This window comes from Dipteris shenzhenensis, chromosome 26, assembly GCF_047967505.1.
Source record: "Dipteris shenzhenensis isolate YYH24624 ecotype China chromosome 26, Dip_SZ_1.0, whole genome shotgun sequence".
NCBI classification, from domain to species: Eukaryota; Viridiplantae; Streptophyta; class Polypodiopsida; order Gleicheniales; family Dipteridaceae; genus Dipteris; species Dipteris shenzhenensis.
The window spans coordinates 14,014,615-14,291,405 of NC_141621.1; the positions used below are offsets into that span (position 1 = coordinate 14,014,615).

General features: G+C 43.5%; 2 protein-coding genes and 1 pseudogene across 2 annotated transcripts; 1 reads left to right on the forward strand and 2 right to left on the reverse strand.

Annotated features, from left to right (window-relative positions):
• Window positions 1-15,127: 15,127 nt before the first annotated feature.
• On the reverse strand, window positions 15,128-30,064 carry LOC147884708 (glucan endo-1,3-beta-glucosidase GV-like). Its single transcript, XM_087397205.1, has 4 exons — window positions 29,974-30,064; window positions 28,934-29,874; window positions 25,367-25,445; window positions 15,128-15,183 (listed from the first exon to the last, which is right to left on the reverse strand). The coding sequence occupies exons 1-4, from the start codon at window positions 30,062-30,064 to the stop codon at window positions 15,128-15,130; spliced, it is 1,167 nt and encodes a 388-aa protein (XP_087253331.1).
• Window positions 30,065-37,347: 7,283 nt separating this feature from the next.
• On the reverse strand, window positions 37,348-38,209 carry LOC147884709 (uncharacterized; annotated as a pseudogene).
• Window positions 38,210-108,590: 70,381 nt separating this feature from the next.
• Window positions 108,591-232,583, forward strand: LOC147884710 (uncharacterized). Its single transcript, XM_087397871.1, has 17 exons — window positions 108,591-108,772; window positions 108,994-109,084; window positions 109,262-109,395; window positions 109,554-109,761; window positions 144,424-144,567; window positions 144,827-144,940; window positions 145,026-145,238; window positions 145,336-145,818; window positions 175,382-175,609; window positions 175,731-175,905; window positions 176,570-176,772; window positions 176,960-177,087; window positions 177,188-177,293; window positions 196,093-196,173; window positions 209,815-209,925; window positions 210,041-210,181; window positions 232,028-232,583. The coding sequence occupies exons 1-17, from the start codon at window positions 108,591-108,593 to the stop codon at window positions 232,115-232,117; spliced, it is 2,832 nt and encodes a 943-aa protein (XP_087253997.1). The 3' UTR covers window positions 232,118-232,583.
• Window positions 232,584-276,791: the final 44,208 nt, after the last annotated feature.

Genomic DNA, 276,791 nt, shown 5'->3' on the forward strand with positions numbered 1-276,791 from the left:
CAAGGTCGATTCAATTTTGCTATATTAGAATAACCTATGATATTGTGACATCGATAACAAGTGGAGCTACGCATTGAAGCCTGTAGTCCCACAAATAAGGGGTCTTGTTCTAACTTGTCCTTGTTGTGGATGGATGCAGGTGAGTGGAGCTCCTTCAATATCATCCAGTATTTTTTTGAGCAAAATTATATGATATTTTTTAAAGCTTTCTTGGTAGAGAATATCCTATCACAAATTGTCTTGATTGATAAGTCTAAGATGGATAATGTTTGTCTTGTAATTGCACACACACACCTAGGGGATGGAGAAGGGAGAATAACCCTCGTCTATTGCCATCCATAACATTATCCTATCTTTTTCTGTTTCTTTCTTTGTCCATATGTACTTTCACAGGACTATACGTGGCACGGTGATCTACACAAATTGGGCTATATTGATCCCCTTCCGGCTCCTTCCATTGGGGCCCAAGGATTTTTATCTATTATTTCTAGCAAAGAAATCCATAAATTCATTCAACAACATGACAATGGTTTGCTTTTTGTCGATCCAGAGAACCAACAACTACTATTGATCCAGTTAAGTATTTCAGATTGGTGTCGCATCTGGGAACTTTCTGCAAAATCTTCTGACATTGCCCTTTCCACTATACAAAAACTGTCAAAGGTTATTGGTAAGATCATTTCCAATGATGAATCACAATATGAGGAATATAAGAGAAAATCTGATGGGGTAATTAAATCTTTTTACCGCTACCACAATGCGGAGTATCTTTTCGATAATATTGGTGGAAGGAAATGTAACGCCACGCTTACACCTTTTTCCACAAAATTACATTCTCTGAGATTCCTTTTGACACTTTATCTCAAGAAGAGAGAAATGTCCTTATGCAGGACTTCCCTACACCATACACTTTGACTCTTAATATCAAGGATATTTCGGTTAATCCCCTTATCCCAAGAAGGATATTAGAAGGGACATTTGCACATCAAGTGGACCATAAATTGTCGTCACTCAATGACTTAAGCATTGCAGCACCCATCACATTTGAAATGTGGTCAGTTTTGGTTGGTATTACTGAGAATATTGATGCTATTAAAAAAGAATACAAGAACATGGCTATTGAAGGGAAGTCGGCACATACGGACAACATTATCCTACCAGAGCTCTTTGCACTAAATGATTTAGAAAAGTCTTTTTGCATTTCAAAACAAGGAATTTTTTGTAGCCACAAGACTTTATTACCTGTTAAAAAAGTGCTAGATGTGTGGAATTATATGCGACCCTACTTAAAGTGCAACTGTAACAAGATGGGATTACAGTGTCCCAACAAGGTAATGTGGTTTGACCATGCTATATGGTACATACTCAATCATGTACACCAATTTATGCATGGCAATAGCCTTACAGTCAAAATGTATGCCTTCATACAATGGTGCTCTTCTTTTCTTCAATTTTCAGTTAAGCAAGCCATGATTTTTTCTTGCTACCAGGATTTAGTCAATGAAGGTGTCAAAGCCACAGTAAGTAATCCAGACATCGACCCATTTCAGGGGCTTAATGGAAAAGGGATTAACTTTTTGGTCAGATCTCTGAACCCAAAACGGGCTAGAGTTATGGATGAGAGGCAACCCAGAAGTTCTAGAGGTGGAAACAACTCGACACGTGGTGGGAGACGTGGTGGTGTGCCAAGAAGAGGTGGCTTCCGCCCTCCAACAGGCAGAGGTAGAGGGCAACGTGTAGTGGACTCCTATGGGTTCAATAGGGTCAGTGATACTGCGAGAAGACAGGATACTATCGATTTCTCCCCTAGTAGATCATCCATGATGGACAGCTCAAGACGTGATAACACAGGATATGATACAGAGGAGGGTAGTAAAAGCTCTTCCAAAACATCTCTAATAGAGGATGGGGATCCTATTAAAAGGATTCTATTTTGACACAGGTTCACAGACACACACACACACACACACACACACACACACACACACACACACACACACACACACACACACACACACACACACACACACACACACACACACACACACACATTATTATTGTTTATTTAATTATATAACTAAATGGCTTCTATGTGGTGAGATCGAGTTCATAGCTTGCAAAGTAGAATGGGTAATCTTTTTTGTGTGGTTGCAAAGTACACTATTGATGGCATAGTTGGATCTATCTGCGTATACATGGCATTCTAGTTGCCATACTAGCGCCTTAACATTAGTGGAGTACCCAATCTCAAATATTTTCTTGTTTACATTCCTTGATCCATAAGAGTTCCTATCGACGCGTCTATAGTGGCCCCGACTATCAACCTATACCTTAGGATAGTGTCCTAAATGCCCCATAAAGTTTTGTACATCCTTTCCATCCAGTGGGGGTAGTAGTTCCAGTATCGGTTTGATCTTGTTTGCATTTATGGCCATGCCATGTTCAGACACTATATGGCCTAGGATTTAATGAAAATTTATATTCTCTAACTTTTTGAAGACTCCTTTTATCTGAGTGTATGCACGGCTCATCTAGGAATGCTTGCAAGAATTTGTTTAGTAGGGTTTTTGAATTACTTTTGAAAGGTAGTTGATGCATTGCATAACCCAAAGATGGCCAAGCAAATACTGACCATTAAACTGCAAAGGCCATCTTTCATTGATCCTTTCATGCTATTTGAACTTGGTTTTAGCCATTGAATCCATTCAAGAAACTATTGATCTTAGAGCTTGCCACCCTTGCTACCATTGTTTCGATCAAGGGTAGGGTACAATAATCTTGGTGCTCACTATGTATAGCACATGTGTTCAAGGGACCCTCCTACTGAAATACTTATATACCCCTTTTATATGGAAACTTTCACTTTTTGAATTGAAAGCACGTTATGTATGTATGTAGTTTGTAACTCCCCAAGAAAATAAAAGCTCTTCTATTGACCACACGTGACCTCTTATATATTTCATAGTCAACTCTTTGGGGACGAACGGTAGCGTGGGTGTCTTGGAGGATTGGGAAAAGGTATCTCGAATTTGATTTTGATTGTTGTGGTGGGGTTGTCTCTAGAGGGAATGAATGGTGGTTGGGAGGAGGTATTTGTATCTATTTGGGATGTTGATGATAAATCACCCCATCTAGCAATATAATAAATGATATCTGTTAAGATAATTGGGCATTCAATCTTACCATTATGTTTCATATGGGAAGCCTTAAATGATATTTGTTAAGATAATTGGGCATTTAATATTAACGTCATGATTCATATAGGTCGCCTTAATATTTATTGTGCCCAATTCATTAGTAGTGAATTGGTTGCCTCCTATATGCATGCCAGGTGCCCTAGCTTGCATTTGTATTTATTTTCTATGCACTTAACTTGGGTTAGGCGAGAGAGGAACTTGGACGGTAGATGTTTTGTTGTCTTTTCTCGCTAGTGCATGCCTTGTAGTCATGCCTTCATGTTTTTGGACTTGTCCATAGTTCTTTGGTAAAGTGAGCAAGTATAAGGCATTGTTGACAGCATCAATGGTGAGGTAGAGGGCCAACTTGCCTCCCTCCTTGTATGTGATCTTCACATTGTTATGGTTGGGTTCAAGTCGGTGATAGAGTTTTAGCATGCGGTGCATGTCAATGTCACATGGTAAGAAGAGTCATTTTGGGGGGGGGGGTCAGTAAATTTCAGGAATATTAAGAGTTTGTGTTTTGCACCCTTCTGCTGACTTTTTCAATTAGAGTCTATTGTTGTTCTGGTTCACATGGAGAGGTGTGATCAAATTGGGTGCACTTGTCGTTGAAATCCATGGTTGACGTTGACGAGTGTTAGTGTAAACTTTTTGAACAAAATTCATAAATTTGGAAAATTTTAGTACCCCCAAGGACTTTTGCGTTAAAACATCGTTCCAAAATAGAAACACATAGCCAAAGATTTGATTAAAATGCGATTTTATAGCCATGTTTTGACAAGTTGTCACTAAAAAATGAATTTCATTGTATTATAGTGGGTTAAATAGTGTAAATGATCATGATACTTTCTCCTAGATATACATGGCAGTGCCACCAAATGTTCAACAGTTTTCCAAGGAGGGGCCTTGAAAGAAAAACACTGGTAATGAAAATGAGGTTGTAGCAAATCCAGATGTGGATTTAAACAATTTTGAATATGGAGTTGCAGGATGCATCTGGATTTTGATGGTGGGTGAAGTAGCTGTTAGTGGCAAGGGTGGTGATGAAAGTATTTTGGGAGCTTTTGAAGATCATGTGGAATTTTTGGCAAAACTATGTTGGTATGGACGATATCTTATGGAATGAGCTCAACCTCATATTTATAGGTACTTGCAATTCCATGTGTAGAATTTCAATTTTGCATGTGGATTTCCACATACCAGTAGCCCTTCATTTCCATGCATAGTTTTGTAGCCTGGCAATTCCATGTGTGACCTTATACTAATCTCTAACAATTCCACACATGGATTTGTGTGCTTGTGTCTGACAATTCCACCTATGATTTTGCATCACCTCCCAATAGTTTAACTTAACAATGTACATTTGTGCCTCCTCCCAGGATAGTTCCATGCTTGAAACTCTTTGTTGCCTAACATTTCCACATGTGGATTTGTGGCACATGTGCATCTCCATGCATGGACTTGCAGCTACACTGATTTTTTACAACTTATTCGGATTGGAAATTTTTCAGTTGATTGCTTTTTTTGCATTTTTTTGGCATCTATCAATATACAAGATCATCATGATTGTGTGGCATACCTTTTATTTATCTGGATGGAGTAGCTTCATAGGGTGTCATGAAGTTTTTATTGTTGAAGAGAGTCCTAAGATGTGGGGACGATGTCTACATAGGAAGGTTCTTGTTTTTGTACACCTCGTGGGATAGGGTCTTAGCGTTCTTTCTGTCATCATGATCATCATAGTGTATCAGTAGGTTCTCGTGGTGCTATTTGCTACTTTGAATATGATGTGTGAGATTCCATTTTTTCTTGTGTTGTTTCCTTGTTCTTTGGCTAGCAAGCATGTTCTTGTATTTTTTCCTACATTTTAAAGGTAGGTTCTCGTGGCATTATTCACCAGGTCAAGCTTTATGTTGTTTCCATGTGGGGACTCAATTTACTGTGCTCGGTGCTACCTGGCTAAATATTTGATCTCCATACCTACTTTCCCAACATTGATGTGTTTCCTTGATGATATTCTTTTGATACAAGGAATCTCTTTGGGACCCATTATCATTGCATGAATAGTTCAACTAGTTGATGCCATGGTGTGACTTTGTGTGACTTCTTTTTGGTGGGACACAATTGCAAGGTTTAGGGAGCTGCACCATTGTAGTATCCTTATGCTTGAAGTAGGTCTTATTGCACCCATACCCACTTCTTGCCAATGTTGGTTTGGGCATTCGGGATTGTTCTTAAGTGATTGGACTGCATCATTATAGCATCCTTATGCTTGAAGGAGGTCATGTTGCACCCATACAAATTTCTTAACATTGATGGTTTGGGCATTTTGGAATGGTCTTCCGTGATTGGTTGGTCAGGAGTTAGTGAGAATAATAAAGGTATTTGAATTGCCATTGCATAGCTTCCCCTTTTTCGTGGGATCTCTTTGTTGTTTGCATGTCTTTTGATGGTGTATTGATAGTTGAAGTGACACTACATAACCCAGGGCTTCTATTCATTCTTGGAATTGATTTCAATGGGTTCGTTTGATCCACTTTCTCTTCATCTAAAGGTGTACCTATTGTTGTCAGATGAACCTTACAATCCAACAAGCTATTGCTAATATATAATTCTTGTTGTGCATAAACCCAACTACTCTAAAAAAGTTTCCAACAAGTTATTGCTAATATATAATTCTTGTTGCATAAACCCAACTACTCTAAAAATGTTTCCCTCAACTTTCCTCAATTGAGTGTTTGTGAGGCTTAAGGATACTTGGCCTATAACAGTCCATGTTTCTCCTGAGATGAGATTATGATTGGACTTAATGCCCACAAAGGCTTATATGTTCTTAGTCCTCCTTGGCTATATTAGGGTTTCCATATGCGTCGTTATTTTGGGCCATCAAGCCTCAAATAGTGATCATTTCTTTTGTTGGCATCTTCTTTAGCCTATTATTTGATGGTTTCCTCCTTGTGGTTTTCCTTGGGACACCATATCTGGAGTAGAGCATATGCTATGGTAGAAAGCTACAACATTGCTTGAGTTTACTTCCATTGATGTATCCAACCATTTCTAGCCCCATCTAGGACTCAACCCATGTTGTTTCTTGGGGAGTAATCTTTGATAGATCCCTTATGTACTTTTAGCATTTCTAATACTATAATGAAGTGTTAGGTTGTCTTCTTGTGGGTCCTTATATTTGAATTTTTGTTAAAGAATTGCATGTTCTTGTGTTTTTTATAATAATTCTGTGAGCTACTCTCAAATTGGGTTCATGTGGCTTCTCTAGGTCTATCAACCTTAATGAGAGATTGTTTTCCATTATTGTCTTCCATAAGGAAACTTCTAGCCTGAGAACAAAACATCATAGCCTTGAGTCCATATATTAGACATTTAAGGGACTACTATTACTTGTTACTTTGTAGGCAATGCCTAAAAATAGTGGTGCTCCTTGTCATTCCAACTAGCTTTCATCCTTTTGGTAATGATTATGCAAAGAGTCTTGTTGGTATTATGTTTGTCCATTTGCCTATGGATAGTAGGGAGTTGGTTTCTTATAGCAATATTGCTATCACCTCATTCATGATTGGGAGCCTTGATCATTAAATGTCTCCAAGGGACATCTGAACTTAGAGAGCTGATGTTCTCATAGAGGAACTTTGTGATTGACCTCTCATCAACTTTGCATGTGGCATGTACTTTTAGCCATTTGTAAAGTAATTTGTTGCAAAAATGATGTATTGGCCTTGTGTGTGCTTGTCTTTTGGATGACTGGATCCAAAAGTCAATATCCCACTTCTTAGATTGTTGATTAACCACCATGAACAAAGTTTAGAGGTATACAATCCCGCTGTTGTGGGGCTGAAGTTCTTTTGCAATTTTTTGATTAACCATGAACAAAGTTTAGAGGCATATAGTCTTGCTATCAAAATTTGTTCTATGACAAAAGGTTTTTCTCACAAGTATAGGATTGCCTAGTGATCCACAAAAGAAATGAATTTGGTAGTTAGACATTGGCATAATTTCTTCACAACACAGTGGCTAGCCCTTCTCTCTACATCGGTTAATTGTGGTGGCTTGAAAAGCTAATGGGGAAGTCCATCTTATGCTCTCCTTATGATGTCAATGTTGGCTCTTTCCCATGGTTTTCGTAGGAAGAGCAGGGTATTCTTGTATGCAGGGTTCCAAGGCTTTTTGTCACCTATAGATATATCGGGGTTGTCATTTGTAGTATACGTGTAGCTTAAGACCTTGAGTTGTATTCCGGTGAGAGACATAGGCTTAAGTGTGGTAAGCAAACATATTGCATGCATGTGAAAGGAACATGTATCATCATGGTTGAGGTAATGAAGGCTTTAACCTTCATTGGGGGTTGAGGGTTTAGGAGGATTTTAAGGGTTAGAAGGAGGCCCCAAGGTTTAGAAGGAGGTTCCAAGGTTTAGAGAGAGGTTCTAGAGTTTAGAAGAGGTTACAGGGTTAGAAGGAGGGTCCAAGGTTCAGGGTAGAGTAAAGGTGGAGAACTCGTCTCCCTCGTAGATCATGGAGGTTAAGGGTTGAGGAACTAAGGGTTTAGGGGGAGCATAGGAGTGGGAGAGGAAGAAGGTGTAAGAGCATGGGGATAGAGGAGGGAGGAGGAGGAGGAGGAGGAGGAGGGAGGAGGAGAGGGAGAGGATGGGTTGCAAGGTTGGAGGAGAGGGGAGGAGTTGCAAGGCTAGGACATGCTTTTGGACATGGAGTGCAAGGAAGCATGGACACTTGAGACAATTGCTTGGAATACCAAAGTAGAACTCAACACAATGCCCCAAAGAGAGTCGGCTTCATTCCATTATGTGCTATTTATACAAGTTGGAGAGCTTCTGTCTCTGCATGTAGGAATTCTAAGACATTCTCTCTCTACATGTAGAACTTGCATATAGAAGTTGCATGTAGGAGTTGCAAGTTGCATGTAGAACTCGCATGTTGCATGTTGCATGTAGGAGTTGCATGTAGAACTCGCATGTAGAACATGCATGTAGGAGTTGCATGTAGACCTCACATGTTGCATGTTGCATGTAGGAGTTGCATGTAGAACATGCATGCAGGAATTACATGTAGGAGTTACATGTAGAAGTTGCAAGTAGAACATGCATGTAGAAAGTGCAAGTAGAACATGCATGTAGGAATTGCATGTAGGACTTGCATGTAGGAGTTGCATGTAGAACTCGCATGTAGGAATCACACGTAGAACTTGCACGTTGAGGATTCCTAAGAGAGATTATTCCTAGCCTTATGCAAGTACAAGCGGAGCTTTGCCGCTACTCTACACACACATTCTGTACTACCTAAGTCCATGTTGGCATAGAGACAACATACTCCCGGATCCATGTTATTACCCGTCCTTGGGTTATGGCTTATTGAGAGCACATAGCTGGATTGCCATGCCTTTAGTCCAGTGGATGTGGAACTTGTGTTGTGCCAGTTGATCCTGCTGTAAAGCCTTGGCACCATACAATTTTTGCTCAATTTCTAGGTAGCCTATATCCACCATTTGTTTGAACATAGATATGTGGTGTGCTTCTAAGAAGATCACTCTTTGATAGAGTCGGCTTGTAATCTGAGCATCACGACCTGTTCATTGGGATTGAAACTGAGTGGAGGCAAATGGGTATCGAGGTAACATGGGACCTCCAGAATGAATTCCAATGTTTTATAGAAGATAGCACTTAGGCGAAGGAAGTGATCAATGTTGCCGTGCATTATTTGCTCATGCTACTGAAGTGCTCGGATCATTGTGCCTTGGATATTCCATTCTACATCAGAGTATGGTTCAATCATTGGCCAATTATTGGTACGATCTTCATCCAATGTGTGTATGTTGCCTTCCCATTTTTTACGTTGTGGAACTGCATAGAACTTGGGATAAGTTTAGGTTGTGGATCCAACTTGCTTATCCAACCTTCACTAATTTGGCGCTGATGAAGGTTGGTAGGAAAGTTGTGCAGGGTCCATCCACCTCGAGTTTTCATATCAGGATATTTGCTCCGAAATTCCTTGATGGGGATATTGGGAAGTGGTATCTCATCAAAATCATACCCATCATTGGAACTTGGCATGTGAGTATGAATTGGATTATCCGAATCCTAATATTCAAAATCAAATACCGTGTCATTTTCTGCTGATGGAAGCACAAGTAGTGTCGGAGGTGATGATGGGGTAGGGAGAGAATCTACGGACATGGGGGAGAAATATGGAAGAGTGTTAGTTGTGAAAGGGGGAGCAGAGGGGAGGGGGGGAAGAACTGGACAAATGGTTTGAGTAGCTTGGTAATCCTCAAGGGTAGGATTAGCAAGGGAAGGGAAGAAGCTAGGTGTGAGGGGCTCGTAAGTTGTGACTGTTGGGTTAGTTGAAAATGGTGAGAGGCATGAGCAAAGAGATGATGGAGGGAATAGATGTTAGGATCGAGCTTGAGGAAGTTTAAGAGGGCGTTAGCAGTAAGGGTAAGTGAGGTTATAAGGTTAGCAGAGAGAGTGGTTAGATATGGGAAGTTGGATGTGAGATAAGCCCTCTCATCTTCCGACACTTGTTGCTAGTGCGATGGGATCATCAGCTGCATGGGTGGGATGTTGGTTATGTCATGCCTTGCAAATAATAGTGATGGCCTTTGTAGCAATGGCAACAAACCAGCAATAACCGTGAAGGGAGGACCACCCACCATGAGGCATACATATGCAATGAAAGCATCCGTCCTGAGTGCTATAAACCGGGCATGTGTAGACAGGCAGAAGATATTTTTCTCATCTTTGGACAAGTCTTGGCAAATTATGCGCAGAGTTTTGGTCCCTATGGAACGTTCCCATTTGATTGTTGGATGAGCAGATATGATCCTGATTTGGAGTTACTTCCATTGGATAAGCACGCGTGTGTTGAGGTGATCTTCCACTTGTAGAGCAGCCATAAGCTCTTGGCACACCATTGTTGTGCATTGTAGTGGGGCTTTATTGGTGTTGTCTTCCATAGCATCATTGTTGTGCACTAGCAATTGGAGTTCAAGCTTGGAGATGATTATCTTTTGGGAGTGCATCTCATTCATTTTTTCTTTGTATTTTTGCTGGTAGATGATTGTATATGCCTCCTTAAGCTTTCTCATTTGCAAGGTGACCTTTGCCTATTGAGGAATGTCTTGAGTGGTATTGGACCATTGGTCTAAGACTTATGCTTGGTGAAGTGCTGGCCTCTTTAGCGGTAGCATGGTCCTTTAAGATTCTGCATTCCCTTGTAAGCTCGTCAATGCTGAAGGCACGTACTGCCAAAGATTGTTTCATGTCTTCAAGCTTGTCTTTGCAAGCCTAGAGGTCTTCTTCTTTGTGAATTAGAGTGAGTCGAGCTTGTGCCACTACCTCCATCTACTGAGCATGTGCAGAGGTCAAGGAGTTATAGTAGGTCTGTAGGATTGCCGTTGCTTGTACTACAGCTGTTAGCTGTGTTTGACTTTGGTGGAGGTTGGAGGTCACATCCCTCACTGCCTTCTCTTGAGCTTGGAGAGCTTGGTTCATGTGCACTTCTTCTACCTCCTTCTCATCTACCTACGCCCGAAGTGCCTTGATCTCTATGGCGATTGCCTAGAATTGGTCTTCAATTTTTATTGCAGTCTGTCTGTCCAATTCTCTTGCATATAATTCCTTGGCTAAGCTAGTGAATAGTTCAGACATTTGGATCATTTGGCTAGCCTGATGTTGGAGAATGACAGACGGTGATGAGGACTGCTGGTGATACTGCTGATACAAGTGGTGCCCCCACCCATGTAGCCATCCTGATGATTCTGTAGTATTTATGGGAGGTTGTTCCAATGGTATTTCAGTCATTTGTATACAATGGTCATACTGTTGATCTAGCACTAGCTCCCCTTGTGGCTCATCGATTGGCATGGTGTCGATGGGCGGTTCTAGTGCTGATGTAGCCTCAAGCTCTGGTGCCGATCTTTCCTGAGGCTCTTGGTGTCGATCTTGCCTCAGGCTCTAATTGTTGCTGCTGTTGCAGATATATTGGTTGCAGTTGTGCACCGAGCTGTAGTATCTTGTGGGGCAATTCCTCAATTCTGACCTCTAGAATAGGTATTTCTTCTAAGGCATCTGCACTTGCTAATGCACATGATAGTAGGAGAAGTTGGTGATGGCTCCCATACTGGGGTGAGAAGGGTATGTCCAACTCCTCAATTGGTTTTGGTGACTGGGGCAGAGTCATTTCTCATTCTTGTAGCTCTTTTTTGATGATTATAGCCAATAAGTGTGGAATTTTACATTTTTGGCTTAATGAACCATCTAGTTTTTTTGTAAAGAAGACTAAGTGCTGGATCTAGTCTTGCTTTAGCTTCCTACTCAGCAAAACAAATGTGCGGAGTGGAAGCGAATGATTCTTGCCGCACTTAAGGCCTAGGATTATGGATAGGAATTGTGTTGCTTCCTTGAGGCGAGGTTTAAGGATGGTGCAAAGTAATATGCCATCCCTATGGAACAGTATGCCCTTGGCGAGAGGAGAAGCTGTACTTTGAGAAATTTTGCATCGGCAGGCCGTGTAGGGTATTTGGTGCCTTGTGTTGGGAGTGAGAAAGCCCTTTGAATGATTGTATTGTCGAGGATAATGCTGAGTGGGCTCTGATGTACAGTGATGGTACTGTACTTGCCAACCTTTGCATTGCTGGAGTGGTAAGAATGGAGAAAGTCCTTGATGTATGTGGTCATTGTAGGACTGTCCTCCAAGTATTTTAGGCTCTCATGCAATCTGCCTAAACCCCTTTGCTCTAAGTAAGATGTTGCTTCCTGGGAAAGAGCATAAGTCGATGTAGGCGACCAAACAAGTTCGAGTGACTCAACCTCGTCAATGGTTGTATAGGCCGGTGGTGACTGGGGTGGCATTTGTTCTTCTTAGTCATGCATTGAATCCTCCTCAGAGCTATCGCTCTAGACCACAAATGCCTATGGTTGCCATGGTTGAGAGGATGCAGATGGCTGTGAACTCTAGAGGGGGTCTCGTGGTTGAGGCGGTGGGCTCTTTTTGCGCATCCTCTTTAGTGGCGGCATTTTTTCTGAACTTGCATCCATGTGCATGTGGTGTGCCATTGATCATTAGATTGGTTGGCATGCAGGTATGACCTTTGTGTGTGTTTGTGAGAGATCTTGTTTTTATACATGCTTTGAGAGTGTGGAATGAAAGTGCGTGGCACAATTATTCATGCAATCATCTATGTGTCTAAGCGAAAGTGTGTGAGTGCACATGACCTAGTAGCTAGGTAGGGACTAACTATATCCTTTTTTATTTGTTGCTGGGATTTCATAGGGCAGCAGGCATCACTTCTGAGCCCTAGGTTAAAATCGATTGATGCTACCTATATGTGCAAAGACATACATATGCAAGTGAGTGCTCATGATACAATCTAATCCTAACTAGGGAAGACTTGGGTTTCCCAAATCTTTGTTTTTGTCGGGGATGGCTTGCGTGTTGAAGTAGTAGCCCTTCAGTCGGCTCCCGTTTATTGTTGTGTTGAATTGGACTCCATCCAATGTTTCTAGCAGCACAGCTCCGATGGGGTTCATCTTTCTTACTCGGTAGGGTCATTGACCTAGATACTTCAATTTTCCCTTGTGTACTTTGGCATTGTATAACAGGACCAAGTCACCTTCCTTGATGTCTTTAGCTTTAAGAATTCTATCAAACCATGCCTTTCTTCTGTGTTTTTCTATTATCATGGCATGGTAGGTGACTAGTCTTGCCTCTGTATGCTTCTCCAACTGATAGAGTCTTTCTTTCAAGGATTCATGGTCTCCCATGCATTCCTGTACTGCTATGCGTAGGCTTGGTATGACAAATTCTAGTGGGACCACAACTTCAAGGCCATACACCAATTCAAAAAGTGTGTTCCCTGTACTGACCTTGAGTGTGGTTCTATATGCCCATAAGGCTGCATTTAGTTTTTCTACCCAATCAGAATGATGTGGTACTACTACCTTGGTGAGGATAATGCATAATATTTTGTTGGTGGATTTGGCTTGTCCATTCCCTTGGGGGTGTTAGAGTAAGAAAACTAAGGTTATTTAGGTTGGTGGAGTTAGTGTACATGTGTCCAATCGCATGGATACATGCATGGAGTTTAGGTAGGGTGGCGACCAACTTATGGCGATCTATCATCTTGATTTTACCTTCTACTGCTCTTGATATTTCTCCATGATTGATGGGACATGATGCTCGGTTGCGACTAGCTTCTCTCTTGACAATGGCTCACTGTGGAGGTGATAAAAGGGAGAGTGTGTCTTCTCGTGTGATGGCAGAGTTGTATTCACAAGCTTGATCCTCCAACAAGCCCAGTAGGGATGAGGAGGATCCATGATGATTGTATTAACAATGTTTCCTACATGCAATAATACTTTTAGTTAGTTATAAGAGCTCTCTAGCTTCTGTGAATGTTTTTCCTAGGTTGATTTAGTGTCTTAATTTGGTATCAGAGTGAAAATCCACGAAATGGAAAGCAAGCCGGACTCTATGAAGCTGGTGATATTTGATGGAATGAACTTCTATGCATGGCAGATCGGGTTAAGGCTTTATTTCATGGAGAAAAGTCTATGGAGCATCGTCTCGCTGGCACCGAAAAGAAACCAACTGGCAAGGTCGCAAATGAATTCCATACAAGATAAGTGCATGGGAAGGTAAGGATGAAAAGGCCCTTTGGATTCTTGGTCGTGCTCTAGGTGCTGAGTATAATCATCATCTTGATTTTACAAAGAGTTTGCAGGAGAATTGGGTTGCCATAGAAACTCTGTTCGGTGTATGGTTGAAGAATTCGAAGGTACTCCTCAAGCAAGAGTTTTTTGGGCTCCACATGAAAGAAGGATCAATGCTTGGAGAACACCTCAATCATATGAGAATAGTACTTCGTCAGCTGACAGATCTGGGAGTAAAGGTGGAAGATGATGACTTGAAGGCTGTGCTATTAACAAGTCTACCTCCAACATTTGATGAAATTGTGAAAATACTTCAGATAAATGCAGATATGAGTTTAGCATAGATAATTGCCACCTTGCTTGATGATGAACGACGTAAAAGGATGGATCAAGATCTCATGAAGGAGCAAGCATATAGCATGGGGTCCACTGGCAATAGTAGCAAGCCAAAGCATGAAGATAGGCCTGAGATAAGGTGCGAATACTATGGCAGACTCGGCCATGGGGAGGAGTATTGTTACAAGAAACGAGACGATACTGAGAAGAAGAATCATGAAGCGTCCAACATCAAAGAGTGAGCACATGCAGTTGAATTTGCAGGACTAGTTGATAGAGGATTCGTCGAGATCGTTGATGAAGAAGATGACAAGTTCGTGTTTTGAGGAAGAACAGTTTGTAATAAGATAAGAAATACCCAGTACGGTTGAGATCATTTCTATCATAGGTTATGTTTTGGATTAAGTTATGTGTCTAGCTTTGTTTCAAGAAGTCTTGACTACTCGCTTTTGGTCATTGGTGGATTTATCAGAGCAGGATGCTTTGTAATGATCTTCATTTTGTTTTTGTGACGATCTTTTTAGCTCTTGTCCTGAGTTTTGTTGGATTGTTATCTCGGTGCAAGATCTTTTGCTTTTGGATCTTCTGCATATTTGTTAACAGCAGCCACCACTAAAGGATCTGGGTCACTAATCCTCAGTTTGAGGGGGGGTGTTAGAGTAAGCAAACTAAGATTAGTTAGGTTGGTAGAGTTAGTGTACATGTGTCCAATTGCATGGCTGCAAGCATGGAGTTTAGGTAGGGTGGCGGCCACCTTATGGCGATCTATTATCTTGATCTTACCTTCTACTACTCCTGCTATTTCTCCATGATTGATGGGATGTGATGCTCGGTTGCGACTAGCTTCTCTCTTGATAATGGCTTGGTGTCGAGGTGATAGAAGGGAGAGTGTGTCTTCTCATGTGATGGCAGAGTTGTATTCACAAGCTTGATCCTTCAACAAGCCCAGTAGGGATGAGGAGGATCCATGATAATTATATTAACAACTTTTCCTACATGCAATAATAGTTTTAGTTAGTTATAAGAGCTCTCTATCTTTTGTGAATGTTTTTCCTAGGCTGATTTATTGTCTTCAGGGGGTAGTAGGGTGTGCTTTTTCTATGGATTACCATAAAGCCAAACAAGAGTTCTTGGATTACCTCATTGACAAAATGTGTGCCTTTATCTAACAAAATTTCAATGGGGCATCCAAATCGGGTGATCAAATTTTCGTATAAGAATCTTGCTATGCTTCTGGCATATGCCTTTCTGACTGCTTTAGCTTCAGCCCATTTTGTAAAGTAATCAGTGGCCATAATGATGTAGCATGCCTGTGTTCCTTTTGCTGTTGGATGGATGGGACCCATATAGTCAATCTCCCATTTTTCAAATGGTTTTTGTGCAACAACTATTATTAGGGGATTGAAGTCTTTGTGTTGTGGTTTAGTAGTATGTTGGCATACATCACAGCCTTTTACATATTCATAGGCATCTGCCCATAGTGTTGGCCACCAGTCGCCTACGAGGAGAACTTTTCTTGCTATGGCTTCCACTTGGAAGTGTCCTCCTGCAATGCCTTCATGGACTTTACTCAGGATTGGCATGATCTCATGAGACATTACACATCTTCTTAATACCTAGTCCTTGCCCATCTTGTACAGTTGTCCTGCAATGAGTTGATAGGGTTCAGCCTTTAGAATTAGTTTTCTGGCATCTACTGCTTTCATTTTAGGGGGTGGTCTTCCTACCATTAAGTACCCAATGATATCTCCACACCACTCTGGAATAGCATCTATTTGAAATAGTGTGGCATCTAGCAATTCGTCTTCTACTCCAGTGGCTTCTTCTCCCGACTTGACACGAGACATGTGATCGGCAATGTAGTGTTGGGCACCCTTGCGAACCACTATTTTGAAGTTGAATTCTTGAAGCAAGAGGAGCCATCTGGTTATTCTTCCTATTGTACATGGACGGTTCACAAGATAAAGCAATCACAACAACACAAAGCAACTATAGACGCGCTTGGTAGATGCGCAAAATAGCGGGCGCGTCTATAGGTGTTGCTTTAGTAGAGAAATTACGGGCGCATCTAAATGCACGGCTAAACGCTTGTCTATTTGCGCATAAATCACCGCATCTATTTGCGCATTTGACCTGAGAAAATACGGGCCCGTCTAACATCCCGTTTATTAGCGCGTCTATTTGCGCTTGTATTTGCACGTTTATTTGCGTGTTTACACTGAGACTCAGACGTGCATTTAGACGCGTAAATAGATGCGCTCCAAAGAATACAGAAAGTGAGATTTTGGTGTACATCATTGCTTTCCAAACATTGCCCATGATTACCAAAGCACATAATTTTTTGCAAGCCCACATATATAAGAATTAAGTGAAATAAGGAGAATGAGACAATATGTAAAATAGTTTTGCTAATATCAATTGTGGGGCTACGGTTCAATCTCATCCTCAATGAGATCAACCCTTGCCAAACTATCTACTTCAAAATCCAAACAAGTGTTTAGATCTACAAATACATTCAACCCACTACTACTTGTGCCACTCATGTGCTCATCGAAATCAGCATCTCCAATGGTAGGCTCGTCCTCACGGGTAATGCCGGCCTCAATATCTATATCTCCTATCTCATGATCATCCTCCTCTCTTGTATCACGGTCATCATCACGTCCATGGCCATGATCATCCTCCATACGCTCCATATTAGTAAATGTACTATACATCACTTTGGAACGTGGCATAATAGGTATGACATGCCACCATCTATTATTATCCACCATTGGTTGATAGACAACCTAATTCAAACACAAATACAATCATGTTACTTTTCTTGCATCAAATATTTAAAAGCGAGTATTTTTATGTGTGTGCACAGTACCTGTTCACATTGTTGCAGTAGTACTAGTGTGTCCTTCCTACTTTGCCAAAACTTTGTGGAGTCAATAGTTACAAAGCCACTTGCATGGCATTTGATTGTTGCATTAGGGCCTCTTTCCACCACGTCCTTAAACCACTTTACATCCAAAACATACACAAAGAAGCATCGAAAGTCAAGCATAATGATATCTTGGATTATGCCACAATAATCATCCTGGCTCCCTCAAAGCTAGCAATGACGCCGCAATCTTGTGTGTTTCTCTTATCATCAATCCGTTGTGTTCGAAAATGCTTGCCCTCACACCATATAGCATTGAACATAATGCACTACACCAAGAAAAAATCAATTAAATAAGCAATCTAAATTATAAAAAGCTCCTAACTTATGCATAACATTCTATATACTGACCTTGCTCATGCATCCCCTAGCATACTCCCATTCTTCCATTGTGATATGCATCCCCTCGTCTTTCTCTGCTTTCTCCATTTCATCAAGTAGCCAATCCACATGAATATCCTTTGGAAGTGCTCTTAGATGCTGACGGTATGGCACACGAGATCCGTGGTGTGTACGAAAGAGGGCTTTTCTTCTTGTCTTCTTGCCTTTGCATCCTCGTATCTTGTCACCCTTCTTTTTATCACATCACTATTAAGCACGCAAAAGAGGTTGATACTATTATGCAACTCTGTGTCTATTACTTTGTTGCATCCTTTTCCTTGAGGCACAATAGAGGTCATCCTTAGGTCTTCATCATCTCTCCATAGTCATGGGAGAGAGCTATCCACATCAACAAGAAACTCAGAAATATATACAAGTGACTCTTGTACCAACCAACCCTCGGCCATGCTACCTTCAGGTCTTGCATTTTGTCTCACGAAGCCCTTCAAGGTCTTCATGAAGCACTCGAGGAAGAACAACCATCGTGCATGTATAGTACCGCATATAGCAATCTCATCCACCAAATGTACTATGAGATGTAGTTGGCTTGTGAGAATAGAACGTGGAAATGTCTCCTCCACTAAACAAACCGCCTCCACTGACATAACTCGAGCATTCTCAAGCGTGGTGGGATCTATTTCCTTTGAGCTCACATACGTCACAAGTGTGGTGGGATCCATGCAATCGTTGACACATGCATGGATGCGCTTGTAATCTAATCCTCCAAGAGAGGTCACATGTTGCCTTTCCATATCTCTTGAGGTCGGTAATTTATTCTCCCTTGGAAGCATTTTACACAATAGCCTGCATGTGAAGACCATAAATGAGGAAAAGCATTCGAGTAATTGACCCACGCGCATAATTCACCATGTTTGCAAAATCAACTTTAAAGCTTACTTGAGTAATGCATTCAAACTTGCATTGCTCCATCCATAGATGGTTTGCAAGTTTAGTAACTCAAGGGAGGCATGTAGAACAGAGAATGTGCACCCCTCAAACAGTGGAGTCGATGCTGCGGTAAAAAGATCATCCTGCTCCATGCTATTATCCTTCCCTTGATGGACATATAAATCCCGCACCATATCATCAAACACCTCCTCCTCCACGGCTTCATGAGGTAATGGTGGAGGGCTACTATCACCATCACTCCATGCATCCGTAACGGTCCCTCCTGAAGATCCCACCTCATATCGCCGACGCTTCGCCTCCTCACGACAGGCATAGGGTAACATGTGTGGGTGTGGCACTGCATCCTGTATCAAATTAAAACGGGATCATAACTCAAACATATGAACACCCATAGGTATCTTAATCAACCTTAACTTACAAACCCTTACCCTGTTTATGGTCACATCCCATTCTCCATACTTTGAGATATGATTGAGCGTAATCTTGCGTGCACGATACATGTTTCCTCGACATCGATCACATAGACATTTGATTTTTTGCTCCAACCACATTTTGCGATGGTGGATACGGAGGGATTCATCCTCACTGGAGCTACTTGTTGAAGATGGAGACATCCTACAAACAAACAACCCACCAAATTTGCTCTTCTTCAAATGCTTAATTTAAACTCTATGTTGCGTCTATCGCCGCGTCTATAGTCGCGTCTAACATCGCGTCTAACGGCGCGTCTAAACGTGCATCTACTCTATGTATTTAAACGTGCCTATGAACACACTAATAGACACGACTATAGATGCGTCTACTCTATGTATTTAGATGTGCCTATAGACGCGCTAATAGATGCGACTGTAGACGCGGCTTTTAAACCTGCTTTTCGACGCACCGCTCGCTTTGCTTTTCTTTTCATTACTTAAACTTCGCGAGCGGCTTTCTTCCTTCTTTATTAGCAGTTCCATAGATTCGAAGCTTAAGAGAGAGCCTCCCATACACAGTTCCACCCTTTCACTTAAGAGAAAGGGACCGTACCTACACTTACTTCCAAGCCTAAAGGAGAGGAGGAGTATGAACAAGGAGAAGAAACAAGTTTGGAAAAGAAAGAACCTTCCATACCTTTATCCAAGTAAGTCCTTTTGAAGTTGTTCTTGCTTGCTCTTTCCAGTTTTGTACTTTCTCGCATCCAGGAAACGTAGGATCTAGTTATGAGCGTCACGTTCTTTTGTCGGGCGCAACGTCCTTTTCGACTTTTTAGTATTCTCGCCTGTCAGAGCACGTCTATAGGCGCGTCTCAGGACGCATCTAAAAGCACGTCTACAGGCGTATCTATCCGCACGTCTGGCTTGTTGCAGACACACATAGACACGTCTGTAGACGCTCACACAGACGCCCTGTTAAACGCACTTTTAAACGCACTGTTAGACACACTTTTAAACGCACTGTTAGATGCACTATTAAACGCACTGTTAGACGAACTGTTAAATGCTCTGTTAGACGTGTCTATAGACATGCAAATCAGACGGGTCTATAGACGCGCTCTGACAGAGCCTCTTTTTTCTTCCCCTTTCTTCTCAGCTCCCAAAGTAATAGATTTGTTTTCTTTTTTCCAGTTCAACATGTGGCCAGGAAGTGCTTCTAGCTCACCTGATCTGCGGGAATCTATTTGGAAGGACTTATATAATCTTTTAGGGCACCCTCCTAGTCCTGCGGAGTTATACGGGTATATGACGGGTACCCTTAACACTCCCTAGGAGTCGGCACTACAGACTCCGAGCCACCCCACACCGCCTGAGATCACCCCAGCGGAGTCAGCACAGCCGTCTTATGCCCCTTCTTATGCCCCTTCCCCCGTACCATCTTATGCCCCTTCCCCCACGCCGTCTTATGTCCCTTTTGCCATCCCGTCTTATGCCCCTTCCCCCATGCCGTCAGGAGGTCCTTCTATCTCGGCGAGCCGTCAACGTACTCCCCAGCCGTCGAGACTCGGTTCTCCAGCTACGAGTGGTCAGCGTAGTCCCGTGCAGTCCCCAGCTACGAGTGGCCAACGTATGAGCTCAACACGACAGGGTAGCAGGCGTAGTAGCAGGGAGAGCAGTGGCGGATGCATGGCACAGTGCTTTGGGCCATGTGGCGGTGAGGAGGAGGATGATTCAGATGATTTAGACGTGCCTTTGGGTGATGGTACGATTTATTATGACATCACTCAGACAGGAGGCATCTTGATGGATGCGCGGGGGAAGGACATCATGGCCTTCATGCACTCTGTAATTGCTAACAATTACAGAGATTGCTTTATCCACTATAAAGACCACCCAAAGAGGTTGGCTGATGAGACCCTCGCTACTGTTCGCTCTAGGTATCCTAACCCCCCCAATCGCCAGTTCACAGATAAATGGGGGAAGTCAAAGATTGTTACGATACTTAGCAATAAAAGATCTTCGCTTAAGAGGCAGGCACTAGCGGAGCTTGCCAGGCTTGAGGCAGGTCAACCTCCAAGGGGCCCGCCCCACACCGCTCACAAGCGTGAGTGGAAGAAGGCAATGAAGTCAGCGAGGGAGGACCCCAGCCTGCAGCACGTGGAGGCACGGAGGATCCAAATGGAGGAATATGGAAGCGCGCATTTTGGAGCAGGGGGTGTTGAATCATGGGAGGCCCAATTTGTAAGTATCGATCTCAAATTATATTGCTTATGTAGTTTATTAGGAGGTTGGTTGTTTCTTTGTACTAATCCCTCCACAAAGTGTATCGCGGTCATGCAGCTTGAGATCGTGGGCAGATACCCTGCTCTAGTGGAGACAGCCTATCACCGCCACCATCACATAGGAGATACATGGAGGCACTTCTATGATGACGGGTTGATTACTGAGGAGCATTATACCCGAGCTACTGGACAGGCCCCCCAGGTATTTGAAAGTAATTAAATAATGCCAAAATTATAAGTAAAGATTTGATTTTTCATACATTGATATATGTTGTCCCTTGTTTACAGGCCCATGCACAAGATGACGAGGAAGATGAGGAAGGAGGCGTAGAAGGGAGTGCTGAAGGGAGTGTGGAAGGTAGCGAGGATTAGTCGTAGAAGTAGTGCTACTATTCTTTTTTGTACTTAAAGCCACTGGCTTGGCTTCGTGCCTCTTGTATATAGACTCCTCTTATTTTTTGTACTTAAAGCCACATGACATGGCTTAGCTTCCTTATTTTTTGTACTTGAAGCCACATGACATGGCTTAGCTTCGTGCTATATGTATATACAAGCACTTTTTGAGCTTTCAATTTTATTGCGCTTTGGAGTTGTAATATTTTATTTGGAATTGTAATTAAAATGCGGTTGGCTGTAAGAATTGAATTACAGAATGTGGATATGGGATTCTTGTAACTATATAGCATACACAACATACACAGTATTCTATAAATTTTTTTAAAAAAAAAAAGCGCGTCTATCAGTACGTTTAAAAACGTGTTTATATTCGCGTCTGTCTGTTTGACCCACATCTATACGTGCGTCTATAAAAGCGTCTATACGTGCGTAAGTTTGATATATAGACGCGCAATTAGACGCGGGTCTCTAGACGCGCAAATAGACGTGCAAATAGACGCGCCCGTAAGTTTTTTATTTAGTTCATGAAATGCGTCTGTGCGCGCGTCTATGGGTGCTTTATCTTGTTGTGAATGCTTGATGGTCAGTGTAGAACACAAAATCATTTGCCATAGATAGTGCCAAAATTTCTTAACACTATACACCATTGCTAGGGCTTCTCTTTCTGTGGTGGTATAGTTGATCTCTGCATCATTGAGTTGTCGACTTGCGAAGTAGAATGGGTAGTCTTTCTTATGTTCACCAGGTTGACAAAGCACACTCCCAATTGCATACTTGGATCCATCAGTATGAACATGAAAATCAATATCCCAATTGGGAGATATAAGGATGGGTGCTGTGATTAGGCGCCACTTTAAAAGCTCAAGCCTTGGTCGCACTCTTCGGTCCATAAGAATTTCACTAATAATTTGTAAAGTGGTCTAGCTATCATGGCATACTGCAATATAAATCTTCTATAATAGCCGGCATGTCTCATAAAGTCCTATACACCTTTGGAATTTGTAGGAGGAGGCAGTTCTATGATGATTTTGATTTTGTCCATGTCAGTTTGCAATCCCATGTTGAGAAACAATGTGTCCCAAAACAACTCCGTGGGTGACCATTTTGTTGGATTTAGGGAGATGCCATACTCCCTGCATTTGATTAGTACTACTTCAAGACATTTGAAGTGGTCTTTTTTGTTCGAATGGATGCACAAATCATCTAAGAACTGTTGGAATATCTCAAGGTGTATGCCTTAGGCACACCTTGGTTTCTATGTGTGAGTGCTAGAGGCACAGTTAGGTGCCCATAAGCACAGTTAGCAGATTGAGGAGATGATTGTGGAGCTCTGAAGTCATCAGTGATGTCAGTAAACATGTAAGAGGTGCCTACATAATGACCTCACTCTTCTTCATTCTAAATGAAAGTATTCTGAATTTGTGTCCACTCTACTCTTTCCTTTCAGTTTACCAACATGGTATCAGAGCCATTTGATCCCCCTTGATCCCATTTCTACCACATCATCATCTTCTTCTTCATCTTCTTCTTCACCATCTCTTCCTCTTCTTCCCAAAATTTGCTTAAGCCTGTTCTCCTCCGTTTCTCTTCCATTCTCCATGCCCTTCCTGCTGGAGATACACCTCAAAGGGGCGAACCCTTGGCTGCAAGGAATTGAAGAATCATCGCCTCTGTTCATCGCCATTTCATGCAGATCGTCGACCATTCTTCTTGCATTTTCTCTTAGAATGCTCCATGCTTCTCTAATTCCTTTCAGAGGGAGCTTGTCCATCCTAGAGCTATCCTGTGCTGAAATTTGAGCAGCAATGTCTGCATATTCAAGCTGAAAATAGAGAAAAACCAATCGAAAATGGAGAAGCAAGCTATGGTGCCCTGACAGGATTTTGCACCCCTTCTCCTCAGTGGACCTTCTGTGGTATATAAGCTCTCTTTTGCCTCAAAAACCCCCTTTTCATTTGCTCTGAAGAGTGAGATACAAGCCCTCCAAGTTCAGTCTTTTGATTTTGACAAGTTTTTGACAATGATGCTACTCTAGCATTTTTGAGTTTTTTGAAGTTTTCAATAACATCAGTACAACTATGGCTTCAACTTTGCTTTGAGTTGCTATACCTGGTTTTGATTGGAAAGCTTTCATTTAGCCACCTCTGTGAAGCATATAAGTGAAAGCATCATTGATTGAACTTTGGTCACAAGACTTTGCTACATTAAATGCTTATATTTTGAAGCTTTTCAGTTGTTATTCTAGCCTTGTAAGAGAGAAGACACTGCCCAATACCTGGGTTAGACCCTCTCATGGCTTGCTTATGTAAAATATGTGAAAAGCCTAAACATAAAGCAATGTCTTGTTATGCTACAAAGGAAGAAAATGCCAACATGGCTTCCTTGTTGAAGATTGCCAAGATAATGGTTGCCAAAAAGGAAGCAACTTCAAAGACAGAAAATGCCAATCTACTTTCAGTTGATGTGCCTCCACAAGATGAGGCATCCTTTGAAGATTATGCATTTTAAATCATCTCTATGTATGCTCCAGATATCTCTTTTTATGTTGAGTCAAGGTACTCAGCCTGGATAGTCCTCCAAAATGAATGAAATAAACTATTGTGTTTTGTGTGTTTTGTAAACACCTCTGGTCACCTTATGATGTAGGTCATGTGTATGTGTTTTGCTCCATGGTACCTCCTGTAGACATTGTGTGCATGTACATGCAGGGGAGATAACCATTGGAAGGTCTTTTGTATCCCTTTTGTTTACCTTACACTCATGGGAACCCTTGCTAGCTTGAGATCCTAGCCATTGATAGATCCGTGACCACCATGAGATGGCATGAGACACTTTGTTCTAGCTGTATCCTTGACATAGCCTGAGGCATTCCCTTGAGGGGGGGTTTGTTGGGATATCTCAAGGTGTATGCCTCAGGCACACCTTGGTTTCTATGTGTGAGTGCTAGAGGCACAGTTAGGTGCCCATAAGCACAGTTAGCTGGTGGTAAGCCACATAGGATGATTGAGAGAATCTAGGAGCAGATTGAGGAGATGATTGTGGAGCTCTAAAGTCATCAGTGATGTCAGTGAGCATGTAAGAGGTGCCTACATAAGGACCTCACTCTTCTTCATTCTAAATGAAAGTATTCTGAATTTGTGTCCACTCTACTCTTTCCTTTCAGTTTACCAACAAGAACACCTGTAAAAACTTATTCAGAAATGACTTGAAAGCTGTGAACATGACTTGCTAGAATGTGGCCGAGGCATTACAAAGACCGAATGGCGTGACTCTATATGCAAAAATATCCCATTGTGTAGCAAATGCTATTTTTTATTATTCTTTAGGAGCAATTTGCACTTGGTTATAGCCACTGAAGCCATCCAAGAAGCTATATATTTTGAAACCTGCCACCTTTTCCAACACTATTTCTGTTAAGGGTAGGGGATAGTGATCCCTAATTGTGGCGGCATTCACATTCTTTAAGTTTACGCATATTCTGAGCTTCTTGTTATGCTTAGATACAATGACAATGGGTGAAACCCAATTAGTGTGCTCTATCTCGTAGATGAATCCGACATCTAGGAGTTTTTCCAGCTCGTCATAAACCATGGTGCCATACTTAGGATTTGTGCGATAAGGTCCACATACCTTAGGGTGAGCGCCTTCCCTTATAGTAGGTATCATGTGTACTGCCACTTCTGGTGAAATTCCTTTCATCTCTTCGTATGACCATGCTAGGCAGTCACGGTATTCCATTAGGAGTGCTTTGAGTTTGGATTCATCTTCTTGTCGAAGTTGTTTCCCAATGAAAACCAGTTTCTATTGGTTTCTTGAACTTCAAATTCTCTTAGTGGTCTTGGCATTGCTATTGGGACACTTCCACTTGTGTAATTCTTGAAGTATCCTGGCACTTCTCGAAGATCGGCCTCTGATGGTGTTGAACCAGCCTGACATGTGCCATGTGTACTGGGTGGCATAGTTTCATTTACCAATTTGTTAGGCTCTCTTTGACTTTCTTTTTATGAAGTCTCTTGATCGAGCTTCATCCACACATGTGGATTATATTTCCAAAACTTCTTACATTGGGAACTATGGGGTAACTTTTCCACTGGTAAGGTGTTTCCAAGGGTTCATTTGCTATGCTTACTCCTTCCAGTCCCTCAGGGGACCATTCAAGAGGTGGTGGTTTTGATTTTGAGGGAGCTGGCTTTGCAAGATACAATTCGACAATCCTTGTTTGGACTCGTTCGAATTCATTGAAGTGTGTAGCCTTGGCTTTTTTGCGATTTCCTCCTTCAGCTTTCTTGCAGGATCTTCTACTATTATTCAACTTTGGAGGTTCAATTTTCGGAAGCTCGACTGCCGTTAGGGCATGCAGAATGGCTAAGTCATTATCAAATATTTGATCTTCAATTTCAGCATTCTCAGCCTCAATTTCAAGGTCCCAAGGAAAATCGGAATCATCATTAGTATGGGTACCTTCTTCAAGTTCATTATCCCACTCGAGGTCAGCCATAAAGAATGGCACCTATAGATCAATTGGTTCTTCATTTGTGAGTGGAGGATCTACCTGTAGCACCTTAGCATCTATCTGTGAGAAGATGGGGTCTAATGAATGGCAGTTGTCGATGGTTGCCAATGTTTGTATCTAGTTATTTACATTGCTTTGTGAATCACCCGCTATGGCATGCTGTTGCAGGGGAGCTGATTTGCTTGAGATTGTCATTCAAGATGTGTCATCCAATGCTCTAGGCACAATTGATTTCATAGCTCATGTCCCCACATTCATCCTGACTACGGTGTTGCGATTTTGGATTGTCAGTCTATCAGTTCCCCAGTCATGGAGGAGTGATGCTTCCCATAACCAAGGACATCCCAGTAAGATTTGATAGGATTTTTTTGGGGGGATATCCAAGATTGTGAATTGAAGGGAAAAGCGAACTCTTGTGACCTTTATTGACACACCGTTCACTATGCCCAAGGGTTTAGCCTGTGAATCATCGGCAAGGCATATGTTGAAATTGACCTTTTGCATTGGTGGGAGGCCCCATTCATCGTAGAGCTCCTTTGATAGGACATTTACACCTGCTCCACCATCCACTATGGCTTGGACTTCTTTATATGCCTTGTGGATCAAAGGCACAGTAATGTTATGTATGTCATCTCTCTCACCCATCTGCACCGGGATATCTTTGATGTCATCCACAGGTGGAGGGGGATTTACAAGTTCAATCGAGCCTTTGAAACTCTCCCAGAGATTGGGACAATTCCGTAGGAGGATTCCGATGGGAATTGACACAGAGCAACTTAAGATGCTAGAGAGTTCAGCTCCTTCAAGTTGACGTGGTGGTACATTATGTTGTGGAGTCTCTTGTTGAAATAGAGGCTTGAGTACAGTATCAATACTTTGTGGGGCGAAGTCATGGATTGGATCTTGAGCTTGTTTCTCAGCCTTAAATTGAGCTTGTTCCTTTTGTACCCATTGTTGAACTGGCTGAAAATGAGCCTTCTCCACTTCTGCGTTTGGGTATGGAGCTTCTTTTATTTGAGGCTTGGGAGTTGATGTGGATGAGCTTGGTTGCTCATTGCTTGGTGGAGGTGGAGGCACTTGTGCTTTCTTTTCAAGAAGTCTCTTTGGTTGGATTGGAATGTGAGGGTCCTTGGTGGCCTCTTTCTATTGGCATGTAATTACATTCACAGGTTGTGATATTACACTTGTCGGACCCTGACTTTGATGGTCCACCCCAATGATGCCGATTGGGATGTCAGGCTTAACCTCTGTTTGTTGTGGGACATTATTTTTCATGGGACAATCCATATAGTCATGTCCTATATCAGAATCTGTGTAGAGTGGTTGGAAAGTAGCGGGGCTACCATGATGAGGGCACTCTGTGATCCAGTGATTTTCTCTACAACCGTAGCACTTGATTGGCGGTCGAACTCTACTTCATAGTCAAATGGCGAGTCTACTTCCTCGGCTTGTAATTGATGTATTGAAACTGCCTGACGAGCTGGATTTGGTGCTCTTGGATATGGTGGTGGATTGGGATTCCTGAGTAATTGTGGGACTTGTGTCCGAACAGGAATAGGATTTAGCCTCAGAGCTGGGGGCACTTGTTCAAGTACCAGTATCTTGTACACCGGCATGGATGCCGCTTGGTATTGTTGAGGTCGAGGCGGGTTGTTGCGCATGTTGAAGATTCAATTGTTTTCAACATGGCTGCCAACGATGCAGATATGGCACCACAACCTTGGTGGTGGATTTTCTTGTGCAGTGATCCTGGCTCTTAGGACTAGTCACTCATGAAGGCGATGGGAAGACTTTGTACTATGAAGCTTGTGACCTGCATTTTATATCAATTAGTGCCAATTGGATATCATCATGCTTGTAGTTGATTATAGTTATTGCATGCAACTGCAAATGGTTGCACTTAAGTCTAGGAGGAACTTCAAAAGCATAGGAGTTTGTTTCAAGAACCACCCTGCATAGCACACCATATAAGTAAATTTTGGGAGTCAATATAGACATAATCACCTCTTCGTTAGGTATACTAGAAATGGAGAAAGAGATAACATCATCCATAAGAATAGCTTCAAGAAGCTAGCCAAGTCTTCTTCCTACTACCTAGCCTTCTGGTTTGGTACAACATGTGTTATTCTTGGGCTCTGCTATGAGTTGGTTTCTAATAAGTGAACATCTTGGCAAAATAATTGAAGCTACTCTTTACCCTCCCCTTGCCTTTAGGCACTTAAGCTCCTAATACATTTTGGAATTCTTTCCAATAGGGGGACCTATTACGTAGAGTGCTCTAATATGATATACAGGTCCCAAATTACGATCTCTCATCTCCTATGAGTTGGTTTCTAATAAGTGAACATCTTGGCAAAATAATTGAAGCTACTCTTTACCCCTCCCCTTGCCTTTACGCACTTAAGCTCCTAATACATTTTGGAATTCTTTCCAATAGAGCGACCTATTGCGTAGAGTGCTGTAATACAGGTCCCAAATTACGATCTCTCATCCATTGCCCAAATTGGAAAATTCTCAATCTTGAAACTTTGTATGAACTCATGACAATATAAGGAAACATTGAAGGTTGAATCATAGAGAAGTCATGATTTGCTACGAGCGTGTGACGAAAGTAAGATATAGGTATGACCGGGTATTAAGACGAGAGAGAGAGAGAGAGACTCCATGGTTGCAATATGATATAAAGATCCCAAAATATACAAGAAAGAGATCTATAATGTATGTCAACTGTATTACAGATCCCAACGGGATCTAAAACTCTGAGGTTCCTCTCCGATTCATCAATATGGAAACTTTGTATAAACTCATGACAATATAGTGCAACATTGAAGTCTTCATAACAGTATCTCCAACACATAAACAACTCATGATTTGGTATGAAAACTAGGGAGCGAAGATGGAATCCTGTTAAAGGGCTACGTCGTAGACCCTTGTGCCGTTGGGGTAGAAGAGGCCAAAGTTGCTCTCATACTCTGGACCAGGTTTCAGATTCTCGTTGAACAGAGAGAAGATGTAAGTCTCCAAGGTATCGCTTGGCCTCCTCGGAGTACCACCTTGCTTCACATGCATCGCCAAATTGCCGTTATACTTCCTTGCATTGTATACATTCGCAGCTGAATCACCCTTCGACGGCCACCCGCTTTCTGTCACCACCACAGGAATGCCACGTTGCCCTAACTCTTCCATGGCTGCAACCATTGTGTCTACCTGTGCATCAAACATGTTTGTGTAATGCAAGCCCGATCCTGAGTCGTAGATTCCGTCCGTCTCGTCAAAAAGTGCGTAGGATATCTGCACGTTGCCGTTTGCATTGAGGTACGCAAAGAAAGGATAGATATTCGCCATGAATGGAGAACCTATTTGAGCAAGGAATCGCAACATGCCGGACATTTGCTCTTTCAGCTCGATTCTAAAGCTGCCACGCGAGGGAGGAAAAGAATTAGGTTCCAGCACGTCTGTAGCGTGAGGAGTAGACACCTTGATGACATCTTGAAGATTCCGAGACACAAGGGCTGTATATAGGTTCCTCATAGCGGGCAGCAAGTACTGCGCGTTGGCAGGGTCCCGGGTAAGTACCTCGTTGCCAATCGCAAGATAGGCAATATCAGTAGCATATGGTTCTATCAACTCTTGCACCCAGCGATTGGCTGCGTCCTGGCTTGAAGCAAGCCTTTGGAGTTGGTCGTCCGCAACTCCGACCATTAAGCTGATACCAGACCCCTTGAATGCCCTCAGCAATGTCACGTCGCTCTCGTAAATCCTTGCTCGCCCAATCCCGTTCTCTTTCAGGAGAGATACAGCGTCGTCAGCTGAGGGAAGATTATTCCCAGTTGTACCGTAGGCGACGCCTACATTGGAGCCTGCAAAACAAGGCACCAGAAGATGCCATGAATAATGAAGAAAAGAGTGCAAGAAAGAAAGCCGCTAAGAATTCTTGTAGTGGCTGCAACAAAGCAAACCTGCGGCTAGGGGGAGCTCCAATGTAGCAAGTAGAAAGCAAGGGATCACGAGGAGGCTGTGGAGCACAGTATAGAGTGTTGTGGTGGACATGTTGCGTGCAGGAGGACGAAAGCTGCATGGATAGTCTAAGGCACGTCTAGTGAGGAAATGGTGCAATTGAGAAGAAGGTGATGTGCCGTAGTCTGCTGCAGCTGCACTGCAGTTTTGCATGCCATGCACAAATTTTAGGGCTTAGGGTTTAAGGTATTAATTGCTTCATGAATTATAAGAGTTCTTTTTGCATGCGTTTAGGGCTTCGGTATGCTCTTTCTTTTATAATTACGGCATTGCTTCACGGTCGTGATTGATCCACGAATTAATCATTTTTGGCATGTGCCATATCCAATATACCATTAGGTTCGTAAGAGTCGACATTGGGCCTTTAATGCGGGCTCTACACTCTTTGGGAGGCACCAATCATCAAGGTGGGTTTGCATGTGAGACCGGCTGAACTAACAGAATTGGAAATGTGTCGCTCTCACCCGATCGACCGTGTTACCATTAACCCCGATCTTGATGACTGGAAAGGGCCTCGATGAGCATGACAATATACCAAATGTTGCCAGTCACCTACACACCTCTCCCCTCCAATGAGGCTCCAACCTTTAAGGTTGAAGGTATGAGGGTTTAAGGTGTGCTCATAACTCATGAACCATTGAAAATATACCCATTAGATACCCTAGGAGTTTAACATTAGGCCTCCATTGCTCAAACACATAGGTTCTGCACTCTTGTGGGCACCAAGCTTCAAGCCCTTCATAGTTGTCATTGGTTTTACATTGGGCATCCAATTCTCACATGGGATTTGGTACCATTCCTTAAAAATGAAAATTTTCACATTCCCTAAGGTTTTCCTTGAAGCACCCATTTGGCTATTTGAAGGAAGTTCTTGGAAACATTAACTAGTATAGAGTCCTAGGATATTTAGGTGTTGATGTTGATGTAGAACGGGATTGGTTATCGGTTATTTGCACATTGCCAACCAAGGCACCTTCATTGTTCTCATGAATGGTGGTCTGTAAAGTTTGATATGGTGCAGGTGGGGCAGATGTGTTGTTGATGTTGGCATCAAGGATAGCCATTTTCTTGCAACTAGGCATGAGGATTTGCATCAGCTTATTGATGTGCTGCCACCATTGAGCTATGTGATCCCTTGCATAATAACATTGGAGAGCTCTGATAAGCCCGTGGGGTTCATGATATAGTTAAATCCAAGCGGAGCCTTGTTGTGTAGAGTGAGTGTAGTGCCTCAAAACAAGGGAAGTGTCTATGTCTCTACAGTGTATGTGGACTACATTTGTAATAGGCTAAGGTCTATTGATAATACAAGGATTTGTTTTGGTATCTTGGTTGTTTATTGAGTACCTTGCATTAGCTTGTATAACGTCTATGCACGCTTATTTTCCCATGTTCATATAAATTTACCCATGCAACACAATTTACAAACCCCTTTGTTAGTTCAAGTAATGTCTAACTTTTGCACCCAAGTAGAAAGTAGTTCTACGTACCAAGAAACCTTGCATGAAGAGAGGGCATATTCTACCCAAGCACTAGCACTTTTTGCATTTGAGCCTAGGGGTTACTTGGTTAACCAAGGGGTGAGAGGAGAAGACTATGAACATTTGGTAACCTTGCTAGGTAGTGATGTGCTAAAAGATTAATGAGTGATAAATTGATGTCCTTTGTTTGCATCATGCTCCTTACACACTCAACAATGGTGCATTTCTTTCTTTCTGCTACTCCATTTTTTTGTTGTGTTTTAGGCAAGAAAAACTCTCTAAGTATTTCTTATTATTTTCAAAACCCAATAAACTCTTTAGATGTATATTCACCCCCATTGTTGGATCTAAGGTATTTGATATGACAACCATTCTGGGATTTTTCCATAGTCTTGAACTCTTTGAACTTTAAAAGTAGTTCAAACTTTTTCTTCATGGTGTAGACAAATATCTTCCTTGTGTAGTCATCAATAAATGTAACAAACTATTTATTACCACTAAGTGATGGTGTATTAGTCATAGACCCTGCAATATCAGTACACACCAACTTCAAAGATCTCTTGGCTCTTCTGTCCTAACCATTGAGAAATAAAGTCATCCTTCACACAAATCACCCTCTCATTACAAAAATTTTAGACTAAAAAAGGGGCCCTATAAGAGAGCCCTTAAACTGGTGACATGGAAGGATAAGGTTAATAAAGTTGAGTGAAATATTGGATAGTGGAGGGCAATAGAATATTGGAAATGGCCTGACTTTTCTATTTCTTTATTCAAAGGCCCAAAGTTTGATGTAGTCCTTCCACTTGATGCCTCCACTCTCTGATCATGTTTTGAATGAGATCAGTTTCTCAACCAAACTTGCACCATTTGTCCTAGAACCAAATCCTCCCAACTAACTATCATGCTCCTCTCATTCTCTCTCATTCCTCTTCCCTCTCCCTCATTTTAAATCTTCAAGATTCAAATTTCTCTTGCTCCAACCCTATTTTCCAATTTGCTTCTTTCTTTTGAGTAGGAAGCTTCTCTCTCTTTTCTCCCTATCATGGGTCGGAATCTCATGCCGAAATCTCGTCATTTCCCTTCTTCACTTGCAGTTCCCTCCCATTTCACCCTCATTCTTTCAAAACTTTCAAGATTTTTGAAAGATATTCATTGTACCTTTTTCTTGCTCTATCTTGGGTGCTTTTCATTCAAATCCCATCACTTCTTCTTTGATCTAAGGTTTTGTTGTGATCTCAAATCATTTTCATGAAGAAACTTGAGCAATCAATGTTCTAGATGAACCATGAATGATACAATGTGTTTTGAGCTTAGAAGAAGCTATTGGATGAGATTCTTTGAATATGGTTGACAAAAGATTGATTTTCAAGCATTACACTTGGCTATGCATGAAAATTACTCTTTCTTTTGTCCATATCTCAACACCCGTCTATAAGGGGACATGATTTCGAGAGCTTTTGAAGTTTTGGGATCTATCCAAGCAGCTTTCAATATGGAGGTTGAGGTTAGTTGAGGTGAGATAACCTTTGGAACAATGCAAGACAATGGAAACAATGCAACTTTAAAGAAACAATTAGTTTATACTTTGTTTTATGTAGTTGTGTTGTTTTCTTTTACTACATTGTTTGATAATGTTGAAAGATTTGTTTGTTTTGAATGAAATTTCATGAAAAGTGATATAGTATTTCTTATTATGTATAATTTTCTCCAAAAGATTGTTTGAAATAGATTTCGAGATCTTTGGTAGAATATAATTTGTTTTGGATCAAGATCCATCAACTTCAGCCTCCTAGAATGCAAGAGGGGCCATTGAGAATCAGGGATTGTTCATTCAGTTCAGTTTTTGTTTTATTTTACATTTGATAGTTTAACAATGTGTAGTATTCACATGTGATTTGTGTTGTTATTTATTATTTTTGAAGTCAAGTGTGCCTCCAAATTTGCTAAATGCAAGTCAATTTATTTATTGTTTGTGTGATATCTTTGTATGATGTGATATTAGTTTTGTTTTATATCACTTTAAAATGTATTCGTTTTCTACAAAAGATTGTTTGAAATAGATTTCACGATGTTTGGGAGATTTTGGAGCAAGATCCATCAACTTCAGCCTCTTGGAATACAAGAGGAACTATTGAGAATCAGGTACAGTTCATTTAGAAGTTTTTGATTTATTTGACATTTGATAGTTTAACAATGTTTGTAGTATTCAAATGTGATTTGTATTTGTAGTTATTTATGATTTACGAAGTCAAGTGTGCCTGTACATCTATTAAATGCAAGTCAATTTATTTATTATTTGTGTGCACTGCGATATCTTTGTATGTGAGATAAGTTTTGTTTTCTATCACTTTAGAATGTATATGGGCTGATGTTATTGATATTATTTTTTAAAGCATGTTTGATATAGTTAGTTTTAAATTTACATGCAACAGTTTAACAATGTTTGTGATCTTTAAATTGTATTATGTGTTTTAATTGTGTTATGTTTGTGTATTTAATTGTATCATGTTCTATGTAATTTACCAAGTCAAGTGTCTTACTATAGTTTTCTAATGCAAGCCTCATTTTATTTATAATTTACATGATCTATGCATGTGGTAGTAGTTTTGTGTGTTGAATATATATGTTGCTTGTTGATATCAATATTATCTTAGGTTAGGTGTAAAGTGTGTGAAACCATGGAGGCCCTCAAGAAAAAGACAAAGGTGGACATCCTTTTCAAATTGATGCTGAAAATGCACCATTTCTCAAGGAGAATGAATCCTCCTTGGCAAGTGAAAGTGATTTGGTAGCTCTTCAAAATCAAGGAAAAACACATATGGATTTGTGGTTAGATGGGAAGATATATCGAGTAGATCCACAAACTTGTCAAGGCCCTCAATCCATGGGTTGACCAGTTTAATAAATTTTCTATGTAAGGGTGAGAATGGTTTGCTAGGATATTGTAAAAGGTTAATTGCCCAAGGAGCCTTCACACCCACTATGAATCTTCGCTTAATGGAAGAGACAAAATGATTGCAATGTTAGAGTCTTGGAATCAACATTTGGTATCATCTTTGCAAGCTACAACTGCTCAGATGGCTGTAAAAGAAAATGGTATGATGGCATAGAGAATAACAAATAGTCAACAATTATAGGAAAAGGTTCAAACATTAGTTGGGAGAGCACACTTTAAATGTAATTCACTTACAGATGCAAAACATATCTTTCAAAGATGAGATCAAGAAATTGGAAAAAAATTTGAATGAAGTATACTCCTATGGGTCCAAGACATCATAAGAGGAAATTGAATCCAATGGATGAAATATTAAAAAAAAGTGGTCACTAGAAGCATCAAGTGAGAGCTTGCAGGACTAATTCAGAACTCATGTCTGGCCATGATGAACACTCTGGTGCTATGGGTGAAGTGTTTACAAAAAAAACGTTGGAGTCTTCTATACATCATCTCAAATCCAAAAGTCTAAAATCAGAGATAACATCTGAGTCAATGAGCAAAGCTGTGAAGCAATTCAATGCAACTAATGCACAGGGAGTCTGTGGTACATGCAAATTCAGGGCGTGAAGGAGAATGTTGATTTCAAGGAAGCTGCACTTAAATACAAGGTTCACCATGTAAAAAAGCAATTTTGCAGAAGCCATGCCTTCACTTACATCGTCCATCCTAATGCGGAGCAGTTTGTTCGTTCTTGCACTAGCGAGTTTATTCTATGCTTATGGTCATCTTTCATGAAAAATAATATTCAACACACAATGGAAGATTTCTTTGAGAACTTGCATCTGAGTATTTGGAGCGATATCCTGTCACAGGAGAATTGCATGGAGGCATCATTCACATTCATGCAAGTGCCGAGCTTGGATCAAAAGGACCACAACAAGCCATTCTTTATGAAACGTGTGAAGGACTTGATTGTAAGGCATCTTGAGTGGAGAACATATGAGGTCTTGCTAGTTGATGACACCAAGTACAAGAACATGCTGAATTCATCTTGGTCAATGATTTGTCCGACATCACTCGACGCAACGGATGATGTGCAAGACCCTTTCTTCATCACCAATTCTCTATTGCCATGGCTTCTTAAATGGAAAGAAGTAGAAGATTTAAGTGCATATGTGCAAAAGAATATGCTATGTAATGAAAAGGATATGGAGTCCATGTATGTAATGAAGCATTGGCACAACTTGATGTCATGTCACAATGTAACAAAAAAGCTTGCAATCTGTTGATACTTCTTGTAATTACTTTTTGATACACCCTTCTTGGGACTATCTGATCCAAGGCAATGTATTTCACTTATACATGAATAAATGGTGCTTTTTTAGTATTCTATCAACATGTGGTATTTAATATTCTCTTGAAGAAAGTGTGGGTCGCATGGTTATGCACAACTGATTGAAAGATTACAAATTCTAGAATCATAGGATCTTTTGTGTACATGATTTTTTTTGGAAGGGGTTTGAGTTAGTCAATCGATTAATTAACTAGTAGATACCATCATAATAGAGAGCTAAATTTATGCCAGGTGGTTGCTAGCAGTCGAGTTGTAGGTAGCTACCATCATAATAGTGAGCATAATTTTTTGCCAGGTGGTCGCGACCACCAAACAGAGAGCATAATGTTTGCCAAGTGGTAACTACCAACATAATAGGTGGTAGCTACCACCACACATAATTTTACCTAGGTGGTAGCAAGCCATAAAATAGTTGGTAGCTAGCATCATGAGAGAGATCACCTACTCTGGGGGAAATTGATAGCAACCACATACAATGCATTGCTCACAATATTAACCCTCTTCTTTGACACTAGGGTAGCATGAGGCACTATTTAACTCCATGCACCTACTAGTCATCACAAATGTATTAACCAATTCTACATTAAGTGCCCCATTTTCATGTCTTGCAAATGAGATCAATGTCATGAAAAGAACCAACCAAAATAGAGAACAAAATGTATTTTATTTAATGGAATCTATCAAGCAAGTAAGCACTAGCCTACACTTGTTCCTATTTCTAATCTCTGCTAACTTCTTGGATTATGTGATAGCATTGTATTACATGATGCTTGTTCTACATATCAAATGGAATGTTGTATGATAAATAGCTTCATACACTTCAGAGGAAAATACATATGTTCTCACATGTCCTTCCTGCTCCATTGGAAACTTGATAGCTCTGACAAGGTGGGACTCACTGAAGACTTCAAGCTCCAACCTTAAAAGCCTATACTTGTATGGATTTCCTTGAGTTTGCTTGTACCAAAATCCCCTAACCACAAATGAGCCTCAACCACAAACATTCCCCCATGAATCTTTAAGTGGCTTTTCCTTCCCCTGTGTGCATTTTAGAATATAGAAATCCACAAGGCTCTCATCATTATCAAGAGGAGCTATAACAACAAAATTATCACCAACACAAAGTGCATCACTCAAGGCATCATGGTGTCCTTCAAATGCTAGATCATCAGTTCCATCCTCATCTTCAATGATATTCTCTCAGGGTTGTAGGGTAACATACTCCCAAAAGGGCATTGTGATGTATTGGAATGCCTCCTCCATTTGCCCTGCATGTAGGCACTACAAAAACACAAAATTTGTCTGCACCTTAAAGCTATTCCATTTGTTAAAGAATAGTCCGACACACAATGCAACTCATGCGAATTAGGCACATCTTTACAATCCCAATTCTTGCTTCTATCCACATCACCTTCCTTGATTTCCCAAAACACTCAGGTAATAGGTCAAGCCTTTGAGGGGTATGTGGCGTCAGCCCCTTTGGACAATGTCTCTCTTAGAAATAACATCGCTTCCTTTGCACATTGGAGCTTTGCACCATTTAGCTTTAGCTGCTCATGAGTGAGATGCCTTTTAAAAATAGCCCTTGCACCATCATGTTCACCCTTTCCATGTCCTGAACCAAAAAATTATGTGTCATTTTCATTCCTATCATTGTGCCATATTGAGCAAAATGAAGTAAAAAGGCCTCTTTGCTTTGAACTGTGAGGCTGCTCCATCTAACCACACCCAATGTTCATTGACATGATGCCTTGATCTTTCAGCCATTTATAATGGAGCATAAAGCAATGCTAAATAAAAAGAGTTTTATGCATCCTATCATTGGATATATAAAAGTGATAGTATTTGTGGGCGATGCCTACAATACACACATACATAATTTGGACAAAGATTGTAACTTGGCTGAAGTGCCAATGCATGGATTGGATCTCGTTTTGTTCTTTAAAAGTGTAGTTTTTTGCAAAATCCATGACAGATACCACCACTTCTTTGGGGAAGCAAACAAGACACTCCTTGAATTGCTCTGTTTGCCATCTGTAGACAAAGTTATGCTTTATAAACTTGTTCAAGTGGTCCTTAAACATTACCGAAAGCTCCCTGCATTGCATCTCTTTGAATGAAAGAACTTTCCTTTTTTTCTTTTTCCCATCAACTGCGGTTCCAACTTGGACATCCTCAAATATCTTTATGGACACTATACATGCAGTAAATGATTCCTCCCTTGGGCAACATGCCATTTTTCCTGCTCCACATGAAGAGCATTGTCCCATCAAGCACTTAAGGGCATGGTAGTTGGCATAGATTTCTTTCGGCCAAAGGACAGATTCCCAAAGACAGTTATCACATGAATCACAAATTTCACATTTGAATTGCACTCTGCTCCATGCACACCAAAAGAAACTTGTCATTGTAAGTGGTTTACAGCATCCTTCAAAAAAGATGTCTGTACATGTGTGATGCAGCAACAAGTATACCGATCCTTAAGCTTGCACACAAAGTAAAGCTTCAACTTCTCAAAGGCCCTTTGGTTTGAATCTGTACCTTCGGGTGGCTCTGCTTGAAGGCAAGAAAGAACTCCACCTATATTAAACATATTAGTTTGTTATTACTCATTATAGTTATTAGAAAATGTTAATAGATAGGAAGTTTCAAGTTTGCCTATAACAAGCAAAAGGACAAAAGGGACACTTCTCTTGTTGTTGTATGTACTGGCAAAAGAATACCTACCATTGTTCTATGAATGGTAAGCAGTTTGCAAATAGGGAAGTACCACTATGCTAGTGCCACTAACAAGCACACAAGTAGCTCTACTGTCCTATCATGCAAATTGAATATTTGTAACCTGAATTAAGTGCCACATATTGACTGAAAACACATACTCAATTAGTGTAGCTGATGAAAGCATCTCCTAAGTTAGATTTTTTAATAAGCATTGAATCTTGAGTGCAGCGTGTTCCATTCAATGATGTTTAATCTGGTCACCTTTGGACATGTACAGATAAACCCTTTGGTCACCATAATTCAAAGTTGAATTTGTTTCTAATTACCAACTAAATTTTCTTTCTGAGTTATGGATGGCTACTCTCACTCAGTGGCAGCAAGTAGTAGCTTCCACTTAAATAATTGCCTCGCTTAGTGGCAGCAAGTGGTAGCTTCAACTAAAATAATTGCCTCACTTAGTGGCATCAAGTGGTAGCTTCCACTAAAATAATTTCCTTGCTTAGTGGTAGCAAGTGGTAGCTTCGACTCAAAATTAATGTAGCTGATGAAAGCATCTTCAAAGTTAAATTTTTTAATAGGCTTTCAATCTTGAGCATAGCATGTTCCCTCCAATGATGATTAATCTAGTCACCTTTGGAGATATTCAGATAAAAGCTTTGGTCACCACACTTCAAAGGTGACTTTGTTTCTGATTGCCAACTAAGTTGTATTCATGAGTTAGGGCTACTCTTGCTTTGTGGCAATAAGTGGTGGCTTCCACTGAAAAAATTGCATGGCTTAGTGGCAGCAAGTGGTAGCTTCCACTAAAATAATTTCCTCACTTAGAGGCAACAAGTGGTAGTAGCTTAAAGTGTAGCAATTTTGAGTCACATGGTCTAATATCTTTAGATGAGCACAAGCCAAGCCACATCCAGCTCAAGTTTCTCAACAATCTTGTTGATGGACTCATCACACTCTCATAATTTTTATAGTCTATTGAGACACCATTCTCTTAACTTTCACAATCTTTGTGCCTATAATTAGAAGCTTTTAGGTTCTTTTAGTTGCACCCAATTTCATTTGGCATTAGAAAGAGCCAAATACAAACAACGATTCCAAGAAATTATCATCACTTGTTGATGCATTGAACACTCTCTTACAACATTTTTTGCATGCCTACATTTTTAGTATTTTTTGCCAAAAATGCCTTCGAAGCTCAGGTCTCTGGCATGGAGTTTCACTACACAAGGAAATAATGGTAAGTTTTACAAAATGAACTAGCCAAAGTTGTAGAGATGGAAATGAGTGCGAGCTGAATAGAAAGCTGCAAACCTCTCATTTTGATGCTATCCCGAGAGAATGCTACTAATAATGTTGCCATGCACACTGATTCACAATGAAGAGGTCTTGGAGAGGGAGAGGAGAGGGAACAGTGTGAGGTGGATGTGTAGAGAGAATAGATAGATCTGAGAGACAGATCATGTCTAAGAGAGAGCTCATGTCTGAGAGAGGGAGATCTGAGCTGTAGATGCAAATGCAGAGAGAATCCCCAACTAAGTGAAATTTAAACCATGGGGCAGGAGAATTCAAACCTTGCTGTGGTAGCTTTCCATGTGGTCAAAGCTATACATAGTAGATTCCCTTTTCCAATTGCATGGCTTTCCCTGTACCAAGTAGCAACTCAGTGGCTACTACTTTGCTAGTGATGTCCGGGACACAGCTATCAAGTCCACCTAATCATGCATACACCCCCATATACACTTTGGTATTCTAGTGTGTCTATCCTATATATGATTGTGCTTGTGTGACACCAACACAGGTCAAGGAGTCTACATCAAGATTATGAATGTGAGCCTTTCAATTTTGGTCTATTGCTCATATCCATTTCCTTTCACTTTCATTATGTTTCCATTTGAGTATTATCTTCTCTCCCTAGCCTACCCTCTTTCTCTCCCTCTCCCTCTCCACATCTTCCTTCATCTACTCCTACTCTTTCCCCCTCTATACTACCTCCTCCTATTGGTCATGCACCTACTACTAATGCTGAGTATTCTCTTGTTCTATTATTGCTATTGTGCACCTTCATGTGTTTATTTTTCATCTATTGATGTACTACTCATGCTTCTATTGCTACTTAAACTCTTATTGATACTCCTCTTGCTCGTGTTCCTTTGTACCTCCTTCTTGCCTCTTGTTCCTCATGTTATGCCATTTATATTTGTTGTGTTTCTCCTTTTCCTCTTGCTCCTCATGTTGTGCCATTTTTATTTGTTGTGTTGCTCCTTATTTCTAAATGCGCAAGAGACGCCCCTCCTACAATAGACTTGATTTGCTTGTATTGTCTATTATTCTCAATCTTCCTACTTATTTTCCATTCTCTTTCTCATCTCTCTTCTACTAGACCACTTACTACCACCTACTAGTGCTTTCATAGCTAGTACTACATACTCTTCTTGTTTTAGGTCTACCTACTTGTTCTATTTTCTAGTTCTCAAAAGAACCACTCTTAATCTCTATTTTCTTACACAATTAGAAACATTTTTTCTTCTCTTCCTCAACTATCCTCACACACAATATGACCTTCCTTCTCTATAGAATCACAAATTGACCTTCCTTCTCTTATAGAATTAAATCTCTCTCTCTCTCTCTCTCTCTCTCTCTCTCTCTCTCTCTCTCTCTCTCTCTCTCTCTCTCTCTCTCTCTCTCTCAATACACCTTGATCTTCAAAGTATAATACTGAAGCTCTAAATGCTGAAATGACCCTCTACAACATGTGTAAAAGACCTAGAGTGAAAGAGTACAATGTCTCATCAAAAAGAAAAAAAGCTAATGAAATGCATCATGGAGTACCCCTTTGAAGGGTGAGAATAGAGTGCCTTGTAGGAAGTAGTAACATAATCACAATCTCTGCACCTTCAAACCTTAAACACAAGCTCCCCATTGGAAGGCTCTACTATCATGCAAAAATGGAGATGAGAGAGGGAACGTGTGAGGGAGATAGTACATCTCAATAGCCTACAGTGTATATGTAAAATCCTTATTGAAAAACAAAGAGAAAATATATTATACAAGTGGAGCTTAGTAGGGTGAGGGTGAGGGTGAGGGTGAGGGTTAGGGTTAGGATTTCCATCCCTTATCCTTTTTAGCACTCTCTAGTACATGCACACTATTCACATGAATGGATGTTGAGATTGTCATGTCCAATAAACTAGGCCATCTAGTATACAATGCATTGCAAAGTAATCCTTGATGGACAAAGTGAATACAACACAAATACACCTAAATTTATGAGCATATTGGCCTTTAATGATCTTGTGATTAAGCTGGGACCTACATAATAAATATATTAGATTTTTACATAAACTCTCCATGAGAACCTCCATGACCTATGCAACTACCTTGGCCTAAATAATGGCAAACTTCCAATGGATAAAGTGATGACTAAGGTATGCAAGTCCTCAAAATATCTAATAGTACTTAAAATCTTTTTCACCTCTTGATCTGTACAATGAGATTATCCCACACATTTATGATAGGGCACATTTTTATGGCATAGCTTAAATGGATAAGCTTGTCTTCATGTATATGCACAAAAATAAGAAACATATTAGGTCACTATATTTAGTTAAGCAATTAATATTGCTTGTAACAATAAGTAGTGAAAGTTCCAATCCACGAGCAATAATGTGAGCACACAATATAGGTGTGTAAGCAAGCCTAGCATTTCCTAAATAATGATGTCCATGGACATTGCTAGGTAACATAAAGGCAGGATACAAATGTGAAAAGTTTTTATGTTTTTCAATGTTCTTCATTTTCGAGATACAATATTTAAAATTTCACTCAATTACTCGCACATCTCCCATGATAGTTATCTTCAGAGAAGTATACAATTGAAGGCGTGTTTTGTGTTACATTCAAGTATTTTATGGAATTCAAATACTCTCATATCTTCTCATGTATTTCTCTTACTCTCTCTAACAAACACATTAAAGGTAGCCATGTTTGTTTACCTCTTACGTAGGGATGGTGGACATATAGTCCCCATATAATGTCCCTAACATCCCTCCTCTATCCTTCCAAAGGAATCATTTACTCGTTCATTACTCTCTCTTCCTCTACTTGGAGTGTTTATCGTTCTTTGTATACACATGATTTACTTGGAATATACATAGAAACAGTCTGCATATGTCACTCTTTCTCGTAGCTTCTTCTTTTGTAGACTTATTTTCCTTTCCATTCACAACATACCATATCTCCTTTTTCATAAGCACAAACTTCGCTTTTGTTTGCCAAGTATGGGAACTAGTTCCATCAAACTTCTCTACTTGCTTGGGCTTAGTCATGTTTATAGTTCAAGTACTCATCAAAAGAGAATCACATAGTCATCATTCTAAATGCAAAGTATAAGGACACTTATGAGCTCCATGACTGAGTTCTACTACTCAAGTACAATCAAAGCAATGAAAGTTTGTAGTAAATAATGGAAGCCCCACACTTAAACTGATTGCTCAACACCCTTTAACCAAAATATGTAGAATTCTATCAACAGAAACCAAGGTAGATTAGAGGGTGCAATTTGCATAGCTTGTAGCTCTATTCAAGGGGATTTTTATGTAGGATCAAGGCCTTATACCAGAGAAGGTCCTCCACCAAGGTTTCCAAGAGCAATGGGATTGTTTATGGAAGAAGGTAAATATGTTACATTTCATATTCTTACTATGTTGTTTGATTTGGTAGTAAGCTCAATTTCAATATATTGTAGGATTTTTAAGAGAAGAAAATTCAATGGGAACAAAGAGAGAATGATGGGAACAAAGCAAGCTTGGTAGAAGGACATAAAAATGTCCTAGGACACTTTTATGTCCTACAAACTTAGCCACTTCCTAGAATTATTCGAAGGCATTGATACGGTATTTTGGGGTTTTTATTATTTTCCATAATATCTTATATGCTGAAAAGAACTTGGAATTATTATGGATTGGAACTCGCATCTATTCCTTTGAGTTCTACCCAAAGTTTTAAGGTCGACCTAATAACAAAATTTAGAGATGTTTTCTTAGTCTTTAGGTAAAAAGACCATAATTTTTCATTAAAATGAGTTTTTTAAGAGGTTGTGAGTCATAGAGTCTAAGTATAACGATGACACACATATTTAAATTACTTTGGAGCTAGATAATCATACTTATTATGATTTATGGCAATGAGGCGACAATGAGGCAATTTTTATATTTTCAAATTCTTTGATGTTTCTAACAAGTTCCAAACTTAATCATACTTTGTATATGTCTTCAATAGGATATTATGGAGTAGCATGAGCTTTTAGGGGACTTAATATCATGTAGAACACCAAATTCAAATCTTATTTTGATTGCTCATTATGTTGCAATTTATGTTATTTTCAAAATACAATGGTTAACTAATATTATAAGAACCTTCAAATGTATAAATTATACTTATAGAGTTCCTTTAATCATGGAGTGATAGCAATTTAAAAAATTTCCAAGCCCATCTTGCCACAACCAGTTGATCCTCCTTTTCGATGAAGGGGCCCACTTTGTTATCAATGAAGACGATCAAGATCATTGCCCATCAATTCTAATACTGGAATCATATGATTACTTCTTTCTAGGTTTTCAATAATATCACAAATTGTTGGAAAGGGAAACTACTACCGTTCAACAACCACTGCAAGGCTAATATAATGGAGGTTCAAGCCCTTATTGAATTTATTCAACAAAGCCACCGGCCATGGCATGAAGCTCACCCTTCCAAAATATGAGGAGGTTACAAACAGCCACCTATCTCTCACCATCAAAGATGAAGATGCAAGTCCACAATTGAAGTGACAAATACAATGCCTTAAAGTCCTTAACACCTGGCAAATCTACTGCTACATGCTAACACGCCACCATATCCACCCGACCTACATGCCTATATTTCATCATTAGACATGGGAGAATTCTAAAAAGCTACAAGAAGAGGACTCAAAAGTTTGATATAATTTTCCTTGATTCAAGGAAAATGCAATAATTTAATGACACCCGAGATTGCACATTCACGTAAGCACATGAATTTTCTTGTGATTACATGTCGTGATGGCATATTTCACACAATCACGAGCACAATCATGCCTTTGCGCTATCAGATGGCTTTGACCTAGAAATTGGATATATATAGGCAGTAGTATCAGTACTACCGGTAGTAGTATTTATACTATCATTGGTAGTTTAACACAATACTACCAGTAGTAGTACTTGCAATACTATTGGTAATATTATTACTACTAGTAGCAGCAGTATTCCTGCAAGGAATTGTGTTAATACCGGAGGTAATTGACATACTACCACCATTCATACTAGAATTACAACTAGTAATACACAAATTACTGTCGGTAATACTATTGACCCAAGATATATGCTAACTGCCAAGCTCATTTTCACAAAAAATGGATTGAGAAGAGGTAAAAATTTTCCACTCTCTAAGTCTTGGGGAAGTGGTTCCTAGTCTAGCATCGTGTCAAATAGGACGACAGGGAGCTAGTTTGGAACCATGACCTAGATCCAGGTTTCCTTGGATCTCCACATAAAGGGTGGATTATTTTGTCAAAAATTTTAAGAATCTACATAGCATTTCTTGCATGCATGCAAGCATTGAAAGAATCATTTGTGCATTGAAAGTTATTAGCTTTTAGGACATCTTCAAACCTTTATATCAATGCATGATGCTTCATTTGCATTTTATGTAATTAAAAAAGAAAGTAATGCATAGGTTGGGAGTTATCGTCAAATAACTGCCTTCTCATTATTGTGTGGCAAATGCAGTTCTTTGCTAGTGTCCAGTAATAAAGCTTTTTGCACACATAGTAAGATCTACTCACAAACATGGCCTCAATTGCTAGCACTAAGCAAAAAGTAGGGGAAGAGATAAGTAAGGGTGAGCACAAAAGAGTGATGAGAGCTAAGGTTTGTGTGGTATAAAATGCTTGTGGTGCAAAAGGAAACCAATCAATGGGGTTTAGGGTTCTAGAAGTCTTTGATTATAACTTTTTCTTCACAGTAGTAGATGGCTACCCATTTTTTGGCTTGGTGGGATTCTCAAAATTAGGAAGTTCTACACTCTCTTTTTTCAAGTTGCATAGGTATAATCTCCAAAACTTAGTGCCTTGTATGGATTTGGATTGTCATAAAATTTCGATCTTACCCCCGTCTGTGAACAACATAATGGCATGCCTTCCTTGCTAGGTTTGAAATGTGGATCACCTATGTTGGTGAAAAGGAGAATCTTGCTAATAATTCTCTTCATCATCTCTATTTTAGGGATTTGGACCTCTTAATTTATCTGAGTTGGTCTTACCGAGAGAGAGAGAGAGAGAGAGAGAGAGAGAGAGAGAGAGAGAGAATTTACCATTTTAAAGTGGTGGCCTATAAAATGTGAAATCTATAAAAGAAAAAGCTCCAAGGTCCTCAAATCTCTCTCTCCTTTAAAGTGCTTAGGGGAGGATGGCTTTACACTAAGTTTGGGAGCATATTTGCACTTTGCTTCATTTGGCTTGGTTGACTTAGGCTTCCTCCCACATCCTTTAAGCTGAGGCTAGATTTGCCTGATCCCAAATGGGGGGGATATATTGAACATCTAGTAGTGAAGACTAATCACTTTTATTGTTGACACTTCTTACAAGATCTGGCCAAAGCTCTTGAGCTTGTAGTTGATGCTCCAATTATTGGGATATCATTCATGACATGCAAACCGGTTTTGTTAGAGACATAGTATCTTGGACATGTTCACTTTTTGGGGACACTAAATTTGGATAGGGAGGAGTCATAGCCTCTTGCCATCTTTCTTTTGGATTTTAAGTAGGTGTACGATAGAGTAGAGTTGTCCTTCTTGGAGGATTCCATGTAGATATTGTGCTTCTTGAAGAGCGGATTAGAGGGGTCTCCACTCTTTACGCAGGGAGTTGTAGTCAAGTGATCATGGGGGGCCACGGGTTGTCCCCTCACCCCCTTCTTTTTCCTTTTGGTAGAGGAGAGGTTGGGCAATTTTTTGCATTCTCAAGCCATTCACTTCATTGGATGAGGCTACCAATTTGACAAGAGGAGGAGCTGCTAGACTCAAAGTTTGTAAAGAGATAGCTTTGTATGTAAAGGGATGAGCATCAAGTTTTGAGATAGTCAGGGGGGCCTCAACTATATATTTTGAGGCCTCGGGGGCCCCCCAAATCTATTTGCTTGTTCATGGGCAAAGAGGAGGTTCAAGAGGCTCAAGATTGGGGGGTTACTCGAATTTTATTGGATTTTGTGGGGGTAGAGATCCATATACCCTGGCTACTACATGGGCATTGATATCTCAGTAGAGTTGCAGATTGCCCTAATTCTAGAGAGCCTATGATGCAAGATTCTATATTGGAGCTTGGCCAAACTCTCCCTAGTAGTTGGAGCACTAATAATCAACCAAGTCCTTCCTGCCACAACCTAATGCATAGCCTCTTGCTAGTGCTTCCATCATAGGTGCATGGGGAAATGACTATGAACGCAAGGTACAGATAGATTGGCTCAAAGTCTTTATGAAGAACTTTGACACACACATCGAGAGGGTATGCCTAGGGAGCTAGTTCCATTGTAAGCTTGGTCCATGCCTTTGCATGATTCTACATAGGTTGGTGTCAGGAGCAACTAGAAGTCCCAACACCACAATTTTTGCTCACTAATGCTCCAAGTGGGTCTAAGGGAACTAGTGGGTTAGGAGCAATTATAGGCTCAAGTTTGAATTATGAAGACCATACTGTTATAAAGGAGGTAAGAATTCTAGATTATCTATCCAAACTCCTCCACCTCATTCTTTTTTTGGTGTAATTTTTCAACAAAATCGGTCTACTACCCTCTAGCTTCTTAGAAAGTCCCTCCCTCCTTTTCTTGAATTCCCTCAATTTTCACCTTCCACTCATAAGCTAGTGTCCTTTCTTGAGACAGTCTCTGATCCACCTCCTTCAACACCACCAATTCTCTCATGATATTACCTCTTCACCCTACCCTATGCCACAACCCTCTCCTAAGGCTCAAATCTTGCCAATTAGGCCTACTTAGAGTATCCATGAGGTGGCATGTAGGTGTTGAGATATCGAGCTCCACCGTGATATGCTAGGGTGACCGTTGTGCATTTATGTCACCGACTTGTTAGCTGCAGATGTGGTTAGTATACACCACCCATGAATAATAGCTGGATGACAGCTATCTTTATGTACTCTAGTTAGTGGCTCAGTTAGTATGCCACCTAGGTTACCTGAGTTTGGTTTGAGACCCACATATAGGGTTCATCTATTCCCTTTGTACTAAGAGAGAGAGTTCTTTTGGCTTTCACAACTAAGAAGAGGAAAACTATTTTTAGCCTCCACCTTTGTGTGTATTCCCCCATTGTGTATGTGAGAAAGCTACAACTGAGACTCCTTACCTCTCTCCCACTCTCTTCACATGGTATCAGAGCTTGGTTCATGGTAAGGAGCTCAAGGAAGCAAACCAAGTTCGTAGTGTCTTGGTAAGAGGATCAGTGTTGCTTTCCTTTTTCGAGTTTGGGAGTAAATCTCTACAGATAGCACAGTCGAAAAGTGCAAGAGTGCACTGTCTCAGATTGAGACGCCCTTTGCGGTCCGGTGAGAGGGTAGTTTCTTTTGATTCAAGACTGTTTTGGGGCCCATTTTGGTGGCAGAAGTTTTCTACAGGCACTCAGAAAAGTGCCCTGTTTTGGCTGTGCGACCATTGTTTTGCAAGTCGATGAAAAGTTGCCGCAAAAATTGCAAGGTATGCCTATGCGCAGAGATATTGGGAGTGACAGAATCATTCTTATTGCCTGTTAATGCAAAATTGTCACTAGGAAGTGACTGTTTAGTCAAATACCACTTTCATCAGTTTTGCAGATCTACCCTTATGAGATAGAAGTTGTGTTTTTTGCAATGACAGAATATTTTTGCAGTGTTCTGTAATGGCATCTAATGCTCTTTCATAGATAGTCACTGAAAATCTTGACAAGAACAACTTCCAAGCATGGAAGTTTAGAATGATGAATTTCCTTAAGGGAAAAGGCTATTGGGAGTTCACTACTAGAGTTGAACAAGAACCAATTATTCCTAATGTTCCCAATCAACAGGAGTTGCAGGCATTTAAAGGATGGCATGAGAGAGCCAGAAAAGTTATGTATTGGCTGTCTATCAGTATTTCAGATTCTATGATTGTGCATATTCAAGATGCAACCATGCAAAAGGAGGCATGGGATACTTTGACAAAAATGTACAACACAAATACGCAAGCCAGGAAAATGTAGCTCAAGCACGAGTTGCATAATGTGTAGAGAGAAAATATGAGCATATATGACTACCACATGAAGGTTAAGAAGATTGCAGATGCACTTGCTTCCATTGGGTCGCCAGTGGAAGATGATGATGTAGTTTTTGTGACCTTGAATGGTGTAGGAAAGGATTATGCACAGTTCCGAACATCCATTAACATCCGTGAAAAATTTCCTGATTTTCAGGAGTTGATTGCTCTTCTAATTTCTGAAGAGCAGAGAAATGGTGGTGCATCTTCTTGAGGAGGAACTTCAAAAGAAACCGTCTTCTACTCAAATGTTGGAAGAGGTAGAGGTAGAGGTAGAACAGGCTGATCTGGACGCCATGGAAAAAATTAGAATATGCAGCAAATTCAAGAAAACCAGCCCTATGGAGGAGGACATGGTAACCTTAGAGGTAGGGGGAGCCAAAGAGGTCGTGGTGGATGGCAGAGAGGCCAAAATGCAAATAGCAATGTTGAATGCTACTACTGTGGTAAAATGGGTCATATGGCTAAAGATTGCTATAAAAAGGAGAATGACGTTATGAATGGAAAATTGCAACAAGGCAATTATGCATCCTCTAATAGACAGGGTGATGACAAAAATGAGCATTTGTTTATGGTGCAGCACATGACCAATTCTGTGACAAGTGCAGAAGAAATCAATGATGTGTGGTATGTTGACTTAGGTGCATCAAACCACATGACAGGTCATGCAGAATGGATGCAAGATGCAAGGAAAATGGAAAAACCAGGATTTGTGGAGACTGGTGATGATACTACACATCCTATTGTGCAGATTGGTAAAATTCCTTTGTCTATGTAGGATGGGAAAAAGAAATACCTGTTTGATGTATTTCATGTCCCCAACATCACCAAGAACTTGGTTTTTGTTGGTCAAATGGTTGAGCAGGGCTTGTAGGTCAGATTTAATCCTCATGGATACTTTGTTGAGTATATGAAAAATAAAGGTCGCTTGATAGCAAAAGGGAAGAAGAAGGGCAGGATAATTACGTTGGATGCGGACATGCGTGAATTGAGTGCAGCAATGATTGCACATGGGACCGATGTCATTGCAGATATTGATATCTGGCATAAACGCATTGGTCATGTTAATGTACAGCGACTTAAATTAATGCAGGTCCAAAACATTATTGTAGGATTGCCTAAGTTCAAGGTTGCAAAAATGCATAAGGTATGTGAAGCCTGTCAATTTGGAAAACAAGCAAAGAAACCATTTCCTAGACATGTTCAAGAGAGTAAGAGTCCATTGGAATTAATCCACTCTGATGTGTGGACTACTAAAGCTACATCTATTAGAGGCTATCATTATCTTGTCACTTTTATTGATGACTATAGCAGAAAAGTTTGGGTGTATTTTATAAAAAAGAAAAGTGAAGTGCTTGGGCATTTCAAAGCTTTTAAAGCCATGGTTGAAAAGGAAACAGTCATACCCCACAGCAAAATGGACTTGCAAAAAGGAAAAATAGGCATATTGGAGAGGTATCTCGTGCCATGCTCAACGAAAAAGACTTGCCATATTAATATTAGGCTAAAGCAGTTGCTACAGTAGTCTACATAATGAATAGGACTCCCATTGTAGCACTACATGGCATGACGCCAGAGGAGAGGTATACTGGTAGGAAACTAGATATTTCTCATTTGAAAGTTTTTGGTTGCATTGCCTATGTTCATGTGCCAGATGAGTTGAGATCCAAGTTGAATCCAAAAGCTGAGAAGCGCATCTTTATTGGTTAGTCTCTGAGAAAGGGTATAGATGTTATAATACTTCTACTCGTAAGTTTACAATGAGCAAAGATGTTGTTTTTTATGAGATGAGCAATTGGTATAAACCAGTAAATGTGATTGATGATGTAGATGCACAAAATGGTAATGCTACACAGAATTCACAGTAGTAATCACAAAATATTAGTGGACTTGTAGTGTCCTCTAGCAGTGGTTCACATACTTTACGATGGACAGGCAGATTGAAATCAGGAGGGTCTCCTCAAAGTAATGTAGATAGTGGTATCCAAGTATCACAAAAAGGAAAACAAAAAGTAGATCAGCCCATGGTTGATGTGAATGTAGGTCACTCTTATGTGGATGGTGAATCCAGTGGCTTAGAACAGAGCCTTGATGATGAGTTGGGTATTCCTTCTATTGTTACACCTGGAGTAAGGAAGACAAGGGATGTTTTGAGAGCACCTATTAGTGAGCCTATTTTGTGCAGGTCTACTAGAGTTAAGTATGCTGTGGATAGGCTGAAATATGATGGATTTATAGCCATTCACTATGCCTATATGGTCAAAGTGATACATGAACCAAAACCCACTTCTTTTGAGCAAGCCGTGGGAAAAGAAAAATGGGAGAAAGCCATGGATGAAGAAATGGATGCCATGGAAGCAAATGCTACATGGGAATTGGTGCCTTTGCCTAAAGACAAGAATGCAATTGGCTGCAAGTAGGTTTATAAGGTGAAGCACAATGCAAATGGTTCAGTGAGCAGATACAAGGCAAGATTAGTTGTCAAGGGGTGTCAATAGACATATGGCATTGATTATGAAGAAACATTCAGTCCAGTTGCAAGGATGGCAACTGTAAGAGTAGTCATTGCTATGGCTGCATCAAAGGGACGGTCTTTACATCAGATGGATGTAAAGAATGCCTTCTTGCATGTGGTGATTTGCAAGAAGAGGTCTATATGGAGCAGCCACTAGGTTATGTTCATGTTGTTCATCCTGAGTTTGTTTGCAGGTTAAAGAAAGCTTGTATGGCTTGAAGCAAGCACCCAAAGCATGGTCTGACAAGATAGGACAGTATCTTGTCACAATTGGCTTTCAGATTTCCAAGGCAGATTTCTCACTTTATGTGAGAAAAATAGAGAAAGGCATTATGCTGCTTGTCATTTATGTTGATGATTTGATCATCATAGGTGATAGTGATGAAGATATCCTTCATGTGAAAATGCTATTGAAGCATAAGTTTGAGATGAAGGATTTGGGAGAGCTGCGTTATTTCTTGGGCATTGAGGTGATTAGATCCACAAGTGGGATATGGCTCTTGCAGAGGTAGTATGGATTGGACATGCTGTCCAAATATGGGATGACAGGCTGTAAGCCTATTTCAATTCCTTTGGAGTAGAATGTGAAGTTGAGCGCAGATGTAGGTGAGCTTCTAGAAGACCCTACTATGTACAGATGCATAGTAGGAAGTTTGATTTATATGACTATTACCAGGCCGAATTTGAGATATGTTGTTGGGTTGGTAAGTCAGTTTATTCACACTCCAAGGAAACCGCATTTGGATGCGGCTAGACACATATTGAGGTATGTGAAGTCCACATTATAGTATGGACTATTTTATGAGACTGGGGTTCAGATACAGTTGCATGGATACACTGATGCTGATTGGGCTAGTAGTATTTCTGATAGATGATCTACAGTGGATATGTGTTCTCTTTTGGGAGTGGTGCAGTCACTTGGAGCAACAAGAAACAGCCTACAGTTGCCTTGTCGAGCACAGAGGCTGAGTACAGGGGTGTAGCAATGGCTGCATGTAAGGTAGCTTGGTTGTGTAAGCTACTTTATGATATGCATCAGTCTACATATGGGCCAGTTGTGATAACATGACCAGTATACACTTGGCAAATAACCCAGTCTATCATGCTAGAACAAAGCACATTGAGGTGCATTATCACTATGTGTGGGAGAAGGTTCTAGTAGGTTTTATTGATCTAGTTTACGTCAACATAGAGGATCAGGTAGCTGACATATTCATGAAGACATTGGGCGTAGAGAAGCTATGCAAGTTCAAAGAACTACTTGGTGTGTAGGAGTTGGGATTGAGCTTAAGGGGGAGTGTTGAGATATCGAGCTCCACTCGTGATATGCCAGGGTGACCGTTGTGCATTTATGTCACCAACTTGTTAGCTACAGATGCGGTTGGTACACTGCCCATGAATAATAGCTGGATGATAGCTATCTTTATGTACTCTAGTTAGTGGCTCAGTTAGTATGCCACCTAGGTTAGCTGAGTTTGATTTGAGACCCACATATAGGGTTCACCTATTCCTTTTGTACTTAGAGAGTTCTTTTGGCTTTCACAACTAAGAAGAGGAAAATTGTCTTCAACCTCCACCTTGTGTGTATTCCCCCATTGTGTATGTGAGAAAGCTACAAGTGAGACTCCTTACTTCTCTCCCACTCTCTTCACAACTCCTTGCAGATCACCACTTTACTCCATCAGTACAATGAATCCATCGAGTCACTCAAGACAACCTAAAAGACCATCAACTCCCAACAACAATTGATGGTACACCAAAAAGAGAGACTTAATTCTCTTAGTAATGTTAATGGCAAGCTACACCAGAGCAAATAGCATAGTCCCACACTTCAATAGCAAATAGTGATGCTAAAGAAGATTTAGGCATTAATCTGAGAGGTCAACCCAAGAGTTCCAAAGCAAAAATCTCATAATGATGATAAGGATGCTGCCGAATAGGGTGGTTCAACTTAGGTAGCCAAGCAAAAAGATAAGTCGACTGTGGCCCCATGACTATTCCAGTGAGAGGGTAGATGACTCGATGGGAGGAGTAGAGCATTTAATCATAGTAGGACCTAAGCAATGAGGATCAAAAACCATAGCCCAAACTCTATGTATGTTGGATCTCTAGCTCCAGTCACATACAGGTCACAAATTTTCCAAGGTAACTCATTTTGACAAGGGTTGTTAAGAGGCTAAATGGCTTGGAAACTATGCAAGGTTGCAAATGGTTGGATTTGTTCATATTTATTTTTGGAACATCAAATACACAATTATTTTGTTGATAATTGATTGAAATTACAAAGTGTCATTCCCATTATTGTTTAAAACAAAGTCGACCTTAATTCATTTGCAGAACACTCAGTACAACAAGGAATTTTCGAATTTTCAAGAATAAATAGTAAAGAAACAATTATCTACTCATCTTAGACATAGAAATTAGAATAGATAGTCTATCAAACATATGTATTATATTGCAAGCAAACAATGATGAATTGTGTATAATCCAGATCTCAATCAAGAAATAAGTGAGATCCCAAAAGATGCTCCATCTAATTAGTGACTTTTCATATCTCCTCAAATATATTTTGGGATTTAACTACATTGCTTGACTTAATCATGGGCTGGATAAACATGGCTAGTTATCACAAGTTCACCCGGTGACTAAGAATTTTACTTAAAATTCCTAACTTGAATCCAAAAAATTCTTTGCCTCTATCTGTTGGAATATAGAAGACTCTTCTTTTGATGGCACATCTCATCAATCAAAGACTATGCAGTGTTTAAATAGAAGAGCTTGGTGTAACACTAAGATTCTAAAATCCCCATACATAGGCTATCTAGTTTATGGAACAAAAGAAATAGTACATCAAAATGGGTGTCAAAAACAAAATTTACTGTCTAAAATCCCCATACATAGGTTGTCTATTGTATAGAACAAAAGAAATAGTACATCAAAATGGGTGTCAAAAATAAAATTTACTGGGTTTAGAAACATAATTGTTGAGAGACATGTCATATTGAAATCTATTTTAAGATGAAATTTTTTCACATCAACAACAATGTTGCTATGCTATTTTGATTGCTCCAATATTGGTTCAAGTTTACTTGTCACTTTAAGGCCTTGCATAACCTCAACTATTGCATCAAGATTCTCCACCTAAGAGGACTCATAGTCCACAAGCTTTAGCATAGTAATCTTATAAAATCTATTATCTATAACTAGAACAAATGTCTCAGGGTTCCTATAAAATTCTTCTTGAAACAAATTTTCAATACTAAAACCAATCATTTGTGTAGCACAGAGCATGGCCATAATCAATCAAAAACATCGGTGGTTAAGTTTTCTTGAGATACTATTTCTTTTGTAGCCAATAAAAATTGCGCTAATTGGGCATCACTAGATGAGACTAGATTTCTTTCTTTTACCTAGCCAGCAAAATGAATAAGGTGGCTAACCTCATTAGTGATGAACAAATTCACTAGCATAGCCCCTTTAGATATAGAAAGAGAAAGTAAACTTATTTTTTAAGGACCCACTAGACCTAGAGATTCCACAATTGGTGTCTTGTGGCTAGCTTAATTTCTAGAGGCTATATACTCTAAAGATATCTCTTGGTCCAAAATCAATGGTGCTTTAGCTTTGAATTTATTTAACTCTTTATTATATTATAGTAGCATAAATTTATTTAAAGTATCTTCATCTCTTTTATACAACTCAAATGGCCTATTGTGAAGCTATGTGAATTTTATCTAGACCCACTACCATAAATCCTGCATATGCATAATTAATTTAGCTTTCATTTTGGATAGTTGAATATCACCAATAAAGGAACCTAAAACTTCCACATCATCATCCTCCATCATAGTCTTCATCTGTTCTTCCATTGCTTGAAGCACATTGACCCTCTCTATTAACAAATGATTTTCCACCATCAAATTAGAATTATACTTCATCAAGTCTTGTAGCTAATTGAAAAACTCATTTTTTATTTCAGAAAGCCAACTAGTAACCTATGTTGAACCATACCTTCCTATCCTACAATCTTATTTTCAATGGGGAGGAATAGGCCTCCATCTTTGCTTTCTATGTCTGTAGATGCTGCGTTTAAATATGATGTTCTTGTAGGGTTCTTGCATCATTGTTTCCATCTTTTGGTCCATCATGGTTTTTGGCTCTAACATCTTCTTATTCTGCTATTGGTTCTAACCAATTTATTATGTGAGCTAGATGTTGTCATTGGTAAGGAAAAACTATTCAATGACAAAATGAGAGTGTCTCAACTATTTGTTAAGAACTAAGATAATGTTTCATGTGGATCACAAATATTTAATGAATAAGCCACAACCCACTAAGAGACTGGTGTGTTGGACACTTTTACTTTAGAATTGAAACAAAGGGTAATCCATACATTTAGGAAGTAGCATTTAGTTACAAACTACCTCAATAGGCTAGAATCCAACAAAATTTTAACAGATGGTAGTCCCAACAATTTGCCAAATGCTATGTTGTTTTGGGTTGAGCTGATCCAAGGGGATGAGCTACTATAGCTTTTAATAGATGCATTGTTTCTTGCAACAAAGATAACATATCAAAGGAAAATATTTGGAATCAAAAGCAAATCATTTATGGGGATAGCAAGAGTTCTACAAAGGCATGGTATTGATCAGACTAGAAAATGAACAGCATGTAGTACCCTAGGAATCAAATCAGGGAATTTCTAGGGGATATTCTTTAAGAGAAATCACATCTAGGGAAAAGTTTCAAGTAGGTTGGTGGTGGCTGATGACAATTAAGGATGCCCACAACACAATTTTGCTAAATAGTGTTGAAACTGTCAATGGAATGGACACCTAATGAATGTTGATTGAATGCCCAAAATTAGGTATTCCCATTGGAACCATTCCAAAAATGGGGACTTGACTTTGTTTGCATATTTAAACCAATAGCAAGGTACATAGGAATAGGCACTTGGAGATAACACAGTAGATAGCATTACTAAATTCATTTATAAGAATGTCATGACATGATTTGGATGCATTATTGAGTTATTCTTAGATCAAGGGGGTCATTTTTTGAACCCAACCATTGAAAAGCTGATAATAGCTCACATGATTTGCCATAAAATGTCAATTACCTATCATTCACAAGGCAGGTGCCAAAATATTCACAACTTTGCATAAATGTGGCTAGACTGAGGTAGATGTTAGATATTATTTATTGAAGAAAAAGTGTAGAAAAACTACATGGCAATTGCCAATCATAGTAGGTGACACACTAGAATCTACCTAAGGAGAGCATTAAGCTCATAATGAAGAAACCCAAGGTTCTTATACCTTATGAGTATACACCTCAAAATGATGAAGAAAAGCAGAGAGATCAGGTGTTAAATAAAGAAGAGAAGAGGCACGCTCAATGCCAGTACTTCTAACAAAAGTGTATAATCTACAAGATGTGCTAGTTCAAGAGTCATTACCTAAAATTCAAGAAATTCTTGTAGCACCAAAGAGTGAGAAAGCTCAAGCAATGGAGGATAATCCAACCTCTAAAATAAAATTTAATGCTAAGAAAGATGAGATAGATGTCTTGGTAGTAGAGGCTACTAGTTCCCTTTAGAAATTGAGAAAGTTTACTCCTCAACAAATGGAAACAGAACATATGTTCACACTCATAAACAAGAAATGCAGGTATTAAAGGGACAGTTTCATATGCTTAGTGCATAAAATGACTTGTTCTTCTTTTTCCTTGTTTGCATCAATATGGTACCTAGTGTCTTCTTCTTCTTCTTGCCTTTAATGAGATTAATCCTTCATTTAGCTTTTTTGGCTGAATCTATCAGGGAGTTGAACCCATTTTCCCTTGCTGGTATGTTTCTTCTACCAACGGTGCTTCTGATCTCCAATTACAACCCCTTGCAAAAGTATTCCACCAATATCTCATTGGCTGGTCTTTCCATTGCATCTAATCTTGCATTTAAATTTTAGAATTGTTGGGCATAATTTTTTATTATGATAGTTTCTTTTGCCTCAACCCTTGCAACTCTTTTTGGACATCATTAGGAGTTCTTTTCCTTCCTAAATTGTGTCAAGAATAATATCTTTAATTCAACATAATCATAGAATGCCCAACACTATTTGGGGTGAACCAACTCATCACCTTTCGAAGGACTGTTCCGACAAACTATTGCAGCTTCTCTGCATCTCCAAAAAGGGTGTCAAAATTGCTTGCTTGCAATCAAGTTTCAAATTGGGCCACATGCACATCTGGATCTTTCTTGCCTTTATCTCAAAATTCTACACTTTAGGCTTGACACCTACAAATGTGCCACCATGAATCGCAGTGGTCTTGGTGGAGTTTGTGGTAGTGCTCAATTTGGTGTACTTTGCTATGAAGATAGTGGGAGAGAGGGAAGGAGTCTCACTTGAGGCTTTCTCACAAGCACAATGGGGGAATACACACAAAGGTGGAGGCTGAAAACAGTTTTCCTCTTCTTAGTTGTAAAAGCCAAAAGAACTCTAGTACAAAGAAAATAGAAGAACCCTATATGTGGGTCTCAAACCAAACTCAACTAACTAAGGTGGCATACTAACTGAGCCACAAACTAGAGTAGATAAGGATAGCTGTCATCCAGCTATTATTCGTGGGCGGTGTACCAACCGCATCTCCAGTTAACAAGTCGGTGACATAAATGCACAACAGTCACCCTGGCATATCGCGAGTGGAGCTCGATATCTCAACACTCCCCCTCGAGCTCAATCCCAATTCTTGCACACCAAGCAGGTCTCTGAACTTGCGCAGCTTCTCTACGCCCAATGCTTTTGTGAAGATGTCAGCTATCTGATCCTCTGTGCTGACATAAACTAGATTAATAAGACCTAGTAACACTTTCTCCCGCATATAGTGATAATGCACCTCAATGTGCTTTGTTCTAGCATGAAAGACTGGGTTCTTTGCCAAGTGTATACTGCTCATGTTGTCACAATAAATGACAACTGGCCCATCTGTAGACTGATGCATATCATAGAGTAGCTTATGCAACCAAGCTACCTCACATGCAGCCATTGCTGCACCCCTGTACTCAGTCTCTGTGCTCGACAAGGCAACTGTAGGCTGTTTCTAGTGACTGCAGCACTCCCAAAAGAGAACACATATTCACTGGTAGATCGTCTATCAGAAATACTACCAGCCCAATCAGCATCAGTGTATCCATGCAACTGTATCTGAACCCCAGCCTCATAAAATAGTCCATACTGCAATGTGGACTTCACATACCTGAGTATGTGTCTAGCTGCATCCAAATGCGGTTTCCTTGGAGCCTGCATAAACTGACTTACCAATCCAACAGCATAGCTTAGATCTGGCCTGGTAATGGTCATATAAATCAAACTTCCTACTATGCGTCTGTACATAGTAGGGTCTTCTAAAAGCTCACTTGCATCTGTGCTCAGCTTCACATTCTGCTCCAAAAGAATTGAAATAGGCTTACAGCCTGTCATCCCATATTTGGACAGCATGTCCAATCCATACTGCCTCTGCAAGAGCTGTATCCCACTTGGTGATCTAATCACCTCAATGCCCAAGAAATAACGTAGCTCTCCCAAATCCTTCATCTCAAACTTCTGCTTCAATAGCATTTTCACATGAAGGATGTCTTCATCACTATCACCTGTGATGATCAAATCATCAACATAAATGACAAGCAGCATAATACCCTTCTCTGTTTTTCTCACATAGAATGAGAAATCTGCCTTGGAAATCTGAAAACCAATAGTGACAAGATACTGTCCTATCTTGTCAGACCATGCTCTAGGTGCTTGCTTCAAGCCATACAAGGCTTTCTTCAACCTGCAAACAAACTCAGGATGAATAGCATGAACATAACCTGCTGGCTGCTCCCAACTAATCTTGCCTTGTATCTATTCACAGAACCATCTGCATTGTGCTTGATCTTATAAACCCACTTATAGCCAATTGCATTCTTGTCTTTAGGCAAAGGCACCAATTCCCATGTAGCATTTGCATCCAAGGCATCCATTTCTTCATCCATGGCTTTCTCCCATTTTTCATTTCCCATGGCTTGCTCAAAAGAAGTGGGTTCTCGTTCCTGTATCACTTTGACCATATAGGCAAAGTGAATGGCTGTAAATCCATCATATTTCAACCTATCCACAGGATACCTAACCCTGGTAGACCTGTGCAAAATAGGCTCACTTCCAGGTGCTCTCAAAACATCCCTGGTCTTCCTTACTCTAGGTGTAACAACAGAAGGAATACCCAACTCATCATCAATGCTCTGCTCTGAGCCACTGGATTCACCATCCACATAAGAGTGACCTGCATTCACATCAAACATGGGCTGATCTACCTTCTCTTTTCCTTTTCGTGATACCTGTGTACCACTATCTGCATTGCTTTGAGGAGATTCTCTTGATCTCAATCTACCTGTCCATGGTGAAGTATGTGAACCACTGCTAGAGGACACTGCAGGTCCACCGATATTTTGTGATTGCTGCTGTGAATTTTGTGCAGCATTACCATTTTGTGCATCTACATCAATCATCACATTTACTGGTTTATACCAGCTGCTCATCTCATCAAAAACAACATCTCTGCTCACTGTGAACTTACGTGTAGAAGGGTTATAGCATCTATACCCTTTCTGCTACAGAGAATAACCAATAAAGATGCACTTCTCAGCCTTTGGATCCAACTTGGACCTCAACTCATCTGGCACATGAACATAGGCAATGCAACCAAAAATTTTCAAATGAGAAATGTCTGGTTTCCTACCAGTATACATCTCCTCTGGCATCATGCCATGTATTGCTACAGTGGGAGTCCTGTTCATTATATAAACTACTGTAGCAACTGCTTCAGCCCAATAATAATCTGGTAGATCTTTTTCATTTAGCATGGCCCGAGATACCTCTCCAATATGCCTATTTTTCCTTTCTGCAATTCCATTTTGCTGTGGGGTATGACTGCATGAATATTGCTGCTTTATGCCATGCTCCTGCAGGAACCTTGCAAACTCATTTGAGAGGTACTCTCCCCCTCCATCTGACCTTAGGCATTTTATTTGTAGGCCTGTTTCTTTTTCAACCATAGCTTTAAAAGCTTTGAAGTGCCCAAACACTTCACTTTTCTTTTTCATAAAATACACCCAAAGTTTTCTGCTGAAGTCATCAATAAATGTGACAAAATAGTGACAGCCTCCAATAGATGCAGCTTTAGTAGTCCACACATCAGAGTGGATTAATTCCAATGGCTTTTTACTCTCTTGAACATGCTTAGGAAATGGTTTCCTTGCCTGTTTTCCAAATTGACAGGCTTCACACACCTTATGCATTTCTGCAACCTTGAATTTAGGCAATCCTGCAACAATATTTTGGGCTTGCATTGATTTAAGTCACTGTATATTAACATGACCAATGCGTTTGTGCCAGATATCAATATCTGCAACTACACCGGTCCCATGTGCAAACATTGTTGCACTCAATTCAGGCATGTCCGCATCCAACGTAAACATCCTGCCCTTCTTCTTTCCTTTTGCTATCAAGCTACCATTTTTTCATATCCTCAACAAAGCATCCATGAGGATTAAATCTAGCCTGAATTGCAGAGCTCAACCATTTGACCAATAGAAACCAGGTTCTTGGTGATGTTCGGGACATGAAATACATCGGACAGGTATTTCTTTTTCCCATCCTGCATAGACAAAGGAATTTTACCAATCTGCACAATAGGATGTGCAATATCATCACCACTCTCCACAAATCCTGGCTTTTCCATTTTCCTTGCATCTTGCATCCATTCTGCATGACCTGTCATGTGGTTTGACGCACCTGAGTCAACATACCACACATCATTTCATTCCTCTGCACTTGTCACAGAATTGGTCATATGCTGCACCATAAATAGATGCTCATTTCTATCATCACCCTGCCTACTAGAAGATGCATAATTGCCGTGCTGCAATTTTCCATTCATAATGTCATTCTGCTTTTTATAGCAGTCCTTAGCCATATGACCCATTTTGCCACAATAGTAGCATTCAACATTGCTGTTTGCATTTTGGCCTCTCTGCCATCCACCACGGCCTCTTTGGCTCCCCCTGCCTCTAGAGTTACCACATCCTCCTGCATAGGACTGGTTTTCTTGCGTTTGCTGCATATTTTTATTTCTACCACGGCCTGCACATCGGCCTCCTCTACCTCTGCCTCTACCTCTACCAGCATTTGAGTAGAAGACAGTTTCTTTTGAAGTTCCTACTAAAGAAGATGCACCCCCATTTCTCTGCTCTTCAGAAATTAGAAGAGCAAACTCTTCAAAATCAGGAAATTTTTCACGGACGGCAATGGATGTCTGGAACTGTGCATAATCCTTTCCTAGACCATTCAAGGTCACAGAAACTAGATCATCATCTTCCACTGGCGACCCAATGGAAGCAAGTGCATCTGCAATTTTCTTCACCTTCATGTGGTAGTCATTTATGCTCAAATTTTCTCTCTGCACATTGTGCAACTCCTATTTGAGTTGCATTTTCCTGGCTTGCATATTTGTACTGTACATTTTTGCCAAAGTATCCCATGCCTCCTTTGGCATACTTGCATCCTGAATATGCACAATCATGGAGTCTGAATTACTGATAGACAGCTAGTACATAACTTTCCTGGCTCTCTCATGCCATCCTTTGAATGCCTGCATTTCCTGTTGATTCGGAACATTAGGAAGAACAGGTTCTTCTTCATTTCCTGTAATGAACTCCCAATAGCCTTTTCCCATCAAGAAATTCGTCATTCTAAACTTCCATGCCTGGAAGTTGTTCTTGTCAAGCTTTTCAGTGACAATCTGTGAAAGAGAATCAGATGCCATTACAGAACACTGCAAAATATTCTGTCATTGCAAAAAACACAGCTTTTGCCTCACACAGGCAGATCTGCAAAATTGACAAAAGTGGTATTTCACCACACAGTCACTTCCTAATGACGATTTTGCATTAATAGGCAACAAGCATGAATCTGCAACTCCCAATATCTCTGCACACAGGCATACGATGCAATTTCTGCGGTAACTTTTCACCAACTAGTCGAGCAGTGGTCGCACAGCAAAAACAGGGCCTTTTTTTGAGTGCCTGCGGAGAACTTCCGCCTCCAAAATGGGCCCCGAAATGACCTCGAATCAGAAAAATAGTCACCGAGGGTTCGCCCACATCCCGCAGCATATAATGCCCTCTCGCCACACCGTGAAGGGCGTCTCAATCTGAGACAATGCACTCTTGCACTTCCTGCTATGCTACCTGTAGAGATTTGCTCCCAAACTCGAAAAAGGAAAGCAACACTTGTCCTCTTACCAGGACACTGCGAACTTGGTTTGCTTTCTTGATCTCCTTACCACGAACAAGGCTCTGATACCATGTGAAGATAGTGGGAGAGAGGGAAGGAGTCTCACTTGAGGCTTTCTCACAAGCACAATGGGGGAATACACACAAAGGTGGAGGCTGAAAACAGTTTTCCTCTTCTTAGTTGTAAAAGCCAAAAGAACTCTAGTACAAAGAAAATAGAAGAACCCTATATGTGGGTCTCAAACCAAACTCAACTAACTAAGGTGGCATACTAACTGAGCCACAAACTAGAGTAGATAAGGATAGCTGTCATCCAGCTATTATTCGTGGGCGGTGTACCAACCGCATCTCCAGCTAACAAGTCGGTGACATAAATGCACAACAGTCACCCTGGCATATCGCGAGTGGAGCTCGATATCTCAACATTTGCAACATCAGATTGGGAGCCACTTCGAGTGCTAAATTGGGTACTTCTTCCAACCTCAATTTGCTTATTTATTTCTAGTATCGGATTTGGTGGTTTTTCTAGTAGTACCTCAACTGGTGTGCCGAGCCTCTCCTACTCCTAGAAAGTCAACTCTTGTGGCTCTTCGGCAAGGTATGATATGCTTCATCTTCATCTGAGGGCTTTCTAGATCTTCTAGTTTTGAATCATAGGGCTCTATCTTAATGTCTTCACCAAACCCTTGTTAAGGTCATCAACTAGAAGCTCATTAATGTCTTCACCTAACCTTTGCTATAGGTCATCAACTAGAAGCTAATTTTGCCCTGCCCCAGCTATCTATTTGAAAGGGACCAAAATTGTGATTGGTGCACCAACTAACCCATGCAATAGTTTTGACAAATGCCCCTAACACCTAGATCTATAACCAACTTGGCTCCTGGACTCAATGTGAAATTGTTGCATCTATCTGTTGGGTAGCCGTTAAATTATTGCCTCCACCCATGGTGGATCTCTTGCTTGAAATCTAGCATTGGATTGAACTATGCTACTCCGCTACTGGAGGTACTCCAGTCTAAGCCATGCTTGAAGTCTAGTTTTGTAGATTTTTCCATTTTGGGCAACTTTATTTGACATGCAGTATTTTCCATGCAATTTTTCATATCCCCAACCTCAAAATCAACTATGATCAAAGAGATCCAGAAAGGGTACCTGATTCCTCCATTGTTTAGATCTATTGTAACCAACCTTAGTCTAGAATCATTGGGTTGAGGTGACCTAAAGTCCAAATGGGAATCAATCCCGAGTGCTTGCAATCACCTCTAGAAGAAGGACAAAGTTGTTTTATTGTTCTGATCAACTCGTTCTTTTAGATGGACCTCAGATTTCCTCAATTCAAAAACACTGTTGTTGGTTTTAGGCTACCATTTTTTTATGCATTTCACCCATTCTTCTATGGATTCCTTAGTCTCTAAACTTGATTAGAGCTCTCAAACCTATAGGATCTCTAGTGTTAAGGGGCTCACATGGCTTAGAAATCGTGGAAGGTTACAATTGGTTGAATATGCTTAGATTGATTTTCAAAACATCAAATACACAAATATTTCTCACAATTGATTGAAAACACAAAGGTTCTTCTCCATTATCATTGTAGAACAAGATCAACCTTCATTCATTTTTAAAATCACTCCGTATAAGAAAAAATTATCAACAACTCTATCTTGGAAACATGTTGCTATGCCAACAATGGAATAGTTGCCTTTATATTTTTCCCAATTATTATGCCTAGTGGAATAGTTGCTTGGAACTATCCTAACCAAGGCATCCACTATGTATGAGCATATTGTGACCATGTGTTGTCCCTCTTATGAGAAATGGTGGATAGTAATGTGATTTACAGGTTAATACTTATTCTGAGAATTGGTCTTGTTTGAAACTTGACCAAGTTGTGAGGGGTTGGATTGATGCCATACCATTAGATCAAATAGGACATCCGAGGCATCTACCCTTGGCCACAAATATTTAAAACTAGATCACAAAACTCTCACCATGGAGAACAAAGAAATCACTCATTGCGCTAGCAAGGGCATTCACCTCGGGCCTATACAACCTCTTCTTGTTAGAGAGCCCAAGCACAAGGTCAATCCATACTCATCATCAAATAGAAGGCTCTTTGTAGATATTCTCTTGCACCATCTCTAAAGAGACAATCCACATTGGCAGTGTAGCACAACAACAGGGTCCACATCACAAATGATAAAGATACAACTCTAGCCAATGCAGATGGAATTCCACATGTAGAGCTTACTCATTTTAATAAAGGCTAGATAGAGTACAAGAAGATATATGAGGACACACCATAAGAAAAACCAAGGTGAGTGTTAACTTCAAGTAATAGGTGACTCGGGTTAGGTCACGAGTAGGTCACCAAGACTTGGGTTGTGCTTGCTCGAATTGAGACCATGCAGGTGAGCAGCGTTTAGGTTTTGGCCAACACCAATGGGCATATGGTGCAACTCCAAGATCCATGGGGGTGGAAAATATTCAGGAGAAATCATGGGCCCATCTTCAAGAGCAATATAGTAGATCAATTGATAGGAGTTAGGAAGGTGGTTATCTCAACTGCCTTGGTCTAAAAAGTGTCTTAGTATATGGAATAGATCAGTTGATATGAGTTAGGAATTTGGTTATCTCAATGGCCCCTTGGTACTTGTGGCCCTACTATGGGTTTAAGATTGTCCATGGTTCCTCAACTTCCTTCTGTGTTGATTAATCATGCCACCATTTGAAGAAGTGTTGCTACTGGAGGATGATGTAGATAGGATAGCCGTGTCTTTTTCTGAACTACTCTAGATGATCACCTTATTTTATCCTTTCCGACTTTCATAGCACCCTTTGAAACATGAGTTCAAAGAAACTCCAAAATATAATAATTAACAATTTTATAGAAAACCGTAAACATATTGGTGTGTGCTATCAAACTATAAAAATCTTGGTTCAATGGTTCAGTGTATTTGGCTTCATCACACAAGTTCAAAGGGTGTGTTCATAGTGGTAGTGTCATGTGGGATGTTGGCCCCAAGTTGCTTCACTGACTTTTAAATCTCAATGGCTGCAATACCCCTAGCCAACTTCCTAATAGATTTACACAAATTTCCATTTGGTCTTTCAAAGGGGGCATACTTGATACTTGATTGTTCAAGTAGGGAGATGAATAAATGCTTTAACCTTTTCCAGATTCTAGTTGGATTCCTTCAGCTAAAATAAAATGACTAGTAGGTGGCCTTGGGTAGCTCCAATTGCACATTTCTCTGGGTTTAGACTCCCTTGTGCTTCACCAATCCTTTGGAATGCCATTTGCACCCTGGATGCATGTTTAGTCCTTGTGGAATAGTTGCAAAGATCATCTCAAAATACTTCCAAGAATGTTTCTAGGTAGGGGGTGAATACCATTTACATAAACTAGTAAAATGTAGGTGGTGCACTAGTGAGGCCAAAAGGCCTTTCCTTGAATGGAAAAGTACTACAAGGAGTGGTTAATGTCATCTGCATGACATTCTCAGGTGCAATTTAAAATTGATAGAAGCTGGTGTAGCCATCACAAATTGCATTCATCTCATGCCCACTAGCTTTTTCTAGAATAAGTTACTAAAAAGAAAGTGGGAAATGATCCCTCTTGGTGGTGGCATTGAGCTTCTCGTATAGTCACCATTTTTTCTTTTTTGGATTCTCTACCGCGACAGACACCCACTTGAAGTTGTGCATTGGGAAAATAAAACTATCTTCCACAAGCTTCTTTACTTCTATCTACAAAGCATCTATTTGCATAGGCCCGAGCCTCTAATAGCATTACACTACCAACTTAGCATCTGATGGTAATAGTGGCAAAGATCTTACGAAATTATTTGAACATTCTTGAAATTAAAATTTTAGAGTTACAAAGAGAGACCATTTGAATGCATGGAATCGCGTTGTTTGGGGTAGCTATTATCATTTCATCTTGATCCAAAGTTGGTGAGCTTCCATTATATACACTTATTCCTCCAATATCGCCCTTCCATCCATGCCTTTATAACTTTCATGAAGCTCTTTGGGGGTAGTTGTTACCATCTCATCTTGATCACATTAGTGAATCTTCCATGATATACACCTCTTCCTCTGATAGTTGCCCCCATCTATTCCTTAAAAACTTTCTATCATAGAGAATGTATTTGTGGAGTTAGAGATGGTAACTTTATCGTCTTCAACCTTTGAAGACCTAGGTTGTATAGGGACTAGTTATTTAGACTTAAAAGGACATGTCTTGCCCTCAAGTAGATTTTATCACTTTACCTAAGACATGGATGGCCTAGGATCACTAGATAACGTCTCCTTGTATCTCCAATATCAACCAAATGGAACTTCAAGGATGTGGTGATAGCATTCATTGTGATGGGAAGGCCCTCAATTACTCTAATGGTGGACAATATCTAACCATCGGCTACCTTGATGTGGGTAGTCAATTTCCTCATAAAAATTCTCCTAATGCATGCCACCATCATGTTACAAGCAACTCATCCATATACACAAGACTCTTTACTATGCAATTGTCTTGACCAAATCTATTTTTTGTGAGGCACCATTTTGTTACAAGTAGCTCCTCCATCTACACTTTACTCTAAAATTATTTCTGGTCAACTATAGTGAGACATTAAGTCTTATCAGAATGCAAGGCACCATCATGTTACAAGTAGCTCCTCCATGTACACAATATCACTGTTTACTCTATAATTGTCTACGACCAAAGCTACGTGTGTGGATACCAAACCATATCTTCAAAAATGGAAAATATCTCACATACCTTCCCCTTCTTCTTTGATTTCTAAGTAGAGAGGCCTTGTTAGAGCTCACAGTTACTCATGGATTGAGTGCCATGAGTTATGGTAGTGTGATGTTCAACATATGATGAGACAAGTCTAATACCATTGAGTAGTCAAATTGGCCTTGTCTGATTAGGGTGTTAGAGGGCTCCAATGTCTTCCTTCAAGTCTATTGAGATATTTCCTTTTCTATGTGGGTCTCCGACATTGTTACTTCTAGGGTGGTAGGTGGCTCGACAATGCTACTCATCTCTTGGAGTGGCTGGGAAGTCATATACCCCACATCTAACTTATTGCGCTCTAATTCTCTTACGAGGTTCACTTTTTAAATAGTAGGGAATTCCTATTAGTACTGACATTTTTTTAAAACACCTATGTCAAACCACATTACCCCGTCATGTGGGGTCCATACAGTTGATTCTTGGTCCCCACTATCTCCAACCAAATCTCATAAAGAACCTTGGTTGTATCCTTATCAAAAGCTTCTTTTGCTAGTGGAGGGTATGGAGTTGGAAGTATTGGCCAGAGAGGAGGTTGGGAGGGGAGCTTTTGATGAGGCCAAGGGGGAAAGTATCAATTAGGCTACATGCCTCTTTGGGGTTGATGAGCCTATGAAAGTGACGATGCAAGAACTAGGAGAGGGTGCCAAAATCATGCCGTTGGATCAGCTCGACTCAATGCATATGAAGTAATTAAACTTGCGATCATAGCACATCCTAATAACTAAACTTAGATTAATCCAATCATCATAGAATATCACATGAATGCTCAGGAAATGAAGAAAAGTCTCAAATAAAACATAAAATTAAAAAATAGAACTACACCTAGAATAACTCCAGCATCCACAATGGTACATCTCCAAAGATCATCCTTTTAGAGGATTATTGTTTAGTACCACAAGACTTAGATATGATTTTTTTTTTCCTTTGTTGGGTTGGCAATTGTATTCAATTAAGAACTCAATATTGAAAATCATTTGCTAAGGTGTTAGGTAGAAGTAGCTTGCACTGTAGTTGATTTGATAAAATAGTCTCTATTATGATATAACATTCAAGGAAGCATGGAGTGGACATAAACCAAATGTACACAACATCTCAAATTTTGCAGATCAACTTCCTATGCTCGTGTCAAAGGACAAGAGAGGTGAGTTTGATGCCAAAAGTGTGATGTGTATTGTGGACTAAGTTGGGTATGTAAAAGAATGCAAATCTTATAAGGTATGTATTGTGGACTAAGTTGGGTATGTAAATCTTATAAGGTATATGATCCTCCAACTCACAAGATGTTTTACTTTATTATGGACTAAGTTGGGTATGTAAAAGAGTGCAAATCTTATAAAGTATATGATCCTCCAACTCGCAAGATGTTTTACTTTTGTGTATGATCCGAAAGTAAAGCAAGCTACTTGATGCCATCATGGCTATGAAGAATTAGATCGAAGAGTAGACTAACAATCGATTTAATATAGTGTGAAAGATGCATAAATGTAGACATCCACAAAATGTGAGAAATTTGAAAACATGTTACCTAGGGTGAGTACGAGCGATTGATATAATAGGAAATGAGCTTCTTCAATTATAAAGCTACTATAGGATTTGCATTTGCCATGTAAAGCTTTTTCAATTGTGGAGGTACTTTCAGGCACCTAGTGCCGTGATTCTTTAAGTCATATGTCTCTTGAACCTATCATTTTGGAAGTCATGGTCATGATTTGGAACAATCCTATTTCATTGGCATATGGATTGTCTAATACACTATTTCTAGTTGTGTTGATCTTCCCTATGTATTGTATGTAATGTGAGTACACCATATCAATATACACATGGATTTAGCTAGAATATCCATAGAGTGGTTTTAGGTCATAAGAAATCGCTATAGAATTTTTTCATTACATGCACAAAAACATGTGAGTGCTCATGCAGCAATATCATGTATGTTATGTAAGTCTTATTTTGCTAAAGGATGTAGTATACCCCAAATCTTTAGTTTTTCGTTCAAGTCATTGATCATTAAAGTGGATTGAATAATATCCAGTGTCTTTCCTTGCCTTTGCTTTGATTAGTCATTGCATACTAAGCACTATCTGTTGATGTGCTACCAACGAAATCCTTGAATCACTAGAAATGATTACTGAGTAGGTAAGTACAGAGACTATAGTAGGTTCATCAATGAGACACCTCTAGAGATGATCAACCTTCTTTTGAATAGATCATATGATATGTATGCCTTTGATTCTTTTGTGTATCATGTGGACACACTTAATTGATTTCATATCAAGCTTATTTCTGAATTTATCTAAGCCAAAAACTCTCAAATTATAAATTGAGGGCTTATTTCCTATGAATGCCTCTTCTAATATCATGAGTTGACATGGCATGCTTATTTGGTACTGTAGCTAGCATTCTGTATAAGCCTCCTTCCTTGACACCTTTTGCTACTAGCTGACATCTTTTGGATTTGTCTCTGATAGTGCATTCATCACTATCAAAGATGACTTTGTAATTGTGTTCCATCATTTGACCTACTGACAAAAGGTTGTTGCTGAGATTCAGAACATAGAGCACATCTTTGACTAATCCTTTTGTACCAGTGAAATTATTCATGGGGATAACACCTGTCCCTTGAACTACATTCAGTGTATTGTCTGCTATGTAGATGAAATTTTTCTGTCCTTCTAATGGTTTCATCTTTGTGAACCATTCCTAGTGATTTGTCATATGAGATGATGCACCACTATCGATGTACCAATGATCCTATTCAACTTGGTCGACTTGATAGCTGTAATCCTCTTTGGGATTGAAATGAGTGTCTAGGTGCATTGTATCAGTCTGATGTAATTCCTCACTTGCAAGAAACATATTTCCATGTTCATTTGCAAAATCACTGTGACTAGAATGTCCACCACGATGATTTCCTCTGCCTCAGGAATTCCCTCGATTACTGCTGGATTGATCACCTTGGTCGTATTGCTTCTTGTGGCAATCTCTTTCATAGTGTCCAAACTTGTGACAGTAGTTGCACTGAATGTTTGACACATTGGTGGATGTATTCCCTTGTCCTTGGAATCTTCCTCGGTTGGAATGATTTCCTCTTTGCTGATTCTGATGCTGCTGAGGATGATGCTGATGTTGATGTTGATGCTGACTTTGATTTTGTTGATGATGACCACTTTTTTGGTATGATCTACCTCTGCCTCTGCTTTTTTTGAAGCTGTGAATGCCTGATCATTAGAATGACCTTTACGTGCTTGAATGGCCTGAGTCCTGAGTTCTTCACCAAGTAGAACTCATTGAAGTTCTTCCAGTGTTGGAATTTGCCGTTGAATGGCAATACTCTGGACTAGATTCTTGTATCCCTCTCCTAGTCCATTCAGGATTACTTGAATAATTTTTGCGGGTTTCATAATCTATCATGCTGCTGCAAGTTGATTGTTGTAGTCTCTTATGAGGAGTACATAAGCATAACCAGTTTCACTGCTGTTGCGAAAACTTTGGTTGATTTGGTTTCTCAGGGTGAGAATCCTGGATGTGTTCTTGGACTCATAGAGAGCTGCGAACATATCCCATGCTTCTTTTGATGTTTTGACTATGTTGAGTTGTCCTAGCATGACATATTGCACATTCTGCTTGATCAAGTGATAGGCATACTTGTCTTTCTTATCCCATTCTGCTTGAGCTTGGGCAATGGCAAGATCTGCTACTGGTGCAGAAACTGTTTGTGTAGATGTAGATCCCGATGTAGATCCCATTGCTGGCGCTATGACAACAAATCGAGTAGAGCTACTGGTGGCTAGATTGTCCAATGGTCTAGGTGTAGACCCATCGACATACTCCCATTTGTCCTGAAGTACACGAATGGTCTCCATTCGGTATTTCCGTGTACTGTGGAGTTGTCTAACTTAGCAGATGCCTCCAGATTGAGGTTGCTAGTCAACATGGTGTAAGAAATGTACTCAAAAGTGTCATGAAAATCTCTGTATGAATCAACTGCAAAGACACTGAATATGCCAAGTGAAATATCTGTACCATCGATGAAGATAGAACTACAGTATATAAAATCTGATCTGTATTACAAGGCTTGTGGCAATGATGCCGGGAATAGCCAAGAGGCTTTACAAGGCTGAAATGATGTGCACGATGCCATGAGATAGCCGAATAGGCTTTACAATGGTGGCATGTGTGTGTGAAATCAAATGCTATCTGCCCACTGAAACAATCTGCAATGCGTCTAAACTTTGAAGTATGCTCACTAAACTGATGAACGTAAGGTTTCAGGTAATTTAATGATGTGAAACCATATGTGAGCGTATGGACTGACTCTGAGTAGGTACTAGTCGAGAACTTTGGGCATGGCTTAGATTGGCAACTTGGGGAAATTCAAAGCGTCCCCTCTATGGCGATCTAGTCTACTCTGATCTAGATCTAAACCAATTGTCAATCAATGAAAGAATAGCAAATAATTCCTTTTCTTTTGTTCTTTTTAAGTGTTGGGTCAGATGCGTCGATGAAGAGGCAAATGTGCTGAAGGAAGTGGTTTTGTCAGTGAGGCTCAAATGTGAGTGTAATTTGCACCAAAATGTGCATGTGATGTGACAAGCGCGTAGAGCAAAAAATCGAGTGACTTTCCTTTTTAGAGCGCCCTCAAATTCTTTATGGATCAAGAGATATAACTTGATCTATGTGGAGGGGCAAAAGGAGTGCAAATGTGCTGAATGATGATGTGTCACTGTGAGTCACATGTAGTGATGATGTGGCACTGTGCTTAGAAAGAGGTGTGCCAGTGAAGCTCTGTGCTGAGGTGGCAAAAGTGGTCACATGAAGTGACTGTGAAGCACTGTGTGTGCTTGCAGAGGTCAGTGCTGACTGGACTGCTGAGGTGGCACAGATGATGATGTCAACAGATGATGTGGCAATGATTATGTGGTTGATGATGTGGTTGATGACATGGATTGATGATGTGGTAGTAGTGATGTGGACTATTGATGTGGTTGATGACGTAGCCAGATGATGTGGCCTACTTATGTGGCACCGATGATGTGGCAGTTGAGCTGGTAGGGGTGACATGGCAGTGATGATGTGGCTACCACCATGGTAGATGATGTGGCACTTAGAGATAAGGTTGCCATGTGGCACACTGGAGACCTAGCCTAGGTGCTATTTATCCTGCCACGTGTCGCTTTCTGAGAAGCCGAAATCTTGTGAAGATTCTGATGAAATCTCAGCGATTTCATCCTCGTTTTGATCGAGGCCACGCAGGAGTTTGGAGGTCACAAATCTGTTGCTGTGGTTGTCGCTGTGGAGGCATTGCTCTTGAAGAGGCTGGTTGGAGTAGAGAGTCGCAGGCAAGGTCAAAGGTTCGTCGAGGCCATTGAGCTATGGATGGAGCGGCCCATTGGCTTGTGGATAACCTGCTGAGTGCTACTTGTTGGAGAGGAAGACACTGTAGTTGTGTAGTAGAATCGCCTACTACTGGATATGCAGAATGGAGGTGCACTGTATGGCCCTCGTTGTATGTCATAGCAAGTGCTCCTTGTTGTTGAGGCTCTTGCTGAGTTCGTTGAGCCGTGGAGCAAGAGCTGGTTGCGAGTGATGTGGGGGTTAAAGGTCACTGTGCCTTTACCCCGGTTATGTACAATACTCAAACACATATATAAATGAATGAAAAAAAGAAGATTAGGGTGGTTCTGCACCCACCAAAACTTGTGTGGCTCTCTGTCTCTCTCTCTCCTTCTTCCGTTCTTGCTTCCGTTGAGAGCACTCTCAACTGGTGTCAGAGCCCGGGTGATCTAGCTAAGCGTGCGTGAATGCTTGAAGCTCAGTAGCTCTGTGGGAGGAAGGAGAAGCTTTGTGGGAAGCTTTGTGGGTGACTTTACTTGCATCCGAGTGTGCAGAGACCTTGGAGGAACCTTTGGAAAAGTCGCTTTGGCTTTGCGAAGTGGTTTTGAGAGCCTGTTAAGTGGTTTCAAAGAAAAAGTCATTTTTTGAGCTTTTCCCTGTCCGTTCGACGATAGAGACTCCATATTGACTTGTAGAGGCAACTATTGCTTGCTTTTGGTATCCACTTCACTTCAGGAGCTTGGAAACACCTTTATTCTTGAATCTGGGGTCATTTCATTGGATTTCTGACTCACTGTGTCAGTTCCTGCGTTTTTTGCCTGGGTGTTGGAACTCAAGTTTGGAGTAACCATTTGCAGATCTGTCAGTTCCGGTGGACTCAGGAGGTCCTAAAACCTCTATGTTGCTCATCATTCGCACTCAGGTGGAGTTTACAAACAGCTCTGTTTCCAAAAACGTTTTTCAGTCCGTGTGTTGGACCCAGTGATTGAGACCACGGTTTTCAAAACCGTCTGTCCCATTGCGTTTCGGACGCCCAAAAACCCCTACCTGTCAGTTCTTACACGATTCGGTGGAGGATTTTCAGAGTTATAGATCTCTGTGTATTCGATTTCGTCTCTCTGTTATGCATTTTTCATTCTAAGGTTTTGAAACCTTAGATTTATGCCACATGGCAGTGGATAAGTGTTGACTCCCATTTCTCACTCATCGGTTGGGATTTTGGAGTTCTGGCAGAAGAGAGATATTTGCAAATTTTCTTGCTAATTCCGATTATGTAATGGCGCCCATGTTTTGAGGCATCTCAGGTTCTATTTTCAGTAGCGGTCATTACCGTGGGACTATGATTTCTTGAGTATACCTTATGCAGATCACTCTGGTTGCAGTTTGAGCAGTGTGCGTTCATTCGTGGTATGCATTGGGTTGCAATGGATGATTTATAGGCCATTTGGATGCATTGCGGTCCTTATTGGATGCGTTGATAGGCCCAAATTGCCTTGTGGGATGCTATTTTTATGGACGCTTTGCACATGGATGCTATTTTATGCTGAGGGACAGCTTTGAAACATTGCAGGTGATGCACTGATAGTGCTATACTCTCTTGGATGAGACATTATTGATGCATATGCCAGTGGACAGTGTTTATGCTTGAGTCATTTGGCACTTATTGGCATTTTCTTTTGGGCCAGATTTGCTCATATGGATGCATAGTATATGCACATGAGTCAGATGCTTTGAGCTTTGAGTTTTGGTGATATTTCACTCTATTGTGGCATACACATTTGGGTGCACCAAGTATTTGGTGTGATTCTCTCTTGAGGCACTAGCATTTGGGATTTTGCTTTATTTGCATCATGGCATCCTCTTCCATGTCTAAAAAGGAGTTTTTCAACATTAAAAAGTTTGATGGCACAAACTTTTCTTTGTGGAAAGAACAAATAAGGGATGTGCTTATTCAAAAGAAGCAGATTAAACCCTTGGCAGGGATTGAAGCTAAGCCTGCAAATATGTCTAAGGATGATTGGAATGAGTTGGATGCATTAGCAAAGTCTACTATTAGACTTCATCTTGCAGAGTCAGTTTATTTCACAGTAGTAAATGAGCAGACTACTGAAGATTTGTCGAAGAAACTGTGTGCCACTTATGAGAAGGAAACTGCCTCTAATAAAGTTTACCTCATGAAGAGGTTGTTTGAGCTGCAGATGAAGGAAGGGGTCTCCATTGCTTCTCACTTGAATGAATTCAATATTATTTTCAGCCAGCTTCAGGCTCAGAAGATGAATTTTGATGCGGAGACTAAGGCAATATTTCTCTTATGTTCATTGCCATCCTCATGGGATACCTTCCGTACAGCTGTCAGTAACTCTGCACCTGGTGGAGTACTGAAATTTGATGATGTTGTGGGTAGCTTGTTGGCCGAGAAGATTAGACGGAAGTCTATGGATGGCAACAAGCAGGATGCAGCCTTAAATGTGCAAAGGGGCAGATCACAGTTCAGGGGGAAGTCCCAAGAAAGGGGGAAGTCTCGTAGCAAATCCAGGGCACGAAACATTGAGTGTTACCACTGTGGCAAGAAGGGCCATATGAAAAAGGATTGCTACAAGCTGAAAAGAGAGCAAAAGGATAAGAAAAAGAATGCAAATTGGGGTGCAAATCAAAAGGAAGCGAGTCCAAGGGAGGACAAAGGAAAAGTGAAGATCGAGGAGATCAATGCAGTCACACATGATAGTGACAATGATGTTCTCTTCATGTCTACTTTATCTGCAGAGTTGCTTACCACTTCAGATGATGCATATTCCCAGGATTGGATTTTGGATTCTGGTGCTTCATTCCATTTTACTCCCCATTTTACTCCCCATAGGGAATGGTTCTTCACTTATGATAGTGGAAAGACAGGTTGTGTGCATCTTGGAAATGACTATGCATGTGACATAGTGGGAGTAGGTGACATAAAGTTTTCTTTTGCAAATGGGTCTGCATTTGTTTTGAAACATGTGAGACATGTGCCTAAGCTGACCAAGAGTCTTATTTCAGTGGGTCAGCTAGATGATGCTAGTTTTCACACCACTTTTGGCTTTCAAAGTTGGAAAATTCAGAAGGGCTCTATGCTTTTGGCTAGGGGTGCCAAGTGTGGGACTTTGTATCCCTTACATGTATCAGGGGTATTTGATCATGTTGTTGCAATAACCGAGTAGCCAAGCACTTCTTTGTGGCATTGCAGGTTGGGGCACATGAGCCAGAATGGAATGAAACTCTTATGCCATTTGGGTTATGTATCGCATTTGAGTTTCTCTGATTTTGAATTTTGTGAGCACTGTCTCTATGGGAAGCAGACTAAATCAGCCCATAAAAGAAGGGGAAAGAAAGAGTTTGAAATGCTTGATTTGGTGCATTCAGATGTATGCGGTCCCATGCCTACACGGTCATTAGGCGGGGCTGAATACTATGTGACATTCATTGATGATGCAACTAGGAAAGTGTGGGCTTATGCTATAGCTCGGAAGAGTGATGTGTTCCAGGTATTTCAGAAATGGTTGGCCTTGGTTCAGAATCAGTCAGGTAGAATGCTTAAATGCCTACGGACTGACAATGGTGGAGAGTATCTCTCTCATGACTTTCAGCATTTCTGTCACACATGTGGGATTAAGAGGGAGCTCACATCCCCTCGTACTCCAGAGCAAAATCCAGTTGCAGAAAAGATGAACCGTACCATTCAAGAAAGGCTGCAATGCATGCAAGTCTTTCTGGTGGTTTTTGGGCTGAGGCAATGAAGACTGTAGTGCATGTGATCAATAGATCACCTAGTAAGTGTTTGGATGGTGGTATTCCTGAAGAGGCATGGAGTGGCAAGAAGCCCTCTTACTCTCATTTGCGTATATTTGGGTGTGAGGCATATGCACATGTGCCAAAAGAGCTTCAAAAGAAGCTAGATCCTAAGTCTAGGAAATGCATCTTTCTGGGTTATGGTGAAAGTGGAGTGATGGGCTATCATCTCTGGGATCCAGAAGCAAAGAAGATCATACGTAGCCATGATGTGGTCTTCAATGAGAAGAAGATGCATAAGGCACCCATGAGGGATGTGGAAATGAGGAGAATCACTTTCCAGGATGTGAATCCCCCTGCATATGTTGATAGACAGCAAGCTGTCCATGCACCAAATGTGCAAGAAATGGTACCACCAAGTACTCCCACAGGTATACAATCAAGGGTAGATGATGGATCATCTATCGGTGGAAATGATGAGCCAAATGTGGCTGATATGCAGGTGGGACAGCAAGCTGAAATGCCCTTGAGAAGATCATCTAGAGTGTCTAGACCACCTGATAGGTTTGTTCCAGGGGTAGACTATGTGATGCTTACTGATTGCGGGGAGCCTTCTTGCTACAGAGAGGCTATGATGCATGAGGATAAACGCAAGTGGGAGTATGCTATGCAATCAGAGATGAGTTCACTTATGAAGAATAAGACTTGGGACTTGGTTTCTTTGCCACATGGAAAGAAAGCATTACCATGTAAATGGGTCTACAAAATGAAGGTCACAGGTGATGATGTGCCTAGGTACAAGGCCCGTTTGGTTGCTAAAGGGTTCAAGCAAGAGAAGGGTGTGGACTTTGATGAGATATTCTCTCCGGTTGTGAAGATGACCACACTTAGATGCATGCTTGGACTAGTGGCAGTAGAGGATATGGAGCTTATGCAAATGGATGTCAAGACAGCTTTCTTGCATGGGGATTTGCATGAGGAAATTTACATGGTGCAGCCGGAAGGCTTTGAAGAAAAGGGCAAAGAGCATTTAGTTTACAAGCTAAAGAAGAGTCTCTATGGTCTTAAGCAAGCACCTAGAGAATGGTATCAAAAGTTTGATGCTTTCATTCGGTCCCAGGGTTTTAGAAGGAGTGAAATTGATCACTGCCTCTTCACTAAAAGGGCTAAGGATAATAGCCTGATAATCTTGGCACTATATGTGGATGATATGCTATTGGCTAGCAAGAATACTTATGAGCTAGATGCATTAAAGGCCAAGTTGCATGAGGCCTTTGATATGAAGGATTTGGGACTTGCAGGTCATATTCTTGGTATGCGCATCACGCGTGATCGGAGTAGGAAACTCCTTTGGCTTTCACAAAAAGAGTATGTTACAAAAGTATTGCAACGTTTCAATATGGAGGTGGGGAAGGCAGTGAGTACTCCATTGCCTCCATATGTGAAACTGAGTCATACAGATAGTCCCAAATCAGATGAGGAGAGGGCCATGATGGCCAAGGTTCCTTATGCATCAGCAGTTGGGAGTCTTATGTATGCTATGATAGCTACTAGACCAGACATTGCATTTGCAGTGGGAGTTGTTAGCCGGTATATGGCTAATCTAGGAAAGAGGCATTGGGAGGCAGTTAAGTGCATCATGAGGTACATGAAGGGTACCAAGGAGATGTGCATTTGCTTTGGTAAAGGAGACATGCGTGTACTTGGGTACACAGATTCAGACTATGCAGGGCATGTGGATAGTAGGAGATCCACTTCTGGTTATGTGTTCACCTTTGCAGGTGGTGCACTGTCGTGGATGTCTCGCGCACAGAAGTGCATTGCTTTGTCTATCACAGAGGCTGAGTATGTTGCAGCCACAGAGGGTTGCAAGGAGGCTATACGGCTTCATCGGCTAGTGGGAGATTTGGGGATTCATACAGGTGTACCGACATTGCATGGTGATTCCATGAGTGCTATTCAGCTAGCACGGAATCCGGTCTTTCATGCAAAGACCAAACACATTGAGGTCAGGTACCATTTCATCAGGGAGGTACTTGAGGACAAGCGCATAGAGCTTGTCAAGGTTCATACTGATGATAACCCTGTAGATATGCTGACGAAGAGTCTACCTAGTTAGCGGTTTGAGTATTGTCGTGTATTGATGGGCATTGGATAGTATGTTCACTGGTCGTTCTCCCTTAAAGGCACATTGTCCTTTAAGTGGGAGGTTGTGGGGGTTAAAGGTCACTGTGGACATGCTGTCCAAATATGGGATGACAGGCTGTAAGCCTATTTCAGTTCCTTTGGAGCAGAATGTGAAGCTGAGCGCAGATGCAAGTGAGCTTCTGGAAGACCCTACTATGTACAGACGCATAGTAGGAAGTTTGATTTACATGACTATTACCAGGCCAGATTTGAGCTATGCTGTTGGGTTGGTAAGTCAGTTTATGCAGGCTCCAAGGAAACCGCATTTGGATGCAGCTAGACGCATACTCAGGTATGTGAAGTCCACATTGCAGTATGGACTATTTTATGAGGCTGGGGTTCAGATACAGTTGCATGGATACACTGATGCTGATTGGGCTGGTAGTATTTCTGATAGACGATCTACCAGTGGATATGTGTTCTCTTTTGGGAGTGCTGCAGTCACTTGGAGCAGCAAGAAACAGCCTACAGTTGCCTTGTCGAGCACAGAGGCTGAGTACAGGGGTGCAGCAATGGCTGCATGTGAGGTAGCTTGGTTGCATAAGCTACTCTATGATATGCAGCAGTCTACAGATGGGCCAGTTGTCATTTATTGTGACAACATGAGCAGCATACACTTGGCAAAGAACCCAGTTAAGAATCAATGCAAGGTATGTTGCCCTATCCCCTTGGTGCAAATCCATCTCTTATGCAAGGCATAGGAATGAGTAATCATGAGGACATAGATCCATATATGCATGTGAACACTTGTAGACGAGAAAGGAGAAATTCGTCAGGCAATGAGTTTGCTTTCGATTCTCATTCTTCCTTCCCTCCCATCCCTCTCATATCTTCCGCTGCCATCTTCCCTCCAGTGGCTTCTCATCCTCCATCTTCTCCCATGCCACTGGTCTCCTATAGCCTTTTTCCCTCTATCTCTCCCACTGCCCCTTTTTCCCCTCTCATGTCGTATCCCGCCTCCCATGTTTATCCCTCCCCCTCAGGGCCTTCCCTGAATCCTTTTGTTCCTCCGGTTGTGCCGCCTCTTCCACCTGCTCACTCCGCTCCTATCTTGAGTCCTCTCATGCATCCACCGGTTGCTTCTCCTTATCATTCCCTTTCTTTCTCTCACCCGGTCTCTGCAATAGCCAAACATGCTTTTACTGATATGACTCATTTTAACGGTTCTAATTATACCACTTGGTCAAATCTCATGCGCCATGTGCTTGATTCTCAAGACTTATGGGAACTTGTTCAAGGTACTAAACCGCAATCATGTTTATCCTTATCAGGTAGTTTGCTCATGGCGGCATCGTAATGCCACTGCCATTGTCGAAATCATGCAAGGGCAAAGTTGTGTGTCTGGGCCTTGGGTTGTGTAGTGTATAGACATTTTCTTTATTTCATCATTGTAACATAAAGGCTTGACTATTCTATTGGATGACAAAATGTTACCAATTGGCTGTTGAAGCTGCACTTTCTTCTGCATTCATTCCGATTTGATTTTGTCTTGCACTCTCGATTAGCGAATTTATGTGTCTCAACAACGTCATTACCTAGACATGTTAAGATCAGCAATGCTACACTAATTAAGGGCTTCCTACAGTAAGCATCCCTTCTGTGCCGTGAAAATGTATTTTGCATGAGAACTGAATCTCCACCCTAGCCGTCGAGGAGTTTAACAACTTCACACAATTTTCCAACATCAATGCGATGGTCTTTTGCAGCAATTACCCTTGTCGAGCATGCCATTTTTATGATTTAATAATGTCAGAAGATCTTACAGCAAAAGCTTATAGAACAAAGGAAAATATGTGCCTAACCTTAGAAACTCCATGAAAGTAGAGAGCTCTAGCATGGGCCATTTTGACATGGTGAAGAACTCTTCTGAGAGAACCACAACAACCAACGTGCAATGACGGACTACTTCAAGATGAGCGGAGCAAACTCTTCACCTCGGGGAAGACTAGAGCGTTTGCCTAAGAAAGGTAAGTGGTTAACACGTACCAGCTCCCAGTAGTGCAGATCTACAAAGCTCTTCTGTGAGCCACTGTGAGAGAGGAAGATTGTTTGCAAGGGGTGACCCATGGAAAATCCACAACAAGCTTTGTAGTCAATACAAGCAAAGCTGAGAGAGTGAGACATGCATAAACACTACTGTAGGGATCCTATGTGATCGAGTAGCGAGATACAAGTTCTATCGCAACAAGAATTTGCTCCTTCAGATGAATTGATTGAACTATCGATTAGAACCAAGCAAGCAAGCTTGGAAACGAATCTCCTCCGAGTAATGCAAAAATCACCATGAGGAGAGGGGTGGAGGTAAATGATAGCAAAGAAACATGTTGAAATGATACTTAAGCCTATACACTACTGCAAGGAGCTTGTGCAATCATGTAGCGAGCTAGAAGTTCTATCGCAATAAGAATTTGCTCCTTCAGAGGAGGAGAATCAGCTGAACTATTGATCAAAACCAAGCAAGAAAGCTTGGAAACGAATCTTCTCCGAGTAAATGCAAAAACTGTCGGGATGAGTAGTTGGGTGGAGAGGTAAATGACAATGAAGAAATAAAAGGACGAATCCTCATGGAAAGCAGCCCGAATGCTATAGCCACACCCATGATTTCTTCGAGTCCACATCGCGTACATGCTAACAATGAACCCCTCCCAATGATTAATTAGCCCACAATTAGCCTCTTAGTTCATTTATAGAAAAATTTTACTTTGGATTATCCTTCCGAAGGTGGGGGAATGAACCATGGTCAGAGTGTCCGAATTGGAATCCGGCTCGTGGCGATCCTCCGATGAGAGTTCTCGAGTGGGCCATTCCCCTATAGGTGATGACCATGATAGCTTCTCCGAATTCATGAAGGGTATTAAGCCATTTTTGCCAAATTTAGTGCAGAAAGGACCCCCTTAGTCTAGGAACCCTAAAAGGACAAAGGAAATTTTTCCTAGTCGCATGCTGCTTCTGCAAGTTCTTAGCACATGGATGGGACTAGCATAGGTTTAGAATGGGAATCTTTTTGTCATCATTACTCCCATCCTACACCAAGTGGTCTAGGATGGATTTAGAATGGGAGTAGCCGCTTTTCCCCCCATCCTAGACCATGGCCTCTGGACCCTCACAACCAGAACGGGCTCCCCTTTTTTAGGGATTCAAAAACATGCAAGGATGACATGTATCCTTGTCCCCATGTGGTCCCCACCTCCTAAACACATGAAATGATGCCATGTGTCCTCTTTCTCCTAAACCCATCCCTAGTTCTTTTTTTGTTAGCACATGGTGGGATGGAAATAGGACCACTTGGGACCACCTTTTCCCATTCCGATGCTATTTCTTCCCATGTGCTATTATTTTTCATTATAACCCTCATTTTAGAGAACATCATCTATAGATGAACGAATAGTGAACACTTTAGAAACTCCTATAAATACCTCCCTACCATACTCTCTTTTAAGGATTATGGTCAATCAATTTAAAAGAGTTTCCCTAATCTTTAGCAATCCCATATTGAAGCTCTCATATAACAATGTATACCATATTCCTTGGATGAGTAGGAAAAAGATATTGGAAACCTCATACTTGAAGCCATTATAATCAATCATAAATTAATCTCTAATACATTATCAAATACGGGGAGACAAGGCAAGGGAGGGATTTTCAAAATATTCCCAATTCTCCAAACCTAAGTACTTTTAAGGAAATGTGCTCTCTACTGAACTCCTTCCTATTATAGGGAGAAGTTGTAACTCTCATATACACATTATTTTCAAATTTTCTCTTTTATAACTATTAAAAACCTACCATTGCATAGCTCAAGAAAATTTAAACATTTTTCCTTTTTACAGCTCCTCAATCTGAGCTAAGGAGCAAAAGTTATGACCCCTTCTGTGTAGGCTCTTTAAGGGTATTCTGCCGGCAGAATAGGGTTGGGCAAGCTCTTCAAACCATATTCCTCTGGCAAAATATACTTAGAGGGTCTACCAAAAAGGTATTATATATTTTTCTTAGGTCATCTTGAGGAACTATAAAGAGGATATTTGCTCAAAATTTCATGATTCAACCAATGGTGAAAGGAAAAGAAAGGATTTTTGAAAGTCATAAAATAAGTCACCACTTGGACATTATATAGGTATATTATATAAATGTATATTTATATTTATATCTATTTATCAATATTTCATATTTAGTTACATATTCCTTGAAATAATTTGGAATTTTTTGATGACTTGAGCCTATATATTTTGACCCCTCCCACCGTTTGTGGGCTGGGGGTTTTTGCTCGAAAAATGGAAACCCTAGTCCCTTAGATGCAAGCTTTTTCGTGAGCTAACAGTTGAATTGCACATTATTGCCTTGCCAAGACCTTGCTGCTGCATATCCTCAGCTTCCGAGGTCCGTTTCATGGCGAAGATTGATCTCGAGGGGTTTTTTGAAGGGCGCCGATTCTGTCTTCACTTACGCTGTGCCCTCAAGCAGATTCCTTACATTTTACTTTGCGTTTATCCTTTCGTAGATCTCGCTTCCCTTTTTGTAATTCTGTTTTTTCACCTGCTTCATTCGTAGCTTTGAACTCTTACGCACGCATTGTGTCGCTAAGCCGTCGTGTTGGCTGCTTCCTTGTTTGCGAAGGAATCTCAGTTTCCTCCGGGCATGCCGGAGGATGCCTCATGAGACATCAGAGTAACCAGATGGTCTCTAAGAAATTTTTAGTTATTTCATGATTCTTGCGAGCGCATGTAGACAGCACTAAAAAGTTTGTTTTGTTTTTTCAGTAAGATATGTACGCTAGTATAAAGCAATCCCAGAGCGCCAAGCTCTGTGGATCCTTCCCTTTACCTCCAGACCTAGTTTTATTCCATAAATCCCTCGCAATGGGACTAGACTAGAAGAGTGCCACGCATCTCTTCTTGAGCAACCTTCCAGACAGGACGAGCCGTGTCGATTTAGCTATCTTGTTGCGTTTAAGGAGCCATTTGTTGAGCAATTTCCATAGATGGAACTTGAATTCTTCAAGCTTCTAAATGCAAATGTGGCTTTGCAGCCAACATTTGTGGACTTTCCTCAGTTTTCAGAGTGAGCCAAGCCTCTCCTTAACGGACTCACCATTGTGAAAGGGATCTATAAGCTGCTGCGACAATTTACTTCTAAAGGAAGGACCTTTGCTCAGGGTACATTGACTGACTTTGCATTGAGTAGAGCTGATGCAGTTAGTGGACCAATTCTCACCTGCAGAACTGATTGCAGGACTCAGCAGGTTTACCTTGCCTTGATGAAGTTTGTTGTCCAATCACCCTGATACGGGCATCACCTTTCTCCTCTTGGGCAATGGAGATGGTTGAGGCGTTGTCATCTAAAAGCTGTAGGTGGCAGTTGTGACTCTCAAAGGTCCCCTTCTTTACCCCATCTTTCACCAGCTTCATTAGAGGGATTGTTCAGGGTTGATGCTAGCCGTCTGACTGAAAATTAAAGGTAGTATCTAATAACAACTCCACCCCGTTGAGGCAGAGATCTGTTGGAGCATTAAGGCCTTCATACTTAATCAAGGATGGCTTAAGCAGCTAAGCACTTTCAAGGATGGTTGGACATGGACCTTGTCGAGATCCAAGCCAAAGGGAATACATGATCAGTTACTCTTCTTGATATATGGTAATGAATCATTGAGATTATCTAAAACTATGTCCCTACCCTTTATAAAGCTAAGTTGCTCTTAATCTATCATTTCCGTGCATTATGTTCCAAATCCTTGTTGCTAGGGCTTTTGCTAGAACCTTCTATAGAGTTAAGGGAAATGTTGAGACTATCTAAAAGTATATTCCTACCCTCTTTGAACCTAGTTCACTCTTGATCTATCATTTCCTATCTCGTGCCAGGGCTTTAGATAGGACCTTGTATGTACTATTTAGCCTCACCTTCTTGAAACCAATTTGGCTTCTTTGGGAGCACCTTGACTAAATGTGTGTTGTCATGATTAGAGAGCTCACCTTTTAGAACTTGTCTTATTGATCATTTCTATGAAGTGCTTTATAGGATGTTTGATATAAAGCCATTTAGGCTTCAACACATCATTAGAGAGCTCATCTTTTAGAACATGCATTATTGATAATCTCTATAATGGCCTTGAGATTTTGGGCCTTCATCATCCCTGGAGCCTTGTCTTATTGATCATTTCTATGAAGTTCTTTACAAGATGTCTAGTATTAAGCCATTTGGGCTTGAACACATCATTAGAGAGCTCATCTTTTAGAACATGCCTTATTGATAATTTCTACAATGGCCTTGAGATTTTGGGCCTTCATCATCCTTGGAGTCTCTTAAAGTTTTATGCAAATTGTCTAGGTATTGCAGTTTGTTGGCATTGTGGTTAGAGCTTAGCACACTTATCGCCCTTCTCTTGACCTAGGGTTGCTTATGAGCTTGAGATTTTACTTAATTCTCTTGCAAACACTTTATATGCCAATTACTTGTGACATTTCTATTGGCATCTTGTACTTATAGAATCGCTTCCCTAACCTACTCCTTGATAGATAACGAGAAGAATAGTCCCCTTGACCCAACTTGTGTTGGTGCTTGTGGAAGGCTTCTTCACTTTCAACCAAAAGGGTAGATACTTGTAGTATTTTCCTTGATTGCTAAGTACATGAATGTCTTACTTGACCAAAGGTCAATGACAACTCTTTTTTATTTGTCCCATTTATAGAAAAGAGAATGACACTTTGATGGTTGTGTCCATTAGAGTGTTGGCTAGAAGCATCTCTCCATAGTTAAACTATTTGCAAATGCATGGCCTTTCAAACGAATACTATCAAACTTAATGGAGTGTCATCAGAAAGTCAACTTTAATGGACCAAGAAAGTTTGGAAAGTGATGTGACATAGGAGCCTAGTAGGGTATCTTGTCATGCATGGTTGCCTTCATACACCAACTAATTTCTATGCATAGAAATGATCAATTCTACTTGCTTACAAGTGCTCGCCATATTGCTTAGTATTCAATGTGTGTATCTCATCAATCCTTTAGTACGAATTTCTACTATCAACCAACTCAAACTTAATAGCTAACTTGTTGTAGCATCCAGCTTAGCAAGGTATTGATGCCTTTTGTCATTAGTATAATGTCCTTAGACCAAGGCCATGTTCCAATCTTCCACAAATAGCCACCAATCCGCATGAATCTTGTCTCTTAAATTGCCTCGTAAGGTTGATCTCTTCTTTGTGTCATGGGAGCCATAGACATTAGAATATGAATAGAAAAATCAGTACAAGGCAAAGTAAGCATTGTGGTGCATTTGGCGAACCCCTTTGAGAGAAATCTACAAAAGGATTGTGAAAAAGTGTTTATTGAGCTTGCAAAGATAAACCACCGTCACATGACCAAAAAATCACAAGAAATGCCAAACCCACACCCATATTATTGGAAGGAGTGGGGGGAGGAGGTGAAATTGGTGGATGTTAGGTTGACGCATCTAGAGGGGTTAGATGAGACCAAAAGACTAGCCTTCTTACATATGGAAGCCGAACAATGCCATAAGGCCAGACTAGATTTGAAAAGGATGGGAGTTGCACTTCAATGAGGAAGATCAAGTCTTATGGTTTGATAGTCGGCTTGATGACCAGTTGGATAATAAATTTCTATCCACATGGATCGAGACCTATAAGGTTGTGGAAGAATGACGCAATGGATCTGTTTAGGTCTAAGAGCTTTAATACCCACATGGAAGAAAAACAATACCTCAAGCCTTTTCACGTATAACATCAACCTAGATATACAATATTCTCTTCATCCCATCCGTGAAAGTTAAAAAGAAGATCAATGTTATTTTGATTATTCAATGTTGTTCATAATATAGATATGGACCCATGATAGAGATGGCAAGCTTTCTTTTGTGCCAATCCCTTTCCTTGTGGATGATCACATATGTGCATTAAGAATGTGGTTGTGCATAGTCCATGCACCTAGTATATTTAAGGGGGAAATAGGATAAAGTGGCATTCATCTCCATGCCAACTCTTGACTTGTCTGCTTTGCTCCCATGTGTGCATTATAAGATTGGGAAGAGGTCCAAGGAGGTAAGTCATCCAGTCTCAAAATTGGGGATTGGAACGTGGAAATGGAGGCAAAGGGTAATTGAACATATATCAACATGAAAGATACCCTCTCCCAATTTGTGCATGTGGGATAGCACATACTATACCTTTTGTTGGTCAAATGATAAAAAGTGTCATGGAAGTTGTTTCCAAGAAGTATGGAAGCATAGTCAAGAAGCTTGAGAAAGATGCAAAGATTTTGGCCGTATGTTTAAGCTTCCATCAGTATCCCAATTGGGAGAGCCGTTGCACCTCATCATCAAAATCAAGATTTGTACTTGTGGCATAAGAGTTTTGGACACCTTAACTTCAAAATCCTAGTATCTTTAAAAGTGTTATACATGGTACAACAACTTCCATAGATTTATTTTAGAGAGATGTTTCTGAGTCATGCTCCAGGGAGAAGTAGCATAGATAGCCATCATGGAAAATCATTATACTTCATAACCATCACTAGTGATTTTTCCAAAAAGACCTAAATACTTCTTAAAACAAAAGTCTAATGCACTTTGTGTTTTTGAGCATGTCAAAGCTTTAGTTGAAATGCAAACCAGGAAACACATCAAAGTGATAATGGAGATGCATACAAATCAAATGAGTTTGATGCATTTTGCAAACTTACATGTGGATACACAAGGGAGTATCAAAAAGGAAAAATAGATTCATTGCAAAATCGACAGTGTATGCAAGAGTTTATAGACAATATTGGGCAAAAGCATGTGATCTAATATACTATTTGATGCATAGAAATCACACAACTATCTTGTAGGCATGATATTAGAAGATGCAATTTATATTTTGAGAGTTTTTGGCTTAGATAAACTCCGAAATAAGCTTGATGTGAAATCAATCTAGCATGCTTTCACACGATACACAAAAGAATCAAAGGCATACAGATCGTATAAAAGAAGGTTGATCATCTCTAGAGGTGTCTCATTGATGAACCTTCATCATACTTTGATGAACCTACTATAGTCTTTGTACTTACCTACTCAGTAATCATTTCTAGTGATTCAAGGATTTCCTTGGTAGCACCATCGTATATTGCTTAGTATGCAATGACTCAAAGAAAAGGCAAGCAAAGACATTGGATATTGTTCAATCAACTTCAATGATCAATGACTTCAACAAAAGGAATCCTTGCAATCCATCAAAAACGAAATTGAAGATTTGGCTATAATACATCCTTTAGCATAATAAGACCTACATAGCATACATTATATTGTTGCATGAGCACCCACATGTTTTCTTGCACATAATGACAAAATTCTACACCAATTTCTTAAGACCTAAAACCACTATATGGGTATCCTGGCAAAATCCACGTGTATATTGACATGGCGTACACAAATTACATATAACACATAGGGAACATCAACACAACAAGTAATAGTGCATTAGACACTCCATAAGCCAGTCCCTAGATGAAATAGGATTGTTCCAAATCATGACCATGAATTCCAAAATGATAGGTTCTATAGTCATATGAATTAAAGAATCATGGCACTGGGTGCCCTAAAGTACCTCCACAATTGAAAAAGCTTTACATGGCAAATGGAAGACCTATAGCAAGTTTGTAATTGAAGAAGCTCATTTTCCATTCTATCAATTTCTTGTACTCACCCTAGGTAGCACGTTTTCAAATTTCTCACATTTTGTGGATGTCTATATTTATGCATCTTTGACACTATCTTAAATTTATTGTTAGTCTACTCTTCCATCTAGATCTTCATAGCCATGATACTTGCCTTACTTTCTTGCTTGACTTTCATAGCATACACCAAATTAAATCATCTTGTGAGTTGGAGCCTGGAGGATCATATAGCTTATAAGCTTTGCATTCTTTTACATACCCGACCTAGTCCACAATACACATCACACTTTTGGCATCAAACTCACCTCTCTTGTCCTTTGACACATGAGCACAAAGAGTTGATCCACAAAATTTGAGATACTCATGTACATTTGGTTTACGTCCTTTCCATGCTTCCTTGAATGTTACATCATAATAGGGGATTGTATTATCAAATCAACTATTGTGCAAATTGCTCTACCTAACACTTTAGAAAATGGTTTTTAATATTGAATTCTTAATTAAGATAGGGCAATGTTTGCAGGGGGTGTGAAAGTGAACATAGAGAAGTAAGGACTTTAGGCAATGAGAGTTTTCACTGCGAACCAATGGATCTCATACTCCTGGATTTTGCATGTAGCAGTGGCTCATTGGCAAGTTGCACCACCAAATTTAGTGTCCCATGTGACACCTTGGCTGAAATAAACTTGCTATTACTCTCATGATTATCCTTAGTTATGATGATTTTAAGAGGCTCTCTATTAACTAGGTGGTATTTGTCTAGGTATCTGTGAACAAGTCACTATTACCAAACTTGCTCTAGCAGCTTGGTATGGCTTAACTCAACTTCCATTGATCAACTTGAGAATCACTTGACCTTGCAAATTAGCTAATTGAACTGTACCATTGTTATGAATATCAACAAAAAGTATAGTGCATTATGGTCATATGGATGACATTTTCACGTGGAACGCATCGATTCAAAGAGAGTCACGTATGATTGTGGCATCATGGCTAACTTCACACAAGATAGCCGAGCAAGGGCTTCGGATACCAATCTTCTCTCCTCACAGTTGGATTATTATGGAACCATATGCGAAATCTATGAAGTTGATTTCAGATGATTTAGTATTTCATTCTTGATGTAAAATGGTTTAGAACTATTTACAACGGTCCCCATGCGACAGTGAGAAAAGATAGTAGCAGTTTCTTTGCAATAGACTCCACCAAACTTTGGACCGATGAAAGTGATACTTTTATTCTTCCCGAGCACTGTGAGCAGGTGCATACTAATGATTTAATTAATTGAAGCTGTCATTTTTAAAGATCCATTGATACATGTACTTAAGCATAATTTCATATATATCATTGATGGCATTTGGCACCCATCTTCAATATAGGTGGTTTTTCATCCGAATCGTTCTGATCCAATATGGTGGTATGTGATCCAAGTTGCACCACAAAGTAAGCAAATTTTTGAAGATAGAGATGTGGATATGGAGATGCCACTACCAATGCCGGATCCAATTGATCCAGATGAATCTAGCGAAGAAGATGGAGATCACAATATGAGCCAAGAGGAAGATGCGGATAATGACATCATATACGAGGAAGATGGAGATCACGATATTGAGGAAGAAGATGACGATCATCAAGAATCACCACACTTTATTGAAGAAGATGATCAAGTACTCTTAGGTGAACATACGATGCTAGAGTACGATGATGATATAGGAGATGAACTCGGTATAGAGTTAGAGATAGACTTGTTTGGCGCGTTAGACTTGGCTCAGGATGAAACCGTTGATGTAAATGCTCTTCATTGAATTTTTTTCATCTCAAACTTGGACATGAATATGTGAGCTTCAAAGGTTTGATGTACATGCTCTCGTACTTTTATTCTCTCAAAAGATCAAACATGTATGAAAATTTTAAAAAAATTATCATTGGAAAAAACTATCTTTTAAGGTTGGTATGGGGAAAAAAACTCTCTGTAGAACATCGCTATAGAAAACTATCTCAGTGTCGCTATATAACGACCATTACCAATCTGATAAAAGTCGCTATATAGCGACTTTAGCAAACGTCACTATATAGCGACGTTTTACTAAAGTCACTATATAGCGACCCTTAACAAACCTCGCTTTCAATACCGACTATTAGTGCCCCGCGCATGCTAAACGTCGGTACTTAAGCATCGCAATAATAGGATCCGTGTGTAGTACTGACTCCATATTAATACTACTGAAAAAATGAATGTCTTGTTATTTTTTATTCTTTGGGACTATTAGTCAAGGCTAGGTGATGGCTCACTTTCACGAGATGGACTTGCCTTGCCTTCGCTAATCTGTAAGGAGAGACGGAGAGAGAATGAGAGAGAGAGAGAGAGAGAGAGAGAGAGAGAGAGAGATTTCTACATTTATGTTTGCATTATTTATGTTTATGTTTATGTTTATCATTCAAGACCGGGTGATGGCTTGCGTACGCTAGTCAGAATCACCTCACTATGTAATACAAAAGCATGGTCAGGTGATACTTTTGCTAGTTGGAATCACTCCATTATGATCTAGCACTACACATACATGAATCAAAAAAGAAGAGAGCTGTAAGGAAGGAAGCTATAGTGAGGTAAGCAAATTACACACAACCTGGTCCAAATGTAGAGCATTTGTGTAGAAGTAAGAGGCAGCACCTTTACTTGGTTGCACTTACGCTTGAAAATAGACCCTCTTGCTGTGCTGATATAGCCCCCCACCTGCCAAGACATCCAACTATAAGGAAATTTCTATTTGCATTTTCTTCAACCAATCCTTTATTAAATTGAATGTATTGAAATGAAGTAGTACATGACCATTCAATGAAGGTATAGGCGCAGGAGTTCACATCTGCTCCAATGGAATGCATTTTTAGCTCTCAGCATTTGTTTACTTGAAATTGGCTTAGCTGGAAAAAACATTAGTATAAATCATATTTATTTTCATGATGATCACAGGTTACCATAATGAGCATTCAACTCTCTCTCTCTCTCTCTCTCTCTCTCTCTCTCTCTCTTAGTAGGACTTCAATGATCTTTTGGAGAAAAATTTAATCCTTCTGTAGCTCTTATAGATTCTTGTAGAGATCACACTTGAGATCTACATGAGAGAAAATTAACATACTCCACATAGGAGAGAATAGTAATGCTAACTCTTAATGATTGGGCATCTTTTTTTGGCATCATTGTTCTAGATGTTTATAATATAAGAGATGGATGCATTTGAATTCATTGATAGAATGAGGCCCACATCAATTCACACCAGTAGGCACCTTGTTGCCTTCTAATATTGACTATACACCTTCCATCTACATTAGATTCTTTCAATGTAAGATACATAAATCTCGAATATGTTTTTGAGAAGGCAAATCTTAAATTTTTTAGTGCCTTGGCACCTTGGCATCAACTGATTAAATAGAGAAAGACATTATGCTGCTTGTCATTTATGTTGATGATTTGATCATCACAGGTGATAGTGATGAAGATATCCTTCATGTGAAAATGCTATTGAAGCAGAAGTTTGAGATGAAGGATTTGGGAGAGCTACGTTACTTCTTGGGCATTGAGGTGATTAGATCCACAAGTGGGATATGGCTCTTGTAGAGGCAGTATGGATTGGACATGCTATCGAAATATGGGATGATAGGCTGTAAGCCTATTTCAATTCCTTTGGAGCAGAATGTGAAGTTGAGCTTCTGGAAGATCCTACTATGTATAGACGCATAGTAGGAAGTTTGATTTATATGACTATTACCAGGCCAGATTTGAGCTATGATGTTGGTTTGGTAAGTCACTTTATGCAGGCTCCAAGGAAACCGCATTTGGATGTGGCTAGATACATACTAAGGTATGTGAAGTCCACATTGTAGTATGGACTATTTTATGAGACTGGGGTTAGACTGGGGTTCAGATACAGTTGCATGGATACACTGATGCTGATTGGGCTGGTATTATTTTTGATAGACGATCTACCAGTGGATATGTGTTCTCTTTTGGGAGTGCTGCAGTCACTTGGAGCAACAAGAAACAGCATATAGTTGCCTCGTCGAGCACAGAGGATAAGTACAGGGGTGCAGCAATGACTGCATGTGAGGTAGCTTGGTTGCGTAAGCTACTTTATGATATGCATCATTCTATAGATGGGCCAGTTGTCATTTATTGTGACAACATGAGCAGTATACACTTGGCAAATAACCCAGTCTATCATGCTAGAACAAAGCACATTGAGGTGCATTATCACTATGTGCGGGAGAAGGTTCTAATAGGTTTTATTGATCTAGTTTATGTCAGCACAGAGGATCAGGTAGCTGACATATTCACGAAGGCATTAGGTTCAGAGAAGCTACGCAAGTTCAGAGACCTGCTTGGTGTGCAGGAATTGGGATTGAGCTTGAGGGGGAGTGTTGAGATATCAGGTGACCGTTGTGCATTTATGTCACCGACTTGTTAGGCTGTAGATGTGGTTGGTACACCGCCCATGAATAATAGTTGGATGACAGCTATCTTTATGTACGCTAGTTAGTGGCTCAGTTAGTATGCTACCTTGTTAGCTAAGTTTTGTTTGAGATCCACATATAGGGTTCACCTATTTCTTTTGTACTAAGAGAGAGTCCTTTTGGCTTTCACAACTAAGAAGAGGAAAACTGTTTTCAACCTCCACCTTTGTGTGTATTCCCCCATTGTGTATGTGAGAAAGCTGCAAGTGAGACTCCTTACTTTTCTCCCACTCTCTTTACATTGAATGCCACATAATCATTGAGCACTTTGCACCCTTTTTTGCCCCTCCACCTAGATCAAGTTGTATCTCTTGATCTAGGAAGAATTTGAGGGTGCTCCAAAAAGGAAAATCGCTCAATTTTTTATTCTCTACATCCTTGTCAGATCACACACACATTTTGGTGCAAGTATCACTCACTTTCAAGCCTCACCAACAAATCCATTTCTTTCATGCACATCAGCTTCTACATTGATGCATCTGAACCAGCACACAAAAAGAACCAAAGAAAAATAAATTAATTGCTATTCTTTTCTTTGATCGACGGTTGGTCTAGATCTAGATCACCATAGTGGAGATGATTTGACTTTCTCCAAGTTGCCAATCTAAGCCATGACCTAAATTCCCGACTAGTTCCTACTCGGTTCCTACACTCACATATCGTTTCACATTATCACATTATCTAAAACCTTGATGTTCATCAGTTCAGTGAGTAGAATTTAGAGTGCTCAGAGGCATTGACTGATTGTTTAGTGGGCAGATAGCACATGATTTGATTTCACACACACATGCCATTATTGTAATGCCTATTTGGCTATTTTCACGCCATTGGGCACTTTATTCCAGCCTTGGAAAGCCTCTTGGCTATTCTTGGCATCATTTGCCACAAGACTGGTTGCAGATCGGATTATATATTGCAGTTCTACCTTCATCAATAATTCAAATTTCACATGTACAATCAATGTTTTGTAGTTGATTTAGATAGCCATTTTCATGACACTTTGAGTACATTTCTTGCACCATGTCTACTTCTAACAACCTCAATTTGGAGGCATCTGCTAAGCTAGACAACTCCAATTATGACACATGGAAATACTGAATGGAGACCATTCTTATACTTCAGGACAAATGGGAGTATGTCGATGGTGGATCTACACCTAGACCATTGGATGATCCGACCAATAGTAGCTTTACTCCACCTGTTGTCATAGCACCAATAGCGGGATCTACAGTGGGATCTCCAGCTGCACCAACTTTTTCCGCACCTGTAGCAGCAGATCCTACCATTGCCCAAGACAGGCAGAATGGGACAAGAAAGACAAGTATGCATATCATCTTATTAAATAGAATTACAAGATGTCATGCTAGGACAACTCAACATAGTCAAGACATCAAAAGAAGCATGGGATATGTTCGTAGCTCTCTACGAGTCCAAGAACACTTCTCGGATTCTCACACTGAGAAACCAAATCAACCAGAGTTTACGCAACAGCAGAGTGAAGCCAGTCATGCTTACATGCTTAGGATCAAAGATTACAACAATCAACTTACAGTAGCAGGAGAGACCATGAATGTAGCAAAAATGGTTCAAGTCATCCTGAATACTAGGAGAAGGATACAAGAATCTAGCCTAGAGTATTTCCATTAAATGGAAAATTTCGACACTGGAAGCACTAGAAGAACTTCAGTCAGTCAGTCTTAGTAAAGAACTCAAGACTCAGGCCATAGCATCTCCACATATTTGGTTGCATAGCATATGCCCACATACAAGATGACCATCGCAAGAAATTGGATGCAAAGTCATGCAAATGCATCATGGTTGGCTACAGTGAAGAAAGCAAAGCATACAAGATGTATGATCCCATCAACCGAAAGGTCATTATCTCCACTTATGCCTCCTCTTTTGAAGAGAACATTCAGATTATTTGCCAGAATGCTGTCCACAATAGTTATTCTGACATGGGAGGTTTTGGATGCCAAAATCAAGTGTCAATAGGCCATATCAACATTTGTGAAAAACTGTTGTCTTTTCTTTATGGAAACCCCTTTGACACTAATTGATTTAATGCAACTTGTTGATATTATGGTGGCTGACCCTAGGGAAGATGGAATACCCATAGACCAAAGTTTTCTAGGATCTGGATGGTCCTTTCCTTTCTTCTAGTGGGAAATCTTGGAGACAAGTTCTCTATCTTCCCATGTAATTGGAGGGATTGTAGGAACATAATTGAGATCATGGTAGAGGCAGAGAGTACACGAGATAGAAGCAATGGCAAAAGCCTAGTATTTATGAATAGAGGGCCATTATATAGGCACCATGTTATATCCAGTGTACATCATATGTTATGTCACAACAGAAGCCACCAAGATCCTATAATCAAGCCACCACCTCCATGAATCTCTCAATCACACATCACACACCTAGATTCACTCAATCACACCTATTGAATCGTCACCCATTGTAGCACACCTACTCTCACACACTCCTAGCATAGGACTCCTAGCCCTTAGGCACACACCCATACATCAATTTGACTCTACATATCCCCCCACAAATTGATGACCTCATGCCTCGACAATAGTACATGGAATGTTCCATGATGGCCCCTACCAATATCTCACTCCTCTCTCGGTAGTAGTATTTGGGATGCTCCAAGTCATGGCCCCAACCAGTACTCACTCCTAGGACTCTTGGTTTCTTATGTATCTTGAGGTTTTCTTGGTAAATTGACTAAGGGTATAGACCTAGGACCTAGACATCTTAAAAACACTCAAAACAATACAATCATTTTAGGAGGACTATCCATGGCAGAGTACCATTATTGACCAACACAAAATATTCCTAATTTGAATATATGGGAAAATTTCCCCCCTTGATGGAAGTCCTTTTGCATCTTTGTTTCCATGCCACCATTGTATTGAACCCATTGTGCTTGTCCCTTGTCTTGTTGTCCTCCTCCTTATCCATATTCTTGGAGCTGTAGTCTTTCTTCCTTGTCTCGAACCCTATGCAATTGTCCTTGATTGAGGTCTTCGTGATCTTCTTGAATTAACCATGCCTTTTCTTGAATTGCCTTCTTGAATTGACCATGCTAAGAAGCTACTTCGGAAGAGAAGTGAATGCATTCAAATTTCACAAGTACGCATCAACACATTTGCAACACGGGTAGCCAGCAATGCATCGCAACATTCAAGCGCAAGTTCATAGTAGTTGCACATCAGTTGCACCTGTATAACACCAAGGTGGCAGAGATCTTGCAGATAGGAAGCAACAAGTTGTACATGTCTAGTGATGGCGGAACTACTAGAGATAGAGTTGCGTGGGTAGCAGGAGCAGTGTGGGCAGCTAGGAGCCAATGTGGGCTATTACTGGCCAACGGAGGGGAGCTGAGCAAATTGTGGATGGAGCCAGATGGTCTGCTGTAGTTCATGAGTGCAGCATGCGGAATCATGGAAATGGCAGGGGGTTTTGGAATAGTAGAAGCAGGTGGAAAGAGGAGGCAAATGACAATGGAGATGGAAGAGATGAAGAGGGTTATGATGTGGCACCAAGGAGGCTATGGAGGGTAGTATGGCTATGATACCACTTGTACGAACATAATTGAGATCATGGTAGAGGCAGAGAGTACACGAGATAGAAGCAATGGCAAAAGCCTAGTATTCATGAATAGAGGGCCATTATATAGGCACCATGTTATATCCGGTGTACAACATATGTGATGTCATAATAGAAGCCACCAAGATCCTATAATTAAGCCACCACCTCCATGAATCTCTCAATCACACATCACACACCTAGATTCACTCAATCACACCTACTGAATCCTTACCCACTCTAGCACACCTACTCTCACACACTCCTAGCATAGGACTCCTAGCCCTTAGGCACATACTCATACATCAATTTGACTCTTTTTCATAAGAGAATATGGTTTCCAAGATAGTACAATGTAGAGGGGAGCTCAAATAGGAAGCTTGCCCTAAATTCAACACAGAATCATTTCTCACCAATAGTGATAGGGAGATAATAATGAACAGGTTATTGTTGTTGTAAGAAAAGGAATTGTAGATGGTGAAAGAGTGAGACTTGAGGGAATTGTAGCTAATGGGATCTCATTTGACCATTTGAAGCACTTTCATAACTCTCTTGTGCAGACTAAGTTAAGAAAGATGGAAAATGCCCCACTTATGTCATGGGCATTCATACATCTCCCATCTCCTTTGCTTATCCTCTCCCCTTTGGTGTTCATCAAGACTACCTTGTGTAAGATTAGACAAAGCAATGTAGAGTTTTTTTTTGGTATGTCATTGTGCCAGATCCTTGCAAATCAATTCTTCTAGGTCCACTAATTATCAAGATGCTTCCATCTCTGGTTAAAAACTTAGAGAATCACTTGGGGGTTGCAATAGGAAGAAGAGAGGAGTTTTCCACCCAATTGGATCCTTTTTCATAGAACATGAAGTTTCCTTCCCAAAAGTTCAGAACAGTGCAGTTCGCAAAGGAAGTGACAACCCTAGGACAAAACAAGGGTATGGAGGAGCAACCAGGACCTTCCAATCTTCTCCAAGAAAGAGGGCCATTGAGACATAGTATGGCACAAGACAGAGGGAAGCAGGTGATAGAAGAAACATTACATGAGTCACAGGCTGACATTTGAGACATGGTACGGCACAAGACAAAGGGAAGTAGATGATGGAAGGGACATCACATGAGTCAATGGCTGGACATTCAAATTTGCACCCTTCATCGCACATGAGCTTTGACCCTCGGACAGAAGCTAGGAGAATGAGGTTACAAAAGGCAATGACCCAGCCCTACTCCTTGATCCAGGACTTGATGGAATTCAGGCCCAACATTACCCTACATCAACTTTGTGTGTTGTCCCCACAAATCAAGGACCAGACCATGGTGTTCCTGAACCGCATGCTAGGGGGTCGACACAAGGGACCTGTACAACACAGGCCCGCACTAGAGACTGGACCGGTTCAGGACAAAGATCAATGCTTAACTTATGCTGCCCTAACATGTGGACAAAGTCCTAGGCTCATTGTGGATATTAATGGCTTGGAGCTGAAGGATGTATTCTTGGATGGGGGTGCAGCTGTGAACATCATGCCCAAAGGAGGTACACTACAACTGGGTTTGAAGTTGACCAGTGACGTCTCTTTCCAAGTCTGCATGGTTGATCAACGCAGAGTGAAACCTATGGGGTTAGTCAAGGGTGTTAACATGAAGATTGGCGGTGTGACATTCTTGTCCAACTTCATTGTTTTGGACATGACCGAGGATGCACAAACCTACCCTTTACTTCTTGGTCGACCATGGTTGTGGTCAGCGAAGGCCATTCAAGATTGGTCCACAGATGAAGTTTGGTTCCTTAGGATCCACATCCTTGAAAATAGATATGGTCACAAGAAAAGCACGGCACCAACCCATCGAACTAGGTGAAGAGGATTTTGAAGAGCAAGCTGGAATGGAAGAGGAGTATTGGGCTCTTGGGGACTAGCCCATTGCAAATGACCAAGATGGAGGAGAGGAAGCACAAATGGTGGAGGGTTTGGAAAGCTTGACCTACTTGTTGGATCATGCTGACCAAGATGAGGGTGAATCTATCATCTTAGATTGGATGGGCGCCTTGGGCTCCTTATCTATTAACATGGTGGAACTCAGTTCTCCAGATCATGGTGGTGACCAGCCTCCAAGTGAGAGGGACCAGCAAGTAGCAAGCCCTACCACATCTTTGACCCCTTTGGTCGCCTATCGGATGTGCACAGTTTCCGAGCAAAAACCTATGAGCAAAAAAGTCCGAGCGATAATTTTTGACACCAACCATGCTTGTATATTTCTCAAAGGAATATACAATTCCTTCTTAATTTCTAATTTATGGAACCATATACTTACTTATTTTTCATTATAACCCTCATTTTAGAGAACATCATCTATATATGAACAAACAGTGAACACTTTAGAAACTCCTATAAATACCTCCCTACCATACTCTCTTTTGAGGACTATGGTAATTCAATCAATTTAAAAGAGTTTCCCTAATCTTTAGCAATCCCATATTTGAAGCTCTCATGTAACAATGTATACCATATTCATTGGATGAGTAGGAAAAAGATATTGGAAACCTCATACTTGAAGCCATTATAATTGATCATAAATTAATCTCTAATACATTATCAAATATGGGAAGTCAAGGGAGGGATTTTCAAAATATTCCCAATTCTCCAAACCTAAGTACCTTTAAGGAAATGTGGTCTCTATTGAACTCCTTCTTACCATAATATGAATTAGGGAGAAGTTGTAACTCTCATATACATCTTGAAATTTTTAATTTTTCTCTTTTATAACTATAAAAGTAAAATTTTAAGCCTACCATTGCATAGATCATGAGATTCTGACATTTTTCCCTTTTACAGCTCCTCAATTTGAGCTAAGGAGCAAAAGTTATGACCCCTTCTGCGTAGGCTCTCCAAGGGTATTCCGCCGGCGGAATAGGGTTGGGGCAAGCTCTTCAAACCATATTCCTCCGGCAAAATACACTGAGGGTCTATTAAAAACGTATTATATATTTTTCTCAGGTCATCCTGAGGAACTGTAAAGAGGATATTTGCTCAAAATTTCATGATCTAACCAATGGTGAAAGAAAAAGAAAGGATTTTTGAAAGTCGTAAATAAGTCACTACTTAGACATTATATATGTATATTCTATAAAGGTATATTTATATCTATATCTATTTATCAATATTTCATATTTACTTACATATTCCTTGAAATAATTGGATTTTTTTGCTCCCCAAAAATGACTTGAGCCTATTAATTTGGACCCTCCCACCTTTTATCCGCTCATCGCTTGGGGGTTTTTGCTCGGAAAATGGAAACCCCCGTCGCCTAATGCCTATAGGATGATGCCTTTTGGTCTCTACAATGCCCCAGCAACATTTCAGCAGCTCGTCACAAACTCTTCCAAGAGAATATTGGAAGGTTTCTTGAAGTATTCTTGGACGTTTTTTTGTCTTTCAATGGTAAGAATACCTCTCACCTAGACCCTGCTGTGCAAACTAATCACATCAATAAGTTGAGATGGGTTTTTGATAAGTGTAGGGAAGCCCGTTTGTGCTTGAATCTTGACAAATGCTTTTTCCTAGCATTGAGAGGGGTTCTCTTAGGTCACATTGTGTCGACCAAGGGTATGACCACTGACCCAACTAAGGTAGAGGTGATCCTCGCACACTTCATGAGGTCAAGTCCTCTTTAGGACATGTGGGTTATTATCGCAGATTCATCCGGTCCTATGCAGACATAGCAATAGCACTGATAGAACTCCTCTGCCAGGAACAATCCTTCCTATGGTCCACACCTCAACAATTGGCATTCGAAAATCTCAAAGACCATTTAGTGAAGGCACCCATCCTACGGCAACCCCAATGGGATATCATTTTTCATGTCCATATCGATGCAAGTGGGGTAGCCATTGGTGCAATATTAGCTCAACCAGATGCAGAGCACAAACTGGACCTGCCTATTTACTTTGCCAGTAGATAACTCTACTGTGCAGAACGCAACTATAGTACCATGGAGCGTGAGGGCCTAGGCATGGTTCTTGCCATGACAAAGTACTGGCACTACCTCTTGGGCAATAAAAATATTATCATAAAACTAATCATCAAGCTCTCAAGTACTTGCTGAACAAACCCACACTTGGGGGTAGATTAAGCAGGTGGATACTTCTTTTTCAAGAATTCGACTTTGACATTATCGTTCGGGCAAGATGTTTGCACCAACCTGGAGATCATTTGTCATGGATCTCTTCAAGTGAAGCACCAACAGGGGTGGAGGATGAATTGCCAGACGCAGGCCTCTTCGGAGTGATAGTGACAAAGGATGATTGCTTGTTTGCAGTGAACTCCATTCCACCTATGCAAACATTGTACAGTGGTTGTCCATGGGTGAGTTTCCTAAAAGGCTAACCCCAGTCCAAAAGAGAAAAAATATCATTCAAGCTACCCCCTTCAAATTGATTGCTGGATAGTTGTACAAGCTAGGTAAAGACCATATCCTTCGGCGGTGCATGCTCCCTCATGAAACATATGCCATTCTCGATGAGGCTCACTCAGGCATGGGGGTGGTCATATGGCCCCGGAGGCCACTACTTGGAAGATAATGCGAGCAGGATTGTGGTGGCTGAAGTTGTTCCAAGACTGCTATGCTCATGTGCACAGTTGTGACTCGTATCAACGAGCTAACGCCTACCTGACATGAGTACCTTCCTCTGAAGCCATTCAGCCCTGTGCCCCCTTTCTATAGATGGGATTTGGACTTTGTTGGACCCATCTCTCTTGCCACTCGAAGAGGGAACAAGTACACCTTGATTGCCACAGACTATGGCACCAAATGGGTTGAGGCCAAGGGTGCAAAGGCATGCACCGCTCAAGTGGTAGCTACTTTTCTTTATGACAAGGTTTGGATGAGAGGGGGTTGATTGTGTAGGAGGGGGGGTGATTGCTCAGGAGGGTGGTTGTTTGCACAGGGGGGGCTGGTTGCGCAGGAGGGGGGGCTGTTTGTGCAGGAGGGGGGGGCTGTTTGCAAGAGGGGGGGGAAATCTGATTGCGCAGGAGGGGGGGAGCTGTTTGCACAGGAGGGGGGGAAGCTGATTGCGCAGGAGGGGGGTTTGCAAGGAAGGGGGGGCTAAAGGCGCATGAGGGGGGAGAGTGTTGTAGCGAGAGTAATGACGGGAGGTTGTAGGGAGGGAGGGCAGAGATGGCGAGGGGGAAAGGGAGTGATGGCGCAAGGGGGTAGGAAGAGATGGCATAGGGGTGGGTGTAGGGAGAGAGGAGTGGGGGGGGAGGTGTAGGGGGTTAGGGAGAGATGGCGTAGGGGGTAGGGAGAGACAGCGTAGGGGGGGGCTGTAGGGATAGAGGCGTAGGGGGTTAGGGAGAAATGGCATAGGGGGTAGGGAGAGATGGCGCAAGGGGGGAGCTGTAGGGATAGAGGGGTAGGGGGGTTAGGGAGAGATGGCACAGGGGGGTAGGGGCTGTAGGGAGAGATGGCACAGGGGGGCTGTGTGAGCATGGAGAAGGAGGCGAGGGGGAGGCCTCTAGGCTGTAGATTTGAAGTAGTCGGGGGCTCTAGGCAGTGAGAGAGTTTGGGGAAAAATAGCCGCTAGGTAGAAGGGCAGCCCAAAAAGCAAGGGGCTACTAAAAATAGCGGATGCCAAGGTGGGTGAAGGAGGCGGGAGGAGTGGAGAGAGAGGCATGATGATAGAGAGAGATGATGGGGTGGGGAAGGAGAGAGGTGATGGGGTGGAGAGAGAGAGTACTTGGAAGAGAGAGGTGATTGTTAGAGGGAGTCAAAGGCATCGCTTCTCACCATCGAAGCTAGAGGACTGGACTTGACCTCTTGCATCCACCACCAAGCCTAGAGTATACCGAACCTCCTTGTCCATCCTTCACCGAAGCTAGAGGACACCAAGCCTCTTTGTCCCTTCGCCACCGAAGCTAGAGGACACCAAGCCTCTTTGTTCCCTTCACCACCGAAGCTAGAGTACACCAAGCCTCCTTGTTCAGTTTACCATCGAAGCTAAAGGACACCAAGCCTCCTTGTTCACTTCACCACCGAGGCTAAAGGACACCAAGCCTCCTTGTTCACTTCACCGAAGCTAAAGGACACCGAGCCTCCTTGTTCCTTCCTCCACCAAAGCTAAAGGACATCAAGCCTCCTTGTTCACTTCAACACCGAAGCTAAAGGACATTGAGCCTCCTTATTCCTTCCTCCACCAAAGCTAAAGGACATGGCATGTCCTTTTCACCCAGGAGAGAGAAAGTTGTTTTGAATCATAGGAGAGAGAAGGTTGTTTGCACCACAGAGAGAGAAGAGGTCCTTTTGCACAAGAGAGAGAATGGCCTTCTACACCATCAGCAGAGAGAAGGTCCTTCTGCAACATTAGGAGAGAGAAGGGCCTTCTGTAGCACAGGACAGAGAAGGTCCTTTGTACTACCAGAAGAGAGAAGGTCCTTCTGCAGGAGAGAGAAGGTCCTTTGTACCACTAGGAGAGAGAAGGTCCTTTATACCACCAGGAACAGAAGGTCCTTCTGCAGGTAGAAGAGAGAAGGTTCTTTGCAGGCAGGAGAGAGAAGGTCCTTCTATAGTAGGAGAGAGCAGGAGAGAGAAGGTCTTTTGTACCACCACGAGAGAGAAGGTCCTTCTGCAGCAGCAGGAGAGAGAAGGTGGTTGTGCACTAGGAGAGACAAGGTAGTTGTGCACTAGGAGAGAAAGTGTGGTTGTGCACAGGAGAGAGAAGGTGGTTGTGCACTAAGAGAGAGAAGGTGGTTGTGCACAGGAGAGAGAAGGTGGTTGTGCACCAGGAGAGAGAAGGTGGTTGTGCACTAGGAAAGAGAAGGTGGTTGTACACCAGGAAAGCCGTTGTGCATAGGAGAGAGAAGGTGCTCGTGCGCAGGAGAGAGAATGTGGTTGTGCACCAAGAGAGAGAAGGTGGTTGTGCACGAGGAGAGAGAAGGTGGTCATGCACAAGAGAGAAGGTGGTTGTGCACCAAGAGAGAGAAGGTGGTTGTGCACAATAGAGAGAAGGTGGTTGTGCACCAGGAGAGAGAGGGTGGTTGTGCACCAGGAGAGAGAGGGTGGTTGTGCATAGGAGAGAGAAGGTGCTTGTGACCAAGAGAGAGAAGGTGCTTGTGCACGAGGAGAGAAAAGGTGGTTGTGCACGAGGAGAGAGAAGGTGCTTGTGCACAAGGGAGAAGGTGGTTGTGCACAGGAGAGAGAAGGTGGTTGTGCACCAGGAGAGAGAAGGTGGTTGTGCACCAAGAGAGAGAAGGTGGTTGTGCACCGAGAGAGAGAAGGTGGTTGTGCACCAGGAGAGAGAAGGTGGTTGTGAACAGGAGAGAGAAGGTGGTTGTGCATCAAGAGAGAGAAGGTGCTTGGTCACCAGGAGAGAGGTGCTTATGCATAGGAAGGTGGTTGTGCACATGAGAGAGAAGGTGGTTGTGCACCAGGGGAGAGAAGGTGGTTGTGCACCAGGAGAGACAAGGTGGTTATGCACTAGGAGAGAGAAGGTGGTTGTGCACAGGAGAGAGAAGGTAGTTGTGCATCAGGAAAGAGAAGGTAGTTGTGCACAGGAGAGAGAAGGTGGTTGTGCACCAGGAGGGAGAAGGTGGTTGTGCACTAGGAGAGAGAAGGTGGTTGTGCACAGGAGAGAGAAGGTGGTTGTGCACAGTTTAGAGAAGGTGGTTTTGCACAGGAGAGAGAAGGTGGTTGTGCACTGGGAGAGGCACTACAAGAGAGAAGGTGGTTGTGCACAGGAGAGAGAAGGTTCCTATGCACTAGGTTGGCTTGTGGAGAGAGGGTGAGTCTAGAGAGAGGATGAGTCTAGAGAGACAGTATATTTAGAGAGAGAAAGTGAGAAAAGTGCTCTAGAGAGAGAGTGCATCGAGAGAAAGTGAGAAACCAGTTATTCATTGGGACGGTGAATGATAGTGGCAGGGGAACTGTTATATCGAGATCATGCAAGACCAGCTATGTCCAATCTTTTAGTGAGGAGACGACATGGTCACAAGGATGACACAAATCAAGGGATGACATGGTCACAAGGATGACACAAGTCATGGCGATGACATGGTTGCAAGATGACACAAGTACATGGTCACCAAGATGGCATAGTCACATGGGGACATAGTCATCAGGAGGACATAGCACCTAAGCACATGGTCATGCATCAAGGGTCTTCATGTCATGCAGTCACGCTCTACCAACCTCTACAGACCTGACTCATGGGTAGCATAGATGTTCATCTAGCGGTGCCTTGTCAGATACAAGGTGGCTGTAGGCAGTGCACATGAAGTAGTTACAACATACCGACTTGGCGCAAGCTGGTCGTTGCAGGAGACATGAAGAGACTCAGTGGCGCAATGGCTAAGGATGAGGGGACAACCAATAGGAGAGAGGGAGGGGATTTCCCATCCAGAATACGAGGGTGAAGAGGGGAGATGAGGGGGATGGGGAGGCATTCAACATTATACGAGGATTGAGAGTGAGAAGGAGAGAGGCTAGAGCTACGAGCTCACTTGTTGCATTGTTATGGTGTATTGCTACTATTGCATTGTTGTGGATGAGCGATCTCTAATCTTTGTTCGGAGAGACTAGTGTATGAGGATCCCTTCATTCTATGATACGCACTTGCTCACATTGTGCTCTTGTCTACCGCTTTCTCCGTTATCTAGCTCGCGTTGTGCTCTTGTCTACCGCTTTCTCCGTTATTTGTTATTAGCGTTGTTGCTTCTTATATCCTTTCTGGGTTTGTCTACCGCTTTCTCCGTTATCTATTATTAGCGTTGTTCCTTCTCATATCCTTTCTGGGTTTGTTCTTCCTGTTCTAGTTCTCAGCACTCCATAGCACCTTCAACTAGTGTTGTCATAGGTTCACGCATCACGCAATGTAGTGCAACTGAGGTAGAGTTGTGTCATAGGTCTACGAATCACCCACTTCATGCTTCTCACATCAATGGGAAGTGAGCGGACCTCCCCCTCAAACACCCCTAAATCTGCAAAGATGCAAATTAACCTAAGCTATCTCCTGCCTCCCCCTTCTCGCGTTGGTGCCTCCCTCCCTCACCTCTTAGCTTCTGCCTCCCCCCACTCTGTCCCTCTACTCCCTCCCCCTCCAGCTACTCTCACTCCCTCCTCCCCCTCGCTTGTTCTCCCACTCCTCTCCCTCAGCCCCCCCTCGCCTCACCCTTCCCCCCCCCCCTCCCACTTACCTATGCCCCCACTCCTCTCCATCAATCCCCTCGCCTCTCTCCCTTCCGCCTCCCCCTTCCCTCACCCCGCAAGCTCGCCTACTCCCTCTCTAGTCCTTTATAGCTCACGAGAGGCGATTTACGAAAGAATCTAGAAAGCTGTAGAGATTTCACAGTCATGACATGTGGCAAATTCACAATTCCAAATTTCGCAATTCACGCCTAGCTCGAATCGCTTGGGTAAGTGTGATTAATTTGAGCCCATGCCTCCCCCCTCCACACAAACAAATTAATAATAGGGGTTTTTTCTAGCTGGGGGGGCCTATTTTGGCAAGCCATTGGTAGCTCACCTACATCTCTTGCACATTCTTGAAAGTTGTTACCATGTAGTCATTATTATCGATGGTAATAGTAATTGAGTCAAGTTCACTTATGTCCACAACTTGTCTCACATTTAGAAGGATTATAATCAATGAAGCAAGTGGTTGTCCATGAAGATGAGGAAGCCTTCTACCAAGGACACTCAATGGAGAGACCAGCCTTATAAGGAAGAATCTTACCTCACTAAAGCATTGAACCCTTGTTTGGCCCAAGTCATCATCGATGAGGATGTACCAAGTCAAAAGATCTTGGTGACATGAATTAAAGTGATACATAGCTAAGGGAAGGGATTGAAATTGCTCTATACGGGCTATGGTTTTGGGACAACAAAGTAAAAATGCATAGAAGTTGTAGCACCAAGATGAAAACTACAATATAAGATAATCTACATCATTGAATATGTTTGGGCTATGAGTGGCCATGAAGAAGTTCCCCCTCCATCCCCCCAGTGAAAACAGTAAGAGGACCTCTTATTTCTTAGGCTCCCCTCCTGTTTATAACATTAGCATGTAGCCTAGTGGTAAGACCTTGAATGTAGGTAGTGGATGTCTTCAGCTTTAGTCCCTCTTTTGAAGGAAATTTTGAAGGTATTTCTTTTACCTTAACTTAGTTAGGGCATCTAAGAAAGTAATTAGATTTTTTACTTGAAAAATAAAGGCTCCTTAGGCTAAGTTATGCATGGAATTATATGTTGAAATTAAGTTGGGCCTTTAGAATAGGTAGATGGGAATTGAGAGACACTATTCTCCACCCCATTTTTCATTTTGTTTTGAGAACCATTTTTTTGTATTAGCATAAATGCCTACCTACTTCCTCTATTAGTTTGCTTATATGTAGTTCCCATCTACCTATGTCAACAAATTATTCTATACATATAACTTTGCCTAAGGAGAAAAGAAAATTTGACCTTCATAATTACGTGGAAGCCCCCCCCCCCTCCTCCCCCCAATAAATAGAGGAAAGTCCTCATTAATCTAGGCGTTTATACACTAGGTGCCCAAGTTTGGTAGCAGGGGTGTGTCTTGACATGGTCGCCACTTGTTGGTGCGTGGTGGTTTGTGGAGCGTCAATAACCTTGGGTAGCCAAGGCTCCCAGCCCCAAGTGCGCCCATTTTTGGATTCATCTTGGCAAAGGGTCCGAACCCCGTCTGCTAATAGGAAAAGATCTCCCCCTATGAAATTGTCAATTTAGCTTTTTTTTAAAGGTTGCATCTCCTTGATGTGTAACCACAATGGCTGCCCCTTTTCTTGCACGGTTGGGCACCCAAGGGCCGACGGCAGTGCTCACAAAAAACTGAGGTTTTATGGCAACTGAATGGAATTTTATGTCAGCTGGATGAAAAACCGCGGTTTTATGTCAGCTGAATGAAATTTTTTGAAAATTAAACTTCAAATTTGAAAATAGAAGGTTTTAAACCCTCAAATTTTAAGGCACTTTAGCTATATTTTTGCTAGGTTTTAAAAAAAAAACGTCAAACTTTTCAACTTGAAGGTTTTTTAATTTGTTAAGAAAAATGTTATATTTTTGCTAGGTTTTAGAAAGAGACTGTCAAACTTTTGGACTTGAAGGTTTTTTCATTTGTGAAAAAAAATGTTTCTCTATGAACATTGGTACTCGCCCTCCGGCTCCCCAATACATTTCCTCTGCTTTTTCCAGTGATTAATACATTTTTACAATTGTGGTGTAAAGAGGACCTTTTTTTTTTCCGTTTCACACATCCATCCGAGTCCTTTGAGGGGAACATTTTCCTTGGGTCAGTGGGCAGATGGTCAAAAAAATCATGCACAACTCCCGGTCCAGTCCCCAGCCGCTGCCTACGCCTGCGCCCGCGCCCGCGCCCGAAACCACATGCTAGGACACGAGGCCGCAACGTCCAAGATTTGAATCCGAAGCCAATAGGCCAAAGCCATGGAAGCTGGTGTAAAGAGGACCTTAAGTCACAGGAAGTTGGCAAAGGAACTTTAAATTTCAAACTAGTTTCACGCATGCAACTTGAAATCTGCCATCACTCGACGATCCAATTCGGCAATTGACGCGAATTTCAGTTTGTTTCTCGATCGAATTCTGCAATCGCAGTCGAATCAAGTTTGTTTCTCGATCGAGTTCTTCAATCGACGCGAATTCAGTTTGTTCCTCGATCGAATTCTGCAATTGCAGTCGAATCGAGTTTGTTTCCCGATCCAATTCTGCAATCGACGCGAATTCAGTTCGTTTCTCGATCGAATTCTGCAATTGCAGTCGATTTGAGTTTGTTTCATTCTGCAATTGACGCGAATTCTGCGCTCGAATTCAGTCTTCTCGTTCTGCTCCGTGGCCGCAATGCACATCATTGCTCGACTCCTTACCAATTCCGAAGATGTGCTTCGGAAGATGGCGGAAATGCCTTTGGATGCTGCTAAAAATTGATCCTACGGTGTGGCAATCATGGAAGAAGCGAGAGAGAGAAAAATGGCCTCCGGAATCAGCGAGAGCACCATGTTAAAGTCCGCAATGCGACCTTCGATGTTGGGATTGGCATTGCCTTTGGGTTTGCAGTCAGGAAACTCATTCAACTTGGCCAAAGCGAGGGCTGATGCGGCAGCAGCCTCAGCAGCAGGGTCGAGAGCTTCGTCGTATAGGTCCAGGAGACAGTCCGTGGGCTCGCACATGTCTCACGTCTCATATTCTTCCAAGTGAGAACTCAAAACTGCCGCTTTGACATTCTTGCAGATAGGCTTATACAGAGCTATCTGCCGTCGTTATTGACAGGCGTCGGGTCCATGTTTTAGCAAATGAATGGCACGAAAGGATTAACGAATAAATAATGCAAGCAGGCTTAGTTTCAATTGGAGCGTGTTGCTATTGCCATTTCCCTAAGTTCATGCACCTGGTTTATGTATCTTATTCTCAATAGGCGCAGCATGAGGAGTGGAAAATCAGGGCGTTATGGTCGAGCTGGGAAAAGTTTCAAAGCGGTGGAGATTGTCGAACCTGATGTTATACAGGTTGCTTAGATCCAAAAATTTTTAAAAAGTTTCCGAGAGGTTTTATTGATGACATGTGATGTTTCGCTAAGAGGTTGGCTTGGAAATGTCCCCTCGCTTACGGTAAAAGTTAAATTAAAGGAAGAAGCAATCACACTCTGCCTAACACCTTTTTGAGCTTAAACGTGATTGCAGCAGGTTTTCGATGAATATGGGAAAGATGTGACACCTAAGGCATTGGTTTCGCTAAGGCCAACTGCGCTACTTGAAAGGCTCATGCAAATTCCAGCTGACCGATTCACACCTGAATCAGAGAGACCTTCCATATACAGGTTGGCAGTAATCAACTATACCTTAATGCACTATTTTTCCGAGCCAGGAAGGACCCTCAAAATTTACATACGAATGTTTTGAGACTTTCACGTATCTTCTATATAAATGTGCGAAGCAATATTTACTGTGGATTGTTTCCCTGTTTGATGGCTTGAAGCCGTGCTGGTGGATATTCAATTGCAAGCAGCATGGGCAGTTTCACACCTGATACAATTGATGAAGAAGGGGTTGAGAGAGACGAAGTTAACAACATCAGGCGAACTGGAGGTCCTTCTTTGTCCAAGGAAATCGCTGTTCACCATGCTGACAGTCAGAGGCGGATACATCTAGTACATGCGACGGTTTCAATGCCAACATCAGAACTGGTTTGTGCCTTCTCTTACGCAATTCTGAGGTGTATGTCACTTTAAAACCATGACCCCTTGGGGTCATCTCGCATATATCCACAATCTATACACCATCATGGTACGATATAATGTGAATCCATTGTCCATTGCCCCTTGCTACACATAATACATACGGTCTGCATGTGGTAATCAGCCACCCCCCATCTGCCACCACCTGGAATGCCAAGGCTGGTATAGCATCCACAAGAGTGATCTGCAGTATGTCAAGGTTTACTTTTTCCTGACTTCTTGTTGGTTAGCAACTATCATGAAATAGTGGTTATCTAAGAATCTCTGGTATATAGCTTATTGGGGAATCATAACAATGAACGGCGAACCTAACCTTCCACATGCTGAGACACTGGGAGCTGAGACCTCTTGATATTGAATTGGAGCTTATTCTTACATCACATCCCAGGCTCTTTCGATGGATTTTTTTGGTCCTCTTACGATTTTGAACATCTGAAAAACATGCATACAGAACCGTATACTCACAGGTGCATGTAAACAAAGGTCTGCATACTGAGCTTCTGCCTACACTGTGAGATGAGGGCAGACTCTGTCACGATAGCTACTCCACATTATCTTCTTTTAAGGAAGTTGACAAGTTCCTGTCAATTAGAGGTAAGGAGAAGTACTTCTGCAGAGTGCAAGCTCAACATCTAATGCATGGTATGCATAATGCGCCAACCACTTGGATTCGGCAAATTTGTGGATGCTATGTAAAGGATGATATCTACTATAAGTGAAAAAAAATAGTCTCACATGACAAAGACATAAGACTGGCAGAATTGAAAAATGAACACAGCCTGATATGAAAATACATTGCCAATGAATATGGTTCAAGGCCTCTATTGAACCCTAAATACAAATATGTAAAGGTGAGGGGTAAATTTAATTACAAGCAAATACATTGCCAATGAATAGCTATTGTGGTTCACTGCCTCTGCCACACCTTCCTAGAACTACGTAAGGCAACCCCTAAGCCAGCAATTCACTATCATAGGGCATGGATTCCGTGTGTAGATCCAAAATACCTTTAAGCAAGAGGTTGATGTATTAGACTCCCCCTTAAGCTCTCGCCATTGCCTGGTAATGCACCAAGTCCTAGCTCTTGTCGACAGTATTCAAAAGGACTTGTCGGAAGAGGCTGGGCAGGTTTTGTTCCTCCACCTTGTTCATCATTTGGGGTTCAGTGTCTTGGCTGAGGGCTCTCTTTGATAGGGCCTCAAGTTTTTATGAGACTCCTTTCTCTTCTTGGGCTACCACAATTCAACATGATCTTGTTGAGTTTGTTGACTTGACATTGCTCCTGCCTCTCAAATCGAAAATAAAACTAAAAATTCGTACTGTCAAAAATTTGTACGATTTTTTTTTTCTCCCCCAAGAAAGAGACTTCTATTAAGAGGAAAAACCCATGAGAGCAAGCTCAAAGCGGAATACATAATGAAATCATGAGGATAGATAAACCCCCTCAGAATGAGGTGGAAAACAACCAAGGCTGAGGCTGAAAGTGCCACCTCAACCCTGTAGGAGTCTCAAAGAAGAAAGGAGAATCCTTCCATACCCTGAAGAAAGAAGCCCTCCTAGCTGAGCTTGCACGGGATTCTCCCTGCATACTCGTCCATATGGCCATCAAGGTATGTATGGTGTCTCTGTGTGTGAGGGATGAACCTGATTTCCCTCCAATGCCTCTGTGCGTCTAGCTTTCCAGATATGCCAGGCTGCTATGCTCGCGAGAATCTCTAAAGAGGTATCCACAGAGGCATGTACAGCTGCAAAAGGAAGGTGTGGTATCACATCCAAAGAACATGACTCAACCTGATGACGTCGAATCGAAATGGCCCGAGAGGAGTCAAGTCTCTCATTGAATACCTGAGGCCCTGTAAGAGAAAGCCAAGCCACTGAGCCCCATGTCATAAAGAATGGGGAGTGGGCAAAGTGACAGAAATCTGGCTATCCCCATCCAAATCATCCTCGCCTGTCTGCAATCCCATAAGCAATGCTGAATAGTCTCCAAAGCAGAGAGGCAACGAGGGCAAGTAGGTTCGGCTCCGAACCTGGATCTCCAAAGGTTCACTGCAATCCCACCATGGATAGAAAGCCAAGAGAAAAGAGTGATCTTTCTATTCCTGTGGGATTTCTAGAGTCTCTTCAAGAAGCACCTCTGCAAATCTGCAGTGATATCAAATGTCTCCCAATGAGGAACTCTCGAAGGTCTCCAACCTCTACTACTGAGCTGGAATCTCCTGGTATTACTGACCGTGTGATATAAGAAGGGGATGCTCTTCTGTTGATGCCCTGTGTCAATCCACTCCCACTCTCCAGGGTCCCACTGCAAATACGTAATGGAAACTCCCCCGTAGAGCCAAAGCCTCCAAGATCTGGTTGAGAGAAGCCGAGGGGCTGGGTCGAGGAACACTCTAAATTTGATCCCTGCACCAAAAGGCCTACAATCCTGATAGGTTGAAAAGCAGACTCAAGCAAGATGTCCTCTGTGGACCTGAGCAATCTGCCACCATCATGCACACTAAAAACCAAAGCATCTTCATGTGCATCTTGAAAGGCCAAAACCCGAAGAGGAACACCGCCTCTCGTAAAAGTACCTGCCCAAGTGGAGCAAGTGCGTGGCATATCATCCGTGTCTACCCCATCCGCTAGAAGGGCTGCCTCAATCTGCAAGATCCTCCCTGCACTCCCTCTGAGATGTCCTATCAACTGAGATTTGGTTTCTTCTGGAAGCCTGCAGAAAGCTTTCCATGACCCCAATGATGAGGCGGGTCCCCTCTCCCACCTAGACCACTGCATGTAGAGTGAGGCACCAAGTGGTATGCCATGTCATCTAATATACTGTCATTCCACTTGATCGGTTGCCTATCAATCTCTTCACGCGAGGAAGGGAGAATCCTCCAAAGAGTGCTACTGAAACTAGCCCATGCTTTCAATATGGCAACCATGAGAGGGAACGAAGGTGATCTGAGGTGTGCTGCAATGAAAATCCAGCTTGTACTGCTCATCTAGTCTCCTTCTGAAGAAGGTGTGCACGTCTGTATGCTGCTAATAAAAAATGCCTTCCACAGCTCCTGTCCTAGCATAAGTCCCCACACCACCATCTTACAGAGTAAAGCTCTACACTGTAAATCTGGATCAATAATATTGAGACCCCCTTACTATGTAGGGAGGATGAGGGTCTCCCAAGCCACCCTGGCTAACGCATCTGCTGTGCCATCAAGCCCACTCCAAAGAAAATTTCTGATCGGTCTCCTAAGTTGAGTGATGCAGTCCCTAAAACGGCGCCAGCATGAACAAACAAACCAGGCCGTGGCCAAGGGGACCTGGTTGACCACCACAACTCTAGAGGCAAGATCCAGTTTGGCTGAGCTCCAAAAAAGGAGCTTCCTCTTGATGCTCTCCAACACGGGAGCAAACTGCTGCGTGGAAGAAATATCCAAGCCGACCTGGCAGCCCAAATACCTGCTTGGCACACCCCTCTGAACCCATGTGAATCCTATGTCAAGCCCCCAAACTGGAGTGTCCTCCTCACTGATCCAAAAGCCATTGGATTTATGCCAATTTATCTGCGCCCCCGCCGCCAAGCAAAATAAATTCAATGCTGTCCTGAAAGAAGAGCTCTGTGGTGTGGCATCCAAGTAAACTGCTATGTCATCTGCCAACTCACTGTCAAGTAGCTCCTCTTCCCTTCTGATGGGAAGTCTCAGCCCAAAGATGTCAGCTTGAGATCTAACATAGATACTTATAGCTTCAGCCACGAACAAAAAAAGAAAAGGAGCAAGAGGGCATCCCTGACAGACTGATCTGGAAATCTGAATTCTCTCACCCCTTACCCCACCAATAAGTACCTGGATGTGGGCTGATCTGTACAAAGAGGAAACACCTCTGATCCAAGCATCAGTAAAGCCAAAACGTAGAAGGGTGCCCTCCTAAAAACCCCAATCTACCTTGTCATAAGCTTTCTCAAAATCCAATAGTAGAATGGCTAGATTTTGGCCGCTCTGCATGGCCCACTCTGAAGCTTCCCAAAAAGAGAAAATGTTATGGGGCTGCAATCGGAGGTTGATTGCCTTGGCTAGAATCTTGTAACATGTCCCCAAAAGTGTGATAGGCCTCCACTGGGACACTAAATTTCTGCAACCTCCTTCGGGATAAGGTGGATGAGACCCTCTGTGAGCGACCTGGGCATCTCGCGAGAGTCCCAAATGCCCTGCAGGGCTGATGTAATGTAGTCTCCAATCATATCCCAAAATGCAATGAAAAAAGGAGTGAGGCCATCCGAACCTGGGCAGGGTACTTGCCCTTGTGAAGGGCTGAAAGTGCAGTCCTAAACTTTGTGTTGGTGAAAGGTGCATCAAGCAAAACATGCATATCCGGTTTCACCAACAAAGGGATGCTCTGCCAAATAACCTGTCTAGCATCCTCTCCATCCTGTGTGTCAGGATCTACAGTAAGAAGGGCAGCATAAAAGTCCTAAGCTATGCGCATGACATCCTCTGGATCTGTCTGTAAAACCCCATGTAAGTCAATAAGTTGGGATACACTCTCTCTACTATGTCTAGGGCCAAGAGTAGAGAAAAAATGTTTATTGACTCTGCCACCCATTTGAATCCAGAAGGACTCCCGTGCATGAAAGGCATACTCCGCTCTCTGATCCAGCAATATCTGTTGATGAGCCCTTGCTGCAGCAAGGCGCTCCTGAATCCAAGCATCCGAAGGCCGTTTCTGCTCTTCCCTCTGCAAAGCTACCAACTGCTGGCGAACACCAATCTCACGTCTGAGAATATCTCGTCTCCTGGTACAAGCAACTGAGTGGTCGAAGTCGCTAATACAAGAAAGGGCAACAACTACATGTGATGGAGATGGCTGCCCACCCTAGACATGAGAAACCCATATCTGCAGGGCTGCCTCTGTAAGGTCCTCCTTTGTGTACAAGGCATCTGGAATCCTGATGCTGGTAGACCGGCCTCTCAAGTGAGGCTCTGAGATAGCCAGCACAACAGGAAAGTGGTCTGAAGTGGAAACCCCAATAGGAATGCATACCGATCCACGTCTATCTAGTGCCCAATCATCTACATAGAATCTATCAATGCGTGCATCAATAGGCATCTGCTGCCTCCTATTTGACCAAGAGAATAGGAGGGACTGTGGCTGAATAAGAAAGGCATCGTCCAACCAAGTATCTCTACCACAGTAGTCAAAAAGAAAGGCATCCCAAGCTGCTCTCTCCAAAGAGTGAAGTCCTCCTTCTCTACCCCCTTTTTTGTCTGACGGTAACTCAACCATGTTAAAGTCACCTCCAATTACCCATGAATTCGCAATGGGGGCCCAGGAGAGCAAATCCTTCCACATAATGACACGTTCCCCTCTAATGTTAGAGGCATACAGGTTAAGGAAACCAACCTTACGCCCTCCAATCAAGAGAATAATCCACTGAGCCCTAGAGGGGATAATGACTCCATGTCCAACTACTAAGGGGAGAACCGACTGTGAAACTGAAATAGAAATACCCCCCCTAGTGCCCAAGGCAGGCGACCAAAATGTATGGCCAGAAAGCAACTTACCTGACTTGCACAATCTCTAGAATCTAGTTTTTGCTCCTCAATAAATAAGATATCAATGGAACCCCTAGTAACACCTAGATGATCGACGGGAGGGTGTAGAGTGGAACACCTTACCCGACCTAGTGGCAGAAACAAACCCCTCAACAGGGGAAGACCTCCTGGTCGAAGAGCGAGGAATAGAACCAAGTGGCGGAAAATCAATAGCGGAAATGATCATGCCACCTGACGCCCTGTCAACAGGAAACCCAATCACTGGCTCACCAAAAGTAGAGGGCACAAACTCCTCTAGGAATTATGAAGCATCTGCTAGAGCTTAAATGAGTTCCTGTGAATCAGGCCAGACATCGGGGTGCGAAGGATCCCTTCTGAGGGAAGAGGATCAATAGTGTAAACCATCCCGTTCCCCCTATCCAAGGGAGGAAGTGAGGACTGCTCTCGATCCTATGTCTGCACGGCCACGGAGACCTCCACTGCCTCGAGGAGAGTGTCTGGCACTGCCGGTTCCAGGGAAGAAGCTGCAACCGGGGAGGAGGTCGAAGCTGAAGCGTCTCGGACTATGTGAGGTGAGACTAGAGGGACAGCCCGAGGTGAAGTAGAGTCCACTAGTGTATCCTCGTGAACTGAAGGAGGAATCTGCACACGAACCGAAACCCATTGGTATGCGGCGGGTGCCCTTGCAAGTCGTGAGGCACCTAAGGTAGAAGGTGGCGGTACCAAAGGAGTGCTCAGTCGAGGAGCACTCTGGCGAGTAGGAGCTGTACCACCACCCTGAGGAGGACCGCCATGTGGAGGTCGAGGAGCAAGTGCTGGACGTACCACCCCACTGTCGAGGCTGAGGAGTAGGTGCTGGACTTGTATCACCCCCTTGTCGAGGCCGTGGGGCGGTAGCTGTACCAAAGGGCTTCTTGGGCCTTTTCTTCTTCCCTGGACAAATCCCTGGCAAAGTGTCCAATGGTCCTGCATATCCTGCACTGGTCCTGCTTGCCTGTAATTTCTACTCTCTAGCAAAAAAAGGAACCATCCGGGCGCTGGATCATAACATGGTCCATCGTGAGGTTGGGATCCTTACAGAGGACCCTAACTCTAGGTACTCCATCAGCCTTGGTTGCCTCTTCTGCAGTCAACGGCAACCCAGGGAGGGGTGGGATCTCAGCAACCGTGCCGAAATGCTCCCCAATAACAGAAAGAAGTCGATGGTAAACCTAGGGAAGCCTGGGAAATCTGATGAAGAGTGAAAAGATTTCCTTATCTGCCTCCACTGGGTCGAAACCAATATCGAAGGCATCAAAGAAGATCTTCCTGTGTCCCAGGTGTAAAAACTCAGCTTTGAGCACGGTGATCGCAGCCTTTGGAGTGTCAAAAACAACCTAGAAAAAATATCGTCTCAGAAGACGAACATCTAACAATCTTGGAGTGAGGTCTAGGGGAAGAGCCACAAGCATCCAATCTCTGGCTTGGGATCTGGAAGGTTGAGACCCGAAGATGCGTGCGAGCAACGTGGTAGCGCATTCAATCTCTACGTCCTTCTTGAGCGCGCTGCAACTTGTCTTTAGAAAAAGTAATAGTTTTCGTGGCCGATGGAGGTGGAGTAGGATTGACTGACGGAATATCCATCGCCAATCGAGGTGAGAAGGCCGATTCGAACACTTTTGAGGCTCCGTCCGCTCCAAAAAGCGCTGCGGGAGAAGGAAGAGGGGGGAGATAGGAAGAAGAGGAGGGGGGTAGAGGAGAGGGCTGAGGTGGGGGGATAGGGAGCGGGGGAGAGGAGAGGGGGGTAGAGGAGGAGAGGGGGGTAGAGGAGAGGGCTGAAGCGGGGGGGAGGGAGCAAGGTAGAGGAGAGGGGGGTAGAGGGGAGGGAGGTAGAGGCGGGGAGGTATCCGCTGGGTTAGGGAGCGGGGGAAGGGAGCGAGGTAGAGGCAGCGGGGGAGTGAGGTAGAGGGAGCGGGCTGGCAGGGGAGAGGGGCTGAGCGGGAGAGGAGAGGGGGGTAGAGGCGGGGGGTAGGGAGCGGGTAGAGGAGAGGGGTGTAGAGGCGGGGGGTAGGGAGCAGGGTAGAGGGAGGGTTGAGGCAGGGAGCGGGGGTAGGGAGCAGGGTAGAGGGAGCAGGGGAGCAGGGAAGGGGGAGCGGGCTGAGAGGGGAGGGGGCGGGCTGAGAGGGAGGGCTGAGAGGGAGAGGAGGGAGAGGCTGAGGGAGGGGGAGGGGGAGGGGCTGAGGGGGAGGGAGGGGCTGAGGGAGGGGCTGAAGGAGAGGGGGCAGCAAGGGAGCGAGGAGGAGCAGCAGCTGATGAACCTCTGTACGATTTTGTCCATACAGCCAGGAAAAATCCGTACAATTTTGTCCGTACAGTCCGTACAGTTTTGTGTTGGAATATGAAGCCAAAGTGAGTCAAAAATGTGTGTTCTAGGTGGTGTTTTATAGTCTAGTGAGTCCTAGACGTGCCACGTGTCATATTGGGAGATATCCCGTAGACATTGTGACTTTCTAGAGTCTAGTGTCACACTATATAGTGTTGTACTTGTCTATTGTCTATTACAACAGTCAACATCAAGCTATCAATACATTGTGAGTATTTTGGTTATTGCCTTACACTTGTACTTTCTTTCCTTTCCATTCTGCCTTTCATTATGCTTTCCATATTTCCATTCCATTCCTAGCTAGCTTCCATGTCTCTTCATATGGTATCAGAGCCTTCCTTCCTAGCCCTTCTCTTCCTCCTTGCTTCTCCATGAGGTAGAGGGTGGCTGGAAAGAGAAACTGCTCTCTCTTCTCTTGGAGGAGCTCCCCTTCCCTACTCCTCTCCATTGAAGGCTTCATCAACATTGGGATTCTCCTCCAACGTTGTCTTCTCCAACTTGACCTTCTGCCACCTCTCTTCCCTTTCCTTGGTGAGCTCTTCTCCTTCCTTCAGCTACAAAGACGTCCTAGAGTGGGGTGCTATTTTTGTTGCTCCCTCTGTGACCTACGGACGATGTGACACTTCTATCTGAATCTGGAAGCAAAATCATGACTTTGTGTCTTCAGGAAAGTTGTAGAGGATTTTGAGTACTACAATTTTCGTTTTTACATCATTGCAATCCGAGTTTTCTATGAAAAGATATAGCTCCTGCAAAAAGTGACGAAAATTATTCCTGCGCGTGGATTTTGTTCTTGAGCTCACGGGATGATAATTTACAGCCTACTGTCACTGTCTTCATCCCCACCTCCATCTTTTGTTGCTCCAGTTGGTGCCCACAAAGCTAAGCTATAGCTGCCCATGCAGCTCCTCTTGCTGCCCACGTAGCTATCCTCTCTACCCGCCATCTAGCTGCGCACGTTGCTTCTAGCTGCCCACGCTACTGCTCCTGCTGCTCATGCTTCTCCTGCTGCCCACAAAGCTCTATCTTCTCGCCATTCGAGCTGCCACATTACACACCTCATCTGCCTTTTATAACAGTGTGTAGACTCTGCACTAATTTGCAGCAAGAAGATAAAGAAAAATGATCTTGATGTGAGGTACGGTTACTTCCCGGCTTCTCCGATTACTTCTCTGATTACCCGTGGTGCTAGGCTTGCATATTGAGTGACTCTACTAGTTCTTGTGGCACCTCCAGCCTCTACATCGACTTTTGGTGTCTCTCCATCCTCTATTTTGAGAGTCATGCCATCACTGCTCCATGTAGCTACCCCATGGACTTCACTGACACATATTTTGGGGCATCCATGCCTAGTGCTTCATCGACTTGTAGGGATGTGCACACATGTGCAGTGGCTACTTGGAGGACATCTCTTACTCCCAAGAGATCTATTTTTATTATTCCTACAGCTTGATGTATTTTGGGGTCCTTTGCCCTGGGTAGTCCCCCTAAAATGATATGTAACTGAGTGTTTGGTTGTCATTGAGTCTAAAGGTCCTCTGCCTTGGATAGTCCTCCTAAAAAGATGTATTGGTTTTCTTATTTTGGTGTGTGGCTTCCTAACATGTCCTGTTATGAAGCCAAGGGGGGATGTACTGTGGGAGCCATGCATTGGCATTAATAGGTCTATTTGTTTATCAGGCCTGGCTTGAGAGTTCCAGGATGTTGGTGCATTGGTGTCCTAGACCTCTGAATTGATCATGCATCCATGCATGATGAGCCTCTGAGCCATGCTAGATGAGCTTTCTATGTTATGCTCACTAGCCTCTGAGCCATGCTCACTTGCCTCTGAGATTGTGTGGGAGCCATGTCTAGTTCTAGATCGGCATGCACAGTTTTGATGACCGTCATTGTCATGTTCTGCTATTGGTTCCATTCTAGTAGTCTCTCACCTTGCCTTCATGGGGGGGTGTTGGAATATGAAGCCAAAATGAGTCAAAAATGTGTGTTCTAGGTGGTCTAGGTGGTGTTTTATAGTCTAGTGAGTCCTAGACATGGCACGTGTCATATGGGGAGATATCCCATAGACATTGTGACTTTCTAGAGTCTAGTGTCACACTATATAGTGTTGTACTTGTCTATTGTCTATTACAAGAATCAACATCAAGCTATCAATACATTGTGAGTATTTTGGTTATTGCCTGGCACTTGTACTTTCTTTTCTTTCCATTCTACCTTTCATTATGCTTTCCATATTTTCATTTCGTTCCTAGCTAGCTTCCATGTCTCTTCATTTTGTACCTGTTGTGCTTTCCTCCTTGTAAAGCTTTGCTGCTTCCAAGTCTTTTCCTTGACTTGAATGGCTGATTATTCCTATGAGAAAACCTTTCACAAAGACAAGTCGGTTTCCAACAAGAAATAAAAACAGGTGATGGATTCAAATGATTCCCTTCATGACTCTGGTGAGGTTCAGCTTGTTTATGAGGTTATGCATGAAGGGTTTGAAGACACCCACAAAGGTTGGAAAGATCCACTTCCCACCACTGGCATTATGGTGGAAGTGGATGATATCTTTGATCCAGTTAAGGAGTATGCAAAGCATGCCATTATAATTTTCTTCCCAGGACCTACTGCAGCAGATGTTGGGAATTGGTTGACTCAAACCCTGGGTGGTTCTTATGTCAAAAAGTTTATTATGCACCGAGGGGCTTTTTTGAGATCATCATGGTTGATGAGGAGCACCGTCAAGTTTTACTGGAGCACTCTCCTCTCTTCTATGGCCAGCAGATGGTCCATGTCATGCCTTGGTCTCCCACTTGGGATTATCAGGCATTGATTCGGCATCATTTGTTTGGGTAGAAGTTGTGGATTTTCCTCAATGCTTGTCTTCTCTTCTACCTAAAATTGCAGCTTCCCTCGGTAAGTTGGTATGTCCACTGCGACCCAATGGAAATTCGAATCGCTTCTATATTTTGTGGGATACGGATCATCCCACTCCAGCTTCATATTCGGTTACTATGAATAATGTTTTCATGGGGAGTGCCTTTTACAAGCTTAAGTAGGGGCTGTTTGCAGGTGCTTGCTTTGAATGCAAGCAATTTGGGCACATGGCTTCACAATGCCCTTCCTGAGCTCCACGGATGCCAGTGCAAGTTGAAATGGTTCAGTCTTTAAATAAGAATGCAAATGCCTCTTCTGTGGTAAAAAACGAAGGGATCAAACAGTTTTTCTATGTTCAAGACAAAGGAAAAGCCCCGGCTATCTCAAATGGTAATGCTTCTTTTCCTATGTCTTTGTCCTCTCCACCTCAGGGGAAGGGGGGAAATTTTTTGACTGATGGATGGCAAACTCCTCGCAAAGTGATCTCCCCCAGGCAACCTTTGCCTTCTCAGACTTGGAGTGGTGCATCCTCTCACTTGCTAAAAACTCTGGTGTTGGCTTGACCTGGGCTGCTGTGACTACAAATCGGATCTATCCTGAAGAAGAAGTTGCTGCACTTTTGTCCTCTCCTCAGGCTGATGCTTCATCTTAGGGTAGAGGCCCGGACATTGAGGTGGAAATGCAGACGTAGACAGCCCATTAGATGCTGTACATACCTATCCCATAACTGTAAATATGCTTGATCATTTGAAGTGTGCTATTCTCAATGTACAGGGAATGTGTGATGGTCGCAAATGGAAACTGGTCTGGATGTATATCAGGCAATTGCAGCCTGATATAGTTGCTTTGCAAGAGCATAATCAGCATATGTATGCTGGTCAGATAGGCCATTTTGCTGGTTATGATATCTTCTATGCTGGAGAGCACTCCTTTTCTGGTGTGGCTCTTTTGGTAAAGCACGACCTTCAACCTGTTGTGGCTCTCAATGATCACCATGGTAGATGGATTATTGTTCAATGTCTTGTTCAAGGGAAATTTTTTGAATTTGCATCGGTTTATGGCCCCCAATCTTCTCGTGATAGAGCTTTGATCTGGGCTGCCATGCATAGCTATCCATGGTGACAACATGCCTTCATTTGTGGTGACTTTAATAATGCCCCTCAATCGGGTAACAACACCTCAGGCCACACTCATATGTTGGCTTCTGAAACACAGGCATGGTCTGATTTTTTGCTTCAGTTGTGCCTGGTTGATCTCTGGAAGGAATTACAGCCCATGCTTCCGGGCTATACCTTCAGCATAATGCTCAATCTTCTTATTGGGCATGCTTGGATAGATGTTATCAGGTTGATCCACAGCATTGTGATGCCTTGTCAAATTTGGGTTGATCATGCTTTCACACATTCGGATCATGCTCCTCTTTAGTTGAGGCTTTCCTTATATGAATTTCCCACTGACAGATTGCCTTGCCGAATGCTTTTGCTAATTAATAATAGTTATCTGGAGCATGCTAACTTTAAAGCCTTGGTCTCTAATGCTATTCAGCCTCTCTCTTCAGATACACATTGGTTTTGATTATGCCTGGCAGGCTTTTGTTGCTCGGATGCAAGCAGTTATTTGGGATTATGGCAAATCCTATATGCAAGCCACAAGGGAGACTATAGCACATGCCAAATTTACTTTCAGAGTTTGACCGAGCTTGCTCATCTTCGCCCTTTTGTCTTTAGAGGAAAGCATGCTCTTATGTCAGGCTCAATTCTCTCTTCAATCCAATGATCGCAAAAAGCTTGCTAAATGGGAAACGCGATCCAAACAACGGGCTTTTTTGGGTAAAGGCTGCTCTTCCGAGCAATTTTTTAAGAGTTTACACTAAAAAAAACAGGCTGCCAATATCTGTCGGATCTTGATGCCTGATGGTTCTTGGTCAACATCTCGTTTAGAGCTTGCTGATTTATGTGTGCAGCACTTCTCCACTCATTTTGGCATGTGGATACTCTTTCTCCTCGGATCATGTCTGCATGTCAACTTCTTTTGCAGCATGTTCATCCAATTCTGTCAGATGCTGAAGCTTTGGAACTTGAACATCCCTTCACTGAAAGGGAATTGTCTGATGCACTGAGATCCTGTGGCAGATGGAAATTTCCAGAATGGGATGGTCTCACTGTTGAATTCTTTCTTGCAAGTTTCCCTTGACAATTTCGGTAGGGCAGGCTACTGCTGCTCCCCGCTCCTTGTGCTGCCCTTCCTCCTTCGTGCTCCCCTCATTGCTGCCCCCTCCCTCCCCTCCTTGCTGCCTCCTCCCTCCCCTCCCCTCTACCTGCTGCTCCCCCCCGCCTCCCCTCCCTCTCTTCTCCTCTCCTGCGCAACAGCCCTCTCCCCCTCTCCTGTGCAACAGCCCCCTCTCCCTCTCCTGCGCAACAGGCCCCCCGCTCTCCCCCTTTACCCACCACCTTGCCCCTCTCCAACAGCCCCCTCCCCCTCTCCTACGCAACAGGCCCTCCCCCCTCTCCCCCTTTACCCACCCCCCTGCCCCTCTCCCCCTCTCCTGCGCAACAACCCCCCCCCCCCCCCCCCCCCTCCTCCCTCCCTTTCTTCCTCTACCCGCCACCCTGCCCCTCCCCCTCTCACCTGCGCAACCTCTTCCCCCCTCTCCCTCTACCTGCCTCACCCTCTCTTGTGCAACAGCCCCCTCCCCACTCTCCCTTTACCCACCACCCTGCCCCTCCCCCTCTCTCCTACGCAGCCCCCCCCCCCCCCACTCTATCTGCCTACGTCCCCCTCTCTTGAGCAACTCTCCCCCCTTCTCCTCCCTACACCCTCTGCATCACCCCCTCTCCCCTCCTTGCTCCAGCCCCCCTCCTCCCCCCTCGTCACCCCTCCTTCCCTATCATCCTTTTGCTCTCCCTCTCCATCGACACCCCTTCCTCACTCTTTTCCTCTCCATCAAAGCATGGGCCTGCACTGGTGGCTCTGCTAAGGAATTCTCTCGTAGTAGATTCCGGGCTCCTCTCTTATTAACCTCGACATCAACACCTCCTCCTCCCTCCTTGCCTCTCCAGACCTCAACATCGACACCCCCTCCGCACTCTTTTCCTCTCCATACGACGCCATCGTTCATGCCTACCCGTGCCCCTCGCCACAAGTACAAACCCAGATTACCCCGCGATACTTTATTCGTTGACTTCCATCGGGCTCGGGCAGGCCACAAAACAGGATCGGGACCATCTTCCATGGCATCGCTTGGCAAACGCACCACTGATGACTTGGGTGCCGGGTCTACATCATAGAGCACTTCGAAACAACCTCGAGCAGCTGCAGATTCACCTCCCTCCAACAGGATCACTATCATATCGGATGAGGAGTATCCCCCTTTTCGAGTTTCTCTGATTCATATCATGGAGGCTCTGACTATCTGCCCCCCACAGGTATAATCAAAACACCATCCAAGGCATCCAGTGGGCACAGTGGTCACAGTAACGGTGGTGGTGATTTGGCCCCACAAAGTACAGCTTGTGATCTTCCACCCTCAGCTTCATCCTCCTCAATCATTCGGGTGGTTTTCAAGCCTTTCCTCGATCCCACACTCAAGTTGTCTAGCATCTTGTCACCTGATGAGATAGCCCGCATGTCTCTCATGGAGTTTGATGATGTCACACTTTCCCAGGTGGACGTCCAAATGTGTACTGTGTTCATTCAGTCTTATGACTTTGCAACAGACACATTCGGATTCTTGAATTCCCGTCACATGTTCACTCCTAGTCTCGTATTCACATATCTCCGTCTTTCCACACTTCCCTTTTTGCCACCTCACACCGACTCACCCACATTCCTGTCCTTCTTGTCTACCTGTAAAACTCATCGCAGAGGACATGAGTGCAAGAAGGTTCTCGAGGGAAACAGTCGAGAGACGCTTCAAGCGAGGTATTTGTTCACGCACTTCTACTCTGCCCCGGGCCACTTCTTCATCACCAAGGCGATCCATTCTGCCTTAGACTCCATTCTCTCGGTCACTCCCTATGATTTCGCCTCACTCTTCTACTCTGCCTTTCGTAACACAGTTCGCAAGCGTCGGGGCACATATACCTGTACTTGTGGGCCCCACCTCACCTTCTTACTTCATCAGTGGAACCCTCCTTCCATTGTCACAGGTCGCCTCCCTTCATCATCTCTCTCCCCTCCTGTCACCCCCTCTTCCACATCGTTCACTATCACTTCCAGTGTTCCTTCCCCCGGGACTGCCTCTTCTCCTCTTTCGATCAGGAGGACACCTCAGCGAGCGCCACCTCATGAAGTCTGCACCGGAGCTTCTTCAGTATATTCTGTTACCAGTGCCACAGGGTTCCCATCAGTGACATGTCTTGTATCTCCATCAGTCGTGCCCGTGCCAGGACTTGCCTCTCCATCAGTCACACTTGTCCCGGCTTCTCCAGGGATCTCCATACTTTCAATGGGAGGGATTGCACCAGGTACACCTCATGTTGTACCAGTGACGACGACTGTTGTACCCGGGACTTCCTCGAAAGGTGTATTGTTACAAAGGACTGCAGCTGTTTCATCTTCACTCCCTACCACTTTCACCGATGCAGTCATCACCACAGTTCAGGCGACCTCTGACCATGTTTTGGACCAGGTGTTGGACCTGAATCTTAGCCTGAGACCCGACTCCCACTCCCACGGGCTTTCTCAGGAGATGTCATCCCAGGGTGTACTTCACATTTCGGCCTCCCCAAGCAGAGACAGGAGCAGAGACCGGAGTGGGAGCCCCTCTCGAGGAGATCCTCCATCAGCCACTTCAGCATCAGAGGAGGTATTTGATGGAGGGATTCTGCCCCAATCTGTGGATTGCCCACCCCTTCATGAGAATGATATGTTCACAGCTTACATAGCTGCTTCATCGGGCCCACCTCTTTCAAATATTTCCCTGGTGGAAAAACAAAATGAAGATTACAGCCAACTACTAAATGTCCTTCACAAAAAACGCTCACCAGTATGTGGGGAACAGGAGGATCTCAATCAAATCTTCACCATTCCCTTGCAAGACTGCCTCGCACAGAACAAAAAGATCTCCAGGGCCCGACATGTTTTGTGCACTTGGACAAATTGGCACCTACAGGAAACCTGTCAACCGAGGAAGAGGGAGCTCTCCCTGACATGTTTGAGGAATTGGGGGACTTCATTAATTTGGCAGACAGGATGAATTACAGCGACAGGTATGCGTGGATGAAAAGGTCCCTGCATCTTGCTCAGCGTATCATGGACGACACCTTCACGCAGCTTGGGACAGCGGTCTTCAATTCCACAGGTTATGCTCATAAGCTCCTCTCTCAACAGCAACATTTGAAGTTAGAATTCGAGAGAGCACAGGCAGCCCAGCAGCGCGCCACTAGCGTGACACTTCGACAACAGGAGGAAAGGTGGCAGAAAGAGAAGGACTCAGCAATACATGAGCGTGACATTGCTTGGAATATTCAGCAGGCTGCCCTTGAGGATCGCCTCCATAATCACAGGCAGGAATGGGAAGCAGCAATGACAACTCTACGCAGCCAACATGCCGCAGCTCTGGCAACTTTGCAAAGCCAGCATGTCACAGAGGTGACCAGATTTCACTAGGAGATTACACAGTTAAAAGAGTCTTTGTCTTCCTCCGAGATTGCCAAAGAAAAATCAGAATCCAGAGTGGCTGAATTGGAAAAGAAGCGTTCATCCATGGAGGAAGAATTCACAGATCTTCGGATGCAGTTGGCCACCCTTCAGACTTCCCAGTCCACCTTGCAAGAGCAAAAGGATCATTACTACCGGCGATACCACCGATATAAAGACAAGTATGAAAATCTGAGAAATGTGATGGACACGCTTGAGTGTGAGGAGGAAGCACCCCATCCACAGATACATATGACTGAGCCAGAGCAAAGGGATGCGCAAAAGGCCACAGAGCCAAATACGAAGGCGGAAGAGAAGAAGGCAGAGGAACAGGCTGCTGATTACCACCCTCAGTAATCTCATACAAGGGTTGATACATGGGTGTTGGTGTTTGGGTTTTTTTTTTTTTTTTTTTACACTGTTACATTTTGCCAAGCTGTTTGGCCCTCACTGTAAATATCAGTGTTTTACCTCAAGATGTACTCAGTTTTTTTTTGCAATTTTCCATGCTGTCCCTTATTATGCAGCAGTTTATTTTTCACGTTTCAAATTAATACAAATCTTGGATTACTCCCACGGCCAACCACATGGTCTGTACCATTTCCTTTTCCTACTCCATCACCATATCAATGGTTTGTAAGTTCATTTTTATTTTTCTTTGACAGATTCGTCCTCCATTTCTATTCACCGGGACGGTGAATGATCATGGCGGGGAAACTGTTACCTTATCACATGACCACCTGTCGACAGGCGTTGACCACATGACGACATCTGTTGACCACATGTTGACCATGTGTCAACATAAGTTAGCCATGTGATCACACGGGTTCATCCAGGAGTACTATCCGAGGCTGTCAACCACAGGTCGACACATGTCAACCATAGGTCAACACATGTCAACCAGAGGTCAACCAGGAGTATCGTGTCCAAAGTGATCTCATCAAGAGCTGCGCACATGGAGAGTTAGCTTAGCACATGGAGCAGTCAGGAGTATTTATATTTACATAGTGGTTCAGTGATACAGTGGTGCAGTGATGCGGTGAACCAGCTCACCTGCACATGGAGAATTTACACCATCAGGCTGGTGAGTTAGGGAGTCAGGAAGTCGCCGAAGCCATCAAGAGGTGTGGTGAACCAGCTCACCTGCACATAAAGAAGTTACACCATCAGGCTTGCGAGTCAGGGAGTCAGAAAGTCGCCGAAGCCATCAAGAGAGCCAGCGGCGCAACGGCTATCCTCAAGAGCTAAGGAGATAAGAGGATGACCAATGGGAAGAAAGGGGGGGATTCTCAGCGAAGAAGGGACCCTCCAAGGCGAGGGATGAGGATGAAGGAGAAGGGGGAGAGAGAAAAAGGGGCATTCCACATTCGGCACGGGAGCAAAAGAGAGGAGAGTGAGGAGAGATAGAGGCTAGAGCTACGAGCTCGCCAAGGAGAGAATGTGGAGAGACTTGTGTGTACCCTTTGTCTACTATGGGGATAGACCTGTGTATTCTTGTGATTTGCGACTTGTGTATTCTTGTGACTTGCGACTTGTGACCTGGGGACACGTCCAGTGATATGTACATTGGCCAACTCGGTCACTTTCTCATCTCTCTTGTCTCTTCCCGATATGGGGATTGTTCACCAGTGTAGGATTTTCTTATTTTGCTTATGTTGTGGAGTTCACCGGTGATTGTCATTTAGCATAGTGTACTTGTACGTCGTCGTTCACTGCAGTATAGCGTACGACACTCGCACACTACTGCACGGTACGCTCTGCATGATCCATTGCATTAGAGCATTGCAAAACTCATGCTTCTCACGCCAATGGCCTTTGGCCTCCAGTAACACCTCCGGAAGGATAGGAACCCCTCCCCTCAAATAGGGTTTCCACTTCAGACCACTTTCCTGTTGTGCTGGATATCTCAAAGTCTCACTTGAGAGGCTGATCTGCCAGCATCAGGATTCCAGATGCCTTGTACACAGAGGAGGACCTTACAGAGGTAGCCTTGCAGATATGGGTTTCTCATGTCCAGGGTGGGCAGCCATATCCATCACATGTAGCTGTTGCCCTTTCTGGTATTAGCGACTTCTACCACTCAGTTGCTTGTACCAAGAGACGAGATATTCTCAGACATGAAATTGGTGTTCACTAGTAGTCGGCAGCTTTGCAGAGGGAAGAGCAGAAACGGCCTTCAAATGCTTGGATTCAAGAGCGCCTTGCTACAGCAAGGGCTCATTAGATATTGCTTGATCAGAGCTTGATCAGAGAGCAGAGTATGCTTTTCATGCACGGGAGTCCTTTTGGATTTAGATGGGTGGTAGAGTCAATAAGTATCCCAGCTTATTGACTCACATGGGGTTTTACTGACAGATCCAGATGATGTCATGCGCATAGCTTCAGATTTTTATGCCGCCCTTCTTACTGCAAATCCTGACACACGAGATAGAGAGGATGCTAGACGGGTTATTCGGCAGAGCATCTCTGTGTTGTTGAAACCGGATATGCTTGTTTTGCTTGATGCACCTTTTACCAACACAAAGTTCAGGACTGCACTTTCAGGCCTTCACAAGGGCAAGTGCCCAGGTTCGGATGGCCTCACCCCTTCTTTTTTCATTGCAATTTTGGATATGATTGGAGACTACATTACCTCAGCCTTGCAGGGCATTTGGGACTCTGGCGAGATGCCCGGGTCACTCACAGAGGGTCTCAACCACCTTATCCCGAAAGGGGGTTGCAGAAATTTAGTGTCCCAGTGGAGTCCTATCACACTTCTGGGGACATGTTACAAGATTCTGGCCAAGGCAATCAGCCTCTGTTTGCAGCCCCTTCTCCGAGATCTTATTCATGACACTCAGACGGGATTTGTGCATGGCGAAAGCATTTTTTATAAGAATTTCTCTTTTTGGGAAGCTTCAGAGTGGGCCATCTAGAGCAGCCAAAATCTAGCCATTCTACTAATGGATTTTGAGAAAGCTTATGACAGAGTAGATTGGGGTTTTTTGGAGGCCACCCTTCTACGTTTTGGCTTTACTGATGCTTGGATCAGAGGTGTTTCCTTTTTGTACAGAGCAGCCCACAGCCAAGTACTTACTGGTGGGGTAAGGGTTGAGAGATTTCAGATTTCTAGATCAGTCCATCAGGGATGCCCCCTTGCTCCTTTTCTTTTTTTGTTCATGGCTGAAGCTATGAGTATCTATGTTAGATCTCAAGCTGACATCTTTGGGCTAAGAATTCCCATCAGAAGGGAGGAGGGGCTACTTGACAGTGAGTTGGCAAATGACACAACAATTTACTTGGATGCCACACCACAGACACTCACCTCTTTCAACACAGCATTGGATTTATTTTGCTTGGCGGCAGGGGCGCATATAAATTGGCATAAATCCAATGGCTTTTGGATCAGTGATGAGGACACTCCAGTTTGGGGGCTTGACATAGGATTCACTTGGATTCAGAGGCGTGTGCCAGTCGGGTATTTGGGCTGCCAGGTCGGCTTGGATATTTCTTCCACGCAGCAGTTTGCTCCCGTTTTGGAGAGCATTAGGAGGAAGCTCCTTTTTTGGAGCTCAGCCAAGCTGGATCTTGCCTCTAGAGTTGTGGTGGTCAACCAGGTCCTCTTGGCCACGGCCTGGTTTGTTTGTTCATGCTGGTGCTGTTCTAGGGACTCCATCACTTAGCTCAGGAGACCGATCAAGAGTTTTCTTTGGAGTGGGCTTGATGGCACAACACATGCGTTAGCCAGGGTGGCTTGGGAGACCCTCATCCTTCCTACACAGGAAGGGGGTCTCAATATTATTGATCCAGATTTACAGTGCAGAGCTTTACTCTGCAAGATGGTGGTGTGGGGACTTATGCCAGGGCAGGCAGTAGAGAAATCTATTCCACGTTGGGCAAGGTTGACCATTGAAGATGCTAAGGATCAGCCTACTTTGGGGAAAACCAGGGCTAGCACTCAGAAAAATCAGAAAAAGGTCAATTTTGCTTTGATGACCTCATTGATCGAATCTGAAAATGAGCCTCAGAGCTTCAAGGATGCTCAGTATAATCGGGCACGGCAGAAAGGTATGGAAGCTGAGATTAAATCCATTGAGAAGAATGCCACATGGGACTTGGTTGATGCGCCCATTGGGAAATATGTGGTTGGCACGAAATGGATTTATAAGGTGAAATACCATTCAGATGGCACAGTTAAGAAATACAAAGCCCGTTTGGTTGCCAAGGGGTATGCACAAGAGGGGGGGATAGATTATGAGGAGACATTTGCTCCATTGGCCAAGATGACCACCATTCGTTCTATCATCTCTTTTGCTGTGTTTTATGGTTGGTCAGTGTACCAGATGGATGTCAAGACCGCTTTCCTCAATGGAGATCTTAAAGAGAAGGTCTATGTACATCAGCCCCAGGGTTTTGAGGTGAAGGGGCAAGAGCACAAGGTATGCAAGCTCAGGATGGCTCTATATGGGCTGAAGCAAGCACCTCGTGCATGGTACCAAAACATACATCAGTTTTTGCTGTCCTAGGGTTTCGTAAACACTCATAGAGAGCCAAATCTGTATGTTCTGCAGCAAAAATCAGAATTGGTCATGTTGGTACTATATGTGGATGACATCATACTCACTGGCAGTGATTTGCAGCAAATTACAGCAGTGCATTCCACTTTATGTCACAACTTTGAGATGACAGATTTGGGCCTATTGCACTTTTGTCTTGGCATTGAGTTTTAGCAGACCCATGATGGGATTTCTATGTCACAGACAGTATTTGAAGGGGTTGTTGCAGAAATTTAAAATGGAGAACTGTAAGCCTGTGGCTACTCCATTGGAAAAGGGACTCTAGCTGAGTAAGCATGATACTGCTGAAAAGTTTGATGGCACTTTGTACAGGTAGTTGGTTGGCAGTTTGATATATCTATGCTCCACACGGCTTGATATTGCCTATGCCACAGGGCTTTTGAGCCAGTTCATGCATTGTCCCACGATCACACATTGGAATGCAGCAAAGAGGGTTCTCAGATATGTCCATGGCACTCTCTCTCTTGGCTTGCATTATGCTTCAGATTGTGATCTAAAGCTGAGTGGTTTCACCGACTCAGATTGGTCAGGGGACATTGACGACAGACGGTCCACTACTGGCTATTGCTTCTCATTTGATTCAGCCTGTATCTCATGGCTCAATAAGAAGCAAGAGCGAGTCTCTCTTTCCTCCAGTGAAGCAGAGTACAAAGCTGCAAATTCAGCCACTACGGAGTTAATGTGGTTAAGAAAGCTTTTGCATGACTTGCACCATGCACAGGATGGCGAAGCAAACTCTATCTTCTGTGACAGCCAGAGTTGCATTGCCAAAGCTAACAATCCTGTCTTTCATGCTCGCATGAAACACATTGAAAATCATTATCATTATGTACAGGATTGTATTTCTGATGGCTTCACTGATCTCATCTATTGTCCATCTGAGGAGAATGTGGCGGATATCTTCACCAAAGCCCTGTCAACAGATCTTTTCTTATGACATCGACATGGCTTGGGGATCAGAGACATTCTCACAATGTCAAGGGGGTTGTGAAGTGATTCACAATGACATTGTTTTCATGTACTCCCATAGGTTGCATATCCATCTGGATGAATTTGTGCAACCATGGTACTTTAGGTACTATAGGGTACACCTGAGACATTTCCAAGGTACTTTCAGCCATATCTTTGAGGGGGGATTTGTAAGACATTACAAAGATATGGTGTTGTAGGCATAAAGTAACCCTATGGTTGACTAGTAGTACTTGGGTACTATATATACCAAGTACTTGTATTGTTTCATTTGAACATTTCTATTGGAGCTTTCTTGTGTGTGCACTCTTGCTCGCTTGTGTTCACAACCTGTCTCCACTTTGTTCCTACATTATGTTCACCAAAATTGCATGGGGGTTAAATAATCTCAATATTCATGTGCACATTCTGGCTCATGAAGGGAAAATGATACTACAGTTCCTACATGGTGATCACCCCTGGGCTGCTATGATGCGCTTCTTTCTTCTTCAAATTACTACTACTGCTTTTGGCTATCGGAAACCTACTCATGCTATTGGGCAATATTGAAGGCAAGGTCAAAGGTTGCCCTCTTGTTTCTCAATTTTTTTTTGGATTGGAAACATATTCTTTCATGTTTGGCTTGGTATGGCCATGACTCTTTGCAGGGTAACTCTTTGAGAGGTGACAAGGGTTTTTTTTCTCCACTATTGGCTTTGCGAGAGCCCAGACCCTCATGTTTTATTAATTCAAAAGGGATCTCCTCTGTGGCAGATTTCATTCATGATGATGACACTATTCTATCTTTTCCTTTGGCTGCTGAAAAATATGGTCTAGGAATGCATTATCGTCCTATATGGCAAGCCATTACTCGGATGCTTCAGCCTTTTCAGCCAGTACCGCCTTTAGAACTACAAGATAGGCTTCAGGATTGGACTCTTCTTCCCGCATACTCATCCATTTGTCCTTTGAAGCTGTCTCATATTACAGTGTCATCTTTATATAAAGTTCTGTTGTCTCCACCTCGGGCATCAGATATGTCCAATCAGATTTGGGGTTTAGTCCAAAGAGGGCCAGTCGGTCCTAATATAGCATACCGATAGACCAGCAGGGGATCCTCTGTACAAATAGGCCTTTTATAACGTCTTTTGGAGCGGTTTCTCTTAGCAGTTAAGGAGAATTTTTCCTTGGATAACTCTTGCATATTCTTGCGTAGTACCTTCCCTCTCTATATACATTTTTGTTTTCTCTCTATTCACAAACTCACTCACTCTCTCTCTCTCTCTCTCTCTCTCTCTCTCTCTCTCTCTCTTCACACAATTCCGCTGCTCTTTGCATCCTTTCAGAGCACAAGGTAGTGTAAAGCCTTGTACCAGCAGAGTGAAGAGGTGGTTGGAGTAGGCATGGATAGTTCTGGACAAGGAGAACCTTTGAGGTGTCGTTGGAGACGGCCATTTTGCAAAAAAGTTTGAAGCCTCATCTTTTTTTCCTTCCAACCCAAGCGCCCCCCCCCCCCCCCCCCCCCAACCCCCCGCGCCTCCCCCTATCCTTCCCACATTCTTGAAGGACTGTCAGTTGGATGGAAACAACTACGGTGTATGGAAGGTCATGATGCTGAAATCATTTTAGTAGGAGTTGTCAAGACAGATCTAGATGAGGAGGGTCTTGGCTATTGGACCGCAAGGAGCGGGAAACCTTGGCACAATTGTGGGATTATGTCAATGCTCGAGTACATTCCTTCATCTTCCTCAAGTGTACACCTTTGGTGATCAATCAGGTGAAGCACATGACGTTAGACAAAGGAAATTGGGAGCACTTGGCCTCTCTCTTTTATAGGGTGTCTCTGATATAGCACGTCTCCTTGGAAGTGCAAAGAAGTGGAGTCTCTTCTTTGGATGCCCTTCATTAATCCATTCCTGGGTCCCACTGCAAATACTTTATTGGTGCCCCACCATAGAGCCACAATCTCCTTGAATCCAAGGCCAAGAGAAGTGGGTCAAGGTCTAGGTACTCAGAGAATCCAAGCCATACTCTGAATCCAATCTCTAGCAGAACATTGGCTAAAGATATGGACAGCCCCAAGAGAGATACCTTTTTCAGAGTTTGGAGAGGATCTCCTTTCTTCTCTGAGTCTCCTTCAGGGTTGAGGTGGCATTCTCAGCCTCCACCTTGGATTTATGTTAGCTCTTTTTAAGCTAGTTTTTTAAACTCCTGCATTAGAGCTTGCTCTTGCAGTTTTCGTTCATACTTAATGAAGTAATCTTTTTGCAACAAAAAAAAAAAAGATGTGGACAAACCTGGCTCCCATCTGGACATCAGAAACCAAGGCATACTCATTTGATCGTGGCAAAGCAATAACCTTAAGTGGAATGCCCAAACCTGTGAAAGCTCTCATCCAAGTGGAACATGAAATAGGAATATCATCTGTCTGAATCTAGTCCACTAGAATGGCTGCATCAATGTGCTGAATCCTGTCCCTTCGCTTCCTCTAAGATGACGTAGTACTTGCATCTTACATGTTGGAGAAATCATAGTCAAAGAGTGTGTTCTAGTGCGTACTAGGAACTAGTTCTTGAGTCTTTGTGTGAGAGAGTGCCATGTGGCATCACTTGTCAAATCAATCAACTCAAGTGGAGCTTTTGGTCATGGAAGTGATTTCCTTTGGTTCTTGAATTTCTTTCCATTTTCATTTCCTTTCATTTCTATTTCAAGTTATGCTTGCTTCCTTCTAGCTCCCTTGCCTCGTTTCCACCTTCTTTCCTTTACTTCATGTGGTATCAGAGCCATGTCCCCTTTCTAGCTTTCCCTTCCTTGGGCAAACCTTAGGAGTGAGGTAGCCCAGAAATGGAAGCTACCTTCTCCCAAAGGGCAGCCCTTCCCTCAAGCTCTTCCCTAGACTCATCATGATGCTCCAACATTACACGTTAGTGATGTACACTTAGTTTGTGGCCTGATTTGAGCTTTTAAGCTCAAATGTTCATCCAAAGGAGGCACCCACAACTCGCGACCCTGCTGGTGTATTTCTTGATTGTATAAGCTGCTGCCATGTGTCTATCTGCTCTGTCTACCCGTGCAACAGCCCGTCTGCCTGCACCTCTCCTTTTCCTGCCCGCGTTTCCTCTTTTCCCTGCCCGCTGCCTCCTCTTCTGCTCGCACCTACCCACTATCTTCTCTCTGCACCCGCTAGTTAGCTCTTCCTTTTGATCATTTGGAGCTGCCACACCATGACTTCTCTTTCCACGTCCCTCATTGTCGAGAAGTTCAAGGGTGAGGGGTTTTCCACTTGGCAAACAAAGATGTGGCTGCTCCTCACGAAGGAAAATGCATGGGATGTGATTGAGGATGATCGCAACTACGCCATGACAATGGATCTTCAACAACTCAAGATATGGAAGCAACAAAACTCAAGAGCTCTTATTGGACTTTGCCTTGCCGACTCTTTGATTCATCATATCAACTTCAAATTGAAGGCCAAGGATATTTGGGAGCGTCTCGAGAGTTTTTTTGGTAATAAAACCACAAACTCCAAGGTTTTCTTGAAGCTGCAATTTTATAAGTTTTAAAAATGGAGAATAGTGATGAATTAAGTGCACACTTGGCAAAATTGCAGTCTCTTGTTCAACAACTTTCCAGCCTAAAGTATCCACCTGACGACGAGGACAAAATGGTTGTCCTCATGAAGAGTATGGAAGGAGTCTCTCTTTTTGAGAACACTCTTGAAGTACTTAGGCTTGCCTTAACAACCTTTGATGATACAGTGACCCATCTTCTCGAAAAACGTTCACTGGAACAAAGAATCTCCGCTCTTTACATTAGGCATTAAAGAGGCTCTTGCCTCCACCAGTAAATGGAAAGCCCATAAGAACATCACATGCAGATATTGTAAGCGCAAGGGCCATATTGAAGCACACTGCTACACAAAGAAAGCAAAAGAACAAGACCAACATCATGCGAACTTGGTTGAAGGACCTGAGACCCCAGAGGAGATTCCAGTCATCGAACAAGCACTATCCGCCCATGTCACCCTCATTGATGATGACGACCCATATGTATTCTACTTTCTCTTATGTGAGTCAAGAAAGGTCTTCTGCCTTGAGTAGTCCCTCTAAAATGATGTATGCTTTTGTGGCTTTGGAGTCAAGAAGGGTACTTTGCCTTGGGTAGTCCCCCAAAAATGATTGTATTGGGTGTTTACTCTTATGGTTATGCGAGACTCCTACCCAGTTCAGAGTAAGCGGGGGTGACGAGGGATGGTTCTCATTGCCGATCGCAAGGTGACTGAGAAGTTACTATCACAGGGGAGGTGTTAAAAAGTTGGACTTCCTCTTTGCAGTATTGTGGTGGAGGGGGGATCGGTCTACTCTTTGCATGTTGGGTCTCACACTCTTTGCTCTGAGGGGGAATGTTGGAGAAATCATAGTCAAAGAGTGTGTTCTAGTGTGTACTAGGAACTAGTTCATGAGTCTTTGAGTGAGAGAGTGCCATGTGGCATCTTGGGAGTTATCCCATATACATATGGTACTTGAGTGTGTGTGTCCACTCTATATGAGTGTTGTACTTTCACTTGTCAAATCAATCAACTCAAGTGGAGCTTTTGGTCATGGAAGTGATTTCCTTTGGTTCTTGCATTTCTTTCCATTTCCATGTCCTTTCATTTCTATTTCAAGTTATGCTTCCTTCCTTCTAGCTCCCTTGCCTCCTTTCCACCTTCTTCCCTTTCCTTCATTATGGTGCTCTGGATGCCTTTTGAAGGCTTTCCACGATCCTACAGAGGAGGCGGGGCCTCTCTCCCATCTCTACCACTGCATATAATGTGAATGGCCTAGTGTTTCTTCCATGCTCATCGTGTATGCTATCATTCCACATGACAAGCTGCCTATCAATCTCTTCCAAAGGAATTGGGAGATTTCTCTAAAGAGTATTCTGAAGCTGACCCAATCTTTCAGAATAGTAGCCATAAGAGGAGTGGAACAAGACCTTAGGGGGCTGAAATAAAAATCCATTTGGTGCTGTCCACCGAGTCCCTGCTTGAAGGAGTACATGCATGTATGCATCAAATAGAGCAATTCTTCCAAGGCTCTTGCTTAGGCAAAAAGTCCCCTTACCACAAACTTGCAAAGCAATAACTTGCAATGCAAGTCTGTTTCTATGATATTGAGACCCCCTTCTTTTGTGGGAAGGATCAACGTTTCCCAAGCCACCCTGGCCATGGTATCTGTGGTGCCATCTAGCCCATTCCACAAAAAGTTACTTATAGGTCTCTTGAGATGCAATCCTTGGAATTGCACACCAACAAGAGCAAACATACCATGCCATGGCCAGCAAAGCTTGGTTAACAAACACCACCTTGGAAGCCAAGTCCAATTTGGATGAACTCCAAAAAAGGAGTTTCCTCCTGATGCTCTCCAAGGCTGCCCTAAAAGAAATGAGGGTTTTGAGGAGTGGCATCCAAAAAAACAGCAGTGTCATTTGCCCCTCAGAGTCTAGGAGTTCCTCATTATGTCTTAGGGGAAGCTTCAGCCCCAAAAAATCTGTTGGATTAGAGTTGGTCACCTCTCCACTTGTGAGCCCCAAAATGAGGAGTGTATTAGGGGGGTGGACCATAGGATAATAGAATGGAGTCATAGGCTGCCATGTAGGCAGCAGAGAAGGGGAGATCCCTAGCCAAGGAGTGCCTCCATGGAGGGCAGATCTGGGAGAGACATATCCAGAGGCTTTCCACAGATGGAAAGGGTAGATCTAGGCGAGGTTTCTAGGCAGAGATAATTGTGTGGACAGGGTGCTGATGTCAGCATTTGTATGGACTGTTTGGAGGCGTTCCAAGACCTGGAACAAGGCTGAGCAGGTGCAGAATAGAGGCAAGAAGAAGGCGCACAGAAATATGGCTGTCTGGAAGGCCTATGGGCTGGTTTGGGGTAGACAAACAAGGCTTTGGAACTGCTTGGGCTAGTGGATAGATGCCACGTGGCCAGGTAGGCCAGCAAAAGCCTGCAAATGGAGCCCTGAAAGGGAATTTATAGAGCCCCCCCTCCAATCGGCTCTGGTAGGGGGGAATCAAGTCAGCAGCCTGCAAGCCATTGGCTGGTCGTTTTTTGTTTTGAAGGGGGATTAGCCCCTATAAAAGGGGCCATTTGGGTCCCTTCTTGGCATCACTTGGGGCAGCAATTCTCAGAGCAAAAAGGAACAGCAGGAGGGCTCCCTTGGGCCTACATTCAAGGGATGAAGGAGACATCTAGAGGGCTGTAAACTTAGCTCAAGAGAGGCTGCCCACCTAGGCTGGCCACCTGGACAACAAGGTCTCAAAGATCTAGAGGTACTAGGTAGATAGTAGGACTCCACATCTTTTTTGTATTGTGTCCGGTTTTGGACGATGAAAATATATCATTGTTGCTTCTACACTACCTATTTACTGTCTTGTACACATATCAATGGTTGTGAAGTACACACAAGTTAAGAAGTTTGATTCCGTAATGAAACAATTCCGCATGTAATTCTTGGGCTCATCTATTAGTCTTCCTCTTATGGGATACCCTCTGGTGGGATTTTTTATTTTTCTAGCATGGTATCAGAGCCGTGACGGAAGTTCATGGGAAGTGGAGCTTAAAGGCAAGGGCCTTGCTCAAGGTGACCTTGATTCATTGCTTAGAGGAATTCACTTTGACGTCTGAAGGATTGTACCTAGGCGGGAGGCTTAGGTTCAGGTAGGTGTCTAAAGGATTGCACCCAGGTGGGAGGCTCAGGTTCAGGTAGGTGGTGAGATGGGCAAGCTCAATGGGACCAATTACCCATCATGGCAAAGGTTTCGGAGCCACTTAGTGCTGAGGGAGTCGTGCGAGATTGCAAGACGGCGACAGATCTGTTGCCTCAAGCCACCATGACTACTCCAACCACACCAACTGCGGTAGCAATAATAGCATCATCAGACCCTATTTTAGTGAGAGCATGGTAGACCCGGGATGCGGAAGCCTTGGCTATCATTGTGGGTACAACGGCAAATGCAATGCTTCACCACATACAGATGGAAAACTCATCTTTCGAAGCTTGGACAATATTAAGGGGGGACATGTATGATCTCAACGAGGCGAGATCTTGGACCTAGAGACGGAGCTGTATGGCATGAGCATGGTTAAAGGGGCATTGGTACAGGAACACAGGTGGTGCAGGATCACTCGGTGGTAGTTTGTCAAAGAACTAGCTTGGCCAAGATGGCAAGGCTGATGCTGGAAATGATCCCCCAGAGCTATAGTAGTTTTGTTATTTTGGTTCACTCTTGAAACACCACTGCGTGTAAATCTTGGGCTCATTTGTGGGATACCCTCGGGTGGAATTTTCCATTTTCTAACAAGATCAGCTTGTGATTTGAGAAAAATGCTCATAGCTTTAGCCACAAAGAGAAAAAAAGAAGGGGCGAGGGGGACATCCTTGATGGACTTTTCTAGAAATCTGAAATCTCTCTCCCTTGATTCCTCTAATAAGCACCTGATGGGTGTGATTCTAATTATTAGAATTTACCTGTGGGCTGATGGGTTGTGGGCTGATGGGTGTGATTCTAATTATTAGAATTTACCTGTGACAGCCCAAGCCCTAGAGTGGTAAAAAGGCTAACCTAGTGCATTAATTCCTAGGGCCAAGAGCAAGGGGCAAGTGGGTTAGAGAGGGGTAAAAACCCCTTTCGCTAAAAATAGCTCCAAGAGCCACGTTTGGCTAGTTGGCTTAAAAAGCAATCGATATTTGCTTTGAGGCTTGTTTCTGGACCATAGAAGAACAGGGAGAGGCAAGTCACAGGCTAGGAGAGTGCTCCAAGGGCATTCTATCACATCGCCTTGCTGATTTTCGACTACCAAGGCAATGTGTGGGCTATCGGTGGGCTGCTAGAAGCTCATTTGTTTTTGTGCCAAGACCCTCCAAATCAGTTCGTTTTTTGCTGCATCCCTATTGTCTGCGCCTTCCAAAGTCCCCAGGATTGATTCACACTTCTTCCAGAAGCCTTCCGTGCAAGGCACCATCAGGGCTGCTTTTTTTTTTTTTTTGCAAAAAAGAGACTTCTATTAAGAAAGAAAGAAACTCGCTACAGCAAGCTCTGAGCGGAAATACATCATGCTAAGCATGTAATAAAAACACCTCAGAAAAATGAGGTAGAAAGAAAACAATGCTGAGGCTGAAAATGCCAACTCAACCCTATAGAAGTCTCAGCAAGGAAGGGAGAGTCTCTCCAATCCCTGAGAAAAGTAACTCTCCTGGAGGAGGCTTCTCGAGAGGATCCCTACATGGTCGCCCATATGGCCATTAGAGTGTGTACCGTATCTGTCCAAGTACTAGCCAAGGTATGAGAAGGGTGAACCTGAGAACCCTCCATAGCCTCAGTGCATCTGGCTCTCCAAATGTGCCATGCTGCAATGCTAGCTAAAGCCTCCCATGGAGAGTCAACCTAGGAATGAGCAGCCCTGAAGACAGTGGCCGGAACATCCTCTACAGAGCACGACTCCACAAGGTATCGTCGGATGTGTAGAGCCCAAGACGAGTCATGTCTCTCGAAGAAAACCTGGGGCCCTGAAAGAGTGAGCCAAGCCACTGATCCCCAGATCATATAGAAGGGGACGCAAACAAAAGTGCTGAAAAGTCTTGCAATCCCCTTCCATATGATTCTCGCCTGTCTGCAATCCCAAAGGCAGTGTTGTACTGTCTCCGAAGCAGAAAGGCAACGAGGGCAAGTAGGGTCAGCCCCAAACCTGGATCTCCAATGATTCACTGCTATCCCACCATGAATAGAAAGCCAAAAGATGAGAGTGATTTTTCTATTCCGGTGGGATTTCCAAAGCCTCTGCCAAAAAATTTTCTGCCAGTCTGCAGAAATATGATAATTCTCCTAGTAAGGATCGCTGGTGGGCCTCCAACCCCTACAGCTGAGCTGGATTTCCTGGCATTACTGACCGTGTAACGAAAGAAGGGGATGCCCTTCTCTCGGTGCCCTTCATCTATCCACTCCCATTCCCCAGGGTCCCACTGCAAAAACTTTATTGGGACATCTCCACAAAGCCACAGCCTCCATGAGCCTAGGGTAATGAGTAGCGGGTCAGGATCCAAGTACCACTGTGAAAGAGAGCCATGCTCCATGAAGCCCACTACCCTGACTGGCTGAAACGGTACCTCGAGCAATATATCAACATATTCGGGTGGATTCACATCCTGAAAAGTGATTCTTCGGAACTTGGCATGTGAGTACGAATTGGATTATCCGGATCCTGATATTCAAAATCAAATACCGTGTCATTTTCTGCTGATGGAAGCACAAGTAGTGTCGGAGGTGATGATGGGGTAGGGAGAGAATCTAGGGACATGGGGGAGAAATATGGAAGAGTGTTAGTTGTGAAAGGGGGAGCAGAGGGGAGGGGAGGGGAGGAAGAACTAGACAAATGGTTTGAGTAGCTTGGTAATCCTCAAGGGTAGGATTAGCAAGGGAAGGGAAGAAGCTAGGTGTGAGGGGCTCATAATTTGTGACTGTTGGGTTAGTTGAAAATGGTGAGAGGCATGAGCAAAGAGACGATGGAGGGAATAGATGTTAGGATGGAGCTTGAGGAAGGTTAAGAGGGTGGTAGCAGCAAGGGTAAGTGAGTTTATGAGGTTAGCAGAGAGAGTGGTTAGATATGGGAAGTTGGATGTGAGATAAGCCCTCTCATCTTCCAACACTTGTTGTTGTTGGTGCGATGGGATCATCAGTTGCATGGGTGGGATGTTGGTTATGTCATGCCTTGCAAATAATAGTGATGGCCTTTATAGCAATGGCAACAAACTAGCAATAACCCTGAGGGGAGGACTACCCACCATGAGGCATACATATGCAATGAAAGCATCTGTCCTGAGTGCTATAAACCGAGCATGTGTAGACAGGCAGAAGATATTTTTCTCATCTTTGGACAAGTCTTGGCAAATTATGTGCGGAGTTTTGGTCCCTATGGAACGTTCCCATTTGATTGTTGGATGAGCAGATATGATCTTGATTTGGAGTTGCTTCCATTGGACAAGCACGCGTGTGTTGAGGTGATCTTCCACTTGTAGAGTAGCCACAAGCTCTTGGTACACCACTATTGTGCATTGCAGTGGGGCTTCATTGGTGTTGTCTTCCATAGCCTCATTATTGTGCACTAGCAATTGGAGTTCAAGCTTGGAGATGATTATATTTTGGGAGTGCATCTCATTCATTTTTTCTTTGTATTTCTGCTGGTAGATGGTTGTATATGCCTCCTTAAGCTTTCTCATTTGCAAGGTGACCTTTGCCTATTGAGGAATGTCTTGAGTGGTATTGGACCATTGGTCTAAGACTTGTGGACTTGGACAGCTTGCCCCCCAAGAAACATCAAAGACTAAGGCATCCTCATGTGTGTTCCATAAAGCAATCACCTACAAAGGAATGCCCGATCTGGAAAATGCCCCCATCCAGGTGGAACAAGTAATAGGCAAGTATAGGCATGTCATCTGTGTCAAATATATCAACATACCTCGAGCAATATATCAACATATTCGGGTGGATTCACATCCTGGGCAAGGCTAAAACGGTACCTCGAGCAATATATCAACATATTCGGGTGGATTCACATCCTGGGCAAGGCTGCATCAATTGGTTGAATTCTTACTGCACTTCCTTTGAGATTATGAACCACCTAGACCTAACGGTCTGCAGGAAACCTCCTGAAGGCTTTCCATGCTCCCACTTTAGATGCAGGGCCCCTCTCCCATCTGGGCCACTGCATGTAAAGAGAAGCTCCAAGTGGTCTACTATGCTCATCCAAAATACTATCGTTCCACATGATAGGCTGCCTTTCAATCTCTTCACGGGTGGACGGGGGAATCCTACAAAGAGTACTCCTGAAGCTGGCCTATGGTTTCAGTATAGCAACCATAAGAGGGGAAGAAGGAGATCTGAGGTGGGCTATGGTGAAAACCCATCTGGTACTGTGTATCCAATCATCTCATGAAGTGGGTGTGCGAGACTGTATGCATTTGATAAAAAAGTCCTTCCAAGGCTCTTGTCCTGGCATAAGTCCTCTGACAACAACCTTGTTGAGTAAAGCTCTGCACTGTAGATCCGGGTCAATGATATCCAAACCCCCTGCTCTTGTAGGAAGAATCAAGGTCTCCCAAGCCATGCTGGTTGTAACATCAGTTGTGCCATCTAGACCACTCCATAAAAAATTCCGTACGGGCCTCTTGAGCTGAGTGATACAATCCCTAGAGTGGCACCAACAAGAGCATACAAACCAAGCTGTGGCTAGAAGACATCAGGGCTGTTTTGAGCTCCCAAGTAGTCGAGACTGGGCAAGATCCTGAGTCGCACCTGCCAGGGGCCTTCCGCTGCTGCTAGACTTGCTGTTCACCAGTTTTGCTACTTCCAGATCCTTCCCGGGGTCAGCACACAAAGTTTTTGCAGAATTCACACCTATTTGGAGCTGTCCAGGGCCACAAAACAGGTCAAAATACGGTTGCAGCTTTCCAGTAGAGGGAGGGGATGAAGGGGGAGGGGGAGGATGAAGGAAGGAAGAAGGGTGAGGATAAGGATAAAGGGAGAGGGGATGAAGGAGGAGGGGAGGGGAGAGGCAAGCTGAAGGGGTGGGAGAAGAAGTGAAGGAGGCGGGGGGAGGGGGCGGCGGAAGGCGAGGGGAGGAGGTGGGGGTAGGGGGCTGAGGGGAGGAGCTGAGAAGCAGGGGAGGGGGGCGGGGGGAGAGGGGCTGATAGGCAGGGGCAGGGGGCGGGGCTAGAGGGCAGGGGAGAGGGGGCTGAGCAGCGAGGTAGGGGGCGGGGAAGAGGGGCTGAGGGAGGAGGGAGAGGACAGGTGGGGAGGGGGCTGAGAGGAGGGAGGAGAGAGGGGGGCAGGGAGGGAGGCAGGAGGAGGCTGAGAGGGGGCAGCAAGGTAGTCGGGGAGCAGCAGTAGCAGTGGTCTGAACCAGTTAAGACTCTCTTAGAGCCAGATATTAATCTCCAAGAGATTCTCCTCCGTATCCTCCTTCTCCCTTCTGTATAAAACTCCTTACTATCTTTCCACACCTCTCGGCTATTAAACATCCTCTTTTTTGTTTTTAATATGCAACCTCTTCCATGCCCCTTCCTTCTTAGACCTTTAGGTCACGACTTCATAGCCTACCTTTCATCAACTGAGGCTCTCCAGCAGCAACTAAGCAGACAGTAGGTACTTGGTGAGCCTGGATACTTGTAAATTAGTAATGGATGCTCGGAGCACAGATGAGAAATCCTCTAATATAACCTGCCCCTCCGTACAAGGGAAAACCCCTACGAAGAGCACTGTTCGGCACTATTTTTGGAAAGAGCTGTTTGCAGAAAGACAAATTAGTATCTTCAAGCCACCCACAACATACTGTTGCCTTAGTCCTGATGTACCATACCTAAACGCACGTTGGGATCTCCCTTGGAAATATTAAGTTGTTTGTAAATTTTGACTACAGAGGGCCAGGCTAACATATGCCAACTTCCCAAAACGTTTAGTAGCAGTGTGCTTTACCTTCCCAGGGAGAAAGGAGGGCATCTTTGTCCTCCATATAAAATATAAACTCGTAATATGGGGCTGTTTTATTTTCACAGAGATTGTTATAGATTCATTAAGAGAAAAATCTGCTATAATTTGACTTGCTTCATGACTTTCCTTATTTACAGTGCCCTTGTGAACATTGGAGTTTACTTTCGGTGATGCTGGTTGCAGGATATGGAGAAACCGATTACTGTCATGCTTGTAGAAAGTGATACGATTGACTTGATAAACCTTAGAGGTTGTACTCTTAACAATGCTTATGAAAATGTCAAGGATGCCCTTGAGAAAAATGCAAGATACAAAAAACTCCTGCAGGTAGCTTCATTTCCTGCATCAAAATTCAAGGTTGTTACCAATGCTGCTTGCACATCTTAAAGAAAAACTAATCGTACATACATGTGCAGGGTTTATGGTTTATTTTGTGCATACTAAACAAATGCTGCTAGCTTGTTTATCTCAATGATCTGTGCTGGAAAATTTAAGATGCTTTCCAGGTGTTTCGGGTGGACAGTGAGCCCTGCAGTCAGTTTTGTAGAATTCAAAATATTCTCACTATGTTGATCTGATTAAGCAGATGAAAATTGGAAGTGACAACTATGCTGATTCAGGTGCGCAAACTTTAATGAGTCTTCAAAAATGCAAAGAGGTTCAAGTTTCTGCGACAGCTACAGAGGAAGAGGCTTGTCAGGTTCTTTAGTTTTGCCAACTCTCTATTACGTCTCATCTCTAATAGTCAAGACACAAATATTGTGTTCTTATTCTTTTCTCTGCAGGCAAATTCCTGGGACATTTCTGATTGTTTCACAAAGAATCTTCAAGAAGGAGCAAGGGAGGCAGCAGACTCAGAAAGTAAAGGCAGCTACATGCAGAAATGTATTGCTGGGCCCGTCACTGATGATACTAACACCACCAGCCTTCTTGTATCTGCTGGTTACTTGGAGTCATCCATTGCAGCTACAACTGGTGCTACTTTACCAAGTACTGTGGTGGGTCAGATTGTTCCCAACAAACATAGAAGATAATTTCCACTCTGAATCATGATTTTTCAGTTAGTCTGGAACTTTGAATGGATTTCCCTAACAGGCTCAGAGGCTCGCAGCTGGAAGCATAGCAGCTTCACGAAGAGGGACTTTCCTTGGAAATGCAGGAGGATCACAGAGGGCCTCAGCCTTAGGAACTGTTGCGGCTTCTAGAAGAGGCTCAGTAATGGGAAGTGTCTTACCTTCTCGAAGGGAGTCTGTGAGTGGAAGTGCAGTTGGTTCTCGTAGAGGATCTACAACTGGAAGCTTGGCTCCATCTCGAAGAGGTTCAACAATGGGAAACATCTCGCTTTCTCGAAGGGGCTCTAAGGCAGGAACTTTGGCAGTTGAGGAGCTCCTTCCCACCAGGGGATCATTTGTTGAGAGGCAAAGTGCTGCGGCTGAACATGCCATGGATGCCCTTCTATCGTCTGAAGATTCTTTGGTGTCCCCAAAGCAGTTGGTTGATTTGGATAACATTCCTGGTCTTGTAAAGGCTATCGAGATTGCAGAAAGAGCATTAGCTCAAAATACCTTTCATGACAAGGTGAGAGGATGCAACCGATGAACTTGGAAGAAGAAAGTAGTCAAATTCATGTCAATAACCATGTCCCTTGTGGCTATCTTTTGAAATCTTGTCTGCTCTCCTTAAAGTATGCATTTGGTTTTTTGTATGGAAAAGGTCTACAATTGCTGCTTTTAGCATTCCTTTGTGTGACTAGAATCTAGAGACTCTACCATATTTCAAGATGTTTGAAGTGATTTAAGGGCAAGTAAGTTGGGATACTTGTCTTCAGGATTCTAAGGTGAGTAAAAAGAAATTGAAAGAGCAATAGATATGTTGAGTGCAAATTATGCTACATGAGTTAGTTTCTGCTTTTATTTTATTTTTCCCCCCAGAACAAGAAGTGTCTTTTAGAAGCTTCGAGAAAATACAAATCCAGCAATGAAAACAGATGCTGGCTGTCCTGCAGCCTGCATGTCAGGGTCTCAGCTCACTGCCTAGAGTATCCTGGAAGTGGGCACCAACAGCAAAGGGGGAGGGGCATACGACCAACAGATACATCGATCCATGAGAATACAAGTGATAGTTGCAGGCCAAGCACTGCAGAAACGCACATGCCTTTTGGTGGTCTTCCTAGAGTCCTCTATACCGAATAAGAAATTTAGGTGAGCGGCCACAGTTTAGGTGAGCGGACTTAGGCGAGCGATTGTAGTTTAGGCGAGCGGAACTGAGTAGTCTGAGTTCTTTTTTTGTATTAGATCTCTTAGTATAGGGTTCAATGTTATTATTTATACACACAATTTATGAAAACTCCACAGTGACCATCTTCTTCATCACCATCTTCTTCTTGACACACAGAGCTCAGAGCTCGCCGGCTCAAGCCCCTCCCCTCCATCACCTCCACCCAGCTCACCTCCCACTACTAAGCAGGAATTGAGAATGCCTTGAAATCTCATTGGTAGATGCAACCATCTCCACTGTGGAATTTCAGCAACAAACGGGCATGTGGTGTCACTTGTCTCGCATAAATCCGTCTCTTTATCTGGCTTCATGCACCCCCCTCAGGCCGATTCCGTGGTTGGAAGTGGCAGTCGCTCGAGAAATTCGGGAGTCATCGCCAAGCTCTCCATGATCAGCAGCAGGTGACGATTAGCAACACTCCCCTTCTGGATGCACAACACCACCAGCTGTAACCCTACGGATGCAAAAATTCAAGCTCACGAATTGACGACACCCCATGGATTCCATGTCATTCAGCCCTTGGGATTCTCCAAGGCATAGCAGCAACTACGATGATGGAGCTCGTTCTGAGAGGATGCATCGCGGCATTTGTGCATAGCGTCGGCGAGCAGACGAAGAGCTTGCATGCTGCGCCAGGATTTACAGAGCAGGGAGCGTCGAGTCACGCCGTGGAGTCCTCCCGAGGGAAGGGCAAACATCGATGGCAAGCAACAACAGAGTAGCAGGAGGAGTAGGAGCTGTTGCTGCTGGTTGTGATGATCGACCGAGGGATCATCTCTGAGGGAAAAAATTCATAGGTTTGTTGCTGCGGCGGAGATTGGGTGTTGAAGGCAAGGTTTGGCTGAAGGCAAGACCATTTGCGCCGGGTGCAAACGGCTTAGCAGGGCTGGTCAGGCCGCCAAAAAGAAAGGGGACCAAGGGAGTACAAAAAAAAGGGGGGGGGATCGACCATGGGCTCATGCCCTCGACCAACGCTAAGAGAGCAAAAACTGGCTAAAGCCAGGTACGCAGCTCTTTTAAGGAAGAGCTCACCACCAGGGACCTCTCCACCCGAAGGTAGTTTCCTTCCTCTATGCTCTCTTCTTGCTAGACTTCATGTACTTTGGTGGATCAAGAGTACATTTGGAGGCAAGGATCATCACTTGGGTGGAGGCAACATAGTTACGCAACTATGTCCTGTCCGAAAGACACATTCCAAAAGCTTGTTGATTGTGTGGCGTTGGGTTCACAAACTCCATAGCTCATTCAAGCCCATCTAGGAGAGAAAGGAGCACACAAACATGGTAGGAGGTGGAGATTCTATAGCTTGTTGCATGGAGAGTAAGGCCCCCATGGTGGGGAGAAGCCTTTCACTGCTTGCGTTCACGTAGAGTGTGACCGCTCGCCTAAACAGTACCCGCTCGCCTAAATTGTGTCTGCTCGCCTGGATCTGCTCACCTAACAATTTTACCCCTCTATACCCTGCTCCAAGATGGCATACAAAAGATACTGACAAAAATGGCCGCTGGTGGGATTCTGTGCCCCATAACAAGACTGAATGAGTCCACTCTTATATGCCAGCTTTTGATGTTGGCAATCATGTCCTCTAGTTGTCAAACACTTAACTCTCCATTCGTTAATCCATACGTAATCTTTTGATTCACGGGTGCAGGCACAACATCGTCATTCCACCCAGCCAAATCTCTGTGGTAGGTGGCTCTCATCAATCACTCACACGTAAAAGTTCCTGCATGCTAATCCACAAAGCCCCAAATCCCTAGATGAATCTAGTCTACCACATGTCATCATTCTAGGATACCTCTTAAATGCATCTTTTAACCCCTCTCTTGGGACATCAATTAATTCACTTGTCCCTAGGCACATTTACACACTTAATGCATTTAAGATCCATAGCCTTAGACCCATCTAGTCAGTGCCTTGTCACCCTCATCAAGGACCTTGACATTAATCCTTTTGACCATTTACATGAAGCCCAATAAATATAATACAAACATTGATCCTTCAAAAGAAAATGTCCACTGACCCTTCCGAGGTCATGTTACCTCAACTTGAGCATAACATTCCTTCCCTCTTCAGGCATCGGCATCCTCAATAATAAAGTCTAGGAACACTGTCCGCAACTGGTATACGGATTCCCAAGTAGCTTCTGATAGAGGTAAACCATGCCATGCAACCAACACCGTGGGTATCTTCTAATTGCGTACTTGCATTGTTCCTCGGTCCAGGATTCTTGTTGGCTTGCGCCTTGCATTTTCCTCTGTCTCCTGAAACAAAACGACACCCTCGATTAGTGAATCACATACATGCAAAAATTTCTTTAAACGAGAAACATGAAACACTGGGTGCACCTTACAACCCCGTGGTAATTCTAATTTATAGGCGACCTTGCCTATTCTTTTTAGAATTAACCATGGCCCACAATATCGGGGTGATAACTTAGCACACTCTACTACAGTCAAAGACTTAGAGTGCGAAGGAACTTTGAGAAAAACTAAATTCTCTAACGGATCTATTTTTATCCGCATAGGTCTTAGCTCTATCCATAGCCTGGTGGATGTTAGCTCTCGCAAGTGCTAGCATCTCCCGCATCGAAACCACAAAGTTCGCGGCACTAGGCACTTTCAGAGATATACCAATTGTAGTTGGATTTGCTGGTCTATAACCATAGTTCAGCTCGAACGGACTAGCCGAAGCAGCATGCTTCGCAAACTTGGAATGTTTTCTATCATTTTAGGAAAATCCTAACAGTGGCAACCACTTGTCCCACGTATGTTGGCTCAATGAAACATATGCTCTAAGCATATCCTCTAAAATTTGGTTGACTATATATATCTGACCATCCGTTTCGGGATGATCCCCACTACTCATTTCTAACTCAGTCCTTAGTGTCTCAAACACTGCATTCCAAAAATGACTGGTAAGTTTAACATCCCTGTCTGACACTATGGATTTGGGTAATCCATGTAGACGAAATATATGTTTAATAAACAAATCCATCACTTGCGGGGCACTAATAGACTCTCTAGTTGGAATGAAGTGAGCCATCTTGGTAAGACGATCAACTACCACAAGGATAGAATCATATCCACCTTGTGTCATAGGAAGACCTACAATAAAGTCCATGGAAATACTCTCCCACCTACCTAGTGGTATTTCCAAAGGCTGTAAAAGTCCAAGTGGCTTCACCCGCTCTGCCTGTCTTACTTGACACGAAAAACAACGTGTCACGTACTCATGAATATGTTTTTTACATTTCTGTCCAAAAGAAATCTCGTTTCACGAGATCATACGTTTTCTTGACTCTTGGATGTCCCGCATAACTATTTTTAACACCGGTCTTGAGACCACAGCTTGTTTTATGGTGTTAAAACTTTACTGTTGATTCTGTCTCCATATAAAAGGTACTTTATTTAAGGTTAGATCAATCAATGGCGATATGGTAGAAAGAAACCAAGGCTGAGGCTGAAAATGCCATCTCAACCCTGTAGAAGTCTCAGCAAAGAAGGGAGAGTCTCTTCAATCTCTGAGAAAAGTAACTCTCCTAGAGGAGGCTGCTCGAGATGATCCCTGCATGGTCGCCCAAATGGCTATCAGAGTGTGTATCGTATCTGTCCAAGTACTGGCCAAGATCTGAGAAGGGTGAACGTGAGAACCCTCCAAAGCCTCAGTGCATCTGGCTCTCCAAATGTGCCATGCTGCAATGCTAGCTAGGATCTCCCATGGAGAGTCGACCGAGGAGTGAGCAGCCCTGAAAAGAGTGGCCGGAACATCCTGTAGAGAGCACGACTCCACAAGGTGTCGTCGGATGTGAAGAGCCCAAGAGGAATCAATTCTCTCAAAAAATACCTGGGGCCCTGAAAGAGTAAGCCAAGCCACTGATCCCCAGGTCATATAGAAAGGTAGGCGAACAAAAGTGCTGAAAAGTCTTGCAATCCCCTTCCATATGATTCTCGCCTGTTTGCAATCCCAAAGGCAGTGCTCTCCCCCTCCCCGCTGCCCCCTTCTCCTCCGCCTTCCCTCTCCCCGCCAGCCCCCCCATCCCCTTCTCCTCCCCCGCCCCCCTCCCTCCCCCTCCCTCTCCCCCCCCCCGGCTGCTCTCCCCTTCAAGGAGACCCCACCCCCCACCCAAAAAAAAAAAAAAAAAAAAACTCCTCCCTCTCCCTCCCCACCCCCTTCCCTCCTAACTCATCTCCCACGCCTCCCCCTCAGCCTACCTCCATCTCCCCCTTCAGTCTATCCTCTCCTTCCCTTCCCCTCTCTCCTACCCTCTCTTTCTCCTTCTTCCTGCGCTCGCGTTCAGGGCGTCCTGGGCAGTCGTTTCACGGACGGAGCTTTTTCGGTGTTGGAATCGGCCTTTTCACATCGATTGGCGAATGGATCCCCATTCAGCCAATCTCCGTCCACCTCCACCGGCCACGAGAACCGTCATTTTTTCAGAAGACGAGTTGCAGCAGCTCAAGAAAGATGTGGAATTAGAGGGCTATACATCACTTTTCGCCCGCATCTTTGGGTCGCACCCTTCCAGATCACAGGCTAGAGACTGGATGCTGGCAGCGTTACCAGGAGACCTCGGCCCACACCTCACGGATATTTGACTTTTGAGACGTGGATTCTTCCAAGTGGTTTTCAACTCCCACGAGTCCATAGCCCTTGTTCTCAAAGATAATCCCCTGGCTTTAGGTTTGAGGAGGATCTTTCTTTTACCCTACATCTTGGGCTTCGATCCGGTCGAGGAGGACAGGCAGGTCACATCACTGTTCATTAGATTTCCTGGTCTTCCTCAAGTCTACCATCGACTACTTGCCACTATCGGAGCCACATTCGGAGTGGTCACTGAGATCCCCTCCCTTCCTGGCATGCCTTCTGTTATGCTGTAGCCGAGATAGCATGACCTCCGAAAGATCGGTGGGCATTTTCCCTTAAATGACCGACTTTTGTAATATTTTATGTGTGTAAATAAAATGGTCAAGGGAAGTAATTGCCAAGGTCCTAGCTGAGGGTGTATTGGCATCGACTAGGTGGTTCTGAGTGCTCAGGCTTAGGTGCACCTAAATGTGTAAGAATGCCAAGGGGCAAATGGTTTAATTGTGCCCCAAGAGAGGGGTAAATGGTGTACCAAGCTAAAGGTCTAAAATGATGACATGTGGCAGAGGGAACCATCTAGGGAATTGTGGGCTTGTGGATAGGCATGAAGGAATGAAAAATTACGTATCTTTGTGTGCATGCAATCCATGAGAGTGGCTGGGAGGTAAAATGGATGCCATCGCCTATGAGCTAGCCAGTGAATCAACGAAAACCAGAGAGATTAGATATTGTACGTATCATTCGGTATCAGAGCGCTGGTTATCGGAAAAGGAGGAATGAAGGTGGACGAACGTTGCGCAAAAGCAAGCTACGTTAAATTCTAATAGCGAGGCTGTCACTCGGCTTTTATTGTCTGACCTTGGAGAGCTATGATTGTGAACGTTGCGCATAAGCAGGTCGAGATTTATTACAGGCCTTTCAATTACGTAGGCTACATCGACGTCATAGTTACCAGATGCGCAAGCTTTGACGCTCTCAGTCTGGTTATGAGAATTTGGTGAAGGGAAGGAAGACTCGCTCACAAACATATCGATTATGTCATTGGAAATGGCAGTTACACTTGAGACCGCTGCAATTTCAATTCCAAAGCTAGGCATACGACCGGCGTTGATGTAATATACTTTACTAGCTTGGGGGAAAAAAAAAAGCTTTAGAGCTCAGGTCTTTATGCCTTAGTCGTGAACGTGGGCGAGCTAGAGTCAACACCAATGGTCACATAACTAGCCCGTGGGCTGAGACTGATTTCGAAATAGAGACCAGGTTGGTACAATTACCTGCAGAACGGTAGCTTTCTGATATTCGGTCAACTGCGTGGGTTCAAATAACATCGACTACGTCTGAGAAAGAAGGGCAGTTCTGATATGATCGAGGTTTGGTTACACAAGTGGGAAGAAGCCTTCGCCATTTGTGAAATCAGATCTGATCTTAAGAAAATCCGCAAGACTACTCACCTATTTATTGAGGCAGCGGATAAGGCTGAATTTAAGAAACACTTTCTTCCACCTAACGAAGAGTCCTGAGCTTGGGATGCTTATAGAAACCTTTGCCAGAGGATTTTGTTGGTGGCAGAGTACACTGACAAGTTCAAGGAATGTGTTATGAAAATAACAGACCCTCTCTCTATGTGGGTTCAATTGAAAGACTATATCTATGGATTGAACGATAAGATTATAATGGAAGTTCGGGCTAAATATGTGACTACATTAGATGAATCTATTGCAGTAGCCCTGAACTTTGAGGATGCCAGAGGCAGACCTAGTGGGTTTGTGCAGGCACGGACTCAGCATGAGTACCCGAGAAAAGGGGGATTTCAGAGGAAATGGAATTCAAAGACAAGTGTCTCGCAGCCAAGTGGCCAAACCAAGCAGGTGAAGCCGGTTGAGGGACAAACAAAGACAAGTACCACCGTTGGGGTGAAAAGAAAAGTAACTCCAATCGGGCTTGGTCAAAGTCCTCGTTGACCCCTGAGCAAAAAGAAAAAGCTAGAAAAGAAGGACTGTGCTTCGGCTGTCTTCAATGACATCAGTGGAAAGATTGTCCACTAAACAAAGACCGTCGCACGGCCAATATGATAATATCTGAATGCGACGCGGAAATGCAGGAGAGTCCCAATGCGGAACATATGCAAATGCAATTGGCAGGACCTTCTCAGAGGTTAGTACCTGTGTTATTAAGTGTGTCTGTTTCTAAGTTAGTAAGCGGTGCACCCGATAACATCCTTTCAAAACCCGCAGCAACGGGGTATATGGTTTTTGATGAGCCCGAGTTGATTAAAATGAAAGGGCAAGTAGCCAATCATGATGTGATTGTGTTGTTTGACTCAGTGTCAACTCACAATGTAATTAACTCGAAGATTTTTAAGAGGCTCAAGTTGAAAACTAGTCCATCTGACTATGCTTATACGGTCAGGATGGTGGACGGAAGTTCAACTGAAGTATGGGACCAAACGGTTACCCAGTTGGAACTTCGAATTCATGACTATGTTGAGAAGCTGGACTTTGAGTTGACTAGGCTTGCTCACACAGATATAGCCCTAGGTATGGCTTGGCATTTTTGGAAAAATCCAGCCATTGATTGGAAAAAGCATATCTACTTTCATGGACGATGAGGAGTTTGTGCCCTCACCTTAAGGGTCCCGGTCATTGGGTTTCCTTCTTCTAACAGGGCGTCCCTTTGAGCAGGTGTGGGGATCCTTTCACGTGTTGAGTTTCCTGCCCTCAGTAGGAGTGTTTCGGCCCAGGGGAAGGTGGTCTCCTCTACTAGGTCGGGTAAGCCTTTCCATCCAACATCCTCCTGTCGATGAGGGTAGCCAGCAAGAACATACAGGGCCTAGGCGGAGTTCCACACCGTCGCCGTACGCAGCTTATCTGGAACCAGCTTCATCTAGGCGTCACTAGAGGTGCTATTGATATCCTTTTTATCCAGGAACACAAACTGGATGCCAGTGATTGCTCTAAGTCTGGCAAACTGCTTTCAGGACATACCTTCTGGTCGCCTGCTATGGGCACAAGGGGAGGCACTTGCATTTCGGTCTCTCTTTCTATTCTCCCCTTGGTTGCTGGTCATGGTATTATCTCCCCTTCTAGAGCTCAATGGATCATTATTTTGATTGGAGGGCGTAAGATTGGCCTTCTCAATCTTTATGCTCCCAATAACAGAGGGGAGCGGATCTCCTTTTGGAAGGAGTTACTCTCTTGGGCCCCCATTGCAGATTCTTGGATCATTGGTGGCGACTTCAACATGGTTGAGTTGCCTTCAGACAAAAAGGGAGGCAGACAGGGTGGAATTCATTCTTTGGAAAGGGCAGCCTGGGATGCCTCCCTCTTTCAGTTCAGTGGCAGGGACACTTGGTTGGATGATGCCTTTCATATTATGCCACAGTCACTCCTGTACTCTTGGTCGAACAGGAGAATACACATGCCCAGTCATGCACGGATTGACAGATTTCATGTAGACGATTGGGCACTTGACAAGGGAGGATCTGTATGCATTTCTACTGGGGTTTCTACCTCAGATCATTTTCCAGTGGTGTTGCAGATTTTTGAGCCTCATCGGAGAGGACGCTCTGCTTGTGTCAGGATTCCGGATGCTTTTTATGCAGAGGAGAGCCTCACGGAGGATATTTTACAGATTTGGGTTTCTCACATACAGAGTGGAGCTTTCCACCCATCTCAGGTAGCTGCAGCCTTATCCGGAATTAGTAACTATTATCATATAGTCGCTGATTCTAGGAGACGTGAGATTCTCATACGTGAGATTGGTATACGCCAGCAGTTAGCGTCCCTTCAGAGGGAAGAGCAGAAGAGGCCCACAGATGCTTGGATTCAGGAGCGCCTTGCTGCAGCAAGGGCTCATTTGCAGACTTTGTTGGATCAGAGAGCAGAATATGCCTTTCATGCATGGGAATCATTTTGGATTCAGATGGGTAGCAGGGTCAACAAGCACTTTTTCTCTACTCATGGGCCCAGACATAGTAGAGATAGTGTTTCGCAGCTTGTTGACTCAGATGGGGTGTTACAGTCAGATCCTGATGCTGTCATGCGTGTAGCTTCAGATTTTTTTGCATCCCTTCTTACTGCAGATCCAGGAACACAGGCCATTGATGATGCCAGAGAGGTTATTTGGCATTGTATCCCTGTATTGGTGAAGGATGAGATGTACGTTTCTCTAGATGCACCTTTCACCAATGCAGAATTCAAGACTGCATTACTTGCCCTTCACAAGGGCAAGTGCCCAAGTTCAGATGGACTTAACCCCCTCCTTTTTTATTACTTTTTGGGAGCAGATTGGTGATCACATTACATCGGCCCTCAGGGCATGTGGGACTCTGGTGAGATGCCTGACTCACTTATAGATGGTCTCATTCATCTCATCCCAAAGGGGGGTAATAGGAATCTTGTGTCTCAATGGAGACCCATCACTCTATTGGGCACTTTCTACAAGATTCTTGCGCAAGCCATCAGTCTGCGGCTATAGGTTTTTCTTCTAGATTTGATTCATGACACGCAGACAGGGTTTGTGCATGGCAGAAGTATTTTTGATACTATTTTCTGATTTTGAGAGGCCTCAGAATGGGCCATGCAGATACATTTTTCGAGCTGCTGCTCCTCCCCGCTCCCTTGCTGCACCCTCTCCCTCAGCCCGTCCCTCCCTCTCTCCCTTGCCCTCAGCCCCTCCCTCTCCATCAGCCGCTCCCTCCCTTCCCCTCCTCCCCTTCAGCCCGCCCCCTTCCTGCTCGCTTTCTCTCCTGTCAGCCTGCTCCCCCGCCTCCTCCCCCTGCCTGCTCCCGCGCCCCCTCCCTGCTCCTCCACCCCCTCCCTGCCTGCTCCCCTGCCCCCTCTCTGCCTCTCCGTCCCCTCCCTGCCTCTCAGCCTGCCCCCTACCCCCCCGCCCTCTCCCTGCCTGCTGCTCCCCCGCCCCCTCCCTGCCTCTCAGCCTGCCCCCTGCTCCCCCGCCCCCTCCCTGCCTCTCCGCCCCCTCCCTGCCTGCTTCCCCGCCCCCTCCCTGCCTCTCCACCCCCTCTCTGCCTCTCAGCCCGCCCCCTCCTCTCCCTCTCCTCCCCCTTCCCTTCTCTCCCCGCTCCCTCTCCTCCCCCTCCCAGCCTGCCTCGCAGTCTATGGATGGCAACAAGCAGGATGCAGCCTTAAATGTGCAAAGGGGCAGATCACAGTTCAGGGGGAAGTCCCAAGAAAGAGGGAAGTCTCGTAGCAAATCCAGGGCACGGAACATTGAGTGTTACCATTGTGGCAAGAAGGGCCATATGAAAAAGGATTGCTACAAGCTGAAAAGAGAGCAAAAGGATAAGAAAAAGAATGCAAATTGGGGTGCAAATCAAAAGGAAGAGAGTCCAAGGGAGGACAAAGAAAAAGTGAAGATCGAGGAGATTAATGCAGTCACACATGATAGTGACAATGATGTTCTCTTCATGTCTAGTTTATCTGCAGAGTTGCTTACCACTTCAGATGATGCATATTCCCAGGATTGGATTTTGGATTCTGGTGCTTCATTCCATGTTACTCCCCATAGGGAATGGTTCTCCACTTATGATAGTGGAAAGACAGGTTGTGTGCATCTTGGAAATGACTATGCATGTGACATAGTGGGAGCAGGTGACATAAAGTTTTCTTTTGCAAATGGGTCTGCATTTGTTTTGAAACATGTGAGACATGTGCCTAAGCTGACCAAGAGTCTTCTTTCAGTGGGTCAGCTAGATGATGCTGGTTTTCACACCACTTTTGGCTTTCAGAGTTGGAAAATTCAGAAGGGCTCTATGCTTTTGGCCAGGGGTGCCAAGTGTGGGACTTTGTATCCCTTACATGTATCAGGGGTATTTGATCATGTTGTTGCAATAACCGAGCAGCCAAGCACTTCTTTGTGGCATTGCAGGTTGGGGCACATGAGCCAGAATGGAATGAAACTCTTATGCCGTTTGGGTTATGTACCGCATTTGAGTTTCTCTGATTTTGAATTTTGTGAGCACTGTCTCTATGGGAAGCAGACTAAATCAGCCCATAAAAGAAGGGGAAAGAAAGAGTTTGAAATGCTTGATTTGGTGCATTCAGACGTATGTGGTCCCATGCCTACACGGTCATTAGGCGGGGCTGAATACTATGTGACATTCATTGATGATGCAACTAGGAAAGTGTGGGCTTATGCTATAGCTCGGAAGAGTGATGTGTTCCAGGTATTTCAGAAATGGCTGGCCTTGGTTGAGAATCAGTCAGGTAGAACGCTTAAATGCCTACGAACTAACAATGGTGGAGCGTATCTCTCTCATGACTTTCAGCATTTCTGTGATACTCGTGGGATTAAGAGGGAGCTTACATCCCCTCGTACTCCAGAGCAAAATCCAGTTGCAGAAAAGATGAACCGTACCATTCAAGAAAGGTTGCAATGCATGCTTTTCAATGCAAGTCTTTCTGGTGGTTTTTGGGCTGAGGCAATGAAGACTGTAGTGCATGTGATCAATAGATCACCTAGTAAGAGTTTGGATGGTGGTATTCCTGAAGAGGCATGGAGTGGCAAGAAGCCCTCTTACTCTCATTTGCGTATATTTATGTGTGAGGCATATGCACATGTGCCAAAAGAGCTTCGAAAGAAGCTAGATCCTAAGTCTAGGAAATGCATCTTTCTGGGTTATGGTGAAAGTGGAGAGATGGGCTATCGTCTCTGGGATCCAGAAGCAAAGAAGATCATACGCAGCCATGATGTGGTCTTCAATGAGAAGAAGATGCATAAGGCACCCATGAGGGATGTGGAAATGAGGAGAATCACTTTCCAGGATGTGAGTCCACCTGCATATGTTGATAGACAGCAAGCTGTCCATGCACCAAATGTGCAAGAAATGGTACCACCAAGTACTCCCACAGGTATACAATCAAGGGTAGATGATGGATCATCTATTGGTGGAAATGATGAGCCAAATGTGGCTGATATGCAGGTGGGACAGCAAGCTGAAATGCCATTGAGAAGATCATCTAGAGTGTCTAGACCGCCTGATAGGTTTGTTCCAGGGGTAGACTATGTGATGCTTACTGATTGCGGGGAGCCTTCTTGCTACAGAGAGGCTATGATGCGTGAGGATAAACGCAAGTGGGAGTATGCTATGCAATCAGAGATGAGTTCACTTATGAAGAATAAGACTTGGGACTTGGTTTCTTTGCCACATGGAAAGAAAGCATTGCCATGTAAATGGGTCTACAAAATGAAGGTCACAGGTGATGATGTGCCTAGGTACAAGGCCCGTTTGGTTGCTAAAGGGTTCAAGCAAGAGAAGGGTGTGGACTTTGATGAGATATTCTCTCCAGTTGTGAAGATGACCACACTTAGATGCATGCTTGGACTAGTGGCAGCAGAGGATATGGAGCTTATGCAGATGGATGTCAAGACAGCTTTCTTGCATGGGGATTTGCATGAGGAAATTTACATGGTGCAGCCGGAAGGCTTTGAAGAAAAGGGCAAAGAGCATTTAGTTTGCAAGCTAAAGAAGAGTCTCTATGGTCTTAAGCAAGCACCTAGAGAATGGTATCAGAAGTTTGATGCTTTCATTCGGTCCCAGGGTTTTAGAAGGAGTGAAATTGATCACTGCCTCTACACTAAAAGGGCTAAGGATAATAGCCTGATAATCTTGGCACTATATGTGGATGATATGCTATTGGCTAGCAAGAATACTTATGAGCTAGATGCATTAAAGGCCAAATTGCATGAGGCCTTTGATATGAAGGATTTGGGATTTGCAGGTCATATTATTGGTATGCGCATCACGCGTGATCGGAGTAGGAAACTCCTTTGGCTTTCACAAAAAGAGTATGTTACAAAAGTATTGCAGCGTTTCAATATGGAGGGGGGGAAGGCAGTGAGTACTTCATTGCCTCCATATGTGAAACTGAGTCATACAGATAGTCCCAAATCAGATGAGGAAAGGGCCATGATGGCCAAGGTTCCTTATGCATCAGCAGTTGGGAGTCTTATGTATGCTATGATAGCTACTAGACCAGACATTGCATTTGCAGTGGGAGTTGTTAGCCGGTATATGGCTAATCCAGGAAAGAGGCATTGGGAGGCAATTAAGTGCATCATGAGGTACATGAAGGGTACCAAGGAGATGTGCATCTGCTTTGGTAAAGGAGACATGCGTGTACTTGGGTACACAGATTCAGACTATGCAGGGCATGTGGATAGTAGGAGATCCACTTCTGGTTATGTGTTCACCTTTGCAGGTGGTGCAGTGTAGTGGATGTCTCGTGCACAGAAGTGTGTTGCTTTGTCTACCACAGAGGCTGAGTATGTTGCAGCCACAGGGGGTTGCAAGGAGGCTATATGGCTTGATCGGCTAGTGGGAGATTTAGGGATTCATACAGGTGTACCGACATTGCATAGTGATTCCATGAGTGCTATTCAGCTAGCACGGAATCCGGTCTTTCATGCAAAGACCAAACACATTGAGGTCAGGTACCATTTCATCAGGGAGGTACTTGAGGACAAGCGCATAGAGCTTGTCAAGGTTCATACAGATGATAACCCTGCAGATATGCTGACGAAGAGTCTACCTAGTCAGGGGTTTGAGTATTGTCGTGTATTGATGGGCATTGGATAGTATGCTCACTAGTTGTTCTCTCTTAAAGGCACATTGTCCTTTAAGTGGGAGGTTGTGGGGGTTAAAGGTCACTGTGCCTTAACCCCGGTTATGTACAATACTCAAACACATATATAAATGAATGAAAAAGAAGATTAGGGTGGTTCTGCACCCACCAAAACTTGTGTGGCTCTCTGTCTCTCTCTCTCTCCTTCTTCCGTTCTTGCTTCCGTTGAGATCACTCTCAGGTACAGGTCCAACACCTGCTCCTTAGCCTCGACAGGTACAGGTCCTTCACCTGCTCCTCGACCCCCACCTACCTCAGGAGCACGCGACGCTCTCGAGTGGGTTCCGGCACGTGTGCAGATCCCTCCTTCAGTTCACGAGGGTACTTTGGTGGACTCTTCTTCACCTCGAGCTGTCCCTTCAATCTCACCTTGCACAGTCTGAGACGCTGAAGCTTCGACCTCCTCCCCGGTTGCAGCTTCTTCCCTAGATCCAACGGTGCCAAATGCTCTTCTTGAGGTAGGAGAGGTCTTCGCAGCTGGGCAGACACAGGATAGAGAGCATTCCTCACTTCCTCCCTTGGATAGGGGAAAGGGGATAGCTTACACTATTGATCCTCTTCCCTCACAAGGGATCCTTCGCACTCCGGTGTCTTGCTTGCTCCACAGGAACTCATTTTTAGCCTTGGCAGAGGGTTCAGATTTCCCAGAGGAGGAGTTTGTGCCCGCTACTTTTGGGGAGCCAGTGATTGGGTTTCCTGTTGACAAGGCTTCTTCTTCAGGTGCCAGGGTTCTTTCCCCTGTTGATTTTCCGCCACTTGGTTCCATCCCTCCCTCCTCGAGTAGGAGGTCTTCCCCTGTTGAGGGGTTTGTTTCCGCCACTAGGTCGGGTAAGGTGTTCCACTCTACATCCTCCCGTCGATGAGGATTATCAGTTGGAACATACAGGGCCTAGGTGGCATCCCACATCGCCGCCGTAGACAGCTGATCCGAGATCAGCTTCATCCAGGTGTTACTGGGGGTTCCATTGATATATTATTTATTCAAGAGCACAAGCTAGATTCTAGAGATTGTGCCAAGTCAGGCAAGTTGCTTTCTGGCCATACTTTTTGGTCACCTGCCTTGGGCACCAGGGGGGGCACTTCTATTTCAGTTTCGCAGTCGGTTCTCCCCTTAGTTGTTGGGCACGGAGTCATTATTCCCTCTAGAGCTCAGTGGATTATTCTTTTGATTGGACGGTGTAAGGTTGGTTTCCTTAACCTGTATGCCTCCAACATTAGAGGGGAACGTGTCCTTATGTGGAAGACTTTGCTCTCCTGGGCCCCCATTGTGGATTCATGGGTGATTGGAGGTGACTTTAACATGGTCGAGTTACCGTCAGACAAAAAAGAGGGTAGAGAAGGCGGACTTCACTCTTTGGAGAGAGCAGCTTGGGATGCCTTCCTTTTTCATTTCTGTGGCAGAGATAGCTACTTGACACTGAGTTGGCTGATGACACAACAGTTTACTTGGATTCTTCCGTTTTGGAGAGCCTCAGAAGGAAGCTTCTTTTTTGGAGCTCACCCAAGCTGGATCTTGCCTCTAGAGTTGTGGTGGTCAACCAGGTCCTCTTGGCCACAGCCTGGTTTGTTTGTTCATGTTGGTGCCGTTCTAGGGACTGCATCATTCAGCTCAGAAGACCGATCAAAAACTTTCTCTGGAGTGGGCTTGATGGAATAGCAAATGCCTTAGCCAGGGTGGCTTGGGAGACCCTCATCCTCCCTACACAGGAAGGGGGTCTCAATATTATTGATCCAGATTTACAATGCAGAGCTTTACTTTGCAAGATGGTGGTGCGGGGAGTTATGCCAGGGCAGGAACCGTGGAAGGACTTTCTTATCAGCAGCATACAGAGGTGCACACCTTCTTCAGGAGGAGACTGGATGAGTAGTGTGAGATGGATCTTCACCACAGCACACCTCAGGTCACCTTCGTCCCCTCTCATGGTTGCCATTCTGAAAGCTTGGGCCAGTTTCAGAAGCACTCTTCGGAGGATTCCTCCTTCCTCTCCGGAAGAGATTGACAGGCAACCCATCATGTGGAATGACAGTATTTTAGATGATCATGGCAGACCACTGGGTGCCTCGCTCTACATGCAGTGGTCCAGGTGGGAGAGGGGACCTGCATCTTCTATGGGGTCTTGGAAAGCTTTCTGCAGGCTTCCAGAGGAGACCAAATATTGACAGGACATCTCAGAGGGAGTGCAGGGAGGATCTTGCAGATTGAGGCAGCCCTTCCAGAGGTTTGGGTAGACACAGATGATATGCCACTCACTTCCTCCACTTGGGCAGGTACTTTTTCGAGAGGCGGGGTTTTGCTTTAGGTTTTGGCCTTTCGAGATGCACAGGAGGATGCTTTGGTTTTTAGTGTCCAGGATGGTGGTAGATTGCTTAGGTCCACAGAGGACATCTTGCTTGAGTCTGCTTTTCAGCCTATCAGGGTTGTAGGTCTTTTGATGCAGGGATCAGATTCAGAGTGGTTCCTAGACCCAGACCCCCGGCTACTCTCCACCGGGTCTTGGAGGCTCTAGCTCTATGGGGGAGTTCCCATCAGGTATTTGCAGTGGGACCCCGGAGAGTGGGAGTGGATTGACGCAGGGCATCGAGAGAAGAGCATCCCCTTCTTTCGTTACACGGTCAGCAATGTCAGGAGATATCAGCTCAGTAGTAGAGGTTGGAGACCCTCCAGAGTTCCTCATTGGGAGACTTTTGATATTACTGCGGTGTCTCGGGAGTGGGGAGATTGGGATGATAGAGGCCTAGCAAAGTCTATCAAATTTGTCCACATGATCATGGATGAGTCTTGGTGGAATCAGGCGGAGGCATAAATCAAATCGATTAATCCTATCTACACAGTGCTTCGCATCACGGACATGGAGGGAAGCACATTAGGGCTCTTGTACGAGTTTATGGACAAGATTGGAGAGGCCCTCAACAGAAACACTTCCCTATCGCCTGATAAGTAAGAGTTTTTACTTTTGTAATATGTATAATTATTGCAGTTATTAAATTGCAATTTGTTATCATGAAGCCTGGAATTTTCAGATATATATTATGTATGTACTATTATCTATAGTCTATGAATTTTGAATGCATAATGCATTCTAATTTCTTGTGGCATGATTTAGGGTCGAGTCCATCCGTGCTATATGGAATAAGCGGTGGAATTGGTTCCACCGCCCAATCCATGCGGTGGCACATGTATCGCATCCCCTCTGGCGCAGTCAAGAGCAATATGAGAATGACGAGTTGGAGGATGGGATGCAACAGTATCTACAAAATTGGACGGGTCGGGTGGTGACTTGGAGATGCAACAAAGAATGGAGGATGAACTTCTATTGTTCCGCAATCACAGCCTCTCCTTTGGTCGAGGCTCTGAGAGACACAGTTGCAGCCTGGTGGGAGAAATATGGCAACTGTACTTCTACTTTGGTAAGAGATAAGTTACAACGCCACTAGTTAGAGCCTAGTCGTTAAGTAACTTGAAGCATCATTCAAGAATTCAGAATCATAGAGGCATGAATGATGCATTGATGATGGGAGAGGGGCCCTGCATCTACAGTGGGAGCATGGAAAGCCTTCAGGAAGCTTCCTACAGACCGAAGGCCCAGATGGTTCTTAATCTCAGAGGGAGTGCAGGAAGAGTCCAACAGATTGATGCAGCCTTGCCCTTGGATTGGGTGGACATAGGTGACATGCCTATTACTTGCTCCACTTGGATAGGGCATTTTCCAGATTGGGAGTTCCTTTACAGGTGATTGCTTTTCTTGACACACATGAGGATGCCTTAGTTTTTGATGTTTCTTTGGGGGGCAGGCTGTCCGGATCCACAGACGATATCTTGTTGGAGGTACTGTTTCAGCCAGTCAGGATAGTGGGCTTCATGGAGCATGGCTCTCTTTCACAGTGGTACTTGGATCTTGACCCACTTCTCCTCGCCCTTGGCTCATGGAGGCTGTGGCTCTATGGAGGTGTCCCAATTAAGTTTTTGCAGTGGGACCCTAGGGAATGGGAATGGATAGATGAAGGGCACCGAGAGAAGGGCATCCCCTTATTTCGTTACACGGTCAGTAATGCCAGGAAATTCCAGCTCAGCTGTAGGGGTTGGAGGCCCACCAGAGCTCATCATTGGGAGAACTTTCAGATTCCTGCTGACTTGCAGAAATTTTTTTGGCAGAGACTCTGGAAATCCCACTGGAATAGAAAAATCACTCTCTTCTTTTGGCTTTCTATTCATGGTGGGATAGCAGTAAACCATTGGAGATCCAGGTTCAGAGGTGACCCTTCTTGCCCTCGTTGCCTTTTTGCTTTGGAGACAATACAGCACTGCCTTTTTTTTTTCCCCCCCGAAAAAAGAGACTTCTACTAAGTAAGAAAGAAACCCGCTAGAGCAAGCTTTGTGCGGAAATACACCATGCTAAGCATGTAATAAAAAACACCTCAGAGGAATGAGGTAGAAAGAAACCAAGGCTGAGGCTGAAAATGCCATCTCAACCCTGTAGAAGTCTCAGCAAAGAAGGGAGAGTCTCTCCAATCTCTGAGAAAAGTAACTCTCTTGGAGGAGGCTGCTCGAGATGATCCCTGCATGGTCGCCCAAATGGCCATCAGAGTGTGTATCGTATTTATTTGTCCAAGTGGCCAAGATCTGAGAAGGGTGAACCTGAGAACCCTCCAAAGCCTCAGTGCATCTGGCTCCCCAAATGTGCCATGCTGCAATGCTAGCTAGGATCTCCCATGGAGAGTCGACCGAGGAGTGAGCAGCCCTGAAAAGAGTGGCCGGAACATCCTGTAGAGAGCACGACTCCACAAGGTGTCGTCGGATGTGAAGAGCCCAAGAGGAATCAAGTCTCTCAAAAAATACCTGGGGCCCTGAAAGAGTAAGCCAAGCCACTGATTCCCAGATCATATAGAAAGGTAGGCAAACAAAAGTGCTGAAAAGTCTTGCAATCCCCTTCCATATGATTCTCGCCTGTCTGCAATCCCAAAGGCAGTGCTGTATTGTCTCCAAAGCAGAAAGGCAGCAAGGGCAAGAAGGGTCAGCTCCGAACTTGGACCTCCAATGGTTTACTGCTATCCCACCATGAATAGAAAGCCAAAAGAAGAGAGTGATTTTTCTATTTCGGTGGGATTTCTAGAGTCTCTGCCAAAAAAATGTCTGCAAGTCAGCAGGAATCTGAAAGTTCTCCCAATGATGAGCTCTGGTGGCATTACTAACCGTGTAACGAAAGAAGGGGATGCCCTTCTCTCGGTGCCCTTCATCTATCCATTCCCATTCCCCAGGGTCCCACTACAAAAACTTAATTGGGACACCTCCATAGAGCCACAGCCTCCATGAGCCAAGGGCGAGGAGAAGCGGGTCAAGATCCAAGTACCACTGTGAAAGAGAGCCATGCTCCATGAAGCCCACTATCCTGACTGGCTGAAACGGTACCTCCAACAAGATATCGTCTATGGATCTGGACAGCCTGCCCCCCGAAGAAACATCAAATACTAAGGCATCCTCATGTGGGTCAAGAAAAGCAATCACCTGTAAAGGAACTCCCAATTTGGAAAATGCCCCCATCCAAGTGGACCAAGTGATAGGCATGTCATCTGTGTCCACCCAATCCAAGGGCAAGGCTGCATCAATCTGTTGGACTCTCCCTGCACTCCCTCTGAGATTAATAACCATTTGGGCCTGTTGGTTTGCAGGAAGCTTCCTGAAGGCTTTCCATGATCCCACTGTAGATGCAAGGCCCCTCTCCCATCTTGGCCACTGCATGTGAGGAGAAGCTCCAAGTGGTCTGCCAAGCTCATCCAAAATCCTGTCATTCCACATGATAGGCTGCCTTTCAACCTCTTCACGGGTGGATGGGGGAATCCTGCGAAGAGTACTCTTGAAGATGGCCCATGCTTTCAGGATAGCAACCATAAGAGGGGAAGAGGGAGACCTGAGGTGGGCTGTGGTGAAAACCCATCTAGTACTGTGTGTCCAATCCTCTCCTGAAGTGGGGTGTGCGAGACTGTACGCATCTGATAAAAAAATCCTTCCAAGGCTCTTGCCCTGGCATAAGCCCTCTCACAACGAACTTGCAGAGTAAAGCTTTGCACTGTAGATCTAGGTCGATGATATTCAAACTCCCTTCTCTTGTAGGAAGAATCAAGGTCTCCCAAGCCACCCTGGCTGTAACATCAGTTGTGCCATCTACACCACTCCATAAAAAGTTTCGTACAGGCCTCTTAAGCTGAGTGATACAATCCCTAGAGTGGCACCAACAAGAGCATACAAACCATGCTGTGGCTAGAAGAACCTGGTTAACCACCACCACCCTGGAGGCCAAGTCAAGTTTGGCTGAGCTCCAGAAAAGGAGCTTTCTTCTTATGCTTTCCAACACCGGAGCAAACTGTTGTGAAAGAGAGATGTCCACCCCAACCTGGAAGCCCAAATATCTGATAGAGACGCCCCTCTGTACCCAAGTGAAGCCAATATCATTACCCCAATCCGGGGTGTCATCATCGCAAATCCAAAAACCACTGGATTTATGCCAATTAATGTGTGCACCTGCAGCCGTGCAAAACAAATCCAAGGCTGTCTGGAAGGAAGTGAGTGTCCTGGGGGAGGCATCCAAAAAAACAGCTGTGTCATCTGCCAACTCACTATCCATGAGCTCTTCTTCCTGGCGGATAGGAAGCCTCAGCCCATAAATATCAGCTTGAGATCTAATGTAGATACTCATAGCTTCCCCCGCAAACAGAAAAAGAAACGGGGCAAGAGGACATCCTTGGGAGACGCGGATCTGGAAATCTGAAACCTGTCCCCTCTTATCCCCCCAATGAGCAACTGGCTATGGGCTGATCTGTAGAGAGAGGATACTCCTCTAATCCATGCATCTGAAAAACCAAAGCGAGATAGAGTACCCTCTAAAAAATCCCAGTCTACTCTGTCGTAAGCTTTCTCAAAGTCTAAGAGTAGAATTGCCAATCTCTAGCGGCTCTGCATGGCCCATTCTTTTTTTTTTTCCAAGAAAAAGACTTCTATTAAGTAAGAGAAAAAACCCGCGAGAGCAAGCTCAAAGCGGAATACATCATACAATCATGAGGATAAATAAAACACCCCCTCAGAGTGAGGTGGAAAACAACCAAGGCTGAGGCTGAAAGTGCCACCTCAACCCTATAGTAGTTTCAGAGAAGAAAGGAGAATCCTTCCATTCCCTGAAGAAAGAAGCCCTCCTAGCTGAGGCTGCACGGGAGTCTCCCTGCATACCCGTCCATACGGCCATCAAAGTATGTACGATGTCTGTCCAGATACTAGCCAATGTGTGCAAGGGATGAACCTGAGTACCCTCCAAAGCCTCTGTGCATCTGGCTCTCCAGATATGCCAGGATGCTATGCTCGCTAGAATCTCCCAAGAAGTATCCACAGAGGCATGTACAGCTGTAAAAGGAAGGTGTGGTACCACATCCAATGAACACGACTCAATCTGATGACGTTGAACCGAAATGGCCCAAGAGGAGTCAACTCTCTCATAGAAAACCTGAGGTCCTGTAAGAGAAAGCCAAGCCACCGAGCCCCATGTCATAAAAAATGGGGAATGGGCAAAGTGACTGAAAATCTTGACTACCCCCATCCAAATCATCCTCGCCTGTCTGCAATCCCATAAGCAATGCTGAATAGACTCCAAAGCAGAAAGGCATCGAGGGCATGTAGGGTCAGCTCCGAACCTGGACCTCCAAAGGTTCACTGCAATCCCTCCATGGATAGAAAGCCAAAAGAAGATAGTGATCTTTCTATTCCTGTGGGATTTCCAAAGTCTCCTCCAAAAGCACCTCTGCAGATAAATGCTCCCAAATATACAACCCTATAATCACTGTACCTGCAGTAAAAGCGTCTATGGCTCTCAAGAACATGGTCCCCTTGCAAGAAGACACTAAAATATTGTACACAGTCCTCCTGCGTGCATCTAACCATCCATTGCATAAGAGTGTGCATCCATATTTTTTCCAAGTCTCTTTCAAGGGCTTCATTTGGTCTTCCACACATTTCCTCTCTCTTCTTAGCTCTCTTGTCCGCAAGGCCTCACATGTAGGCCCTTCCCATTCATACCCAATGCGGCTCACGGCTCATGGCCTTCCTCCATCGTGTAGTCTTCGCCACATGAAAAGGTATTGCACACTGTATGAAGAGCTTTGTGAGCTCACTAGTGGCCTCCTTCACTGCTTGCTTTTGCAAGCTTGCTTGAATGCTAGACCTTTGCAATGACCCTCTTTTTCCCGCACTAGCATCCACACTAATTGATCCATGTGGCAAGGGTGTTCTTGTAGCACTAGGACCCGTGCTCGATGTAGTTGATGCCCCTCTACTTCTCTTTGCAAAACCCAATGTGTTGGCATCATCCAATGGCTCAGCAGCCTCTTCTTCATCTTGCAGCCCTTGCCCTCCACTTTTTGCAGCCAAGGCTGCCATGCGCACACGCTTCCATTCTGTTAGGCCACCTTTCACTAGAGTAGGCACAAACTCGCAAGGTCCTACATCCTTGTTGGAAACACCTGCTAGATGGTCTTTCACCCGTGTGACAGACCCCGTCAGCAATAGTTGCATCTCCACTTCTTGGAGCCACCGCCTCCTTTATAACTATCCAAGAGGGAGACATGGACTCAATAAGCATCTCTCGGCATTGAGGAGGATGGAGAGGTGAGGAGGAGGATGGAGAGATCACAAGTGACAAAGGATGGAGAGGTAGAAGGAGGATGGAGAGCTCAGAGGTAAAAGAGGATGGAGAGGTGGAAGAAGCCTAGAGGATCAGAGGTAGAAGTGAAAGAGGATGGAGAGGTTACAGGTAAGAGAGGATGGAGAGAAGAGGATGGAGGGATGGAGAGCAGGCTGCCAAGCTGCGGCTTGTAGGATGGAGAGGATGGAGAGAAGGATGAAGAGGATGGAGAGAGAAGGATGGAGGTCCGAGGAAAATGGGATGGAGAGTCCAAGAGCAAAGGATGAAGGGATGGAGAGAGCTTAGAGAAGGTGGAGAGAGCAGCAAGGATGCACAGAAGGAGTGCAATGGGCGGGAGGCGGCGAAAAAAGGAGCCAGGCAGCGAAATCGTGATTTTGGGGGTCTAGGTTAAAAACAGGTTTTACGAAACGGCGTCTTCAAAAAATGCCGTTTCCGTTTCGCCGTTTTCGTTTCCTGCCAAGAAACGGCCGTTTCTTGCAACTATGCACTCTAATACCAAATGTCAAACACTTAACTCTCCATTCGTTAATCCATACGTAATCTTTTGATTCACGGGTGTAGGCACAACATGGTTCCACCTAGCCGAATCTCTGTGGTAGCAAGCTCTCATCAATCACTCACACGTAAAAGCTCCTACATGCTAATCCACAAAGCCCCAAATCCCTAGATGGATCTAGTCTACCACATGTCATCATTCTAGGGTACCTCTTAAATGCATCTTTTAACCCCTCTCTTGGGACATTAATTAATTCACTTGCCCCTAGGCACATTTACACACTTAATGCATTTAAGATCCATAGCCTTAGACCCATCTAGTCAATGCCTTGTCACCCTCATCAAGGACCTTGACATGAATCCTTTTGACCATTTACATGAAGCCCAATAAATATAATACAAACATTGATCCTTTTTAAAAAAAAGTCCATTGACCCTTCCGAGGTCATGTTACCTCAACTTAAGCATAACACTAGTGAGGTATTTGGGCGCCATTGAGTCGAAGGGGAGGAGGCCTCAATTATGTCTTGACTACATACCATCCATGGGATAGGCTGGCGAGGCAACTCTCAATGGAGAAAGCATGCCTACCCTTTGTGAGCTAGGCACCATCCCCTAGGTGAATAACTTACAAATCCTTAGCATTGTAGCCAAGATCCTTATAGAGCCAACTGGATCCTCTGGGCTGTGGGGCAGCTCCACAAGCAGTGTGCTATTGTCTCTAGTCACTTGTTGAGCAACAATGGTGGTTCCATCTCTTTTCATCTGCACTAGCCATAGGTAGGTCCCGATGGGTCGATAGTTGAAGAAAAAGGGAATCTCTCAAGGGCACAGGCTAGTCGAGTGCCAAAAACATAATTTGGGAATGACCTTAGTGGTGATTTGCTGATCCACGTAGTGGTGCTCCTTGAATGGGCTCCAAGGTCAGGTCTTCAAGTGTACTTGACTGCCGATCCAAGTGGTGTGTAAAAAGGAACCTGAGCTCCCCCATTCTAGATGGCCAGAACGTCTTATTGAATCTCTCAAAGCAAACTGCTCTCCCATAGCCACAAGTGCCATTGAAAGAATTCATCCCTGTGAGGTCGGGAGTCAATGGCCCAACTCTCCTCCCATCTCCCAGCAACTTTAATCTCTGCCACTCCAAAGAGGCCAAGGTGCACCATTGTTCTGAAGATCACGGTCTGTTGGAACTACCTATAGCAATAACAGTTCTCCATAGGCTATTCTATAGAAATGTAGCTATAAATCAATGTACTCAGCCTTAAGAGAACTATGAGTGGTAGTCTTGTCCTAGAGAACTAGCCTAATCATCAAGAGGTGTGCACTCTATCTGGGGGCGTCATAAGCCTCTCACGCCAAGTTGCTGACATGACCACGCCAATCATCTCAAGCTTGCCTCGAGCACCCCTCATATGTGCCATTGCATGAAAGCAGATCCTTTGTTTGCTTAGTGAGATAGCACTAGGCTCCTATCCCATTGCCCAATTGATGTGCATGCAGTGGCGCAGCATGTGCCCCTCCTGATTGCGAACCTTTGGATGCCAAAGGATTGGCATTTGAAATCAAGGGTTCAAATGCCAAATCAAGGGTTGGCATTTGAACTCTTCCCTACACTATGGGTTAGTTTGTCCACTGGCCTATCCCTGGGGTGCCAACTCAATATGTAATATGCTACTACTCTCGTCTAAAATCTAGGTATGCGGGGACAAGGTCTATAAAGAATATGCATGGATTTCCTTTAAAATTTTCAAATATGCAAGGGAAAAATATGAAAACTTCATGTCCCCCCTCCCACATTATATAAGGTATATACCGTGCAAAATATGCAAGATTTTAAGATTTTTACATATTTTCCATAATATGTGAGGCCCAAGGGGGTGGTCTTTTCGATGAAGGGGGGTAAAACAAAAAATACACTAAAATATGAAAATCCATCTCCTTTCAAATTAATGTAACTTTTTAATGTGTTACCCGAATTTCAAGGTGTGAAGACATATTTGAAGCTTTTTTAGTGTAGAACACAACCATGTTAGTTTGACTAATTTCTACTCATGGCATATTGTTACATTTATCTCATACTCAAGATTTTGATAGGTTTTCTTACTAAAGGGAGTTGGCGCCCTAGGGGCCTACCTATCATTAGTTCCACAATCAACAATCAGTTTCTATCTTCATGCAAATAAACATTTAGTCCTAGAATAAGATGTATAATAGTATCAGTTCCACCTAGTTCCTATCACTAGCAGTCCAAAATTAGGGTCCTATCATTTCTGCCCACCCCTCACCTGTGGACATTCATGTCCAGCAGTCTCCTTTTGCTTTGCCTTGCTATCCTCTGGATCAAAAACCTTTCCTTCCATACTGGTTACATTGTTTTAAGCCACCTGCATCCAAGCATGGCTGAGTCTCTTGTCCCTATGCCTGTATAGTTGGTATCCCATTTTTTAATCTCTCCAATATGCATGCCTTCAAATCCAATTCTTCAATTGATTCCTCAAAGCTCCAATAAGGAACTTCTAGATTGTCAATGGTTTGTGCATACACGTCTCTATTCAGGAACTCTCCATAAGATGCGTCATGCATTGAGTCATGTGGCAAAACGTCACGTGCTAACTTAACCTAGTCATCTAAGATTCCTTCATTGCACATGATCTGGAAAGGTATATTTCTAGCAAAGGCATTCAACTCTCACAGGCTTGCACTTGCAGTACATCCATAGCATCAAGAGGCTGATCCCTACGAGAAACTTCCACCCCTTGCTCTTGTATTGGAATTGCCACAACAGGCTTATTCCCCTGATCTTCATTATCATCATCTTCCTCACACCTTAATTAAACTAGCACTACCTCTTCATCAATATGGGGTTGATATGGCTCATGCCCACCATCCTCTTGTCTACCTTCAGCTTGTGTGGGAATTTAAATGCATCTGAAGCATCTACCTCTCCATCATGCTGAGCATCTGTCATGCTCAAACGATCTTCTTTTAGGTTGGAAATATAAATCACCTACTTCTCCTCTTCTTCAGCATAGAAATCTACCTCATTTTCAACGAGCATGCTTGGTTCTTCTACAAGAGGTCCTGGATCCTCTTCTAATTATGCCTTATACACATAAGAGCTCACTGCTACTTCTTCATTAACCCCTTCGAGTATCTCTGGCTCCACTTCATTGGCCTTTGCTAAATACAATTCCTCATCTATGATCTGAGAGCCCAAAGTGTCATCAAGCACTCCTTCACTACCTTTTATAAAAAGACTTTGCAACACCTATCATTGGTGTTGCCAAAAGTTATTTGTCACATCTCATCATATCATTGGTCTCCTCTGATTTCATTACATTGTATCCAATTGCATCATTGACGTTACTAGCCTGTGGTGGAAGTGATACATCAGAAAGAAATCCATTGCTTGGTGTATAAGGCAACATAGACACATGCTTTACAAGATTTGATGCATAAGACCACTTGCCTTGTAAGTTGGACGCATTGATCAAACCCAACTTATGCACATGCAATTTCAATAGCTTCACGTGCAATTTCCACTACTTGGCACATGCAATTTCGACAACTTCAGTAAACCAAGGAGGATTCTTCAATTCCACCTTCAACCTGATTTTTTTTTTTTCAAGAAATCCCTACTAGGCTGGGCTCTTGAGAACAAAGAGAATTGCCTGATGTTTTTGAAACACAAAAAAAAGAGGGGCCTGTCTCATTGAGCGGGAGAGAGAGAAAGCCTCCCCTATGCAACTTGAAATCAATATCTGGTAGGGTGGCGAATTGATTGAAGTGGTACCTTCAGCATTATTATCTACAAATGAGTTACCGTTTAATGCCTTTGGTAAGCTGGGCAAGGTACATTTCGAATCTAAGTGTGCAGGTAATGGAGGACAGTAAGACCACATACCTGCATGTCTAAATCCTGGTCGAGGAGAAGGTCTTCTGGGTCTTGGGACATGGGTTGGCTAGGTGAACACTCCAGAGATGGCCTGAGGGATGGGACTATGGGAAGAGGTATTGGAACTCTAGGAAGGGGAGTCCTTGAATAGGAGAGATCTAGGATTTCTTTGTTGCCATGTGCATGGGACAGTCTAGGGGAGGTACATTAGATGATAAGTAGTGGTGGTGTGAGATGCCATGGGTATGACAAACAGTAGAAGGCTACACTGTTTTGCAGACTCACAGGTTTCTCTGGGTTAGAGTCTATTGCTACGCATGTACAAGACTATCGGTAAATGTAGTAGTGGTGCATGGGACAGTCTAGGGGAGATACATCAGATGATAAGTAGTGGTGGTGTGAGATGCCATGGGTATGACAAACCATAGAAGGTCACACTGTTTCGCAGACTCACAGGTTTCTCTGGGTTAGAGTCTATTGCTATGCATGTACAAGACTATCGGTAAATGTTAACCCTTACAAAGTTAAGAATGACACACTTGGCTGTCTGGTATACGACTATGAGTGTCTGCTTGAACACTTAATCCATTGCTTATACTTCCCATACTATTGTCAGGCATCTAGGCTACCCCATTGGCTGGAATATTACCCCGCAACAACAGCTCAAATGGGTGCTTCAAAAGATCAACAAGAAGCTAGAATACTGGCATTTGTCCACTTGGCCTCTACATGTTCGACTTCGGATAGTACAATCCATCATTATGGCATATGTGCAATTTTATTTGCCTCTTCTTCCTTGGTCTTTCAAGCATTTGGCTTCCTATATGTCCCAGGCTATGGAGATATTTTGGAAAAGCAAATCTCATAAAAAGGCTTTGCGACTACTACCTATGCAGTCTATTTGTTCACCCAAGACTCATGGGGGGCTGAATATTCTCAATCTCCAAGTTCATATGTTGGCAAGAAAGAGCACTATGATTGCTGATTTTTTTCAGCAAAAACAACCATGGGCTATTATGTTAGCAGCTATGTGTGGAAACATGGCCTCCCATGCATATGGGCATTGGGTTACAAATCACTGGGAAGTAGTTATGACTACCTTTCAGGGGAAAATTCCTGGTTGCCCTGTTTCTACTGCTTTTATTCATGATTGGAAGAGAATTCTCTCATATGCAAAATGGACAGGTGCTTCCTCTCATCATGGTAATTCTTTTCGCTTGGAAAGCATCCATTGGAGCAAGGTGTTTGAATTGCCTCTCGCTTTACAGGCACCTATTAAAGCATACAATCTCATGAAATTGGGCATAAGATTTGTTGGTGATGTTGTGGATCAACAAGGTTGAGCTTTCATTTCCACAAGCTTGCAGGACATTCTCCTTGGGTCTGCATCATAGGTCCATTTGGAGAATACTTTCAACTATGTTGCAGCCATTTGTTCCGGTTCCTCCACTGTTTGCACAGGACTGCACAGGACAGATTAATGGACTAGAATTTGACTTCTTTACCTCCTACTACCCATACGCTCTCAATGCACAATCTGACCTCCTCGAAGGTCTACAGATTTCTTCTTCCACCGCCATGGATTGACAAGCATGCCAACACTCTTTGGAATTTGGATAGGCCTTTATCTTGGTGGCAATCACGACTCATGAAAATCTGGAAAGCCAAATTGCCATTGAAACAGAGGCTTTTCTTTTGGAGATGTATAGTGGGAGCCTTTTCCATTGGGGTGAAATTGGCAGCACGCCGCATTGCTTCCCCTTCCTGCCCCCGTTGCTCTCATCACTGCGAGACAGTTCCTCACCTATTATGGTCTTGCCCACACTCTCGCATCTTGATCACTCATGTTTCTCATTTGCTGCGGCTTCGGTTCTCCTCTATCAGATTTGGGAAACTCTTCTGGATGTTTGGATGCCTCTCATCTCAGATGTCTCCATTCCTCCTTTTCTTTCACTGGACTCGCTTTTGGTACTATGGACAATCCTTACATGACAGTCTTGCTGCAAGGGACTTGGATGCTTCTAGCCTTGAAGTGTTCTCTACCTGTTTTTGAGTTCTTCCATTGGGCTCTCTTTTGGAGTCTAATGTTAGTGTGTGGGAGACTTCCCATCTTTTAAATTTATGAGATTATAAATACACTGGATTTTACCAAAAAAAGCTTGTACTTACAAAGTCTTTCAATGATACCGATGTAGAAAATATGCTTATTGAATTTATATGTGTAACCATCAAATAGTATAGACTGCTGAAAATGATTGAAGTGATAACGATTGTACTGTTTATGAGTCTCACCCTTACTGAGCATGTCAAAACATTAGAATATCTCACTGTCCATAGCTGTGCCTATGGACAAACTATAGCATAATGCTGTCCTGGCAAAGCGAGTTGCTTGCTTCTGCTAAGATATGTCTCCGCTGAGAAGCTGTACTTCCTCCCTGAGGAGGATGTGCCGGATTCTCTTTGTTTCTACTGGGAAAGTTTTGAAGCATTTGTCAAATTTTTTGTCTGAGGTTGTTATTTAGAAGTCGTTCTCACCCATACTCATTCCCTTCCCCCTGTACCAGCTTTTGTTTTACCGTGATTTCAGGCCCAGAGAACCAGACTGCATGGAAGACCATGCAGCAATATCAGAGGATTGCTTAGGTGATTGCCCAGAGAGAAAATTGTCTGAGTCTTCTACTTCAGTTCATACGTTAGGAAGGACAGGATCAGAGAAACAGATTGAGTTGCTGTGGAACTTTTGTTGTGACATCACAGAGAGTCGAAATATCAGCTGCTTAGTCTGGAACAAAGTACGTGCTCTTTGACCATTTTCTCAGATAGGATCAATGTTGAAACATGGTACTCATAAAGAATCATTCACGTTTTAATCGAAGGAGTGTGATTAAACAGAATTGCTATACCAATTTGCAGGTAAGCAAAGACTTATTAACAGTAGGCTATGGTGAATTTGAGTTTGGTTCTCAAAAGGATGGTCTTATTGGATTCTGGTCCTTGAAAAATCCCTGCTATCCTCATGCAACAATATCTACAATATCTGGTGTCACAGCTCTAGATTTCTCCATGTCAAATGCTAATTTACTTGCAGGTAAGATTGGCGTGAACCTTTATGCTGGTAGATGATTAATGTATCCAGATTTTGCTAACCATTTCAATGGCTGTACCATAAAGATGATGGTTAATAAAAATGTATCCAGTTACCAAATAGTTTGAAATCCTGGACTCTGTGATGCTGCTATATACTCCAAAACAAAGCTTGTATACCTCTACTTTACATAGTCATTAAGAACACTAGTTATGTTGGGATTTTACTGGAAGATCTGGCTCAGAGACAATGTTTTAGATGAATATACCATGCTTACCTTATGCCACATGGAAAAAAATGGAGTGCTTCTGGACCATTGTGCCTACTCTGAAAAAATATTAGATGGGACTTTTTGTACCCACTTACTTTAAAAATTGTCCCTTCTTTTTTATGTACAAGTATTGAGAGACTGCATCTGGTTTCTACACAGTTTAGGGAATAGATCCAAACCTGTAAGGCTAAATTGATGCCAAACCAATGCATTATTATTGAGGCTACCGGGAAGTTTCTATACATGCAGTTGTCGAAATTCTTCTTTTCCTCATTTTGTTTCTTGGAAAATGAGTACTAACTGATCAATTAGAAGCTTGGCTATGGCATCTTCATATTTTGAATGATTTAGTTTGAGTGAATACTGAAAAGTTCTAGGTTTAAAACTCTTGTGCAGTTGGTTTCTACAGTGGAAACGTTGCTATTTATGATGTGAGAAGCCCCAAAAATCAAGAGCCCATGGTGCAGAGCGGTCTTTCCACAGGCAAACATAATGATCCTGTCTGGAAAATACAGTGGATCGATTCTAGTTCTGAGCATGGAGAATCTATTGTTTCTATCTCAACGGATGGAAATGTTACACAGTGGTTCCTGAAAAAGGTTGTCAGGAAATCCCTCTAATATTCTTTCATGTTATGCTTGTGTTGGCATAGCAGTGCATATTTTTAATGGAAATTTTGTCCTTATTGTGTCATTGGGTATGATTCAAATGAGATTCTGTAGAAGTCCAAACTGATGCTACTTGAGATTTCTGCATTGAAGAAAACAAAATTCTGGTTTTACATAGGAGCTGGAGTATGTGAATTTAATGACATTAAAACGGGTGGCAAGCAATAGCAAGGGTGCCCAACCGCAGCCGTTTATTTCACGTCGTGCTGCAGGAATGTGTTTTGACTTCTCTCCACGTGATTTGAGGTAAAGACAAAATATCACATAGACTATGTTGAACAAAAGTAGGAAATGATTTGTTTTTTGTTGGTCATGTACTGATTTATTCTTTTACTTGCAAATTCAGCATATATCTTGTAGGAACAGAAGATGGTCGCATTCACAAGTGCAGTAGATCCTACAATGAGCAGTACCTCCAGACTTACGTGGGCCATACTGGGCCTGTCTTTCAGGTATTGTTGAATGCCATTGTTTTTGCAAAGACATCTTTGCCCTCAACTTTCATCTTCATCCTTTGACGACAGATGATACAAATTGTTCACAAGCTACTTCCCATTGGCTCGCATCTGTAGACAAAATTTAAAAGTGTAGATGTTTTCCCTGGCTGTATCAAAATTAGTTCTTATCCTTGAGGCTATTTTTGTGGAATGCTACCAAAGTTCATTGCCTAAGGAAAATAAATGCTCTGTGCCACAATGGCCTTGGCCTTTACGTGCTGTATTCATCAATGCTGATATTGGTGAGGGTGCAGATATGAACTAAAGATTTATCAGGATGATACATGTATGAAATCAGATTGTCAGGGGAAAGGATGAGCCAATTATACGACTCTGAAACTCTACATGAAATGTCATCAAGCTGGTCTTCTTTAGATGCAGAAATTTTTTCACGTAAAATTTCCAGACACATTTCATTAGTGTGTGCTCAAGAATGTCAAGAACCTGGTTACAACACTTACTACCTCGGCAATGAGGATGGCCATAGTGTCGTTGAAGGATTGTTTCATTTTCTCAAATAATTGAATGATTTCAAAAGAAAGGAGTCATTGGCAGATGTATTGTAAAATTTCTATATCCATTCCCCATCTCCTAGAATCTAGCACCCCGTGCATGTTCTTTTGCAACCACATTTTCTTTATCGTCATCATGCTGCTGTCATGGTTGTATATTTGTTCACAAATAGGTCCGAGAAGGAGTCTCCAGAGTTTGCTAAAGCTCTTCAGCTAATATCATGCTATGACAGAATCTATCATCGTGATTCGCATGATAATGACTAAGTTCTTAGGCTTGGCCAATGGATTGTCTCGGCCTAGTTTGCAAATTTTTTGTCACATCCTGATTTCAACGGCAACTTGGATTCTACAACTGCCTTTATTTTGTGGCTGTCAGCCTTGGGTGTGGATGCCTGCTTTGTCACCCCACCCCTTGTATCTGGTTTTCTTCAATCTCATAGATCCTTTGGTCTTTCAAAGAATTTAATAAACTTTCTTTCTTTCTATCTTTCTCTCTAGCTGTTCAGCCCTCTCCAACCTAGCCTACCTCACCTCCCTACAACCTACCCCTGCCCCCCTATAGCCTACTCCCACCCCTCTAATCCTACCTTTACCACCCTCGCTAGACCTACCCCTGCTTCTACTCCTACCCTACAGCCGCCTCGTGGGGTTTTTTTTTTTTGCGGGGGGGGGGGTGTCCTACCTCAGAAATATCAGCAGAGTCTACATCAGCAGCGTCTACGATCGAGGGTTCGATGCCGACCTCTTCCCCTGATAGTACGGAGTTGTCACCAAAGGCAAGTGACACACTCAGGCCCACTCTACTCCTCATCCTTCCTCTCCTTGTTTAGAGTTGGTGCGTGACCGAAAGGGGTTACTATAAGGAGACAACGTAGGACCGCACCCAAAGACAACCGGCAGAATTCTATCTCTGATTTCATGCTCCCGCTCCCTCACCCTTGACAAGGGGAGATAGAGGTGACACTGGAGCATATTTCACTTTGTATCCTGATGATAGATGACCTGATGATGAGGATGATAGTGATGATGTAGAACCGCACCCAAAGACAACCGGCAGAATTCTATCTCTGATTTCATGCTCCCGCTCCCTCACCCTTGACAAGGGGAGATAGAGGTGACACTGGAGCATACTTCACTTTGTATCCTGATGATAGATGACCTGATGATGAGGATGATAGTGATGATGTAGAAGATTATTCTGATATGACTATGTAGCCCATTTAGCATTTTTCTTTTTGCATGGTTGTTGATGCTCTGCTAGTAGCCCCACCCTTTCAGTTTGCTTGTATCAGGTTTCTCACAGTCTTATAGACCCATCGGTCTTCCAAAGACTTTAATAAAATTCCTTTCTTTTTTTGTTTCTCACCTCTCCCTCTTAGTCAGCCATCCCTCCCTGCTGCTCCGACTAGAGTCACCTCACCACTGCCTCAGTCATCCTCGTATCTTGCTCAATTTACTCTTTTGCCACCTACTATTCGGCCCCTCCCATGAGTAGATCCACCAGATGTCTGGGAGTCCCAAATCTGATGACATATGATGGTACTGATGATGGAGATGGCCATATTGATGTTCACATAATGTGAGCATTGATGTTATTCTGACTATGTAGCATTTAACATTTAGTATTGGTGTTCATGCTCGTTTAGTAGCTCCACCCTTTCATATAGCTTTGTATTAGGTTTCTCATAGTCTCATAGACCCATCGGTCTTCCAAAGACTTTAATAAACTTCCTTCATAACCAAAGAGGGCCGCATTTGTACCCTGAGATATTGAGACATAGGAGCATTTCACTTTCAAGTGCCTGGTATATTACGAGATTAGAGGTCGATACCACCTTCATTTCAGAGACTGCTGCTTTGGAGCAATACCCAGTCTCCTGTCTTACCCAGACTACAGGTGTTTGGCAACTTTTCATTCATGAGACATACGACACATGGAGCATTTGCTTAGAGTACGTAGGGGAGATCATGACACACTGCTAGACCTCGCCTAGAGCGTGATCACCTTTTTCAGCCAGACAATATTGTCAAGCCGGACTCACAGAGATGATGGTCATGGTGGGGGCCCGAGAGACACATCAGATCTGTCTGAGGCATAGATCACACTTGGGGGACCTAGCTTCCCTGATTACAAGACCCGATGCATGACCCACAGAAGTGACCGTGGCACTTGTTTGCCGCTGCGGCAAAGCTACAGCTAGGAGACTTTAGCGAGTTCTAGACGCCGACAGATACCAACGCCCTATCATAGGGTTTTTGCAACTTTATACACCGATGTCCCTCTCCTAGGATTGACACTCTCATTGGATTCCACTCAAAGAGTTTTTCCCTTCTATATATTGACCCCATCATGCGCAGGGTTATGGATTATGGATTTTGTATTTATCCTAGGTGTTGATGCCCATTTAGTGGCTCCACCCATCAGTTTCATTGTATCAGTTTCTTTTAGTCTCAGAATCTTTTTGGTCTTTTCAAGACTTAATAGAATTTCTTTCTTTCTCTAGACCCTCCGTTAGCTCTTTTTGGTCTTCTGAAGACCTTAATAGACTCCAAAACCCCCGTTAGCCCTCCACTTAGCCTCGCTAGACCCTCTGTTAGTCCTCCGCTTAGCCTCGCCATACCCTTGTTACAATAGAAACACCCCTGACCACATGGCGACAGGCGTTGACCACATGTCGACAGGCGTTGACCACATGATGACAGGTGTTGACCACATGTTGACCATGTGTCAACATAGGACAACCACACGACACATGGAGCTGACCACACGGGTTCATCCAAGAGTACTATCCGAGACAACCATGCGTCAACACATGTCAACCACAAGTCAACTAGGAGTATCATGCCCAAGGCGATCTCATCGAGAGCTGCGCACATGGAGAGTGAGCTTAGCACATGGAGCAGACATGATTATTTACAGTTACACACTGGTTCAATGGTTCAGTGGTGCAGTGATCCAGCTACAAATGGAGAATTGACACCATCTTGACCAGAAGAGGTTGGCGAGTCAGAAAGTCAGGAAGTCGTCGTAGCCATCAAGAGAGCCAGCGGCCCAATGGCTATCCTCAATAGCTAAGGAGATAAGAGGATGACCAATGGGAAGAAAGGGGAGATTCTCAATGAAGAAAGGGACCCTCCAAGGCGGGGGATGAGGATGAAGGCGAAGGTGGAGACCACATGTTGACCATGTGTCAACACAGGTCAGCCACACAACACGAGGAGTTGACCACACGGGTTCATCCAAGAGTACTATCTGATGCAACCATGCATCGACACATGTCAACCACAGGTCAACTAGGAGTATCATGCCCAAGGCAATCTCATCGAGAGCTACGCACATGGAGAGTGAGCTTAGCACATGGAGCAGTCGGGAGTATTTACAGTTACACAATGGTTCAGTGGTTCAGTGGTGCGGTGATCCAGCTGCACATGGAGAATTTACACCATCCTGACTAGAAGAGCTTGGCGAGTCAAGAAGTCAGGAAGTCGCCATAGCCATCAAGAGAGCCAGCGGCCCAACGATTATTCTCAACAGCTGAGATAAGAGGATGACCAATGGGAAGAAAGGGGGAGATTCTCGGCCAAGAAAGGGGCCCTCAAAAGCGGGGGATGAGGATAAAGGCGAAGGTGGAGAGGGGGGGGGACATTCAGGATTGAGCATTCAGAGTTCGGTACTGGAGCGGGAGAAAGGAGAGTGTGAGGAGAGGTAGAGGCTGGAGTTACGAGCTCGCCAAGGAGAGAGTGTGGAGAGACTTGTGTGTACCCTCTATCTACTATGGGGATAGACCTGTGTGTTCTTGTGACTTGCGACTTGTGACCTGTAGACATTGGTCCAGTGATATGTACTTTGGCCATCTTGGTCACTTTCTCATTTTTCTTGTCTCTTTCCGATATGGGGATTGTTCACTAGTGTATGACGAGGTTTTCTTCTTCTGCTTATGTTGTGGAGTTCTCATGTGATTGTCATTTAGCATAGTGCACTCGTATGTGGTTGTTCACTGCAGTACAACATATGACACTTGCACACCACGAGTGCACTCTGCGCAATCCATTGTAATAGAGCATTGCAACACTCATGCTTCTCACACCAGCGGCCTTTGGCCTCCAGAAGGATAAGAACCCCTCCCCTCAGACAGTTTATGACGATCACGTTGGGACATTGCTGGTGTTGAGTAGCACAAGTGAAGTGGTGATCTAGGGTCCTAGAGAGAGGTCTTAGGCCGAGTAGTTCTGAAACATTTGAAGGAGCTAGTGAGAGAACTAGGAGGTACTTGAGGAGAGTGGAGAAAAGACTTCCAGCAGACCAAACTCGGTACAAGAAGCATTACGTGCAACGTAAGTTTGCGAAGTCCTCAACTCGAGCACAAAGTGATCCCCTTGAACAATAGCCAGAGCAAGTAACTTCATCGACACTCTCATTGACTTGGATCAACAGGATCCCTGGTGGTCAGATTCGGACTCCAGAGAAGAAGAAGCGCAAAGCGGAGAACAGGTGAAAGAAGAAGGTACGAAGGACGAGGGCTCCTCAGGGACTCATCAAGGTCAAGCCAGCCCCTCTCCTCCTCTTGCAATGATGTCTTCATCAACCACCTCTTCTGCCACAGTGGTGACTCCATCTGCTCCCGCCTCAACCTCTACTGGAAAAGCTGCTATCTCATCTGTTATGCATAGCTCTGAGCTCCTAGCTAATCTTTCTTGTACATCTATCCCACTCGGGGGTACTTTTGCTCCGGCCATGCCTTTACCTACCATAATGGTTTCATCTCCCTTTCCATCCACACCGGTGCTACCTTTTCCACCACCTCCTTCCTTCCCTACTGCCTACTCATCCATGACTTCAACTCCGTCCCTCTCTTTCCCAAATGCTCTCCCGTCCTCTTTAACCCCCACATCTTCTATGTTCTCACCCTTTCCCTCTACAACACCGAGACCCTCCGCGTATGCACTACCATCTATGTACACTTCCTCTATGGCTACATTAGTAGTGACTTCCCCATTGTGGTCCTCCACAGGAGGTGTTGTCGGTGTGGTCTCCTCCTCTAGAGCACCCGCACTCATTACGGCCCCATCGGGGCTCCCTCCAACTCTTGCATCTGGTTTAGCCTCTTGGGTGGGGATGGCCATTCTCAGTCCTGCAAACAGAGCTAGACTTCTCGAGCTACTCAACAAGGTCCACGTGAATACTCAAAAGTTCAAAGGCCACCTCCATGAGGATGCGGAAGCTCATGTGAGGAAATTCCTCATAGCATGTAAAGCTGAAGGTGTGGAGAATGAGCATGCATTCCTTCACATCTTCCCCTCGTCATTGGAGGATGCTGCGGATGTATGGTACAATCAATTTCCCCCTGACCACTTCGAGACATGGACAGACCTAAGGGAGGAATTCTTACGCACTTTCAAGTTGGAAAAATTCGAACACATGATTGTCCAAGAGTTATCCACTGATACCATGAAGCCTAGAGAAAGCATCTTTGAGATGTACACAAGGATGAGGGTCTTGGCGGCAAAGATAACTGTGCCACCTAATGATGCTGTCATGAAGGGGTGGTTTTTGAAAGCATTACCCCCTACCATTGCTATAAGGCTGGTTGATAAACTCCCTAAACATGCCTCACTTCAAGACTTCCTAAAAGAATCTGTCAAGATGGAATGGTCACAGCTAAGTTTTGCCTCATCAACGACTACGACTACCCAAATCCCAAGAGAGGATGGATCATCTGCATGGCAGCAACTCAAGAAGGAGTTAGAAGAAATCAAAGAAGGCTTGAAAGATAGAATAAAGGTGGATGGCCAGTCGTCCTTTCAAGCCAAGATTCGAAGTGATCTTTGGTGCACATAATGCAAGGGTTCTAACCATGGTTACTGGGAGTGCCCTGAAACCGGCCTCTAATCACTCAGAGTGTAGTGGAACTAAACCTTTAATCACTCCAGCACTTATTTACAGCTCACAAAGCATATATCACAACCATTAACCATTGCATGATTACCATTTGGCATTTACCCATTTGTTCACAAACAAAACCACTGAAAAAGGGATGGAGGCTAGAATGCCCCTGCTCAACAAACATAGATAAGTGCACCCGATTGGCCTCAAACACCGTGGTGCCCCTTTGGGTATTTCTTGATATTTCACAGTGAAATGATTACAAGTTGCATCTGGGAGACCTTCCCTGCAACTGAGCACGCAGCCCCAATTCACTAAGCCTTCGCAAGGCTTTCAAGCATAGAACACCATCACATAAGTGCACTTAACCCATAGGCTTGAGTCGAAATTGTAGGGAGTGACAGAGAGAATGGAGTCTAGGGCAGAATGGATCGCCTTGGTGATGAAGAAGTGTCCCGAGGCAGAGTAGAAGTGAGTGAACAAATACCTCGCTAAGAGTGCCTCTCTACTGTTTTCCTCGAGAACCTTCTTGCACTCATGTCCCTGGTGATGAGGTTTACACGTCAACAAGAAGAATTGGAATGTGAGAGAGTCAGTGTGAGGTGGCAAAAAGGGGAGTGTGGGAAGACAGAGATATGTGGATACGAGACTAGGAGTGAACATATGATGGGAATTCAAGAATCCAAATGTGTCTGTTGCAAACTCATAAGACTGAATAAACGCAATACACATTTGGACGTCCACCGGCCACCACTTTCACCAATGTAGTCATCACCACAGAGTTCAGGTGACCTCTGACAATGTGTTCGACCTGAATCTTACTCTGGGCCTTGACTCCCACGGGCTTTCTCAAGGGCTGTCTTCTCAGGGCATACTTCACATTTCGGCCTCCCCACCACGACCACCACAGGGCAGAGACAGGAGCAGAGACTAGAGTGGGAGCCCCTCCCTAGGAGCTCCTCCATCAGCCACTTTAGCATTAGAGGAGGTATTTGAGGGAGGGAGTTTTCCCAAGTCTATGAATTGCCGACCCCTTCATTTGAATGATATGTTCACAGCTTACATAGCTACTTCATCAGGCCCACCGCTTTCAAATGTTTCCCTTGTGGAAAAACAGAATGAAGATTACAGCAAAATACTATCTGTTCTTCACAGGAAATGCTCACGAGTATGTGGGGAAGAGGAGGATCTGAATCAAATCTTCACCATTCCTTTGCAAAAATGCCTTGCACAGAACAAGAAGACCTCGAAGGCCTCGACATGTTTTGTACACTTAGATCAATTGGCATGTATAGGCAACCTGTCTACGGAGGAAGAGGGAGCTCTCCCTGACATGTTCGAGGAATTGGGGGACGTGATTAATTTGGCTGACACGATGAATTATAGCGATAGGTACGCCTGGATGAAGAGGTCCTTACATCTTGCTCAACGTATCATGGATGACACTTTCATGCAGTTGGGGACATCGATCTTCAATTCCACAGGTTCTGCTCATAAGCTCCTCTCCCAACAGCAACATTTGAAGTTAGAATTTGAGAGAGCTCAAGCAGCCCAGCAGCGTGCCACAGAGGTGACACTTCGGCAATAGGATGAAAGGTGGCAGAAAGAGAGGGACTCAGCTATTCACGAGAATGACATCGCTTGGAACATTCAGCGGGCTGCCCTTGAGGATTGCCTCCACAGTCACAAGCAGGAATGGGAAGCATTAATGACAACAGTACGTAGCCAACATGCAGCAACTCTGGCAACTTTGCAAAGCCAGCATGTCACAGAGGTGACCAAATTTCAGTAGGAGATCACACAGTTAAAGGAGTCGTTGTCTTCCTCAAAGATTGCCCATTAAAAATTAGAATCTAGAGTGGCTGAATTGGAAAAGCAGCGTTCATCCATGGAGGAAGAATTCACAGACCTTCAGACACAGTTGGCCACCCTCCAGACTTCCCAGTCCACCTTGCAAGGGCAAAAGGATCATTACTACCGATGATACCACTGGTATTAAACAAAGAATGAAAATCTGAGAAACGTGATGGACACGATTGAGGCTGAGGAGGAAACAAACCATCCAGAGCTACATATGACTGGGGCAGAGCAAATGGGTGAGCAAAAGGCCACAGAGCTACATACGAAGGCGGAAGAGGAGAAGGCTACTGATGACCTCCCTCAGTAATTTGATACATGGGTTTTGGTTTTTTTTGCACTGTTAGATTTTTGCCAGGTTGATTGGCTCTCAATGTAAATATAAGGGTGTTCTATCTCAGGATGTACTCAGTTTTTTTTTGCAATTTTCCATGCTATCCATTATCAAGTAGCAGTTTATTTTCACAATTTCATTTTAATACAAATTTTGGAATTTCTTGCACGGCCAGCTACATGGTCTATAACATTTTCTTTTCCCACTCCATCACCATATCAATGGTTTGTAAGTTCTTTTTTCTTTTGACCGGTTCCCTCCTCCATTTCTATTCATCGGGACGGTTAATGATAGTGGCGGGGGAAACTGTTACAATAGAAACACCCCTGACCACATGACGACAGGCGCTGACCACATGTCGACAATGCTGACCACATGTTGACAGGCGTTGACCACATGACGACCACATGTTGACCATGTGTCAACACAAGTCAGCCACACGACACGAGGAGTTGACCACACGAGTTCATCTAGGAGTACTATCAGAGGCAACCATGCATTGACACATGTCAACCACAGGTCAACCAGGAGTATCATGCCCAAGGCAATCTCATCGAGAGCTACACACATAAAGAGTGAGCTTAGCACATGGAGCAGTCGGGAGTATTTACAGTTACACAGTGATTCAGTAGTTCACTGGTGCGGTGATCCAGGTGCACATGGAGAATTTACACCATCCTGACTAGAAGAGGCTGGCGAGTCAAGAAGTCAAGAAGTCGCCATAGCCATCAAGACAGCCAGCGGCCCAATGGCTATCCTCAACAGCTAAGGAGATAAGAGGATGACCAATGGGAAGAAGCGAAGAAATGGGCCCTCCAAGGCGGGGGATGAGGATGAAGGCGAAGGTGGAGAGGAGGGGGGGACATTCATGATTGAGCATTCAGAGTTCGGTACTAGAGCGGGAGAAAGGAGAGTGTGGGGAGAGATAGAGGCTGGAGCTACGAGCTCACCAAGGAGAGAGTGTTGAGAGACTTGTGTGTACCCTCTGTCTACTATGGGGATAGACCTATGTGGTCTTGTGACTTGCGACTTGTGACCTGTGGACGTTGGTCCAGTGATATGTACTTTGGCCATCTTGGTCACTTTCTCATTTTTCTTGTCTCTTCCCGATATGGGGATTGTTCACTAGTGTATGTCGTTTTCTTCTTCTGCTTATGTTGTGGAGTTCTCATGTGATTGTCATTTAGCATAGTGCACTTGTACATCGTTGTTCATTGCAGTACAGCATACGACACTCGCACACCACTGGTGCACTCTGCGCTATCCATTGCAATAGAGCATTGCAACACTCATGCTTCTCACGCCAGTGGCCTTTGGCCTCCGGTAACACCTCCGAAAGGATAGGAACCCCTCCCCTTAGACAACCCTCCGTTAGTCCTCCGCTTAGCCTCACGAGACCCTGCGTTAGCCCTTCGCTCAGCTTCACCAATACCTCCGCTTAGCCTTGCCGGCACCTCCATTAGCCCTACGCTTAGACTTGTTAGCACCTTTGCTCAACCTCGCCAACACCTTGTCCCTTGGGTCACACAATCCAATTTTCAGCCCCTAACCATGAGCTAAGCTGAACTACTAGCCCATCCCAGAGTGTTAGGTTCAGCCAAGGGGTACCTACAGATATGGCAAGCATAGAATGGCCGACCCTTTCTTCAAGATCTCCCTCAATGCCAGCACCTTCAACCACTAGGACCAGATATGCTACAGTTGCAACCAGGTTACCCTCTCCATATGTGCAGACATACCTACTAGGCGATCCGAATCAACCCATCATCGGGTACCATGAAGAGATTTTTTATTTACAGCAACAGGTGAGAGAGTTAACAGTGCAATTGGTAGAAGTGACAGCTAGACTTCAGGTTCTTGAGGGGCTTGGCATGCAGGCATTAATTGATGAAGTGGTCAGATCTTGTAAGGCTTCCCCCCTACTCCCACTCCCCAACTAGTCTCTATAGTCAAAGATTTGGTTCATACTGAAGTGCAAACAATTAAGAAAGAAGTCAATGTGGAGGTTGATACAAAGGCAAATAAAGCTGATATCGAGAAAGAGATCAAAGAACACTAAGCCAGACGTGAAAATGCATTGAAGATTATAGTAGGGGGGCTCCCTGAAGGCTGGAACAAAGAAGAGGACTCTTTCAATGAGGCTTTAGCACACGTCAAAGCAGCCATGCCTGGCATTGAATGGAAAGTTGACTGCTGTCCCATAGACCTGTTGGTCTCCCGTGGACATTAATAGACTTTCTTTCTTTCTCATACCCCCCCCCCCCCCCAAATTTTCTCTTAATACATCTCTCTCTCTCTCTCTTAGGTCATCATAGTCTCAATTGTAGGAGACACACCTATCGGATTGGGTTCTATACACCATGCTTTAGCGGACAGTGATCCTTTATGGGTGTCCGGCTTGGGCACCCGGGCTCTCTAGGACCTACTGGAAAAGAATAGAAACTTTACATAGAAGTTTTTTCATAGGGGAGCTAGGTTTAAGGCATAGACTCCCTACCCCATTCTACTGGTTGAGATAGGTATGTTGCCTCTTGAAGGGGAGGCATCAAGTCAATTCATGGCCTACCTCAACAAGGTTGAAAAGATATTTGCCAATAGGATACTAGATAAGGAAATGGGAGATACACAAATCATTGAGTGGCACAGAGAGGGGATGAAATGGATGGAATTACGGGTACAATAGCTGCTTAAATACCAGAAGATGCATGTGAAATTAGGGAGTTAGTATTGACTACAGAAATTACGGCAGGACCTAGGGCGAAAATGCAGTTCTAAAATCAGGAAATTAATCCAATGGAAAGCTATGGAATGCAAAAATCCCTTGGGGAAGACATATCAATTTTTAAATTTTAAAATGCATCTAATCTACAAAATGAGAACCAGCTCACATGATCTAGATAGAGGTGGAGAGGGGTAGGTGGGCAAGACCTGGGGTCCCAACAGAGGAAAGAATCTGTAAAATCTGCCCATAGAAGAGGTAGAAAATGAGCAGTGTGTACTCCTAAGATGCCGAGCCTATGTACAATGAGAGAAAGCTATGGGGACAGCAGAGGCAACCTTAAAAATCTGTTGGAGCAACCAGCTAGAAGCTAGGAAGCTACTTAAAAGAAGTCTTGGAACACCACAACAAAGTACTCAGACTAGCGCAACAGCTAGCTCAACAAGTACACAACACATAGCAAGTCTATAATATTTTATTTCACTTGATGTATAAAATCACTATTTGTTAATAGTGATCAAGAGTCCCATAGATCCTGAAGGATCTCACATGGACTTTAATACGGTCATATCATCTCTCTCTCTCTCACACACACACACAAATTGCAGGGTATTCTCTATTAATGCTTATCTATGCAGATAATGTAGTAGCCTTTGCAAAGAACAAGGACAGCCTGCAAGCACATTTGGACGCGTTGAGAGATTTCTGCAAACACTCGGGGATGCAGGTCAATATAGATAAGACAAAGGTGATGGTTATGGGAGTCGCAACAAACAAGTGGATGCCAAATTTGGAGGGGATCCCCTGGGAACAGTCAACTCATATAAATATGTAGTACTATTTAGGAATGCATGCGTGGAAAGAAGGGTTTTGGGAGGTTTGAAAGCTCTATAAAGGTTCCAAACTAAATGCAGGAAGGCGCATCTGTGGAATTGGAAAATGAGAGAGTTTCTGTACACCATGCTTGTGCAGATAGTCATGCTTTACGGGTGTCCTGCTTGGGCACCCGGGTGTCTAGGATATACTGGGAAAGAATAGAAACAATACATAAACGTTTCCTACTGGCAAAGAATAGGAACTATACATAAATGTTTCCTGATAGGGGAGTTACGGGTTAAGGCACAGACACCTACCCCATCATTCTGGTTGAAACGGGGATGATACCTCTGGAAGGGGAAGCACTGTGTCGATTCATGGCTTACCTCAACAAAGTTGAGACAATATCATGAGGACATGGGACTGCTCTTTATTTTTTCACTTGACCCCTTTTGGGATGTTGTGGCATTTTAGACCACCTCCATGGCTTTTTTGCCACATTGTTGAGGCTAGGGATAGAGTACTTTCTTTCCCACCTGTTGTATGATTTGTTTTGAATGGAATATATCACTCTTTAAAAAAAAAAAAAAAAGTTGAGACAATAGGATACCACACAAGGTGATGGAAACTACAGGCATAGAGAGGGGATGAAGTGGATGGAGTCATGGGGTATAATAGTAGCCGCTGATATACCCGAAGATGCATGTGAAATAAGGGAGATTGTGATACAGAAAGTGCTACACAGACTCTGGCAAAACCCAGGGAAAAAAATTTATATGAAGGAAATCAACTCAATGGATAGTGATGGAATGCCGGGGAAGAAATTTCAACATATAAAAGGCATCTAATTTGCAAAATAAGAACTAGTTCACAAGATCTCGAGGTAGAGAGGGGTAGATGGGCAAGACCCACGATCCCTAGAGAGTAAAGAACCTACAAATCTGCACCACAGGGGAGGTGGAAAATGAACAACATCCATGTACTCCTGGGATGTAGAGCCCACGCACTGTAAGACATTACAATGATATGGTGTTGTAGGCTAGACTTAGGTTTAGTTATTCTAGTCTAGTTTGTTTCTTCATACTTGGGTTCCCTATATATCCCAAGTCTCGTACTTTCATGTCTTGAACTATTCAGTGGAGCGACTACAATCTAGTGTTCGTTGTTCAAGCCCTGTCCCCCCACAATTCCAACATTTGGTATCAGAGCTTGGCTCCCATGTTGCTTCCCGTGCTTCCTCCGCTCCCAGGTACGAGTTTGTCACGGAGGAAGCATTTCTATCTCGAAGTTCAGTCCAACTAGCTCGTTTTTTATGCAGCGAGTTTTTAGAAGTGTTCTAGAGCTGGGCGCCTACTCCTGGATCAGTTTCTCAGCTGGACATTCGTGGGCACCTTTGTGGAGAGAAAAACAGCACGTTTTCTTGCCCGTTTTTGCTCCAATCTAGCCCGTTTTTGCTGTTTTGGAGACGTTCTTTGAGGAAAAACAAGTGCCTACTGCTTTGGGGTTGTTTCTACTACTGGTCGCCCTAAAAACGACCTCATTTGGAACCCATTTTCGAAGTAACGACCTGTTTTTTGGAGCTTTGGCCGGCTGCCCTAATTTCGCCTTGGTTCAGCATGGTTTCCAACCCGTTTTGGTGAAGAAACGACCTGTTTCTTGCTGATTTCCAGCCCCCAAATCTGGTCGCCCTTCTTCTGGAGTCCCTTCTGTGCTTGATTTTCCGGGCAGTGTGGTTGCTGATTTTCCCTGTTTCCAGCCTCGTTTTCTGGTCCCCCTCTTCTAAAAGCTTCTGTACGGAAGTCGACTTCATTTTCAAGCAGTTGTGTCGCTGATTTTTGACAAAATCAGCCATTCCTGGTCTGGGTGCACCTCTTTTTGGTGTATTTGCTGTGTGGGTTTCTGATTTCAGGTTTCTCGAATTTTTGTCCATCCCGTTCGAGCTTCTTTCCATCATCAGGATGCCACTTTGGGCCGGGAGACCACTTTTGTGGTGCAATTTTGCACGTGGCAAGTGTTCAAGGCTCAATACAAGATTACAATTTTTTTCCAAGAAAATTACTTCATTAAGTGTGATTGCCCCACTCCATGAAACCTGCAATCTTGACAGGCTGCATTGGGTTGTGGTCACTTTGCAAGTGTATTTGCAATCAGTGTTTGGCGGCCACTTGCAACCAAACATGTATCTTTCAGAGAGCTTTGGGACTTTGACTTTGAATATCTTGGTTGGCAAAGGTCTGTGGATATTGTTTGTGGGGATGAGATGAGGCCTTATGCTCCAACTGCTCCCAGCACGGCAAGCAGCCAAGGCTCATCTGTAAGCTCATCCCACCCTCTGATCGGAATGCCCAATCTTTGTCTTTGATTGCTTTGTCTGTGAAGAGACACATTATGAAGACCATCAAGTCATGCACTAGTGCCAAGTATGCTTGGGACAGATTGGCTAATATGTACCATGTCAAGAATGAGGCAAGGGTCATTGCATTGACAAAATCAGCTCAAGGATCTCGTATCCAAGAGCATGACACTATTACAGAGCATGTGGCTAAAATTACTGATTTGAGAGATCAGCTCACAACAAGCATTGATTAGGCCATTGAAGAGAAGAAATTGGTCTCAATCACTCTCAATAGTTTAGCTCCCTCCTACAGGGCTTTTGATACCACATTGACTATTACTCTCAGGGTTGCTCCTATTACATTTGATGCGTTTGTAGGTTTGTTGTTGCAGGAGGAGGAAAGAGTCCCCAACTTTTCTCATGCCTCTCGTCAAGGTGAGCAAGCTTTTGCCATTGAGGGCAAGGGATAATTTTAGAAAAGGAACAACAATGCCAAGGGGAATACGAGTGATGCAAGTTCAAGTAAGAATGCCAAGATTAAGAAGGGAAGATGCAACTATTGCAAACAGCCAGGTCATTATATTGCAGCATGTTAGAAGAGGATTGCCAATGAGAAGAAGAGACATGGCACTTCAAGCAGTAATTTTGTTGCAAATGTTGAGAATGATGCTTCTTACTCATAGGCACATTTTGTGCAAGATGATAAGGAGATTGCTCCTAGGGGGGATTCAGGTGCACATGCTCAGTCTATGGATGCTCCAAATGCCTCTTTTGTTGTACATGACAATTAGTATTTAGAAAGTGGTGCTTCTAAGCACATGACTCCTCGCAAGGAGTGGTTTGATAGCATCACACTTGTTTATGGCAGACAGGTTACTTGTGCTAATGATGCTTCACAGGACATCACAAGAGTGAGACATGTTCCTATTCTTTTACCAAATGGAAATAAGAAATATATCCGTGATGTTTGGTATGTTCCTGACTTGAGAAAAATTTTGATTTCGGTTCCATCTATTACTCATGATCAGCACATGTTGGGAGAATTTCAAGATGATCAGTGTAGGATTAAAGATCCCAAGAAAGGGTATGCAGTGGTGGCCATTGGCAACATATGATAATGGTCTTTATAAGCTTGATGCAAAGCCGTATGTACAGCATGCAATGGCTGTCTCTAATGCCTCTCAAAGTGATCTTTGGCATGCTCGGTTTGGTCACAAGAGTCTGGCATATTTATTCAATCATAATATGGTTGAGGGCCTGCCTAAATTACAGCAGCCTGCAAACGAATTTTGTGAAGGGTGTGTTCTTGGTTAGTTGCATTGTAACCCTTTTCCCAAGGATGGTTCAGCCTGCAAACAGATTTTGTGAAGGGTGTGTTCTTGGTTAGTTGCATTTTAACCCTTTTCCAAAGGATGGTTCAGTGAGGGCCACTCAAATATTGCAGCTTGTGCATAATGATGTATGCCGACCCATGAATGTTCCTACACATTGAGGGGCAAGATACTTTGTCACTTTATTTGATGATTACCCTCGATTCACATGGCTCTTTGTCATGAGAGAAAAATCTAAGGTATTTTATTGGTTTCTTGAGTTCAAGGCTTTTGTTGAGAACCAAACCAATTCTAGAATCAAAACACTCAGAACTTGACCGAGGGGGAGAGTACATGCCAGATGCCTTCAAAGGTTTTTTGTGAGAAGATGGGATTTTGCATCAGAAGATAGTAGCTCACACACCACAACACAATGGACTTGCGCAGAGAAAGAACATGTCACTTATGGAGATGACATGGTGCGTGCTCAAGCATAAGAAATTGTCAAAGGCATTTTGGGGAGAGGCTGTAACTACAGCCACATACATACAGAATAGATGCCCTACAAAAGCATTGGTTAATGTTACACCTTTTCAGGCATTCTATGGCTATAAGCCAAAGGTCAGCCATTTCAGAGTGTTTGGTTCAGTAGCATATGCTTGAGTTTCAGAACAATATAGATCTAAGCTTGATCATAAAGGTATCAAACGAATTTTTGTGGGTTATAGTACTGAAAGCAAGGACTTCAGACTCGACAATCCTGCTACAAGAAAGATCATCATTACCAAAGATGTTGCCTTCAGTGAGCATGAATGCATGATGCCTGAAAACCTGGGAATGCCAAAGGTCAGCCATTTCAGAGTGTTTGGTTCAGTAGCATATGCTTGAGTTTCAGAACAATATAGATCTAAGCTTGATCATAAAGGTATCAAATGAATTTTTGTGGGTTATAGTACTGAAAGCAAGGACTTCAGACTCGACAATCCTGCTACAGGAAAGATCATCATTACCAAAGATGTTGCCTTCAATGAGCATGAATGCATGATGCCTGAAAACCTTGGAATGCCACTTGATGATGATGTGCCTTTGGATGTCATTCAGTTTGAGCCTGAATAGATGCCACCTCATGAGGGAGATCCCTCTTCCTCACATGTGCCTAAGGATCCCACTTTTTCCTCGAATGCTTCAACTGGGCTGCCACATATTGAGGAGATTGCTTTCCTAAATGTTGCAAATGAGCAACTGGCCATTGAGGATGGACAGCCCATTGTATATCAACGACGTGGGGTACGTACAGGAAGGCTCGCATATCATGGCTTAGTAAGAAACAAGACTTGGTCTCTCTTTCTTCCAGTTAAGTGGAATATAAAGCAGCAAATGCAGCCACTATAGATTGTATGTGATTAAGGAAGCTTATGCATGATTTGCATCATAGTGAAGCAACTTCCATTTTTGTTGACAGTCAGAGTTTCATTGCCATTGGTAACAATCTATCTTTCATGCTCGCATGAAGCACATTGAAAATCATTATTATTATGTATGGGATTGTATTGCAGATGGCTTCATTGATTGTCCATCCAAGGACAGCGTGACAGACATGTTCACCAAAAGCCTCTCAACAGAATTATTTGTACGCCATAGAGATGGCTTGGGGATCAGAGACATTCAAACAATGTCAAGGGGGGTTGTAAAATGACATTGTTATTCACGTGTACTCCCATAGGTCGCTATATCCATATGGATGAATTTGTGCAACCAAGGTTCCTTCGGTACCCTAGGTACTTCTGACATGTTTCCAGAGTACTTCAGCCATATCCCTCCCCTTTCCTTCCCCTCCCCTTCCTCCCTCCCCCTCCTCTCCCCTTCCCCCTTCCTTACCAGAGACTGACAGAGCACAGTGACACGTCACAGACTTCTATGCATTTGAGTTAGCTCCAGGACCTCCTTCACTAAATTTCCTCTTTGCTCAAAAGACAAAGTGTAGAGGAACTTAGAGTTAAAAGTGTCTTAAAGGTAGATTGGATTCACTAAGGCTTTTTGTAGGGAGTGTCTAAGGTGGGGGATCCTTCTCTATTGAAACTATTATTGAGGACCCTAGCCATTGTTGTGAGGAGATGCACTTTTTACTTTGATACAAAGGAATGGAAAGCGCTGTGGCACAACATACCACAATCTCATTGTATCATTGGACATGGCATTGTGCACATGCTCAAGGGGCTCTTCTTGAACAACTTCTGCTACCACAAGAGGCTCTTTTATGATCATGGAGTGCTTTCCTTTTCACACATATCCACAGGGTCCACCCGGTGTTTTGATGTACTTGACTAGCCATGTTTCTTTCATGTTCAGCCATATTATGTGTAATAAACAAGACTTTTTTAAGGAAAGAAAATTTGGTGAAGCCAAAGTCGGTACTAGAGCAAGAACCCTAATGATGGCTGGTGCAAAAGCGAATGCTGGTGTGGAAACTAGTGATGCAACGGCGGCTGATTAAACTGAGGGTGCAGAAGTTATGATTGATACAAAAGGAGTTGGGAAAGATATGGATGGTGCAAATTACAAATTAGGGCTAGCTGGAGCATAGGTGATCCTTCCATTCAGCAATAAGCCCATAATTATGACATATGATATTCGCCATGAAGCGTCCACCTCTATCATCTAGGCACAGCTGCCTCAAATTTTGGATTGATTACAACAATATGACAAACAACATTCCGTATTATTGAAAATAGAATAGTTGAAAATTTAAATGTTGAATTAGAGATGTCCCCCAATGGATAATTTGTAGTTGCATATACCTTTAGTTGTGTGGTTTGCTCACATTTGTTATTTGGATAAAAGGATTCTGCCTTTTGTAGTATTCAATTTGCAAATTTCACGCAACAGTTTTGCCTGGATGAGTTTATAGTATGGAGGGAATCTTTGTTAAGCATCTCAAGCTGCTTATGTTCGCTACGTACACTTTTCAATTTGTGCCTTTTCAGGTAAGGTGGTCTCCATTTGTGCATTCTTTGTTTTTGAGCTGTAGCAGCGATTGGACCGTTCGTCTTTGGAAGGAGGACCAGGTGATTATTATCGCATCGTTGATCACACATTAATCTGAAATTCTTAATGATTTATAACTGGTGACCAGCTTCTTAAATGATGATTAGAGGATATTCTTTAATGTATGTTAATGATTATAATGATTATAGGATATTCTTTTAATGTATGTTGATTGCATATCCTCAAGGCCTACATCCTGTGTACTATGAGATCCGAGGACGTTTCCACTGCCTCTTCAGAGATAGTTATGGGATTTTACTCCATTTCTTCTCCTAGCCAGACCAGCGGTGTTTGGTAGGTTTCATTCATGAGGCACTTAGTACCCCATTTCCTCTCCTACCCAGACCAGCGGTGTTTGGTAGGTTTCATTCATGAGGCACTTAGACACCGTGAGAGGATGCTCCGAGCACGGAGACAGGAGCAGACTTCTTCTTCAATTGATCCCTCTTAGAGCTCTATCACGGAGTTCTTTCAGCTAGATCACATGGACCCCAACGAGACGAGGCCTCGACATGACCGTGACCCGGAGCCCGTGACCCGACAGCTCAGACAGAGGGTCGACACACAGATCACACTTGGAGACATCCCCTCCTTGTTTGGAGTCGGAGCCCGCCGACCGACGGGGGTCACAGTAGCCTTGGTTAGACGCAAAGCTACGACCAGGAGACGTGCCAAGACCGCACCTCTGAGTGGCCGATAGCACTCTATTGCCGACTTCATGCCTCCACTGCCTCATCCATGCTGATATCTTGCTGTTGCTGGGGATGATGATGATATTGATGATGATGCTGAGATTGATATATAGTCTACCATCGACATGAGTATGTTGTACTTAGGACTTAGTACTGCCATTCTGCATTTTTGCATTTTTTAGCATTTTGCATTTTGCATTGGTATGGACGCTCGTTTAGTAGCTCCACTACAAGAGCTCGTTGAATCAGGATTTTCACAGTCTCATAGACCCATTGGTCTTCCAAAGACTTTAATAAACTTTCTTTCTTTCTTTCTTTCTGACGGTAACTCAACCATGTTAAAGTCACCTCCAATCACCCATGAATCCGCAATGGGGGCCCAGGAGAGCAAATCCTTCCACATAATGACACGTTCCCCTCTAATGTTGGAGGCATACAGGTTAAAAAAACCAACCTTATGTCCTCCAATCAAGAGAATAATCCACTGAGCTCTAGAGGACATAATGACTCCGTATCCAACAACTAAGGGGAGAACCGACTGCGAAACTGAAATAGAAGTGCCCCCCCTGGTGCCCAAGGCAGGCGACCAAAAAGTATGGCCAGAAAGCAACTTGCGTGACTTGGCACAATCTCTAGAATCCAGTTTGTGCTCCTCAATAAATAAGATATGAGTGGAACCCCCAGTAACACCTGGATGAAGTTGATCCTGGATCATCAGCTGTCTACGGCGGCAATGTGGTACGCCACCTAGGCCCTGTATGTTCCAACTAATAATCCTCATCGACGGGAGGATGTAGAGTGGAACACCTTATCCGACCTAGTGGCGGAAACAAATCCCTCAACAGGGGAAGACCTCCTGCTTGAGGAGTGCGGAATGGAACCAAGTGGTGGAAAATCAACAGGGGAAGGAACCCTGCGACTTGAAGAAGAAGCCCTGTCAATAGGAAACCCAATCACTAGCTCACCAAAAGTAGAGGGCACAAACTCCTCCTTTGGGAAATCTGAAGCATCTGCCAGGGCTGAAAATGAGTTCTCGTGAAGCAAGCCAGACACCGGAGTGCAAAGGATCCCTTCAGCAACGTGGTAGAGCATTCAATCTCTACGTCCTTCTTGAGCTGCTGCAACTCGTGTTTAGAAAAAGTAATAGTTTTTGCGGCCGGTGGAGGTGGAGTAGGATTGGCTGATGGAATATCCATCGCCAATCGAGGTGAGGAGGCCGACTCTGACATTTTTGGGGCTCCTTCCACTTCAAAAAATGCTGCGGTAGAAGGAAGAGGGGGGAGACAGAAAGAAGGAAAAAAGGCGGGGGTAGGGAGCGGACAAGACTTCTTGAGGGAAGTGGTGAAAATAGAACGGTCCCAATTAAGTTTCGCCTTAACACACACTCAGACCACCCAACTTCCGAGGGAAAATGGCTCACAGTCATGGCAGTAGCTCAAGGAGTTAGAAGAAATCAAAGAAGGTTTGAAAGACAGAACAAAGGTAGATGGACAATCAACTTTGAAGCGCAGATAGGAAGTGGTCTCTGGTGCATCGAGTGCAACGGTTCCGGCCATGGATACTAGGAATGTCCCTTGAAGCGTAAGGTACCCGCTTGCACATTTTGTGAAATTCATGGACATGATGCCTCCGAGTATAGGTATCTCAAGGGGTTGAGGAAGCTTCTACTGGAATATCCAACTGGGGAACCTCTGGTGGCTACAGTCAATAGAGCTGCACCGACCACTTTGGGGCCCATACCCCTAGTTTCAGCCCCTATGAAGGCACGTGAACCACCCACCCCTCCTACCATTCCACCTCCACTACTTCCTAATCCCTCTTTGCTCCAAGCTCCTTCTCCGAATCAGATTGGGGCTCCATACTTCTATCCTCCGCCCTCCTATGCACAGTATCAACCACCTATGTCAGGGGGTGGATACGGATCCCCTTATCAACGATGTCGACGAGGTGCGTTCCGAGGTGGAGGTGGAGGCAGAGGTACCATCTTCTGCAGACCCATCATGTGCTATAGATGTGGCGAGATGCCTTTAAAAGCCACCCCTTCATAATGACATCATTGGATGGCACAGACATTGTCGCAGCTAGGACCCTCATCCTTGTGTACATCTCCGAGATACTTTCACCAGGTTTCATGGTATCAATGGAAAACTCATGGACATCATATGTTTGAATTTTTCCAACTTGAAAGTGCATAAGAATTCCTTAGGTCTGTCCAGGTCTGGAAGTGGTTAGAGGGAAATTGTATGTACCATACATCAGCGGCATTCTCCAATGACAAGGGGAAGATGTAAAGGAACACATGCTCATTCTCCACGCCTTTAGCTCTACATGCTGTGAGGCATTTCCTCACATAAGCTTCCGCATCCTCATGGAGGTAGCCTTTGAACTTTTCAGTCTTCACGTGGACCTTGTTGAGTAGCTCGAGAAGTCTAGCTCTGTCTACAGGACTAAGAACGGCCATCCCCACCCCAGAGGCTGAAGCAAATGTGGAGCCGTAATGAGTGTGGGTGCTCCAAAGGAGGAGACCACACCTCTTTCGGAGGACCACAATGGGGAAGTCACTACTAATGTAGCCATAGAGGAAGTGTACATAGATGGTACTGAATACGCGGAGGGCCTCGGTATTGCAGAGGGAAAGGGTGAGAACATAGAAGATGTGGGGGTTAAAGAGGATGGGAGAGCATTTGGGAAAGAGAGGGACGTAGTTGAACGCATGGATGAGTAGGCAGTAGGGAAGGAAGGAGGTGGTGGAAAAGAAAACACATGTGTGGATGGAAAGGGAGATGAAACCTTCATGGTAGGTAAAGGCATGGCCGGAGCAAAAGCACCCCCGAGTGGGATAGGAATCCGGAGCTATACATAATAGATGAGGTAGTAGCTTGACCAGAAGAGGTCGAGTCACGGGAGCAGAGGGAGTCACCACTCCAGCAGAAGTGGTTGTTGATGAAGACATCGTTGCAAGAGGAGGAGGGGGGCTGTCTTGACCTTGATGAGTCCCTGAGGATCCTTTGTCCTTCGTACCCTCTTCTTTTACCTATTCTCCGCTTTGCACTTCTTCTCCAGAGTGTGGATCTGACCAGCATGGTTCCTGTTGATCCAAGTCAATGAGAGTGTCGATGAAATTACTTACTTTGGCTACTGCTCCAATGGGCTCACTTTGTGCTCGCGTTGAGGACTTCGCCAACTTTCGTCGCACGCAATGCTTCTTGTACTGAGTTTGGTCTTTAGGAAGTCTTTCTCCATCTACTCCCTAGTTCTCTCACTAGCTCCTTGAAACGTTTCAGAACTACTCGGCATAAGACCTCTCTCTAGGACCCTAGAGCACCACTTCACTTGTGCTGCTCAACACCAGCAGTGTCCCACCGTGATCGCCATAAACTGTTTGAGGGGGTGGGGTCCTAACACTTCCGGAAGTATTATAGGAGTCCTAGGCCATTGGTGCGAGAAGCAAGAAGGAGGTGCCATGAGTGTCATAGATTGTGTGTGGGGCGAGTGCTAGTTGATGGTGTGAAAACGATGTGCGAGTAGTACAAGTGCATGAGTAAGAAGAAGACTAAAGCGGAACAAAATCACAAAAGCCAACCCTCGACATGAACGGAACAGAACTCCAACCACATGACATAGGGTCCGTTATACAGGTGAAGGGAGAGGAGGGGAAGAGAACACAACGGGAAGAGATATTAGAGGAGCGAGCAGAGATGGAAAGAAGCATAGTTCATTAGAAGGAATGAATCATGCACTCATGAGAGTTACACCAAATAACTGATACACCCCGAAGAAGATACACACTAGGCAAGCTCTTGACTCTAGCCTCTCTCCCTCAGTCACGTCCTTCACCTCCGTTGGAATGCCCCCTTCCTCCCCTCTTCCCCCTCTTCACCTTCCCCTTATCTGCTCCTCGTTGTCGCTGGAAATCCCCTTCCCTCCTTCCTATTGGTTGTCTTCCTGCATCCTTAGCCGTTCCACCGTTTGTCTACTGCTTCGTCCTTGATGGCTTCTGCAACTCTCCAACATCCTCTGAGTGAGTGCGTCACGTACTCCATGTGTACTCCTGTCTATTCCATGTGCACCTGACACTAGTTGGTGGCGAGGGTTAGTGCACCACCTCTTAAGTGCTGGACTGCTTCCCATGTGCACCAACATGTGTTCCACCTGTGCACCTATGCACTCTCTTAATTGCTATAGTCCAGTGCACTCTATTAACTGCTACAGTCCAGTGCGCCATTACTTCAATCTGATCAACTTTGACCAAGGTCGGTCGAGGTCGAGGTTTGGTACTCCTCCAGTCATGTACTGTTCAAGTCATGTCCAAGTCATGTCCAGGTCATGTACTGCTCTAGTCATGTCTAAGTCATGTCCAAGTCATGCATTGTCAAGTCATGTTCTAGTGATGTCAGTCATGTCCAAGTCATGTACTATCAAGTCATGTACTGCTCCAGTCATGTCCAAGTCATGTACGGTCAAGTCATGTCCAAGTCATGTACTGGTCGCTCCAAAGTGACCAAGATGTGAACACGGTGTGACCAGGTGTGACCAAGGTCTAACCATCTTGGCATGCTCAGGTGACCATGATGTGCCCATGATGTGACTAGGTGTGACCCAGGTGTAACCCTGGTGTGACTCTTGGTGGGAGTCCGTGACCGAGGTCCAAAGTACAACAAGGGGTATGACCATTTGAAGATGTACCATTCCATGTGCGAGAAGGTAAAGGTCCTGGCTGTCACAGTTTTCCTTGGAGTCTACCAAGCCTCCTGTAAAGTTTTGTCTTTTCCTTGGGTTGAGAGGTGGAAGGCATGGAGGTAGGAACATTCTCATTTGAAAAAATTGGTGCTTTTCCCTTATCCTGGGCTGCAATGACTGGCTTGTTGCCCTTATTTTTGACCACTGAAGAACCAACAGTGTCTTTGTTTTGCATCTGAGCAAGCATAGCATCCAGAGGCATTTTGTGTAACACTAGAGGCAATGGGAGGCCATCTGCCCAAACTTTTTACATTCAAAGCAAGCTTCTGGAAATAATCCCCATTCGATCTTGTAAAATGCACTTCCCATAGCAACATGATTTAATAGAATAAGAGTCTGGAGTGGGATTATCAGTATCCCACAGGATGCAAAACCTATTGGAATTCCCATATGGCCTTGGTGGATACATCACCTTGCCTAAAGATGCAGCAATTTTTGGCAAAAGTGAGGCCAAAACCTTGAGGAAAATCAACCACCTCCACCCACACCAGACAGTGATGTCGAATCAAAGCCTGATAACCCCTGGTGGGTGACCATGGAAAAGCATGGACCATCTATTGTCCATAAAAAAGTGGGGAATGTTCAAGGAGCATCTATTTATGTTGTTCATGTACACACACACACACTTTTTTTTTTTTGTGGAATCTTTGAGTCATTATATTACAAAGAAGCTATCGCAGAAAGGGAGAGCTATAATACATCAAGAGAAAATCTCACTGTAGGACAAATATACATCATGATCAAAGACACGAGATTGCAAGCAATCAAAAAGCGATTGCTACAAAGAGTGTCTGAAGAAAGAGAAAGTGGAAAAAATAGCATCACCAAAGACCCTATGATTACGATCCTTGCAGAGAGTCTAGAGTGCCCAGTACCGAACCCAAACAAAAAATCTCCATAAGAAAACCTGCTGACGGAGAGGAATCTTAGAATGCCAAATCTATCTCAAACGTTTCCGCCACCATTTCACAGGACAATGAAGATGCCAAACCTTATTTTCCTTTTGCAAGATAAATGGCGGAGGAAGTGGAACTTTATAAAGAGAAGAGACAGTAATATGTGCAAACTGCAAAGGACGGTAGGACAAGCCCATAGAAGAAAGTGTCCAGTCTTGAAGATGATCCTGTAGATGCAATGGAGGAACCGGCTGAAAAGGCTGGAGCATCAAAGTAATCTTATGCCAAAGTGGACGATAATGCATTCCAAGGCCAAATTTGGCAGCGGCCAAAGGAAAAGTAAGGGGAATTCTTGCATCATCAACAACATCCTGAACCAAACGAATCCCCTTGAGACTCAGAAAATATGAACGTCGAGGCTCTTGCAAAGCCAAAGGAAGGGCAAACACTCTAGACCAATGTATACTTTCAGCTCTGAAAGAGTTGCCCTGCAAGGAATCACTGCCATGCCAATCCAAGTGAGAAAGGATATGTTTCCAATCCATTAACAAATGGGAAACCAAAGGACAGCCGAGGATTTTGCCTATCAAAGAAACTCCCACTGGGAAAGCTGCCAATGACCAAAAGCCGGAGATTCAACATGCAAGAGTAAATCACGAATCATGGCAGCCCATGGTTGAGAACCTTGCAAAAACTGCAGCATGAGTTTCCCCTTATGGGCAAGAATGTGCAGATGGATATTAAGAATATTAAGACTTCCATGCATCTTTGGAGAACAAAGCTTCTGTACCGGAAGCAAACACAAGCTTTTTTTGCCATGGCGAGAACACCAGAAGATTTCCAGCACCTCAGACATAAAAGAGGCAAGATCAGCCTTGCTGAACATAATAAGAGGCAAGTAGAATTGAATATATCCATCAGAATAGATTGCACAATCTGAAGACGAACATGCAGAGGCCAAGTTGCCAATTTCCAGTACTCCAACTTTTTCTTGAGAGCTGCGAGAATCCAATCAGATTGTTGACGAGGAGAAAGTGTCCAACTCAAAGGATAGCCAAGATGACGAACCAATTGAGTTGGTGGGATGATTTCTCTAGGCCGTAAAAGAGAGTGCCATTCCTTGGAATGCAAAGGCAACAATTTTGATTTCTGAAAATTTATATAAAGCCCAGCAGCTAAACCATGTAAAGAAAGAGCTTGCATCAGCTCAGAAAGATCGTGCTTTGTATTGCGGGGAGTAAAAAAAGAATCATTTGCATAAGCTTGAGCAAGCAATGGTTTACTGTCATGAATTTCCAAACCATGTAGCTTATCCGTAGCTACGAGATGATCCATATACTGAAGCATGGGGTGCGTGGCTATAGCATACAGGAGCGCACTAAGTGGATAGCCTTGACGCACCGAGCAACGACGAGTCCATGCTTTAGAGATATCCCCAGAAAGAGTACAAGGAGCTTAACTGTCACTATAAAGCCAGTATATGATATGCTGCAATTTCTGCCCAAATCCCAAAGCATGCATTGTTTGAGAGATGAAGTCCCATTGGACAGTATCAAAATCCTTGGCAATATCAACTTGCAGTAAAAGTACATCGTGCTTTGTGTATTTGGCATACTCAATTCCAACATAAGCATTTGCGATATTATCAGTGATATGCCTGCGAGGAACAAAACCATATTGTGTAGGATGTAAACCATCATGCAAGTATCCTTTATTACGATCAACCACCATTTTGGTGATGATTTTATAAATGACAGGCATAAGAGTAATGGGTCTCCAATCAGCCAATGATTCACAAATATGATGTTTGGGAAGAAGCTTTACTAGCCCTTTTTTCCAAGAAACTGGCATATGTTGCTGTTCCCAGGCATGGTTGATCATACGCAGCAAAATGGGCTTGAGAAGATCCCAATATGCAAGAAAAAATTCCACTATAAGGCCATCCCATACCAGAGATTTCCATTTACCACATGATCGGACAGTAGTAGTCAATTTTGTTTCAGTGAAAGGGCATTCAAGCTCAAGAGCTTGTGCATGAGAAACAATAGGAAAAACATGCTGCAGTAATTGAGTCCGGGCTGCCAATACTGCCAGAGAAAGAGGATCAGCCTGTCCAAACTGCCTGGAAAAATAATGGACACAAGCTACAGCAAGTTGAGCTCGAGACACACTTCTTTTTTTTTTGTGAAATCTTTTATTTCTTTGTGGGAAACCTCAGAAGAGGTGAAAACCCACCAAGAAGCACAAAATTAAAAAGATTACAAGTAGGCACCTAGAAAAGGCCAGGAGGCTATGTGAAAAGTAGAAAAGTGAAAATGTTTACAAGTCACTAGGGAGCATCTAGTATGATATTCTCCACACATAGAATGGAGATAACAAGTAACCCAAAAACAAAGGAGGAAAATATGAAATTACATGCCTCCAGGTGGCGACATAAAGACAATATCCTCCAAATTGATCCCCTATTGTACCAGTAGGCATTGAGTGAAGTAGTAGTGCCATCAATGAAATACAATTTCTTTTGACCTTTGTGATTTTTCTTGACATAAGCAAGAAGGCGGAAACGTTGAATCACTTGGTCAAAAACCTGCTGCAACATAGGATGCATATCCTGAAGATTGAAAATTCTTTTTGGTAAAGAATAAGTATCTTGAGTATCTTGAGCTCTCAAATGTATTCTGCTCTTTCAAATCCACATGCAAATCCTCATCATGAGCTATATCCGAAGGTGATAGATCCACTTGCAACTTACAAGGCGGTGATTCAGGGACTAGAGTGTCTGGCAGAGACGCATGGTGAAGGCTCCCAAGGAACAGATATATCAATAGTAGAAGAAGTTAAAATAATAGACGAAGAGGGAACATCATGATGAACCATTTTAGGCATCTGCAACTGAGTATCTGGCATAAGAGTATCACAGAAAGAAAGAGCCTGAAAGGGATTCGACAAAGGAATCGAAGAAGACATTGTGACTGAGGCTTTCCCTTCAGGGTGCACCCTTCTCCATTCTTTTTTATGTGCTTAAACTGTTGATCCAATTTTTCAGAGCAAAGAGGAGTAGAAACCCGAGGTGGAACCAAGGTAAGATTAGATTGATGTGAGGCTGAGGGGCAACTTCGAGCAAAATGACCAATTTGTCTGCATTTGTAACACGCATTCCGGAAGGATGCAAAATTTAAGAGAATGTGAAAAGGATGCGGAAGCCCATAATCAATATCTAAACACGAAGGAATGGGATCTTTCATATCCCACAAGACACAAAATCGGATGTCCCTACTCAAAACCAGAAAATCTTGCTTAGGAAGATACAACACTCTCCCCAACAAAGCTGCAATAGAGGACAAATGTGAGAGTAGAGGAACTAGCAAGGCCTTGAGAGTGACCAAGACGGGACAGAAACTCAACTCATTAGAGTTTTGGCTTGGTCAAAAAGGGGATCCCAAGGTATTACATAAGCAAAAAAACCTGCACCATGTACACCAGCACACATCAACGAAGTATGCATAGTAAAAACCTTTACCAAGAAAGACAAAGGAATCCAGTTTGTGATCTCCAACTGCCGCTGATGACCAGGCACGTAGAGAAGAAGAATTCATCATGCGTCCCATAAAATAAATACAAACTCCTCGTTGTTGTGCCTGATAGAGAGAATCAAGAAAAGATTCAAAGGGTAAAGCCCGACACAACCGTGACCCTAGATCTGGGAACTCCAACAGAGAGTCTTGACACATACATCATAAGAGATCGCTTTGAAGCAATGAAGAAGCAAAACCGGAGAAGTCCACCTTGAGCGACTTGTCTATTGGAGAAGAAGTCGCGAAAGCAGGTCGTTTTTTCCTTGCCAAGGATGCAAAAGTCAAGGCTGCATGAGAGCCAGGCGGCTGAGAACCAAAATGAGGTGAAAGAGACTAAACTCTAGCATACGGAGGATCAGAATCGGCAATAGAAACACACTGACATTAGACTCCAAAAGAGAGCCCAATGGAAGAACTCAAAAACAGGTAGAGAACACTTCAAGGCTAGTAGCATCCAAGTCCCTTGCAGCAAAACTGTCATATAAGGATTGCTTGAGGGACATTCTGAAGAAAATATATGCCTGAGGAAACTGTTGACTCATCCTAGAATGCAGTCTCTGTGTCCAAATGGTCCATAGTACCCAAAAGCGAGTCCAGTGAAAGAAGAGGAGGAATGGAGACATCTGAGATGAGAGGCATCCAAACATCCAGAAGAGTTTCCCAGATCTGAGGGAAACCGAAGCCGCAGCAAATGAGAAACATGAGTGATCAATATGCGAGAGTGTGGGCAAGACCATAATAGGTGAGGAACTGTCTCGCAGTGATGAGAGCAACGGGGGCAGGAAGGGGAAGCAATGCGGCGTGCTGCCAATTTCACCCCAATGGAAAAAGCTCCCGCTATACATCTCCAAAAGAAAAGCCTTTGTTTCAATGGCAATTTGGCTTTCCAGATTTTCATGAGTCGTGATTGCCACCAAGATAAAGGCCTATCCAAATTCCAAAGAGTGTTGGCATGCTTGTCAATCCATGGCGGTGGAAGAAGAAATCTGTAGACCTTCGAGGAGGTCAGATTGTGCATTGAAAGCGTATGGGTAGCAGGAGGTAAGGAAGTCAAATTCCAGTCCAGTAATCTGTCCTGTACAAACAGTGGAGGAACCAGAACAAATGGCTGCAACATAGTTGAAAGTATTCTCCAAATGGACCTATGATGCAGACCCAAGGAGAATGTCCTGCAAGCTTGTGGAAATGAAAGCATACAACCTTGTTGATCCACAACATCGCCAACAAATCTTATGCCCAATTTCATGAGATTGTATGCTTTAATAGGTGCCTGTAAAGCGAGAGGCGATTCAAACACCTTGCTCCAATGGATGCTTTCCAAGCGAAAAGAATTACCATGATGAGAGGAAGCACCTGTCCATTTTGCATATGAGAGAATTCTCTTCCAATCATGAATAAAAGCAGTAGAAACAGGGCAACCAGGAATTTTCCCCTGAAATGTGGTCATGACTGCTTCCTAGTGATCTGTAATCCAATGCCCATATGCGTGGGACGCCATGTTTCCACACATAGCTGCTAACGTAATAGCCCATGGCTGTTTTTGCTGAAAAAAATCAGCAATCATAGTGCTCTTTCTTGCCAACATATGAACCTGGAGATTGAGAATATTCAGCCCCCCATGAGTCTTGGGTGAACAAATAGACTGCATAGGTAGTAGTCGCAAAGCCTTTTTATGAGATTTGCTTTTCCAAAATATCTCCATAGCCTGGGACATATAGGAAGCCAAATGCTTGAAAGACCAGGGAAGAAGAGGCAAATAAAATTGCACATATGCCATAATGATGGACTATACTATCCGAAGTCGAACATGTAGAGGCCAAGTGGACAAATGCCAGTATTCCAGTTTCTTGTTGATCTTTTGAAGCACCCATTTGAGCTGTTGTTGCGGGGTAATATTCCAGCCAATGGGGTAGCCTAGATGCCTCACAATAGTATGGGAAGAGATAATGTGGCCTGGCCAGAGAAGTGCATGCCAATCAGCTTCTTTCAAAGCTAGAAGTTTTGATTTCTGAAAATTGATATGCAGTCCAGCAGCTATGCCAAAGTCATTCAGTGTATGCATCAAGTGAGAAAGGTCACTTTGAGAATTCCTGGGCATAAAGTATGAATCATCAGCATATGCCTGTGCAAGAAATGACTGTGCCCTGGAATTGGCAAGCCATGGAGCTGTCCTGTATCTACAAGATAGTCCATATGCAACAGTAACGGATGGGTAGCAATGGCATACAGTAAGGAACTAAGAGGGCAACCCTGTCTCACTGAGCGGGTCATAGTCTAGGTTCTTGACAACCCACCACCAAGCAAGCACTGCGCCGTGGCCTGAGAATAGAGCGAGTAGATGATATGGATGAGCCGAGGGCCAAATCCCAATTTATGCATAGTCTGAGAAATAAAATCCCAATGGACAGTATCAAATGCTTTCGCAATGTCTACTTGCAGAATGAGAACATCTTGTTTAGAATATTTGGCATACTCAATTGCAAGCAAAGCATTGGAGATATTGTCAGTGATTTGCCTTCTGGGGACAAACCCATACTGCCTAGGATGAAGTCCTGCTTGCAAAAAGAAGCGAACCCTGAGGACAATCATTTTAGCAATGAGTTTGTAAATGACAGGCATGAGAGATATAGGCCGCCAATTAGCCATCGTCTCACACAACCTTTTTTTGGGAATCAATTTGACTAGGCCATGTTTCCAGGATGGAGGAAGAGATTGTTCTGCCCAAGCATGATTGATCATTAGAAGAAGAGTGTTCTTGAGATCACCCCAAAATGCACGGAAAAATTCGACAGTCAATCCATCCCAACTAGGAGAGCTGCGTTTGCGTAGATGACTCAAAGCATCATCCAGTTCACTAAGCATAAAAGGCTGCTCCAATGCATGAGCCTGTTCCCGAGACAATATGGGCTGGACATGCATAAGAAATTGAGACCTAGCTGCATTCACTTGCATCAAATGATCAGGCTGAAGAGAAAGGAGATGCTGGAAATGACTAGAACATTGCGATTCCAATTCTGATTTGGAAGTGGTCCAGGTGCCATCATCTTTCTTGATCCTGCAAATATCCTCCTTTTGCCTATCCGCATGGAGACTTCTAAAAAAGGCTTTGGAGGAGCAGCCCTTATCCAAAAGGGGTTTCATGCGAGCTCGGATTTGCCACTTCTTTAATTTGCGAAGATCATTTTGGTGGATGATATGAACTGCATAAGCACAAGAATCCTGTTCAGAAGAGGTAAGCTGCCTATGAGAACTGATTGCATCCATTTGCTGCTTGTGAGATTGAGCCCATTTCAGCTTGAGCCTGAGGTTTCCCATGTAACTCTGTCCATAATCTTGAATAACAGCCTGTAAGCGATGAGCAAGACTGATCCAAGCAAAATCCATATCCTCCTGAGCATGTAAGAGGAGGGGACGGACAGCCACTCTCACCATGTTCTGAAATTGTTGATGAAGCAAATAAGCACTATTAACATGGAGGCTCGGGACACACACACACACACACACACACACACACACACACATGCATGCATGCACGCACACATGCTCCTTTCTATGCCATTGGGTTGATACTTTCTCTCTTTATCCCGATGGAGATCGATATCTTGAAGATGTTTTTTAAATGTGTATGAAGGGATTCATTGAATTTTAATCCTTAAGGTGTTTGTATCAAACAAAAAAACTAAATTGCTTATGCACTTAGTCACCAGCAGTTCAAGCACCCTTATAGCTTTATTCCTCAAATTATAGTTTTATTGTAGGACACTGCCCTTTTAGTGTTCCAATCAACAACTGAAAGCCTTCAAGACTTGCGTTGGTCTTCGACAAATGCTTGTGTTTTTGGAACAGTCTCCGTCAATGGTCGTTTGGAGGTAATTTCATGCTTTGCTTCTTATGGTATCCAAAATATTGTTCAAAGAGATGAAAACCTTAGGCATTAAGAGTGAACTGTTTCTTTACGTCATACTTCTATTGTTTTCGGTGCAGATCTGGGACCTATCTCTTTCAGCTGTAAAGCCTGTGATTGTAATTGAAGAAAATAGAAGGTTGTCATGCCTTTTATTTTGCCAAACATCTCCAATCGTTGTCTCCGCAGGCAATAATGGGGCTACAAGCATTTTCAGACTGGTAAGTCAGACATTCCCTCCTGCCCCACCTTCCTTCCCCCCCCCCCCCCGCCAAAAAAAAAAAAGAGTCTTGGGCCCTTACATCATTTGAGGACCATATTCTACTTTAGTGTCCAGATGGATTTTCCTTTTTAGGCAGAGGATCAAGATTGCAAGATGACGGGATCAGTGATACATTTAAGGAAAAAAAACCACTTCTTCAGACCGGCAGGGTCCTTTTGCTCATGCACCTCCATGTGAAAGGTGGATAGTAGTGTGGGATGGAAGATTTGCAACATGCACTAGGGTCCCCATGTTTTTGAAAGTCATAGCCATCACAGACTCAATCTTTCTTTCCCTGCATATTAGTTTCTTCCCCCGCATATCCGGTTCTTCCTCTAGGAAGAGGACCTCCCTTGGCATTCTCTTTAGGAGCTAGGCCTAGTGATATTCCTAATAGGGCAAAGACCTTTGATTTACATGATATGACTACTACCTTTGAGCTTGTGCAACATCCCTTAGTTGACTGTGGAGACTCTACAGAGGTTGTTCTTTCCTCCCTTGCTTTCCCCCATTTTTATGCAGTATTGGATGGTAGGTCTCCATCTCCTTCCATTGGACATCAATAATAGGTTGCTGTTCTTTTCCTAGTGGACTTTCCTCCCCTTACATATGCGAAGAGATTAGGTGCACATGGGGAGGTTGCCACTACTAGGTCGTTGAACTAGTTCTAGGTTTTTTTCTCTTGTTGATGATGATTGCTAGGTGGTACATTCAGTGTCTTATAGTATTCCGCATCGCTGCTTTAGACAATCGATATGTAACTAGCTTCATCTAAGGTGGACCGATTTATTTATTTTTATTAAGGAGCACAAATTGGATAATAGGGATTGCAAGAAGTCAAGTAATTTGGTTTTTGTCATACTTGTTGGTTGATTGTACTTGGCATTAGAGGAGGGACATGCGATTCAGTTCCTTTTTACTCTCCCTCTTGATATCTTTCATGCCTTGCCATCTTTGGTCATATTTTCTTGGTTAAATAGGAGACACTTGATGCCCATCCATGCATGGATTGATAAATTCTATGTTGATGATTGGGCTCCAGGTAGAGGGGGCACTATTTGCATTGCCCCCAGTTTTACACCCAATCACTATCAGGTGGTTATTACTATTTCTAAGGCACACACCACTTCTCACCTTGCTATTGTCAAGATTCCAAAGATTTTTTGAGGATCTTTAGTATTGCAGGATGACTTGTGATCTCCTCTTGCCTTGGCCACCTCTGTTCTTCATACTAGCAACTCTATCAATCATGTTGCTGGGAGAAATAGTCAATATGTCCTCAGAGAGGAGAACTCCAATTGTTAGCAATTAGCAGCCCCTGCACCAAGGGATGTGTAGAAGAGACCATTAGATGCTTGGGTCCATGAGCATCCTTGCTAAGTAAGGGCTCATTAGTAGTCACTTCTGGGGTAGAAAGATGAGGTTTTAAAGCATGCATGTGAGCCAATTTGGATTCTTTTTTTTTTTGCAAAAAAGAGACTTCTATTAAGTAAGAAAGAAACTCGCAAGAGCAAGCTCTGTTCGATGATACAACATGCTAGGCATGTAATAAAAACACCTCAGAGGAATGAGGTAGAAAGAAACCAAGGCTGAGGCTGGAAATGCCAACTCAACCCTGTAGAAGTCTCAGCAAAGAAGGGAGAGTCTCTCCAATCTCTGAGAAAAATAACTCTCCTGGAGGAGACTGCTCGAGATGAACTCTGCATGGTCGCCCAAATGGCCATCAGAGTGTGTACCGTATGTGTCCAAGTATTGGCCAAGATCTGAGAAGGGTGAACCTGAAAACCCTCCAAAGCCTCAGTGCACCTGGCTCTCCAAATGTGCCATGCTGCAATGCTAGCTAAGACCTCCCATGGAGAGTCAACCGATGAATGAGCAGCCCTGAAGATAGAGGCCGGAACATCCTCTAGAGAGCACGACTCCACAACGTGTCATCAGATGTGAAGAGCCCAAGAGGAGTCAAGTCTCTCAAAGAAGACCTGGGGCCCTAAAAGAGTGAGCCAAGCCACTGATCCCCAGGTCTGATCGAAGGGTAGGCGAACGATAGTCAAGAAGAACCAATACTTTTGTAGACTCTAGAGTGACGACTCAATAGTCTATAGGTTATATCATTAGAACACAAATTCTTCCCAATCTACCTGGAGATTAGAGGCTGGACTTTTTTCGGTGTGGAGAGAACTTAGAAAGCTTTAGCTTGGATCAATGTATGGGCTGCACTATGATCTTGTGACCTATCTATGGATTACAACCCACAGGGCTTGGACTCTGGGAGCAGCCAGAAGGGCAATTACGATGTGTATGGCCCGCAGGTCGAGGAGCTGTTGATATCACCCATTCACTAGTAGGTGCACAACCTCATCATGCACACTAGCAACGCCAACAAATGCCAAAATTGATGTGGATTTGGACTTTAGGTTTTTTTCAAATGTGAATACTTTCAAACTTCAAGATTTTCAAACGTTTGCAGTTTTTATAAATGTGTGTTGTCAAAACCTACAGTGCTGCCCTTTGCCTCCCTTCCCCACCCCTCTCTCCTCCCTCCCCTGAGCCCCCTCCCTACCTTCCCTTCTCCCTATCCCCGCCCCCTTTCCCCGCCTCCACCCCCGCCTTTCCCCGCCCCTATTCCCGCCCCTTCTTCCGCCCCTACCCCACCTCTACTCCGCCCTCCACAGCCCCCTCTCTCAGCCCCCACCCCAGCCTCTACTCCCGCCCTCCTCAGCCCCTACCCCTGCCTCCCCTCTCCTCTACCCTCAGCCCTTTCTCCTCTCCTCTACCCCCGCCCCCTCCCCTGTCCCCTTCAGCCCCTCTTCTGCCTCCTTTCCCTTGCCCCTATCCTCACCCCTCCACCCTCCTTCAACCCTTCTCCTCCCCTCATCCTCTCCCTGCCCACCTCAGCTACCTTCCCTCGCCCCTCTCTAGCCTTTTTTTAAGCCTCTTTTCTCCTCTCTTAGCCTCTCTTCCCCTCCTCCTCTCTTTCTCCTTCCTATCTCCTCCCTTCAGCCTTCTCCATCTCCTTTCTTGCAGCATTTTAGTCAGACGGAGTTCAACTATGTTTGTGTCGGCCTTTCCACCTTGATTGACGATGGCTCAGCCTCTAGCCAATCCTCGCTCGCTTCCATCGACCGCAAAAACTATCATTTTCTCAAAAGATGAGTTGCAACAGCTAAAAGAAGATACGAAGCAGGAGAGCTCGACATTGCTCTTTGATCGCATCCATGGGTCCCACCCTTCCAGGTTACAGGCCAGGGAGGACTGGATGCTCGCCACTCTACCTGGAGACCTCGTAGGGCACTTCGCAGATGTTTGTCTTCTTGGGCGAGGTTTCTTCCAGATTGTTTTTGACTCCTCGGAGGTAGAACGTACAGTGCTTCAAGCTAGCCTGTTAGCATTGGGCTCCAGGAGGAATTTTTTGACCCTTTTTTCGAGGAAGACAGTCGGACGACGTCACTCTTATCAGATTTCCAGGCCTTTCTCAGGTGTACCATCGACTGCTACATTACATTCGAGCTGCCTTTGGAGTGGTTACTGAGATCCCCCCTCTCCCTGAGATGCCTACTTCAGCAGCAGAGGCAGTCAGGTCCGATGGGGTACTGCATGTTAGGGTCATTGTCTCTGACCCTAACATCTCAGATGACCACATTATGCTTCAGCGTCCATGTGGCTCCTTCTTTAGACACAGAGTCGAGATTGCTTGGAGACATATCAGTGTAGGATTTGCAGGACCCTTGGGCACTTCGCCAGAGATTGCCCAAGGAAAAGGAAAAGACCTAAAAGATGCATAGGTGCGCCTCATAGCTTCACCCAACCTGGACCTTCCTCACGACCAGTTCCTACCACTTCACACGCTACTAAACCAGCTTCACATCCAGGACCATCAGCTCTCGTCCTAGTACTTCTACAGCACGGACAGGACAGTCAGTACGTCGGTCGTCCCTTGTTGGGTGCTTGTTATAGTTGGGGAGCCAGTACCTCACGCTACCACTGACAGGGGCGCAGACCCATCTCTTCAGGTAGGAGACATTCGTGTCCTGGTTCCATGTGCAGATGAGACTGCTCCTGCCCTTGTTCATGTACAGGAGCGCTCACCTAGGGAGAACCTTTCTCTAGAGACCCGTGCCTTACTTGAGAACAATGCCAAAGTCGTGGCTGAGGTCATGCCGAGGTCAAACTTTCTTCTCTTGCACGTCTGTCTACACCTGACAGAGGTAAGGGGGTTATTGGTTCCACTCCTCCTTCCGCAAGGCTCCTTCGCACTCCTACACCAGAGGTACTTCACAGGAATTCATTTTTAATTCTGGTAGACTTGGCTGGGTTTGAGGCAGACGAGTTTGTACCCTTTATGCTTGGGGAGCACATCTTTCAGACATTCGTGGATAGAGTTTCCCCCTCAGCAGGTGTGGGTGTGCTTTCCCCAGTTGACTTCCCTCCTCTTGATAGGAGGAACTTTTCGCAGAAGAGGGCTTTCTCCGCTACCTGGTCGGGTAGGATCTTCCATCCAGCCTCCTCCTCTTGCAGATGAGGATTGTCAATTGGAACGTTTAGGGCCTTGGAGGTGTACCTCATCGTTGCCGTAGGCAGCTGATTCGTAACCAACTTCATCCAGGTGTTACTGGGGGTCCCATGGACATTCTGATGATTAAGGAACACAAGTTGTATGTTAGGGATTGTGCCAAGTCGGGTAAGCTTCTTTGAGGCCATACTTTTTGGTCACCCGCCTTGGGCAGTAGGGGAGGTACTTGCATTTCTGTTTCTTCTTCTATACTCTCCTGGGTGATTGGATACAGGATCATAGTCCCTTCCAGAGCTAAGTGGATTATACTTTTGATTGAACTGCTTGCATTCCCCTCCTTGGGCTGAGTTGTATGGCTATGTTTGGGCTCAAACTTTTTCTGGAATTCGCCCTTTCCACCCATTGCAAGCACTTGATCACCTTGATCAGAGGCTTTGGCAAAATTTGAGCATCGCTTCTCTTCCTGCAACAAAAGCCCAACTAAGTCATCGAACGAGAGTCGGGCTGCCCTGAGAACAATGGTCAATGAAGTGACGAATGTGCCATATGAGCGTGCTTAGCTATTGAGAGTAATGGAGACGAGCTTCTTGTCTTCTTATTTCTCATCAATACTTGCGAGTCATCATAATATGCCTCTTCACATTTGTTGCAATCAAAAACATCGCTTGGGCACTGCGGCGGTCAAATTTCTTCTGCTCCTCCGTCGATGCTATGGGACTAGGAGGGGGGGCTGTAGCAGTCTGCTGTCTGTGATCCGAAGAAGCTATGCTAGATGTAGATGAGCCTACTAGCCTCACCTCATCCCCACTAACAATATCCCACAAGCCCTTACCAAACAAGATGTTCTTAGGCATGAATGACCACAAGGCATAGTTTGGTCCATCTAGCTTGTCACCCTCGAACAAATTGCCAAAACTGTCTGAAAGAGTCGACATGATGCAAAATGGGATACCCACAAGCTGCAAATGTACTTGCAAAACAAAGTACGACTGGCTGCTCTGAAATGCCATTGACTACACAATGCAATCAGTGAAAAAATGGCATAAACCAATCACTGCAGTCTGTTGCAATCTGAAGTGCAATCCCAAACTGAAAATGCACCCACCAGTGCTCAAATGCAACCACAAGGCATAGTTTGGTCCATCTAGCTTGTCACCCTCGAACAAATTGCCAAAACTGTCTGAAAGAGTCGACATGATGCAAAATGGGATACCCACAAGCTCCAAATGTACTTGCAAAATAAAGTACGACTGGTTGCTCTGAAATGCCATTGACTGCACAATGCAATCAGTGCAAAAATGGCATAAACCAATCACTGCAGTCTGTTGCAATCTGAAGTGCAATCCCAAACTGAAAATGCACCCACCAGTGCTCAAATGCAACCACCGGAGCTCAAAGGCATCCACAACTATAAAGTAATTGCAAATGCACCCAACAATTCAGAGAATTTGCAAATGCACCTAAGAGTGCAAGAGTATGGGCTGCAAAAACAGTCCTGAAGCGAAATACACAGCTCAAAACACTTACTGAAAGTGCACCTTGGCCTGAAACACCTACAAAACAGTCCACGGACTGTGTGGACAAGCTGGAGATGACAAAGGAGATGAAGTGAGCTGTTTGGAGCTGAATGAAGCTGTCGGGAGTACTTCTGAACACAATACACGTGTAGAGAAGAGACTGGAGAAGTATGGAGACGCCTGGAGCTACTGGAACATACCCGAGAGAGGTTGGAGCTGAAAAAGATTCAGATCTGAGCAAAAATGCCCAAAAACAACCGAAAACTGCTCGAATCGCCTTCTAACAACTCGTACGGGCTCGAAATTAGGTTCCGACAAGTTGTATGGACTCACGGCACTGTCGCGCAACTATATGGACAAAAAAAAAGAATTTTTTTTCCCTGCCTAAAATCGTGCGGGACAAGCTTGTTTGTATGCGGGTAGCTCAGGAATTTCAAAAAATGTTGAAATCGGACCTCAAAAGGTCAAAAAACAGCTGCTCGACTATTGGAGCTACCTCAAACGAAAGCTGGAGAGCTGAATGTGAGAACCAGGAATGCGCACTAGAGCACCAAGCTTGCGGGAGTCTGGAAGCAAGCGCGGGAATGGGCTCTAGAGACAGAAGCGCTCTGATACCAAATGTAGGAACAAAGTGGAGACAGGTTGTGAACACAAGTGAGCAAGAGTGCACACACAAGAAAGCTCCAATAGAAATGTTCAAATGAAACAATACAAGTACTTGGTATAGATAGTACCCAAGTACTACTGGTCAACCATAGGGTTGACTTTATGCCTACAACACCATATCTTTGTAATCTCCTACAGGTGTCCCCTTGAGGATGATTATATAGTGAGGCAGCACGCACCCCGGCTTCTTCCGTGTAGGACCTGGAGCCCTACTTCATCCGCTCACTGAGAGAGACCTTGAGATGGATGGGAGTCTTGATGGGATCCACTGGTAGATCATCAGAGTAGTGGGATGTTTGGGGAAGGAGTTACACATTGATCCTCCTAGTATCTCAGAGCAGGATGCCCCCAAATGGCACCTCTGGCTGTGGGAGGTTAGACCCCTAAGGGAGGTGTAGCTCCAGGGGCGGCCTTGTCGAGTAGATGGACGAGGTGCGCTTCTTTTCGTACATCACACATATTGGCAGGATGCTTCAGATGGACTCTTCGAGGTGGACCCCCTCGAGGGAGCGGCATTGGGTGACCCAGAGAGTGCCTCTGGATATTCGTTCCAGGTTTTGGATGCGATTATGGTCCAGTTTGCGACCGAGGAAGATATCCTACTTCTTTTGGCTGGCCGCCCACCACGGAGGCTTGCCCATCGGACCGTGGTTGGAGCAGATGCAAGTGGAGGGGCAATGCCATTGTTGCTCTGCTGGTTTCCTGGAGACAATCGTGCACTGCCTTTGGAGCTGTCGTACAACAGTGAGGATCTGGATGGGAGCCCTCAGGATCATGACCTGCATGCAGAGTCTTCAGAGGGACTACACCTGGGGGATGGTGGCCTGGTTGAGGGAGGACACACGTTCCACATTGATGAGATCTCCCTAGCCTACCGGATACAAGGTCATAGCATTCAGAGGATAGAGTTCCATGGGGAACATTTGGGTGGTTCGCTGCAGTCTCGTGATGGGTGAGCATCCGGTTCCACCCTTGGCTACCCTGGTCGCCATCTGGTAGGATATCATCTACACTCTATGCTCCACCTGGGAGCGTGGGACTCCAGGCTCTAGAGCGACTATCGAGAGGCGTGCTCGATTCTACAAGGCTTGGCCTGTATGAGTTTTCTACATCTTCACTCCGCGAGGGATTTGCTGGTTGTATAGTCCCCCCCCTTAGCTTTTAGCCCCAGTACTAGAGATCCCCTAGGCAATGAGATGGGTTTCTTTGGAAAAATAAGGCCGGTTCTTTTCTTTCAGCCCTTTTCGGTTTTTTTCTATAGAAGGTTCCTTTCTTTGCAAAAAAAAAGTCTACGGAGGGGAAGTTAGAGCAGCAGTTGTCTCAGTTACTGCGCGTAGGGTTTATTAGACCTTCTTTTTGCCATTCGCTGCACCCATTCTATTTGTGGCAAAGAAGGATAAGTCTGCATGACTATGTGTTGACTACAAAACACTCAACAAGCTTACAGTAAGCAACGAGTTTCCTATGCCTCACATCGAGTACATCTTGGAAAGACTCAATGGTTTTTCTCAAAAATTGACCTCAAGAGTGGCTAAGTCTGGATTTTTGAAACTGACATCCCAAAAACAGCTTTCCGAATAGAGCAAGCTCATTACGAGTTCATCGTCATGCCCTTTGGTTTAAAGAATCCACTACCAACATTCAACAAGATGATGTCGCGGGTATTTGTAGAGTATATTGGGAAGTGCCTATTCATCTTTCTCGATGATATCCTTATCTTTTTCACTACATCCGAGCAACATATTAAGGATTGGCGATGTACCCTACAGTTATTGCCTACAGTTATTGTGCGATAACTAGCTATACCTCAACACAAAGGAAAGTAAATTCGTCTTGCTGGAAATTTAGTATTTGGGCTACATCATTACTGCTCAAGGGATTCGATTGGATCCAGAGAAGATTCACGCTATCACAAGTTGGGTTGTCCCCACGACAGCTCAGGAGATCTGTTCCTTTGTGGGTTTGTGTCAAGCATACATCTCGCACATGGATGGTTTCTCGACACACGACGCAGATCCTCTTACAGATTTACTAAAGGGGGTAAAGACACGCAGAAAAAAAGTTTAATTCATAGGCAAAGCTTTGCAGGCCTTCCATGACTTACAACGGTTGGACACAACACCATCAGTTATGAAAATCGCCTCTTGGGATGATCCATTTCTGGTAATCACAGACTCTAGCAATGTCGCCATCGGGGCATTTTTACAGCAAGAAGATAGGCCCGTGGCATATTACAACAGAAAGCTTAACGATGCCGAAACAAAGTATTCTGTTTATGATTTAGAACTCCTTGATGTCATCCAGACATTAAAACATTGGAAGCCTTTCTACATGAACGGAATTTCACGATTAAGACAAATCACCAAGTCCTTAAGTGGCTTTAAACACAATGGAGTGATCGGCAACAATGGTGGAGCCAGATATTCTAGCAGTTTGGGGGAATGATCGAGTACGTTCTCAGAAAACACTATAAGAGATTACAAAGATATGGTGTTATAGGCATAAAGTCAACCCTATGGTTGACCAGTAGTACTTGGGTACTATATATACCAAGTACTTGTATTGTTTCATTTGAACATTTCTATTGGAGCTTTCTTGTGTGTGCACTCTTGCTCACTTGTGTTCACAACCTGTCTCCACTTTGTTCCTACATTTGGTATCAGAGCGCTTCCGTCTCTAGAGCCCATTCCCGTTCTTGCTTCCAGACTCCCGCAAGCTTGGTGCTCCAGTGCGCGTTCTTGGTTCTCACATTCAGCTCTCCAGCTTTCATTTGAGGTAGCTCCACCAGTCCAATGGCTGTTTTTTGACCTTTTAAGGTCCGATTTCAACGCTTTTCGAAATTTCGGAGCTGCCTGCATGCAAACAAATCTGTCCTGCACCATTTCAGGCGATTTTTTAATAAAAAATTTTCTGTACAGTTGTACGGACGTCCATACAGTCCGTGCGGATTTGTCCATACAGTTGCGTGACAGTGCCGAGAGTATGTATGACTTGTGAGAACTTGATTTCGAGTCCGTACGACTTGTTAGAAGGTGATTTGAGCTGTTTTCGGCTGTTTTTTGGTGTTTTTGCTCAGATCTAGACTCTTTTCAGCTCCAGCCTCTCCGGAGTGTGTTCGAGTAGCTCCAGGCTCTTCTCTACAGTGTTCAGAAGTACTCCCGACAGCTTCATTTAGCTCCAAGCAGCTCACTTCAGCTCCTTTGTCATCTCCAGCTTGCCCACATAGTCAGTGGACTGTTTTGCAGGTGTTTCGGGCCAAGGTGCACTTTCAGTAAGTGTTTTGAGCTGTGTATTTCGCTTCGGGACTGTTTTTGCAGCCCATACTCTTGCACTCTCAGGTGCATTTGTAGATACTCTGCATTGTTGGGTGCATTTGCAATTACTTTACAGTTGTGGATGCATTTGAGCACTTGTGGGTGCGCTATTTCAGATTTGGGTTGTGCATTTTCAGTTTGGGATTGCACTTCAGATTGCAGCAGAGTGTAGTGATTGGTTGATGCCATTTTTGCAGTGATTGCATTGTGCAGTTAGTGGCATTTCAGAGGAGCCGGTCATACTTTGCATTTGCAGCCAGTATTAGTTTGGGATTTGCTGGCACATTTGCAGCCAGTTGCACCTTTGGGACTTGCAGTTCTTTTTGCAGGTACATTTGCAGCTTGTGGGTATCCCATTTTGCATCATGTCGACTCTTTTAGACAATTTTGGCAATTTGTCCGAGTGAGACAAGCTGGATGGACCAAACTATGTCTTGTGGTCATTCATGCTTGAGAACATATTGGTTGGTAAGGGCTTGTGGGATATTGTTAGTGGGGATGAGGTGAGGCTAGCAGGCTCATCTACATCTAGCACAACTTCTTCGGATAGACTACAGGCAGACAGCGGACTACTACAGTCCCTCCTTCTAGTCCCATAGCATCAACGGAGGAGCAAAAGAAGTTTGACCGCCGCAGTGCCCAAACGATGTTTTTGATTGCCACAAATGTGAAGAGGCACATTATGATGACTATCAAGTCATGCAAGGATGCAAAGGCAGCATGGGAAAGATTGGCAAACATGTATCATGTTAAGAATGAGGCAAAGGCCATTGCCTTGACAAAATCAGCTCAAGGATCTCGAGATGCAGGAAGGCCGGACCATCACTGATCATATTGCCATGATCACTGATCTACGTGATCAGCTCACAAGTATTGATGAGGAAATAGAAGACAAGAAGCTCGTCTCTATTACTCTCAATAGCTTAGCGCCCTCAGATGGTATATTCGTCACTTCATTGACCATTGTTCTCAGGGCAGCCCCACTCTCGTTCGATGAGTTAGTTGGGCTTTTGTTGCAAGAAGAGGAGAGATGCTCAAATTTTGCCAAAGCCTCTCATCAGGGTAAGCAAGTACTTGCCATGGGTGGAAAGGAAAAATTTCAGAAGACGTTTGAGCCAAAACACAGCCATACAACTCAGCCCAAGGAGGGGAATGCAAGCAGTTCAAGCAAAAATCAGGAAAAGGACAAATGTAATTATTGCAAGAAGCCAGGGCATTACATTGCAGAGTGTCAGAAAAGAATTGCCAATGAAAAGAAGAGGCAAAGGGATAGCTCTAGCAGTAATTTTGTTGCCCCATTGAAACTCGTGCTTCAGATGCACATGGTGAATCTCATCTTGCCCAAGGTGATAGAGACTTTGTGTTTGCTGCATTTAATGAGAAGATGGATGCCAGGGGGGATTTGAATGCTGAAAATCAATCAAGAGATGCTTCCCTTGTTGCAAGTGATACATGGTATATCGACAGTGATGCTATTAAGCACATGACTTCTCGCTAGGAGTGGTTTGAGAGCATCACACCTGTTCATGGCAGACAGGTTACATGTGCCAATGATGCTTCTCAAGACATCATCGGAGTTGGGCACATTCCCATTCAGCTTGATAATGGGAAAGTTAAGTATATCCGAGATGTTTGGTATGTTCCAAATTTGAGGCAAAATCTGATTTCAGTTTCAAACATTGCTCATGATCAACATATGTTGGTCGAATTTCAGGATAATTAATGCAGGATCAGGGATCCAAAGAAAGGGTATGAGGTTGTAGCAACAGGCACATATGACAGAGGCTTATACAAGCTTGATGCTTAGCCTTATGATCAGAAGGTATTGGCTGTAGCAAACACTTCCCAAGCTGATTTATGGCATGCCAGGTTTGGACATGTTCATCACAGAGCATTGTCCTACTCGTACAACAATAATATGACTCAGGGAATTGAAGAGACATAGAAGCTAGCTAGGAACAGAATGGAAATATGGAAAGCATAATGTACAAGTGCAAGGTAATAACCAAAATCTGGAAAGCATAATGGAAGAAAGTACAAGTGCAAGGCAATAGCCAAAATACTCACAATGTATTGATAGCAACAGAGCTACAGCAACATGAGGCCTAATGGTGGAAGAGATGATGAACAAGGGAGAGGAGGCTCCTTTTATAGAGATTTTGTCACCCTCCTTCACCCATTTACAATTGCTGCTTGTAGATTCCTTTCCCCATCAATCACATAAGCCTGTATGTCACCATCCATGTCCTTTTTGGCTACTCTTGCCATGTGTCCCATCAAAAGATACTCAAGACTCTTAAAATATTGAGAAAGTCAAGAGTCTCCCCACATGGTGCCCATAGGGACCCTCTTTTTTCCATATGTTCACATCCTCCTCATTCCACATAGGAATTCTAGAAGGATTTCTCTTGACTCCACACTCCTCCACATGCCTTCCACACACCTTGCATGTGGCCTCTCTTATATTATTGGAACACATGGACATGAGCCCACCTCTTTATATGACTCACTCTTCCTATTTTCTAAAAACCCCATAATATCCCATACACAAATAACTCTCACTCCATACCAAGGTATTTATCATTCATGCACATGGTGCGACCTAAAGTTGGGGGTAATAAACTTCACGCACCTCTTCACTTCCTGTTGCTTTCGAACTGAGTGATAGAGATATTCATCACTGGGAAAGGGACATTAAAAAGAAGCTTTTATATCAAGAGACCACACCATCCTGTCCTCCCTTATATGAGAATGAAGATGATAACATCCCAAGTGATGTTGTACTCAAGCATAGGGAGAAGGAAAGGATCAGCTGAGGCCATACTCTCAGCAAGCCGGTCTGCGCCAAAGAGAAGAGCGATACGTTGTTGAAAGAAGATCTTGCGGCTCAACATGACATGAACTGATATATATCCAGGAGTTTGAAGGGGCTGATTGGGTCGGATGGGTAGGTTCCTGGGAAACATTGCACCTCCTTCATAGATACCCTTACAATTAGCTCAAAACACTTTGCAAACTGTCATTAGACACAGAGGCCTATAACTTTAAGTAGAGACATGATATCAAATAATTAAACCCATATCAAGATGCGCCTTGAAATGGGCTTCGCTCTAATATAAGTTTCGTAAGAAATAGAGAAGCGGTCGGAAAGATATGGGCAGTTTACCGGGCGGGGGTAAAAACTGTCTGAAAGAGAAACAGTCACGCACAGAGAATCATAGATTTTTGGTTTAACATCTAATACAATAACTGAAGACATAGGATTATGCTCCGTGAAGAGAGCTTTGCGTTGATATAAGTTTCGTTTAGATCGGACCATCGAGTGAAAATACAAAGTGTAAGGGCCCGGTAGTTCCAGACTTAGTCTCCGGTCGTGAGCACCTTACGTTGGACCTGTTGCCGAGTCCCAACCTCCCTTTATGTCTCGGTTCTGATACCAAATCCCCTTTATGCGCAGCTTAGCCAAACACGACCCCTGGCACGGGCCGTCCGCCGTTTATCCCATTGCACCACGTCCCACTGGGCAAGCCCTTAGGCTTCACGTTCTTCGGTCCACAGAGTCACACGGGTCACCAAGACCCCTAGGAACGTCCACCGCGCAACGTCCTGATCAGCCCACGTTTCCTTCCTGGTTAATGGCCGTTACGTGGGTCGGCGCGTTTGACCCCTTCGGGCTCACCTCGAGTCTTGGTTCGGTACCCAACAGTTCATGGTTTTTACAATGGTATGGAGAACACGCACGGCCCTCACCGTTCCCCACTCACTTTCACGTGCCCTCAACCCGTCCCACGTTTTGCTTTCTCGTGCATGCGCTTCAACGTGCACCACAAGGTCAGAACCCACAAGATGGCATGATGACGTTACTTGCAAGACGGTACTAGATGGAGTGCCAAACAGTCGCTAAAACGCGGTTGATTGCAATAGAAATTATATACAAGCAAGATGGAGCATAAACGGCCGCTGACATTTTCCTCATCCAAATCAACCTCGCATGAGAGAGCACTATCCTCCATGGGGGGTCAAACTGTGATGAAAAACACCTACTCCTTCTACTGGTGCTGACTTGGGAGAATACTACCTCCATGATTAGACTTCATCAACGATCCAAGTCCCATAGAGGTCGCCTAGGAGGGAAGGAAGAGCTCCCTTTGTGGCTTAGAAAATAGATAAACCATGTATGCACAATGAGCGGCCGAATAGACAACACTTTTGAGCACTTTCGAAGAGAAAACAATGGAAAAAGTGTGTGAGGGGTGTGCACTTGGCAAATTGCATCGCTTGCCATTTAGTAAACAAGGCAAGAATTGGGTCAAGGCAACCAGAGTGTCATAGATAGTGCACAGTGATGTATGTAGCCCCATGACTATTCCCACGGATAGAGGAGCAAGGTACTTTGTGACCTTTATAGATGACTTCTCCAGGTTCACATGGCTTTTTCTCATGAAGGAAAAATCTAAGGTGTTCTATTGGTTTCAGGAGCTCAAAGCTATGGCTGAGAACCAAACCAATTCTAGAATTGGAACACTCAACTCAGATAGAGGGGGAGAGGACATGTCACATGCATTCCAAGGATTTTTGAAGTAGCATGGGATTAAACATCACTTCACGATTAGACTTTTGAGAGCTCCTGAGCTGCTGCTCCTCCCCGTGAGCTCTGCTGCCCCCTCCATCAGCCCCTCCCTCACCCTCCTTCTCGCTAGCCCCCCCCTCTCCCTCCCTCCCCTCGCTGCCCTCTCCCCTCGCTGCCCCCTCCCTCCCTCCCCTCACTGCCCTCTCCCCTCGCTGCCCTCTCGCTGCCCCTCCCTCGCTGCCTGCTGCCCCTGCCTTGCCCGCCCCCCTCCTCCCCCCCCGCCCCCCTCCCTCCCTCTCCCCCACCCCCTTCTTTTCCCTCGCCTACTCCCCTCTCCCCCCCTGCCTGCTGCCCCTACCCCCCCCGCCCCTCTCCTCCCCCCCTGCCTCCTCCCTCCCTCTCCCCCGCCTCCTCCTTTCCCCTCGCCTGCTCCCCTCTCCCCCCCCGCCTGCTGCCCATGCCCTCCCCGCCCCCCTCCTCCCCACCTGCCCCCTCCTTCACCCCACTCTTCCTAACCAGCCCCCTCCCTTCCTCTCCCCCGCCCACCCTCCCCCTCCCCGCCAGCCCCCTCCCTCCCTTCCTAACCCGCCCCCTCTTTTGCTCTCCCCTGCCCTCCCTCTCCCCCCCCGCCCCCTCCCTTCCTAACCCGCCAGCTCCCCTCCGCCTCCCACCACAGCCTACCTCCTACCCCCCGCAGCCTACCTCCTTCTCCCCCCCGCAGCCCCCCCGACTCCTTTCCTCCTTTTCCTCTCTCTCCTTCCCTCTCCTGTTCTCCTTCTTCCTGCGCCCGTGTTCCAAGGCGTCCTGGACGACAGTTTCACGGACGGAGCTTTTTCAGTGTTTGAATCGGCCCTTTCACATCGATTGGTGAATGGATCCCCACTCAGCCAATCTTCATCCACTTCCACCGGCCACAAGAACCGTCATTTTTTCAAAAGATGAGTTGTAGGCTAGAGACTGGATGCTGGCGGCATTACCAGGAGACCTCGCCCCACACCTCAGGGATATTCGACTTTTAGGACGTGGATTCTTCCAAGTGGTTTTCGACTCCCACGAGTCCACAACCCTTGTTCTCAAAGCTAATCCTCTGGCTTTGGGTTCGAGGAGGATCTTTCTTTTACCCTACACGTTGGGCTTTGATCCGGTTGAGAAGGATAGTCTGGTTACATCACTATTCATTAGATTTACTGGTCTTTCTCAGGTCTACCATCGACTTCTTGCCACTATCGGAGCCACAGTCGGAGTGGTCACTGAGATCCCCCCCCTTCCTGGCATGCCTTCTTCCTCGGCAGAGGCAGTCAGAGTGGACGGGGTGCCTCGCGTTAGGGTCATTGTCTCTGACCCTAACATCTCAGATGACCACATCATGCTTCAGCGTCCAGATGGCTCTTTCTTTCGACAGAGAGTCGAGATTGCAGGTAGACAGGACCAGTGCTGGATTTGCAGGACCCTTGGGCACTTTGCTAGAGACTGCCCAAGGAAGAGAAAAAGACCCAAGGGTAGGCACATAGGTACACTTAGCTAGAAGATGATGGGGCTTTTTTGTTCCAAGGACATTTTTCAAAAAAATATATATGATGTGATGTAAATATTTTTTTAAAGTTGAATAAAACTCTGCAAGGCCCCCAATGGGAGACGATGAATCTCCAAGTGGTACACCAATCACATTAGAGCAAGGGTATCCAAGGGTCATGTGTTGCGGGTCACATGTCCAAAATTACGTGTAATTGTGGGGTTTTTTCCGGGTCACCGTGTTCATGATGGGATGGGATTATGGGTTTTTTTGTTGCCAAGTCAAGGGGCTTTTAGCTGGTTCATGTGGGTTTGCATACACGGCAAAATTGCATGTGAAAAGTGTGTGTAGAAAGTGTGCCTAGGGGGCCAAATGTGCAATTAAATTTGCCATGGGGTGATTCTATGTAAGCAAAAACCTTTGGAGAAAAATGAGAATGTATGCCAAGGTTACTCCAGGCAAGGAAGAAATTGCGCGCACGTGCACACACACACACACAGAGGGAGGGAGGGAGGGAGAATATATTGCTACTACTTTTTGTTCAACTGGTTTAGGACAATCACATAACTGTTGTTTGAGCTGACCCAACCACCATTGCATGATGCTCCAACCAGGGCTGGTTTAGGACAATTACATTAAGTCTGGTGTGGCTCCTTCACGTACTACCCCGACTGCACTTCCCCAGCACCCTGTACCACGCACTCCAAGACCACTAGGAGTAGCACGGCGCCCTGCTCCTCGCACCCCAGGACCACTAGGGGCAACAGGGTGCCCAAAGCTTGCAGCACACCCAGTACCACGATGGATAGCGATCAGAGCGGCTCCCTCACCTCAGGAGGAGACTTTTGATCCAGTTCAGACAGACACCATCTAGACTCCAGAGGTGGATGTTGTTGCAGCCCCAGACACTACAGTTCCACATCAGGAGGGGGCCATCCCCTCGCATTACGATTATAGAAAATTTATTATGAACAAACTACAACCAAAGAATTTCATAAGACCAACAAAGATGTCCTTGTAGCAGGGAGGAATGGCACCAATGCCATTTTTCATGTAACACCATATCTTTGTAATCTCTTACAGGTCGCACACCTTATGAAGTAGCGTTTGGACGACGGTTTACATCACTCCTCACTCGGATGATGTCTCCATCTCTTGAAGCCATTAAAACCACCAAATCAATGGCAGAGATTACGGAGTCCGTGAAAAGCTGCATCGCCAAAGCTCAAGCATTGTACACGTGCCAAGATAACAAATCCAGACGAGATGTCCAGTGTAAAGAGGGTCAATGGGTGTATTTACGCATTATCAAGCAAAGATTGAAGCAGGTGGGCAAGCGATGCCCTAAGCTGTCCTTTAAGAGCTTCGGACCATTCCTTATCATTCAAAAGATCAATGATGTCTCAATGAAGTTATGCCTTCTAGACAGTTGGAATATGCACAATGTGTTTCATGTAGTGTGGTTGAAGCCATATTTGGGACCTCCTCTTTCAAAGATTTCCGATGAACGACAACGTGAAGTTCTTGATGAAGCCGAAGTTCTGCAACAGCCGGAACAGATCCTTCTTCATAAATTCAAGCACGGGTCAGGATGTAGAATCTGGGAGTTTTACAACATATTCCGTGATTGATGTACCCATGAAGTAGTGTGGTTGGATGAAGACTTTTTCCGAGAATTTCCCTGGATATTGACGGACTACTTGGAAGCAATGAACCTACTGCCAAGTCAAGAAGAAGAGAATGTCACATGCACCCTTGTACTTGGGTGCAAAGTGACACATTCGCTACATCAACAAGTGCATAATAGTTACCTAATAGGAGATTTTGTCGTATGTTGTGACCCCTTTGTGAGCCCTTGTCTAGGGGCAGTCAAGCACAAGCTACGTAAGTCAGTCTCTCAGCCTTAGGTCAGGTCAGAACAGATCAGTCCTTGTTCACTGGTACCCACTGGAGAACAGTAGGGTAGTGTTTCTGCTCTAGGTTTAGAGTTAGGTTTAGGTCCAACCTAGGATAGGAGCCTTTTGGGCCCCCATCAGGGCTGTAACAAGTGAAGGAATGGCAGGGGAAGGGCTGCCTTTATAGGCTACCCTGCACCCCTCCCTAGGCTGCCATTTATGGGGCCTAGGGATTCCTTTTATGTCACTCTCTTACTCACGCAGTAACCCTCCTTTCTGGTGGACAGCACAAGCCTCTCCCTTGCCTTGCAGAAGTGCCCTACATCGTCAGTGTGGACAGCATCAAGGTCTCGGCATTGATCGGCATTGCCTCTCAGGTCTTTGGGTTTGCTATACATGTGCACAGTGAGCTCTCCAGAAGCGCATTTCCGTGCTTTCTCTTTGTATTTCTCAGCTCTCCGAGTATAAAGCGAATTCTCCCCTGACTGGGGGAGGAGGCCCTCGTTGGGTACTGGGACCCAATCGGTTGTTGAATCCATTCTCTCTCAATCCTCATCTCCTTTCTCTCTCTATGGTGTATAATGCTAATTCCTCGCTAAAGGTCTAAAGAAGGTCTTGGTGTGAATTACAAGATCAGATTACCGTTGCATGTTACACATTGACCCTTTGGTCTTTCGAAGAGTTTTCGTAAACTTTGTTTCTTTCTTTCATAGAAGACCCTAGCACACGTGAAACAAATTTAGGATTGGAAAACCATTCGCTTATTGGTGACTCCAAATATGAGGATCTCAGTCGGTGCACCATTCACCAATATGAAATTCAGGACTGCATTATTTGCCTTGCACAAGGGGAAATGCCCGAGTTCAGGCGGGTTGTCCTCTCCTTTATTGTTTTTTGGAAGGACGTTGGTGTTTATGTTACTTCAGCTCTACAAAGCATATGAGATTCTGTGTTGATTCGATTCACCTCTCCCTTGCTTGCCCTGTTGCCTGCAAAACACTCTACTCTACCTGGCCTAAGACCTCTACTCTACTTCCTTGCCAAGCCCTCTACTCTACCTAGTCCAAGCCCTCTACTCCAGCCTCTACTCCAGCCTGTTGCCTAAGCCCTCTACCCGCTTGCTAAGCCCTCTACTCTACTCCCTTGCCAAACCCTCTACTCTATCCTCCCTTGCTAAAGCCTAGCTGCAGTAAAATCTATGAAGTATATGTAATATACATAAAATACATTATTTTTACGCGTTTCTAAGCAAAACGCCTGCCAAAATCCAGAAACGTTTCTCGTGACACTGTGACAGTGGCACTTGTATGACGGAAAGCTTCTGTGAGAAGAATATAGTGTACCACGTAGGTTGACCGACATCGGTGCTGCATCACGGTTTTCATTCATCCACATCACCTACCACCGCCAGAGCCTTTGTTGGATGAGACCCTTTTATCCTTTCTCAGCCACCGAATGGATAGGTTTCTGAGACAAATACAAAGACTGCCACAATGATACCACATTATAGTTCTATCTCCATGGGTTCAGTTATGTACTTCTATTTGTATTTGTCTTGGGTGTAGATGACCGTGTAGTTTCTTCACCCATCCAGCTCATTGTGATCTGGTTTTTTCAGTCTCATTGACCCTTTGGTCTTTCGAAGACTTTTAATAAACTTTTTCTTTCTTTCATAGCCCCTAGCACACATGAAAGAGATTGAGAATTGACAAACCATTCGCTTATTGGTTACTCCAAATATGAGGATCCAAGTCGGTGCACCATTTACCAGTATGAATTTAGGACTGCATTATTTGCCTTGCATAAGGGGAAACGCCCTGGTTCAGGCGGGTTGTCCCCTCCTTTATTTTTTTTGGAAGGACATCGGTGTTTATGTTACTTCAGTTCTACAAAGCATATGAGATTCTGTATTTATGCCTTCTTCACTTACTTGGGGTCTCATTCATCTTATCCCTATGGGAGTGTAAAAATTTGGTGGCACAGTAGAGTTCAATGATGGTGGTCAGAGGTTTGATGCCTGGTTAGGAGCCTTGGAAGGATTTCTTCTTACGCAGTATACAGACATGCACACCTTCTCAAGGAGGAGATTGGATGGACAGCCCTAGATGGATCTTTATGTCAGCCCGTCTCATATCTCCTACTTCCCCTCTCATGGCTGCCATTCTGAAAGCTTGGGACAGCTTCAGAAGTACTCTTTGGAGAGTTCCACCCTCCTCTTGTGAGGAAATTGACAGGCAGCCCGTCATGTGGAATGATTGCATAATAGATGAGCATGGCAGATCATTGGGCATGTCACATTATATGCAGTGATCTAGATGGGAGTTGGGACCTGCATCCACGGTGGGTGCTTGGAAAGCTTTCACGATGCTTCCAGAGGATCAGAGAGCTCGTTCAGTTAGTCACCTGAGAGGAAGTGCGGCTAGGATGCAGCAGATAGATGCAGCCATACCAGTGGAGTGGATCGATACAAACCATTTTCCTATATCTGAGTCCATCTGGTTGGGGGCTTTTTTGAGGACAGGTATCCCTCTACAAGTTATAGCCTTGCGGGATGCACATGAGGATACCCTTGTCTTTCAGGTTCATGCAGGAGGCAGACTCTACATATCTTCAAAGGACATTCTTTTGGAGGCTCCTTTTCAGCCTGTCAGGATTGCAGGATACATGGAGATGGGTAGAGACTCACAGTGCTATCTTGATCCAAACCCCATTCTCTTGGCTATTGGATCTTGGAGGCTTTGGTTGTATGGAGGTTCCCCTATTAGATCCTTGTAGTGGGATCCAGGGGAATGGTAGTGGATAGTTGTAGGGCACCGAGAGAAGAGCATCCCCTTCTTTCGTTACACGGACAGAAATGCCAAGAAATTCCAGCTCAGTTGTAGGGGCTGGAGGCCCTCTAGAGCTCCTCATTGGGATACTTTTCAGATTTCTGCAGTAGAGATGCAGAAAAACTTTTGGAGGAGACTTTGGAAATCCCTCAGGAATAGGAAAATCATGTTATTCTTCTGGCTTACTATTCATGGAGGGATTGCGGTGAACCTGTGGAGATCCAGGTTGAGTCAGTGCAGCACTGCCTTTGGGAGTGCACTTAGGCGAGGACGGTTTGGAAGGGTGTTGCTAGGATACTTTGCACTTTTCATAGAGCACCCTTCTTCATGACTTGGTGATCAGTTGCTTGGTTGTCACTCACTGGTCCACATGCTTTCTTTGAGGGACATGACATGGACACAACTTCCTTTGTTCGATGACATCTTGTGGAGTCATGCTCCCTCCGGGATGGTCCGTTTACTCCATTCAGAGCTCCCCACGCTTCTGTAGACACATCTTGGGAGATTCTGGCTAGTATCACAGCATGGCATATTTGGAGAGCCAGATGTATAGAGGCTTTAGAAGACTCCCAGGTTCACCCTTCTCAGACTATGGCCAGTATCTGGGCAGATACTATACACACTTTGATGGCCATTTGGGCGAACATACAGGGAACCTCCAGGACTGCTACTGCTAGGAGGGTTGCTTTTCTCAGAGTCTGGAAGGATTGCCCTTTCTTCTCTGACTCTCCTTCAAGGATGAGGTGGCATTTTCAGCTGCCACCTGGGATTTTTGTTTGCTCATTCTGAGCTGTTTTTTTCTCATGCTTGACATGATGTACTCCCGAACTTGAGCTTGCTCTGCGGTTTTTATTCATACTTAATGAAGTACTTTTCTTGAAAAAAAAAAGATAAATAACCAGGCTTGTAAATGTATGTAAATCTAGTATGGTACATTAGTCATTGTTTGATTTACTAAAATAGTTATTGGACCCTGTCTTTGTCTTGTGCAGGTTGGTTTTGACACTGAGTATAATGAAGCAGAGGAAATCCACAAACTAAAAAAGGCATTGTCTGCTAACATCAATGCTTTGCCAGAATAGGGGAAAAGATCAGGAGCACATATTTGTGTGAATAGAAGTCAACAGTATCTTTTCTGATGATTGCCATATGCTGTCCTGCTAAGAGGCTTTTAAACACCCAAAACACTTTCCTTTTCATATTTACGCTCTTGTTTATTTGCACCCCTTGTGTGCAGTAGCTCTCAACCTCTGTCTTGCATCAAAACAGGAGAATGAAATCTGTCTATGTACTCTACATCTTATGAATAATGGCAATCTCCAGTCCAGATTTGGGAAAGTTAGGTGGGGAACTTGAATTACATGCTTCAAAGCAGGGGAGTGACATCTGTATATGTGCTCTACTTTTTTGGATTACCGGCAAACTTTCATAATGCAGTCTCAATTTCAGAAAATTAGATGGGAAGTCTGACGGCATCGTTTACAGTTATATTACCAATGGTGAACAAGTGCAGGGAGAACTACAGTTATATTACCAATGGTGAACAAGTGTGGGGAGAAGTGATATAATAAGTCCATTTGTTTCATGTTGTAGAGAGAGAGAGAGAGAGAGAGAGAGAGAGAGAGAGAGAGAATATCAATGTCCATGGGAGGCCAACAGGTCTATGGGACAGCAAAAAGATAGCTAATACATCCGTTCAGGGAGGGTATAAGGCAGCTCTTAAGGAGTGCCTAAGAAACTCTGAATTATTATAAAGTACCAAAATTGTAGTTTGAAAATTAAGACGATAAAACGCCTACATCAGTTTAAGACTGAGGGTCTTTTGGTTTGGATTTAAACTCCTTGATGAAAAATATACTGCCTTGACTTATACCATTGCCTTTTGGTTCAATTGAGCTTGTGTGACCTCCTCGTCTGTCCATCCTTCCTAGCAGCCTTGACTAATTCGGTTGCCTTTTGGTTTAGTTGAGCTTGTATGAGCTCCTCATCTATCCATAACTTGGTCCCTTTCATCTTGTCAGTTTGGTAAAGAAGCTTGATTTGTCTATCTGGTGTGCTAAGTGTAATTATGAGAAAAAGAGTCCATAGGGTTTATGGGACATAAAAGAAACAGCTAATAAATCCGTTCAGGGAGGGCATGAGGCAGCTTCCAAGAAGTGCATAAAGAAACTCTGTATTATTATAAATTACCTACATTGTAGTCTGAAAATTAAGACAATAAGAGGCCCTACATCAGTTTATGACTAAATCTGTTGCCTTTTGGTTCAGTTGAGGTCATATGAGCTCCTCGGTTATCCCATAACTTGGTCTTGTAAGATCAGCGAATAAGCTTGATACATAAATTCTATGTACTAAGTGTAATTCCGGGATGCCCTCCAGAGTGGCAAATATTAGTTGTGGAATTTGTCCCGCCTTTGTCATCTTCCGTCCCTTCAATGCTAGGAGTGGCTGCTTTGATGTGTGCTAAATCTCATTGTTTGTATCCTCCTTGATGAACCAGTGTTTAGGAAGGCCTTCTATCTTGATATTTAGTGCATTGCTGTGTTTGGCTTTGTACCGCTTAATCTCAAGACCGAGGGGTAGGAGGAGAGGCCTTGTAGGTTTGCATTACCTCATCAATTATGGCATCCTTCCCCGGTCCTTCAAGGCCTTGGATTTGAGAGCTGCCATCTGTAACCTTAGCTCTTGTACTTCTTGCTGTGGATAGACATCTGCTCTTGAGGACCAACAATGGGCCGGTTAAGGGCCCCCCGTTGGTATGTATGTGCATATGGAGAGGGTGTTGAGGCAGCAACTGTAGAGTATAGGATTTTCTTTACTGGTTCCAGAAGATTTCGAGGAGCATATTGCTCTATATTGGCCATGGTTTTGATCACACTCCCTAGTTGAAGCTGATCTCCAGGGTTGAATTGGGGGTTCAGTCCAACTCAAGGAGGGGCTGCTGCAAGGGATTGAGCGGGGAAGGTTGGCTGAAGGGAGTGGGTGAGCACTGAGCGGGTGAGTGGAGTGCTGAGCGCCGAGGGAGTGAAGAAGGGCAACTCCAACCAAGTTTAAGTGAGGATATTCCTTCTAAGAGGATACCATGCAAATGTGCATGTTTCAAGGTGCGATCATTAGAGCACACCATATTCAATACAATGATGATACATATTCAAGGATACAATTGATTTGAGCCATTAGCAATTTTGGAGTAGAAATTTTTGATGGAATAGGCGGAATATGTGGCGTTCATAACCAAGACTCCTTTGATATCTTTTGTCCATCAAATGATTGTGGCTTATACCCAAGGATAGCCTTAAATGGCCAGCCCACCACGGAGCACGGAGCCATCTTGGGTACAAGTGTTACCTAGGGCAAGTTTTTAGGTTTATACTAAGTAGCACCATCTTCACTCCACCATTCATTTCACACTTCATTCTTCCATTTTCATAGTTCACTTTTCATCTTCATCTCTTGCTTGATTTGGTGAATTGTCTTTCCCCCTATTGTGTATGCCTATTAAGTAAAATGTAATCAAAATGATTCTCAAAATACCCAAATAAATATATTACATCTCAAATATCCTCACAACTTCATTTGGTAAGATTTCAAGATTTGAAAGTGTAGGAACAAAGTGGAGATAGGTTGTGAACACAAGTGAGCAAGAGTGCACACACAAGAAAGCTCCAATAGAAATGTTCAAATGAAACAATACAAGTTCTTGGTATATATAGTACCCAAGTACTACTGGTCAAGCACAGGGTTGACTTTATGCGTGTTTCATGCATTAGGAACAAAGTGGAGACAAGTTGTAAACACAAGTGAGTAAGAGTGCACACACAAGAAAGCTCCAATAGAAATGTTCAAATGAAACAATACAAGTACTTGGTATATATAGTACCCAAGTACTGCTGGTCCATCACAGGTTTGACTTTATGCCTACAACACCATATCTTTGTAATCTCTTACAAATCCCCTCCCAAAGATATGGCTGAAAGCACCCTCGAAACATCTCAGGTATACCTTGCAGTGCCTAAGTACCATGGTTGCACAAATTCATCTAGATGGATATGCAACCTATGGGAGTACATGAAAACAATGTCGTTGTGAATCACTTCACAACCCCCCTTGACATTGTGAGAATGTCTCTGATTCCCAAGCCATGTCGATGTCGTAAGAAAAGATCTGTTGACAGGGCTTTGGTGAAGATATCCGCCACATTGTCCTCAGATGGATAATAGATGAGATCAATTAAGCCATCAGAAATCCAATCCTGTACATAATGATAATGATTTTCAATGTGTTTCATGCGTGTAGGAATAAAGTGGAGACAGGTTGTAAACACAAGTGAGCAAGAGTGCATACACAAGAAAGCTCCAATAGAAATGTTCGAATGAAACAATACAAGTACTTGGTATATATAGTACCCAAGTACTACTGGTCCACCACAGGGTTGACTTTATGCCTACAACACCATATCTTTGTAATCTCTTACAAATCCCCTCTCAAAGATATGGCTGAAAGCACCCTGGAAACATTTCAGGTGTACCCTGCAGTACCTAAGTACCATGGTTGTACAAATTCATCCAGATGGATATGCAACCTATGGGAGTACATGAAAACAATGTCATTGTGAATCACTTCACTACCTCCCTTGACATTGTGAGAATATCTCTTATTCCCAAGCCATGTTGATGTCGTAAGAAAAGATATGTTGACAGGGCTTTGGTGAAGATATCCGCCACATTGTCCTCAGATGGACAATAGATGAGATCAATTAAGCCATCAGAAATCCAATCCCGTACATAATGATAATGATTTTCAATGTGTTTCATGCGAGCATGAAAGACAGGATTGTTGGCTATGGCAATGCAACTCTGGCTGTCACAGAAGATAGAGTTTGCTTCGCCATCCTGTGCATGATGTAAGTCATGTAAAAGCTTCCTTAACCACATTAACTCGGTAGTGGCTGAATTTGCAGCTTTGTACTTTGCTTCATTGGAGGAAAGAGAGACTCGCTCTTGCTTCTTACTGAGCCATGAGATACAGGCTGAACCCAATGAGAAGCAATAGCCAGTAGTGGACCGTCTGTCATCAATGTCCCTTGACCAATCTGAGTCGGTGAAACCACTCAGCTTTAGATCACAATTTGAAGCATAATGCAAGCCAAGAGAGAGAGTGCCATGGACATATGTGAGAACCCTCTTTGCTGCATTCCAATGTGTGATCATGGTACAATGCATGAACAGGCTCAAAAGCCCTGTGGCGTAGGCAATATTAGGCCGTGTGGAGCATAGATATATCAAACTGCCAACCAATTGCCTGTACAAAGTGCCATAAAAAATTTCAGCAGTATCATGCTTACTCAGCTTGAGTCCCTTTTCCAATGGAGTAGCCATAGGATTACAGTTCTCCATTTTAAATTTCTGCAACAACCCCTTCGAATACTTTGTTTGTGACATAGGAATCCCATCATGGGTCTTCTAAAACTCAATGTCAAGACAATAGTGCAATAGGCCCAAATCTATTATGTCAAAGTTGTGACATAAAGTGGACTGCACTGCTGTAATTTGCTGCAAATCACTGCGAGTGAGTATATCGTCATCCACATATAGTACCAACATGACCAATTCTGATTTTTGTTGTAGAACATACAGATTTGGCTCTGTATGAGTGTTTACGTTGCCATGGGATAGTAGAAACTGATGTATCTTCTGATACCACGCACGAGATGCTTGCTTCAGTCCATATAGAGCCTTCTTGAGCTTGCATTCCTTGTGCTCTTGTCCCTTCACCTCAAAACCTTGGGACTAATGTACTTTTAACTAGAAAAGAAATGAAGGCATGAGGCTAGGTGCTAGGCATGGCGACGCTCGAGGGCCATGGAGGAAAAGGGAACGTGAGGGTAGAAGCGTTAACATAGGTGGGGAAAAGGGATCAAGAGGGGTGGGAATGAAGAGGGGGACTATGTCACAAGGGGGAAGGAAGAGGGGGAAGCGGAGCATGTACATGATGGGAGATGGAATGTAGAGATGGAGACATCAAGGGAAGAGAGTCATGCTTTATTTGAAAGGAAGGATGGGGGGGGAAATCAAAGTACTAGCTAGGTGGCTTTACAATAATGAGCGTGTCCCATCAAGGAATAGCCCCCTCCTTTTATAGCCAAGAGAGGGGGTCTCTCCCAATAAATGCATCCTCCCACATGCATGGTGTGCGTGGAAGAGTCTCCCATGTGGGTTAGGTGAGTATGCACTCAATTGTGTGCGACAATCCTTTGTCTCATTTTTTCACATAAATCAAACCCCATATCCCAAGTCTAAGATACTCCCTTGGTCTCTCCCTAATTTTATAATATGTTCAAACATCTAGAAGGACAAGTGGAGGGTTGGCACAAGGAGATGGAGGGAATAATCCAATATAATATCCATCTCCACCTATTCTATATTACTTCTCCCATGGTTCTTGGGCCATGTCTCACTAAATGCAAGCATAGGACCGCCTAGGTGGAGGGGTGGCACATGGAGGAACCATGCCACCTTAACATTTTATAATACTACTACCATGGATTATGTACAACACACCTTATAGTCCTCTTACGTGGAAGGGTGGCACATGGTCATGCCCTGCCACCTCAACCCTGGGCCCTATGCACACCATATTGTATTATACTATTGCCACACATACAAGCACACACATATATTTATGCCTTTTACCTTGGTCAAATTTATCCATAATAGTACACAGACCTCCTCTTTAAGATCTCCATTGAGGAGAGCGGTCTTGACATCCATCTGGTACACTGACCAACCATAAAACGCAGCAAGAGAGATGACAAAACGAATGGTGGTCATCTTGGCCACAAGAGCAAAAGTCTTCTTATAATCTATCCCCTCCTCTTATGCATACCCCTTGGCAATGAAACGGGCTTTGTATTTCTCAACCATGCCATCTGAATGGTATTTCACCTTATAAATCCATTTCGTGCCAATAACATTTTTCCCAATGGGCACATCAACCAAGTCCCATGTGGTATTCTTCTCAATGGATTTAATCTCAGCTTCCATAGCTTTCTGCCATGCTGGATTATGCTGAGCATCCTTGAAGCTCTGAGGCTCATTTTCAACTTCCATCACTGACGTCATCAAAGCAAAATTGACCTTTTTTTGATTTTTTTGAGTACTGGCTGTGTTTTTTCCCAAAGTATACTGATCCTTAGCATCTTGAATGGTCAATGTTGCCCAATGTGGAATGGATTTCTCTTCTGTACCACTTGGGGCTGCATCAACATCTTTAGTGGCCTCATGACGTTGATAATGCCTCCAAACATGAGGCGGTCTATTCTCATTAATTAGCTGCAAATCTGAAACATTTGAGGGAGAGCCATCCTCAACATGTGGCAAGCCATATGAACTATGAGAAGTAGAAGGGGAAGCATCGAGAGACTTCGTCTCATCATCCTCAAATTGGATGATGTCCAAAGAGGTGTCATCATATGGTGGCAAGTCTGCAGTAGCGGGCTGCATGCACTCATTCTCAGCAAAGAGAAGATCTCTATTGATTATTACCTTCCTGGTAGCGGGATTATAAAGCCTAAATCCCTTGCTTTTAGTGCTATACCGCACGAAAATGCATTTGACACTCTTGTCATCAAGCTTTTTCTTATGTGCATTTGGAACCAAAGCATATGCCACTAAGCCAAAAACTATGAAATGACTAACCTTTGGCTTAAAGCTATACAAAGCCTCAAATGGAGTCACATTAACCAAAGCTTTGGTACGGCATCTGTTTTGAATGTAAGTGGCTGTCACAACTGCTTCTCCCCAAAAAGCCTTTGAGACTCTCTTGAATTTTGGCATGCATCTCGTCATCTTCTGAAATTTGCCCTTTCCACCCATGGTAAGCACTTGCTCACCTTGACGAGAGGATTTGGCAAAATTTGAGCATCTCTCCTCTTCCTGCAACAAAAGCCCAACTAACTAATCGAACGAGAGTGTGGCTGCCCTGAGAACAATGGTCAATGAAGTGATGAATGTGCCATATGAGGGCGCTAAGCTATTGAGAGTATTAGAGACGAGCTTCTTGTCTTCTATTTCCTCATCAATACTTGCGAGCTGATCACGTAGATCAGTGATCCTGGCAATATGATCAGTGATGGCCTAGCCTTCTTGCATCTCGAGATCCTTGAGCTGATTTATTAAGGCAATGGCCCTTGCCTCATTCTTAACATGATACATGTTTGCCAATCTTTCCCATGCTGCCTTTGCATCCTTGCACGACTTCAAACTAATACTGGCTACAAATGCAAAGTACGACTGACTCCTCTGAAATGCCACTGACTGCACAATGCAACCACTGCAAAAATGGCATCAACCAATCACTGCACTCTGCTGGCAATCTAAAGAGCAATCCGAAACTAAAAATGCACAACCCAAATCTGAAATAGCGCACCCACGAGTGATCAAATGCATCCAACGGAGCTCAAAAGCATCCATAACTGTAAAGTAATTGCAAATGCACCCAACAATGCAGAGTATATGCAAATGCACCTGAGAGTGCAAGAGTATGGGTTGCAAAAACAGTCCCGAAGCGAAATACACAACTCAAAACACTTACTGAAAGTGCACCTTGGCCTAAAACACCTGCAAAACAGTCCACTAACTGTGTGGGCAAGCTTGAGATGACAAAGGAGCTGAAGTGAGCTGCTTGGAGCTAAATGAAGCTGTCGGGAGTACTTTTGAACACAACACATGTGTAGGGAAGAGCTTGTAGAAGTATGGAGATGCCTCGAGCTAGTGGAACACACACGGGAGAGGCTGGAGCTGAAAAGAGTCCAACAGATCTTAGCAAAAACGTCAAAAAATAGCCGAAAATTGCTCGAATCGCCTTCTAATAAGTCATAGCGACTCGAAATCAGGCTTCAACAAGTCATACAGACTCCTAGTACTGTCGCGCAACTATACGAATAGATTCGTATGGACTGTACGGACAAAAAAAATAATTTTTTTTGCCTGAAATGGTGGGGGATAGATTTGTTTATATCTGGGCAGCTCAGAAATTCCGAAAAATGTTGAAATCGGACCTCAAAAGGTCAAAAAACAGTGGCTGGATTGTTGGAGCTACCTCAAACGAAAGCTAGAGAGTTGAATGTGAGAACCAGGAATGCACACTGGAGCACCAAGCTTGCGGGTGTTTGGAAGCAAGCACGGGAATGGGCTCTAGAGATGGAAGCGCTCTGATACCAAATGTAGGAACAAGGTGGAGACAGGTTGTGAACACAAGTGAGCAAGAGAGTGCACACACGAGAAAGCTCCAATTATAGAAATGTTCAAATGAAACAATACAAGTACTTGGTATATATAGTACCCAAGTAGTACTGGTCATCCATAGGGTTGACTTTATGCCTACAACACCATATCTTTGTAATCTCTTACAGAAAGTCTATCTTAAGCACTATAATCTTTTCACTCTCATAAATAATGCTAGCATTGCCCTAATACTTCATCATCCTCGTCTATCTCGTACTCACTCGTGTACAGATCTTCTCTTGTTAGCTGAATGGCATAAATGCTGGTAGGTTTAACTCCTTCACATTCATTGTGATTCTCATTATTGACGTTGGCATCAATGTTCATGGATTTGTGTCCATGCACATCTTCATCACAAGCATCCATGCTTGTAATATAATTATTATCATCATACTAGTTGTGTCATAAGAGGAGCCTAAGCTTTGAGGTTCAACAAATTAATACATACCTAGACCTTGAGTTTGAAAATATTTTCTTCCTCAGTATACTCCACTCTTCTCCTTGAAACTTGCCTAAAAAAAAATTTATACTATAAAACATTTCAAAATTTATTTCAAGCAAACAAATTTGCTTATTGTCATTATACTTAACTATTTATACTACAAGATGTGTTTAATCTCTAGGTTCAACAAATCCATATACACACAAACAATCCACAAGATGAGAGAAATACTTTTAAAGAACCAATAGCATAAAAATGAAATGTCTTCTTTCTTAGTGTTGCATTGGGACCCCTCCAATTACTTAGAACCATCGTGATTTGAGTATCACAATCTTGTATTGTTCACCTCAATTATTTGCTCTAATATTCCAACATGATTCATCTCATCATAGGTTACATTTTCTCTTATGCTTGAATGACTTTATTGTTGAAACGATGCAACGAGATCAAGAATCCATGGTAATTCCTTGGTAATAATCCTCTTCATGTGAAAGGATGACCGTAGATCCATAGATGACCATAGACATGTGCTTGTAATAGTACAAAGGTAAAATCAAAATCTTGTGAATGCAAGTTTTATGATGAAATGTAAATACATTAAAGACACATAAAAAATCAATTTCACTTACATGCCAGTCACATTCGAGTGATATCTTCTCTTCTTCAAGAGGAATACTTTTTGGAAGTATCTCTAGCTGAGGTGGATATCTGTTATATCGAGATCATGCAAGACCAATCTAGAGAATACTTTTTGGAAGTATCTCTAGCTGAGGTGGATATCTGTTATATCGAGATCATGCAAGACTAGCTATGTCCAGCACATAGTGAAGGGATAACACAAGTCAAGGGATGAGATGGTCACAAGGATGACACAAGTCAAGGGATGAGATGGTCACAAGGATGACACAAGTCAGGGGATGACATGGTCATAAGGATGACACAAGTCATGGTGATGACATGGTTGCAGGATGACACAAGTACATGGTCACCAGGATGGCATAGTCACATGGGGACATAGTCATCAGGAGGACATATCACCCAAGCACATGGTCATGCATCAAGGGTCTTCATGTCGCGCAGTCATGCTCTGCCAACCTCTACAGACCTGAGTCATTGATCGCATAGATGTTCATCTGGCGGTGCCTTGTCAGATACAGGGTGGCTGCAACAGTGCACATGGAGTAGTTACAACGCACCGACTCGGCACAAGCTAGCCGTTGTTGCAAGAGACATGAAGAGGCTCAGCGGCAAAATGGCTAAGGATGAGGGGACAACCAATAGGAGAGAGGGAGGGGATTTCCCATCCGAAAGGTGAGGGTGAAGAGGGGAGATGGGGGGTATAAGGATTCATTCATCATTGTACGGGGATTGAGAGTGAGAAGGAGAGAGGCCAGAGCTACGAGCTCACCTGTTGCATTGTTATGGTGTATTGCTACTGTTGTATTGTTGTGGATGAGTGATCTCTGATCTCTGTTTAGAGAAGCTAGTGTATGAGGTTCTCTTTCTTCTATGATACGCATTTGTTCGTATTATGTTCTTGTCTACCGCTTTCTCCGTTATCTGTTATTAGCATTGTTCCTTCTTATCTCCTTTCTGGGTTTGTTCTTTTTGTTCTAGTACTCTACAATACTTAACACTCCATAGCATCTTCGACTAGTGTTGTGTCATAGGTTCATGCATCACGCAGTATAGTGCAACTGAGGTAGAGTTGTGTCATAGGTCTACGTATCACCCACTTCATGCTTCTCACATAAGTGGCCTTAGACCTCCGGTAACACCTCCGGAGGTGAGCAAACCTCCCCCTCAAACAGTTTTTGGCGATCATGGTGGGACACTACTGGTGTTGAGTAGCAAGAGTGAAGTGGCATTTGAAGATGTGGGGGTTAAAGGTCACTGTGCCTTTACCCCGATTATGTACAATACTCAAACACATATATAAATGAATGAAAAAGAAGATTAGGGTGGTTCTGCACCCACCAAAACTTGTGTGGCTCTCTGTTTCTCTCTCTCCCTCTTCCATTCTTGCTTCTGTTGAGAGCACTCTCAACTGGTATCAGAGCCCGGGTGATCTAGCTGAGTGTGTGTGAATGCTTGAAGCTCAGCAGCTCTGTGGGAGGAAGGAGAAGCTCTGTGGGAAGCTTTGTGGGTGACTTTACTTGCATCCGAGTGTGCAGAGACATTGGAGGAACCTTTGGAAAAGTCACTTTGGCTTTGCGAAGTGGTTTTGAGAGCCTGTTAAGTGGTTTCAAAGAAAAAGTCATTTTTTGAGCTTTTCCCTGTTCCGTTGGATGACAGAGACTCTGTATTGACTTGTAGAGGCAACTATTGCTTACTTTTAGTGTCCACTTCGCTTCAGGAGCTTGGAAACACCTTCATTCTTGAATCTGGGTCATTTCATTGGATTTGTGACTCACTGTTTCAGTTCTTATGTTTTTCAACCTGGGTCTTGGAACTCAAGTTTGGAGCAACCATTTGCAGATCTGTCAGTTCCGGTGGACTCAGGAGGTCCTAAAACTTCTATGTTGCTCATCATTCGCACTCCGGTGGAGTTTATAAACAACTCTATTTCAAAAAACGTTTTTTAGCCCGTGTGTTGGACCCAGTGATTGAGACCACGGTTTCCAAAACCGTCTGTCCCATTGCGTTTCGGACGCCCAAAAATCCCTACCTATCAGTTCTTATGCGATTCGGTGGAGGATTTTTAGAGTTATAGATCTCTGTGTATTAGATTTCGTCTCTCTGTTATGCATTTTTCATTCTAAGGTTTTAAAACCTTAGATTTATGCCACATGGCAGTGGATAAGTGTTGACTCCCATTTCTCACTCATCGGTTGGGATTTTGGAGTTCCGACAGAAGAGAGATATTTGCAGATTTTTTTGCTGAGTCCGATTATGCAATGGCGCCCATGTTTTTGAGGAATCTCAAGTTCTATTTTTAGTATCTGTCATTATCGTGGGACCATGAGTTCTTGAGCATACCTTATGCAAATCACTCTGGTTGCAGTTTGGGGAGTGCTATTCAACTAGCACGGAATCCGGTCTTTCATGCAAAGACCAAACACATTGAGGTTAGGTACCATTTCATCAGGGAGGTACTTGAGGACAAGCGCATAGAGCTTGTCAAGGTTCATATAGATGATAACCCTACAGATATGCTGATGAAGAGTCTACATAGTCAGTGGTTTGAGTATTGTCGTGTATTGATGGGCATTGGATAGTATGCTCAGTGGTTGTTCTCCCTTAAAGGCACATTGTCCTTTAAGTGGGAGGTTGTGGGGGTTAAAGGTCACTGTGCCTTTACCCCGATTATGTACGATACACAAACACATATATAAATGAATGAAAAAGAAGATTAGGGTGGTTCTGCACCCATCAAAACTTGTGTGGCTCTCTATTTCTCTCTCTCCCTCTTCGGTTCTTGCTTCCGTTGAGAGCACTCTCAGAAGATCCTTGAGGGGAGAGTTCTTATGCTGAGTAGTTCTGATACCCTTGAAGGAGCTAGTGAGAGAACTAGGAGATACTTGAGGAGAGTGGAGAGAAGACTTCCTGCCGACCAGACTCGATACAAAAAGCATTATGTGAGATGGAGCAGTCCTTAGGGCGAGCCCAAAGTGAACCCATTGGAGCAGTGGCAAGAGCAAGCAACTTTATCGAAACTCTCATTGATGTAGACCAACAAGATCCCTGGTGGTGGTCAGATCGGGTCGGGATTCTAGAGAAGAGGAAGTACAAAGCGGAGAGCAAGTGAAGGAGCAAAGTACGAAGAATGAAAGCTCCTCAAGAGCTCTTCAAGGTCAAGACAGCACCTCTTCTCCTCTTGCAACAATGTCTTCATCAACAACCACTTCAATGGGAGTAGTGCCCACTTCAGCACCAAACTTGACATCTAGTGGTCAAGCTACTATTTCATGTATTGTGCATAACCCCACTCAATTGAGTCTAGTTTCTACATCCATGATGCTTGTGGGTTCTCATTTTGCTCCGGTCATGTCCCTACCCTCTACGTTGCCATCACCATTCTCTATGTCCTTTCCTACCACTTATCCATCATACATTGCTTCGATCCCATCCTTCTCCTTCCCAACTGCCATTGCATCCTCTTCGACCCCCATGTTTCCTATGTCCTCACCATCTACTTTTACAACAATAGCACCTGTGACATATGTAGTACCATCTAATTCCTCTATGGCAACATTAGTAGTGAGTTCACAACTAGTGTGGTCCTCTGTACTCTCCATCGTATGTCTCCTTGGCACCCATAATTAGTACTGTTCCATCGGGAGGCACTTCATCTATTTCACCCGTTTTAGCTTCTGGGGTGGGGATGGTGGTTCTTAATCCTGCAAAAAGAGCTCAACTTCTTGAGTTGCTCAACAAGGTCCATGTGAAGACTCAGAAGTTCAAAGGTCACCTTCATGAGGATGTGGAAGCTCATGTGAGGAAATTCCTCATGGCATGCAAAGCTAAAGGTGTGGAGAACGAGCATGCCTTCCTACACATCTTTCTGTTGTCATTGGAGGATGCAGCTGATGTAGGTATAGTCAATTTCCCCCTGATCATTTTCAAACTTGGACATCTCTAAGGGAGGAATTATTACAGACTTTCAAATTAGAGAAGTTCGAACATATGATTGTCCAGGAGTTGTCTAATGACACTATGAAGCCTGGGGAAAGCATCTCTGAGATGTACACAAGGATGAGGGTCTTGGCTGCCAAGATGTCTATGCCACCTAATGACGCTGTCATGAAACGATGGTTTTTGAAAGCATTGCCTCCCACCATTGCTATTAGGCTGGTTGACAAACTCCTTGAACATGCCTCACTACAAGATTTCTTGAGGGAGGCAGTGAAGATGGAATGGTCACAGTTAAGTTTTGCATCATCGCCAACCACCGAGCCCCTCAGAGAGGAGGGATCATCAGCATGGCAGCAACTCAAGAAGGAATTAGAAGAAATCAAAGAAGGTCTAAAAGACAGAACAAGGATGGATGGATAACCATCCTATGAGGCCCAGATCAGAAATGGTCTTTGGTATATAGAATGCAATGAATCTTGCCATGGTCATTGGGAGTGTCCCTCTAAGCACAAGGTACCTTCTTCTACCTCCTTCTGTACATTTTGTAAAATCCATGGACATGATGCTTCCGAGTGCAGGTACCTCAAAGGGTTAAGGAAGCTTCTACTAGAGTATTCATCAGGGGAACCCCTAGTGGCTACAATCAACAAAGATACACCGGTAGCTTCTAGCCCAGCACTTGGACCTCTTGCTCTTGGAAAAGCATCTTGGTTAAAGGTCATTGTGCCTTTAACCCGGTTATGTACAATACTCAAACACATATATAAATGAATGAAAAAGAAGATTAGGGTCGTTTTGCACCCACTAAAACTTGTGTGGCTCTCTGTTTCTCTCTCTCCCTCTTCCGTTCTTGCTTCCATTAAGAGCACTCTCAATTGGTATCAGAGCCCGGGTGATCTAGCTGAGCGTGCGTGAATGCTTGAAGCTCAGCAACTCTGTGGGAGGAAGGAGAAGCTCTGTGGGAAGCTTTATGGGTAACTTTACTTGCATCCAAGTGTGTAGAGACCTTGGAGGAACCTTTGGAAAAGTCACTTTGGTTTTGCGAAGTGGTTTTGAGAGCCTGTTAAGAGTTTTCAAAGAAAAAGTCGTTTTTTGAGCTTTTCCCTGTTCCGTTCGATGACAGAGACTCCGTATTGACTTGTAGAGGCAACTATTGCTTGCTTTTGGTGTCCACTTCACTTCAGGAGCTTGGAAACATCTTCATTCTTGAATCTGGGATCATTTCATTGGATTTCTGACTCACTGTGTTAGTTCCTGCGTTTTTTACCTGGGTGTTGGAACTCAAGTTTGGAGCAACCATTTGCAGATCTGTCAGTTACGGTGGACTCAAGAGGTCCTAAAACTTCTATGTTGCTCATCATTCGCACTCCAGTGGAGTTTACAAACAGCTCTGTTTCCGAAAACGTTTTTCAGTCCGTGTGTTGGACCCAGTGATTGAGACCACGGTTTCCAAAATCGTTTGTCCCATTGCAATCCGGACGCCCAAAAACCCCTATCTGTCAGTTCTTGCGCGATTCGGTGTAGGATTTTCAGAGTTATAGATCTCTGTGTATTCGATTTCGTCTCTCTATTATGCATTTTTCATTCTAAGGTTTTGAAACCTTAGATTTATGCCACATGGCAGTGGATAAGTGTTGACTCCCATTTCTCATCGGTTGGGATTTTGGAGTTCTGGCAGAAGAGAGATATTTGCAGATTTTCTTGCTGATTCCAATTATGCAATGGCACCCATGTTTTGAGCCATCTCAAGTTCTATTTTCAGTAGCGGTCATTATTGTGAGAGTATGATTTCTTGAGCATACCTTATGTCAGTAACTCTGCACCTGGTGGAGTACTGAAATTTGATGATGTTGTGGGTAGCTTGTTGGCCGAGGAGATTAGATGGAAGTCTATGGATGGCAACAAGCAGGATGCAGCCTTAAATGTGCAAAGGGGTAGATCAAAGTTCAGGGGGGAAGTCCCAAGAAAGAGGGAAGTTTGGTAGCAAATCTAGGGCACGAAACATTGAGTGTTACCACTGTGGCAAGAAGGGCCATATGAAAAAGGATTGCTACAAGCTAAAAAGAGAGCAAAAGGATAAGAAAAAGAATGCAAATTGGGATGCAAATAAAAAGGAAGAGAGTCCAAGGGAGGACAAAGGAAAAGTGAAGATCGAGGAGATCAATGCAGTCACACGATAGTGACAATAACATTCTTTTGATGTCTAGTTTATCTGCAGAGTTGCTTATCACTTCAGATGATGCATATTCCCAGGATTGGATTTTGGATTCTGGTGCTTCATTCCATGTTACTCCCCATAGGGAATGGTTCTCTACTTATGACAGTGGAAAGACAGGTTGTGTGCATCTTGGAAATGACTATGCATGTGACATAGTGGGACCAGGTGACATAAAGTTTTCTTTTGCAAATGGGTCTGCATTTGTTTTGAAACATGTGAGACATGTGCCTAAGTTGACCAAGAGTCTTATTTCAGTGGGTCAGCTAGATGATGCTGGTTTTCACACCACTTTTGGCTTTTAGAGTTGGAAAATTCAGAAGGGCTCTATGCTTTTGGCCAGGGGTGCCAAGTGTGGGACTTTATATCCCTTACATGTATCAGGGGTATTTGATCATGTTGTTGCAATAACCGAGCAGCCAAGCACTTCTTTGTGGCATTGCAGGTTGGGGCACATGAGCTAGAATGGAATGAAACTCTTATGCCGTTTGGGTTATGTACCGCATTTGAGTTTCTCTGATTTTGAATTTTGTGAGCATTGTCTCTATGGGAAGCAGACTAAATCAGCCCATAAAAGAAGGGGAAAGAAAGAGTTTGAAATGCTTGATTTGGTGCATTCAGACGTATGTGGTCCCATGCCTACACGTTCATTAGGCGGGGCTGAATACTATGTGACATTCATTGATGATGCAATTAGGAAAGTGTGGGCTTATGCTATAGCTCAGAAGAGTGATGTGTTCCAGGTATTTCAGAAATGGCTGGCCTTGGTTGAGAATCAGTCAGGTAGAACACTTAAATGCCTACGGACTGACAATGGTGGAGAGTATCTCTCTCATGACTTTCAGCATTTCTGTGATACACGTGGGATTAAGAGGGAGCTCACATCCGCTCCAGAGCAAAATCTAGTTGCAGAAAAGATGAACCGTACCATTCAAGAAAGGTTGCAATGCATGCTTTCCAATGCAAGTCTTTCTGGTGGTTTTTGGGCTGAGGCAATGAAGAATGTAGTGCATGTGATCAATAGATCACCTAGTAAGAGTTTGGATGGTGGTATTCCTAGAGAGGCATGGAGTGGCAAGAAGCCCTCTTACTCTCATTTCCGTATATTTGGGTGTGAGGCATATGCACATGTGGCAAAAGAGCTTCGAAAGAAGCTAGATCCTAAGTCTAGGAAATGCATCTTTTTGGGTTATGGTGAAAGTGGAGAGATGGGCTATCGTCTCTGGGATCCAGAAGCAAAGAAGATCATACACAGCCATGATGTGGTCTTCAATGAGAAGAAGATGCATAAGGCACCCATGAGGGATGTGGAAATGAGGAGAATCACTTTCCAGGATGTGAATCCACCTGCATATGTTGATAGACAGCAAGCTGTCCATGCACCAAATGTACAAGAAATGGTACCACCAAGTACTCCCACAGGTATACAATCAAGGGTAGATGATGGATCATCTATTGGTGGAAATGATGAGCCAAATGTGGCTGATATGCAGGTGGGACAGCAAGCTAAAATGCCCTTGAGAAGATCATCTAGAGTGTCTAGACCACCTAATAAGTTTGTTTTAGGGGTAGACTATGTGATGCTTACTGATTGCGGGGAGCCTTCTTGCTACAAAGAGGCTATGATGCGCGAGGATCAATGCAAGTGGGAGTATGCTATGCAATCAGAGATGAGTTGACTTATGAAGAATAAGACTTGGGACTTGGTTTCTTTGCCACATGGAAAGAAAGCCTTGCCATGTAAATGGGTCTACAAAATAAAGGTCACAGGTGATGATATGCCTAGGTACAAGGCCCGTTTGGTTGCTAAAGGATTCAAGCAAGAGAAGGGACTGGACTTTAATGAGATATTCTCTCCGGTTATGAAGATGACCGCACTTAGATGCATGCTTGGACTAGTGGCAATAGAGGATATGGAGCTTATGCAGATGGATGTCAAGACAGCTTTCTTGCATGGGGATTTGCATGAGGAAATTTACATGGTGCAGCCGGAAGGCTTTGAAGAAAAGGGGAAAGAGCATTTAGTTTGCCAAATGAAGAACAGTCTCTATGGTCTTAAGCAAGCGCCTAGAGAATGGTATCAGAAGTTTGATGCTTTCATTCGGTCCCAGGGTTTTAGAATATGACCTCAAATCCTTCATATCAAAGGCCCCATGCAACTTGGCCTTTAATGCATCTACCTCATAAGTATTCTTGCTAGCCAATAGCATATCATCCACATATAGTGCCAAGATTATCAAGCTATTATCCTTAGCTCTTTTAGTGTAGAGGCAGTGATCAATTTCACTCCTTCTAAAACCCTGGGACCGAATGAAGGCATCAAACTTATGATACCATTCTCTAGGTGCTTGCTTAAGACCATAGAGACTCTTCTTTAGCTTGCAAACTAAATGCTCTTTGCCCTTTTCTTCAAAGCCTTCCGGTTGCACCATGTAAATTTCCTCATGCAAATCCCCATGCAAGAAAGCTGTCTTGACATCCATCTGCATAAGCTCCATATCCTCTGATGCCACTACTCCAAGCATGCATCTTAGTGTGGTCATCTTCACAACCAGAGAGAATATCTCATCAAAGTCCACACCCTTCTCTTGCTTGAACCCTTTCGCGACCAAAACGAGCCTTGTACCTAGGCATATCATCACCTGTGATCTTCATTTTATAGACCCATTTACATGGCAATGCTTTCTTTCCATGTGGCAAAGAAACCAAGTCCCAAGTATTATTTTTCATAAGTGAACTCATCTCTGATTGCATAACATACTCCCACTTGCATTGATCCTCACGCATCATAGCCTCTTTGTAACAAGAAGGCTCCCCGCAATCAGTAAGCATCACATAGTCTACCCCTGGAACAAACCTATCAGGCAGTCTAGATACTCTAGATGATCTTCTCAAGTGCATTTTAGCTTGCTATCCCACCTGCATATCAGCCACATTTGGCTCATCATTTCCACCAATAGATGATCCATCATCTACCCTTGATTGTATACCTGTGGGAGTACTTGGTGGTACCGTTTCTTGCACATTTGGTGCATGGACAACTTGCTGTCTATCAACATATGCAGGTGGATTCACATCCTGGAAAGTGATTCTCCTCATTTACACATCCCCCATGGGTGCCTTATGCATCTTCTTCTCATTAAAGACTACATCATGGCTGCATATGATCTTCTTTGCTTCTGGATCCCAAAGACGATAGCCCATCTCTCCACTTTCACCATAACCCAGAAATATGCATTTCCTAGACTTAGAATCTAGCTTCCTTCGAAGCTCTTTTGGCACATATGCATATGCCTCACACCCAAATATATGCAAATGAGAGTAAGAGGGCTTCTTGCCACTCCATGCCTCTTTAGGAATACCACCATCCAAATTCTTACTAGGTGATCTATTGATCACATGCACTGCAGTCTTCATTGCCTCAGCCCAAAAACCACTAGAAAGACTTGCATTGGAAAGCATGCATTGCAACCTTTCTTGAATGGTACGGTTCATCTTTTCTGCAACTAGATTTTGCTCTGGAGTGTGAGGGGATGTGAGCTCCCTCTTAATCCCACGTGTATCACAGAAATGTTGAAAGTCATGAGAGAGATACTCTCCACCATTGTCAGTCTGTACGCATTTAAGTGTTCTACCTGACTGATTCTCAACCAAGGCCAGCCATTTTTGAAATACCTGGAACACATCACTCTTCCGAGCTATAGCATAAGCCCACACTTTCCTAGTTGCATCATCAATGAATGTCACATAGTATTCAGCCCCGCCTAATGATTGTGTAGGCATGGGACCACATACGTCTGAATGCACCAAATCAAGCTTTTCAAACTCTTTCTTTCCCCTTCTTTTATGGGCTGATTTAGTCTGCTTCCCATAGAGACAGTGCTCACAAAATTCAAAATCAGAGAAACTCAAATGCGGTACATAACCCAAATGGCATAAGAGTTTCATTTCATTCTGGCTCATGTGCCCCAACCTGCAATGCCACAAAGAAGTGCTTGGCTGCTTGGTTATTGCAACAACATGATCATATACCCCTGATACATGTAAGGGATATAAAGTCCCACACCTGGCACCCCTGGCCAAAAGCATAGAGCCCTTTTGAATTTTCCAACTCTGAATTTGGGACTATCTGTATGACTCAGTTTCACATATGGAGGCGATGGAGTACTCACTGCCTTCCCCCCCTCCATATTGAAACGCTGCAATACTTTTGTAACATACTCTTTTTGTGAAAGCCAAAGGAGTTTCCTACTCTGATCACCCGTGATGCGCATACCAAGAATATGACCTGCAAGTCCCAAATCCTTCATATCAAAGGCCTCATGCAACTTGGCCTTTAATGCATCTAGCTCATAAGTATTCTTGCTAGCCAATAGCATATCATCCACATATAGTGCCAGGATTATCAGGCTATTATCCTTAGCCCTTTTAGTGTAGAGGTAGTGATCAATTTCACTCCTATAAAACCTTGGGACCGAATGAAAGCATCAAACTTCTGATACCATTCTCTAGGCACTTGCTTAAGACCATAGAGACTCTTCTTTAGCTTGCAAACTAAATGCTCTTTGCCCTTTTCTTCAAAGCCTTCTGGCTGCACCATGTAAATTTCCTCATGCAAATCCCCATGTAAGAAAGCTGTCTTGATGTCCATCTGCATAAGTTCCATATCCTCTGCTGCCACTAGTCCAAGCATGCATCTTAGTGTGGTCATCTTCACAACTGGAGAGAATATCTCATCAAAGTCCACACCCTTCTCTTGCTTGAACCCTTTAGCGACTAAATGAGCCTTGTACCTAGGCACATCATCACCTGTGACCTTTGTCTTGTAGACCCATTTACATGGCAATGCTTTCTTTCCATGTGGCAAAGAAACCAAGTCCCAAGTATTATTTTTCATAAGTGAACTCATCTCTGATTGCATAGTGTACTCCCACTTGCATTGATCCTCACGCATCATAGCCTCTCTATAGCAAGAAGGCTCTCTGCAATCAGTAAGCATCACATAGTCTACCCCTGGAACAAACCTATCAGGCGGTCTAGACACTCTAGATGATCTTCTCAAGGGCATTTCAGCTTGCTGTCCCACATGCATATCAGCCACATTTGGCTCATCATTTCCACCAATAGATGATCCATCATCTACCCTTGATTGTATACCTGTGGGAATATTTGGTGGTACCATTTCTTGCACATTTGGTGCATGGATAGCTTGATGTCTATCAACATATGAAGGTGGATTCACATCTTGGAAAGTGATTCTCCTCATTTCCACATCCCTCATGGGTGCCTTATGCATCTTCTTCTCATTGAAGACTACATCATGGCTGCGTATGATCTTCTTTGCTTCTAGATCCCAGAGACGATAGCCCATCTCTCCACTTTCACCATAACCTAGAAAGATGCATTTCCTAGACTTAGGATCGAGCTTCTTTCGAAGCTCTTTTGGTACATATGCATATGCCTCACACCCAAATATACGCAAATGAGAGTAAGAGGGATTCTTTCCACTCCATGCCTCTTCTGGAATACCACCATTCAAACTCTTACTAGGTGATCTATTGATCACACGCACTGCAATCTTCATTGCCTCAGCCCAAAAACCACCAGAAAGACTTGCATTGGAAAGCATGCATTGCAACCTTTCTTGAATGGTACGGTTCATCTTTTCTACAACTAGATTTTGCTCTGGAGTATGAGGGGATGTGAGCTCCCTCTTAATCCCACGTGTATCATAGAATTGTTGAAAGTCATGAGAGAGATACTCTCTACCATTGTTAGTCCGCAGGCATTTAAGCATTCTACCTGAATGATTCTCAACCAAGGCCAGCCATTTCTGAAAAACCTGGAACACATCACTCTTTCGAGCTATAGCATAAGCCCACACTTTCCTAGTTGCATCATCAATGAATTGTTGAGATATCAAGCTCTACCCCCGATATATCTCCTGGATGACTATCATTTATGTCACCGCATATGTTAGTTATACTCGTGGTGTAGTTAGACTACCACGTATGTTTTTGGTTTGGGTTCACATATGAACCACGTATTCTAGGTTTTGACATATAGGGTATTTCCCTCTTCTATTGTATTGTTGTTGTGTGCAAAAGTGAAGAAAGGCTTCACCCTCCAACCTTGTGTCTTCTCTCTTTTGAGTGTTGTGAAGAAAGTTGAACTTGAGTCTCCTATCTCTCTCCCTCATTCTTTACATGGTATCAGAGCCTTGTTCGTGGTAAGGAGCTCAAGAAAGCAAGCCAAGTTTGTGGTGTCCTGGTAAGAGGACCAGTGTTGCTTTCCTATTTCGATTTTGGGAGCAAATCTCTGCAGGTAGCACAGCCAGAAGTGCAGGAGTGCACTGTTTCAGATTGAGAGGCCCTTCGCGGTGTGGCGAGAGCGCAATATATGCTGCGGGTGAGGCCGAAGCCCTCGGTGACTTTATTTTTTTGATTTGAGGCCGTTTCGGGGCCCGTTTTGAAGGCGCAAGTTCTTCGCAGGCACTCAGAAAAAGGCCCTTCTTTTCGCTGTGCGACCACTGCGCGGCTAGTCGGTGGAAAGGTGCCACAGAAATTGCTTCGTATGCCCGTGTGCAGAGATATTGGGAGTTGCAGATTTATGCCTGTTGCCTGTTGATGCAAAATCGTCACTAGGAAGTGACTGTGTGGTGAAATACCACTTTCGTCAGTGTTGCAGATTTGCCCCTGTGAGGCTTTTTGCAGAAGTTTTGCTATCTACCCTTGTGAGGCATTTGCTGTGTTTACAGGTTGCTGTTGCAATTCGTGATTTGTAAAATGTCTGAGAATCTGTCTACCATTGTCAGTGAGAAGCTTGACAAGAACAACTTCCAAGCATGGAAGTTCAGGATGACAAACTTCCTTATGGGAAAGGGAGTTTGGGATTACATCAGTGGTGAAACTGCAGAACCAGTTTTGGGTGCTGCTCCCACTCCTGCTGAATTGAAGGCCTTTAAAGAATGGCATGAAAAAGCCAGAAAATGCCTGTATTGGCTGTCTGTTAGCATTTCAGATTCTATGATTGTGCATATACAGGATCTAGAGACGCCTAAGGAGGCATGGGATACATTGGTGAAGCTGTATAGCACAAATACCAAAGCACGAAAGATGCAGCTAAAGCAGGAGTTGCACAATGTGCAAAGGAAAAATCTGAATATAAATGAGTATTCCTTGAAGGTGAAAGGCCTTGCAGATTCTCTTGCCTCCATTGGAGCACCTGTTGATGATGAGGACTTAGTGTCTGTGACCTTGAATGGTCTTGGGAAAGATTATGCACAGTTTCGGACATCCATTGGAGTCCGTGAAACATTTCCTGATTTTCAGGAACTTATTGCTCTCTTGCTGAGTGAAGAGCAAAGGAATGGTGGTTCAGCCACCTCAACTTCTCAAGAGACTGCTTTCTACTCGAATACAGGTAGAGGCAGGGGTAGAGGAAGAGGCCGTTTTGGTGGCCGTGCAGGAAATCAGAACCAACAGCAACAACAGGAAAACCCGTCCTATGGAGGAGGACGTGGTAGTTCTAGAGGCAGGGGGAGCCAAAGAGGCCGTGGTTCATGGCAAAGGAACCAGCAAGTAAATAGCAGCACAGAATGCTATTATTGTGGAAAGCCTGGACACAAGGAGAATCCATGCTATAAAAAACAGAATGACATAAAAATTGGGAAGTTGCAGCAAAGCAACTATGCATCATCAAGTGGGCATGGTGATGACAGAAATGAGCACCTTTTTGTGATGCAGCATATGGTTAACTCCATGTCAGGAGATGCTGCAGCTTGCAATGATGTTTGGTATGTTGATTCAGGTGCCTCTAACCACATGACCAGTCATGGTGAGTGGTTTCATGATGTTAGAAATTTGGATAAGCCAGGTTATGTTGAAACAGGTGATGATACTACGCACCCAATTACGCAGGTTGGTAAAGTGCCATTGGCTATGCAGGATGGCAAAACGAAGTACTTGGCAGATGTACTTCATGTTCCAAAAATCACTAAGAACCTGGTTTCAGTTGGCCAGATGGTTGAGCAAGGTCTGCAGGTTAGATTTAATCCTGATGGATGCTTCGTTGAGGACTTGAAAAATAAGTGCCGCTTGGTTGCGAAAGGCAACAAAAATGGCAGAATGTTCACCTTGGATGTTGATATGCCTGAGGTGAAAGCTGCTATGTTTGCGCATGGGAGAGGTGTCATTGCAGATATTGAGATATGGCACAAGCGCATTGGGCATGTGAATATACAAAGGCTGAAATCTATGCAAACGAAAAACATTGTTGCAGGTTTGCCTAAATTCAGAGTTGAGGGAATGCAAAAGGTATGTGAAGCATGCCAAATGGGTAAGCAGGCCAGACATGCATTTCCCAAAAATGCTAAGGTGAGCAGAAGACCTTTGGAAGTGATCCATTCAGATGTTTGGACAACCAAAGCTGCTTCTATTGGTGGATGCCATTATTATGTGACGTTTATTGATGACTACACTAGGAAGGTGTGGATTTATTTTATGAAGCACAAAAGTGAAGTGTTCAGCCATTTCAAGGCTTTTAAGGCCATGGTTGAAAAAGAGAAAGGTGTGCATATTAAAGTGCTAAGATCTGATGGAGGGGGAGAGTACTTTTCAGAAGAATTTTGTGAATATCTGAAAGAACAGGGAATTCAAAGGAAGTACTCATGCAGGTCTACCCCTCAGCAGAATGGGGTTGCAGAAAGGAAGAACAGGCATATTGCAGAAGTAGGACGGGCGATCCTAAATGAGAAAAACATGCCTGATTATTTTTGGGCTGAAGCAGTAGCAACTGCTGTTTATATTATGAACAGAACCCCCACTGCAGCTGTCCATGGCATGACGCCTGAAGAAATGTATACAGGCCAAAAACTAGATATTTCTCACTTGAAGGTATTTGGTTGCATAGCTTATGTTCATGTTCCTGATGAGAAGAGAACAAAGCTGGATCCAAAGGTAGAAAAATGCATCTTTATTGGATATGCTCTGCACCAGAAAGGGTATCGCTGTTATAACCCTTCCACCCGCAAAATGCAAGTGAGCAGAGATGTTGTTTTTGATGAAATGAGCAGCTGGTATGCACCAACTGTTATGGTAGGAGATGCAGATGCAGGAAATGGGAATGCTGCAATAAATGCAGAGCAGCAATCTCAAGCCTTGAGTGGACCTAGAGAGTCCTCTACTAGTGGATCTAATGCATGGACAGGGAGATTGAGATCTAGTGAATTGTCACATGGCAGCCCTGATAGTGTTGTGCAGGTATCACATAAGGGAAAAGAAAAAGTGGACCATGCTCCAGTGTTTGATGTGTCTGCTGGTAGCTCTCATGTTGATGGAGAGTCAAGTGGCTCTGAAATGAGCCTTGATGAGGAACTTGGGATTCCTTCTGTTGTTACACCTGGTGCAAGGAAAAGCAGGCATGATTTAAAGACTCCTGCAACTGATCCAGTTGTACGGAGGTCCACTCGTATTAAGTATCCAGTTGACAGGCTGAGATATGATGGGTATACAGCACATCACTATGCTTATATGGTCAAGGTTCTAGAGGAGCCAGAGCCCACATGTTTTGAGGATGCAGCAGGGCATAAAAATTGGGAAGCAGCTATGGATGAAGAGATGGCTGCCTTGGATGCAAACCACACTTGGGATTTGATGCCTTTGCCTCATGATAAGAAGGCTATTGGCTGCAAGTGGGTTTACAAAGTAAAGCACAATGGTGATGGGTCTGTTAGCAGGTACAAGGCAAGATTGGTTGCCAAAGGTTTTGCACAGACATATGGAATTGACTATGAGGAAACTTTCAGCCCAGTTGCAAGGATGGCAACCGTGAGAGCAGTAATTGCTATGGCTGCTGCAAAGGGATGGTCTTTGCATCAGATGGATGTGAAAAATGCCTTCTTGCATGGTGATTTGCAAGAAGAGGTTTATATGATGCAGCCAGAAGGTTATGAGGATAATTCACACCCCGATTTTGTATGCAGGTTGCGCAAAGCCTTGTATGGCTTAAAACAGGCACCAAGGGCATGGTCAGACAAGATAGGGCAATATCTTGTCACTATTGGATTTCAGATTTCCAATTCAGATTTTTCACTTTATGTGAAAAGGACAAACAGAGGGATTGTGCTTGTAGTCATCTATGTTGATGACTTGATTATTACAGGTGATAGTGATGCAGACATTAATGAAGTCAAGCTGCTGTTGAAGCAGAAATTTGAGATGAAGGATTTGGGAGAGCTGCGTTACTTCTTGGGCATTGAGGTTATTAGATCCCCGAGTGGGATATGGCTGTTGCAAAGGCAATACGGTTTGGACATGCTCTCCAAATATGGGATGACAGGCTGTAAGCCTATTTCTGTTCCATTGGAGCAGAATGTGAAGCTCAATGCAAAGACAGGTGAGCTTCTTGAAGATATTACTATGTACAGGCGCATAGTAGGTAGCTTGATTTACATGACTATAACCAGACCAGATTTGAGCTATGCTGTGGGGTTGGTGAGTCAGTTTATGCAAGCACCAAGGAAGCCACATTTGGATGCGGCTAGACGCATACTGCGGTATGTGAAGTCCACATTGCATTATGGACTGTTTTATGAAGCTGGGTGTGCATTACAGGTACATGGATACACAGATGCTGACTGGGCTGGTAGTGTCTCAGACAGGAGATCTACTAGTGGTTTTATGTTTTCCCTTGGGAGTGGTGCCATCAGTTGGAGCAGCAAGAAGCAGCCAACAGTTGCCTTGTCGAGCACAGAGGCTGAGTACAGGGGTGCAGCAATGGCTGCATGTGAGGTAGCTTGGTTACGGAAGCTACTTGCAGATATGGGACAGTCAGTTCATGCAGCAGTTGTCATTCATTGTGACAACATTAGCAGCATCATGCTTGCTAATAACCCAGTTTATCATGCTAGAACGAAGCACATTGAGGTGCATTATCACTTTGTGAGAGAGAAGGTTCTAGCTGGTGAGATTGATCTTGTCTATGTCAGCACTGAGGAGCAGGTGGCTGATATTTTTACGAAGGCATTGGGTACCGAGAAGCTTCGCAGATTTAGGAGCTTGCTTGGTGTACGTGAGATGGATTTGAGCTTGAGGGGGAGTGTTGAGATATCAAGCTCTACCCCCGATATATCTCCTGGATGACTATCATTTATGTCACCACATATGTTAGTTGTACTCGTGGTGTAGTTAGACTACCACGTATGTTTTTGGTTTGGGTTCACATATGAACCACGTATTCTAGGTTTTGACATATAGGGTATTTCCCTCTTCTATTGTATTGTTGTTGTGTGCAAAAGTGAAGAAAGGCTTCACCCTCCAACCTTGTGTCTTCTCTCTTTTGAGTGTTGTGAAGAAAGTTGAACTTGAGTCTCCTATCTCTCTCCCTCATTCTTTACATGAATGTCACATAGTATTCCGCCCCGCCTAATGACCGTGTAGGCATGGGACCACATACGTCTGAATGCACCAAATCAAGCTTTTCACACTCTTTCTTTCACCTTCTTTTATGGGCTGATTTAGTCTGCTTCCCATAGAGACAGTGCTCACAAAATTCAAAATCAGAGAAACTCAAATGTGGTACATAACCCAAATGGCATAAGAGTTTCATTCCATTCTGGCTCATGTGCCCCAACCTGCAATGCCACAAAGAAGTGCTTGGCAGCTCGATTATTGCAACAACATGATCAAATACCCCTGATACATGTAAGGGATACAAAGTCCCACACTTGGAACCCCTGGCCAAAAGCATAGAGCCCTTCTAAATTTTCCAGTTTTGAAAGCCAAATACCCAATTATAACCCCTCTAATTTTCCCCTGACCACCAATGCCTTTACACCTTTAAACTACACCTAATATTGTTTTTTGGTAATAGTTACCCATTGCATCTTATTTTTGCTCAAACCCCCTTTCATAATTATTTACGTATACTCATAATGAGTCCCTAGGCCCCCTTTCTTAATTACTTAAAGTATGCATAACAATAAATGTTACTTAATACTCATTGTCAATATCCTATATTATATTAATAATGTTCCCTAAATACCAACATCTGTCCTAAACCCCAAAACCCTGCTTAGCATAATCTCCTGTAAACATTTTTTAAGTTCCCCTTAACCCTTAATCCCTAACTAAGTTCCACTTAACCGTTACAAAATTCCCCCAACCCATTTCCCAACCTAACCAACTACACATACGTAACCTCCCCTAGCTAACTCTCTTCCTTCCTCCACCACACTTATGTAATTATTATAGTTTTCTTGCCTTGTAGCCGGTCCAGCAATTTTATTATAGAAGAAGCCACCACCCTTGCTCGCCCTTGTTTGCACATTTTGCCTCTTTTTCTGGCTCTTTGCCATTCTTCTTCTCATCGATCCGCCACTTTGGCTTCTCACATTCTACCTTGATGACCAATGTCTCACTTGTTGAGTCCTCTTATTGACTTGCTCTTGGCTATAGGTTTGCTTGTTTACATGGTCTTGCCAATGCTTCTGCCTCCTTATGCTTGTTTGCTCAACACTCTCTCCTTTAGCTGCTATTGCTACTTAGCTACCAGGTTGTTCACTACTTCATCTCTTATTTCTCTACCAACCTTAGCACCTACTTATGGAGGCTCTCTCATTATTTGTGCTTGTCATCACGCAAACCTCTATCACCCCCTCCAACCTTTGCTTCCTCTACTTAAAGAAGTAAATGACGTGTTGGGTTGCCTCTTACCTACACTTTTTGTGACGTTGCCGTGGGTTTTGATCAAGGCTTCCACCTCCCCATAGATACCTCAACTATTGTCCTTTCTGCTTTGTCTTATTGGAAACTTTATCAAGCTTCACACATTGTAACTCTCTACATGGTCACTGAGTCTTTTCCATCCAATCTCCCTCTTAGTCTTCATTTACTCGACGTTAGGAACCTCAGCAACTCTACCACCTAGTATGTCTCCCGCTTGACTCGCTACTTAGCTTCTCAGGTCTTTGTCACTCCATACTGATAGAATCCTAGCTTTTTTGTGATGGTGTCGGTTCTCTCCTCTTACCTCCTACTTCTCTCCAACACAATGGTGTCGGTTCCTTTGTTTTGGTACTGCATGGCTGCATGCCTCCTGTTTGATTGTTGCGCACCTTGCTGGCTCTTCATAAGATGACCGAAAGCTTTTTTGTCACCCAGTGTAGAGTCTCCACCAGTTTTTGTGTTGGCCACCTTGCCTATGTTGGTGCTCTTCCTCGGGTCTTTTGCCACACTGTTCTTTGTCCCCCTTACAGTTGATCTTGGTTCCACCCTACTCAGTGACCTCTAGCATAGCTCGTATGCTTTTAGGTCGAGATGCATTGACAGGACTGGCACTGTGGGTCCTTTGGCTTCCTTTCCATCTCTTTTGCTCTTCGGCTTTGTCCGTGCACCTTGTACTTGTTTATATTTAATCTTTTTTACTGGATTTTTATTTATAATTCCTTCTTTCTTTTGTTTACTTATTTCCTTCCTTTTTTTTGTAGCGTTCTTTAAAGATTTTTTCTTTAATTTTTTATAGTCTTGTTTATATATATATATATATCCTTTGTAGAGATAAATTATTTCCGAACTTCCATTTCCCTTAAGTTTATTGATTGCTTTATTTTGTTTAGTAGCTTACACATCTACCTCCTTAGCCCTTTAGCCCCCCTTTCTTCTTTCTATTTGCCATATTATATATATATAGAGGTGAAAAATTTACCTTTTTTGGCCACTTTGGTTTATTAATTTGTATCTAATTACTCATAAAATAATATTTTAATTTTTTTATCATTATTCAAAATTTTCTAACTTTTTCAAGTACTCTACTTCAAATTATTAAGGTGTGTTTTAATTATTGGTGTGAATTCCTCCCCTTAAGTGATGATTTAGTTCTAACAAAAAGAGTTGATCTTAGGGGACTAGAATGTCCCCCTTCATTCTAAGTTTTCAAAAAAGAGAAGTCACCTTTATATGGGTGTGGTCTACCCCTCTTGGCATTTACAAAGAAGATAATGTTTGCACTAATTAGTGTGGAATAACCCCCTTTCTTTCAATTTTTTTGTCATTATGCCTTGTGATCTTGATGGTCAACTTTTTTGGTAATGATTCTTTTAAAGGGTGTGGAACACCCCCCTTAGGATTGGTTCACTTTTTTGGAGTTCTTTAAAATTAAATCCCTCGCTATGTTCTTTAATTCCTTTAGGGCTCCTTTTTATTTTAGAATTCTTGAAGGTTTGTTCTTATTCTTTGGTAAAGTGATAACAAGCCAAGGGATACAAGCATTACCCATTTACCCAAATTCAACTTCATTGTTCAAACAATTGGTTGGTTTGGATGGTAGTAGGTAAGTGGACCCTGACCTCAGAGCTTGGACTACTTGACGGATTCGACATTTTTGTACTAATTCTAGTCAGCAAACTCTATTAGATATCAATGCTCCACTCTCGTGTAACTACGCAGGAACCAGCTAACTGTACTTGTAAGACCCCCATATGAGGAGAAGGCATTTGAGTAGCTCGGTTATCTGGTAGGTCCTGGTTTGGACACCAGATGGGGGCCATGTGTGGCCTGATGGCTGGACGGCTTCAGATAGAGTTGGCACACCACCAACTAGGCTACATGCAAGTGCGGGAAGGCATCCCTTGACTGACCACACTGAGGGTAGATGGAGCATTTCTCGGGGCAGCCCACTCTCGGGTTACGGGGCCCGTTTAGAGCCTCAGATGATCCCAGATGGCTATGGGTCGAATGGCAATCGTAGGTCAGTTGCTCTGTTTCTACACTGGTTCTATTGTATGGTCGGTGGCCTATTTTGGGATTGATCCCCAGTCGACCGTTTTGGGCGGACTGGGTCGACAACCCAATTGAGCCTAACTGACTACGACTGGTGGCTATATAAGAGTAAGCTCGTGAAGCCCATTTCATCATTGGCTATAGCAACCTTGATTCCTTAGCATTCAACCTCCATCTTCTACTGTTTCCAGCATGCCATCGAAGCTTCTTTCACGAGAGCACACGGTTGGGAGGTAGCACCATCTATTGTATTAGTTCTATAGTAATCAAAATTTTAATTCTCCATACTATCTTGTTTTCTCTCTTGCTTACGAGATCCTATTATCTGTTGAGCACAGATGTTGTATTATTTTCTTACATAGTATCAGAGCCTGGACTTTAGTAAGAAGATTTGGTAGTGTGTTTTTGTTTGCGAGTAGATTGTGAGAGATGGCCCAACCCACAAGACTGCGAATCCCACCATTTGGCGAAAGCGAAAAGTTGGACGGCTCTAACTATCCTCTCTAGAAGTTCAAGATGAAGACCATCCTAAGTGCATATGAGCTTTGGGACACTGCTACTAGGGTGGACGTGAAGCCGGTTCTGAGACCAGATCTAGCCAATGCAGGACAATATATAGTACCAACTGCAGATGAGATTTTCGTGTGGACAAAAAGAAATGTAGATGCACTGTGTTCTATTGTCTGTAGTGTTAATGATTCTGTCATGGCATTAATTCAACATGTCACCACAGTAGAGGAGGCATGGACGGTCTTGAAAAATCAGTATGAGACCACGAATCAGATGCAGATTTAGAATCCGGAGACTCAACTCGCGAACGAGAAGTTGTTTGAGTCTGAAGCGGCAGATAAGTTCATCACTAGGGTGAAGAATCTGCACGATCAGATGACTGCGATTGGCATCACTATCACCAGTGGGAATCTAGCACGAAGGTGCATATAGATTCTCACACCAAAGTATGACGGTCTTGTTACGGCACTGAACACACAGAACAGAAATCCGCCCCTCAACTTTGAGGATTTCAGCACGATGCTTCTAGAGAAGGAGATGTGTTAAAAGACGAGGACTTGAGAAGACTCGTCTTTCTAGATCGGATCAAAGAAAGGTAAGGGTAAGGACTCTGGTAACCCATCTTCTTCTGGTGATAAAAAGAGAAAGAAGAAGATCAAGTGCTTCTATTGCAATAAGGCAGGGCATAAGTAGAATGAGTGCCGAAAGAAGATTGTAGATGAGAAGAATGGAGTAAAGAAAGAGTCCAACAATAGCGCACAAGTAGTACCAATAGAGCTATTCGTAGCAATTGAGGAGATTTGCACGGAGGCAGTTCATGTACCTGCGAATGACAACAATGGTGCATCACACCACATGACCAGTCGAAAGGATTGGTATACCTCTCTATAGCCGATAGGGAATGACATCATGGTAGCAGTTGGCAATGATGCAAAATGTCTAGCAAAAGGAAAAGGTATGATTGCTCTCAAGTCAGATGGAGTTGTAAAACAGTTGTCCGATGTTCTTTATGTGCTAGATATCAAGAGGAACTTGTCCGTTTCTACGATCACGGATCGGGACCTCAAAGATCAATTCGATAAGAATGGTGCAAATATCTTGGATCTTCAAGGAAAGGTCATTGGTAAAGGTACACAGTGCAACAACATTTACAAACTCTCAGGTTTTAGTGCTCGAGCAGATGTGAAGAACACTAAGCTGTGGCATGAGAGGTTTGGTCATCTAAACCTTAGTTCTTTGAAGGAGATGCATAAAAGTGGAATGATTGCAGACCTACAAGAAATTTTAGATCTGCCCGATGTATGTGAAGCTTGCATGATGGGCAAGCAGCATCGGCAGCCCTTTCCTAAAGAGGCCAATAGGGCAAAGGCTCCTCTAGAGCTCGTTCACATGGACCTCTGCAGAAAGATGGAGACAAAAGCTTTGGGTGGTTCCTTCTACTTCATGACATTGATCGACGACTATAGTAGAAGGATATGGATATACTTCCTAAAGATGAAAGACGAGACTTTTAGTAGGTTCAAGAAATGGCATGTAATGGTCGAGAAAGAATCAGGGAGGAAGGTGAAGAAGCTGAGATCAGACAGAGGTGGAGAGTTCACATCGACTGAATCCAAAAATTACTACAAAAGTCACGGAATCAAGAGGCTGAAACCCCCGCCACATACATCACAGCAAAATGGAGTAGCAGAACGCAAGATGCACGTCATCTGCGAAATCAGAGTATGATGAAAGGGAAAGATTAAGGCTTTCTGGGCTTAAGCATGTAAGATGGCAGTTTACATCCTCAATCGTAGCTACACAAAGGCTGTGAATGGGATGACTCCACTACAAGCCTTTTCTGGTAAGAAACCTTCAGCTGCACCTTTCAGAGTTTTTGGATGTGACTGTTTTGTGCATGTCCCTGATGCTACTAGGACCAAATGGGAACCGAAGAGCTGGAAGTGTATTTTCTTGGGCTACTGTGAAGAGGTGAAGGGTTACCATCTCTATAACCCTGTTACCAAGAAGGTCATTGTAAGTTGCGATGTGGTCTTCTCAGAATAGCCACATTAATTGGAGGAGGATGCTTCCTTCCTAGAAAACTAGGACCAGGATATCCATCCAGTACTGCCACCAACAGTAGACCGAACTTCCCCAATGGTGCTTGGGAGGATTCAAGACAAAGAAGATGAAGAAGAGCCTGCAGAACCACAACAGCAACGGCCATTCCTGAAGTGGGTAAAGAAGCTTTTGGACAGCAGAGAATCTCCAACCATTGAGGAGGAACCATCCGAACACCACCGGTCCAAGAGATTAGAGGAACAAAGAAGGGCACAGGAACACTTGGTCAACTATGCTTTGATGACAGAAGTGATCCGTGCTAATGAACCCAAGTGTCTTGAAGAGGCACAGGGTGATGATAGGTGGATGGAGGCTATGTAGTCAGAGTATGGCTCCATAATAAAGAACAACACTTGGGACCTTGTGGATCGACCACCAAAGTGCAAGGTAATCGGAACCAAGTGGTTGTACAAGATCAAGTACAAGTCCGACGGCACATTGGATAAGTACAAGGCTTGGCTCATGGCAAAAGGATTTGCATAGGTACATGGTTTTGATTATCAAGATACTTTTTCTCCCACAACTCGACTAACCACAATTTGTAGTGTTTTGGCTTTAGCTGCCTAGGGAAGTTGGCCCGTGTTTCAGATGGATGTGAAATCTGCTTTTCTGAATGGAGATCTCAAGGAGGAGGTATACGTGGAACAACCACCAGGTTTTGAGATCCCTGGTTCAGAAGGTAAAGTTTGCAAATTGAAGAAGGCACTTTACGAGCTGAAACAGGCCCCACGAGCATGGTATCAGTGAATTGGAGCACATATAGAACTATGTACAATGTTTGCCGACATGTCCTCTCACACAGTGCACTTTCCATTGCAAGCATTGGACAAGGGAGGAGAAAAAAAGGTATTTTGGATAAAGGTTATGGGTGTCCTAGTTCTTGGGCCAACATCATGGTACAATAGTAGCAACATGAGTAATAGAGATGATGGCCATACTCAACTAGCACTAAAGAATGAGCTAGCGATGACAATGGTCCATAGAGCTATCTATCAAGTATTGGGGTAGTCATACACCCAAGAACTTTGGGTCACCACTCCAATTTTCAATGGTGGAAGTGTGCACGATATGCTGATCTATCTCCCACATCGTTGCTGAACATATGTGAGATGAGTTAAGATCACACATCCAAGAGAAGAACCTTGCTTTGACTGGAACTCTCCACTCACCAGGTTGCGAGCAAGGTTATTTTGTCACCATGCTTTGTCCATTACTGTTCCTATTGCCAATGGTTTGAGAGTAGTCCATGAACAGAGATATGTGCACACCAATCTATAGGCAACCAAATATATGTTGGACTTCATAGGAGATGACGAATTTGTCCGAGTAGGGATTATTGATTAGGGAAGAAGCCTCCATTAGACCAAAAGCAAGTACCCACAAGACCCAACTTATGCACCTCCAAAGGCATTTCCATGGTTAGAACTAAAATTGTATGCCAATATGAATACACGTACAAATCCCAGGGGCACATGGGCACCTAAGTCAGATTGTTTTGCTGTTGGTTGGCTATTTAGAGAAATTGCTGATTTTCTCATAGATGCTGCAAGAGCTTTTGGCGACAACTTGGTGAAGGGAGACATGGTAGTCAAACTCTTGGTTGGATGCAACTCGCTATGCAGGATTAATTTGAGGGAGTGAGCTACCATGGAAGAATTTTTGACAAAAATGCATAGTTTAAATGTAAACAAGGATGTGGCAATGCGACCCATTGAGGAAATGAAGACATATTGTTGAACATAAGTTGCATCTTTTTTGAGCTTGATCCATATGACCGCAATTTTGATTGCATAATTTGTAGTGTCCTTGGATTGTACATATGGATCATTGATGTTCCTATAACATGTATCTTCAACTCGAGTGTAACAATTTGCAAGAGTTTGCTTGTTTTATTTGTATCTCACTTTGTGCACTCCGCATGAGTTGAAAATTCAAGCAACACATCTTGTTTAATTTAATTGATCATGGTCAATACACATATAAGATATTTAGATAAATTCTGATCACATCTTGTAATTTGAATAAGTAGCAATGAAATATATAATGGATGTAGTTGATGCTGCCCTCCTACCAAGAAGGAAATATGAGGCTCACACAATTGCTAACGCAAGCCTCTTTCATGATTCAAATGGTTGGAAGTACGATCGCATCAACATCATGGTCTCAAATGATGACATAGTAGTAGCAGTTTGGGATTGCAGTGATGCCTCACATGGATGGTGGCCCATCAAAAACTATTGCCACCAAGCTATGAGGGAGAATGCATATTATATTCATTGTATAATCAAATTAGAGAAGCCTCACAATGGGGCCGTGCCACTATACTTTGTGAAGATGTTATATGCAAGGTTTGTGCTCGACATGCTGTAGACTTCGCCTCTTTTCCTCGGACATGCACACGATGGCCATTGCTGCCAAGGACAGCCGTCACAACCGCTATCCTTGTGGTAGCATCATCACTGACTAATGTCGAAAGTCCTATTTTATGTGAGTAAAGTGCATGCCAATTTGTTCCATTTGTTCTCATAGTTGTTATATCGTAGATCATGTACTCATTAGCCATATTTTGCATCCTGAGTTTTTGTGATAAGTAGTAAACTATTGATGAAGGTGCGTGAAGCTATGGGAGATGAAGGTATAGAGGGGGGTGATGGTGCAGAGGGCCCACAACCATCACCCAAAAGTGCAGCAAAAGAAGGTCTAACATTTGCAAGCATCATTGTTCGTGATGCTTTGTTTGAATATCGACAGGTGATGAGTGAGAGCAAGTGGCTCCTTATTGAAATGAATCGCCTACATGCATTGCTCCAATAGTCCGAACACATGCAAGACATCAAAAATGTGCACGAGGAGCTATGCCGCATCTCTGCTGCGTATTGTCAACAAGCACAAGATGCACAGGCTACACTCCAACATATTGAAGAAGGACTTGCACCATGCTTAACGGATATTCCGTGCGATAGATAGCTTCAATCATATCTTGTTGTGCCTTCTCGATGTGTTGTGCTTTGAAGGAAGCTTTGAAGGATTGTTGCTGCACACGTGCATGTGATTTTGAATGAGACACATTATTGCATTGTCCTCTTTCCATATGCACATTCACACAACTTGCCAACTATACAAGGGACCCTGTTCTACTACTATACCCGGTTGCACTTTGTGAGCAACTTTCTATAGTTGTTGACTGCTCACCTGTGGATCTAAAATCCGTAGTCCTTTCTTCAATTACAAGTTGAGACTAGTGGCATCGTGCGACTATGTCATCCACAATTGTGTCTGAACTTGCAGATGTTTCACCACCCAAAATGGCTACCACTCTTTCCACTCCCAGCCATTTGCACCTTTCGATTTGTCTTTGAGGATTGCCTAGGAAGTGTTTGCGCATTCGGTTACCCGAACCCATGTACTCTTTGTGGCAAATGTTGCATCTCCACTTTATGGCTCTTAGGAGCATAATGTAATCTCGTACTTTTACAGGGTTTTACCCTCATTTCTCTGGAGCCCTGTTCATGTCTATATGCACATACCAATGAATCAGTAATGTGCAAAGGTTTCAAAAGCACAAATTTTGTTTCTCAATACATTTCAAATTTATTTGTCCTTCCTTGATCAAAATATTTGACAATACGTCTTGCATCAAAACAATCATTTCACTTAGCCGTATTCTACCAATGCTCTATAAGTGCACTAGACCTTGAGATAGAGCAACCATCTAATCGTCTTACCCCCTCCCAACATAATTGGATGGTTATAGACATGGTGATCTACCTATGGACATAGTCATGGGATGGTAATTTGTCTTTTTCCACGTCCCTCTCTCTCCCGAGTAAGCATCTTCCTGCACTATGATCATTCACAACATCATGCTATGTATGCGAATGTCGGTATTTCACACATGCTAGTGCCATAGCTAGCAATGCTTACATCTACATGACAACTCTTTCACCCACACCAACTACTTTCCAACAATATTACACAATCATTTCAAAGATTTAAAAGCATTCGATCACATTACAAACAGTCTTAAATATCCAAACTCAGCTTTTGTATCATCAAACAAGGTATGTATGAAACTAGAAATTGATTGATTTGCAATTCTCATGGTCCAATGTGAGAGCCTAAAGATGTAAATGAGTGAATGTTTAACATGTGCAACTATGCCAATGTAATGCATGGTTAAATATGCCTCGTAGGATGGCAGCAACGGATTTGATACTTGGTCCCTCACATCTCTTTATTTGTTTTTCTTCATTGCCAATGGAATGTTTTATTATCCTCAAGGCATATCCTATGAAGACTTGATTGCAAAAGTTGCACATTCACTTTTGACAACCTAACATTGTAACAAAATCCTATGGTTTCACAACATTTTGTCCACGTCCATGAGCCTCGTATTGCTCTTGATGTTGTCCTACCCTATCTTCTCTCTTTGCCATGATTGTTGTCCATGTAAAAGAGATAAACCATCTTAGATCATTAATATGTTTGCAGCAATTCAAGACCATGTCATTAATATGTCATCGAAAAGCAATGTAAGTGTGCTAGACCTCGAGACATAGCAACCATCCAATCGTCTTGCCCCCTCCCCACATAATTGGATGGTTATAGATGTGATAATTTGCCTATGGAAATAGGCATGGGATGGCAAGTTGACTAATCCCATGTCCTGCTCTCTCTCGAGTGAGCATCTATCTACACTATGATCGTTTGTGACATCATGCTCTATATGCGAATGTCGGTATTTCACACACACTAGTGTAGTAGCTAGCAATACTTACCTGGGCACTTATCATGATTCTTTGTTTGGATCTATGGAGTAAAGGACACCTAACTAGGCTAGACGTACCTAACATAAGTTTAGACATACATAACATACCTAATAAGTTCAAGGCTAATTATTATGAAAAGAAAGTGTTACAAACTACAGATAGATGCATGGTATAGTATGCCACAAATTTCATCTTTCTAGTAACTAAACAAGTGTGGTCCATCAAATTCTCTAGTGTGTAATTAGTGGGTTAATACAAGCTAGCAATTGTGAGTGACACAACTAGCTAGACTTTCAAAGGGTTATTATGAGCTTGCAATGCGAGCCACAACTAGCCAAAGCCAACTATTTCTCTTTTCCTAATATTAAGTACCTATAGACTATAATATATTATTATTTCACATCCATGTGCGATTAGTTACTGATCAGCATATGCAAACCGCCCACTGGCACATGTTACATAGATATTTTGTATCCATATGCGAGTAGTTATGAGTCGGCATATGCGAACTCCCCTCTGGCATGTATTTACTTGCTTTCAAAACCATCTATCTTTTTAATTGGTTTTTTTTAAACTTTAAGATAATGACTACTAAATATGTGATTTTTTAACAAGTTTATAAATACTAAAAACTATATGGTTTGTGGCTACCAACATCTATTTTTTTCACTAATTTTGAAAAACTATATAGCTAATGCCTACTTAAAACATCATTCTTTTTATAATTTTCATGAGAATAACTTCAAATTTCTTTTAAAAAAATGCTCTTCTTTATGAAAAGAATCCTATAAACTAAGATCTTTGCATCTATCCATTTTGCTTCCTAGTGTGGGTAGATATTAGCTAGCCTAAGCGAGTCCACTACTGACACTGGACACTTTTTAAGAGGATACAAAAAGTTACAAATTAGTTTGGAAGCTTTGTTTATCCTTTTTTGCTTGTCCTTCTTTGTTTTTTTTGAGACTCCAAGTAGAGCTAAATTCTCGGGAATGCAAATAGTATGAGGTGGGTGCACATTATATATAAGATACTATACCATGCGGTATATTAATAATACCATGTGGTAGTTATGCTAACACTCCATGGTATCGAAACTCTACCATGTGATAGATGTAGCACCGCTCGGTATGGAGAAATACTAAGCAATATTGTTAGTTTCTTACCGTATGGTGTGTCCTTTCACCATGCAACAACCTGCTATAGGTAAAAAAACTTGACTAGATTGGTTGAAAGTGCTCTAGATGGGGCCCCAAAAAACGTTTAAAATGTTTTAATTCGCCAGAATAAAATTTCGCTTTCAAATCCCTCCCAAATCCCTGGAGACCTGTGACCCATAGTTTAGACTCGTGATTCAATCTTCAATTTGAGGGGGTCAACATTTGCTTGGGTGTAGCCAATTGTGGAACTATTTTCAAGGCCATTTTGGGGCTATGATGCGATGCACTTCTGGGTGAATATTTGAATTTTGCATGGATCTGTGCTCTCATCAAAAATTTTCCTGACGTCATGAAGGTGCACTAGCATAATAATGAGACATAATCTATTTATTCTGAACACCGCACAGCTTGACGGGAGCTTGACACACGGCATCTCTACATTTATTCATGTAGTGCAGTATTTGGCCTAAGCTGCCTGACCACTTATCATCATGCAGCCTTTTCCCATAGCTTTGCCACCTGTCAATGGGCACCACACCCATGCAGATCATTAAAATTGAAGGTTGTCTTGGAGAGACCATCGTGCTGGTTCTTGGCGATCTCTGACCACCTGTCATCGTGCAGCCTTTTGCCACATCTTTGCCCATGCAAATCATAGGTTGGCTTGGAGAGACCACCGCGCTAGTTTTTGGTGTAATAATGAGATGTAATCTATCATTTTGAGCATCACCTCAGCGTAGTCTTTGGCCTGATGACTTGTCATCGCGCAGAATTCACCACACTGGTTCTTGGAGTTATAGCTTTGTTACCTATTTTTATGTATTATAGGAGGAGGTCTATGATGACTAGTGCGCTGACAAATAGAAGGAGATCTATGACAACCATTGTGTTGGTTCTTGGAGCTATATATTTATGTACTGAGAAAAATGTATTTCGTTGTGCAACCAAGAAAAATGCAATTGACGATATGGCCCTTAAGGAGTCCCCTTTAGGGGCAAGGGACATACTGACATGCCATTTCTATCCATTGGCATCTTGGATATTGAATAATGCATGTCGCTATGGCCCTTGCCCCTAGAGGGGACCCCTCAAGTTCCATATCATCAATTGTACTTTTTGAAAGTTTAATTGTATTTTTCTAGATGTATCTCCATGCAACCAAAACGGTGGGTTATTGGAGTTATTTTAGTGCTATTTTGGTCATAAACCAAGGAAATTATAGTCGTTCTTTACTAGTGTTTTAGTCCTTGTTGAAGTAAATATAAATGATGAAAAAAGTACAATTTGTTGAGTGAAAATTGAGAAAAAGAGATTACAAATGTACATCTATGTCCAATAACAAGTTATATTAAAATTAACAACATATACCAAGCAAAAATTGAATAGAGGATCTTACATTTATAAAAACGCGGCAATTGCTAAGAGCCTAAAAGGCCAAAATATTATAGCTAGCGACCATAACCATTCAAATATTAAAGTTAACAACAATGCATACTAAGAGCCTCAAATTGAACAAAAAGAGATTACATACAAGTAATAAAAACTTAGCAATTGCTGAGAGCCTTAGAGACCAAAACATTACATCTAGTGAGCCAAAAGATTGTTGAGAAACTTAGAGGCCAAAAGATTACATCCAACCATTGGTGAGAGCCTTGTCTAAGCAAGAGGGAATTTGTACAACTCAATTTTCCACCAGTCTAGTCTGTTGCATTAAAAATTTTTAGGGAGCCAAAGGAGGATATAATGGAGAGGCTGAAGACCATGCACTTTTCTTGGACTCAGATTATGCCCCCCCCCAACAAGTCAAGAGTACTCTGCTCTAAACATATTGAGGCCTTCATTGACATCTAGGGGGAACCCATACAACATAGCCATAAAGAGGCCCTTTGTGAGCATATCATCTAAGGTGGTGACATGCAAATGTGTGGGGAATCGGCAGTAGGAACCAAGGGTCTCCACTAGTGCTAGCATTTCTACTCTAGGTGAGTGCAATGCAATCACTTTATATGAGAAGGCAAATAACATTGGGATCATAGAGAATTGAGGGGTGGTGGTAGTATGCATGGTGAAGATGAATGCATGAGCAACAGATGAGCAGGGGAGCAGATGAGTGATGAGAGTTGGAGGAGGGAGCATGGAGCAAAGTAGAGCAGGGGCATAAAAGAGCTGGAGGGGTGTGGAGCAAAGTAGCAGAGCATGTGGAGCAAAGTAGCAGAGTAGGGGCAGATGAGAGCAATGTAGTAAAATGCCAAATGCCATGGATCTTATATATTATAAAGTTTGAACCACCATGGTGGGTGGAGCTTGAGGTTCCATCCATATTAATTGTAGGCCACCACTGTGGAATCTAAGGCACCACCCCAAACAAGTAATAATCATGAAGCAAATGCCATGTGCTGGGTGAGCAGGCCACTTCAGTGGTTGCCAGCCCAGTAGAATCTTGGCCATGATAGACATGGCTGATGAGAGCCACTGCCACCGGGCAGTAATTTCCACAAAGGTAAATCATGAAGCTCTAATCACTCATTACCATGCACTTGATGACTCGTATTTTTTATTGCACTCATAGTGATCATGCATGTTTAAGCCGGTGGTGGGTGAGCGGTGGCTGGTAATTTTAACTCCCAACTTGGTGGAATCATAGCCATGATAGATGTGGTTGTAATCACTCATTACCATGCACTCTAGTACTCTACTGAGCATGCAAGCACAACTACTCATAATTTTTACTGCACTTGTAGTGATCATGCATGCTTAAGTCTGGTGGTGGGTGAGTGGTGCTTGGTAATTTTAACTGCCAGCCCGGTGGAATCGTAGCCACGATAGACGTGGCTGATGAGAGCCACCACCACCGGGTAGTAATTCCCACAAAAGAATCATGAAGCTTAATCACCTCTAATTCCTCATTACCATACAGTATAGTACTCTCCCGAGCATGCAAGCCCGATGATTGGTAATTTACTGCACTCGTAGTAATCATGCATGCAAGCCCGGTGGTGGTAACTGGAAGGTGAGTAATTGTGGGCCACTATGGTGGATGGTTATTAACTGCCAGCTAGTGGGTCTTAGCCGCCACCATAGATGTGGCTTGGAATCTTAGATGCCAAGCCACATCTATGTTTCATCTTCTATCCCTCTCGACCATTTCTATCTCCCTTGCACTCTTCTTGGAACTTCCATCCCCTCTTGTAAATTGACTCTGGATAGTCCAGGAGCTCACAATCTTTCCTCCCCCTCTGTAGCACAATGCGAGAGCCTCTCCTCCCCTGATCTTGAAATCATGACATATGGGAGCTATTCTCTCACTCTTCAAAAGCCCAATTTGGATGCTCTCCAAAACTTCACCAGGTTGGTACAGGAGGTGAATGTGGGGTAGTCGATAGAGCGAGCGAGAAAAAGCGAGCGGGCCCAAAAAAGCGAGCGATCTTTTCCACAATCCCTTATAGAGGTAGCCAACATAGCTCTGTGAAATCCACTATTTGGGAAGAATCTCCAAAATGAAACTTAACCTACTTTCCATATTTGGGAGAGTAAAGCAAGTTGATAATATATTATAATTATCTTGATAATGTAACTTGGACTTGGTAGCATAGGAGAGACTAAAGCAACTAACACTTTTCCAACAACTCAATTCTCATATCCTTTAGTGAGTCTATTGACGATGACTTGCACAATTTATTGATATTTCATAGTCCCTCATATGGCTGCAAGTTGTATATTCATGCCTATGAGTCTCACTATATACGCATGTCAAAAGCTTTTATTGATTTGCTTTCTCTTCATCAAGATCCTAGGTATTCATTTGCCTCTAGGTATTCATTTGCCTCATATAAAGTTGCAAACATATCTCATGCCTTTTTTAATGTTTTCATTGTATTTAACTATCCAAGCACAACATCTTGTACATTTTGCTTTCTCAAATGGTAATTGTATTTGTCCTTCCTATCCCATTTAAATTGTGCATGTGAAATACATTGTGTCTATGAAATACATGTTTCTTGTAGTTGACATGATTTGGGTGTCAAATGACTTGTATACATACCCGAGGTCAAAAAGTGATGTTTTGGACTAACAGCACAAGAAAAGATACAAAATTGATTAGAATTATCTCAATAATGTAACTTCCAATATGTGTCATTAGTAATCAAAAGAAAGTGAAGTGTCACTTCAAAACGTGGGATTGCATCACATACACAACAATTCTTCTGCATTCAAAATGGGTTTTATTTTCCTACAATCAAAACATCCACATTGCTTGAAATTATACTTAATAACATTAATACCACTTCACCCATATGTGGGAGAACCCAAGTATCATTTGAAAGCATAGGATTGCATAATACATAGAGAAATATTACCACATTACTGTCAGCTCACCCATATGTCAAGAAACCCAAGTGTCATTTGAAAGCATAGGATTTCATAATACATAGAGCAATATTACCATATTCAAAATGGGACTTCTTCTCACAAGTATCACCAAGCTCTCATCAAAATGGTCTTTTAAATCATATTCTACTCCTCTTGGCACTCATCATCAACAAAGTAAATGCGAGCTCGTGACCTATCTGAATGCCTCTCATCATATCTTCTTTTAGTTGACATGAATCTTGCCATTTCTTCTGCATAGCATGGTAACAAACTACAATCAAACATACATTTGAAACCATAGTAAGTCAAAACGTTAAAGACACAATAACAACAATCCAAAAATATCCAAATGTCATCAAAGAAAGATCTAAGTTCGGTACCATACTAATCATCATATGGATTTGTGATGGGGTCCACTCTATCTTCATCCCCATCACCATCATGCTCTGACCTCACCCGTTTCCCGGAATGGTCTGCTACAAGTGGCTCAACAATAGTAGCCATAATACTGCTATCTGAATCAAAAGAAAAACAAGGTCTACCAGTAGCCTGACAAGCACGCATGAGAGGAGCTGTGCCACAACCCATCTCTAAAACCAATCCTCCTGGAACACATAAGAGAGACAAAAGGCACCCAACAAAGTAGCAACATCGCTCAAGTCCACCTCGAGCCATCTGAGAAGACATAGGCACTATTGTCCTCTCACTGAGAGGCACATAGTGAGTCCATAAATTAGATAGCGGATCAATGGAAAGGTTTTGAAATAGTGGAACACTCTCTTCCAAATAAATTGATGGAGTCTTCTTAGCTCTACATACTAGAGCCAACATAGATGACTGCATCTGTGAATCATGCATAGAGAACCACATACCAAAGAATGACCTTAGCCAACAAGTATCATAGCATGAAAGACTACATGTGACCACACATATGGAACAAAAATGAATTATATGATTTTACCATCAAAACCTAGCATGCATACTACATGTAACATGGCATCTATCAATCCCACATAAAGAAACACGTTAAAAAGTTCATGAATGTAGCATTACAACACACCATGCATGGAATTGTAGCATACCTTAAGAGTTATACCATGGTATTTACAATATCCATGTGGAAGCTTGTCATGAATGACTACACGTCTGACAACTTCCAAGCCTTGAACAAATGCAAAGCACTCCATCCACGAAATACAGTGTCCTACAATCAAATGCTACAATCAAATGACACTATCTCATACAAGAAAAATGGGAATAGAGGACATATAACAACAATAGTGCTAGATATTGAACCTTACCTGCCATAGGACATATAACTGCTAGCCAACCACTATCTGATAATGAAGCTGCTGCAACGGCAAGCCCATAATGCACATGGTCCTCCAATAAGAGGTTCCAAACTGGGATGGGTTCTCTCTTATCAAGTGGAAATCCAGTGGGAAAGTCAACCAATATAAAATCCCCAGCCCACTTAATCTTCTTACCCAACCGCATGTAGTCTCGATCAGGGCTAACTACATTCATGAAAAACTCATGCAAAATAGTATACT

Bases quoted from the DNA above. Each gene is read 5' to 3' on its own strand.
- LOC147884708 (XM_087397205.1), bottom strand. From the start codon at position 30,064: ATGTCCACCACAACACTCTATACTGTGCTCCACAGCCTCCTCGTGATC. The intron at 25,446-28,933 runs GTAGCCCTTTAA...CCACCCAGTACA, and splicing joins ACGGCACAAGGGTCTACGAC to CATGGCACATGTCAGGCTGG. The intron at 15,184-25,366 runs GTGGAAGTGTCC...TATTGCATGTAG, and splicing joins ATACTTCAAGAATTACACAA to GAAAAGTTGTTAATATAATT.
- LOC147884710 (XM_087397871.1), top strand. From the start codon at position 108,591: ATGCGACCTTCGATGTTGGGATTGGCATTGCCTTTGGGTTTGCAGTCA. The intron at 108,773-108,993 runs GTGAGAACTCAA...TATTCTCAATAG, and splicing joins CACGTCTCATATTCTTCCAA to GCGCAGCATGAGGAGTGGAA. The intron at 145,239-145,335 runs GTGGGTCAGATT...TTTCCCTAACAG, and splicing joins CTACTTTACCAAGTACTGTG to GCTCAGAGGCTCGCAGCTGG.